Raw genomic sequence first — 224,391 nt, forward strand, 5'->3', positions numbered from 1 at the left:
GGTAGTCGTGCGGTTTCAACGATCACCCAACGCAGTCTCAATTTTTGATTGCTGTGAATTGCCTTTTTATATATTGGCGAGGGCACTGCAAACAGGGAACACAGAGGTCAGTAAAGATTTGGTATCGCTACTTCACTCACCTGATAATTCTGAATAGGAAGGAGACGTTGCGTCACAATTGACGAGTTAGTTGAAGCTGGAAATCTGACGCTGGTAGAGCAAAGGCTAAACAATACTCCGACAGAGCACCGGGCTTATGTCGAGGAAAGGAGCGATGACCGCCTCATCCGTTATATATGGCAGGGTACGTCGCGCAGAAATTTTTTATTCGCAAGAAATGTGAGGACTGCCGCTCTCTTCTTCTACAGAACTCTAGTGTCAGTAGCAGTCTCAAAATTCACGAAATTTGTGACAGGGGAGGATTGCTGTATCCGTCCAAGTTGCTTTTCGAAGCACTAAAGAAACTTGAGGGAATATACTTACAACCTTCTTCCGCAAAGAGGAGCTTTGTAGCGACAGCATAGTTGATGTCATGATTCTAGCGAAAGCTTTAAATTTGGCTATGCCATATATGCTGCAAATTACATGCTGATGATTTCACATCAGCAGTTGTGCGTTTTTATGTCCTAACAAGGCTGCACTTTTCCGTAAAAAGTGTTAATCAGTGAAGAGAAGCATGACGAAAAAAGAAATTGCACTTTAAAGTTAGCTATATTGTTCTTAGCAGGCTGGTGCAACAAATGTATGCTTACCCTTCTTTGTCTTTTTCATCTGAATGCGAAACTTTTTCTGGTGCATTCAAAAAGCTAATTTCGTTAATATAATTAAAAATGAATTAAGTAATTTATTTGCGCATATCTGTAGGTCTCCAATGTTTGGGTAGGAATGTACTTGCACTGTTTTTCTGTGTTTTGGCATACTGTGTGTAGTTTTGCAGAGATGCCTTTTACTTAGCGTCTTTCCTAGCTGTTTTATTCCTTCCATTGAAATGTAGGATGTCGGTGTGTCTCATACTCGCACATGGGCCTGACGTTCAGGAACACGTCATGATGTAAATAAAAAAAAATCACGAATAAACTTATGTAGTTGTGGGGGGCTCGCGAAACAGAACGAGGGACAAATGTTTATCGCGAAAGAAGGTAAATGCCAAGCAGGGAAGCTCTTTGGCTTTGGGCTATGTACGTGCATGTTGTTTTGCTTTCTCTTCTACAACAGTGGCTGAGGAACTAAACGCTTGACGTTGGGTCGCGGATGCCGCGACCGCTTCTTTATGAATGCGAACCGCAAAAGAAAATGTGTGCACCTGGAATCCGAGTTGGTTTAAATCAATTCGATGTCCTTTACTACGGCGTTATTTGCAGCCAACTTTTCCGTTCGAGTAATTTCTGGTTACGTGGCAACGTGGCTCAAAACAAATTTAACGGCTTTACGCCATTACTTCTGCGTCTGCAAAACCTTTGCTGTCGTAAATGCGTCTAATGGGCGTTGAGATGCGCTAGGAGTGCACATACAATTCATCTCTTATATGTAGTGAGTTTCGGGGATGCATCTTAACATCCGCCGAGCATTTGCACGTCTATTTGATTGTAACGGAAAACGATTATCAAAATATCAGCGTGCAGCGCTGGCACTGCGCCGTACGTTCCTTACAGCCCATGTTCCTACAGCGCCATCTCGTGCTATCTACATGAAGCGCCTCAGCGGCGAGCGCTTCCTGAACACACTGCCCCTATCTAGTACACTGTACCCGCGCATATAATCGGCGGATGCACTCAGCCGCCGCTGCCACTTCCGCCGGAAGTTGAAAAGGCAACGAGCGCCGCCTCACAGAATTTATGCTGAACTAACTTCTACTAAGGGAACCGCCGCTACAATGGGAAAGCGGGCAACGCGGCGGGCATCTAGATGCCTGCCGCGTGAGCCGAGAAGCTGGTTCATGCCCCTCTCCTCTTTACTCTTCCCCACCCAGGTTAACCCAGATTAAAACCCCTTGATAATTTGAAAGTAGCGACACTCTCCTCTCACCGCTTTCCTCCTCGATTCTCCTCGCCCATCGGCTGCGCACGGCGCGCTTTTCCTCCTGGGCTCCCCCGGGCAGTCCACAGGATTCTATGGAGGCGTTATTTTGGGCCAGTTGCGCGCCCCTGTGGGGTTGAAAATTTTGAGAAATGCTAATAACAGCATCGATAATGCTGGAGGCAACGTTTATGAGGAGGTTGGTTTATTCTTAAAGCCGTCTGAACGGGGTATACCGATGTAAAGGGAGCTTTGAGGCGAGTTCTACACTCCAGACAATTTTTCTGCCACATGATCAGATGCTTTACTTCGTGCGTCTCATCTAGTATTGCTTGTGACACATCCCTTTGTGTGTGGCTTATTAAGCGAAAGCCTTAGACCAGCTCCCTTTGTGAGCTACAGAAAATATCACGTGATGGAAGGAACGCGGGAAGCGAACCAAAGCATGTACAGCCGCGTATAAGAGATGATTAATGATGAGCAAAGTAATGATTGATTAGTGATTGGATTAAGATGAATTCGGGTGTATTAAGTAGATTAAAGTCGGTGAAGGTGCATTAGGGTGAATGAAGGTGGATTAAGGTGCATAAAAAAAGGAAGTTAGATTAAGGTCGATGAAGGTGGATTAGGGTGGATGAAGGTGCATTAAGGACGATTAGGGTGGATTAAATTACATTAAGAAGGATATGGGTGGATTAATGAGGATTAGGGTGGACTAAGGTAGATGAATGTGGATTCGGGTGGATTAAGAACGATTATAGTGGATTCATCATCATCATCAGCCTGGTTACGCCCACTGCAGGGCAAAGGCCTCTCCCATACTTCTCCAACAACCCCGGTCATGTACTAATTGTGGCCATGCCGTCCCGGCAAACTTCTTAATCTCATCCGCCCACCTAACCTTCTGCCGCCCCCTGCTACGCTTCCCTTCCCTTGAAATCCGGTCCGTAACCTTTAATGACCATCGGTTATCTTCCCTGCTCATTACGTGTCCTGCCCATGCCCATTTCTTTTTCTTGATTTCAACTAAGATGTCATTAACTCGGGTTTGTTCCACTCACCCAATCTGCTCTTTTCTTATCCCTTAACGTTACACCTATCATTCTTCTTTCCATAGCTCGTTGCGTCGTCCTCAATTTGAGTAGAACCCTTTTCGTAAGCCTCCAGGTTTCTGCCCCGTAGGTGAGTACTGGTAAGACACAGCTATTATACACTTTTCTTTTGAGGGATAATGGCAACCTGCTATTCATGATTTGAGAATGCCGGCCAAACGCACCCTAGCCCATTCTTATTCTTCTGATTATTTCCGTCTCATGATCCGGATCCGCAGTGACTACCTGCCCTAAGTAGATGTATTCCCTTACGACTTCCAGTGCCTCGCTGCCTATTGTAAATAGCTGTTCTCTCCCGAGACTGTTAAATATTACTTTAGTTTTCTGTAGATTATTTTTAGACCCACTCTTCTGCTTTGCCTCTCCAGGTCAGTGAGCATGCATTGCAGTTGGTCCCCTGAGTTACTAAGCAAGGCAATATCATCAGCGAATCGCAAGTTACTAAGGTATTCTACATTAACTTTTATCCCCATTTCTTCCCAATCCAGGTCTCTGAATACCTCCTGTAAACACGCTGTGAATAGCATTGGAGATATCGTATCTCCCTGCCTGACGCCTTTCTTTATTGGGATTTTGTTACTTTCTTTATGGAGGACTACGGTGGCTGTGGAGCCGCTATAGATATCTTTCAGTATTTTTACAAACGGCTTGTCTACACCCTGATTCCGTAATGCCTCCATGACTGCTGAGGTTTCGACTGAATCAAATGCTTTCTCGTAATCAATGAAAGCTATATATAACGGTTGGTTATAGTCCGCACATTTCTCTATCACCTGATTGATAGTGTGAATATGATCTATTGTTGAGTAGCCTTTACGGAATCCTGCCTGGTCCTTTGCTTGACAGAAGTCTAAGGTGTTCCTGATTCTATTTGCGATTACCTTAGTAAATAGTTTGTACGCAACAGACAGTAAGCTGATCGGTCTATAATTTTTCAAGTCTTTGGCGTCCCCTTTCTTATGGATAAGGATTATGTTAGCATTCTTTCAAGATTCCGGTACGCTCGAGGTTATGAGGCATTGCGTATACAGGGTGGCCAGTTTCTCTAGAACAATTTGCCCACCATCCTTCAACAAATCTGCTGTTACCTGATCCTAGCTCCCCAGCTGCCTTCCCCCTTTGCATATCTCCCAAGGCTTTCTTTACTTCTTCCGGCGTTACCTGTGGGATTTCGAATTCCTCTAGACTATTTTCTCTTCCATTGTCGTCGTGGGTGCCACTGGTACTGTATAAATCTCCATAGAACTCCTCAGCCACTTGAACTATCTCATCCATATTAGTAATGATATTGCCGGCTTTGTCTCTTAACGCATACATCTGATTCTTGCCAATTCCTAGTTTCTTCTTCACTGTTTTTAGGCTTCCTCCGTTCCTGAGAGCATGTTCAATTCTATCCATATTATACTTCCTTATGTCAGCTGTCTTACGCTTGTTGATTAACTTCGAAAGTTCTGCCAGTTCTATTCTAGCTGTACGGTTAGAGGCTTTCATACATTGGCGTTTCTTGATCAGATCTTTCGTCTCCTGCGATAGTTTACTGGTAACCTGCCTAACGGAGTTACCACCAACTTCCATTGCACACTCCTTAATGATGCCCACAAGATTGTCGTTCATTGCTTCAACACTAAGGTCCTCTTCCTGAGTTAAAGCCGAATACCTGTTCTGTAGCTTGATCTGGAATTCCTCTGTTTTCCCTCTTACCGCTAACTCATTGATCGGCTTCTTATTTACCAGTTTCTTCCGTTCCCTTCTCAGGTCTAGGCTAATTCGAGTTCTTACCGTCCTGTGGTCACTGCAGCGCACCTTGCCGAGCACGTCCACATCTTGTATGATGCACCTTAGCCTACCCTATACGGTCATAACCCTCCTTTATCAACCCTAATCTATCATAATCCGTCTTAATCCTCCTTCCCCCACCTTAATCCTTATTCACGCACCTTAATCCAACTTAATCCTGCTTAATAATCTCAAGCTACCTTAATACACCCTAATCTACCTCTATCAAACCTAATCCAGCTCCATCTACCCTACCTACCAGCGAATCTACCCTAATCCACCCTAATCGGTCTTAATCCTCCTTTATCAACCCTAATCCACATTAATCGACCTTAATCTTCCTTTATCCACCCTAATCCTCCCTAATCCTTGTTCATGCACCCTAATCGGTCTTACTACTTTATCCACCTTTTTTATTATTGAAATGAATATTAGGAGAGGTTGGCGCCTTTATGGTGGCACCGGCTACTCCTTGTCACTTGGCAAAGGAACCAAATTTGCGTAAAAAGGGAGAATAGCGACACGAAATATGGCACTCATTAGAACACTGGATGAATAAAAAATATACAGTCCAACAGTACATGAGTCGCAAAGTTCTGTGCATTAGTTCAGTCCACATACGCTTATAGAAAGTCAGATATTTTGAACAGCCATCTTAATCCTCCTTAATCCTCCCTAATCCTTGTTCATGCACCCTATTGTACCCATGGTCTGAAGTGTTTAACCTTTTAAGAATGTGCAATCTTGTATTTTATATTGATTATCTGTGCTCCCTACTGCAGTGCCCAATGGGCGAAGTAGGTATGTAAATAAATAAATAAACACATACATAAATAGTCGGTCTTAATACCCTTTCATCAACCCTTCACCTTAATCCACCATAATCCGCCTTAGTCCTCCTTCACTGACCTTAATCTTTATTCATGTATCTTAATCCTTTTTAATGCACTCTAATCCACCTTAATCTTCTTTAATACACTCTAATCAACCTTAACCCATCTTAGGTAAATCACTAATGATTCATTAAATAACTTGGGTAATCATTCTCTTATACAGGGGTGGAAATGCTTTGGGTCACCTTTAGCCTTCCTTGGGTCACGTGATACTGCCAGTTTACAACGCGACCTTGAAACAGAGATCTAAAGGCTTTCGCCTTAAAACTGAAAAAAAAAACTCAGCGTTGACTAGCTGACGTTCATCACCTGCAATACCACGGGTATACTTGCCACTAATTTTTTCAGGGCGCAAAGCAGAATCTATAATGCTGCACTTCCAACTGAATAACAGTTCGCGACGTGCGAGGTGATGGAGCCGCCCCAGAATAATAGGCACACAGAGGTCAACCGCAACAAAAACGCTGGTGAGCAGGCCGGAATAATGAAAAAAAAATGCAGCATTACGGGATGCTTTGCTACGAGCTATAAGATCCTCAGCTCGCAAACAACGCTGTTCTTTGTCGGAACAAAGTTCTTTCGGCCGATGTCATGCAGCCACTGCTTCCTGCGCAAGCCGTCACGCTTTCCTTGTGGTATCATAAAAACGGCATAACCATCTTCATGCTTCTTGCTGCAGTTATATGCGCAACAGGCCGGCATAGCGATAGCACATAGGGCAGGAAACAGCGTACAACGTTCGCTACGCCGAACGCCGAGCCAGCCGTGCTGAGGAGGAAAATGGCGCGAACGAAAGAGAAAAACACAAGCAAAACTCAAGATCCGCGCGTTTCCAAGACCAACGGCAGGGAGACCAATCGTCGTGTAGAAAAACGGGGGCAAAACTGGTTGCCGCGGTGTCATGTGAAACAGGCTTAACGCGCAAGGAGCGAGGAGGTCGCGCGGCGGCGACAGAGTTCAGAGTGTCGCTACTTTCAAATTATCAAGGGGTTTTAGTCAGTCGTGGCGGCTTTCTCGCGCCTTTTATGTACCTTGTAAATAACATCACAGATGTTTCTGTGGGAACAGTAGCAGCCGTAGTAGCCCCGGGCCGCATAAAATGAAAAAAAATCGCTGTGGCTTAGCTAAGGTTAAGCCCAGGATGCGAAGCATACTAGCCTTTATTTTAACGCGACAGCGTTAAGGAACTCGTGTCGCAGAAAAGCCGGTGTCGTCGGCGTCGGCTCAGGCGTGCGGCGCTTGCTCAGGCGCACATTTCGTTGTCGCGCCGAACGCTGCGTTGCTCGACGCTCACCGCGTCCGATGCGGGGCGCGTAGTCGCTGCGCCGTAGCAAAGCCACCTAGAAACAGTCTCTGTAGTACGCCGCAACCTTCGCTTCTCATTCCAACGAGCAGCTCTGTCTCCAGGAGGCATCTCACCGCGTGAGTGTCTAGCAGAGGCAAGCGCAGCTGCTTATATTGGCGGCGAGGAGTTACGGAGTCGCCCTCTATCGGAAGCGCCTCGCTGGCGTGGTATGAGGGATCACGTGGCGCGCTCCTCATAGGTTTTGCTGTCAGCGCTCACTGAAAACACCACGCGCGAGCTTTCCCGGACATTTCTGTAAGTACTTTCGAAACGAGAGAAGTTTCTTACTGTCTAAATAATAATCTTGGGCCAACTGAAAGCACACAATCGTTTACAGCCGCTATCTCTTTACCGAATACGTACAGTGAACGCCACTGCGCGCGGTCGCCGCGATGGAGTCTGCCGAACCGGCTACTTGCGTGAAAGGTAGGTAAACGCTGAGAGCAAACTATGTGAAATATGTTCTTATAGTGTTTGTATAACTAAATTAAGCGTATGAAGCCTCAATGCAGCGATCGCGTAGATTCGCAGCGACCGACTGCGCGTCTGCATGCTTGTCCGCGCACTGTTTCGCTTTCTCCGCGCGCACGTTTTCGCACCGTGCCATGAGCTTTAGGCCGCAGAATATGAGCATTTGACAGTATACAAGCAACCATTGCTGCCTGGGCGCTATCAGAGCTGTTCAAAAATAATTTCATTGTAGAGACTTCGACGCCTACGGGGACTGTGATGTGCCGTCGCGACGATTCAATCTTTTTTTTTCTTCTGAATTCTTTGACCTTTCAATACTATTTCTCGAGTTGCGTCGCACTGCATGTTTATCGGTGCACTCAGCGTGCAATTTCCCTCTGCTCCTTTTTTGTAATCCAGTGCATTAATTCATAGCACAAACATGACCATATGCCATGCTTTTTTTTTAAATGTGCTTCTTACAGCTGCCTTTCCAGTCCACTGAACTTGCCAGTATCTATAGCATCGACAAGTTCATACACCAAACCGTCATGACATTAGTCGGGCAGCGGACTCGGGCGAGCGTCTCAGTGCGCGTTTTCAGAACATCGCAGACCGGGCGCCGTAGCAGAAATCTTCCTCGCGTCTGTGCTTGCTGCATACCCGAGTTGCAGCCGATGACTGTTTGCCGGTTTTATGTTTCGCGAGCCAAGCTTCACGCAGGTTCTTGTCCTGCGGCTACGTGTGAATAAGGCTGACACCGGCCTCCGTTACGTGCGTCCGGCCCTGCGGCACCGAGCAGTAGCCTACCATGTTGCGCGCCTTCAAAGGCACCCACTACCTATTGTAGTGCTTACTAGCGTTGTAAAGGAGACACTCGAAGCGGGAAAATTTCGCCACTAAATGGGACCGCAGCGTCCGAGGGAATTTAAACTCGTTTTCAGCTCCCTTCGGCGCGCCCGAAGCAGCCGACGCGGCCGCTATGTCCACGTGATCCCTCCTAGCACGTCACGCCGACGGTGGCGCCAGCTTTTCCAGTGGTGGAGCTCGAGGCCAATACCGCCGCGACTAAAGCCCCTCAATTTTCCAAAAGTAGCGCCATTCTTAGATCTTTCCGCCACCCCGCTCACCCAGGCGCTTCCTCCTCCACTCCTCCTGTCGCCCCAGCCTCCTCCGCTCCCCCATTGGCCAATCTGTGTCACGTGAAAGCAGGCCCCGCGCTTTTGTATATTTTTTTCTTTCCGGCGCAGAGCAGGCGCCGCGCTTTTGTATATCTTTTCTTTCCAGCGCGCTGCGACCCCCAATCTTGGGCCTGCGACCCCCATTCTCGGGCCTGCGCGACGAAGTACGGCAGGCGGTTTGAAGGAGCGCGGTAGTTTTATACAATGTGTTAGGGCCGAGTGCTTAATTGCGATGCCGTGCTGCTGCGCCTACGGTTGCCACAACAGACCCAGTGACGGCAAAAAGCTTTTTGTTTTACCATCCGCCGGGCGCAACGCAAAACGAAGAAAAGTGTGGATTCACAAGATCGGGCGGGCTGACTTCGAGCAAGTGGCAAAGAACGCGCGGCTTTGTGTAGTGACACGGCTCCTCCAACCTCTTCTTTTGACGCCCGTGTCAAAACGGGCCCGTGTTCACTGCATTGGGGGTGCGTTAAAGAACCCCAGCTGCAAAAAAAAATTAATCCAGAGCCCCATTATGGCGTGCCTTATGAGATCGTGGTGTTGGGATGTAAAACCCAAGAATCAACTTTTCTTCTGTCTTGTGTGCCTTGACTGTTCCAGTTAACGCAACACTGCTTCCTTGTGAAAACTTACAACGCAAAAGAATACAGACGCACGTAGTATACAGAGATAAAATTAGCACTTCAACAAAAGTGTTGCTGGTGCCAATGAGGGAGGGGGATAATTATTTTCTGAACCTCTTTCCAGTTGTCCCATCAAGTTCCTTCTTTCTTTTCTATCAAGTTCTAACCATTTGCACTGTAATAAATAAATAACGATTTCATATGCTGGTACGTTGTTAAAATTATCTATACCGCCTATGTGTGAAAACGTTGCTCATGGCCACCACAACCTGTGCATGAGCTACGTACATCTGTAAAAGGCGCGGAACAGAAACGGCCCTGCTGCCAGGCATTGCTGACCGCAGACAGTCGGAATCTCTCACGCGCCGGCCGAACAAAAGCATCCTGCAGGTACGTAAATTAACCTACGAAACCACGTGCACATACTTTCGCGCTGTCAAAACCTGAAACTCTGGTAATTACTCGCGTGTCTGAGCACACCGCGTGCTTGTGTCTTGTTTCAGCAACACGAACTTTCAACGTGCGCGCGCTTTACGCCTTAAATACGCCTTGAATAATGGTGCTTTTCTCTATTTCTTCCGCAAATCCGACACGACATTCTTAAGGCCAGTTACCGACTGACAAAGCAAGATCTAGATTGAAAAAACTGCTCCGCAGGGCTCGAACGAACTTTTCCGCGGATTTCCTCCCGTAGCGTGTTAGCCGTCGTCTGCTACGGCAGGCCCACCACCAGCGGCGCCACCGTCGAGGCCGCGCCGAGCGGAGGAGGAGGGAAGTGAATGGCGCTACTTTGGGAGATTGAGGGGCTTTAACCGCGACGCCGTGAGCGACGGCGCGAGTTGGAGCCCCGTTTCTCCTCTGTCGTGACGTCACGGTGTCACGTGGTCAGCCTTGAAGGCGACGCCGTGAGCGATGGCGCGAGTTGGAGCCCCGTTTCTCCTCTGTCATGACGTCACGGTGCCACGTGGTATTGGAGGCGACACCGCCGCGCCTGAGGAGCTGGGTTGAGCTCTAGTAATATGCTTCGCATAAAAAGTCATGGGGCACGGTAGTGCTGAACTTGGCGTACGTCACAAGTTGGCGGCTGGACTTAATTATATTTATTCAATCGTGTTTTTTACGTGCCATTATTTCGCATTATTATTGACGCGCCGTCAATAATAGCGCACCAGCACACCAAAGCGTCAACGGGGCACGAAAACTAGAACCCGAACTGGTCCGTGGGTTGGAGCTCGCCGAGGACTACGCGTGCCATGCAGGGCAGTATAAGATCGGCTGTCCGTGACAGCGGACAGCCAGACACCTTTTGGCACGCTTCGACCTCCGCGGCCCCAACCCACGGACCGCCCTGCTTCCAGCTTCGATGCCCCCGCTACCCTTTGGGTGCCCTGGAGATCCAGCGCAGCCTGCTTTATTATAACCTCAGATGCTCACCTGAGGTCTCCGTTTACCGGTTACATGTGCCCTGCTAGAGCAGTGCTTGTAAAAAATCCAATCTATCGTCGCGACGAAACAACATCAGATCGAGAACATTGCCCCTTAATTCAGACACAGCGCTCACCAGTGGGCGACCGCGCCCACTGCCCATCATTTCAGATTTACCTAGAAAATACCGTTTGCGTTGAATGGGAAGGGATGAGGAGCGAGGAGAAAGTTCATATAAACAAGGGACTGAGGCAGGGGTGCTCTTTATCCCCGCTGTTGTTTATGATGTACATGGTGAGGATGGAGAGGGCGCTAGAAGGAAGTAATATCGGCTTTAATCTCTCATACAAACAGGCGGGTACAGTAATAGAGCAGCAACTCCCAGGTTTATTTTATGCGGGCGACATTGTGTAGCTAGCTAACAAGCAAAGTGATTTGCAACGTCTGGCTAATATCTGTGGACAGGAAGGCAACGATTTAGGCTTGAAGTTTAGTGTTAGAAAATCAGGTGTTATGGTATTCAATGAAAACAGTGAACAGACAGTGGAGATACAGGGCCAAGAAATACCTCGGGTAACAGAATATAAATACCTTTGTATATGGATAAACGAAGGCAATGGATATATGGAAACACAGGAAAAAACCATAACAGTAAAGGGGAAGAGAAATGCAGCCATAATGAAGCACAGAGCGCTATGGGGATACAATAGGTACGATGTCCTCCGAGGTATGTGGAAAGGTGTAATGGTTCCAGGACTTACTTTTGGAAATGCGGTTGTTTGCTATAAATCAGGGGTACAATCAGGACTCGACGGGAACCAAAGGTCAGTGGGTCGCCTCGCATTGGGCGCTCACGGGAAGACTACAAATGAAGCTGTGCAGGGTGATATGGGCTGGACTAGTTTTGAAGTGAGGGAAGCTTGCAGTAAAATTGAGTATGAAGAACGGCTGAGGAATATGGAAGAAAGTAAATGGGCTGGGAGAGTGTTCAGGTATCTGTACAGGAAAAACATTGATTCACAGTGGAGGAAAAGAACTAGGAAGCTTACCAGCAAGTATGCGGCCTGTAGGGTGGACAACACAACAACAAAGGTCAAGCGGAAAGTCAGAGAAGCTGAATTAATCTCATGGGTGGCGGCAATGGAAAAGAAACCTGCCATGAGTATAACTACTTAAGAGGAAAAAACGAAATCAGGAAAGAAACCATTTATGATAACTCAAAGGGAAGCTCATTACTTTTCGAAGCGAGATCAGGATGCCTTAGAACACGCACCTATAAAGCGAGATATAAGAAGGAAGAAGAAGCATGTGTTTGCTGTGGTAAAGCTAGGGAAACTACGGAGCATGTTTTATTAGAATGTGAAGACGTCTACCCAGCGGTCGATTTAGGCACCACTGGCCTCCTTGAAGCCCTTGGGTTCAGAAGGAGCAGTGGTAAAGGAAACATGTCCGCAATAGACAATAGTAAGAGGCGACTGGAGGATTGGTGGAAGAAAAGTAGGGAAACGACAAAAGACGGAGACGTACAAAAGCACAGTTCGCAATAGGGGATCAGAAAATTTGGGCGTGGTAGTTCATAGTGTTTTTTTTTTCATTGTTTAACCTACACTCTACACTCTTAAAAGGGTTGCACCCTTTGGGGTGTAAATTTGTCCCACAACAATAATCGTCATCTGCCTTGCCTGCGTTTCCTTTCCTGAAAACTTGGCGCTCGCTACTTTCCTGCCGAGAATGCTGCGTCACACTGATAACGCGCATGCCGTTCGTGACTGGGAAGTACCGGGCTCGTCGCGTTATAGAAAGGAAAGGCGGGGAAGACGGATGACGATTATTGTTGTGGGACAAGATAAGCCCCAAAGGGTGTAAATTTTTCTAAGAGTGTAAGAACAGTTTACACCCTTTGGCTTGCCCCTTCTGCCACACAAAAATAATCGTCATCTGCCTTGATGCGTTTCCTTTCTTTATCGCTGCAAGCCCGGAACTTTCCAGTGACGAACGGCACGCGCGTTATCAGAAGAGGCACTCCAAAGGGTGTAAACTGTTCTATGCTGATAACGCGCGTGCCGTTCGTTACTGGAAAGTTCCGGGCTCGCAGCGATAAAGAAAGGAAACGCATCAAGGCAGATGACGATTATTTTTGTGTGGCAGAAGGGGCAAGCCAAAGGGTGTAAACTGTTCTTAGAGTGTAGGTAGAATATTAGTCAGTATAGTAACTCTATGCATATACCCACTGATCAGTGCATATACCCAACGTTACTAGACTAGGTTCAGTTTTCAAACTCCCGTGACTGCGTGGACCCACCACCCATCTCGTGGCGCTGCTGTCGCACTTTGCTCGGTCAGCGCGGCGCGGACAGGGCGACGAAGCACTGTCCGTTGTTTATGCGTTTTGGCGCGTTGTATATATGCGTGTTTTGCTGCAGTCTCGGTGCATTTTTGCGGCACTCTTATGCGTTTTCAATGCCCTGTGGGTTTTGAAGAGTTTACGGGCCGTATCATCCAATTTTATTTACTGACGCGAATGCATATTTATGCACCGTTCCTGCAGCGATAACTTACTTTGAATGTGCAAGTCTGCTCGCAAGGGAGCAAATCTCACGTAGGTTGCAACATTGCACTTGTGAATGCGGTGCTCTGATGAAAGAAATAGTGCTAGCTTCATTTTTTTTATCCCGAAATGAAGCGCTGAGAGTGTGTATATACCGTGTTTCCCAGCTAACTTCAGCCAGAGTTTTAAAATATGCGAATGCTGCGTAGCTGGGCACAACCAAGGTAATGTTTGCCGTAGCTTTGAGATATTCAAATTGTAAATCCGCCCAGTTAGGTAATGCGTAGTTAATTCATTATTAATTAAAAGTTATCCAATAATTGTTAGTGTACTTGTTAATTCACTAATGAATAAATTAGTTCATCTATTTATGTAATTCGTTGCCACCACCAAAGGTCCAGGTTTCAACGACCGTGGGTTCGAGTGCCTTAACTCTATTTTAATTAACTGTGCCTTAATTAACTTCGCCTAATTCACTGAGCCTTGACTGGCCTCGTGAACTGCCTCGATTGGTTCGCTTGGGCTCCCGTGACTTTCTTGGACCATCGTGTGGTCGCGCTAACATCGCCTCATGCGTTCGCATTATTATTTAATTAGTAATAAGCAGCAACAGCTGATTACAACTACTAATCAGCTACTTACAGCTACTCATCAGCAACAGCTGATTAATATAGAGCGCAGTGGACGGCCGGGGCTGCTGCGGCTCTGGACTAAGGACTCCACAGCGCACTCTGGGGCAGCGCAGCAGCATTTTCACAGCTACGTAAAGTTTTTTTAATCAATCTCCTAAACGCGAGACTATACAAACATTTAAAGACACATCGGTGAAAACACTTGCTGAGTACGTAAGTTGCGAAGTCTGGACTCAAGCCCCTTCGCCAACGCAGAGCTGCGCCCGCGTAGAGCTACTTGCGGTGCTCCCGCCCTCTGGCGGCAAACCAATACAAGGGGCCACCCGCGATGTATGGCGCCTACGGAGAGTTTGACAACTGAACCTAGTCTAGTAACGTTGCATATACCGTCATTCCCATGACGGCACGGTGCCCCCTTAAGAAACTCGAATAGCCGGTGGCGCCAGATTACCCTCTAGGTGTTATAGTGAGAAACTCTATGCTGCCTCCGGGATCACAACAGATGCCGCTAAAATCTCGGAGCCAGGAAACGTGACGTGATTCAAGTTTGGAGTAGCTGCCGCAAGTAGCGCTCGCAGCCGATCCTGGTAAAGAGGAGGAAAGAGGAGAGGGGCCGAACCTAGCCGCATAGAGTTTCGTACAACTAGCTTCTTAGCTGACGCAGCAGGCATCTTCTCCGTTCGTCCCTTGATGAAAATGCATACGCAGCGCCACGCCACAACAACGCAGGTGGCGCTGCGTGAAATTTTATGGCGACTACTCGTGGTGTTCTGTTAGAGTGTACTCTGTGTTGCGTGTGCTCGCGCTATGTGGTAGCGCATTTTGTATGCCTTGTGTTTGTTTCAAGACATTTGTAAGTCATGTCGAAGCCTAATCGGCAGAGGCACTGCTTCATTCCGGGATGCAAGAATGACAGCAGGCGAAAGTTGTCACTGTTCGCGGTTCCGTCTGACAAAGAGCGGTTTCAAGTTTGGCAGCAGGCCCTCTCTGGATATGGAAAAACTCTCGAAAAAAAGTGCGTCGTGTGCGAGAAGCATTTCGAGAGCCGATATGTTTGCAAAACGTACAAGCACACAATTAACGGTGAACTCGTAGAGATTCCGCGCAACAGGCCACTTTTGTTACCGGACGCTGTCCCCACGAGATTTTTGACGCGTCAATCGCGAGCCCGCCGCCGATCGTCTGGCCCAGCACAGAAAGTCGGTCGCGGGCGGCCAAGAATAAGCACGGATGTCGAGGAAATACGTGAATGTACTAAAGAAACACCAGCAGCAGCGAAAGATTCACCGGAAGTCTCCCATGTCTACTCTTCTCGGGACCACCCGAAAGACTTAAGTGTTTGCGAGCCCGTCGATATTGAATACGAGATGTCTTCAGATTCTTGTGACGATGTGGAGTGTGTTGAAGAGGTGATCGTGCTCGCGGCTCCACCCGTGACACCCGTGCAAAACACAGCAGTCAGGCGAACTGTCACACCTCACATAGTGACTGCGCGCAAAGCGTCGCCTCCGCCGCCCGAGAATGTTGGTTGCGTACCCAGTTCCTCGGCAGCAGTACCCGTGACGCCTGTAGTGCCCTGCACAGTGTCTGCAACGACTGCTACGTCCATGGCCGAAACACCAGTGCCGTCGTCAAGGGGCAGCTCGTCTGCGAACGAGCCACGCGTTGCAGCCGTTACGAGGAATCCGCTGTGCAGCCCACCTGTACCCGGTGTCGAAGCACCGGCATTCCTGGCCAAGTTCGACAAATCCTCGCTACCGAATAGGTACTGGTCGGTTCACTACGTGCAGCACTCGAGCAGACATGTGGCTTTCAGCTTCTGCACAATGTTCGGCGGGAAGCCGACGCTCGCGAAACTGGTAACTTGCGAAGAGCATGGCGACGGCAGCGTTACCTGTCAAGCCACCGTCGACGGTGTGGACGTGAAGACGACTCGTGTAGGCGACGCCCAAGGCGTGCAAGAATTTCTAGCCAACTTGGACGCCCTTGCCTTCTGTCAAGGCGCAGCGTCGGCGGAAGAGTTCAGCATCGTGAGCGCGGACGAGTGCAAGGTTCACGGAGAGAGAATTCACAGTGCCAAGTGCGACCTGCTTACCCCTGCGACGAGTAGACTGTGCGACTTCTGCAGGCACCTACGGAAGGTTCTGCAGAACAAAGCTGCCTACGTCAAGAGGAAAACCTCGACGAAGTGTGCAGCGGAGAATGTCGCACCAGTGCACGAAAGTGTAGCGAGGACAGAGCAGCCATCGCAACAGCCGGTCGCTTCCTCTACGAGTGCTGGTCGATCACAAGTTGGCGAGCCCGTCGTTCATGCGTCCCTCACCACGGAACTCTTGGTTCAAACTTGCATACAGGCATCGAAAAAAGACCGTGCGCAGACGTCCGGAGATAAGGCTGCACAGGAAGAAGAATGGACCCTCGAGTGCACTTACTATCCAGTGCCTACGTCCTGTGCTTCCACAGGTTGAGACTATTCATTTTATAAATAAACGACCAGTTTTATTGATTTATTGACATAAAGGTTACCTACCTTCATTTCATTTGAATGTAGTCATAGCTGTTGAAATCTTGTACTTGCCACCGAGTCCTATCTCAGTCGTGTTTCGTTACATACCATCGAATTGGTTTCGACTCCTGGTGACGTATACAAACACCAGTGAGATCTGCTTAAGGTCTTTAAGCTCACTGAGATGCAGTCCTGTCACCTGAAGAATCCCAGCCAACCATCTCATGCACATTTGACTCCGTTTTCTGTTACCTTCAACTTTAGTGAGCATTGGCAGCCTGTATGACATGACTAAGCAAAGGTTCTAGCTTCATGACTTTTGCTTCAAAGGAACATTCGGGTTTAACCTCACTTGGGACTGCAAGGATGGCTCATTTTGGAGTCGGTGGAATTCCCAACACTTTATGCCAGCGGCAGAGCATAAAGGGATCAAGTTTCATTATTCCGTAAGGTCCACAACTCACACCCGTACATCTCTACAAGAAAAGCTAAGGTGATAAGCTGCCGTATTTTAGTCTTTAGGCTAAAATATTCACATTTCATGAATATGAATGAGTGGACTTGGAAAGTCCTCTCATTGCTCTCTTACCTAGTACTATTCTCTAAATTTCTTTAGTAGGCTATATTTATCTACTGTGTATCCTATGAAAACATGGTGTACTACAATATCCATTATTTCATTGTTAATCTGAATCATTTGTCCTTTGCTTCTCATTGGATTAGTGTTATTAATGTTTAGGAAAAGACCAACTTTTTCACTTTCTTCTTGCACCTTGAGGATGAAGGCTTTTAGGTCCTTTATATTTCCTGCCGCTAAAGAGTGTCTGCATACCTTTGTTCTTCCTATCCCCACTTATCAATTATGGCTCTCTTTATTTCTGAGTACATGACTGTGTACAAATTATGTGTATATGGAGAGAAAATATGTTGCCTGTCACCTCTTCGGACATGGAACCCGCCTGTGCTATCAACATTCGTTTCAACAAACGCTTCTTGCTCCATTTAGAGGTTATTGTTTAGTAAATTTATGTGGCGTTCATGAATTCCCACTTTCAAAAGGTATACCCAAAGCTTAGCCTAATCAATTGAATCAAATGCTTTGCTATTGTTAGTGAAACAAGAATACAAAGGTTTTTGGTTATCTTTACAGCTTTACACTATCTATCTCATGTTCGTGATGTAGCCTGTTGTACCATGCTTTTTTCTGCACCCTGCTTGCTGTATCGCCATCGCTCTTTTAATGTATGGCTCTAACCTTTTCTGTGTTATTTTGACAAGTACTTACACAAGATATGAAGAAGGCAATAGCTCTATAGTTTGAACAATTCTTACATCTCCTTTTATTCAGTGAAATAAAAATAGACCTCTTCCAGTCCTTGGGCAATTCTGCTATCTTAGAAATTTTTTGATGCAATACGGTGCTGACTTTTGTTGGTTGTGGTCCAGTCTCCTTAATGAATTCAATGGGGGATGTTGTCTGGACCACATGCTTTGCCTGTTGCTGTAAGGCCCATCTACTTTGTCATCCAAATCTCTTGGTTCTAGCTCATATTCCATATCTTTATAACACTCTACCTCCACGTTTCTTTTCTAAACAGATTTTCTTTCAACTTTCATTGTGTTCCACCATCGTCAGACGCCTATCGCCACGCGATGATAACTATACATTATTTTTAGGCTGAAAAACGTCTGCCAATTTTTTTACTTTGTTAAAGAGGTCTCTTGTTGTTCCCTTCGAACTGCTTTCCTCAATTTCTTTAGTCTGCCTTTAAGTACTTTCTTGTTTACTATCCTTGTTCGTTTTTGAAACTTGACAGTGAACATTGTGTATGCTGCGTCACCCTTCACTTTGGCCGACCTCCTTTCTTGCACTAGATTAACTACTTTTGAAAACCATGGTGTTTCCCTTCTTTTCTTTTTTAGGAATGTCTTTCTTGGCTGTTTCTATAACAGTGCTCTTGATATTGTTCCAAAGCTTGTCTGGTACCCTGTCAAGGTTCAAATATTTAATAATTGATGAAGGCCACCATATGTTCTGAAAGTATTGAATCCAGCTGTAACAAGTTGGTATAGCTGTCTTTTTAATCTTATGTATTCTAATGTGTATCTGTGCGACTAATAGTTGATGATATGACTCACAGTCTGCACTCAGAAAGGCTTTACAGCAAATTACTGAGGCTGTCCATCTCTTATTGCTAGTGCATAGTTGACCTGATTTCTATGGGGTGACCATATTTAAATTTTCTGGAATTAAAAAAAAAATATCGCCTGTTTCAGATAGCATAGTTCTGGTCCTTCAGCTGGATTATTCAAAGGTGAACATTACTTACATGAGAAATCAAAACGCATATTCAACGAATGAAAAAAAATCACTAATGAACTCCATACTTAATTACCTTACAGCACATATTGCAATTTACTAATTGTAGCCGATGAGCCTGCAAGCTGAAAAAGTTTGCACGGAAACGCAAGAACAGCTGAGAAAAGACAATGACGAGCGCTAACTCACAACTGAAGTTTATTCCAGACACGTGCACGAATAAATAGGAAAACCGAAACAAGAGTTCTATTAAGGTTTTCCTATTTATTTGTGCATGTGTCAGGAATAAACTTCAGTTGTGAGTTAACGCTCGTCCTTGGTTTTTCTTGGCTTGTCCTCGTGTCTCCGTGCAAACTTTTTCAGTTTGCGTTTCAACCAACTAGCCCACCTTTCTTCTCTCCTGAGTTAGCAAGGCATATCCACTTGGAAATAATGAATTAATTTCTGGAATGACACCAGTTTGGAGATAAGCTCCATCAAACTCCCCATAAAGATTCACTATTGTTCCACTTTTTAAACTAAATGCTATTTTATGTATTTAAGCATAAAAGAAACTGGAATGCCCGTGTATTTCGTCCCACACTTTGGGAAATATCTTGAAACTGGTGTCATGCTGGTTATTAGTTTCAAGTGGATACGTCTTGCAAACTCACGGGCAGCAATTAGTAAATTGCAATATGTGCCGTAAGCTGATTAATTCAGAAGTGATTAGTAATTTTCTTTAATTACTTGACTGTGTTCCATTTCTTGTGCTAGTACTGTCTGCCTCTTTGAATAATCCAGCTCAACGACAGCTGCGCTATCTGCAACATGTAATTCTTAAAAATTACGGAAAACTTCAAAATTATGGCCCCGCACACTGACCACCTGGTGAGATGCATGTGTAGAGACAGTGTCGGTGTACCTGAAAGAAAGTACGTATTACATATAAAGAGATAGTTGACAGAGCAAAAGTTGACATGTTGATTGGCAGCTTAATTTCCATCTCCCAAACCTAATTTGCCTGTAATGCCCAGCAGTCCTCATTACCAGCTTTTTGCGTTCGAATGATTAACACATTAGTGCATCCCTTTTTGGTCTTTGGACAATGTCTTGCATATGGCTACAGTCAAACCTCGATATCATGAACACAGACAAATACAGTAAATATAAAACTGGGTTGATCATGCTTTATTTCAATTGCATATTCACCTGCTATAACGAAATCAAAAATGCAAAATTTGACATGGTATCAATTATAGTGAAGCAAATCTTTGTTTGCATGAGCCTCAAAATATAGAATAGAAAAATGTCAAATACAGTCACCAACTGATCTTTTAGATGCTCAGTTTTTTGGACCTTCACGATGAATTTCTGCGGCAACGCCCGCTACGCCTAGCCACCAATGTATAACGGCAATATTCAAAATTTAGAATGCCGCACAATGTTTCTGGCATGAAACCGCAACTTTGGCTCTCAACGAAGCAATGCTGGGTAGACCTAGTGATAGAGACAGCCACAGTATAGCAGAGTGCGGATCCAGGTGCGGTCCCCTGTATCTGTGTCCGAAAATTATCTTGGTGGCAAGCATGCCTTGGTCAGTGGCTTATCTTGGCTTGACCACAGTTGGCAAACCAATGTACTGATCTCGTGCGATGACGCCGAGAGCATGGTTGCGTTTTCATCGTGGTGCATAGCTCATGTATGTAATTTATTGTTCCTGTGCCTCGATCGTATATCGGCACGGCAAGAATCGATCTCGATGGGTCATCAAACTCCTCGGGAGACCCTTTGCTGGCTGTTTGCCAGCACCCTGCTTGCGTTTCTTTTGCACAGACCCAATCTTGATTTATTTTACAGCGCAGCTCCCGTTCCTGCAGTGAGCGTTGGCATTGTCCCTTGTAACCGAGCAAACAATGAAAGCAAACATGGAGTGCAGCGGGAGATGAAAGGGGCAATAGCGAAGGAAGCGCGAGGTGGAAAGCGGAGGTGGAGTGTATGGTGAAAGCATCAAGAGAAAAGTGTAGTGCTGCACCCGCCTTGGGTTCGTGGCGATGAGGGATACAAGATGGTGCCAGAGTAGAGCGTGTCGTCTGTATGGAAACAAAGCACTGCATGAACGGAGGTCTGTGTGCGGCCGCTGCTGCTGCTGTGAATTGCACCCACGCGTCACCCATGCGCTGCCTCTTGTGATCTGCCGATTAGCAAGGCAGTTGCGCCAAACTTCGCTCCGCTTGCAACATGCCGCACGAGATAGATTGTCCGCACCAGCCAGTATATCGCGAAATGAAAACACTTATAGAGCTGCACTCAAATTCTGCATTAGGGAGTATAGTAATCGCCGGTGAAATTTTTTCCCCTGATGTCTGCGTGTATGTTTATAGTGTATACCAGATATAACGAAGGCATTCTCGTGGCCGATGCGATTTTGTTATAATGAGGCTCGTCTGTATAGAATTATTCCATTTTTTATTAGCTTCAGAGTTTGGAACATATGCATAGACTAGGGAGTACTTTATTGGCCGATCCTTTAGCCTCTGTGGCTTAGCGGCTATGGTGTTGCGCGGATAAGCACAAGACCACGGGCTCAAATCCCGGCTGCGGCGACCGCATTTTGATGGGGGCAACATGCAAGAATGCCTGTGCATTGGGGGCATGTTAAAGATCCCCCAGTGGTCAAAATTAATTCGGGGTCCCCCTCTATGGCGTACCTCATAATCAATTTGTGGTTTTGGCACATGAAACCCTAGAATTCAATTCATTATCCTCGGTGAAATTGCGGGATTACACCAACTGAGTTATTGGTTAGGATTGAAATTTTCACTTTCTTGCTTACTAGGATTTTCGTACCAATCATTTTCATTATTTCACTGCACAAGTATAAACCATGGAGTCATTAGAATTGAGGCACTATGTGTCTGTCCATTCCAGTCCACTAATCAGTGGAACAAAAAAATTCATTCTTACCATCTCTCCATTCACAACATATATTTATAATTTCATTGGATACATGTTTCTAACATTCCAGGCGCCTCTCCTAAAGCTGTTGGAGTGCTGCACCTTCCTTTTGGAACTAGTAACCTCAGTCCCTGGACAGTTCCCAAAGGATCTAGGAATATCATAATGCAAGTTCTACTTGCTACAGATCCAATCTCTTCCCCAGTAGCAGACGAGTTGCCTTCAGACCTAGGGGCCCCCTGGCCCTCCAGCAACATAGCTTCCTTTAGTGTATTTCTATGTACTATTTTCTTTGCTGTGAATAAGGGAGTAACTTGCCATTGCTTCCTCCCCCACAGTATTTCAAACACTAAAGCAATGTCTGCCAGTATCTGGGCACCAGCTCAACCAACCTTGCCTATCTGACTTGATGCCAGTAGCGACTACAATGCTTCCTGCTGTAGTGTGCCTCATGTAGCCTGGCTCTTATCTCTAGGGTCTGTTGAACAATGGGTATCTCTGCCAGTAGGCATAGCTACTACAGGGGCCGCACATGCAAGCCATTCTATTGTGTCAGGATGGGACCTGCGATACATTAGTGGTGCATGTCGAGGAATCTCTGCTTTATGCCTCTCTCACTTTCTGTGTCAGGATAGGGACATCAGCATAAGCATTTATTTAGACCTGCAATGAAACAATTGAGCTGCATGTAGCTATGCTGATGAAAGTTTCAAAGGAGGAGCTGTAGTCTGGATATTATTACTTTCAAGGATACCACTTTTAGCAAGTGCAGGATGGCTAAACCAGAGGAAGCAGCAGTGACAGAAACATTTTTAGATGGGTCTACTTTCAGCTTGCATTATGTTTGTGTTGCACAGTTCATGCTTGCCACTAGCGAGTCGTTCCATTGATTGTTACACATGAACGTTTTCTTGGTGTGATCAATTGTGGGCATGGCCCTGGGTAACAAAAGAGAAAGTGATATGCACAACTCACCTTCTGCAGGAGCTATGGGTGAGCAAATGTTTTGTTTTGAATATTCCTTATTAAATTATGGGGTTTATTGCGAGCCAAAACCACCATCTGATTATGAGGCATGCCGCAGTGGAGGACTCCAGAAATTTGGACCACCTGGTGTTCTTTTAACGTGCACCTCAATCTAAGTACATGGGTGTTTTCGCATTTTGCCCCGATCGAAATGCGACATCCGTGGCCGAGATTCGAACCCATGACCTCGTGCTTAGCAGCCCAACACCATAGCCACCAGGTAACCACAACTGGTGAATATACATTCGGGATAAAAATAAACGACCTCTAATGTTACTGTTGACTGCAGGAAGAAAAGTGTTACTTTAACACTGGTTACTGCATGAGCTTGTGTAGCAGTAAGTCCTTTGTGCAACAACTTGCAGTAAAACCAGTTAAAGGTGTTCCAATTTTAGGCTATTCGCAGATTTGTTCTTGATCTATGTGGATTAAGGTTCCACATTAGTAGTTGCATAACAAGCTCTGCTTTGTACACTACGTTTTATTAGGCACTGTCACACAACTGCATAAGGACAGTATTCTGGGTCAATTGCTTTCAGAGGTACCCTTTTCATCAGGTGCCAATTCACTATGCCAGCGCACAGACTGCCCAATGCTCCAGTGAGGCATCGCACCAGACGCTATGCCACATGAAAGTGAAGGTATCCCTGAACGTAATGACTTGACAATATACTACAAGGACACAGACACCCTTCACATGTTTTTCATTCATCCATAGTTCATTTGGTCATGACAGAAGAAATTCTGTTCGCAAATGACATTGCATGTATTGGATATAAATAGGCATATATAGTTAGTGATGGAACAGTCATTTCACTTTTTGGTGCAGACAAAAACCTCATTTCTAGCAGTGTTCAATGTACATCTATATGCCAGATATGTATAGTCTAAACTGTAATTGAAATAATCAATGTAGCGGAGCAGGCATTATGCACCTTTATTAGCGGCATTCAGGATAAAAAATACCAAACTTCATTAATTAACGTTTAAAAGAATAACTTTCCTTATGCGTATAATGAAGCATGCTTGAGCATGCCGTGCCCTTCAAGCGAGCAAAGAACTAGGACTTATCAATAAGACCACACCTTAGGATGTGTGCAACCAAACGGCACTTATAGTGCAAACATCCATAGCATTTTCTCTTTATTTGTTACAACTTCTAAAGCGAACAATCTCTCCTACATAACTGTACCCTGAAACATGCAAGTGGTTATTTTACAACCACGACTCTACTCTTGATCGCGCTACAATGCAAGGAAGGACCACATTAATAGCAAACATATATGTGTCAGTAGTCAAGTATGTATATTATTAGTACAAGATATTTCTAAAAGTGGTGCTTTTAACTAAAGCTAGGTGATATTTGGTGGGAGCTAATCCGTGGTACCTTCATCAGAATTCCTCCTTAAATGGGCCCTGAACCCCCCGTCAGGCTTGGTCAAATAACTTAGTCCGTGGGTGGCATAAGCTGCTGTGAACTTCTTGGCAAAGTTATGCTGTTGTATGCGGTGCATGGAGATCGCAAGTGGATCACTAAGTCACCTTTCTCTCAAACACTTTTTTCAACAGAAGGCCCTGTCCTCACTCTCTTCTAGATGCACTATTTCGTCATTCCTTTAGATGGCTGCTATTGGCCAATAGCTGACATCAAGCTGTGGTCAGCTATATGGCATTGACACTGTGGCTGCCGCCACAAGTCCACTGGCTAAGCGCACTGTAGCTCACCGAGAACAACTGCGTTTGGCTTATGTTTAGTGCATCGTAGGCACCATAGGCGCCAACTACTGGGTGGCTCTGGGGCCCGAGCCCGCTCCAGAGTTTTCCAGAGGGGGCAGAGTCCCGCCCCCCCACTTAAAGTGTCATTGCCACAGTTTTCTCACCCACATCATCTGAGGTTTCTTTTGAGTTGCCTTGACCATTTCACTTATAATTTTATTGTGGCTAATAGCTTACTGCTTCATTGTTGTCGCAGATGTGCACGGCTTTAGTTCATATTTATGCATTATTTCTGCAAATCCTGACAATAGGAGGACAAGCTCGTCAGAAGCGGCAGCAGCGGCTGCCTCATGTATTTTCTCACTTCAACATTGTTTTAAATTTTCGCTGTAAACACCATGCACATACACAATACATTTAATATATGCGCAGGATAAAGTTTATTGTATTCTTGAAGGAGGAGGAGGTAGCCAATCAACAATTATATATATAAATATGGATAGCCTATGCCTAGAGAATGAATATGTTGCTGTATTTACACTTCACTTCAAATTGCTTTGCGTGCTTTTTTGACCCTGAAAGAAAACCTGTAGACTTCAGTGACCCCTTCAGCAGTCCTTTAATGGCATGCGAAATGCACGTGAATATGTTTGAGTATTGCTTCTCTTTTCAGTAAGCAATGCTAACGACTCATGAAAGAAAAAAGCACTTCAAATAATTTACAACATTAATTAGGCATAAGAACATTGTCACTTGCATGCAGAGGTCATAAATATATACAGGGTGTCCCAATTAACTATCATGCCCAAAGATTTAAAAAATAGAGCAATGCATTAATCAGGGAAAACCTAGTGCATATTGTTTGCAGTACAGTGAAGTAGCTGCCAGTAATGTTTTCATGGCCGAGATTTAATTAGGTAACTGTAAATAATTATCAAACTCGATACGCACTATCCTAATTATCTAAGTATCAACGAAGCATTTGTAGGCACAAGCAAGGGACATGTAACTGCGTTGTTTTCAGTGACGTACAAATTGCGTACCAATTCTCTTGACTGATAAATAAACCTAGCGAAATATGGAAAATACCACGTGACTGCGCTCCTGCCCGCATCATAAAGCCTCTTGAGCATCTTGAGCAGGCTCCCCCCAAGTTAGAATGAAATAAAGGAAATAAAAAAAAGCACAGTGATCGAGCTAGTTCCTTATTGTTCTAGCTAGTTCCGCACCCCGACTGAAGTAACAGGTCACGTTTGGTGTTAGAAACAAACTGTGATAGCTGTTGTCTTAGCGTAGATAAAACACACGGATGTTTTTTTTTTTTTTGCCATGAAACCTATCACCACAAAAGTGAATTGATAACGTCAGAGCAAATATTAACATTTAAAGGTGCATTTTGTTTCGTCCCAGTTGCCATGTCTTTCTTTAATGAGCAGAAGACAAACACGATCCTTGCCTTGGGAGCTACAAATGGCAACAAGAGGAAGGCTACAAACATATATCACTTATGGAAGTGTGGTGGTAGACCAAACACATCGACTATCATCAGAAATTAAGAGAACCTGAGAAAAACTGGCAGCTTCCAGAAATAGCGGTGGAGGACTCCATCTTTCAGTCCTAGCCTACACTTGGATTTCCCAGCATTTACGGCCGCAAACCCTCATGCTAGCGTGCAGGATGTGGCCACCCAGGTACCAATTTCTAAGTCATTAGTTTGGAGGATTCTAATTGACTGCCTTTCACCCGTACCAACTTAACCAGCACCAATGCTTGGATTTCTCAAATTGGGTCCTGACAAAAGCCGATGAGTCATCGGACTATTTGATCAGCATCAGGTGCGCAGATGAAGCCGATTTTCACAGAAATGCCCAGGTAAGTTTGCATAATGCAGACTATTGGAGTGACTCAAATCCACACTGGGTAAAGCAGAATCGGCACCAGTACAAGTTGTCGTTGAATGTGTGGCACGGAATTCATGCCTGTGCTGGACGGAACTTATGCCTGTACGTGGACGAAATCCTTAAACGAGTGGTGGACGAGTTTCTCAGCAAAATCCCGCTGTCACATCTTGCACTTCTGTGGTATCGGCAAGGTGGGGCATTAGCACACAGCAGCAGCTGAGCATGAAACTGGCTGTATGCAACTTTTCATGTGCAGCAGATTGGAAGGCACTGAACTGGCCTGTAAATTGGCCGGCTAGGTCACCTGACCTCTCTCCACTTGAAATCTTTCCTTGGGCTTATATGAAAGATCATGCTTACATGATCAAGATGGACGTCACATTAGCTCAAGGCAAGGATAATGGACGTCTGCCATAGAATGGACGGTTTGCAAAATAGTGAGCGCCACCTGGCACACAACAGGCGAAGCTGCAGTGCTCTGCGTGCGAGAGTATGTGGTTAGAGAGCCAGTTTCGTTTCTCGGCTGCTGCCTGGCCTCTGCCGCGGCAACCGCGTGTGTTCATGACGCCAAAAATAATTGAAGACGCCGTCACTCCGTTCCAGTTTTCATGCATGTCATAGACCTCCGACTTCCCGAAGCGTACCACTCAAACTGATCGCGTGTGGAAATATCTGCTTTCTATAACTGCCACTATTCTCCAGGCTCATCGAGGTTCGGCACTGAATGACAATTACGTTAAAGATATCGTATATTCGGGGCTGCTGATGCCAGCACGGGACTGACGCGAGCGAAATACACTCCTTCAACAAAGAGCAGAGTGCGCGTCGTCGAAACATGCTGCCGATGTGTCGCCGAGTCTCCACACTTGGTTTCGCAGACTGGCCGCGCGCAGCGACCACCGTGCAAGGCGGCTAGCCTTATTTGCTCTTTGCTGCCGACAGAGTGTAGAGAGACCCAACTCTGCGTTCATTTAACCGCGACCTAATCGTCCAGACGCTAAAATACTCATGAAAATAAACACTTTATGGCCCGCTCCGTTTTCATTACAAGCGCCGTCGGCTGCTGCTTCGACAACCGGGAGCTAGGCCTGCCGGCTCGAGCGTTCGGCGGCTGCCGACAAAGTCAGCGCGCCGAGTGTGATGTGCCGCTTAGGAGAGATTATCCTACTAATATGGCCCATCTGGAACAAAGCAAAGCTTCACGGAGCTGTTTGACTTGTTACGACGGTCCTTTTTTTTTGCGCACGGCAAATACGGGAATGTCTCAAACGACGCGCCGTTCTCTCGACGCACTAATTGCCATCGATGAAGACGGTAGGCCTCGCTCGCTGGCCGTGGGTGTTGCCGGTTACGAAGAAGCTTCTGCTAGGAAGTGAACGCATAGTTTTTTGCTAGCTCTTTACCTCATGCATCAATATTAAAAGGCTAAATAGGAAATACATTTGCCTATCTGTACACCGTCGGCAGAAAAGAGCAAACCAGCCGAACTCCGTCGCGCTGTGGTCGCTCCGCGCTGCCCGTCGGTCACACCAACTGCCCTCGAATGGTGTGTTTCGATCACTTCAGTGGCGTAGTACTAGGCGCTGATTGTCATATGAGCCGCACTTTCGATGTCACTTTATAATATTTAGTATAATAACATGTCAGCGACAACTGAGTGACACCACGGCGCGTTCGCAAGCGCTGTCCGTCCCCGTCCATCTTGAACTTTCCCTATTCCGGCAAAATGCGGCTGCGTTTAAGGGTGTCTCGAAGCTTGCAGGCCGAAATAACTTCGCAGCTCTGGCATATGACAATTCAGTAGCAGATAATAGCGCGATGAGAACCGGCTCTGCGAGGAGCGAGCAAGTTGTGTGCTGTGATAGCATCTCCGGCCGTCGCTTATCCATGCTGCTTTCCTCGCCGGATAGCTCTTCTCGGACGGAAACCGAAATAAACTCATGCTCCGTTTGCTAGTGAAACACTTTGTGCACAATACGCAACACAACGAGCCGTCCTTTTCACGAAAATACCGCGATCAAAACCACCACCAACCGTCGTCTCAAGGCGCGCTATAGCTGCGTTGGTTGTTCGTCTGCTTCTCGTACCTAACCATGTAGAGGGCGCTCGTGACAGCCGTGTTCGCGCATGCGCAACAGTATTTTTGCAAACCGTCAATTCCAGCGTCGGTCATCAAGAAAGCCACTGAAGATGTGATAAAGCGGACTCATTACTGCGTAGCTGCAGAAGGAGACCTACTTGAACACGTCCTCTAGGCAGCAGCTGATGTTCAACAGCGCTTGCGAATTCACAGATAAGGGCACACTGAAATCTGATGTATCTTTTTGTTTTTTGTGCAGGCGTCCCGATTGCCAAATCGGCTTTGAGAAGTGGTATACTTACTTTCTTGAACGCATCGGTTTTGCCATCAGTCTTGTTTATTTCGCTTTTATTTTTTTACACAAACCTGTTTTTGCAGCATGTATATACTCTCATGAAAAATAAAAGTCACTTTATATTGGCTTTGGTCTGAAGCAAGTTTCTGGCGCAAAATACAGCTGCGTGCACATTCTTTTGATGCAGTGCGAGCAAAGAAGGGATTTTCAAACATTCTATGCCTATCAGGGGCGTAGCCAGGGGGGGGGCTTATGGGGCTTCAGCCCCCCCCCGAAATTTTTTCGTGCTGACCATGCACCGCCGACCAAAGCGACCCCCGGCGCCGGAAATCACTCTGGATTTTGTCTAGAATGTCTTTTTGACGCTCGAAAAGACATTTAACCGCGAAGATTGCAAACTCGGGCTAGATTTCGTGGCAACGCCCATACACCGGGAGTCACATAACGCCAAGCAGTACCATCCGAGCACAAAGTTTCAAGGGCGCCTTGATGGCGAGCGGGCTCGCCGCGGCATCTCACTGAGGCCACGGAATCTATGGAGCGCATGGATATCAATTGCGAAACTTTATGGGTATAAATCTCATAAGCTCTTGATGTGAAAGGTGCATTGACATTTCCAAAGTTGTGCTTTAGATTTTCAATTGCGGAACTTTGTGGGTTTAATGTTGTTATAAACATTTAACGCCAAAGGTCTATCGATTTTTCTAAAGTCTTACATCGGAACATACAACGAGACAAGCCAAATCAACACACTAGCAGACGAGTTGACAAAGCAGGCAGCGAGGTCCAATGAGACGAAGCGTTGGGGTGGTTCATTTGTGCCGTCATGTCACGTATAAAAATATCAACATTTCTTTTTTAACCTACGCCAGAACATGACACTAAAGCCAGCCAAAGTAACTACGTTCTTATTTATTTTTTCTAATTTGACTTTTATTCGCGAGGACACATTGAGCCTCTTCAATTTTTGTTTGTTTGTTTGTTCTCGCTACCCTACCCGCGGGCTGCCAGAACCAGCCAGAGCGCATACGTTTTTCTCGTATGGCCCCGACCACCGTGCGGTGCACTTCGGTGCGCGTTCGGTTTGCTCTGGCCGAGTGGATTTTCACCGGACAGGGTTTTGGACGCTTTCTGGCTAGCAGACGAGAAAAAAAAAAAAACAATGGTCGCTCGCCGCCGTCACTGTGGGGACTCGAAGGATTGCACCGCATTCCTTGAGCGGAACCTTTCCGAAAAATCTTGTTTCGCCGCTGTAGGATACTGAGCAGTATGCGTATGGTTCTCAGTGGACCAAGCGTCTCATGTTTTATTCGGTATTCCTTCCGTAGCCCCATTAGGGGCCGGAAGTAGGCATTAGGTTCTGGCCAACATACTTTCCTATGCGTTTCGTATGTTTCGTATGTTACGTATAAAGTCCAAGGGTGATAACATCGTGACCACGCGCTGCATGCTGTATGTGCGAGTGAAAGCGTAGGAGCGGAGGTGGAATGGGTGAGCCGACAATGGTGGCTCAGTCTTGTGTGCGCAAAGGAGAAAAGCGGGGAGCAAGCGCGCCGCCTTCCGTAGCGCGCAATACATCGGGGGGAGTGGATGGAATGGGGGCGGAATCTAGGATTCTGTGAATCTATGATTGTGCAACATGTTTATTTGCCTTGTTTGACGCATTATATACAGTTACTTCTTCTTACATACATAGACTCATTGGATACTTATACGTATACTTAAATATCTTGTTGCGAGGTTTTGTGTATACTTGCAGTGAACTTTGTTTCCAGTGACACTTTTTTGTCCTTTATCAAGCCGTATTTTCGCATTTGCATATCCCATTGTATCTTTGCATTTCTAATGTACGAGGGCGAGTCAAATGAAAGTGAGCCTACTCTAACCGCGCAATAATGATTCGGTTCATTATCTGCGAGGCATGCGCGCAGGAGAACGGCATGTCTCATTTACAAAAGTGACACGTAGGTGTGAAGATAAATGTTCTTTAATGCTCTCATACACTGGGTTGAATATGGTTGCGTCACATAGTGGACACTTCAAAAGTTGAACAGCTCGGTGTCGCGAAGTTTTTGACAGCTGAAGGTGTTTCCAAAACAGAAACTTAATCACCATATGACTGCCGCGTACGTTGAACACTGCATTTCATTGACCACTGTGAAGCGTTGGAGCAAACGGTTCAAAGGACGTTGCAAAGACATTCCAAGACCGGGCTAAAACCATCGTGCAATCACCCCCCACACTATTTCAAAGGTTCATGAGCTGCTGAAACAAGAACGGAGGATAAGCATCGATGAACTGGCAGACCGTCTGAACATCAGTCACGGTTCGGTTCACGCCATAATTCATGAGCTTCTCGGTTATCGGCTCTTTGGTGCGCAATGGATCCCCAAGACTTTTATCCATCGCGAGAAGACGGAGAAGTTTCGCGCTGCCTTGACTCATCTGATCGGGTATCACAATGAGCATGACGACTTCTTGTTTGCAACTGTGATCGGGGACGAACCTTGGTGCCACTACTACGAGCCTGAAACACGACGGCAAAGCTTACAGTGGAAACATTCAAATTTACCACGCCCAAAGAACGTAAAGGCCATCATTTCCGCTGGAAAGGTGTTGTCGACTTTTTTTTTCGATCGACAGGGTCCATTACTGAGAGAATTTGCTAAATCTTGAGAGGCTATCAATTGTTTCCGATATTGTGAAACGCCAGAACGGCAGCGTGTCGCTATCAAGAACGAACAACTTGGAAAATTGACGAATGGGGTCATCTTGTTCCACGACAATGCCTGTCCCCACGTCGCTTATGTGGTTAATAAAAAAACTGGCAAAGTTCAAGTGGGAAACGCTGCAACATCCCCCATACAGCTCAGACCTGTCACCTTGCGACTTCTACATTTTGGGGCAGCCAAAAAAACAGCTCAAGGGAACCAGATACAGATTTTTGAAGCAGCAACCCAAGGAGTTTTATAAGACGGGAATCACGCAACTCGTTAGTCAATAGGACAAATGTCTAAATTCTCATGAAGACTACTTTTAAATAAAGTACCCCGTTGTTGGCTCATTCATTTGACTTGCCCTCATATATCTTGCAGAACTCCTGCTTTTTATACGTGCTCTCTGTCGCGACTATAACTTCGGTGCAATTACTCACGATACACGACAAGGGACAGCTACTCCTGCGTAATACATTGGAACAAACGACAGCGTCATTGAGATTTTTCACTGGCCATTGCATATATACAAGAATGTGAGCACGGTTCTTGAATGACAAAGTTTCATTAACATATTTGTCCTCAACTTGTTCAGTTCATTGCCTTTTAATTTTTCATATCAGCGGCATGCACTGCTTTCCTGGTTTCGAACTGATATTGTTCTAAAGTTCTTGTGATATTTTCTTTACTTAATAAATAGACAAAAAACATGGAAGCATTGACGTCAGTCATGTTGGGCACAATTTTTGGCACATACGAGTATAATATTTTAAGAAAAAATACATATTTTACGTGTATTTACAGTGCGTAGCTTTCAAAAATTCATTTGCAGCGTCTCTGGCAATGACAATGTAGTTATTATTCATGTATTTGATCCCTCGATAAATTGTTCAAGAGGAAGCTTTAGCTCGGGCCCAATCCGACGCGGCCTATTCAAATACTTGTAAAACGCAGAAACGCTTTTCTGAGATAATCCTGTTAATCGCTTTTATTGAAATTGGTTGCATTTGAGAGAGGAAGTTAAATCCTAGTGTCTGTTGGAAACAGAACTTCGATTTAGGGCCTGAATTTTGTTTAAAATATTTTGGAAAATTCAAAAGCTTGAAAAAATAGAAGCAAGACGTTTACAAACTAATAGCTATGCATGAAGAACAGATATTGTGGTTCTGTAAACGGCATTTATTATAACAGTCAAAGCGGACAAGTTTGCTGTGTCAATTTGTATCTTACATGAATTGGTTACGTTGTGTACAAGGGTTCTGCAAAAGCCGTATTTCCACAATACTAGATTTTTTTGAGATTCATGTGTAACATATCTATTTTGTCCGCTGTAGATGTACTATTAGATGCAATTCACAGAATTGTGATATCATTTTTCATTGTTGAGTCACCGAGTTTTAAACTTGATAGTTTCGTTTTCTGAAAATTTTCAATTTTGGTCAATTTTTAATAAATAATTGACCACCTAAATGAGAAATTCGAATTCAATAGTCACTACAACTAAACTTTTTCTTTTAAATGCAACAAACCTCCTCAAATTTGGTTAAGTGATTGCCGGGAAAAACGAATTCCCCCCTTTTTTTTTTATTGAGATGAATGTTAGGAGAGGTTGGCGCCTTTATGGTGGCACCGGCTACTCCTTGTCACTTGGCAAAGGAAAACAAGTTTGCGTAAAAAGGGAGAATAGCGACACGAAAGATGGCACTCAGTAGAACACTCAGTAGAACACTGGATGTTCTATATGTACTTAAATAGGAGCACCCGAGCTAAAGCTTCCTCTTAAGGAGGAGGCTGAGCTGCAACGTGCAGCTATATATATATATATATATATATATATATATATATATATATATATATATATATATATATATATATATATATATATATATATATATATATCTTGGGCCAGTGGCGTAGCCCCCCCCGAACAAAATTTCTGGCTACGCCACTGATGCCTATTACATTGCTTTTCATGTTTCATGTGTGGTCAGAGCAGTGCTTTGGCTGCGTTATCAAGGGGGTTTTGTTATCAACATGATCAGTCGTCCTTGAGAGACGGATAATAAGTGTGAGGTAGAAATGAGAGCAAGGAAAGTCTGTGAAGCCGCGAAACCTGCTGTTAGTGCTCCTTCCGCAAGTTTGATGTCATTTGGGGTTGTCTGCAGATGCCTCAGTGACACTTTGAAAATTAGAACAGTACTTCTCGAGTTAGATATTTAATTGCAATAACCAAATTAAATCTCAGTAACGAAAGAATTACTGGCAGCTACTCCACTGCAGTGGAAACAATATGCACTAGGTTTTCTTTGAGTAACGCAACTGCTACTTTTTAAGGTCCTGGTGCACAATAGTTGGGGCAAACTGTATAATTCACTTAGTAACCGAAATAAGGCCAAGCCGGATTCACTTGAAATCAAAATCAACAGGAGTCGTGCAAAGCAGCGCTTAAAAACAAAAAACAGAAAAAGGAGAGAGAGAGAGAGGCTGCAGTTTCGCCGGAATGGGGAAACGGTATTAGTGAAGTATACGACAATTACACGAAAGAACATTACACCACCAAGAGATGCCAGATTCCTGGTGGTGTGAGAGGACTTGGGCTGTGAAATTGAACTGTCGGCTATTATGAGATCTTGTAATTTCTCATATAAGACTGTCACTTCAGTGAACAACTCTTTGAGGTCAAACGAAGCTTCTTCAAGTGCAAGAAATATATATCTACACATACACATACATATGGGGTTTGGAAAGCTGGAAACATACCCCCCCCTCCCCCCGGAAAAATGAAAACTTTGTGCCTATGGTAGGCACCAAAGGCAGAAGTCGTGGCGTCTACATTAACATCCAAAATTAAACTAGAACTGCATGCCACGGTGACATTTAGAAGGCAGAGTGCTGCGGCATGCCCCACTGAGCTACAGCACTGAAGGAATGGGAGTACAGCAGAGGCTGTGTGATTGCCAATAACTCTGCTTCTGCTGAGCACATTGAGGTACTTTTTGTGGCAAAGTATTTCTGAAATGGCCTATTTTCACTTCAAATGCCTTTCTCCACTTAGATAAAAAGTGGCAAAAGTGGCATGAAGTTCGCACCTTTAAGCGAGCTTCATGCAACGCTGGTTCAAGGAACAACAAACTGCACCCAAAACAGCACAAACAAGGAGGCTGCACGGCAGCAGTGAATTGAAACATCTGTCAGAGAGAAGTGAAACAAAGCATACAAACAGTGAACGACAGACCAACATAATTTACTGTATCTGTGGCTATGGCTGTGCCGCTGACTTACAAGACAATGATGGCATGCTTTAGATTTCAGTTTCAATAGTGAGACAACAGAATGAGGCTCTGGCAGCAGGCTAGGTACAATTTTCCACTAAAATGCAAGTTCAGTGCAAAGGATTATTTTTTGCACTATGTGGCACAGCTGGGCTGCGATACTGTAGCAGTGGCTTTTCCAATGCTATTCTTTTTCAATTTTTTTTTGCACTTTGTCACTGGTCGGAGCGATGCTCAGCCCACATTATCAATGGGTTAGCCATCCGTGAACAGTAGATAAGCGTGGCAGATAATCAAGTGGAAGGAATCGCCACAAAATCGGGGCCCTGACACATCACCCCAATACTAGCCGCGTTTGATTTTTTAAACTTATTGTATGTTTAGAAAATTACTTGCTAGTCAATTAGGTATGAAAGCTTAGTTACTGTTTTAATTATTATATATATATATATATATATATATATATATGTGTATATGTATATATACCCTATGGTGGAACAGCCGTGTTACTTTATGGCACAAGTCCTGGTGCAGGCAAAAAGCAAAAAATGTGTTCTACAATGTTCGACATGCATCTACATACCAGATATGGCCTAAATTTTAACTGCAATAGTTAACATAGCGCATCTGTTTTTATGTGCATCAATAAGGAATTTCAGTTACCTATTACAGAGCTACTTCCAATAAATTTTAATGGATTGGGTTTGCACGTGCGATATTGAGGTATAAAGCCTCAATATCGCAAAGGTATTGAGGTAAAGAGGTATAAGCTGCTATGTGATCAGACATTCTCCTTGAGCCAGCAAAATACTGAAATACCAAGCGTACAGCAGCAGTACATGGGACATGCGCTTGAGACAAGTGCAACAAAAATGCAAGAATAGCATTGGTATTCTAGCATCGGCTATATTTGTGGCTACAGCGACTGCATTGGCTTTCAGGATGGTGGCGATGTCGCTGTGGATGACGACAGCAGCTTCAGTTTCAGTTTACTACCAATTGTTAACCCATTTGCTTCCACAGCTGGCGATTTGCCAGCTGCTCAATGAACGGCTGTTTCTCATAGATGGCAGCACATTGCAGGCTATTTTCTGGTTGTTTTGAGTGTTGCACACTGGATGGAAACATGTAGAGTTTTTCAGCAGGAGTTGTTTATAAAACGATAGAAAGATTCCTGCTTGTCAGATTCCACTCTGTTGATGTAGCCATTGCAACAAGTGTACCAGGCTCAAAAGAAAAGTGTACAGGGTTCCAAGTGGACTCATTTTTTTCAGCACATACCACCGAAAACTGCAAAGCAGAACCATTCGATGCTGTGTTTAGTTTTTCGTGGGCCATGTTCAAAACCCCAAGAAGAGTTCAGAGTGCAAAAATACACAAAATTGCACTCTGCATTCCTGTTCATTTTAAACTTTTATTACGCTCACTTTCTAGTTCTTTGTCGCATCTGACGCGGAAGCCTTTTGAGAACAAAATAAATCACATTTTGTATGCAATGTTTGTTTAGACTTTAGAGCAATTCTCTTACAATGCTGAACACCAGGTGTGGTGGAGTCATTAGTTGTCACTAGTTGTACTTTTGTGACAGGCGAGTATTCAAGGAGGCGAACGCATATATGCTTTGACCGACAAGCTTCGCCTGGGTTGAGATGCGCCAACATGTGAATAGTACAACATTGAAATTTCAGTATAACAAAGGTCCTTTATTTTGGGCAAGAAATAGATACAAATCTGTTAATACACAATTAACTGTGCAGATTTACAGCAAAAAAATTCAACTATGCAGTCACATAACTGCTAGTTCAATGGCAGGAGGAAAAAAGGGGGAGGGGGGCTATATACATGATTGGACCATGATTATGTACAGATGCAAGTATGACTGAAATGCTGACAGAAAACAAATAGTTTACAATAAAAGTTACTCACTCGAGTTGCCCCCTTCAATGCAAGGATAGCATGCCAGCTTGCATGCTAGCATACTAAAACTTCAGTCAAGCATCTTAAACAGACTTTTGAAAATATACATATGGAAGCAGTAGATTGCACAGGCCATGTGCCTTGCCATGCGAGGAGGAGGAGGAGGTCACCAAGGAAAGCAGCTTCAACATTATTTTCATTTACGTCAACATATACAGTTATGACCATAAACAAACACAACACCACTGCTTTCTTGGAACAATCAACTGCAGTAGAATAGCCCAATGAAGAGGAGGAAAAAGATGCGTTTCCAACAAAGAAACAATGAAAGAGAGAGAGAGAGAAAGAAGGGTTGAGAGAAACTGCTCTGCTCATGAACAACGTTTTGTGAACAAAGGCAACACCATTTACCTTGGGGCTGCCCTTTAAGAAATGCAAGTTATTAGCCTTCATATTTTACTTGTTATATGGGACACTGTAGCCTACTACACTTCTGATCACACAAAAAAAGAAAAACACTGTAATGATGCAAGGCTCTGCAGTTGTGACAAACAGGTTTGTCACTTGTCTGCATCACATAGGAATACTTGTTTCATGATCATGTGCGGTGACGTAGAGGAGCTGCTGCTTCATTTCGCCTTCCCTGCAGCAGCTTCGTGGACCCTTTTACAGTTGTTGCTTAGAGGCGGCAGCAGAAGTCTGTGTCTTTGGCTGCTCAGCAAGTCTAATTATAGTAATAATCATTCCCCCCTCCCCAAAACACACACAATAAAAGGAGTAATAAACTTAGCACACAGTACCCTCTGCAGACTAGTTGGGGAAAAAAAAAAGTACAGGTCCTCCCTATGCCAAAAGAACACACAGGCAGTCAATAAATTATGCCACCGACCTGATATAAACATTGAGGAAACTTGTCAAGCAATTCTTGTTGCATCGTCATAGTGTGAAGTGGCTACATGTGGAAATGACCAGTCCGAAACAACACACCCATTTTGTTTGTAACAGTCACCTCTAAGCATGTCTGTCGATGTCTCTTCTTCACCAGAAAGCACTGAGTTGGGTGCCAAGTCAAGAACTGCAGAGGTGCACACTTCCTGTCCGCAACCAACAGCTCCTCGGCAAAGAACAGATCACTATGTACACGTGCCACAATCATCTCGTGAGTAGAGAGAGTGGCAAAGTCTTTTGTGCAACGATGTGTCCTTTTCTCAAGTCTGCGGGCACTGGAAGGATGCACAGGCGGCCTCTTCCACCATTAGGAACCCATTTGTCCACCAGTCCTGGCTCTTCCAAGCCCGTCAGGTTGGTCAGTCCAGAGAGATTATGTCTGGAGTGGTGCGGGCCTTGTGAGCAAGTCCTGTGGAATACGAGGGAATCTGAAGGCAGACAAACCACGCACGGGTTTGTTGCGGTTAATTGTGGAGCCCCCTCAAAGGTAGCCATGTGCTTGTCTGTCTGCCTGTGTCACTGTGAACAAATGAGACACGCACGGGACTATACAAATGCAAACGGCAAAATAAGATTATTGAATAATTGTGAAGCCATATACTGACGGAAGGGGCAAAACCTGGCTTTGCCTTTATACAACCTAGCTCAAATACAGTTGTTCTAGAACTATGTTTGCATTTGGACTCCCCGTTCGCACTTCATTCACCCATGATAGTGCATCAATGTGTCTGTATGTTTAACAAAGGACACTTGAAGCATTGCAACCACCTGTGTCTAAATTGTGACGCTAACATGCACACAAAACCTAACTTATAAAAAGTAACATCAACAAGCACGTTTTGCGAGTAATGCAATCACTGGCACAGAGCACCTTATGTTTTACATTTTTATGATGATGTGTAGTGTTTAGTGGCACAAGGGCCTGATATGGCCGAAGAGCACCAGTTTTACATTTTCCATACTCACTAAATACAGCAACACAGACAGAAGCATGTACTAAACTTTACACATTGGCTTCACCTGTTTTTTTTAATTATTATTTTTAAAAAACTTTCAAAATAATGCCTTGAGCCTGGCACCAAAGTGAAAATGCCAATACTGGCTAGTACTTACTGAAGAAACATTGTCACATGAAAAAGGAAGGATTAAGATGCATGTATATATACAGCCTCAATATGTTTTTCACTGCCTTCAAAGTATGTGTCAATGTTCTGGACTTCTGGACATGCCCACAACTACATGCAGCATGAGTATATGATCTCACACATCCACTGGCTTCAAGAAGAAATCGCAGCCCATGGTATGAAGCCAAGAAGAGTCAGATGCATGGCCAAATTACGTGTACACTATATTCAGCGGAAGCAAAGGACCTATATTAAAGGGGCCTGCCCTCAGGCTTGGTGAAGAAACACAGTGCACAGATATTGTAAAAACCGGAATATAGGTCGAAATTTTTTCAAGAAACCATTGGAAAAAGCCGACCCTCGTCTTATATACCGGACATTGGCGGAAATACTACGGAATGGGTGGATGAAGTAAACAGCCGCCAACGCCATCAGCAGCAGTGCGGCGTGGCGACATTGTGGCACCGCCATTTTACGTTTCCATTGTCACAGAGTTATATTGGTTAATGGCGGCTTTTTCACATTTTGTTTCAAAATGAGCGGAAGCCGCTGGCAATTCACCGTCGCCTTCAAGAAAAAGGCGATCGAGTACGCAGAAGCCCACGGCAACCTGCCGGCACAGTGCGAATTTGGAGTATCCAAAAAGCGCATTCGGTACTGGTGGAGGCAGAAGCAGCGTATTACAACTTGCAGCAACCAAAAGAAAACGTCATTTCGGGGGCGGACCGCAGAACTGGAAGACAAGGTTTCGAAGTTCGTCCAGGAGCAGCATGTAAGATTGCTGCCTGTGACTGCCAAACGCATCCGTTTGAAAGCAGTAGAGATCGCGCGCCTCTGGACTGGGCTGTGAGAAGCACTCGTCCTCTGAGTCTAGTTCGGACGACTCTGATCAAAGGCGTTGTTCCGAGTTGGAGTAGCGCTTGCGCACTTCATGCCCTTCTGTGTGCTGTACACCCAGTCAATTTTTAACAGTATCGCACGACCATCGACCCGCGTGTTTTTCAGCACCTTATCATCACGGCACGGAGTGGTGAAACAGCGAAAGTAAGCGTATGTGTACACATGCGTGTATCTCGTTTGTTTCGCTGCTCAGCAGCCGTTAATAAGGTGCTGACAAGCACGTGGGTCGATGGTTGCGCGATACTGTTAAAAACTTGGCCAGGTGCACATGCAAGCAGCATTTAAATAAAATACTGTCACTATTGTGCAACTGGCTGAATCGCATTTGTTTCAAGGTAAGGGTGTCTTTCGGTACTTTTGCCATTGAAAAAGATTTTTTTTTCATTTTTAGAATTTGTTGGTTGGGGGATTGACCTATATTCCGGTCCGACCTATAGTCCGGTTTTTACGGTAGCATACGCTGCCGTGAACATTTCAGCCAAGCCTTGCTGTCATGTGCAGCATGTATAGTTCTCAAGCCGAGCACAAAGCCACCTTTCTCTCAAATGCTTTCTTTTCAAGAGAAACCTGCTCCTCATTCTCTTCTGGACGCTTCATTTCGTAATAAAGCGGATTCCCTTACGCTGCGACTATTGGCCAATAGCTGACGTCAATCAAGAAGTGCGTTTGGATCAGTGCGTTTCTTCGTACTGTTACACTGTGTGTATTTATTGACGACGTTTAATAGACAGGCTTAAGTAAGTGATAATGGGCTTTCGGATTTTGATAATAATTATGTACTTCCGGAAAAAGGCTGACTAGAGTCTGCTCACGCTTGGCCACGGCCACCCGCATAAGAATTAAACTTTGTCCATCCTGCTTACTGGTGTCGTAGCCATTGGGTCTCACTGATTTTGACTAGTTTTGAAAACTTACTACAGACTACACATATGACACCCATGCTTGCCAGTGCGCGTTCACTCCTGGTTGCTCCTGGTCAGACGCTTTGGGAGACTTCGGTTCGTAATGATCGAGCTACTGAAAGCGCTTCAAAATGCGCAAGTTGGATGTGCCTACTACCTGTGGTGCAGGACAAAGCTGGTCCGCACCACGTAGCACGGCCAGGCAAGAGGATATGAGCACGACCGTGCACAAAGCAAATGCTGCAGTTGCATCAAGCTGTGGTCAGCTACGTAGCGTAGATACCACGGCCGCCGTGGGGGGTGCCGTGATGAGACAACTGGCTGAGTGCACTGCGGCTCACTGAGGATAACTGCACTTGGGGTGTCGTAAGCGCTAAATCGGAAGTACTAATGTCTACGTGAACATCCAAAATCAAATTTCAACTGCGTACCACGGTGACATTCTGTAGGTGGACCGTTGGGGGCACACCCTGCTCCACTGTTGCCTTTACAGCGCAACTCATTGAATGAGAAGTGGAAGCACCGCGAACTCTGTGTTTGATTGCCTATAAGACTGCTTTTCCAGAACACATTGAAAAAATTTTTGAGGCAAAGTATTTCTAAAATAGTCTAACAGGACTTCAGATGCATTTCTCAACTTCGATAAAAAGTGGTTCAGGGGCCCTTTAAGAAAATAATGGCTGTGCCAACATAAAACCAGCAAATTTAGTAAGCTTGCACTATTTCAAACCTAAATGCTTTCTACTGGCAAGCTTCGATTGTGTATTGTGTTGGTGAAGTATTTTATTGGCACCAAAACTGAACGGCATTTTTCTTTGCCAAACAATGTTCTCGTGCTTGCTGCAAGCGAATAGAATACCAGCAACTTACATATACAATCAACAAAAGGCTCTCAAAATATTTCTTTTAAAGCACATGACCTACTCAAAACACATGCTTCACATCTGTTGTCTTCTAATAATACTTCGTATCGCACAGTATTGTGTATTAATATTTACATGTGTGAAAGGAAAAATTGCCATCCACATGACAGTATCCCAAAGCTACAGGGAAACCCCCGAGAAAACCACCTAAGTTTTCTTTATATCTGCAGGCTACTGTCGGGTGTGACAAGCTGACCTTTCATGGAACTTCATCCGCCTTGCAAATTTCTTACAAAATTATTTGCCATGTTTACCTACAGAAGCGCACATGACGGTAAGGCCCAGTTTCTACGAGCAACGGTCAGTGAAGCCAGCAACAAGTATGCCAACATTCACTCATAAAATTTTATTTGTAGTGCTTCTAAGGTGTATAATTTGTTCAGTGACATTGAATTAAAAATATGCCATTACTTTGAAGCGAAGCACAAAAATCATGACGACACATGCTTGTTAGATGGAGATTGAGGTGACCACAGCTGCAAAGTCATGAGTAGAACAAACAATATGCTTTCGAACCTGCAGATCCCATGTGAACAAGAAAAGGTGCAAGGCACGCATGATGGAGAGCAGTAGCTGCCCACCACTGGCGTTTCCTTGCAGTACCTGCCTGCCCATGTCACATGGAAATACTGGCACACACTCACTTTCCTCTCCTGGTACCAGCAAAGATCATTTTGGGATAAAAACTTACAGCTAAAAACACAAAAGAGCGTGTGTGGTGTGTTTCTTTTTCTATTCTTTTGTGTTTTTAGCACTTCTTATTATAATTACCAACTAGCCCACCTATCCATCCTCATTTTGAGTCATCACATTTACAGCTATCACTGCCAACCCTACTGCAATAAGCATCCTCATCTATCTGTTGTTGGAAACGCATACTTGCTCGCTTTTAATAGGTGCTAACTAGGAATGTGCGAATATTCAACATTTTCTAATATTATCAATACTATATGATTAACATTTGCACTTGATTTGAAAACTAGGTGTCCAAAACAAATTGCATATATTTCTAGCTTATTTAGGAATGTGTGTCTGATTTTGTGCTGACTTTTGCGATGACTTCACCTGTAAAGCACGCTTAGCCACTGGATGTCTAAACTTTGCAGGAAAGCCAGCCTCTCAGTAGCAAGAGGCACGGGTTAGTGGACAGCAAGGGCACACTCTTCTACAGCGCCATTCCCACTCCGAGCTTACTACATGACAGTAAATGTGGTTAGTGACGGCTGGCACAGGATCAAATGTGTCGGAGTTTACGGGCATTTGATGTTGCATAAGGCACAGGTTGGCGGGAACAAACAGCTAGTGGGAATTACTCAGTGTTCGAAGTAACAAGAGCCAAATACACAATCTTTTAGTATAGCAGCCTACTAGTCTAATTTTTATTATTGACAATGTAATTTCAATATTTCAGCATGTTAAGATAACCAAACTTGCTAATAAGTGCATGTGCACATCATTGCTCAATATTCTAAGCTAATTATTCATAGTTGATTCACATTCAAAAATTTTGATATTCACACACCCCTAGCGCTAACCTAAACCTGCTGCTGTTTCGTCTCTTGCTGCTACAGGCAGCATGAAGTAAGCATTATGTTTTGCTCTTGTGGAATCATAATTGATTTCGTTTTGGTTTCTGGCCGTTATGTTAAACACTATGGCTATCTCGCCTGAAGAAGCTGCCGACTCATGCAGAATTTCAGGGACACGCACATAGGCTTATAGAAGCCACAAAAATGACGACGTGCGTCTTGGAGTCTCGTGCTGCAACGATTAGGGCAATGCTTCGAGTGGTGTACATTTCAGCTACAGTTCAGTCCTCCATATTTTTTAGTAACATCAGATCTATCCTACTGTTTTCCCACCTAGTACATTTTTTAACACACTTTTCCACCAAAATTGACCTCACTGAACATACTACTTACACCATTAAAAAGTAACTTCCTGCAAAGCTTCGCCTCATTTGAAAATAGTAGATTTAGGTTTTGTTGTCAGTCACTTTTTCTTGTTTGCTTTTTACCAAACAAGGAGGAAGTTGCACCTAAAGGTGAAAGCTGCATCTGAGCTCTGAATCATACAGCTCTTAAAAACTTGCTTAGGCGAAATGACTCAAAACATGCACAGTAATGTACACTTGTAAATGGAACACCCAACTGGTTGAAAGCCAATAAAGTCGAACCACTATAAAATGAACAGATAAAAATATATAACAAATTATTGGACATAAAGGAAATATAAGACATTTCTCGCCAATAGCAGGTAACAAATATATGCTTATTGAAATAATGACTATAACGAAGGTATTTTCATGTCTGAGGCAATTCTTTTATAATAAGGTTCAATTGTACAATGGCAACATTATTCAATTTTATGGCAAAAAAGAAAGAAAAATAGGACAACACGACAACTCAAGCATATATTTATGCATAGAAGAATCTTTCATAGGTTTCCATATTGTATAAGAGCTGTACTTGTAGTGAACATAACCAGTAAGTTTCTTTTAAGCTTGCACCATACTGCAAGTCTTCGTTGAGCTGTGAAAATGCTATCCAGAAAGCCCGAAAAATCACTCACCAGTTGCAATACGACTCATAATACTATAAAGACCAGACATGACGCCCCAACTAAAAATATGAAACACGCACATATACACAATAAAGAAGAATGAAACAGTACTCACGGATCGTTCTGAATCATTGGTGAGCAGAGAATACAGGTCAAAGTCTGGAACAAAAGTGTGTATGCAGTGGTCAAAACATATGGTTTGCCTTCTGGAAATATTCCTTAAAGAGTACAAACTCACATAGCTCAACATATCATTGAAACATAAAGCAACAGTAAGGGTTGGACAGTACACATGGACACTTACAGCTGCAGTTAAAGGTGCCATGACATGCTCGTCCAACTAATACTCTATTATTGTAACAGAGTTGAGGGGTCAATATGGTAATACATAAAAAAGTGGGCTCTCAGGTGACATTTTTTCAGCACTGGCATGTGAAACATAATGGGGCAAAGGTGTGCACAGCACTTCTGGCAATTTCACACTGCAGTTTCTAAGACTTGACATGCCGTAACACGCATTTTATTGCGTCTGCTCTTGAGGGAGGTCACCACTTGTATGATACTGGCAATATTAATGGCATTGGGTAAAATATAAAGAAGAAAATTAGCACAAATTGTGATGCAAGTGCAGCCCACAAACAGAGCTCACTGAGGCATCTTACGACATGCCACTCGAGCAGTGTTTTCAGGATGTTATTTTGCTATGCACGTTAACATTGTTGCATATTTCATCACGTAAATTAGTGAAGCGGCACAAAAATTACAGCCAATGAAAGGGAGACGTACGTCACCCTTTTTCTTTTCTTGTGCTGCTTCACCAATCGCACTTGTCATAAGTTCCTGTTCTCCGTCCGTTGTACAGTAACGCCTTCTTAATTTCACCCTCGTTAATTCGGAAAATCGGATAATTCGGACTCGTCCTTTGGTCCCAGCAGGCGTATGCATTACTTAATGAAATGAAACTCTTATAATTCGAACTTATTAGGCGCACATAGGTTAATTCCGACAGCTCTTGGAGCTTGGCAAGCACCGCAAAAGAGCAGAAACATGGTGTCCACTGAAACGAGGCGGTGAAGCTTGCATTGTCATGGTAATCGGTGGAAACCGTACGTAAATATTAGCAATGTCACAACGCTTCATGCCTACTTGTGCCTTTGAAGCCTTTATTCTTGCGGTTACTGCTGTGCATAGCACTGCGTCGGCCGCGTGCTTTTTTGACTGCTTAGTTGCCATCCACAATTATGTCGACAACGGCTACAGTTTTGTCCATAGCGGTTCCCACTAACGGTAGTTTTTTGTCTCGAAACGCGTGTCGGCCTTGTACCTTCATAACGGTATAGTCACCAGCTATGGACTGCATCGATAGTGAGTGCTATTTCGTCCGCAGTTGGAGCAAGTTCCTGCTTTGACTAGCTGCATAAGTCAATCGCGCGCTTTCAGAGCTTTTTCTTCCGTGATGCTTGGCTGATCTTGATGTTTTAGAAGCTAGCCAAATCTTCAGCATTGGTCTACTTAATACAGCTTAGTGCAATGAGAGCCGTCAGTGGCTGCCGGAACACAGGTAAGGCAGGCGTTGACGGCGAGTGTGAACACACCGCTGCCATTGTGTTTGCCGTTGATGCACAGCAAACAGACCGGACACAAACAGAGTTGGGAATCGCTACCCTAAATGAAGAAGACTAAGCCACTGAGAGGATGGCAAAGTGACGACTACTAATCTGAGTGCCTTTAGTGCCTTCAAAACCTTCGATGCCTAAGCTCCAGTGCCGTTACACCTGCGAAGGTGAAGACATGCAATTCACATGGAACATGAAGCTCTTGCATATGAAGGGCTCTTTTGTTAATGTCAGAACAACTAGACAAAAGCAAAGCAGTGTTGGAAATGTACAACGCTCAGCGACTGAAATTCGACCTTCAATGCACGAGGCTGCCACTGCTTTGTACACCACCAGTGAGCACTGAGTGATCACCGTGGGACCAAATACAACCACAAAGTGTCACATAGCCTTTGCTTTCTTCGTACACCGCAATGCATCGGTTCAGTGTCCTCAGTGCTCAAAGTTGTTGCAAAATGAACTGGCGGCCATGCTCTCCAAAGCAGCTCAAAGTTCCTCCCACCAACAGCGACCGCCATTCTGGCATGAATTGTGTGATGTCAGGAAATGTGGGGCCACCACTGTGTTGTCTGCTCCGAAACCACCTGAAACCACATCGGATGGCTTGCTCCAAACTCTGTCAGCCAACTGTGCAGTAAGGGCTCTGCCGTTGATTTGTGCCCTCAATTCTTTCGCTCGCGCAATAAAAGCAGCACAAACCAGAGAATGCCTGCAGAAACTATCTCGGGCTGACCGCCGATGACTCATGGCGACCATGACGTATATCCAGCTTGTGCAATTGCTTCTGGAGCTTGTAGTACACAAAAGCATAACCTTTGAGATTGGCTTCCATTACCTCGAGGGAGCCATTGCTGGGGGGTGCATTTCATTTCGTCACCAGTTATTGTTGCCAGACAGCTGTACGGTTCAACTGCGATAAAAAAAAAATACAGATGCAAATATTCTACTGCACAGAAGTCGCTCAAATTTTGCCAGCTTGCTGTGGGACGTGCATGGTTTACTCACGCAATGCTTATCTTAAGCTTGAAAATGTGGTACCATGGCTCCTTTAACAGCGAGTTCAGTTAAATGATCACATTGTGTGCCGATAAAATAGTCATCGAGTATTTGAAAAATTTTGCACAGAGCAAAAAGTCAATCAGAGGCAGCTTCCTGAAGTTTTGTAGCAGGTGCTCAGTAGTGAGAAAATTATAGAAGTTTGTGTTATGAATAGAAAGACCTTTTTTATATGAGCAGAAGACCCAAGAAGTACCGCACAGCCATAACAGAAAATATGAAAGGATGATGACAGTGTTGTGTAAACTAGACAATGTGGTAGAAGGAAATGCATAATTTGATTAGCCAAAAGCAGTAACATAAGATTTCCTTCTCGTTTCATTTATATCTAACTGAAGTTTGTAAGCGACGTTCTATGAACTTTCTTGAGTTAACATCCACATTTTTTGGCCAGTCTTAGAGTAGGCAATCTTACTATTGAGCAATCTTGATATGCCCAGCAGCCACCGTATTTACCCAATTCTAATGTGTCCCCGATGCTAATGCGCACCCAATTTTTGAGTTTAAAGAAAGGAAATAAATGTGCACCTGAATGAAGCATGCCCCCAATTTATAAAAAAAAATATAGCGTGCCTCCCACGTTCACAAATAAGAAAAAAGAGCCGTGGAGAATTTATTACACAAAAAAGTTTTCATAATGAAAATGGTGCACCGTCGTCGTCATTTGTGATTAACCGGATACAAAGAACATAGGTGTGATATTCTTGAGCGATCACTTTCAAAGTACTATCGCTTTCGCGGGCTCTGCATCTGACTTGTTAAGTATGCGGCCGACAGCATTCTTGGCACTGTACATAGATGGCAAGCTTGGCAAAGCACCACAGATACTGGTGACAGCATAGGCCGATTGTACAGCCTTACAAAGGCACACCCTTAAGCACGCAAACTGCATTCCCTTTTCTTTATTTTTTCTTTGGGAAGGACAGGAAAGTGACCGAAAGGCAAACTACTTTTAAACATTCACGGCCATTTCTGCAGGCTCAACAAGGACAATTGCATAGCATACAGTCACAAATGTGCCTCAGCTAGAGAAGACAGTCTGGAAAGCAACAAGGACATCGCGAAGCTGATGGAAAAGCACTTCAGGCAAGTGTGTGCTCCAGATGCATTCAAAGCTGCCCTTTACACACTTGAATTAGTATAATGATTTTTTTTAAAGACAAATCAGGTCATTGAGACGATGCCTCTAGACAGTGTTTGTTTAGGATCCAGTAAAAATGTTACTTTGTTGCACGCATCAGATGTACCCACATGAGTGGCAGCTGCAGCTGCATTTAAGCCTAACTCGCTTCACAGAAACTGTGCCATGCTGGCACTCTCTGAAAACAGCCTACCATATTTACTCGAATCTAGGCCGAACCCGATTCTAAGCCGACCCCCTAAAGCCTGAAGCAAAAAAAAAAAAAAAAAAGAGCGAGGACAGCGTTCACAAAATGTAAACAGAATTTATTGAATCTGAACGTGCAGAGCTCATTCAACGTCGTCGTCGCTGCTAGACTCGTCGCTGTCCCCTTCAAACAGTGCACTCTCTTCGGTACCGTCAAGTGCATTAGATATGTTGCACTTTTTAAAGGCGCACATGATCAAAGTACCTGGCACTGTAGTGGCATCTCCTGCTTGGTGCCATCACGATAACACCACGCTGCACATCAATACGGCCGACACGACACAGGTCAAAATGGCGACCTTGCTTGTGTACGGTTGGCTAGTGGCAGGGCTAGTAGCGGCTGTGATACTGACTTTTCTAGATGGCGCTAGCTATGCACCATACTGGTCAGTTTTAATGAAAAACTGGCGCGTTTTTTAAGATCCTCGAATTTAAGCCGACCCATCGGCCTAGATTCGAATAAATACGGTATGTGGGTGTGGTATGCAGTACTAGTGGCATATTGTGTGCTCTGCACGCAGATGCAGAAAGAAGCCTATGCTTGTGATGGTAGCTTGGCAGCAGCATTGACACAAGGTTAATAAGAATGTTTATTTATATTATTCTCAGTTTTTCCATGCTAAAACGTTATCAGAATGATCCACCAAGTTCACTGCCTTGCTTCATATATATCTTGGTAGTGCAGCAGAACCTCGTTGATACAGTCCCATTACGTACTATATCCCAACACCAACGTTCACTATCAAGAACACTAAAAATGACCCAATAGAGTTATGCTTACTTTTTACCAGTTTATATGTTCCCGGAAAACAAAAATTTTCAGCACCAACTTTTCAGTATATTGCCAAACTGGGATCGTACGATACATTTTCTGGCTGCTAGATCCTATGTAAACAGGAAAATGCGTGAGTCACGTGGGACTGAGAACAGTAGCCACCTGCCGCATCAGCTTCAGCTTCTCTGCAATACTCATCCACCTGTCTCAAGCGAAAACGCCGGCATGCAATCAGTTTCATATTGCGGGACCAGCAGATCTCCTTACAGGTAATTGCACGCTGCATTCACACCTGTCATCACCAAACCTACTGCAATAAGCATCTTCAGCTATCTGTTTTACAGTGCTGGGGGCATAGTGCTGTTGGTGGCGTACTGCGTGTTTTTAGTAGGCGATAATCCAAATGCGCCGCTGTTCCCTGTTGCAGGTGGCACGATGTGAACGTCACGTTTCACTTTGGCAGTATTCGGCGTCGCTCACCAGCTCTATTTCGTTTCGGTTTACCGTCGCCATCTAAAACACTAAACAATGGGAAAACAAGAAAACGTGTGCCGGGCCGCCGAAGCTCCACCAGCTCGACGCGCATTGGTGTCTCGTGCATTGTGCGCAACACTTTGCATTACATAAATCTCAACTACAGTTTAGTTGGTCAAATTTCTAAGTTACTTGGGATCACACATTTTCTCGGTTAGTATGTCCTTTTTCGCATTTTTTTCAACAAGGTATGAACGAGGTTCTACTGTACTAGTCATTTACTTCTCCTATGTTAAAGTCTGGCACCAAAAATCTATGCACTGTTAGACTAATGGAAGTAACAGTGCAACACATGTTCAATAAACGACTTCATCGATGGCCACAATCTGCCTTTAACAAGTGACCTATGCGGCTTTAAGCCCAAACTGAATTTGTATCTGATTTGATGAAGGTATCCTCCACCAACCCAAAGGGAGCTTTGCATTTCTATCATAGCAAAACTCTTACCATGGTGGCTGCTACACTGACAAAGTTTGAAATGACTTGACCTCAAACGAGCCATATTTAATAACACTTTAAAGCGTAAACCTTTCCACACCTGAAATATGCACAACTCTCGTGACTCCATTTCAAGCTGTCTTTGCCTGTGTGTTTGTAGAAAATCATTGGAAAAAAAGAGAGAGAGAAGGGGAAGGAGTGAATTCAAGTATGCGTGTGTGCACCACAAACAAGACAGACACCACCCTGGCTTCAACTCAAACAACACACGACAAATCAATCAAACAGTATGCAGAAATTACCAAATGCTGTGAGAGGTCATCTTCGCTTGCTGTACAGCAGGGCTTAAACCTCTGAGTGGCAACACAGAGAATATGTCCTGTATGAAACTTAATCATGCGTCAAAGTGAAGTTAGTGACCATTCCATACAAGATGTAGCATACGGCAAGCTTCAGGGTGATATGCAGGCAAACTAAGACTAAAAATAAAGAGATGTAGCCTTCAGCTAGAGTAGCCCTCCAAGTTATTTGCTGCCCTTCACAGTTTAAAGCATCAGTTTGCTTGCAAACAAAAAAATGGATGCAAATGACGCACCTACAGAATTAAAAAGCTGCACTGTAAACGAATAAATAAACGGGGGGGGGGGGGGAGAGAAATACAGTCAAGTATGTTTAAGTGGGCTCATTTACACAACTGCTTGCAGTGAACAAAAATGGGAGATTGTCAAAAGTATGTGCCCTAACTTGCATTATTAAAATACAACAAAATAAATAAAGAAGCACAGCAAAGTTACATAGTCAGCATTCTATTGTCATACTTTGCATTCAAGTAGGGTCAATTTTACAGGCTGAAAGAATGAATGTGTCTTTTTCTGTATGCGATGCTAGCCTTCCTTCTGTTATATGCAATGCTAAGAGGCGCAACATATTCAGTGCGAAAAAGTAATGAAGTACCGATGGGATAGGAATGAGAACACAACACTTGCTGTGCTCCAAATGCAGTTTGCTGGTTCCAGCAGTTTGCATGCACACATGCTTTCAAGGTCACTTAGCTTGAACAAGTGATAGTGACCATGCTATATTCTATAAAAAGCTTCAATCAGCTTTTAACAAGCTTCCAAAGCCACTTGGATTTTACAGTGCCAGCTTAGTGCATGGTGGTCTTGACAGGCATGAATCGCAAACCGCTTGTCCACAATTTCCAATGCTTCTCTCTCTCTCATTCCCAGGCCAAAATTTCAATTCTTATTGAGGAAATTCTATGCCACAATGAATTACCAAAAACTTTACAGCAAAGCCTCCAACAGTTGCATTGTGGGCTGTAGCTGCACTAGTTCGAACTACATTTATTCGTAACGAGCCTTTGGTTGCCCTTTGATGTAAAATAAATGGTTTCACCATAGTGCAGAGATATGCAACTAAATTTTCCGAAAATTTTAATATCTGAATTCTGCAGAGAGTTACAAATAAACATGCGAACTAGTGCAAATATGCGAAATGCACCATGCTTGTAAACTTTTTTTGTTCAAAGTTGCAGTTGCGAAACTGGACAAAAATGGTAGCACATTTCATATACATCATTCAAACAACACACACACTTCACACAACAAACTGAATTTGAGACACATAATTTGCAGAAAACAGCTTTAAGGGCCGCATATGACCTGCACTTCAGAAACAGTTTTTTCCCCACAAGACAAGCACATTGGTTCTCTTACATTCTAAGTGTGCAACATGTGCTACCACAGACAAGTATGAACAAGCTAGGCTTAACTAAAACACTTCCTACTTCCACCACTGTGGGCGCTAGATTTAGGCTTGTGCACTTAGTCCGAGGCATCTGCCAATCTTGGTGCCTACGAACATAGTGGTACGAATCTTTACTGTCGAGTAATTTGAATGGTGTCCTATTTTATCCTGTACAGTAAAAGCTCATTAATTCACAACTAGTTTATTCGAAATTTCGGATAATTAGAAGTAGCTGCTGCGGTCCGTCCAACATTGTATTAAAACCATTGTATTGAAAGCAATATGTAACGCATCCCGCTAATTCACACTGAAATCCACACTGCCACCGATATTTCAAACTCCGTGCCATCGTGGATGGGGAGAGTGCTAGTGTGCGAGAGCGCGTTGGCAATGCTTGCATCACCGCGCAGGCCGCGCAGTGTTGCTCTTTCCATCTGCAGCCTTTTGTTTAAGGCCTGACTGGAGAGAGGTGTTTGTGCCTGGCCAGGCATGACCAACACCTCTGTTGCAGGTTAGTTTTCTCCCTCTCTTAAGACCTTTAAGATAAGAATGCAGATGCAGTACTGCACGTTTCTTTTTTTTCTTTCTTTCTTTACATCCTTCTGTTACATCTTGGAGGCTACGCTCTTTCTATACGAGGTGTTCTGCCTAGAAGCGGCATCAGGTAATGTCTGTAACATGGCGGCTGTGATGTTTATTGGCCCTTGCAATACCAAAAAGCATAGCCTTTGAGATTCGTGGCTATTACACGTATCCCAGCGATGCTGGGATACGTGTGTGGTCACCACCTGTACGTATAGGGGGACTCGGCAGCGTGCAGCCGGTGCAGCTATGAAATTACAACGGAAACCAACGTTGCAGAAGGTTGTGGTGCGTTTCGAGAGTTCATTTTAGAGCGCAGCTCTTGTTCCTGCGGCGTAAAAGAGCGTAAAGGAGTGGCACCTTTCTTTCTCCGCGCCATGCATTGTGGTTTAGCACAGCAGGCGCGACGAACGCGCGGATGGAGCAACAGCCATCTCGATGTCAGGCACATCAGACCGCGATGGCCGTGTCCGGACAAGTTGGCTGCGCCAGTGCTTTGAACTATAGACATTGTTTTCACCTATGTGACGTAGCATGGGTGCACGCTCACGCTACTTTGGATTATATGTGCGATTTAACCGAGCGACTTGACCTTCACTAGTTTGAATTTTGTATACAGTGAAAGCTTGTTAATTCGACTTCCGTTAATTCGGAAAATCGGATAATTCGACCCTCGCACTTGGTCCCTGCAATTATATATAGGAGTCTATGGGACGAAACTCTCATAATTCGGACGGATTCCAGCCCACCTCGAATAACTTGGACGATTTCGGGCAGCCACCGAGGCTTGAAAACGAAAATATGGCAAATGCGGCACAAAAGTGATACCCAAACACAGCATCGCCGTTGACATCAAGTGGCTGAAACTTGGCCAAACCAATCCAATTGGCTGAATTGTGGCTGGATGGGCGCTTTTCCTTGTTTTTGCACGTGTCGGTGTTATTGACAGGGCCATTTTGTCACTTTGTTGCTGTTGGTGCGCTACATCGTTGCACGCTGTTTTGCCGAGGACCGCTGGATTTTGCGCAGCTCAGTTATTGAACTTTATTGGTGCTTTTCTGTTGTGCGCCTATGTCACTGCATTCTCCACCGATGGCAACGCCGGCAAAGCAGCGGAAATACAAGGCCAAGGACTTGGCTATGACGGTGGAAATTTTGCGGACCCTGAAGGATGGGCTCTCTCGACAAGAAGCCATAAGAGGTACGACGTGAAAAGTACCTTGAGCACGTATGTGAAAAATTAAGAACAGGTTTTTAAGGTGTTCGAAAGCGAGAAGGTCCGAGCGTCACGAAAGCGTCTGTGAACAGCAGCTCATCCAGAGTTGGAAGAGGCTTTGCTTCGGTGGGTGGTCGACTTGCGTAATGCAAACCTGCCATTGAGTGGACCCCTCATCATGGTGCAAGCCGGTTTGCACTGATGATGCATATCGATGCATTCAAAGCATCCGAAGGGTGGTGTGCGCGCTTCAGAGAGTGACATGGCCTCGTCTTTAAGACTGTGAGCGGCGAAAGAGGTGCTGTCAACGAAGACGTTGCCAACAACTGGAAGAACGCTCAGCTGCTCGAACACATTGCCGCCTACGATCCAAATGATACATTTAATGCTGATGAAACAGCCCTTTTCTTTAAGGCTTTGCCAGACAAGACTGTGACCATGAAAGGAGATCCGTGCATCGGTGGCAAAAGATCCAAGGAACGCGACACCATTCTTTTAGCCGGCAACATGACAAGAACAGAGCGCTTGCCGCTTGTCGTCACTGGAAAGGCACAAAAGCCATGGTGCTTTAAGAACATGCCTGCTCTTCCGGTGGAATACCGAGCGAATTGAAAGGCCTGGATGACGCTGGAAATTTTTCGAGGCTGGATGCAGACGTTAGACCGACAGTTTTCTGCAAAGAACCGCAAAGTGTTAATGGTGCTGGACAATTGTAGTGCGCATAACAGTGTCACCAGACTGGACAACATAGAAGTTTTTTTTTTTCTGCCGAACACAACACCGGCACTCCAACTTGATGGACCAAGGCATAATTCAGTATGTCAAGACCAAATACCGCAGGCGCGTGCTGTAACGTATGCTCCTGTGCCATTAAGTCGGCAAGCAGTACGACGTGAATCTTTTGAGCACGGTGAACACTCTTGCCTACATTTGACACAACAAACCCGCGCACGTCGTCGCCAACTGTTTTAGACACAGTGGCTTCGTTGTGCGAGAGCCTGGCGACGATGCAGTGGCCGAAGTGTCGCTAGACGACAATGAAGATGACTGCGCTGTTACAGCCGGCTCGCTTACCGAAGAAGAAATTGTCAGGGACGTGCTGCATGGTGAAGATTCTGAGGAGGACGAGGAGCCGCGAGAGGAGCAGCCTCGGCCCCCTCGCACTGTGAAGGAAGCCGCGGAGGCTCTTGCTGTGTTGGAATAATTTTGTTGGGACACTGCAGACAGCATGTGAGCTGCTAAGCACCTGGAAGGACTTCGAAAAATAGTATCCGCACGGGTTTCTGCACGAAAGCAGACGAGCATCCTCGATTACTCTGCGCAGTAAAGGTATGTTGATGAAAGTCGTGCATTTATTGTTTTTGTTGTCCACTCCATAATTCGGACATTCAGTTAATTCGGACATAATTGACGGTCCCTAGAAGTCGGAATTAACGAGCGTTTACTGTAATTCGAATTTTAGTAGCTCTCCGTGGAATTCGAGTTAATGAGCTTTTACTCTACTGCTGCAGTGTTTGCATTTCATCCGTTCAGAATAGTACATTTTTCGTCCACATTAAAGTAATTGAGCGCCCTTGCTTAACACATTCAGATGATATCAGCAATGCTTCACAATTTTCTAGCAAGACAAAATTCAATTGGCAGATGATAAAGGTTCCAAGTAGCCTTGGTGACTCACTGTAGTGATACATGGGATGTGATGTAGTGAAGTACTCTGGGTACGGACTGGAGACCGGCGGGTAGTAGGGAGGAGTGCCCGCATCCATCACAGGCATGCCTGGGTAAAGTGAGCTGCTGGCCAGAGTGGAAGGAGGCAGGCCAGAGCTTGACGACTCATGCGATCTACAAAAGTAAAGAGGGCAAAAGGCAAGGCATAAATATGCGAAATGCTGAGCACAAAAAAATTTGAGTCATGGGCAATTCTTCGCTGGCACAATAAACAGCTGTTAACTGATGACGCCTTCCTTTCAACTTGGCTTTTACTACTCTTCAAAAACGGTTTGATTATATGTTAATGTTTCTTTGTTGTTTGCTTTTGAACTAAATGACTTGATTAGTGCTTTTCCCAAATTTGTTAATGAACATTCATTGACCACATGCTTTTTTTCCAAGTTAGGTGAAACTTTAATTACGCTTAAGCTATACTGACTACATTACTTCATATACTGAAGTCGTCAACAATCTCTTATGTTCTTTGTCTTTCGTCCTTTGTTCAACTGCCAACGCAAAATTCAAATGGGCTGTTGGTATGCGGTTCATGCTATTCAATTACCACTTGCCAGCACTTACAAGAATCTCATATGTTCTATTTTTTCTTTCATCCCTTATTCACTGTCAATGCCACACTCAACTGGGCTGTTGACATGTGGTTCACATTATTCAATTACTACTTGCCAGCCATGTACACACTGGTTTAAGTTATCGTGTTCCTTAAAGGGCCCTTGAAACGGTTCGGACAAATTTTGTAGACGCATAGGGTACAGCTAAAGTTATTCGTTCGCACCACAATTTGTGGGAAACGTCTCATATTAAGAGAGCTATGGGTGATTACAAGTTACCCTCCTCCATAGCCATGCATTTTCTCCTCAACTTGTTCGTCGAGTGATCGCGGCTAAGCTCCGCCTTCGCTGGCTCTGCATCATGACGGCATGCCGTTTCGTCGACTTCCGGTTCTCTAGGAGCGCATGCGCGAAGCCTCTCCAAACTCTTCGCCAGCTGCTTGGCAGACAACCTAAAGCGAGAGCTATTGAAGCAGCGTGCGTTGCGAGTATTCTGTCGCAGCCCCAAACGCATCTGGTATTCCAGCAACCACAGGCTAGCAGGCGTTTCGACGGAACGGTGGAGGCATAAACTCAAGCTAATGAAGGAACTTTACCATAGACATACATGAGCTGCCTGGTCGGTCTCCATGGTCTAGCCACCCGTTAGCAAAGAGCTTAACCAGCCAAACAAAGAGCTAATATTGCTCTAACCAAGCGCAAAACATTTGAACGTTTACAAAAACATGTTAATGATTACACTCCTGTGGAAAATTTACACCAGCAGCAAAGAAGGATACATTTTGTTACTGCTACTGTGTGTGGTTGAACTCTGTGCCACCAGGTGGCTGCATTGTGCAGACCATTCAAATTTGCACTTCTGCTCAACCCGCGAAATGACATGCAAGAGGGCCCTTGCGTGTCCCCTTGCAATTGCGTTTGACCCAATACCGGACTCACAAAACACTATTGCATTAGTAATCTTCCTGTGTAAAGTGATGGCCGCAAACGCGCAAATTCTGGCACCGATCGGATAGCGGCAGTACGATGCGCTGCAGCCAGTCCGCGCATCTGCTGCCTTGCAGACGGACACTATGTCACAGCTTGGCATACTGCCAGTCGCTACGTTTGCAGCACACAACGCAATGAAGTCAAATCATAATGCTCGCGAAAAGACCGAGACTGACTCCGACCATGGAGCTCTCGTCAAAATGGAGCAGGTTGTAACACAAGCAGACAATGGTTGCTGTGTGCCGGAAGTGCTTAAGTGTAGTGAGAAACTGTTCTTGTGCCTTCTCTATCTGTTACTTTCTTTTTATAGAAACAAATTAACTAACATTCCATCTATTAGTAACATCACTTGTTCACCATATAAGTGGCAAAATGATAGATCTGTCTTTCCTGCCTTATTTCATGCAACAGAAAATTTAGGTACCTGATAATGTTGTTCTCATGCACATAGAAAAATTTTAAGCTTCAAACAGCATTAGACACTAGCATGCAAGTCAAAAGTGTCACACAAACGCACAGTGGTTTATGTGACACAAAAACAACAAACTGTGAGGCACCGAGTGCAGAAATTCCAAGGCCTTGAAAAGCATCGCTGCCTTTTCCATTTTTCCTGGTATAAAAAACTTAAGCCGGATTCTGCAGGTGATCTATGAATTGGTAAGTTAGTGGTGAAGACTTTTTTTCAGGATAAAACAAATGCTACCCCCGCTCTTTCTTTATCACGTGGCCATGCATAGGAAGGTTTGAACTTGTTGCGTGAATAAAGTCAATGGTCATCGACCAATACCAGTGCTGAAGCGCACGTGCAAGCAGCAGTTGCATTTGAAAGTGCCCTTATGCTTAATAAAGGATTCACCAAAGCAACGAAACCCTCGAGATTTTATCGTGTATGAAAACAGCAACTTGTTCCGCTCTGCTCAAAAGAAATTGGCATAGTTAAGACAGTTAACTTGAAATTAATGTGCTTCACCAGTTTTCAGAATAATTCATCTTGCATTTGCAAACCGGACGTATCCAAGTTGTTTCCCTACTTGAACTATACAGTATAAGGCATTTTTTCTTCTTTTAGCTGCACCTAATTTTAAAAAACTTCCTGCTGCAGATGGCACAATTCTAACCCTTCATCTAAATTACTCAAACTTGCAGTAAAAATGCACTGTTATTCGACTGACTTTTTTCAAGACAATATTTTATGCACTGAACCACAATACCAGGAATTTCAATGCATTTAGTCAGTCACTTTGAAAATTGCTGCCTCAAAATTGATGTAGTCCTGAGAATTCATTCCAAGTAGATATGCCTTGCCAGCTCACTGGCTACAATTTGTATATTCAAATATGAGTCATTAATTAAAAAGTTAATTTGTGTAATTCTAGTAATTTTACAATTAGGAATTTTGATTTCTCATAGATGTAATGGACACTTCGTCGAGTAATGTTACTCTAGGGTGAGAAATGTGCTATTTGCCACAGGCAATTTCTAAAAATTTGGTGCAGCAAATGCAGCTGGTATACAAACTTTTACAGTGAACATATATACTCGTTTTGCCAACAAGAACATCAGTTGTGCATAAGTGTTTTTTTTTCATCAGTTCCTTGTCCTACATTGCTTCACTTCTCAATGTGCAACCACACTGGCTCGCCCTAACTCTGCATCTGTTGCATGAACGACTACAAACTTTGGACATGTCTGTCCAAGAGCTTGTGCCTCTTGCAAGGGGAAACAAAGGACACATTAAAAGGCTGTAGGGAAGTGCTGCTGTAAACGTGCCACGAAATACCTACTACAGAAGGCCCTGCACCTTGCCAGTTGCGGCAAAAGTTTTACACTATTCAATGTTTCAAAGTCTGCGGATATTAGGATCTAAACAAATCGAAATTTAATTGGTTACACATGCCAAAACCATGATCTCATTATGAAGCACGCTATAGTGAGAGACTGGATTAGTTTTGACCTGGGGATCTCGATCTAAATAACCTCAAAATAGGTCTGGATATAATGAGTGAATTAAGCAGAATAGGTAGAAAGCCAATAATTTTGCTTCATGCATCAATGGGAGTTCACAAATTGAAGCACAAGCAGACTCTTTCTAGCAGTAGCACTTACTAGCCCATGATGATGCTGCTTATCATGCCGTGAACATTGCAGCAGCCCCCTTGTCTCCAGCAATACTTAATTAAAAAAAAAATTCTTGCTATGCTGGAAGAAACATGCAGAACCGTCAAGTATGAGGATAAAAAATGAAGCCTTGTCATGCAGGAAAACAAAACAAAAGGGAGTGTTTCCACACATCTGCGTTTTTATTCAACAAAGACATTTTATGTTAATAAGATCGGTTCAAATTCCTTTTCCAAAAGCACCCTATCATATGCTTTCCATAGTAACTGCAAAAGGAAATGAGTGCCACGTGTCCTGTCCAACTGCTGTTCACATACACTGAAGCATTACCTAGAAAAAGGCAACACTGCAATTTTAAGGTGTCTTTTTAGCTAAGGCATGCTCTCTACTTTGAAAGCCTCTTATGGTTGTCTTTCAAGCAGTTTGACTAACGGTCACTACTCTGCTAGCATCTAGCCAGGATACCAAGAATGGCATTCTCTGGCTTTCTGGGACTTTCACTTTTGTGGCATTTTGAGTGACTAGCACCAGATGCATCCGTACTTACGAGTGACATCATTACTGCCACTGTCCTACATCAGCGACCTTGGCTTTTTTCAAGAAGGGCTGTTGCTTGTAGAGTGTGAGGGTCCAGTGTTTCACAGGAGCACCAACCACCGCGGGTTCGAGCATACCTCAATCCCCACAAGTGGTGTCACCAAAAGTGATCTTCTAGAAATACCACTCCTGGACTTCACTTTATCATGCATATGGATGTTACAATATGAACGAACAGGGGATGTGGTCTGATTTCCGTCCATCTCCGCACATGTGATCACTTTCCTTTTAATTGCGGCATCGTGATGAACTTGGCATGTCTTTGCAGTCGGCACTTCCATGCCGAAAGAGCAAACACAGAAAACGGGAAGACGGACGGTGCACTAACCTAGGCCAAAGGAAGCATTGCCTAAGCACACGTACTACAGCACATGGAGAAAGCTACGGCAGCTAGGCTCGAAGCGTGTACGAGGTGGCCATTTTGAAATGCCAATGGCGATATAATAATGCAGATTTAGAGTCGTACTCGATTCTAATGTGCACGCAACTTTTGGACCCATTTTATTAGAAAAAAAGTGTACGTTAAATTCGAATATATACGGTACTGTGCATTTTTGCAGGGGCACAAGAAAATGAACAACATGTTCTTTACAAGGTATGCTGGGCTCTTGTGAATGCCAGAGTGGTTTGCTTGTCTTCAAAACACATATGATGGCATTGTACCTCTATTTCAGCATATTTTCTTTTTTTTTCTTGCTAGAAAAACTTCCAATTCGGCAGCACATATGAAAGGGAACAAGGATCAAATTAAAATTGACAGTTATTTCTTCCTCTCCCTCTTTTCCCATCAACGAAGATGACAATCTTTTGTACTTAGTCAATAAAACAATGAGCAATGTTTCAGTAAACTTGGGTAAATAAAAAATAATTTATATATGGTGTATTTCATAAAGCTTTTTGATAGAAAGAGATCCTTTATGCATGACTTTGTTGACAAAGAGAATGACAAAGAGAATGTATATTCCTCTATAAATGAGATGAGCTATGTAATAAAAGTAGGACAAAACCCCCAATTGGAACTAATGACGGTCTCAATCTCATGAAAAGCCAGAAAATGTGATCGATGCGACCGATGTGATCGTGATTACCGGTCTGGTGGTGGTGTTCTGCTGGCGGTTACCGATAGTCTTGCTTCCCATGTTATTCCAATTGTATCCTCGCTTGAGGTTGTGTGCGCGCGCGTGCTCATTGATTCTCGTGAAATAATTTTTTGTGTCTGTTATCGGCCACCAACTGCATCATTATCGTTCTGTAATGAACTGCACGATGTTGTCAATCAGCTGTTCATCAGATACCCAAAATCGCCCCTCTTCTTACTTGGCGACTTCAATTTTCCTGACATCAGATGGGAACGAGACTTGGTTTCCTTAAAACACAACTCAGCTGAAAGCAAAGAATTTTTAACTTTTTGTCACGACTTCAACTTAACTCAGCTCGTTCACTTTTCCACTTGCATAACTTCCACTTCCGCTAATATTCTAGACTTAATACTTACCACTACACCCGACCTAGCTACCAGCTTAACTCATTCACCGGGAATTAGCGATCACTTGATAATTCACTTCACTCCACGGGCAAAGATTTCTAAGAAGAAAAAAACTAGGGTCATCCAAGACTACGGCAAAGCAGACGTAACCGGAATGAATGCGGAATTTCAGGTCTTTGCTGATCAGCTTTTCGCCGGTTTTGAGCAGCGGTCGGTTGAGTACAACTGGTTGCTTTATAAAAACAAACTCTTGTCTCTTATTGATCGTTTTGTACCTAAAAGGAAAGTTTCATCATGTACTCACTCACCATGGTTCAATAACATGTTAAAGCGCATGCGCAACAAAAAGAAGCGGATATTTCGACGCGCAAAATTCACAGCCAGAATAGACCACTGGTCTTGCTATCAAAAATTTAACAGAGAATTCTGTATTGCGCTCTCAAAAGCCAAGAAGGAATTCTTTGATAAAACTCTTCCTTTGCTACTTCGTTCTAATCCCCGTAAATTTTGGAGCATTATCAACGGTACTGAAAGGACACACATTCAGTTAATCCAATCTGATGTCCCAGTAATTCAAAGCGAGTGCTGCAATGTTCTGAACAATGTGTTTGCTACTCATTTTCATAAGAGCACTCCCACAGTATTACCGCATATACCAAAAACCAACTTCTTCCCAATGGATTATATCGCTATTGATGCAGTTGGTGTCGAAAGGCTGATTGTCAACTTAAAAGTGTCTTCGTCTGCCGGTCCAGATTGTATTTCATCAAAAATGCTGAAGTGTACACAAGTTTATTCTGCACTGATATTGTCAAAGCTTTTTCAACAGTCATTACAGATGTCTACACTACCCTCTGATTGGAAGATAGGGAAGGTGGTCCCAGCGCATAAATCTGGTGATGTACATTCCCCCAATAATTACCGCCCCATATCATTAACATCCATTCCAGTAAAAATCCTAGAGCATATAATATACTCGCACCTCATTGAATTCCTTGAGTCCAATTCCTTCTTCAGCATTTATCAGCATGGATTCCGTAAAGCAGTTTCGTGTGAGACACAATTGTTATGTTTTACTAACGACTTGTTTATTAACGCGGATCATGAGTTTGATACTGATTGCATATATTTAGACTTTGCTAAAGCATTTGACTCCGTTTCACACGATCTACTTATCTTCAAGCTTAATCAACTTAACATAGACCCCAATGTACTTGCATGGATTAAGGAATTTCTCTCTAACCATAGTCAGTATGTGACGGCTAACGACTTCTCTTCATGTAATTCTGCCGTAACATCTGGTGTCCCGCAAGGGTCCATTTTGGGCCCTCTGCTCTTCTTGATTTATATTAATGATCTTCCTACTTGCCTTTCTTCCTCAACTGTCCGACTGTTTGCAGATGACTGCTTGGTTTACCAGAAAATTACTAACCATGACGATTATCTCAATCTGCAACGTGATCTAGATAGGGTATTTGAATGGTGCAGTCAATGGCTCATGACACTTAATACAACTAAATGTAAAAGTATGCAGGTTTCTCGCCACAGCACTAATCATTGTCTGCGTACTTACCACCTCAATAATATGCTATTACCATCTGTTGACAGCTATAAATACCTTGGTGTTCACATTTCTTCTAATCTATCGTGGAATACGCATGTAGAATATGTAACTAACAACGCCAATCGCATGCTTGGTTATCTGCGTCGAAACTTTTTTGATGCCCCATCGTCCCTGAAGTTAACACTTTACAAAACCTTGGTACGTTCTAAATTAGAGTACGCATGCGCCATATGGGATCCTACTCAGACTACACTCATTCAAACTCTTGAAGCCATTCAGAATCGCGGCACACGTTTCATCTTGTCGAATTATACACGTCATTCCAGTGTCACATCTATGAAGAAAACCCTAAACTTGCCTGACCTTTCGTTGTGTCGAAAGTCATCTCGCCTCAGCCTTTTTCATAGAATATATTATTATAACAACAAGATGAAGGACGTTTTGTTTCATCCACCTCATTACATTTCTTCAAGGACCGATCATCGCTTCAAGGTGGGGCTACCTTCTTGTCGCACAAAATTGTGTAATGACTCTTTTGTTCCTAGAACAAGTGTCGCATGGAACCACCAGTTCAAGATCGCTTTACAAGTCGCCTTGTAATACTTCTGTTTGTTTGTTTGTTTGCTGCACGCCTTGCCATTTCTTTCCCATTCCTTTCTGTAGTGCCTTTGGGCCCTGAAAGTATTTTAAATAAATAAATAAATAAATAAATAAAAAGTCCTTGAAATCCTTGAAAGGCTCACACAGAGGATGCTTTGAGTCAGACCAGACATTTTGGCCACTTGGATGCTCCACCATGACAAGGATCCCAGTCAAAAGACCGCATCTCCTTCATTCAGCGTTTGATAAAAAAAAAAAGAAGGGAATTCCAGTGTCGAAAACATTCTAGGGAGTGTAACCATGGAGCTGAAGGAGATTCCAGTTGAAGCTTTCCAGCAATGTTACGATGCGTGTAAACAACGCCTCCGCCTATGTACAGCTGCCCAAGGAAACTACTTTAATTTAATTAATTAATTATGGGGTTTTACGTGCCAAAACCACTTTCTGATTATGAGGCACGCCGTAGTGGAGGACTCCGGAAATTTAGACCACCTGGGGTTCTTAAACGTGTACCTAAATCTAAGTACACGGGTGTTTTCGCATTTCGCCCCTATCGAAATGCGGCCGCCGTGGCCGGAATTCGATCCCGCGACCTCGTGCTCAGCAGCCCAACACCATAGCCACTGAGCAACCACGGCTCAGTGGCTATGGTGTTGTATCAAACTATATTTGATATTTCCAAATATTGAAACTAACCAAATATTTCACAACAACCGAATGTTGAAGTCCGCTTACTTTGCTCTGCCTGCTAAACCAAGCAGTGCAAGTTATTAGAAGTGAAACAACAAAAGTTTTTGAAGCAATGCAGAAGCAAAGTGGGCAGTGCAAGCTTTTTTTGATGTCGTGGCAGACGCTTACATGACCTACGCCTTTTGCTTGTACAGGGGTGCAACAGCTGCAATAGGATTTAGGGCAATTTTCGGAGCAGGAACATTGTAGTTCTGGAGAAAATTATAAGGGGGCGGGGGTGGGGGAGAGGGATACCACATTCGAGCGCGAAAATTCCAAATCTAGGGAAGTTTAACAGAGAAGAAAGTTTACTTTTGGAACAGGAAACAAGAAGATGTGAACTTTTACGGCAACTATTTACAACTAACCCCAGCAACATGACAGAGCTACAAGCCATTAAACTTCAGCACACTCATGCTTCAGCTACAGCGGACAAGGTCCTGCAAAATGACCAATGAATTATGCGGAAACTTGCAAAGCGTGGTGGATTCATACTACCCTGCAAAGCCGGTTGACCTAAACGCTTTGAATATTTATAGGACCAAGAAAAGCAACAAAGCATAGAAGAAAAAAAGTTGGTATAGAAACTGCAAACAGCGTCATTTGTACTTCAAAAGGCTCTCATACATGAATAGCATCTGAATAGTCTAGAACGTGACTAGCCTCAACTTATTTATACACCAAACAGTTCTTCCACCTGAGCAGCATCTGCCTACACCAGATGCACTTATGACAATGACAAGACCAAATTGTTTTTGCTTACGACTATAAGCTTCGCATATAACTACAAGATAACTAGAGAAGGGGCTCTGAGGGGCTTGATTTTGCTAAGTCATTGACGTGAATATACGACGCAGCAAGTCCAAAATGGTCGATGCCGTATATTTACGGCGGCGTCTATACAAACCATGCCAATTTTTTTCTCTTCTCTTTTCTGCTTCCAAGAGTGGGCTGCTCTGAGGCAGGCTCTTCAGTTGCCTTTCGAAAGCTTGTGCTCTCTTCACCCCATCCTCTGCACACACGTTGCGCGAGACTGCTTCAAGCTGCTCAAAAGGTCAAGGCTGAGAGGCACGTTAGTTGCAGCACCATCATAGCACTAAAAGAAATCCTTGACATGGAGCATTCCATTAATGCTAGCTATGCTCAGTGAGTTCCGTCCATCTAGTCTATTTATTTCCACTGTAGCCTCATTCTAGGTCAGCGCTGCCATGGGGTAGAGTAAGAAGTGCTTTTATGAGCTTAGAAAGCAGAGGATAATCCGTGCCAGTTACAACGGATTCCCATACAACCTACTTTCAGATGTACCAGACTACAGTCGCCGACCGATTTTCCGGACTCCAAAAATTCGGACATGCCCGATTATTCGGTCAGCTTCGCGGCACCGCCATTCTCCCCATAGACCATAATGTATAACAACTGCCGAAAGTTCGGACACGTTGCAACTTCTCGTCTGATTTTTCGGACACTCCTTGAGCCAACTCGATCGAGAGCATCATGCACCGACGATGACTGGCGCATAGTTCGACTTGCTGAACGCCATTTTTGTTTTGAACGGAGCCTCCTTGCTGCCCCACGAAGTGGCGCTACTGAAAATCCCCGCTCATCATCATCGTTTCTGCTTGGCTCTACAGCAGTTCCGGTTTCAGCTTAGTAAGCCATGTCAAGACAATCCAGCAGCTGATTTGTTTCTGATTTGATTTGAAATCAGCAGCTGATTTGATTTGAGGTTTCAGTGATCCAACGCAGCGTACGGAAACATCGCGTCAAGTGTCTAATGGCGCCGACAGTGCCCGCGCAGACTTCGCTGGAGAATGCCGGCAAGCGGGTGCCGGGAGGCCTAAGATTTGTCGCCTTCCGATGTGCTCCCTACTGACGCGGAAAATGTTCTGCCGAGACCTGCGCAGTGGTTGCATTGCAATTCCGGACACCGTCTCATTTGACAGTTCCACAGGTGCTGACACTGCCGTACTGACATGCGCTGAACTCGACAACAGCGAGATCATTCGTCAGGTTTCTGCTGCACCACCGGACGATCACTCCGAGTCGGAAGATGATGCACCATGTGCTACGCTGCCGTCGCATGCGAAGCGTGCTGACTGTGCTTTCAGCCGCCTATAGTGACCGTACGACCCTCTCCGAGATTCAGGCTTATCTGATTGCGCGTAAACGGAAGAGCGTACAATGGCGCATTCACGATTTCTTCAAGCCTACTGCCGAGCCCGAATAAGCGTGTGGAAATAAACGATTTCATTTTTTTTTCTTAATCTGCTTTTTCGGACGCCTGTTTATTCGGACATTTCCGCAGTCCCCGTGAGGTCCGAATAAACGGTCGGCGACTGTATTATTCTCACTTAGTTTGGTCTGCCTATATTTTCAATGCAACAAATTTTGCTTTTAACAAGCCTGTCTAGAACAGACTTGTCTACAACAGACAAATTAATGGGCAAATTTTGTCCAGATAGTGTAAATACAATGCGCTTTGCTGCGCCGGTGCATTAAGCAGTGTGCTGCATGTAACTATTTCTCTTTGCTTGCGAAATTTACGAAAATACTCTTTCTTAAGGAACGAATACGATAGCAGCAAGCTTCCAGCATTGCCCCACCAGTGCAGAGTTTTCATGTGAACCACGCAGCTAGGCCTAATCAGCTTTGAAGCGAAACAGTAGCATACCTTAGGTCGAAAACAAAAACCTACAATTGCAAAATGCACTCTTTTGATAACAATTTATATCTGATTGTATCAATTCACATGGAAGAAGGAAGATAGGCTGCTACTTGCAATGTCTAGACCGCAAGGCACATGATATGGTTGAGCTGTCTCACATGCAGCGCAGCAATGGCAAGACACAAGAGTTGAACTTTTCTTGTAACACGGCTCTCGTTTGTGCTACAGATTTGACACAGATTGTCGCTTGTCGCAAAAGATAAATTTAAGCCAATGGCTTATGGTAATGGCTGGGCTACAGAGAACTTTCGCAGCTAGTCGGGACATTTTGGCGCACATCACATTATCAAAATGGCATAATTGGCACTTGTACATCTGTAATGTAGTGTTTCTTGCAGTCTAGTCATTCTTTTTCAGCGACTTCCGATCTTTTCTGCAACAACCATATACTTCGCATTTATGAAAAGCTAGACATACAGCAGCCATTCATTCTTAGAAAACTGGTGCTAAGTGTCTGTGATAGTTGGCAGTCTCCTTCCTCTCTATTCAGTAAAAGTGTGGTGCCTAATAAATATAATATAAATAGTCTTGCTGTAAATGTATGTGTATGCATTTAACTATTTGATATTCGATGCTTATGATTCACAGTCAAAAAAGTGAACACTTGACCATCTCTACCAATTTTTTTACTATCAGCCTTTAAGGGTGGGACACGGGTCTTAGAGATAGAAAAATCACGGAAAAATCACTCTTCTTTTTTTGTATACACACGCATGCATTATCTCGGAAATTTTCATGCATCTTGTACCAATATTTTGATCGTAATGGAATTTAGATCACACTGGCAAGCTGTATTTTAACTGAAAAAAGTGCAAAAAAGGGCCTTTATCCATGACGCGTAGTTGCCATTATAAGTTTCCAATCACAGCCTTCTTGCGTCTTGTTTGAGAGAGCCACTCTTCTCATTTAGTTTTTATGCTGCTGCTACTCTGTGCGCTGAATGGCTAGGAAGAAAAAGCCTGCGAGAAAGTTGTCCCCATGTGCAATTCCATTCATCGACTGAGGCATGTGACCGTGACCATAAGCCTGACATGCTATTGGTGGATTTTCACCATTGTCTGCTCGGGCACGTGAAACTTGGCACGAAACAATGTCAAATTTAGTTTTCTAGAAGCCATAAATTCGTCGAACAGAAGAAGAAAAATAGGCTTTAGAAAGTGCGCAGTAGCTTTGGAAGATGCCGGCAATCATTTGCTACTCGTGCCGAGCATCGCCAGAGCCTACCTTTGCGACTGTGAAATAGGCTTAAAAGATGAAAGTGGTTCTGGCAGCGGCCAGGGTTCACGCGGCATTCCAGCACAACTACTGCAGCAGAATGATTTGGAGAAAGTGAAGATGGCTCAAGAAAAATTGCAAGACTTCGCTTCAACACCGGCTGCCAAGCGAAAAATCGGATTTTCTTGCTCACACTGATGCAGCCGTGGCTGGCTCGGATGTGATGTAGACGCACTGTGCTACCGTATGCTGCGATTCAATAAATGCTCTGCTGTCTAGGTAATCAGCTAATGACAATTTTTTTTTCAATAGCAAACGTTTCACACTGAGGCATACATACTGGGGCATGTGCTAGCAGCATACTAGCCTGTTACAACAGGTAACATGTAAATACTCCATTATATTCTTGATTTCGAGTTGTCTGTTTTTCTGAAGAAGTTTTCCCTCAGCCTACCTGTTTGTGGAAACAATAGGACTGTTACGGCGGTAACTTTTTTTTTTTTTGCTAGATGAAGATAAATGCATTAAGCTTGAAGTGCTGCTGCTTACTAGTCAATTCTGAATCTAAATATATAAATAGTTTTTACTGTATAGCACTGGGTAAAGTTTTTATTTTTTCTCATTTTTCTCAAAACATGGTTTTTGGTTACTTTGCTTGTTTGCTCTATCGATATTTTTGGATCTAGAACAGCTAGATCTTTTTTTTTAGCACAGATCTCAATGTACTAAGAAAGCGATGCTGGGAACAGATTGTTTTATTTTCAGCTCAAAATTTTTTTTATTTATATTTACTCAGATTATTGATGCTGTGAACACACAACTTCAACTTCATGACAAATATTTGTTCAATTTCAAATCTGTTTCCAGCATTGCTTTCCTTATGCATTGTAGTAGCCAGCTATAGGTTGTTTGCAACTTTCCCTTTAGCAGGTAAACTAATTGGTTCAACAAACAATAGAAGGTGATTATTAATCATCATGGCAACTACTATGCACACGCAACATATAGTCGGATATTTAATATAAACACTAAACAATAAATGAGTATATGCAGTTTTATCGGATTTATCAATATATAACACAGGTAAACAACCCATGTCCCCCTTAAACAGCACCTAGGTAGATGATGCATGCGCCTGGTGTATAACGGATATGACATAAAACCGAGCATGTCACCTACATGATTTGTTAGTGCGCTGCGGACAGCCTGCTATACTCGTAGGCAACTTTCTGTGGCAATGAAGAGAAGGCTACGGGGGCAAGCTTCTGCACGTGTGTTAATGCGCCAAGTAGTCCACCTGTGTATAACCCTGCTTTTGGTCTCTTGGAGCAGATACCAAATCAGTGTAGCTTCGGCTTCACATTTTCTGAAACATGGAAGAGAAAAGCGGGAAACTAAACCAAACTTAACACTCACTGGTGCGTTTCGTCTTATTTTGGTGGTGTACACAAGCTATGTTTTCTCTTCTCCGCTTAAACTAATGCGGATGAGAATGTGGGACTCTTTTCAGGAGCACTAGTTTCTGTGCACTTTGCCTCCGTAGCTTTCGCATCGTTGCCACAGAAAGTTGTCAGCAAGTATGGTGCCCCTAATCTCGGCTAGGTCATGCATCACTTCTGGTAATCAGTAATGACAATTTGTTCAGTCCCCATATAAAAAGTATAGATTTTTCCAAGCTCTTCGTGATACATGCACTCTTTAAATGCAAAATTTTGCATGGAGGCTGCTTTACATCTATGCTGCCTGAAACCAAGATATTTTTTTAACATGGTTAAAAATTTTGTTACAGTTTGTCTTTAAGGTGGGTGTATTTTGCAACTGGGTCTTCACAAAATTCAAGCTGGCAAAACAGCTTTCACCCTGCAAGCCGGTACAGCTATCACCAAGAGCAGAGTAGTTTCTGCATTCTGCTAAAAGAATGAAGTGTGGCTGCTGTGGCCAGGTAAGGCAGTGCAACCAGGATGTTGCACGAGTTATCGGAACCAACTTTTTGACTTTTTCTTTTCTTTCTTTCTTTCTCTCTCTCTCTTTTGAAGAAGGAGGGATGTGGGAAGGGCTTTTGCTGTCCCCCAAGCTTTCGTGCAGCTCCTGTAGGTGGAAAAAGCCCCATTGTCCTGTAGCAAATAAAAGCACACGAAAGCAGACAGCATGCACTTGCAGTCATTCATGCACCTACACCAGATGGCTTGGACAAAGCAACATCAAGGTAGCTCTTGCCTTCGCCACACCACTCAGTCACAGCCATGCATACACCATGCACTCGAGTGCCATGCCACCAAGCAGGGCAAAGTGAAAAGAAGCAGGGGAAAGCCAGGGTGGCTGCAGCAAGCAATTTATTTTGCAACATGCAGAACTGAGCAACCGAGATATAACAACTACTCAAGGTCACCGAGGTTGTTACATTAGGGCACAGTATACCTGGCAGTGTGTTTGGACACTTTGAATTCTGAGAATCGCTGGAATTCTTCTCCAGCTACCAAAACAATGAGTGGTGAGGCATGAATCCAAATTTTCTTGGTCAACATGACATTAAAATACTGACAAAGGACTTGAGGATTACATGTGTGACATTGCAGTGGTGACAGCAGTTGGTTCAGAATGCAGGTGGCCCTAGACTGCCAATTTAAACATGCTGCACGACAAAGCACGGTCAACAGAGCCAGTGTGTGTTGAATGCCAAAGATCACTGAAGCTTCGACCTGGACATGTTGAAGAGAAACAAAGAAAAATGGGTAATGCAATAAAGGCAGATATTAGATATACAGTATAACCTTGTTAGTACGTACTCAATACGTAATTCCGGTTTAAATATAATCGCAATGAATCCCCCGCCCTGTCGCCACTGAACCTAATGTATTGGCTGACTGCTTAAGCTGCAGTCACTTAACACATGCCAAATGTTTAGTGCGTCGTATTAATTTTTCGCCACATACAAGTGTGGAATCAGTGGAATGTTGTGCACGCAGACGATAGATAGCGAAATTGCGGCGTACGGAGCTCGCCCGCACTGCAGTCGCTACCAATAGTGACATGCTTTATGCTCCCATAGCTTCTAGAGCTTCCACATCATCGTCATGGACGACGACATGCATGATGGCCCTTCCATATCTAACACGGTCAGTGCACTGAATGCCAGGAGAACTGTTTGTAGAGAAGTGGGGCTTGATGGAGAAACTGGCTCTTGGCTTCGCTGGGTTTTAGGATGCTGTCATCACTGCAAGGCTGCCATTGCAGCAAGTGAAAATAAGATTTTTTTGCCGCCTGCTCGCAAATAAAGCTTGTCTGCATGCGTGTTTCAGTGAGAATTGACATTCTTAGGCCGGTATACCTATAGCCTGTGATCTTCCATTGTCAGTTAATCAGCACATCGCTTAGTGGGTGCCTGATCCACGCTCCCTGCCACCTACGTATTAGCAAGGTTTTACTGTAGATGCGGATATCGGGCTGATGCACAACAAGCAATTCCTAGAGCGCTATCCCCATGAGGCACCAAATTTGATGAGCTACAAAAGACGAATGCATTGTAAAAATTCAAGCCTAGCTACCTTGGAGCCTGGACAAATACTATCCATACCAAAGTCGCAATGTATGATGGCAGAATTGAGTGCTAGAGACAGACTCAATGAATTCACAACACCAGAGCTTATGACGTGTGGTGCCACAGTCCAGGAAAACATAAGAAGACATCAAGTCCTTTGAAAAGGTAGTTTGTCAACTTGGGGAGATGCATCACTCAGGCCTAAATAAGTACCACAAATATGATCGACACACTATACTAAGAACAAAGACAAGACATAAAACTTAATTCCATTGTGGAATGGGCCAGGAGATCATTATAGTATGTTTTATATTTTTATTTCAATAACCTGTTATAACCTGTCTAAAGCTAACCAAGCTCACTCGCATAACTTACAGCTTCGCAATGTCCGCTTCACTACATTTTACCCCTGACATTATACAGCAGGGGTTTTTACAAGACTCGGTATGACCAATGATAAAAACTGTATCACATGCTCAGAGCATGGAAGTATTGTGTGTGTTGCCCCTGCTCCTGGTATGTTGGCCAAGATGCTTGCACCCAGGCTTTTTTCAGCGAATGCCCACAAGCCAACTCATCTCTCTGCTAAATGCAATGGGCAATAATGTCAACTAACAAAGTGAAGGCAACTTTCTGTCTGCACTAAAACCTTGAACACTCTTCTTCCTATATGCAAAACACAAAACAATGTTTGTGAGATACTGCGAGCACCTGTCTTAATATGAACACCAAGGCATGTGCATATTAACTAGTTTGAGCCAAAGGTGCTTGCAAGTATTCTCAGCCCTGCCCTATGTAATCACAAAGAAACTGGCCAGAAATGACAGCCGACTTGGGACTGACCCTGTGGTTAGTGCGGCACACACATAGCTGGGCATATATGAACTGGGCAAAGGTATATTAAACAGGATGGCCGAAGTTCCGAAAGATGGACCTATCTTCTGCCTTGACAAAGATAGGTCTGCCTTTCAAAACACTGGCCAGACTATTTGAACATGGTAAGAAGTTCCTCGATACTTTGTGAAAGCAGGCAGGATTGACTAGGGAAGAGAGAGAGAGAGAAAAAAAAAACTGGCAGCCTCTGGCTTTAGCCGACTCCAAAAGAGGGGGCTGGCAACTGGTCAAACTCCAGAGAAGCAGGTGCGAAGAGAAAAGATGCAGAGCTGCAGGAGCGAGTGGCCAGTGGCAATGCCCAAGGGACAGAGCACGCAGCACAGGCAGATAGATGAGGAGAGAGGACGGTCCCAGAAGGGGACAAGGAGCAACAGGTGTAAAGGCTCACCGGCACAGCGCTCTCTTCCTACACGAAATGGGTGGAAACGGCAAGCATGCGCGGCTGGCAACTGGCATCAACAACCGCACACGCCTACAATAGCGTCAATATATCCACCACCTGAAAGCCAAGGAGGGGGGGAGAGGGAGGGAGGATGGGGAAGTCGCCACCCCGTTGCTGATACTCACAGGGGATGCAGCATGCTAGAAAAACAATGGAGAGTGCTACGAGTGCAGTCACAGAAATGGCATGCAAAGCATTGTGACTATCTCAGCAGCCATAATCATTTTCTGCATTATTCCAGATGGTACTGAGTTCATGTACAGACTGATATAAAATACTATGAAAGACGTGCCACAGGGAGTGGCAGTGCGTCTTAAAGCAGGACATGCATCACAAAGACACCACATGCCCTCAATTCCTTTGGCCTAATTAAAAGGGCAAAATCTTGCATATGCAAGGGTCAAAGAAACCAGCTATGTAATTCTACAGCTGCTGGTCATGGCATTGGCACAATTAGGACACAGTAAGCATATATGGCAAATTGTCCTAGCAGTTCACTTCTACTGCAGCCAGCCAGGGTTCCACAAGACAGCAACTTGTAAAGCACAGCATCTCCTTTGCAGTAATAAAATTAATGAACAAGTGGAGTGTTTGACAGGAAAGTGAGTGGTTTATAATTATCATGCTAGTACAATAAATAACTGTACCTAACTTACTGCTGCTTTGTAAACAAGAAGCCACCACAGATGCGCACAATAAACATTGTGCAAGTACTTCTCTAGGCATAGTTTCGTGACTACCGTATTTATTCGCGTATAACCCGCACCAAAATTTGAAAAAAAAAAAAAGCGTTTAAAAAGTGGGAGTGGGGGTTATCTGCAAATTTTTTCTTCTTGGGCAGGGGGGTCAGCTTCACGGCAATGCGCCGTGTAGTCCGCCATCCCCATCGTCATCGACCTTGTCAAGCTGATAAGGGACCAACGAAAGGCATAGCCAAATCCACATTCATAGTCCGTTTATTCTGCCCCATGCCATCGGCCACATTTTTTTCAGCCAGCCTTGTTGAGCCTAGTGTCAGGCGCTGTTTCATGTACTATGCCCCAGTTTGCACTGTTTGCCTGCTTTGTTTGGTGTCATGAGTGAGACTCGGCGGCACTCTTTCACAGCGAAAGAGAAGCTAAAGATTATAGCCACTGCCGAAGAAATCGGCAACAGAGCTGCTGCTAGACAGCATGACGTCGATGAGTCGTGCATTCGTGACTGGAGGAAGAAATAAATGGCTGTGGCTTAGGTAAGGTTAAGCCCAGGATGCGAAGCATACTAGCCTTTATTTTAGTTGTTGAACCACTGTTTAGCCTGGTGAACTGCTGTTGCTTGGCTATATTTGGTTCGGCTAGACGAAGAAACAACTCATGCATTACAGCTTCGCCTTCAAGAGTGGAACGCGACAGCGTTCCCGTCGACCCGCCAAGGGGTGTAAGACAATGGGCTACAGGGCAGCGACTACGCGCCCCGCATTGGACGCGGTGAGCGTCGAGCAAAGCAGCGTTCGGCGCGGCAGCGAAATGTGCGCCTGAGCAAGAGACGCACGCCTTAGAAACAGCTCGTTTCTAAGGCAACACCGCATTCACTAGAGACGCTTTTGTACCGCTTTCAAGCATCGTACTCGTGGCTCAGTGGTAGCGTCTCCGTCCCACACTCCGGAGACCCTGGTTCGATTCCCACCCAGCCCGTCTTGCAAGAGTTGAGCCAAAGCCACTTCTTCTCTGTCGTGACGTCACGGTGTCACGTGGTTTCATGGCGACACCGCCGCGCCTGAGGAGCTGGGTTGAGCTCTCGTAATATGCTTCGCATAAAAAAGAGAGCCTTGAAACAATGAACCGGGACAGGCAAGCGTTTTGTGGTCCAAAGACTGGCGTGTACCCCCACCTCGAGACACAGCTTGTCAAGTTCATTGAAGAGCAGAAAAGTCGTGGCCACACTGTTTCGACTGAGATGGCACAAATGAAGCCCTGAAATTGGCCTAGGAAATGAACATTCCAAGCGAGTTTCATGCAAGCTGTGGATGGCTTCAGCGCTTCATGTGAAGACGGATTTTCTATGCGGCGGCGAACAACCATGTGCCAGCGGCTTCCTGATACCTACGAGGAAAAATTTTAGAACTTTCAGCGATATGTCATCCGGAAGGAGCACAGCTATTTGCTGTCTCAGGTGGGAAATGCTGATCAGACACCTGTGTACTTTGAGATTCTGAAGGACATGACCATGGAAAGAAAAGGTTCCCAAATCAGTCAGCGCGCCGACCAGCGAAAATGCTAAGCTGCGCTGCACAGTCATGTTATGTGCTTTGGCTGGCGGCACGAAACTGCGCCCGTATGTCATCTTCAAACGCAAGATGCTACCTAGCACTCCACTGCCCCCAGGAATCGTTGTGCGTGCGGAAGAAAATTCCTGGATGAACAGTGGCCTAGTCGGTGACTGGTTTCGAGTAATCTGGGAACGAAGACCAGGTGCTTGCTAGCACGCCTGATCAAGCCGTTCAAGGCACACGTGAAGCGGCTGTATGCCCAGTGGATGGCCAACGGCCTTTATGGCCTTACACCGACGGGACGCATGCGAAGGCCCGATATTCCATTGCCGTGCCAGTATATCATGGATGCGTGGAAAGCGATACCGGCCTACTTGGTGCGTAAAAGCTTTAAAAATGTGCCGTCAGTAACAGCTTGGATGGTTCCGAGGACGACTACGTCTTTGAGAGTGACGATGAAGCCTTGGATGGCAGCAGTGAGAGCGGCGACGATGGAGAATAGAGACGATGAAGACGATGGCACATTTTGATAACCAGTGATGTGGTAATGGTTGTTTGAATAAATGCTCTGAAAACGAAATGATAACAGTGAGTGTGCAGTTGTATCTTTCTAGCGCTCTTCTTTTTTTTTTTTTCACTTAAACGTGCGAGTTATACGCATTTTTTTTTTCTTTTTTCGTGGAGCTCGAAGTTAGGGGTGCGGGTTATACACGAGTAACTACGGTATTTTAGTGGCTTTAATTACTCGAATCTGATCAAACTAATGCCAAGATTATGCAAAGTACAATGCGGCTATTCACAAAGGCACACAGTTTCGCTTAGCCATATCTATTGCTTCCAGAGATATTGCAAAAAAAAAAAAAGTTAATATGCTTAGCTTGCACTTGGTGTGCCACTGAATAAGTTGTCAAGTAGAAAAAGTTATGGATATGTGCAACAGAACAGCAAAGGTATCACAGAAGCAGTACTGCATACTTGATGAAACACAAGAACAGTAGGCGAAGTGGTCACTAGCCCACACTTGGCACACATCATGCCTTGCAACCAACAAGTATGAACACTCAGAATTGTTATCTGGGCACAAACGGAAGGCTAAGAGTACAAAGACTCCTACTACTGGCCAAGCTTGACCTATGAAACAGCAGATGACTTTGGTTGCGTCGCTGAAGTATCTTCACAGACTTCTCAAGAGGAAGAGAAGCAGTAGGTCAAGTACTCACGCAGAGCCCACAAGTCCACTGGAGGGCAAGAGGCGACTGCTTGAACTGCTGGCCGAGCCCAGAGGGCCAAGGGGGGGACTCGAGTAGTGCAGCGAAGACGAGCCTCCTGTCGTGCTGGCCGAGGGTAGCACAGTTGGGGCAACAGACGATGGCGGCGAGGGTCCCAGTGGAGGCCCCGTTGTGGGACCCAAAATGCTGGAGAATGAGGATGACGAGGAAGAGGACGAGGAAGACGAAGAAGACGAGGGCGAAGGCAGGGAGATGAGAGGTGCTGTACCGCCCGATGACGAAGATGGCGGCGAAGACCCAGGTGGAGGGGACAAGGCACCGCCAAGTGGAGTTGACGGAGGGCCTCCTGTGCAAAGAGTAACGAGAGGGAAATGGTCAGTGCAGTTATGAAGTTTTAGGTTGTACCCATTTCAAGGGCAAAACCACTATGCCCAGTGCCTACTTCGACGTGCATTAATTGGCCCTGGGATCTTTTATAAATGACAGGCTTTTATGTTCTAGATCTACGCTTAGCTTATAAGTACTGCTGCATGAGTTTTTTTTATCTCATTGAAACTTGCTCTTTATTTAGCAATGTCATGTTTAAAGGTGTACTGACACCCATGACGATAGCACATGTACCGATATATCAGTTATAACATTGGGTCGACTTAAAAGTACAATGAAAACTCTTTAAGCCCTAACTAGCCCGAGCTCAGAAAAAGTGCGTACTAAACGGTAGTACTGCTTGACCAAAATAGCATGAATCGCGCACTTGCATATCAAAAACGGAACTCTGAGAGAGTATGATGTAAGGACAAAAAACATGCAGTATTTATTCACTTCACGCTAAAATAGTCTGTTATTTTTGTTTGACGCCGCCATGGCCTAGCAGTGACAACAGCGGCCTCAAGCTCACTTAAAGGGGGGACGCAGCCCTCGAAAACTGAAAAATAGTGAAAAAGTAGATTTTTGAAAAACAATATTTTTGGGTTGTATGTCTCATGAGTTACCTGTTCTATAATTATCCGCACCTAATTCAACCACAAGGCACAGAAAAAAAAAAGCTAGTCTTGAGGCCATCGCAGCCAACAAAACACGCGCAAATGGTGAAACGAAGTCAAACTTCGTGCCCGCGCCATTCCCGGCCCATGTGGCCTGCCCGCGCCTCGCCATCTTGGTGTCATTTTGACCGTGAATTCTTTGTCTGTTTTGCTGCCTTACAAAATGGCATTGTCGGCGCAGTTGAGGCGCTATTTGCGTTTTCCCACGATGCGATGCGGAGCGCTGATTGGCCAAAGCAGAGCGTTCAAATTGCGCAGGCTAATGCGTGCCTGCCATTGGCTGCTGCGCGGGTGGCGGCGGCGGCTGCTTCCTTCGATGCCGCACCCGCCGCGATTGCGTCATTGTTGCCCCTTGCTCTGTCCGCCTCAACAGATGCCTGCTTGCGAGCTGCTCATCACCTTGCGCTATATTTTAGATGATTTTCTCTGCTGTCTTGGTTTTTTTTTTGCTAGTTATTTGCTATGCGCGATGCTGGCAACGAAGCACAAGACAGTGCAGATGTTTGGTGCGCGGAAGCGCTATATGCGACTTGTACGAGCATCGAACTTCCAATCTTCTGTAGCGAGTGCCGACTGCGTAGACGCTTTCAGCAGCGGAACTGTGCTGTCGGCTGTCACCAATAAAAAATCCAACACATTAGTTGTGCCTGAAGCCGTAAGAGCTAATTAGAAGCCTTCTAATAAAAAAATGCATGTGTTCAACCTTAAGGGAGGAGGCTACCTTCGAACACCAACATTTTTGTTTCTTGAGATAACTGAATGAAATTTTCAGGGTACACTCATGGCATAGACATATGAATAACTACAAAGTTTCATGGAGCTACGTACACTGGTACTCAAGTTACAGGAGTATATCAGAATGGTTCACATAGGTTCCTTATGACATGCCTGGAGAACTTGCAAAATGTGTTAGCACTGTCAAATTCAATATGAAGATTCCTGAATAGGTACCACAGGGCAAGACAGAGCCCTTTTTTTTAATTTCCTTGCTGAAAGTTTTAGCACAACATTGAATTTAGTGTTACTAATTAGACTTGCATTAGCCTAATTTTGATTGCTTATAATAAATTCCAGACTCAATAACTTGAAAAAGTGGGCCTGTCTTGCCCTCATAAATTTATTCAGGCACACAATAAAAAAAACCTGGTGGGAATCTGATTAGCGGTTCCAGAGATACTGCTTGCATAAGCAGCCACACCAGGAAAAAAATTCATTTCGAGAAAACGGCCCTTGAAGTTTTGACACAACATTTCTGGGTCTAAAATGACCCTGCAGAATAGTTTGCGGTGTCTTTGCAGGCTTTCTTTCTCTGCCGCCTCTCAGCCTTCGCTTGACCTCGCTTCTCAGCCTTTCCCATGCGCAGGGCATCTTTTTCCACGGCTCGATGGATGGCTAGGTGGCCAGGTGTGAGCCCCGCAGACAGAGAAATTTCTTTGGTGGCCCTTTGGTTTCCAGCATTATACCGCATCACTGCATCATTCAGTGCTGACTCCACTGCAATCAGGGATGCATGCTGCTCCTTGGGCATCAGTGACCACAGAACAGAATGAAATGATTCCGATGCATTTTGAGTCTTCGCTCCAAGGCACCGCTGAAGAAGGGAAGGCTCGGAGAGGCGCTGATAAACAGGCAGCATAGCCTCAGCGACATAGCCTGGCAGATTGTACCTGTGCCTTGGTTGTGGTAAGCCATTTGCCTCAGCAGCCTTGTGGCGGCACCATGAGCCAGCGCCCTCTGGGCATAGGTCATGGTGAGGCTCCGCATCGGTGGATGTGATGTGATGGTAGGACGCCATCACTGCACGCTGCATTGCTGCCGCGTCATTCGAGTTGTTTCTCAAAGCCCAGCCATAGTAATCCGTCAGCTTGTCGATCAGAGCCTTTGTCAGCCTTCCTTTCCCTCCCAATGCCTTATCACTCTTTTGCACTAGGTTGCGCAGTGCAGCCCCCATCCTTTTCTGCACGTGATTGAGGCATTCTTCTTTGACAACTGGGACTAGCCCATAAACATTCTCCTTCACAAGGGCAGAGTAGGTGGCACTGTCTCCATCGGACACAATCGTTGTGTAACGGAGGTTGTGCTTTGTCAGTGAACGGGCGAAAAGGATCAAGGCTGCCTCGACCTCCATCCTTCCAGACTTCGCATCAGTGTTTCTTTGGCAGATGTGCTGCTCACGCCAGCTTGAGTACTCAGAGTCTTCTGGTTTGGGTCCTGTTTGACACCCGAGGCACTGGTTTGAGAGGACAACTGCATCCAAGATGAGGCCAGTGTGATACTCTATCACTGCCCCAACTCCAATGTGGGATGTGTGTCCACGCTTGTGCCAGGTGCCATCATAGACCACAGTAATGTCTCTGGTAAATCCTGGGTCCATTCCCTGGTAAACCTTTTTCACAGCAGCTGCTGATTCTGAATAGAAACTCTCCATGCGTTGAGTCTCTGGGCCCCTGAATGTCTTCTTCAGATGTTCCTGGTACGTCTTGTGATGAAGTCCTCTGTGAGATACATTCATAGCAGCCCAAAAGTCATTTACAGCTGTCTGCCCCTTACCAATTTGCTTCATAGCCATAATGGCTCGGATGTTCACCTCAAAAGCATTTCCTGTGTTCTGGCGTGGTGAACTCCAAGAATTAGCAATAATCCCACAATGTGGGCATACAAACTCAAGCTTTGTAGCCAGTCCGAACTGGGTACCTTGTTGAATTGTCAGTCCAGTTGAAAGGCAGCGCTGGCACAAGGTTTTGGAGAGCAGGTGGCCGAACACACACATTTGCACAAGGCAAAATACCTCATCTACGGTAGTAGCAGTGGCAGGTGCGGGATCGGGCGACATCGCTTGAAATTTTCGTAGCGTCGCGGGCGTGGCACCAAGTTTGTTTTTCACAGCATTACGTTGTGCCTCCGCCGCCTCTATCTCCTCCGGCGTCAGAAAGTGCGTTTTCACGCGCACGGTCGACGATGCGTCTTTGCTCACGGCGACAGACGCGAGAGAGGGTGCCGCGATCGCCGAGGTTGATGCGGTCAGGACAGCAGGCACACTTGAAACGCCGTCTCCTTGCATTGCTGACTCGGAAGGTACGGCGCTGGAAGTGGCAACGCAGACTTCTTCTAGCGGTGTAGCAGAGGCAGCACTGCAGGAAGCGTCTCCGCAATCGCCGGCAACGCGCTTTGCCAACTTCGCCATGCGGACGGCATTCATAGAACGACACCGCGCACCGAACGCATGTTGCGTTTTGAATTTCCGCTTAGGGGCCATCGTGAACGGACGCGCGACGATCCGTAGGGTGCACAAAACCGTTCAAAACACGCCACAAGAATCCCAACGGTAGCGAAGACAGCGATCTCGAAAATGGTGAAGAGTAAAGCGAGCGCACAGAGAACGCCGTCAACGGAGCGAGCAGCGGCAGACGACGCGCCGGGGGAGAGACCACGTGTCAGCGTGCCCAGCAGCCAATAGCAGCCACGCTCTCCCCCGCGTTCTCCAGGAGCGCGCGCTTCGTCCAATCACAGCTCGAATTCGAGACGCGGGAACCTCAAACACTGCTTCGAGGCCTCCAATCTCGTGCAAGCCATGCTTCTACCATAACGCGGCCGCCGCCGGCGAAGGCAACACGGGAAAGGGCAAGCATTCACAAGCAAAACAAGACCAAGATGGCGGCGCTCGGTTCAGCGGCATGGAAATGGCGCGCGCGCGATGTTTGGTTATTTTCGCCGTTCGCTCGCGGCTCGGGGGCTGCCGTGGCCTGTTGTATATCGAATTAGAAGCATTTCCACGGTGAATTAGGCGTTAATAATTACAGGAAAGGTAGTTTACAACACGTATAGCCGAAATATATACTTTTTGAAAAATCGTTTTTTTCGCGATTTTTCGACTTTTGAAACCCGCGTCCCCCCTTAAGGCCTGTTTTCTCGGAATGGATTTTTTTGCTTGCAGTGGTGCTGGGGAAGTCGATATCTCAAGAACAAGCATTTTTCATTTCACAGTGTGTTCTTGAGAGACAACGAGAAGCAAGGAAGACTAGACTGTGCACACCCGCTCATCAAAAGTGCACTGAAGTCGGGCAAAGGACCCAACGCAGCGCGAGAGAACGGTGATAACCATCAGGATTACCCGAATGCTGGCGCTTGACCTTCAGCCTTGCATCTGTATCGAAAATGGAGGTTTCGGACAGCTGATGAACCACATGGAGCCATTGTACAAGATACCCAGCCGCATGGTGTTTTCAAGGACAATCATCTCGGAGTTGTACAGAGACACAGTCACAGCTGACAAGGAGAGAATATATGCGGACTTCTAGGAAGGCATAGAGTCGATCTCGTTTGCAAGTGACATGTGGACGTTGAGGTCTAAGTAAAGTCAGATCAGCCTCACCTGCCACTACTTAACCTCCAACTTCGAGATAAGAAGCTTTGCATTGGACAATCGGAGTGTGACCGATAGCCACACTGCTTGCAGCATCCTGGAGCACCTGCAAGCAATGATGGATAAGTGGGAGCTGCCACTGCAGAAAGTGCCTGTCTATGTGGTGACGGACAATGCACGCAACTTCCTTGCAGCCCTAAGGGGCATTTGTTACGTCCAAATGCAGTGTACGGACCATACACTGCAACTAGCTATAAAAGATGCCAAGGAAGAAACAGCAGGAGTTCCTGCCATTCTCAAGAAGTGTCGCGCAATTGTTGGTCATTAAAAACAGTGTCCAAATTGCAGCAAGAATGCAGGATTGCCAGCGATGGATGAAGCTCTCAGTTTTCGAACTTATTCAAGACGTGGAAACAAGATGGAACAGTGAGCATGACATGCTCTCATGTCTTGTGCAGCTGAAAGAAGCCGTCTGTTTAGAGCTTGCCACCTGAAACTGTGCCCAACCTGACACCACAGGAGTGGAAAGCAGTGGCTGGGCTCGTCAAAGCTCTTGAACCACTCGCATCGGAGACCAAAGATCTTAGTGGCCAGAAGTATGCAACTTTGTTGTCAGTAGTACCATTTTTCTATGGAACACAAACGTAAGAAACATGTTGAAAAGCATGAGGACAAGGTTTCCAGGGCAGGACGAGCAAATGGATATGTGTTGGCAACTGCCTGTGACCCAAGGTCTAAGAACCTCTTTTGTGCTCAAACGTTCCAGGAAACAAGGCTCTTGGAGCTTGCAAGAACAGAGTTGCAGAGCTCTCCAGGAGAAGCATCAAGTAACTGTACTGAAGCGTCAACACCTACAGCTCACAAGGAGCGCGTCAGCAGTATCTGGGACAGCATTGAGAAGCTGGCAGCGTCATCAGAAAGAAGATACTCCCCTCCAAAACAGCCAACATCGAGGAGTTTCAGCAGTACCTTCGAGAGCCCACTTGCAGTAAGGACCAAGACTTTCTAGCATTCTGGAAACAGGCAAGCAACAATTCCCATGACTGTGTAAGATGGTCATTGCATGGCCATCTTGCAGTCTGGGCATTATAGCAATGAGCGTACTAAGTGAAAAGTTCTTTTCGACGGCTGGCAGCATTGTTACGGCCCAGAGAAAGAACTTGACCGCAGATTACGACCAACAGCGGCTTGTTTGCATAAGAATTTGTAAATATTCAAGCTTCTGTTTAATAATTTTGGTATTCCATATTCTATTCTATATTTGACTTTTTCTTTTCTTGATTCGATTCGGTATTCAATTCGAGACTTACTATTCAATATTTGCATACCCCTACTTTTAACGCTTGCATGAATTTGTTTCACTTGTCAGGAGCACCGATTACCTATGATGGCTAATAAGTCCACTCAATATTTCCCCAGTAATTTTCAAGAAGCGTAACGTATTCTTCAGTCGAGGGCCGAGGCTGTGTTTAGCTCAGTTGAGTGGAACAAGATCGAGTTGGATTGTTACAGAATACGAGGGTAATTGTGGTTCCCTGCTGTATGTGCAGGAACATGTGCAGCCCAACTGACTACGGCAACAGCGTTTTCCAAATAGGCAGGTTTACTTATAACATGTTCAAAAATTAATGCAGCAAGCCCACCATGGTAACTGCTCATTTTTTTAAATAATATGCATGCACAGTGCTCACAGAATGAAACAACTCAATTCAGGGCCGACTAATGCGCATACTTTCATTTCCACAGTCTGCAGTTTGTGTGACATCGGCATAAATTTGGTTCGTACATTTAAGCTCAGACTCTGCGTCACCTTTAGTGACCAGATCCCTAGTGACGCAACGTGGTACTCTAGAGTGGTCACATATAAAGTGGTTTGTCACGTTTCATTCCACGAAGACCATATATGATGAGAAAGCATGTGAGATATAACTAACCACGCCATGAACTCTGGGGTGGTATGGAGGGTTTGCACTAGGTGAATTAAACACAACTACAGCAGCTCACACAAAGCTGAAATGGTGTAACTAGCTATCTTGTCACTAGCTTCCCAGTGCAAGGAAGAAGTGCAGCGCAACAACAAACCCTGAGAGTGTGCACCTCCGGAAATGCCAGAGACCAACGGCGGTGGCCCGCCCATGTGAGATCCAGGCGTGGGCACCGAACTGCGGCCACCATCATCTTCCTCATCACTGCTACATGCTGTCAGGTCTATGACTACCACCCGAGGTTTCTTGCTGGGCCGACCAGGTGGATCCCTCGATGCTGAGAGAAAGAGAGAGAAAAATTCTTAATGACACAAGGTTCATTACTCGGAAGCCAAGCTACTGCATTGTCAAACCAGCACAAAGTGAAAAGAAATGGATATTTCTACTGCATGCTGCTTGTACACAAGCGTGGACGTGCAATCACAATTATTACCAACCGTGCTGGTGCGAACTCAACTAAAAGGAAAGTGCACGTTTGTGCGAGTTTTTTTGCTTTTTGACGATGGTTATCATTCAAAGTGGCAAATGAAGGAGAAGCAAAGTATCAGTATGCCCACCTGTTCCTCTTGTTTGCAACACTAAATCAGTTCACGCTGGTGGATTAGTCCCTCGAACCTCTACTTGCATTTTGTCAGAAAAAACATTTCTCTTTATTAGCAGTGAAAATAAATACAGAACTTTTTTTTGAATTTATCCACCCTAACTGTTGTGCCGATGACATAAGTGACGACGATTTCATCCGTTTCGCCATGTTTGGGCCTTTCTGCACAGGCAATGCCGACAAATACATCAAGGTTGAGTCCTTATTTGCTTTTAATTATAGCTGTGCAAAGATTCAATACTTCGCATATTTGATTTCATTCGAAAGACACTTACTATTCAAAATATTCAAAGCCCCCAAAATTACTGTTGTCTTGTTCTTTAGCTGCACTTTAAGGCCGAAAATTGGTCCAAAAATTGTATTTTCAGTTTTCTCATTTTCTTCTTTCAAGACCCTTCACTTCCATAAAATTTTATAAAATTTGACCCAATAAAGATGCTTTGGAATGTTTTCCCTTGATTTCTCAAAACTTTCGTGTCCTTTGTGTTGTGTAGGAGCAATATTTTTTGTTCTATTTGGGCTATCATTAGAATTTTTTTTCCTGGAAAGGTAAATAGATGCGGTGTGTCGTGAAGTAAAACTTGTTATAATACTTTTTCGAGGAAATTTTCAAAATTAACCTTTTTACTAGTATTAAAACGGGCATTTTTTATGACTAAGTTTGACAACTTATAACTTCCATCAAACATGGCCTAAAACTACAAGTTACGCTACACTATGAACATTCAGAATCCATTCTGTGTGCTGTACTTTACCATAAGTATTGATGCTAATTAGCTAATTAGGCACTAAACAAGGAATCCTGTTTTGGATATTGTAAAAAATATTTATCCTAGAAGAAATATTGCATTTCTGAAATTAGTTGATAAATATACATTAACTGTACCAATTTCAGTCAAATTGTTTAAAGAAATAGTTATTTTTAGTGCTTCGTCCCCCCCCCCCCTTTAAGTCAGCATCACCACAGTACAACCTTGTTATGTGGCGACGCATACCAAACATATATTGCGGCGAAGCACATCACCCGTGCAGTGAAGCATAGCAAAGGTATAAAGGGGGCACACTTCTGGAGACACTGCTAGTGCTTACGGCTACCTGACACTATCAGCCCAAGTACCCATACTGCCTCTTCATGCATTTGGACAGCACCAGCCGCCAGGTGGAAACCTCTGTATCTGCTACTAATCTGGCTAAGTGCTTCAAATATAAAGCTTGGCAATATTTTTAGTCCCTCACTCTAGAGTAGTTAAGTACCACCAGGATGCTTCAATGGCAAATGGGGTTAAAAAAAACCTGGCTTCAGAAGCAAGAAAAATTTCAACACCAAGGGACTGAAATATGTCAACAACAAAAGCTACCGAAAAGGCTTCTTCCACCTCAGCACCGTGGAAAGACTTTGATAAGCTCCATAACCAGCACCAATTTTCACATGCTTGATGAAACACTTTCTGCTACCACAAGTACAGGTTGAAAGAGATGGGCATGATAAAATTTTGGGCTAAAAAGATCTGTGTGAGTGGTGGTGTGAACATGGTGCCCAGAGTTGGCTTGACTTGCAAGAGATACCTGCCTCTACCAGACACTAGAGTGTGTTGTCCTTTCGGTGTCTGAAGGAATTGCGACATGCAGGAGGGTGTTGCTGCGCCATCTTCACCCCACCCCACCCCCCCCAATCCAACATGTCAAGCATATATCCTTCCTTGCCGACAACATTAAAAAACTGCAGTTGCGATACTGTCAAGCGAAAGTGTTCTATGCACTAGAAAATTTTGTTGACCAAAATGCGCAATTTTCCTGTACGTTAGATGTTTAGTTGTTGTGCAATAAACTTGGCTTATTTTTTCATACCTCTGGTTGTTGGAAAACACTGCATTTCTGGAAAACCAATTAAATTTGTATTCTAAAAATATTTTAAAATATTCCTTTCACACTTGGCTTATATTATATGAACTTGCTATGAAATAGAAAATTTGACATTTGCACAATGTAATAATTTTTATTCAAAATCAGATTAGTGTGGAACATACACTGCCATCATGAGAAGCTAAAGCAGAGGTGTGTGTGAACAGGAGATTTCAAATCGAATATCGAGTTCCATGCTTACAAATTTTGTGCAAGAAAGCACGATGCTGCATATGCTCGACAGTTAGTTGCACAACATTGCATAAGAATAATGTCGCAAGTTATCAGTAACTTGAGTACCTAGGAAATCAAGATGGACAGTACTGACTACTCTTTTAAAAGGGACACCAAATTAGTATTCCAACACTGATTAGATATAAGTACAGTATAAAAGTCTGCAAAATATTTTTTTTCTCAATATAACGTTTGTTGAACATAATCAAGGGCTTTTTTCTCCGAGAAGCTGAAGTAGAATATATTGAATAGAATACTTTAATAGTCGACTTGTGTGTTATGACACTCTTATTGGGGAGAAAGTTATCCTTTCCAGTTTCCCTCTAATATACAGAAGAGTTTTCATAGCCTTATGGGCAGGTAGTTCTGGGAGTTATCACCAGCTCACTAAGGTCAATCTGCACTACAGACAAAAGTGCAGACCATGCATGACTTGGCTTGATCACTGCTTTGTGTCTAGCCATCATTGGCGCTGCGTGTCGATCCCAGTTGTGCTGATGGTAAAGAGCCGGTAACTTTTCATTGTCGGTTTCAGTGTACTTGTTACCTGTCAAGCATTCCAAAATCAGGAGTGCCGTGGCAAATTCAATACCAACAAAAGGGTCACCTACCAAGGTGAGCATCAAAGCTTTCCTGAACAAGAAAGAGGCTAACTTGCAGCTTTCACTTGAAACTTACATTGAGCTACGAAAGACTGATCGCAACTGAATGAAAAAATATGTATACACACATAGAGTGACAACTTATCTAAAAAAAGGCAGCAAAGTCAGCATGTTTAAGCCTGCTACTCTGTAGAGGGGAAATCATGCTTACATGATGAAGGAGCTGAACTTCTAGAGGTAGATGCCGTTGCGGAGGAACTGGGGCTGTTAATAACATGGGTCTCCTTCTTTGGCACCAAAGGAGACCAGGAACCATCTTCGTGGAATTGAACCTCAGTGCAATCACTGGGTGCCTTCATGGCAATTTCCATGAATAAACTGCAAACACCCGACCCAAGAGATTGGTGGAGCAGCACACACATGCACAATAGGGGCAAATGAAACAAAGAATAACAACTCTACTAGCTTCAGCCTTTGTTGCTGCTTCTGTGGTTACTACGCCCATGTTCATACGCCACCCCCCACTGAATACCATCAATCATGCTGCTCAGGATGGCAGCATGGCATGATGGCTGGGCAAAGACAGCAGGCAAAAATACTTGCATCGACATCCCCTGCAGCAACAGGCTCCAATCCATGAGTCCATGAGATTATCAAATACAGCGATACAAATGAATTATGTTTGTTTTCATTGCTTTTCTTTTTTTGTTTTAGTGAATGGCGCTTTGTAAATATGAGCCGTTCACATTGCTCATATCTGACACTGAGGCTTCGAACTGTACTGTACCTGAATAGATCCATAGTTATCCACACTTTTCTTGAACCCATTATGACTTGAAACTCGTTTTATCAAAGCTGGAGGGGCAGCTGAAATTACTTCGTTATATCTATTATTACATTTATTGCAATATATGCCCGATGGTGTGCACAACTGTAAACATGGAAATAAGAAAACAGTCTTGCAGCCCATGGAACTGCTACATGGCCACGCATGAAATGAAATTTGAATAAAAGAAAACAATCTTCGGCGTGCGCAACACACGACTTAGCACCTGACGCGACAGCCTTTAGATGGGTGCCTTCTGTTCCACTGAGTGGTCTTTCGCCCCCGCCTTCCACTTTGCTCGTTGCGGTCGAGCAGCACATAGCACATAACACAGCACTCCACTGAGTGATCCGAAGAGGCAAGCAAACTTTGCCATGTCGGCTTGGCTTGGCCGGCTCGTGGCCCCGGAGACTGCACCGATGCCAGTACCATCTATGAGGCCACCCCCAGCTGCTAGCCCACGTGGCATGTCGGGCGGAGATGGAGAAGTGAATGCACAGCCTGGGCGTGACCCCCAAGATTGGGTCCGGAGGTCTCAGAGACCAGGCCGAGCTGCGGCTGCGTGCCGTAGCGAAAGAAGTGAATGCCCAAATTTTTCACACCACTGCACGCAGCCTTGCAGCCTGGTGCAACTTGCACGTGAACCCCCGAGATTGCGCTGGGGAGATCTCGGAGGCCATGCCCCACTGCGCTTGCCTGTGCGGCACACGCAGCCAAGCACATGCAAGAGAGGTCAGTGTAGAAGTGCAAGAGTAAGCTGATGCTTATGCGCAGGTGTACAGCTACGCGCGGCGGAGGAAAAAGACCAACGGTGACGCGGGGACACTGTAATTTTGAACAGCCGTAGCAAACCAGTGCCAAACCACCCGGAAAGCGATGTAATCAGCGCAAAACGGTCGGGTATTCCTTGCTTTCGAGGACGAATCCAGTTCTTTATATCCATTGGCAGGGCAATTTCACTTCATTAAAATGAGGTTTTAAATACATGGATCTCTATGGGAATTTCAAGGAAAAGTTTATTTACTTCAGTATATCCGTTACTTTATTATAACGAGGTTCGATTGTAAATGCATGCCATAGCGAAGACAAGTAAAGGTCATAGATGATATATGCTGCTGAAGTGAAATATGCTGCCAAATACAAGAGGTTGGTTGTTGCAACAAGCCCTGGCCATGACTGCTGCCTACCATCAACACATCATCAATAACGAAGGCAGTACATACAGCCAAAGCCAACCTACTTCCTTGATGGCACTTAAGGGGGGAGGCTACACTTGAAATACAACTTTTTTATTTGTGGACAGATCTCAACGAAATTTTCACACATTGTGTATTTTAATATGTAGATTCTAAAAATATAATTAATTTTGCCATAGGATAAGTAGTTTCTGATATACTCCAAATGCATTGTATAAGCTGAGTCCTTTGTTTGGAGGAAAATTAGCTTCTAAACAGAAAACCCTAACACAGTAATTTGAGTATAAAGACTATCTAGGATGTTCAGGGAGTGCCATAAGGTATTATTCAATGTTCTAGGCTAATCTGAGCAAGAGTTAGAGCTCATCAAAGTTGTGAGAAAAAAATGCCATCTTGACATGTCAAGCATGTGACCCATTTCAAAAACTTTTTGAGAAGAGTGCTGCTTTGAAAAGGTGCATATTGCTTACTGCATACATTTATCTTTCTGGCAAAAAAAAAAATTATGTTGATAGCTGAAATAGGACAGAAGCTATTTTACCTCCAAAATTGGAAGTCTGTCGGAATTGTTGTTTTGAGAAATCAAGGAAAAACGTTCTGCAACATCTTTATTGAGAACATACCAACAAAATCTCAAGGAAATTCACTAGGGGCATAATCTGGATACATCCTATCTTTTTGCCGCTTTTTGGCCAGCTTCCTTGCGCTCAAAGAGGCTTCTCGCTTCTTGATAGAGTTGGCACTTCGAAGGTCCGGCGCTCCGGACGTTTTCCGGCGCTCGCTGCGCGCTCGCTACTTTCTTCAGTCGTGAAGGAAACGGTGCCTGCACGATCTGTGCCAACACGCGTGGCGTGGGCGGACGAAGTGTTGACGCTAGACGCGCCAGTTTGCAGCTCGGGACTCGATCCGGTAGAATGTCCAGGCAGACCAGCAACCGGCAACTCCCCGAGTATGACAGGCCTAGCCGCCTTCCGTCGCGCATTGCACAGCCGCTTGACGCGTAGTAGCGTTGAGACGACAATCTTTTCCAGCCATCCGGGCAGCGAAATGAGCATCTTATCAAACGTCGCGAAGCAAGCGGCTGAACAAACGTAGACAGCGGCGCGATGAAACCAGAGATAAACAAACGTAGCGAGACGCGAGAGCGGTCGAGCGCGCGCCGACGAGCACCGGACCAATAGGAGCGAGGCGCGCGGGGGTGTGCGCGCTTTGGCCAATCGGCGGCATGGACGCATCCTCCAGAAATGACGCGATAGCGTCGGTTTCCCTTCACCGACGCCATTTTGAACTGGTGCAAAATGCGCACAAAGAAAACAGCTTCAAAACAAGCGCAAGATGGCGGCCATCGGCCACCGCGTTCGCAAATGGTGACGGCGCGAAGTTTGAACATTTTTGACCAAATTTTGCTGATTTCGCGTTCACCCTGGCCCCTTTAAGCGCGATTTTTTATTATTTTCCGATTAAATTTAGCTTCTAGATTTCGCGGAGGGATTCTTGAATGTGTATAAACGTATCGAAAATGCACTTTTCCGAAAATCGAGTTTTTTGTGATTTTTTGCCGGTTGAAGACCCGCGTCCCCCCTTAAGAGCGTTCAAATAAATTTTTTAAAATTAGAATGAGAGAGAAAACCATGTGCACACATGTATGTGCACATGCACACACACATGCACGCACACACAAACACCATCCTGATTGCACTGCATGCAAGTGAAGCTACTCTTGACCCTCCCAAAAATTAAACCTGCAAAGGGCACGCACCCGTCGATCACCAATGAGGAGAAGGTGGCCGGCCGATCACAAACTGGGCAAATCCACGTGGGTTTCTTTTCATTCATTTGCAGGTAAAGCGAAGCATCAAAGCACTGTAGGTGTGGACATGTTAGTGCTCGGCATGGAATACCCATTCGCATCTTGCCCAGCTGCACAATAAAACAACAAAGAAAACTGTAAGATGGAACACGGCACTTACCTCAGGCACAACTCATGACACTTAATGTGCAAAGGCTCTCCAACTAGTTCCTGCATGTGCCACTACTGGATTCCATGAAATGGCCACATCAGTACAGACCTCCTCTGCCACCTTCCTTCTCCATTGCAGGCCCTTCTTGGTTTAGAAAAGTGTTACATTGCTGTTGCAAATGACGAAGATGTTGCTCATCTTACGCACACTATAGCAGCCTTTGTGAGAAGGATCTACATGGCAGTATTTAGCCTAAATGCACCGCTGTGTGATTTGTGGATCAACAACGCTGGTGCCTGTGCAAGCTGCATTTAATGCTAGTGGGTGTTGCAATTGGCCAGCAGGGGTAGTGACCTTCTAGCCTGTCCTAGCCTGCTGCGACGAATTACTTCGTGAATCTAACACTGTGTCTCCTTCAGACAGACTACCGGCACAGCAAGGCAGGACACATTTCGCGAACCAAGTATTGTTAGCTAGTTTGCCGTCACCTTCACGGACCAAACGAAGCAAGAAAACTCCTGGAAAAGGGTGTTCTACGGCATTCTCCCACAGAATCCGGTAATCGTCACAGTCGTTTAACAGACGCTTAATGCAAGCTTGATCATGTTAGTCTTTTAGTAACATTTTACTGTATTCCATGGTTCCTCCTTGGCTATCATAAAGCAACAAGCACCGTCAGATTCGCATTTAGCCAATTTAATGCTCCTCATTGACACCATCGGATGGGCAAAGATGCAACACAGAGAAGCTAAATTATGGCCCACAAAGCTGGCAACGCCACTGTTCCTCCTCACATCTTTGCACTCGTACTAAAATCTTGCCTTGTGGTGGAGCAGAAACCTCGAAACTCACCGGACAGATTAGAGACCCACGCAGACTTGTTGTTGCAATCTCAGAGTCAGGGTCATGTTGAAGCTTTTCTTTGACTGCAAAAAGAGTTTGAACACAACGCCACATAAGCTACTGAAATTTTATAAGGATCAGACAAGACTGATCCCCCTTTTATCTATTTGTGTCACCCAATGCCAAAAAAGGAGCCGTTTATGGACTTTCACTGTAAACATGCTTTCAAGAGCAAGTCATGGGCAAAAAGGCTGGCACTGTCAAAAACTTGTTGCCTTCCCAGCCTTTTGCTGTCAGGGAGGTGCTGGCAAACTTGGCTTCCACATCACCATCAAACATGTTGCATGTAAGTCACGTGACCATGTAATGGTACTGCCATGGTTGGCCAAGCTGAAAAGTGCTTGCTGATACAGTCGAACCCACTTATAACGATTCCGGTTTTAACAGATTATAACAATGAAAACGTGCTGGACCGTCAACTTTTGCATGTTTTCTATGGAGAAATAACCCACTTACTACAATGTCCCTGTGCCGGATTACCGGTAATAACGATGAAGTTTGGCTGCTGAGTGTCCGTGCCGAAAGGTAATGGAATGCGAAATCCTCAAAAAGAAAAAGTTAAATGCGAGCCGCTGCATGATTGGCCACCACCCCAACTGCCGCAGCGCGCTTCTCTCTATGAGAGATGCATGCCACCCTCGCATGCATCTCTGCCATTGCACTTTCAGCCCTCTGAACACACATGGGCTGCGTGTATAGCTCTGCACCGCGCCACCCTCCAAATACGAATGGAGTGCTTCAACTGCCCTGACAACGCTGCCAGCGCTGTTCCTAGACTGCTCGCTCGGCCCTCCTGGGCCTTCATTCTGCACAATTATGCTGACAGATTATGTCACTCGTGTTTGTCTGTTCGATGCGTCAAAGTTGTTCCTGGCAACATAGTTTCTCAGCCTCGTTTGATTCGCTGATGAAACGGAAGATGGCTGATCCACCCGCCGATCATTGGCAATGCACGACGTTGCCAATGAAAAGAAAGTACACTGCTATAGATTTGAAAATAAAGTGCTCCTAACAAATGAGGCAATCATTGCAAATATGCTTGCATCGGGTAGTGACAGTGACGGCCTTGAGGGCAGTGTTGACGCAACAGGGCAGCCTGCCTCAACATTGTCCTCACGGGAGGTCTTGTAGATGATTCAATCTCTCATGGGCTTGTTTTCACAAGGGACTTTCCGCTTCACTATGTGGAGCACCTGCATGCCTTGGAGAAGGATGTCGGCAAGCTTCGCGTAAAGCAAGCAAGGCTGACGGACATGCGGTTTTCTCGTGTAATCCAGTGGGAAGAATGTGGCGAGATGCTTGTGGCAATCTCGTCTCAGTGTTTCTTCTGGATTTCTCAAGCTGAGATGCTGCCGTGGCAAACTTCCTACAAGGCACCTTTTGGGGCCACCAAAGCGATATCTCAGCGAAGCTCGTATGTCACTTGCTGCATGTAACCCTTGTTAGCAGTTGTTATAGCAGTGCCATTCCTGAACTTGTTTAGGGGGGACACCCCACTTAAAATTTCATTTTTTATTTGTGGCCACAATTTGATAAAACTTCAATCACTTATGTATTTTGACATGCTGATTTCAAATATTCAATTGGTTTTCCAATGCAACAAGTACTTTTCAAAATATAAGCAATTCATGTTTTTTTGTATGGACTAATTTGGAGGCAAGTCCTCTCTACAATGCTGGCTGTTAATGAAGGAGACTGGCACATCAAAATGATGTTGAATGATCAGAGGTTGCAGTGCTACAAGAATGAATGTTCTAAACTGATTTATGCCGAAGTTACAGCATGTCAAACTTTTGTAAGCAGAAGGCATTAGTGAAACCCTGGAGAAATTATTACTTTACCAAAATTTCTGTAATGATATTTGTTCACATTTTAGGCCTACTGCACTCCCAATTTGTCCACCTTTCTGACGAAAAAAGAATTGTTGCAATAAGATGAGTAGAACCAGAGATATCATCACTCCAAAACTACACTACCATCAAAAATGTCGTTTTGAGAAAACGAGGAAAAACGTTTCAGGACATGTTCATGGTGATTACGGCAAATGCTTGAATACTAAATTGATCAAGGATGATACAGGGGTCTAACCAGGCATGAATGAAACTTTCACTTCTTTAAGGGGGGACACTGTAATTCAAATAATGTTCATGATGTTTTCCATCAATATTCATGAAACTTTCCATTCTTGTTAAGACTTTTGTGCTGATTTCAAATATCTAATTATTTTTTCAATAGGCCATTTAGTCCTGAAGATAAATGAAATTCATTGTTCATAATTTGCAGACACAATAGGAGAAAAAAATGCACTACGAAATTCGTATTGGCACATGCCTGGGTACTAGAAAACATAAGGAACATAATAGTAGGAATACTATTTTGATATATCAAACATTAGTAATTTTGTAGCAATTTAATCTTTACTGTTCGAATTGTGGCTACCCTACTGTCTGATCTAAAGCATAAATTCCAAAATCTGACCCTACATTGTTACAAGTGAAAAGTCAGTGTATTGAGAAAACGAGAAAAAAGGAATACATTCCCTTTTAATAAAAAGTACAGAAATAATTTTGCATTATTTTGCAGTGAAAGTGGCTAAAAGCCACCAGGAATGTAGTCGCTCTGACCACGGCCACCCAAATGCGGCAAAAACATCGTTTAGCGCCGTTCGCCGATTCCCGGTGGCTTGCATCGCGCGCGCGGCAAGGTTGTCGTTCACGCGGGTCGAGCTCCATGCCGACGCGATATCGCCGCTACACGCGCACGTGATAACGATCTTTATGGCGAGGCCAGATTACCGTTCACTTTTGCCTACTGCACCGCCGCCGCCGCACACCTTGCACTTGACGACATCAGTCCATTCACGGAGTCCTACTGAGGAAAGCGAAGCCTGCCTCGGCATCGACGCGCGGCTGCAACGCCGTCGGTGCAAGTGTGCAAATCCAACACCCGCTTTGTTGCTGGCGTTGACGCAAGAACTCGGTTTTTTTGAGCATTCATCTCCCTCTGCAGCAAATCCGCACGCTGCAACATTGCAGTGTCACGCCGAACGCAGCCGCTGTCCGTAACGATTTCACTCATTTATGAGCTGGCTAGGCCTACTTCGGCATCATTTGCAGTTGGCGGCGAGCTACTCTCGATGCTTTCAGAAGGAATGGAGCGCTTTTGAAAGTTATAAGCTGATCGCTTATTCTTTTTGCCGAACTTGTGCCTCGTGGCGAACTTTCCCGGTGGATCGGACATCATTGGGCATGTGCCAACCAACCTACGAGACGCGCAGTCGCGTCGCCTGCGGAGTGGAGCAGACGATGGGAACCTCGCGCAGCCAACCACAGCACGCGTTTTTGGTCACGTGCGCTAGTCAACGAATCGGATCGCGCGTTCGGGCTTTTTTTCTCCCCGGATTTCAACGTCACTGGCGTACCGACAGAGTCACTTTTGGCGGGAAATTAAAGAAGGAAGGCTCCTCTTTCCAACGAGACTAAGATGGCTGCGATCGCGCGCGTAGAAAAACAGCTACGCGCCGCGATAAAAAGGGTTGTTTTTGCGCGGAATTCAGCTCAGTGATGTTATAAATTGATATGGCGGACGAAATACTCTTCCCCGAGATTCGAAACTTGGTGAATTAAAGGAATATTAGCTGTCGATATCGAAAATTTCGTTGTCAAAAAATCGATTTTTTCGCGATTTTTTTGCCGCAAAGAGCCGTGTCCCCCCTTAACAACACGCGATCGCAGCGCACAAGAAGCAGAGTCAAACAGTTAAACGGGTCAACACAAACAGAAGCCGGATGGAGGAAGGTGGTGAGAAGGAAAACTGGCCTCCCTACCATTAGTTTTCTCGGAACAGCTCTGTCACCCCTCATTTTGTTTTCTTTTGTGGTGCAACCCGGTTATAGCAATTATCGGTTATAACGATGGAATTTTCATGGCACTTGCATATTGTTATAAGTGGGTTCGACTATATACAGGCGAACACATCAGGTATTAAGGGGGGAGGCTACACTTGAAATACAACTTTTTTATTTGTGGACAGATCTCAATGAAATTTTCACACATTGTGTATTTTAATATGCAGATTCTAAAAATATAATTAATTTTCCCATAGGATAAGTAGTTTCTGATATACTCCAAATGCATTGTATAAGCTGAGTCCTTTGTTTGGAGGAAAATTAGCTTCTAAACAGAAAACCCTAACACAGTAATTTGAGTATAAAGACTATCTAGGATGTTCAGGGAGTGCCATAAGGTATTATTCAATGTTGTAGGCTAATCTGAGCAAGAGTTAGAGCTCATCAAAGTTGTGAGAAAAAAATGCCATCTTGACATGTCAAGCATGTGACCCATTTCAAAAACTTTTTGAGAAGAGTGCTGCTTTGAAAAGGTGCATATTGCTTACTGCATACATTTATCTTTCTGGCAAAAAAAAAAAATTATGTTGATAGCTGAAATAGGACAGAAGCTATTTTACCTCCAAAATTGGAAGTCTGTCGGAATTGTTGTTTTGAGAAATCAAGGAAAAACGCTCTGCAACATCTTTATTGAGAACATACCAATAAAATCTCAAGGAAATTCACTAGGGGCATAATCTGGATACATCCTATCTTTTTGCCGCTTTTTGGCCAGCTTCCTTGCGCTCAAAGAGGCTTCTCGCTTCTTGATGGAGTTAGCACTTCGAAGGTCCGGCGCTCCGGACGTTTTCCGGCGCTCGCTGCGTGCTCGCTACTTTCTTCAGTCGTGAAGGAAACGGTGCCTGCACGATCTGTGCCAACCCGCGTGGCTTGGGCGGACGAAGTGTTGACGCTAGACGCGCCAGTTTGCAGCTCGGAACTCGATCCGGTAGAATGTCCAGGCAGACCAGCAACCGGCAACTCCGCGAGTACGACAGGCCTAGCCGCCTTCCGTCGCGCATTGCACAGCCGCTTGACGCGTAGTAGCGTTGAGACGACAATCTTTTCCAGCCATCCGGGCAGCGAAATGAGCATCTTATCAAACGTCGCGAAGCAAGTGGCTGAACAAACGTTGACAGCGGCGCGATGAAACCAGAGATAAACAAACGTAGCGAGACGCGAGAGCGGTCGAGCGCGCGCCGACGAGCACCGGACCAATAGGAGCGAGGCGCGCGGGGGTGTGCGCGCTTTGGCCAATCGGCGGCACGGATGCATCCTCCAGAAATGACGTGATAGCGTCGGTTTCCTGTCACCGACGCCATTTTGAACTGGTGCAAAATGCGCACAAAGAAAACAGCTTCAAAACAAGCACAAGATGGCGGCCATCGGCCACCGCGTTCGCAAATGGTGACGGCGCGAAGTTTGAACATTTTTGACCAAATTTTGCTGATTTCGCGTTCACCCTGGCCCCTTTAAGCGCGATTTTTTATTATTTTCCGATTAAATTTAGCTTCTAGATTTCGCGGAGGGATTCTTGAATGTATAAACTTAGCGAAAATGCACTTTTCCGAAAATCGACTTTTTTGTGATTTTTTGCCGTTTCAAGACCCGCGTCCCCCCTTAAGGGGCATCAGCAACAGCATCAAAAGGAACTTGGGCACAAATGCCCGTTCCGAAGTTGCTGTAACCCACCACACTTGCTCTGTCTGCTCTTGATTCAAACGGTACCACAAGGTGCAAGCTGTGGCTACCCTAAGCTTCCATCAGCATTTGCTCAACAAACAAATGCACTGTGAACAGTTATAACAGGCTGCCACGGTGCAGCCAGCACTGGTAGCACTAGCTGTCTATGCACGTGGAAAATCATATGACTGGTTAAAAATATGAGTTAATGACGAGCTGAGTTCCCCTGCAGGTTTTTTTATTTTTTTTCCTTGGCAGGCTTCTCAGAAAACTAAGGAGAACTAGGAAAACTAGGCTCCATGAGGACCTGTGAACTCTACAATGCAACAACAAAGGCTACACTCACTCATTGCTCGTGTGTGGTCGGGATTCCGCATGCCTGTTGCTTTTAGCCGCTGGAGGAGAGTTGTTGCTGTCAACTTTCGCACAAGGTACACACCCAAGGCATAGGCCTGAAAAAGATGCAAACAGTTTTGGAAAAAGAAGACCTGTGAACTCTACTTTTGCACTAGAGCTGCAACACACGTTTGTTAATGGGCACCACAAGAACAACTTCACTTGTTGCACAATGTAGGAATTAGTACTGAGGCATAATGTAGTGAGAGTACTCAGCTTCGCGAACACACATAATGGTGCACATCTGCTGCAGTTTCTGGCCAAAAGTGTGATACACACTCAATACAGGCAAATCAGTTCTTCGGAACCCCGCAAGGTGGAGGAAAGCAGATGACAGGGAAAGATCAGCATCCACCAGAATTGTAGCATGGAGCTACAAAGGAAATCTACACGGGTTTCTCAAAAAGAAAGCCTTGGAGTTGTAGAAAAATCTGTCCTGGTCCAGGACTCAAACCTGAGACCAACGCCTTTCCTGGTCGGTCACTCTACCATCTGAGCTAACGAAGACACTAGCCGATCGCAGAGCGAGGGCGAATTGATCAACAATTTGAGGCACTGAGACATTGGCAAATCAGTTCTGCGGAAGCCCGCAAGGTGGAGGAAGGCTTTTTGCAAGGCTTTCATTCCGAGAAAGCCGTATGGGTTTCCTTTGTAGCTTCGTGCTACAATTCAAGTGGATGCCAATTTTTCCCTTTCAAACTCAGTAGAGAGGAACTAGCACCATGTGCAGCCAATCACTCGGTGCAAAGCCAGTCCCTTCCCTATAGGGGGGTTTGCTTTAGGCAACACATTTATGTGCTGGCACTAACAGTGCACCACACATGCAGCAAAGGGGCTGCTACAAGTTTTGTTTGGAACATCTTTAGAGAAGAAACACCCTTCCTTAAAAATTTCTGCTCATACGCTGTAGCTGTACAGCTCCCTCCACATAGGTATATGTTGAACATTCACAAAACATGCGAATGCATCTGCCAACAAAATTTAAGCTTCATTTTCCTAGTAACATAATAGGGCCGGCAAATGACTTTTACTAGCATGTAAGCGCTTGGCTAAAATGCCAATAAATCGCCTGCACCTGATGTCAGCATCAGGTCTGCATTTGCGCTGGGACAGCTGTCGGACTGAAGGTGAAGCATGGAAACAAAACCGAGACTCACGATTACGCGAAACGAGAGAAAAACGAGAGGTTCCTTACCCGGCCATACTCGGACAGCCAGGTGACAGAGATATGGTTGGACACAGTAGGGGAAAGACGGCACATGTTAGCAATGTTGATCGGCCGGCTTGGTCGCTTGGGCTCCATGCCAGGCTTGTTGGTAGGGATAGGGCTTGGCAGTGGACACACCTGGAAGGAAAGCAGTCATTTCAAATACATTAAAACCTCGTTAAACCGTACCCGCTTAAACAGTAGTTTCGTTTTAAAAGTAGTAAAATCAAATCCCCGACTCAGCGGCCATTGAACATAATGTGTTTTGTATCCGCATAAACTGTACTGGCTGCCTTCATCTGGAGATACTGTGAAGTGCACTTAGTAGTTGAAAAAGTTGATGAAAGCTGGCCCTACCAGCCCAAATAAATGAACGCAACCTTGCGCGTGTCGGCTGCTGCCTAACATCTGATCAGAATGTATATTTTCACACGTTGGGAGGGGCCCAACTCATGAGCAGAAAGGGAAGAAGCATTTCCTGGGTGCTTCAGTTGTGATGTCAGAGACAAGGAGCAGTATTCTGCTATTGCAACATTTGACAACATTGGCGTCCAGTGACTACACAAACGTGCTCCACTGAAAAAATTGTTTGGAGAGCATAAGTCCCAGCTGCTGCAACATTCCATTCTTACTCTGCTTATGCCGTTCTGGTACACTTATGTGCAAGTTCACCTGACATGGCTGCGTAGATTGAACAAAACTACAATTTCTGTGAGAATTTCTCGTAAAATGGAAACAGATTTGTTTGCGAAAGAAAAACGTCCATACTAGGGGTGTGCAAATATCAAATCTTTAAAATATTAATTGAATACTTAGCTTCGAATGGCAAATAATTATATGCACATAATTATTAACAAGTTTGGTTATTTAAATTTATGTTTGAACAGTGCAATTACAATCTCAATGAAAAGAAAAAAAAACATTAAGTTGTTATACTTAAAAGATTGCGTATTTGGCTCAGGCTAACTTGGAATATTGACTAATTCTCACTGAGATGCTGTGGGGAGCTGGGATATTTGCAAAGTGAGGCTGCGTGAGCCACCATCGCTGCTGAGGATTGGCCCGTTGGTCCTATATTCCCAGAAGGAGCATCCTTATTGCAAGTGAATTCCTTTGCGCAGTTGCCCTCATCCCCTTTCTTTGCGCTCTAAATGCACCTTTTTTTTTGCTTTCCGTAAACATGTGCCGTGCTACTAAGGGGCTGACTTTCCCACATAGTTTCGACATCTAATGGCTGAATGCACCTTACAGGTGAGATTTTGCCAGCAGCACAAGATATTCACAAAATTCGGCACAAGATCATACATTCTTAGATTTCATAGAAACAAGTTCTAAGCCACCTTTTTCTCCTACATAACCAACAAAATATTTATATACTTAGTCCTCAAATCGAATACAAATATTAAAAGTGTAATTCTCGATCGTATTTGAATATTCTGAAAGATTAGCACATGCCTAGTTTACATACAGTACATATGCCCTTGGTATTAAACTTGCGTGGCAAGCGCAACTGTTGTGATCTAACGACACTAAAAAAATGTGTGGCTTCTTTTGCTGAATATACACACCCGTCAGTGTAAGCATTTGTGCAAGTTTGGGGGTTTTCACATGCAAGGCGCTCCTCACCTTTATAATGTGAATGTTTTGCTTAACTTGATTGCTTCTGAAGCTGGTTAATTATTCTTGACTAATTGTGCAATTAAGCAGAATAAAAAAAATGTGACTTGCTCAATACGATAGTCAGCAATATGCAAGTGGTCGCATCAGCATATCTTTAAACTCTGGCTAATGTTAGCTGGGACACCTAGTATACAATAGACTTCCATTATTTCAACACCAGTTACTTCGTATTTTTTGTTAATTTGATCCCAACCAAAGGTCACAGCCGGCACATATCCTAAAATTTCTATCCTAAAATTGGCCTTGACCAGATAATTCAAACTTGAGCAGTCAACATGCATGCGCATGACCCCTATGGTGACCCTATAGCAGCCCCTTTAGTGGCAGCATGTCTTGGCGGAGGTTGGGGGACAGTGAATGTGTTGAACATACATCAAGAACCTCCAGTCCAAAACACCTATTTATGGCCTGCCTTAGTAAGATAGCTAAGCTATAATGGCGGCCCACATGGTCTTATTATGGCATCTGGCCAAATCTAATGCTGACCATTTTTTTCCGCACCAAAAAAATTGGGTGGCAAATTACCTGCTCAACACAATCAGATACAAACCCAGAACTGTGTTTGTGGCATTTGTATGCTTTACAGCACAAAACGGCTGAATAGCGGAAAAGCTGGATTATGAAACCGGCCGCCATTGGACTATTGCTTGATTTTCTTGACAAAAATAGGGTGTGAATTAGATATGAATTAGACACTGTTTAGGAGTTTAATGTAATTTCTACATTAGTTTTCTACTTTGGACACAAAAAGCAGGCATGCATTTGTTATGGGGGCTTGTTATAGTTGATCAAATACTGCCAAATGGAACAGCAGTGTGTATTGGTGTTATTTCTGAATCTTGTTTATTTTGATACATATAATAACTTGACCGATTCCGTCGCTCCTCAGGGTCAACTTAAGGGGGGACGCGGGTCTTGAAATTTCGAAAAGTGGTCAAAAATGGCAATTTTCAAAAATTGCGTTTTTGAAGTCTTTAATGTCCCAACTATGCCTCTACAAATTATTATGGCTCAATTCCTACTCGAAGTATTAAAAAAACGGTAATTTAGAAACGTCGGTGAGCCGAAATTGAACGCCAAGCGCGAAGGTTTGCCTCATTTTCAAGCTGCCGTAGCTCCGCGCGACGCGAACCGATCGGCGCCATCTTGGTCTCGTTTGAAAGCTGGTTTCCCGCTCTCCATTCTGGCGCCCCTCGGCACGCTGTAGACCCTCGTGCAGCGGAGCGATCGGTACCCCAGGCACCCGTTCTCAAGCGCGAAATCGTCGCGAGACAGCCGCTGATTGGGTGAAACGGGCGCCTCCCCGAGGCGCAGCCCTCTGATTGGCCGTGACGCCTGCCGCGGCCCCGCGGCCGCGTTGTTCGCCTCCTTCGCGTCGTCTGCTTTCGCCGGCGCGCACGTCATTTTTCGCATTCATCTTTGTTTCCTAGTATTTTTCGTTCTGCCTTTTTCTTTATCGTTCTTGTATATATTTTGGCTATTGAGTCGCTTCTTTTAACCAAGAATTTCTTGCTTTTGCGTGCCTGGTGTCGTTGTTCCGCGTGTCACGATGGCGCGAGACGCGCGCTTGAAAGCAAGCACGCGAAAAGCAGTCAGCAAAAAGAGGCGCGCATGGAATAAGAGCGCTACATCGTCGAGAACTACAGCTTCGGTGATGCCGCAAGCTGCTGTGCCCTTAGTGGATGCGGCTGGACTGAGCTCGGCAACAACAGCTTCGCCGGTGGACGCGGCTGGACAGTGCCGATCGGTGTCAACTTCGGTGTTACCGCAAGTCTCTGCAGTGCCGGTGGATGCGCCTGGACTAAGCCCGTCGAAAATGCTAACTTTTGAGACGCTGCAAGTCGCTTGGGATTCCGTGTCGTCGAAAGCGGCCGAACCGGCTGAGCTAAGCCTAACGTCGACTTCGGCGTTTCCGCACGCCGCTTCGGTGCCGACGGACGCGGCTGAACCGAGCTCGCGTGCTCAACGCTTCGACGCGGTGTTTTGCGCGGAGTGCGCGGGGCGTGAAAAGTACGCAGACAACATTAAAACTTCATTGGCGAAGAAGTCCGCGACTTCCCGCAAGTTCGAGCTAATGAACGTCGGCGCAGCTAGTGAAGACGACTTTCTGAGCTTTTTTTTTTTGTCAAGTGCCAATGCAATACAGAGGTTTTCACAATCTTTACAAGAACAGATTTCTGTGAGTTTGGTGTTATTGTGTTCAGTAATGACTGGGCTGCATGCTAAAGCATTAAATTTTTCCATGTGATAGGTAAACAAAAGTGGCAGAGTAAGCAAAACTTTGAATGCAATTTTCTCAGCTTTGCTTTTTCGATCAAATGCCTTTGCCTTACAGGACTTTTCATAGTGTTTGCATCAATTGATTTTATTGAATTAGGTATCATTTTTTTCAGTAAAACCTCAGCTACATCCTAAAGCTTTCCATTTTTCATTAAACCCAATAGGCTAGCAATTAGGTCAGATGTAAGCTAATTACTCCTGCATTGTTTTTTTCTTCCTACTTTGTTATTCATTCATGACCTCTATGATCACTTTTTAAAAATTTCTTTAGCTTTAGGATGTGCAGTGGGCCCTTGGAAATGAAAGCTATTCTTTGAAACTAGTTTTTTTAATTAAGAAATTATCATAATGGCCCGTAAGAGAAGACCTATGTGGGATCAATTATTTTGCAATATCTTCATTTCTAGATGAGATATATAAAATCTGAATATATATTTGGGATCAGCATTCAAAGATATATCTGCATGCCAATTTTCAGGAAGATATGTTAAGAAATAAAAAAAAAGTTTTCAAGACCCTCATCCCCCCTTAACAGAAGTCGACTGCATCTTGGTGGGTGCAATGCAGGTTTTTAATTGACTGTATGTTATGTTCTAATGCTGTAAAATGTGCATAATTCATAATTCTCTCATGATTGCGCATGTGTACATGCCTATACCTATATACAAGTACGGTTAAACATTTACAACAAAGTAAAGTTGGACGCCTTTTACTGCCCCAAGGGCTCAAACTTCCCTATGCACGCCTGAAACAGCTCTGAAGGCCAGCTGGTACACTTATTAGGCATATCGGTGCTCATGCTGTGACAGAAGACGCATGTTTAATTCAAGAATACATATGTCTCGCGACACTTGCCACTTTCCACTCGTGGTATGCTTCACCACAGTACTTGTGTATGGTTCACCAATACCGTTCCATACATAGCAGTCAACGCTGTGGAGGCTACACCAAGAAGTTCGGTCAAAAAAGTTATTACTTCGCGTGTTCTATATATGCTTTGTCGGGCGTTCCGTCCGTGCCTCGCTGTGTGCCAACAACGTTCGCTCGGACGAGCATGCCCGTGAGGCTCACCGGGGAGCGACCGGTTGCAAAAAATCCAGAAAAAACAAAAGAAAAAACAAAATTACCTAGAACAATGCATTAGCAGCCATAGTGTGTTTGTTTCTAAGGATTAAAACTTGTTTCATTTAATACTGAGCCTATATAGCAAACAGTTGCGCACAATTGCGGTAAAAAATAATCGAACTATATAAGGGGGGACACGGCCCTTGAAAACCGAAAAATCGTGAAAAAGTCAATTTTTGAAAAACCATATTTTTGGGTTGTATGTCTCATAAACTACCTGTTCAGTAATTATCAGCACCTAATTCAACCGTAAAGTACCAAAAATAACGCTACTTTTGAGGCCACCGCGGCCCAAAAAACACGCGCAAATGCCGAAATGAAGTCAAACTTCGCGCACGCGTCATTCCCAAACCATGCGGCATGCCCGCGCCATCTTGGTGTTGTTTTGACCGTGGATTCTTTGTCTCTATTTTGCCGCCTTGCAAAATGGCATCGTCGGCGCGGTTGAGGCGCTATTGGCGTTCTCCCGTGATGTGATGCGGAGCGCTGATTGGCTGGAGCAGCGCGTTCAAATCTCGCGGGCGGCTGTGGCTGCTCAAATCCCGCGGGCTAAAGCGCGCCTGCCATTGGCTGCTGCGCGGGTGGCGGGGGCTGCTCCTTCTGATACCGCGCTCGCGTCGCTGTTGCCCCTTGCTCCGTCCGCCTCAACATGAGCTTGCGCGCTGCTCATCGCCTTGCGATATCTTTTAGATTATTTGCTCAGCAATTGTTTTTTTCACTAATTCTTCGCTGCATGCGATGCCGGCAAAGCCCAAGACAGTCCAGATGTTCGGTGCACGGGAGCGCGATATGCGTCTTGTACGAGCATCGAACTTCCGATCTCCCGCAGCGAGTGCCGACTGCGTAGACGCTTTTCAGCGGCGGAACTGTGCTTTCGGCTGTCGCCAGTCGAAAATCCGATACACTGAGTGTGCCTGGAGCTGCAAGAGCTAATTAGAAGCTCCGCAGGAGCTTTCTAATAAAAAAACACATGGGTTCAACTTTAAGGCCTGTTTTCTCGGAATGGATTTTTTCGCTAGTAGTGGTGCTGGGGAAGGCGATATCTCAAGAACCGCTTTTCAGATTTGTATGCCGTTTTTTTTTAATTCTGTTTCTGAATGACTTTGCCAGGGGGTAACAGGCTCCTTTTTTTGAAAGCTGGTGCAGTTAATTTATTATAAGCAATTAATTTTTGTTGAATGTGGTCATTACTGGCTACATCAAATTCAAAGTTGTCGTAAAATTTTTTGGAGGGGAAATTAAAGAAAAGGGCTCTTTAGCCCCCTGGGATATCTATCAAGGGATCATCACAGCGAATTTCAGACTCCTACGATGTCCTGGCATTTCTCCAGGCTCTTCCTCAGGCATATACATGAATCACCTAGTTAGACCTCAATAACTCTGGAACTAATAAACATATCTTCATGAAACTTCGCAGTTCCTCATAGTTCGGTGGTGTGAACGTACCCTGAAAGTTTCATCTGGATATCTTAAAAAATAAGAAAGTTCGGTCTCCAGGGTAGCCTCCCCCCTTAATGTGCGTATGAAGTGCAAGAAGTCTCTCTAGCCTCCACAGCGTTGACTGCTATGTATGGAAAGGAGTATAGTACCATAGCTGTATTGTGGTGAAGCTGAATTTTAGGAACGTGCATTATGCTACAAGCCCTGCTTTCCGTGTGTCTCGCCACTGGCGAGGATTACACATTCGGAGTCAGTGCCACTGCTGAACAGTGGCGAATTCTTTCAATGAAAAACACGGCACCAAACAGCAAGAAGCTTTGTAATGAACGTCGAAGCAGCTAGGCCTAGCATTGCCGCAGTAGAGGCTACGGCTGCCTGCGGATTTGTGTGGGAAATTGCCACTTCAAGGGGGCGAGATAATCACAATGGCAGCGGTGGTGGCCTAGATTAATGCCATTTTGTACCTGTGCTCCCGGTAAAAGGTCCAGAGAATGGGACGGTGAAGGGCTTTTTGCGACCAAAATTTTAGTCGTTTTTGTAGATTGACTATGCGGTAAGCGGTGGTCCACAAAGGCGACTGAAGTATCAGGCATGTCCGAAAAATCGGTCGTTGGCTGTGTTTAGAACCTCGATACAGTCGCAGACCGATAAATCGGACACTGATAATCCGGACACCCTCGGCAATTCCGACAGCATCGCAGCACTGCCAATGGCCCTATAGACAATGTGTAAGGATGACCGATATTTCGGGCAGCCGCCAGCTTTAAATTCGATTATCCAGACTCTGTTCATGGCTGTAGCATACGCTGAATCTGCTGCCATTATCTCCTCTGGCATCCTCAACAAGATATCAAGTATGGCCTCAAAGATTACACATCAGGCGATAATCTTCAAACCTTGCCTTGGTCGCAGCACTGCGCCTCAGAGATTTAACTGCAAATTGCTTTCAATACATTGTTGGATGGACTGTGGTGGCTACTTCGAATTATAAAATATTTCGAATTAACGAGTTGCGAATTAACAAGCTTTTACTGTAACCGACAGATTGTTATATCTGGGATTGTTATAAGTGGGTTCGACTGCATAACAATAATTATATTTAACAAGAAAATTGACAATTTACTGACTTTGTTATAACGAGGTTTAACTGTACGGTTTAACCGAGGCAGCTGATGTGTGGCTTTTCGGTTGTGTCTCCAGGACAGTTTAGTGTCAAAGGAAAGATTTTACATTTCATTTGGGGAAAAATGCCGCACACACGAGCATCAGCACCTTAAGCATGCATTTTTCTTTTTATTGACAATTCCCTTCAACAGAAAAACAATGATGCAAAGCTTTCAACTCTGAAATGCTTGCTTGATGCTAAGGCCAATATGACAAATTCTCATACTGTCTTAGTTCATCCTGAAGGAAAGTTTGAATACACCTACCTTAGAGTTGACTTTGACACACATGCTTGGAGGGTAGTTGTCATCCTGCTCACAGCTTGTTTCCAGCAGACAAAACCGAAGCTGTACTTGCACTGTGAAGTCTTGCTTTGCTCCCAAGTTGTAGTCCCTGGGATATTAAATGTTGGAATGTGATGAGTGGGCACTATTTCACAAGAAAAAAAAAAAAATGCTGTCAAGTAATCCTCGATTCTTTGTCATTTCATTTTTTTTTTTTTGCCAGCAAAACAGCACTACTACAGACATCACTTGCCAATCTCCCAGTGAGGTGAGCATTTCACTGAATTTGTACAACTATATAGTAGGCTTCCGTTGATTCGATTCCAGGGTAATTCGATTTTTCGGTTGATTCGATACTGACTGAAGGTTCTGGCTGCCTATGCATTTCTATGCACCCTAGTATTTATTTTGATGCTAAATTGGCCAGTCTGCACGCACACTCCTGATCCCTATGACAACCCCAATACCAACCCCTTTAGTGGCAGCGTCTGTCTCGGCAGAGCTTATGGGACGGTGAGCATGTTGAACACACGTGACCACCCGTCAAACACACCTGTTTTTGACACACCCTAGAAAGATTTTCAAGTAATAACAATAGCTCACAATGTCTAATTAAGGTATTAAGTTCTAAAGGGCATCTTTTGTGTTCAAAGGAAATTGCGCTGAAAATTGCCAACGCAGTTCAATAGAGCGCAAAACCAAAGCTGCCTTCGTGGCCTTCGTATGCTTTACCACATAACATGGCCATATTAAGGTTTTGGAGGACGTATATATCGTTCCTCCCGACAGTCTGCACAGACTGCACCACCTACAAGAACTCTGAAAAATTCTGCTTTCCCTGCAATTTCTCGCGCGCAACAAGCAACAATAACCAGTTATTTCATGAAGGTACGTTGATGTTTTAGGCATTTTTTGAGTTATTATTGGTGAAATCTCATTGATTCGACATTCCGTTAATTTAGACATTTCTCCAGTGGCGTGAAATCCGAATTAACGGGGTTTTACAGTAGTCCATTCCTTTGGTGGAAACGAAAAAGCCAATCCGCACTGGCGTCGAACTCAGTTATTTTAAGCGCATCGGCAAATTCGCGGGCTTTCTCTTGGAGCATTGGGGAAAGACACGGAACGTTTTGCAGAGTGGCATCTTTGAACCACATGAGAACAGCTTGGTCCACATTTTGATAGTTTCCCAGTCGCAGCCGTTTCCTCGTAGGAGCGAGTTGCAATTCCTGGTGAAGCTTGACAATCTTGTCTCGGTCTTTCAAAATGGTTCCGATGGTCGATGGAGCAATGCCTTGCTGTCTGCACATGCTGATTTGCTTTTTCCCTGCGTCGATTTTTTGCAATACGTCCAATTTGTCCTGCAGCGAAAACTGCTTTCGCTTCTTGGCGCCGTCGCTAGCTGCATTCATCTTTGGATCTTGTGTGAACATTGCCAAATCTTTGCCGTGAAGTTCTTGGAGAAGTTAGCGGTGAAACAGTTGGCCCTTGACATGGTGATGATGATAGCTACTGCACTCGTGGTTTCTGTTTCACGCGAGAGTTGCGGCGCTGTTACTTTTAACGGAATTTGCAATACTGATGTTCCTCGGTTATAAAGGGGAAAGTAAACTATGTGTGTTATTCTGAAATACGCGCTGTATTGAAATTTGTAGTTCCGATATATACAGGCAATCTGGCGGGGATTTTTAAAATATTCTTAAATTTAAGGAATTTGTTAATGTGGGGCTCATAGTAGCGAGATTTGACTGTGCTGGTAAGGGTCTGCATTGAGCGCACACACACTGCTGCTCACCGGATCTCAAATTTCTGTGCCGATAGTAAATATAGTCACCGACAAATCTTTTTCAGGCACTGACGAGGCACAAAAATGTGAATTATCGAGCAAGCCAGAAAAAGAACTTCAACAGTAAAATCAATTCTTTGTTTTTGACAACTCCATCACCTCGAAAAAAGTCGGTCAAGGCCGCGAGGGTGTGTCAACTTCGCCCGTCACGTAATACAGATTTCGCAAATGCGACCTTGACTCTGATGCTGTCAGATGAAACTGCATTCCACAAATTCATCATTCCAAAATGTTGTCCTCACACGAGCTTTTGCCATTACTACCAGTATGCACACATATAAACTTTTTCTATATGCGTTTTCGGTGGTTTCGGCGAATAATCTTTTTGAAGTGAACATACTCGCAGTGCAGGCTATGTCGTCGACCAGCAATGGCCAAACAGCCATGAATTATACCTAGTGCCCACTGTTGGCCTTTGGTGCCATTTTTTCAAACTTTCTTTTAACATATCTGTTGTGAAATGTTTTTGTTGTTTTCTCAAAACCATAATTTTGATGATGATATCGTATTTGAGGCACATTATCTTTCCTTCTACTTATGCTATCACTGTAATTATTTTCGTAATTTTGTATGTCGATATTTCTTGTGCGATGTATAGTTTGGTAGATAGCTCACCTCCAAGCAAATTATGCAATAAAGCTGCACTTCTTGAATTTATGTAAAGTTATTTACTCTGCAAGAAAACTGGATGTATATTTAAAACTAGCACACTGAAATACACAAACTCAGCAAGTTTCATCAAAATCGACAAAAAATTAAAGAAAAAGGTTTTCAGGTGCAGGGTCAGAGGCAGAGGCACCTGAGATATGGACATTTCTCTAAGCAAAGCATTAAAGCTTACCTTGAAGAGACTATGTCATGTACTTGTTGAGGTGTGAAGTGGAACACGAAGCTGTTCTCCTGAAACCTTGTGTTGCTGTTGGGCACTGTGAAACAAAACACAGAATTAGCAAACACGAGCTTCACAACAGCTAATAACAGTCGAGTGTGCAAATGTCCTGAGAAAAAAAAAAAAAAAAAAAAAACATTGAAGAATGTGCAGGTGATCAGCTAGTGCCAGTTCTGACAGACCATGCACACAACTCAACACAGGTTATCATGGGACGATGCTGAAGATATACAACATGTAACAGTTGCCTTGAAGCAATTGATAGCATGTCTTCAATAACCACTGTTTAAAAAATCTTGCACATCCGCTGACAATAGTAATGTGGCTAAAGCCAGACCAGAAGAATCGCAGCAACAGAACAGTAACGAAGCATGTGCAAATTATCAGTTTATTAAGTAGCAGTATCTTTCTCCCACATGTTTAGCTCTGTCAGGGGTGGGGGGAACAGAACAGGGGAGGCATTCACGACCGTTGCATTTTAGGGATTAATCACTTTTGTGAGATTTTGTCTGGCTAGCACGTGGCACAATGAGTCTGCATAGTGCCACAGCACAGGCTGGCCCAGGCTGTATTAGCCACCTGTAGGCGGCTAATGCATCTAGTACTAGTCAGGCTAAAGTGATTGTGCTCCTGAAAGTGAACTACGAAAGCACTGCCCCAACCGAAAAAACAGAGGGGCCGAGATGCACTCACTCAGACTGGCAGGTCGGTGGAGTTCAGCCATGATGTCGTAGAATGGCAGCCTTTTGAAACGCACATCTGGATGGACGGGATATGACTGAGTGCCAGGAGCCCCTGTCGCACCCGCAGGACCCATGAGCGGTGGTGGAGGAGGAGGTGGGGCCACATGGTGCAGCTTGGACGAGTAGTCGCCAGAGTGCAGAGGCGGTGGCCCCGCCCCGCCCCCTGCCCCATGGTGGCCAGTCATCAGATTGCTTGCCCGGCTGGCTGCACTGGAAGGCAAGTACGAGCTGGGACCCTTGAGCCCACTGCCCGGCGTGGCACCACAGAGCCGCGGGTCGGCTGCATCAACTGTTGCATGCGAGGCGGCAGCCACAGCTGAGGACGGGAATCGGCGCCTGTAAAGAATGTCGGAGGATGACTACCGTCAATACACAAACACACTACACAATGGCACATTCAACTGGTCACTTTCGAGCACTTTCATGGTGCAGTTTACATCTGGCTGGTTGAAATTGGGCGCTCAAACCACATTTAACTGGTTCATTCCGAGTGCTGTGCTCTAGCTCAAAGCACTCGAAGGTTCTCACACCTTCAGCCTGGAAGCGCAACTGGGATCCGACAGAAACTCAATCATGTGGCTACTCCAATTGCTCCTGGAGCACCTAGCACATTCGGCTGGGGCAGGCTTTCTCCTGCTCCAACCTCAAGAGGGTTATGCATCGCTGAAAACAGTTGTAGAACGGTAGGAATCAGCAGAATGTACCATACAAGTGGCCTTTTCCAAGGCACACACTGTGCTTGCTGTGCAACTAGACTATGAATAACTGCAATAATAGCTACCTGCTTTCATGGTTTACTGTCCAACTGCATAGGCAGTAACCAGTCAAACTAAATTCGTTTTAGCCAAGCGATGTTTTTTAAAGCAAAACTACGCCTTTACTATAGTGAACTGTGTATTACGTGATGCACAGTTCAGCGTGTTTCCATTTGGAAGCATGTCATCTGTTGAAAACCCGAGAGAGCTAGAGCAAAAAATCTGAACTTGAATGTACGGTTATATTTTGCATCTGTACGAACTAGCCTGTGAAACAGTATAATGTGCACCACCACGCAATGGAGGAAGCCAAAGCTCTGCTATTACACCTGTTGCCACGTAGGCAGCACTGCTTGTAAGCGTGAACTTTTCTTAGATTGTAATACACACATTGAGGTGCTAACGCCAATAGAGTTTTAGAATAGGGGCCCCAAACGTTTTGGGGCCCCAAAGAAATAGCATCGAAACCACTGCACATGCGCGAGACGCAAATTGAGTTTGGGTTTTGCGTTGGGAATGCTAGTTCACCCATTTAGCGGGAGCCCAAATAGCGGCCCCAAAAGCTTTGCGTCAGCAAACATGGCGGCACCCATCGAAGCGATGGCTCGATGGGTGCCGAATAGCTGACAATAGCTGTGCATCAGCTGACAGTTCGTTGTAATGCGCGAAGTTCGTAAGCTAGGATAAGTGACTGCAGTTATCGCTTTCTCTGAACTAGCGTGTGTTATGAAAATTGATTCATTCAATGCTGCTGATTCCGAATTCGATTGTGGATATTATGGCTCAAGGGCCTAACACTGCTAAACTTGGCTGGTGAAGGCAAGTTGGTTTGCTCAAAACTAAGTGCAACTAATTGTTTGCTGCTTACAGAATAACCTCTCATTTGTAATTAAACGTGTATACACGCAAGTGAAAATTGCCATTCCTGTCATAAAATGGTATCCTTTAATTATTTCTAAAACCTTTTCTTTGATGCCGCAGTGGCGCTGTCAGCGCAAGATGCTATCCGCAAACGCAGAGCCCTATTCTAGAGCTCTTCACTCTTGCGTGCCCCAACGCTAACAACAAAGCTCTTTGGGGCCCCAAACTATTAGGGTCCCTATTCTAAAGCTCTCTAATATAAAGAATGCGATTTTAAACACTAAGTATGGAAGACTTAATAGCTGACTTACGAACAGTAATACCGAAGCTTCGCCGCAAAATGTTGCAACAGTTTTTTGCAACTTTCTGTGCCAATTTACCTTGTAACTGTTGCTTAAACCGTGCAAAGCATACTTGATTTTATTACTACAAATCATAGTCTTATTTCCACCAAACTCTCATGATACATTCCCTTTAAAGAAGGAAGTGCAGCAGAGGGTGAAACGTAGCAGCCATAGTTGTAACAAAGTGCACAGACCTTTTTCTGCGTGGACGAAAGACAACAGCTTAGTGGTGGAGCAGTTTACATAACTGAAGCTCATGTTCTGCAAGTGAACGGTAAGTAACCTAGAAATCCAGTCTATTAATCCAGGGTTCTTGAGGATGACACAGTGTTTGAGCTTGGAGTGAAGCATGGCATTGAATGCTTTCAAGAAATTAACCCTTTCAGGCAGGCACTAACTGATTCTGTTAAGACTTACAACTGCATTTCTTGTATTTTCCTAATCATAAAAGGCTCAGCTGCAAAACTGATTAACAATGATCAATCCTTTAGTGTGTTGGATGGATGGAAACAACTTTATTCTGAATCCGGCGAATTTGACGACCCGGGCTCAGGTCTCCCATGAGGGTTGTCATATTTAGAAAATGTGGACTCCCTGCAAATACTCGTACAGGAACCTCGCATAACTATTTCATGCCTAGCCAGCTTGAAAAGCCCCTATCCAGCCACTCGAAAATTGTGCCTTGTGCAACGAATCATGAAAACAGTGAAACAAGTGAACCCACTGCCTACGACATATTCATACCTAGTAAAAATACCCAGCCATGTTCTTTCCCACTCATTCCACTAAAACATTTTGAACATGTTATTTAATCTTGCAGCACAATTCCAATCAGAAGTGTTTTAAGATGTGACACACTTTAAATGTCATTACTTTCATCAGTGCTTTTGCTGTTGATGCACAGCCTTGGCATATACAATTGTGTACACAGCGTCTCAAAGGGTTAAGATAATATTCACCTGATGGCCACAACCTAAGTGACAGTAAACTGGCATAAATTGGCTGCGCTTGTTTGCTGTGCTTTAACAAGGCCGCAAAGCATGTTGTACACTACACAGCAAATTGCCAGATTCAAGGAAGTGAATTTATACTAGTGAATGATGTGCTCAAGCATTATGCAGGAATAGGTGGCAAAGAAATAAATGAACATATCCCTATCCCCTGATTTGAAAAAAGAAAGGCAGGAGTGCAGCTAATTTTCAAGATGAGAGCACTACAACAGAAGATATATTTTTGAAAAATTGATGCTGAATATGGAGCTGTATACATGGAGCAACAAACAAGAAGTAGCTTGGAATTCTATTAGGGCCAGTGCATCTCTTGGTGCCCAAGTAAGAGCAAGATTGATTATACATATTGTGCTGATTGCAACATCAGTAATATAGCAAGGAGAAGAAAATATTTTTAGGACATCACCGATTATACCGGGTCACTTTCCTATGGCAAAGGCCGAGCCTACGTTCAACTCTCCCCTCCTTTTTTTATTTAACAGGTGATATGTGTTCAATGCCACACATTGCAAATACATTCGAGCACCTTTGCTGAAATGGTCAAACACTTCACAATTTTATATCACTAAGTTACCAAGGCCCAAATACACTCACACTGTCAAGAATTCCACAGTGCTGTACTAGACATTGCAACAGTTTTTTCTGGCTGCTGCAGACCTTTATGCATGTATATAATCTACTTCTGCACTACATTTTCACTGAACACAGAACACTGTAGCACGCTAACATTCAAGAACCATGCAATTACTCAGTACCAAAATTCTATTTTATTATTATCACAGCAAGAGGAAGCAGCACAGTTGCAAATTAAAGTGAATGAAGCTTATATGCCGGTAAGGCACTGATAGGAACAAAACGGTAAAACCGGGAGCAGCGGTGCACTTTCTTTTTTTTTTAAAGAGAAGGTGCAGTTAAGTTTATGTAAACACCACTGCTGACTGCGAGGTCCAACGAGAAGAAAAGCTGCATTGTAAATACAGTAACACCAAGTGAGCATTTCCATCCCTTGTGCTCCATTAAAATTATTTTTCAAACGTGTCCGAAAAACAAACTGATCATTAAATCTGCAGCGCTTCAAACAAAAAGCATTGCTCCCATTTTCAAGTAAAACGTTCACCAAGAAATCCGAGTGATTCTGCGCTACCCTATGAAAATTGCAGGCGTGAATCCCACTGCGTTTAGAAGCGACTGGCACGACAATTTAAAAACAAGGCACCGAACAAAGATGAAATTACAGCTCAGAACGCAGATAGGAAAACTCGAGACATCTAAGTTTGTCAGTAGCAGCCCTCTAGTCGACAACGGCACTCACCAAACTGGTACGAATGCATGACAATCGGCGCCTCTCGAGTTCAGATTATAACTGAGCTCGTGACGGATGCGATGATGGGGCGATTTGCGAGCTGCACGCATCCTGTCACCACACCGACCCAAGAGATCGCACACAGGGAACCGCTTGCCGTAAGAAGGGTTGTCGTTAGCGCAGTCATCGCACAAAACGACATGTGCCAACGGGCGAACGAGGGCTCCGCTTCTTGCATGGTCACCCACTGAACCACTTGTCACAGAGCCAGCCGTGTCGTTCGTCTTCATTCTTCGGCGGACGCGATGCTAGGCCTAAACGCTCTGTAGTACGCGGAGCACTCCGCTACTGGTCCGCGCACGGCGCGTTGACGCACTTCGCCCAGCACGCAGCGCGTTCCTTGGTCGTAGCACAAGCAGGCAGGAGACGAGAACGCACAAACGCGATGGAACTTCGAGTCGACGCCGACAACCACACACCACCACTCCGTCGCGTTCGGTCACCACACGATGAAGGTGTCATACGCGCACGTGAGCAACACGCGCGAAAAAGTTCTGGATGGGAAACACAGAATCGTGCAACGCCGCGCAGTAAACCTGAGAAGAGGCGAGCGCAAACTAACCCAGTGTCATTTCCATGGCGATTTTCAAATTGCAGCTAGCTTGAACGTCGCGATAAACAAAACACGAAGCGCCTGGAGCCGCCTAGTGGCAGTGGTGTAGCCGGGGGTGGCACACCGGGCACGTGCCACCACCGTGTTTACATGGGGGGCTAAAGTCCCCAGATTTTTCTAAAAGATACCTAGGGACTGCCCATGGAGCCAGCTCAGCTCCCCCTCCCCTACTCTCACCTTCTTCCACCCCGGCCAAAGATGATGCAGCGTTGCAGTAGAGCGGAGAACAAAAATATTTCGACCACATCGCGACCAGAATTTCGATACGATTTGGCGCGCTTCGGTTTCGATGTTTGGAGAGCGGGAAAGCGCAGTGGCGCCTAGCCGCCGAACATTGCCGATCGATGTCAAATTTCGGAATCGGAAAGCGCAACATTCCCCAATGGTTAAAATGTGGGTACTGTGGTGGAATTTTATAGCGGTTCGGAAAGCGAACCGTTCACTTCGCCGTTTACGTCACTAAATGGGCCACCCCGAAGCTGGAGGAGCAAGTAGGGACGAGACGTTCATTTGAGGGATCGCCAGCCGTTTGTGCGCAGGCGCGAGTAACAGCGGGCGCGAGATACAAAATCTGGGGGCTTTTGCTCCTTGAATGTGACTTTGCCTAGGCACTACGGTAGACGCGATAGACGAGCGGCTGCCGCCTCTAAGTGTACATCATATGACGAGCTAATCGAGGAACTGCAGAATGTTTCTGGTTGTTCATTATATATAAAATACAAATTAAATATTATCTGGCAAGTCCTAAATTATAAACGTCCGGTGCAGGGCGTTTACGCAATGCTTGAAGTAATTTTATTAATGTAATCATTTTTCATGCTCAGCCGACAGGCGGTATCGCAAGCGCAAATGAGTTGGTAGAGCACAGCGCTTTGTCGTCTGCTACCAGGAGCTACCACGGAACGGAGCTAGCTCCGGAACGAAAAGGAAATGACCTGTAACGCATGATAATGGTTTTGGTCCGCAGGCAAAAATTTTTGAAGCAATGTAATGATAGAAACAGTATTTATTTTCCTTCGGTAAGTGAATTGTGAATTCTCAGATCATGCTCAGTGCTGTTGTGATCGGCCGTTCGAACCTCCCGGGGAGCCCGGGACTTCGAGCCGGAGCTGAGCCTGCTGAGCGTCCAAGGCCTCTTCAAGGGGCACCAATGCCCTCTTCCTGGCGGTGGACGGGCTGTTGCGATCGGCCGTTCACCCCGCGACACCCTCCGGTCACGGCTCGCGCGATTATGGGGAGCGGGCCGACGGCCTCGTCAAAATGGTTCTCAAAATTGATGATTCATGACCAGCGCGGGAGTACTTCGGTCAGGAGAGGTTTGGGCAATTAACAGGGATACGGCCATCACTTGTCAGTCGCACAAATTGGCACCTCCCCGCCGGAGACGCGGTCAGTGCAACGATACGGTCCATCACCGGCCAGCCGCCCTAACTGGCGGCATGTCCACGCCGGGGACGGAGTCAGTGTACGATCGGAATCAGCGTACGTTCCTCCCCCGCCCCCCTTCCTCTGTTTGTGTCCAGATGGTGCCCAGCGATGTGCGTGTGTTTCCGACAAAGCTCCCTTCGGAGGGAAAGGGAAACCGACCTCCGGATTGGTGGAACCTGATGTGATCGGCCTCCTGACTCCGAATTGGGAAAAGTGACTGAACAATAACCACGAGGGCATAAAAGGAGCAACGGACGCCGGAATCACTCCCACTTTGATCGGCTGCAACTTCATCATGAACTTTTTCTGTATTACTTTGAACTTTCTTGTAAATATGTAAATATTATCTTGTTTGTAAAACGTCCTGGATATCGGGTCCAGCTGCACATTCACTTACTCCTCCACGAGCAAAGTACATTCCATGTCTTCGGACTCCAGTGCCTTGAGTTGAGTTAAGGCACTGCGCATATTAGAAGTAGCCCGCCATCGAGAGTACTAGACGAAATGCGAGACTGCTGTTCCGGCAAAACGAACTGAAACGAGCGGTAAAACTTCGGTAACAAAGCGTTTTACCCGTAGAAAACGAAACAATGAGCTCTTCAGCGCGCAAGCCCAGGGTTCTGCTACGACGCCGATCTGCTAGTGACCGGCGTGACGGGCTATCGCTCGCACTAGGCTGACGTTGCGACATCGGTTGTTTCAGATTGCCGAATTTCCCTTTGAACTGAAAACCGATAACTATTATTTCAGTTTCACTCCAAGACAAAATAACGTTTCGGCTACGTTTACGTTCCGACACCGCGCACTGGTGTGGTGCAGTGGGGTAACGCGAAACGTCTTGTGCGTGCTGCAGAGGGTGCGCGGCATCAAGCACTCCTAGTTTATCGAGGCGGCTATGCACTAGGTCACTGCTACGAAATAACAAAATGCACGAGTTACATTTCTCACGCATCAGAAATTACGTGCTTAGCTCATAGTTCACAGCTTATCACTTATTAATTTTGCAATCGTGCACGTTCCCTATTCGTAGTGGGCCCAGTTGTTTTGCAGAGGGTGTTTGGGCAATAGTGCAAAAAGGTGCTGCCGAGCTGCGCCTCCCTGAACGACGCGCGACACATGCATGATCGAATAGTGGCTTCTTCCTCCATGCTTTCCTCTGCACAACGATACCCAAGTAGGACGTTTAAGTTAGTACGGTTACAAATATATAAGCGAGAATAATAATAAAAAATTATGGGGTTTTACGTGCCAAACCCACAATCTGATTATGAGACACGCCGTAGTGGGGGACACCGGGTTAATTTTGATCACCTGGGGTTCTTTAACGTGTACCTAAATCTTATGGCGTTTTTCACTGGTCGATCTGGAGCAGCCGCCCGAATCCTCGAGCGAGCGCTCGGCTTTCACCAATCCGAGACTGCCAGTGGAGCGCACGAACGCTCCGCGGGAGATCACAAAGGAAGTCTGCGTGCACGTGACACAAACCGGTTCCGCAAACTATGCCCAACACAATGTTGTGCGTACCGACCGGGTACCGATTTCGCTTGAAGACGGAAGTCACGCCATGTGACGCATTCTATTTCCGTCCGAATCCGCGTCTCGGCGGCGGAGCAAGTGAGAGCGATCCGGCGCGGAGCGAGTTGATCCGAAACGACCAGTGGAACGCGCGAACCCGCTCCAGATCGACCAGTGAAATTCGGATTCGTTGCCGCGGAGCAAAAAATCCTGCTCCGAATCGACCAGTGAAAAACGCCATTAGTAAACGGGTGTTTTCGCATTTCGCCGCTATCAAAATGAGACCGCCGTGGCGGCGATTCGATCCCGCAACCTTATGCTTAGCAGCGCAACACCAAAGTTACTAAGCAACCACGGCGCGTATATGCGATAATACTATAACATGTTTTAGTTACATTCGGTTTTAGCAAGCGACTCCGTGTGACAGATTCTGAAGTTTCACGTCAAAAGTTAGAGGCGGTCGTCTTATTCGAACTTGGCAAGGTGTGACGACTGACAACGATCTTAGGAACCGACGGGGGAAGGGGGGCAGAGCAATAAAGAGAAATACCAGTAGGGGCTGTTAAAAAGTTAGGTTGGACCGCTGTTACGTCTCAACATTGCAAAGGGCATTCCTTAAGTGCTTCCCACGAGGCACCCTCCCCCCTTCATCAGCGCCCGCCCAGATATCAACGCAGCCCTGGCGCCGTCTGTTGGCGGGTAAACAAAGGAACTCCCCTCAAGGTGATAACGGCCACTGCATTTTGTAGGCGCGGTAACCGTGAAGATCAGGCTTCCCAGGTCGCTGCAAGCTGACAGTCCCACAGAGCCAATTAATTGATGTAAGGGGCCAACGCCTTCCCTGGGAACGGCGTCGAGACCAGTTTCCCAGATTGCCACGCGGTTGCCTCGTATGCGGGGGCGACCGCGCAACATCGGAGGTGGCGTCCGGCGGAACGGCGCGACGTCACGGGAGGGATCTTGCGAAAGGTTCGACGATTATGATTGGCCAAGATACAGTCATCATATTCCCTAGTCTAGTCACCTAGGGAAGACGACTGTTCTCCAAAAAAGAAACACCGACGATTACGATATTCACTAATGCAAAATTTAAGCGCAGCTCTACGCGTTTTTTTTTTTTCATTTCGCGATACATTGAGGACAAGAATTTGAGAGACATGTAGGAGAATCGGCAATCGTCGAAAATCTGATCTGCGAGTCAAGTCCGTCGGCTTTTATACATGACGCGTCGAAGGTCCCAGTGTAATAGCTGGTGCCGCTTGGCTTCCAGAAAGTACTATACAATTCGCGTAGCGCATACAATCGGGTTATAAAACAATCGCTAATCATGACAATCGAAACAAGCCCGCACGATACCAAACCAAGCAAACCTAACAAACGCGAGCTAGAGCGGACGCGAGCAGACGATAGTGCGAAACGAGCGGTCCGACGGACACCAGACACGAGTACGCATCGAGCGGTCTGGCGGGTCCGCGTGAAACCAGTTTCCCGCACGTACAGCCGCCCTGATTTTTAATAATATAGCGCGAGCGTCGACTGAACTGCTGGTGAGCGCCTTATAACGGCGATAAGCGTGCAACAAGGCTCGTGCGCGAACTCTCGCCTTGTTGCACGCTTATCGTCGTTATAAGGCGCTCACCAGCAGTTCAGTCGACGCTCGCGCTATATTATTAAAAATCAGGGCGGCTGCGTCATTGAAGGGTCTCATTGGTCTCTGCCGCTTCGCGTTCGCTCTTTTATCTTTCGCTGTAGTGCTCGTTCGCTCGGTTACGCCGCCGACGCTCGCCGCAGGAACGGGCCATTATATCTGCAGACGACGCTGTCTCAGTACAAATGGCATCCGTGTCGGCTGGAGGGACGTTACGCAGCCTCGATGCCATGAGGTAGCATCACAAGTAGCAGTGGCCGATAGCCTGTGATTGGGAAAACTCCTGGATTCACATTGTTTTCCTTTGGTACTGGTCACCAACTACACTGAGCAAAATATGACACTGACCGTCATGCCCAGTCATACCGAAAAAAATCTATTGGCCACAGAGTTCGCAACAAGAACTCGCCGACACAGAGACACGGCAGCCCCTGGCCAGAAGTAGACTAAATGCATCGTTGAAAGTGTTATACTTAGAGCCCAAAACGGCGCTAGAGAAAATGTTCCTATGAGATGTTGGCTTAGTAAGGTCAGCCACGGTTAAGCCACTCTCGCATACAGTTCGCGCCAGTTTCTCGTCTCATGATGTACGATACGCTAGGCGCTGGTGCAGAAGGAACTGTATGGTCACAGTTGACAGTTGAACTATTATTTTAGATGTAGACAGCGTGGCACAGGCCCCACGTGTACTCCTGGAAAGCGTCTGGTTTGGCACCCGCGTAATCTGATACCATGGATGGATGCTATGAGCGTCCTCTTTGAAACGGGGGTGGTGGGTTGCGCCACCAAGCTATTGTTAATTTTTCAATATCCTACCTCTCTTATTGGAAAACACGCACACACACGCGCACGCACATACAAAAAGAATTACCAGCATCAAACTTTCTGAACCACTACTTGTTTTTCTATGCCTCCGACAGCTGGGTAGATATCTTCATATTCCAATACAACATGTTCCGTCGTTTCTATTAAGTCGCTCATTTCTCAAACGCGCAAAATAGCCGGCGTAACGCACTACATTCTAAAAACAGTTGCACCTTTTGGGATGTATATTTGACACAACACAATAATCGTCAACTGCCTTGCTTGCGTTTTCTTTCTTGAAAACGTTGCGCTCGTTACTTTCTTGTCGAGAATGTTCTGTCATGCTGATAACGCGCATGACGTTCATGACGTTCAAGTACCGGGCTCGCAGCGTTAAAGAAAGGAAATGCGGGCAAGGCAGATGATTATTGTTGTGTGGCAAATATACACCCCAAATGGTGCAACTGTTTTTTTGAGTGCCAGTATACAAGCAATTTCTCGGCTCGCTTTCTCTCTGCACGGTAACTGACCGTGCGTGAAGAGCTCGAATGCAAACTATGAATGGAGGAGCGTTGACAACGTCACCAAAGGTGCGTTGATGTCGCAGGCGCTTTTGTCAGGTCTAAATGTCTACGACAAAGGACCCACTACGGCAAGCACCTCTTACGCTCCTTTGACGGAGTGCTCGTCAATTGTCGGTGCGCGTGTCACTCCTGGCATTCTATGAAAGCGGGCCAGCGGACAAATCAGGCTGAAACGTGACGACGAAACTTGAGGAACTCAAGCAGTGAGGAATCGCTAAGGGCGTGGTAATAGGGGAGAGAGAACCATGATGGCAAAGAGTGCCAAACACTTGCCTAAAGTCTAACTATGCCACTGACATTAGGCACAACCCAGTAGGTGGTTTAAATTCAGTTGTAACCGTATTGGTTAGGGGAATGCTGAGGCAGCCCCCCCCCCCCCCCCCCAGCAGTTGCCACTCCCCCATTTTTCTTTCTTTTTTTTTGCAGCGAAGCTGTTTACCTGACGGACCTGTATGAATGAGCCGTATGAGTGGTCTCGTAGGGGGTTATCTGGGCTAGCTAACGTCCGTAAAGTGAACAAAAAAGATGGCGGCGCTGCGTGGTCACGTAGGGAGGTATCTGGGCTGGCTAACGTCCGTAAAGTGAACAAAAAAAAGATAACGATCGATAGTACGGCGCATAAGAAGGGACACGTGATTTCACAGCACGCCACACCTGCTCACTGAGGGAGTACAGCCACGCTGGCCGCCGTTGCTGCCGGTTACGTCCACTGTCGTCTGCCCTCAATACAACGACGCGGGAGTTGTGGCGGGAAAGCACGGGTATGTGCGCCGTGGTGTGCAAGAACAGGATTGTGCATTGCAGCGGTGGACCACTGAAACAGCTACAACGCCAACAAAAATGGAAATACCATGCATTGTGCGCACGCCCGAAGAACAAGCCGAGTACGAGGAGAGGCATCGACAGCAGAGACGACGACAACGTGCCCGTACGAAAGCGGAGAACGCGGCCAGTGACCTTGCCTCAGAAGAACGTCAGCGAGAGCAGATGCGAGTCCAATCGGCGGCATCGAGCGCAAGCTTCCGATGAAGACAGCGCACTGCAAACTACTCGTAAGCGTCAAGCTAGGTCGTTCGAGTATGCGTCCAAGCAGCAGAAGCGTGAGTTACCACCTCCTTCGAGTTTCACCTGGGCGTATTCCAAATTCAAGAGGATGTTTCTGGACGCGAAGTTTGGTCATAGTTGCTCGGAACAGCTTCGCTGGCTAATCCGCCACCATATGAATGGTTTGTCCGGCACGAAAATTTTTTGTTTACTGAAGGGTAGAGGCGGTGTGGAACCCATTTCTTTCTGTCTACATTGCAATAACTAAATTAAGAGATCAATAAGACTCCACACGATGCAACGGTTCGCCTTAGTGGAACCCAGAGCCAGAACCGGTCGTGGCGCACCTTCGTGCGGTCGTCCTGCCCGCGGACGGCTTTAGAGGTCCCCATGGTTGTTTGCCTTGGCCTATTGTGTTAAGGCAATCCGAGGGGATGTCAGGCTAGAATACCACAGGGCTGTCATGGTTGCTTTATGCTGAGCGGATTAGCTCAGTTCGAGCTACTTCACAGCAGCCCCCTTTTTCCGGGAAGGACCGCTGGCTTGAACAAAAGCCCCCCACCCTGTCAAACCCTGTAGAGGGGGGTTGCCGGGGTCAATGCACCGAGTGATGCTGGGTGCAAAATCCTCTTCCCATCTGACAACGGCAACCACTTGGTGGTCGAAAAGTGAGACTCGGTTGGTACTATGCAGGTGCAGTTGTCCTAGACTAAGTAGAAGTAGAGAGTAAGGCTCTGTTGTGTGTTTTTTCATCAATGCTCTTCTGCAAACCCTGCCTTTGACTGCGTAAATATTTTCGCTGCACGATATCTCGAAGTTTTCTTACCTCCAACCTGCCTCTTGCTTCATCAATGCCGGTTATCACCTTGAAATGACTCGATCAACTTCAAGGAAAAAGAAACATTGCTGTTTCTCTAGCTTTACCACAGCAAGCACATGGTTCTTCGTCCTAGGTGTACCTCGCCCTGTAACTACGCGTTCTAAGGCATCCTGATCTCGCTTCGATAAGTAAGCTAGAAGCTTCCCCTTGAGTTATCATAAATTATCTCCACGGATATTGTTTTTTTTTTCCTCTTAGGTATAGTTACTCATAGCCGGTTTCCATCCCATCGCCGCCACATATATAGTAAGCTTCCTAGTTCGTTTCCCCCTCTGTGGATCAATGTTTTTCTTGTAAAAATACCTAACACTCTCGCAAACCATTTACTTTCTTTCATATTCCTTAGTCGCTCTTTAATATCAATTTTACTCTCAGCTTCCCTCAGTTCAAAACTTGTCCAGCGCGTGTGCACACACACACACACGCACACACACACGAGCTATCTCATATATATATATATATCCTCCTGCACAGCTTCACTTGTAGTCTTCCCGTGAGCACCCAATGCAAGGGGTGTCCCACTGACCTTTGGCTGCAATGGAGTCCGGATTGTACCCCTGACTTCGAACAAGCAACCGCATCTTCAAATATAAGTCGTATAACCATTACACCTTTCCACATACACAGGAGCAACTCGCACCCATTGTATCCCTAAAGCGTTCTGTGTTTCATTATGACCGTATTTCTCTTACCTTTTGCTATTATTGATTTTCCCCCCTGTGTTTCCATATATCTATAGCCTTTGTTTATCCATAAACCAAGGTACTTGTATTCTTTCATCCGGTGTATTTCCTGGACCTGTATTGACACTGTTTGTACACTGTTTTCATTCACAACCATAAACCCTGATTATTTACTAAGACATTTTAATTCTAAATTCTCCCATTCCTGTCCACAGATATCAGCCAGACATAGCATATCACTTTGCTTGCCAGCAAGCAACACAATGTCATCCACTACTACTACTCTACTCTAGTGTGCCCACCTACTACTCTACTCTACTAGTGTGCCCACCTGTTTGAGGGATTTAACGCGATATTGGTTCCTTTTTGCGCCTTTTCTATCCTCACCATGTACAGTCGCGGACAGAATAAAATGGACCATGGGATCTCCGAAAACGTTCAATTCCCGAGCAGCCTGTAGCAGTAACCAGTAAAACTGCCCACGACAACGTTGTTAGCATATTCTAGTCGAGGTCCAAAATGCAAATACCAGATTGCGTTGTGAGGTTGCGGAGATATTCTGCTTTTTCTTAGATTTCATGGTCCGTAATATTCTGTCCGCGACTGTACATCATAAACAGTAGCGGGAATAAAGGGCACCCCTCAGCAACTTGGTGATGTCAACTTTCTCCTCGCTCCTCATTCAACACAAATGGTATTTCCTAGGTAAATCTCCTTCCAAAAGCTGTATACAGTCATTACCCAAGCCTTCCCCTTCCAGAATAACCTAAGAATGTTGCGGTCTACATTGTCATACGCTCCTGTAATGTCTAAAAAAGCCATATGTAACGCTCTCCTTTGTTCTCTGGGTATTTCAACACACTGAGTAAGAACAAATAACTTATCATCCTGACGTCTACCGATTCTGAAGCTGTTCTGAAGCTCTCCCAATATGCCATTATGTTATACCCATGCTTCCAGTTTTAATTTAATCGCCTGCATTGCTAACCTGTATACTACCGATGTGTGGTCAATGGTCTATATGAGTGAATCCTATCTTTTCCCCCCTTCCCTTTATATATTAAATTCATTCTACTTTCTCGCCACCTGTCTGGTATTCGGCTATCTTGTAAACTTTTTCCTACTGCTTTCAACAGAACTTCCTTACTTTAAACAAAATTAAATTACGGGGTTTTATGTGCCAAAATCACTTTCTGATTATGAGGGAAAACACGAGGAATGCGGGAGATGGAAATTCAAGACGATGAGCAAAACGAGAACAAGGTGAAAGCAGGAGCCAACGTGTCGACAAGACTTGTTCTTTTTTCAAGGCTACGCCTTGAAGGCCTTCTGTGGCCTTGAAGACAAGTCCACTTGTCGAAACGTTGGGTCTTGCTTCCACCTTGTTCTCGCTTCTTTCTGATTTTGAGGCACGCCGTAGTGGAGGACTCCGGGAATTTCGACCACCTGGGGTTCTTTAACGTGCACCTAAATCTAAGTACCACGGGTATTTTCGCATTTCGCTCCCATCGAAATGCGACTGCCGTGGCCGGGATTCGATCCCGCGACCTCGTGCTCAGCAGCCCAACACTTACTTTGTGGTCCTAGCTCATTAATCAACCTGACGGGAACCTCGTCTAACCCTGTGTCGGTGCGTTTAGGCATTTTCTCTTCAGCTTTCAAGCTGAAATTTCTCTGCACCAGCTCCTTTTCCATCCGGTTCTCGTTCATGCTCTTTATTTCCTCAGAAACCACATCGCCACCGTCTTGAAATGATTCGGCTGTTTTATTTTTCGGATGTAATTTAATGGCGTGCCCCCTCCAGTTTGTTTTGATCTTCGTCTAGAACATGTTGTATTGTTGCAGACTTTCTGCCTAACAAATTAATGTGGTTCCAGAATATTATAGGTGTGGACTTCTTTTACTCAACTATTTCTGACAACCAACACTCATTTTCACCTTTAATCTTCGCTTGAACTATAATTTTTTTTCTCCCGGTACCATTTGTAATTTTCTCTCTACTTCATCCTGCTGCAACTGCACTTTTTTTGCCTGCCTATGCTCTCGTGATGCTTTGTCGTTCATCGATTGCTTCCCGTATCCCCCTGTTCCACAAGCTTTGTGGCTTCATTTTCCAAGAAACGCGTTGCTTCTTTCCTAATTTAGCTCATCATTACATTTAGAAGCTCACTACATTCCCATTTTTTTACTTGGCCATCGGCTAAATTCTTTCTAGACTCTTGCGACTATATCTGTTATTTGCTCAGCGTTCAAATTTGGACTGGCCATTCTTCGCTGCCTGCTCTCTTTCCCAACTACAGTCATACCTCGATATAACGAACACGGATATATCGAATTATTGCGTATGTCGAACTCTATATAATCTGAAAAAATCGCATGCATTTTTTTTGTTTACTTCGAACGGGGTCGGACGTGAAACGGATATATCGAACTCCGCCACCCTAGACCACGTCCATCGCGCCTGTTGACAGGCGCGATGGGCGTTCCCGACTGCTGCGCGCCATAGCTGCACACGTCGATCTCGCCGAGGGCGACATTTGAACGTAGCGGCGTACACACGAGGCGGCTTGGCTAGCTCGACAATGTCAACGACGCACTGCTTTTGCCGCACTGACTCCTCAGTGCCGCGTCTAGCGAGAACTGGCGGTTTGCGTCCGCGAATACGTGCGACAGCGCGCGCTCACTGGGCTCACTCAAAGACGCCTTGGCAGAGACCACTTAATAAATACTTCGTTATTGAGTGTTTCAAAATGCTTCGACTGACGGACGTGGACATCGCAGCAGAAGTAGCGGGCAAACGAAGACGCTGCCGCGGTTGGTCCGGCAAGCGCTGATGTTGCCCCGCTCCCGACTACAACTGAGGCTGTAGCTGCTTTGGCCCTTCTACGCCATCGGCCTATCGCTGGCGGATCTTTTCGACTGTGTTGAGGACTCCCGTGTTTAAGCGCGCGGCTGCCAATAAGAAGCAGGCTACACTGCTGCAGTACTTCCAGCCAAATAAATAGATACATTGTGTAGAGCTTCAAGTGAGTATTTACTGCGCCACGATTGACGCGCGATAGGCCTAGACCGCGCCGACTTCGCGCAGCTGACGAAATAGGCGCGGCCTACGCGGCGCAATCGACCGCGCACTCCGAACAGCGATCCCTGATCGCGCCCTTGGTTCTTTGACTGATCTGCAGAAGATTTCGACGCGTTATTAAGTGATTTTATGCATCGAATTCTGGCTATATCGAACTATTTCGCGTTCACCGCACTGTTCCGATATATCGAGGTTCGACTGTACATATCCCGTTCTCAAAATGATGCGTTTATGGTCATTCCCTATGCTGCTATACTCTTCCTCGTCAATATAAAGTCCTTCTGTCACCAGACAGGAATCAACGGTCGATTGCCCATAACCGACTTCCCACATGATCTAGCCATCACATTAGGCCCCTTATTCCCGATAACGCGGTTACGTTGCTCAATGGACTGTGCATACGGTCGGGAGGGGGGGGGGGGGGGGGAGAGGTGGGAGGGACTATGCATGAAGATGCGTCCGCTACTTGGCACCTTTCCCGTTCGGTTTTCTTTTTCTAACTAGCATGCGCGTTGTTGCCCTTCATTATACCAACAGTTTGCCGTCTGATCACGTGACCACTAAGTCATGTCCTTTTTGTGGTCGTTGCCGCTGTACTATACAACCTGATCGCTGAACCCTTGACTACACAAGACTGCTGTTTATGCGCACTCGCCATCTTTATATATTTAATCCAATGATATTCTTTATTTCCACAAAGCCAAAGTTTGTGTTACACCTGTTTCTTCATAGGTCAACACATTACATTCTGCACCATCCAAATAACAAATTTACATTAACGGCTTCAACAGAAGATGACAAGAGTTCTGGCCAGAAAAAGGAAATGCGCAGCTGCATGGACGAGGTGCAGCGTTGGGTGTCCGGCAATTCCAAGAATGGATTTCAGGCAAATATAGTGCACCATGCGTAAAGCACGTTGAAAGTGTATGCTATATTTCAAAAACCACCTGGCAATTGCTAAATTCATCTTTGGTCAAAGTTCATGGCCTCCATGGTTAAAATATTGGGCACTGCAAGGCATCCCTTGAGGCCGGCATAGAAGTATGTCCCGCCAACGATCTTCGACGTCAGGCTGTAACTCGGCCATCAATAGCTCTGCCGTTTTATTTTTTAATTCGTAAGTTAGTCCTACGGCATAAACGAGTGAATCATCGCACCCAAGCTTGGCATTCAATGTAGTGGCACTCACGGAAATATTAGCTACCGATAGCTTGCATAGGCCTTTGAAATTTCTGCTGTTCAGATAAGTGGGTTTACTGGTCAAGTTCACGTACGACGTGGCTTCTGCTGTTATAATGAGGTTCCAAATCCGTCGCCACGACCGTGAGTGGCACTAGTTAACACTCTCAAAGGCCTATATCTACTATGCAAATAACCAAGAAAGTCGACACGATTACGGCTGCTGCGGTAACTTTGCGGCAGAGAATAGAACGTGTAATGTCGAAGGGGTGGTTTCGGCTCCCAACTTCCTGACGTTGCTTTTTCTTCCACTCACCATTTTTCTGCTCCTTTATTTCAATTAATAATAACAGTTTATTTCACCTGTGTTTTGCATGACTCCACAGTCATTTGAATTAACGTGGCTGCAATGAAAAAAAGTCGAGCCCCTCGCTCGGGTCCCCTCGACCTTCTTCTAAATTCCAAAGCAGAGTTGTTGCATGCTACATTTACGCGTGCGTTAATGACTCATCGATGCACAGCACGGCGAGAAGTGAAGTGCAACATTTAATTAGCATACCCATCTAGTACAGACTATTCGAAAACTTGAAAAATTTCTAACAGCAACACTCAACCAGCTACTCAATACAAGACACAAATTTAACAGCATAATAACCAACTGCCTATTCAACACATCCTACCCCCCCCCCCTCTAGTTGCACACACCAGCATTTACTACATTTATTGCATTTCGATAAGAACACAACCAATGTATCAAAATCCCACAGAAGAAATAAACCTGCCATGGGCCAGATTTTGTAAGGACATTCATACTCAACCGCCATGGACGCCATAGGTGGCTACGGCGTCGCGCTGCTGAGCACGACGTCGCGGCGGCCGCATTTCGATGGAGGGGCAAAATTAAAAAAAAAAAAAGCACGCTCGTGTGCTTGAGACGCGCGTGCGCGTCAAAGATCCCCAGATGATTGACACAATCCAGAGTACCCCACACTGCCTCATAATGAGACCCGGGTCGTGGCACGTACAGTCGCGGTCAAAAATACGCGGCCCACGGCTCCAGTCGGCGGAGCGGCCGCGAGCCGCACCGCGGCGCTCGCGTCGGCGCTGCGAGAGTTTGCGCTCTGACGACAGGTATCTCCCTCGCTCTCGGGCGGATACGTAACACGGTTGATAAAGTTCAAGTGCATCGTTCAGCTGTTTCGAGATAGCGAGGGAGATACCTGTCGTCAGAGCGCAAACTCTCGCAGCGCCGACGCGAGCGCCGCGGTGCGGCTCGCGGCCGCTCCGCCGACTGGAGCCGTGGGCCGCGTATTTTTGACCGCGACTGTACAAACCGCAGAATTGAATCAATTTTCCTATTCGATCACTTGAGCTTTCCGTCACTGGCTCGCACGCAAGCCGCTCGTCTTCGTCATACCGCGGACCGGTGGTCACTCGAGGCGACGGATGACGCGATGTTGAATCCTTACAGAACACGGCTCCACCAAAGCGACTGCAGCTGCATGCGTATCGCGGGGAGCGAGAAGAGACGCACCGGAAACACGGCGACAGTGAGGCACGTTCAATGCAGTGCGCCAGCCAACTACCCCGAATAAAACCGGGTCACGCATTCATGCTGCGTTTTGCGAGTCGCCCCGGGCGCCGGTCATCGCGATATCGCAGCGCCTATCTCACACCGAAGGCGCAGTGGGGCTTAGTATATGAGAGAGAGAGAGAGAGAGAGAGAGAGAGAGAGAGTACGTGCGCGCGGAAGAAAGCATGTCCAGTTGGACAGCCACTGTATTCCTCAAGCGTTCAACACTGCGAGGGAATCAGGAAGCTGTGCGCGGCCGCTTTATGCGGAGAGGAGGTGAAAGGAAACCGGTTTGGCACGATCTGGCGCCGATGCTCCAGCGGTCGTAACGCACTGCGACGACGAAAATAAAAAGAGACCACCAATACGCCGCAAAGTGCTTCTGGCATGCGGCCCTCAAGGCTTAGCCCTGCAACCAGGCAGAAACGGTCAAGGTAGTATGTATAAATTTGCGTCTGAAGGCCAATAGAATACTAAGCGTCATTAAGTCACGCTTGTTATTCACTCCTGTAGACGGGAAAGTTGTACGAGAAGTGATCTCCCTCAACCATAAGGGAGCGGTTGTTTGAATTATCAACACAGTCCCTTCGAATGCCCACATTGGTCCGACGATTGTCCGGTACTCACACCAGCGCAGAACCGAAAATTCTCAAACTTGGTACTTAAAAAAAAAATCGCAATGCCGTTAACATCACCAGATTTATTATTATTACGTCTAGGGAAATAGGCGAGCCCCCCGATGATGCACATTAATGGTACCTTCAACTGGTCACCTCCGTTCCCCGAGGCAGAGTCGGGCAGATCCAGCGTTCCCCGAACTCGAGGTAGAGGACAAGCGCGCAAGCTGAACGTGCAACTCGCTCTCGGAGGAGGAAATGGCAGATGCGAAACCACGTGACTACCGCTAACGTCCTATGTTTCGCCTATGCAAAGCTCCCGGCGCTGCCGGGAAAACAGGCGGACGCTCCGTCGCACAAGCGTTCGAGGAGATACCAGCATGCAGTGGCCTAGGTTGCCAAGGTTACGGTGGACCGTCGCCAACAGCAGCGACGCTGTGCTGTGATGAGGTTGCGGGAAACGCTTCAATCTCGACGACTACTCCGGTGACATAAGAGGAACTTTACGGCGACAGGGCTCGGAGCGCCTGAGAGCGGTCGAGAACCAGCCGAACGCAGGGCGCGCACCCTCCTTTCAACCAGCCTAAGACAACGCCGCTCGCGAGAGCGCTCAGAAACGACCAGCCGAAGATGCCAAATGAGTAGGGCGGCAGCCATTGCTACGGAAGAGCGGCGAAGGACGGTGGGAGAAAAAAAAAAAAAGGGGGGGGGGGGGGCAAAGAAACCTTTTTCGAAGCATGCCACATCGCTTAAAGGGTTCCTACCAGGTCTGGCCATGTTGAGCTAACAAGCGCTCAATAAATCAATTGTGCGAAATAATGCGAAGGTTGTGGGTTCGGATCCCACCTGCGGCAAGTTGTTGTTTCATCCACTTCAATTTCCATTAATTTATTGTTTCTTTATTTCATTTATTAGGCACAAGTGATTTCCCCTATGTTGTCCTTGGTGTCAGTGTTTGTTGGCTTCTTATGATATGACTAATAAAAATCGGGCCTCTCGGTTAACCCCCTTTCTTCTCGTTCGTAGTGCCATGTATTACAACGGAGTCATATCAGAACATGCAGTAGTGAGCGTACATGTCCGTTCAACAAGGCGTGTTTCAGACGCATGCGTCATTACCGATTAAAATATTAAAATTAAATTATAAGGTTTTACGTGCCGATACCCCATTCGATTATGTGGCACACCATAGTGGCCAACTCCGAAAATTTGGCCCCCTTGGGGTTCTTTGACGTGCACCTAATCTAAGTACATGGGTGTTTTCGCATTTCGCCCCCATCGGTCATTACCGATTGCCATGTCAAAACATGAAGTAGTGAGCGTAGATGTCCGTTCAGCAAGGACGCCCATATAGGTAAAACATTAAGTAAAATAATAGCAAGAGCTTGGTGGCGCAACCCACTGGCCCGTTTCAAAGGGTATGCTCCATGCATGCATGCATGCATGCACATCCGTCCGTCCGTCCGTCCAGTACTACACGTCAGAGATGACCCGTCCGCGCAAAGACAGGTTTACAAAACGCCGCCAGCGCACGTGGCAGCTGCTCAGTCGTGTTACAGCGTTACTATGGGGAGAACATTACAACAGCGCATCTGTCCTGCGGATTACGCAAGTGCAACGGAGAGGAACACTGCAACAACCGCCGTCCTGTCTCTTTAGAATCTCGCAGACACAGAAATTCTGCAAGGCAATCACCACTGTCGCGCTTCGCAAGACGGGAGAGTCCTGAGAGCACCGACAGTCCTACTGAATGAAGGCTTACTACTGAAGACGTCGACCTCTTGAAGGTGGTGATACGAGAATCTGCCGACTCAAAAACAAAAGGGGTTCGGTTTGAAATTTCTGCTCTTTCCGCGTAGCGTAGCGATCTAATACTTATATAACACGGTCAGTTAAACATCCCCGGGCCCGGCCATTTTGAACTGTCGAACTCCTGCATACAATGAGCGCTCACGATCGTGTTTGCTAAGTATTACATCGCTACGCGCCGCGGAAAGGGGTGATATTTCAAATCGTATGCCCTTTGCCCTTCTTCTCGAAGGCACCGCGCTACCAGCCGGAGAGTCGACGCATATCGCACAAGTGCGCCGCGTACTTGGCAGTGCTGTGACGTCGCGCTCATGGTGGCACGTGATTTCGAGAATGAGTCAAGGCAACGTCTGTTTGCGTCATCTGGTTCTTCAACAGACGAATTAAAGCTTAAAGAAATAATAAAGCACAAACAGAATGTCTGCATGTTTTTGCTTTACTTCGCACCGCAGCAAGAGAGATCGACTTCCGTTTCGTCTGCTTGTTCCCACAACGCGCGGTCGCGCGCGCAGACAACGAAACTGTCTTTTTCTACCGTGATCTAAGGCGCGATCATGCTGTGATACGCTTGTCTCGCTCAGTATTCGTGCAGCACTGACCTATACCATTAGTCGGGTGTTCTCGTGAACAGCGCGCAAAATCGTGGCTGCATCAAACGAGGCAAACGCAACAAACAGCCCTCGCGCGACGCCGTCAAGGGGGAAAAATGAAGCGGGGCCCGTGGCGTACGCGTCGCGCGACCCTCAAGCTCCTGTATGGGTACTCTATACTCCGTTTCATACATCAGGTGCAACGCTGTGGAGGCTAGAGATACTTTTTGCAGTGGCTTCGTTCGCACTAAGAAACAGTTCGGTGTCTTTGGCGGATTTTCGTGAAAGTTCTTTATATAAGGTCATTACGGAACGAAAATAAGAATTTACCCTTAGAAGCAGTCAAACCATGCGTTCATTCGGCTGCTAACAAGTTGTTTTATATCAATTTTCTTTTCATTTTTTTTATTTGCCTCCTGTCGCGAAAGCCTCACGTGCATGCTAGCGCGACCAAACGCCCAGCGAAGCATAGACGAAACGCGCGGAGTGATAAAATTTGGAGACCGCACTACTTGCGTAGCTTTTACAGCGTTGCACCTGATGTATGAAACGGAGCATAGGTATTGGCGGCGAGGAGTTACGGAGTCGCCCTCTATCGGAAGCGCCTCGATGCCGTAGCATGAGGGATCACGTGACGCGCTCCTCATAGGTTTTGCTGTCAGCGCTCACTGAAAACACCACGCGCGAGCTCTCCCGGACATTTCTGTAAGTACTTTCGAAACGAGAGAAGTTTCTTACTGTCTAAATAATAATCTTGGGCAAGCTGAAAGCACACAATTGTTTACAGCCACTATCTCTTTACCGAATACGTACAGTGAACGCCACTGCGCGCGGTCGCCGCGATGGAGTCTCCCGAACCGGCTTCTTGCGTGAAAGGTAGGTAAACGCCGAGAGCAAACTAAGTGAAATATGTTCTTATAGTGTTTGTATAACTAAATGGAGCGTAATAGAATGAAGCCTCAATGCAGCGATCGCGCAGATTCGCAGCGACCGACTGCGCGTCTGCATGCTTGTCCGCGCACTGTTTCGCTTTCTCCGCGCGCGCGTTTTCGCACCGTGCCATGAGCTTTAGGCCGCAGAATATGAGCATTTGACAGTATACAGGCAACCATTGTTGCGTGGGCGCTATCAGAGCTGTTCAAAAATAATTTCATTGTAGAGACTTCGACGCCTACGGGGACTGTGATGTGCCGTCGCGACGATGCAATCTTTTTTTTCTTCTAAATTCTTTGACCTTTCAATACTATTTTTCGAGTTGCGTCGCACTGTATGTTTATCGGCGTTCTCAGCGTGCAATTTCCCGCTGCTCCTTTTTTGTAATCCAGTGCATTAATTCATAACACAAACATGACTATATGCTATGCATTCTTTAAATGTGCTTCTCACCGCTGCCTTTCCACTCCACTGAACTTGGCAGTCTCTATAGTATCGACAAGTTCATAGACCAAACCGTCATGACATTAGTCGGGCAGCGGACTCAGGCGAGCGTCTCAGTGCGCGTTTTGAGAACATCGCAGACCGGGCGCCGTAGCAGAAATCTTCCTCGCGTCTGTGCTTGCTGCATACCCTAGTTGTAGCCGATGACTGCCGGTTTTATCTTTCGCGAGCCAAGCTTCACACAGGTTCTTGTCCTGCGGCTACGTGTGAATAAGGCCGACACCGGACTCCGTCACGTGCGTCCGGCCCTGCGGCACCGAGCAGTAGCCTACCATGTTGCGCGCCTTCAAAGGCAGCCACTACCTATTGTAGTGCTTTCAAGCGTTGTAAAGGAGACACTCGAAGCGGGAAAATTTCGCCACTAAATGAAAACCGCAGCGTACGAGGGAAACTCGTTTTCAGCTCGCTTCGGCGCGCCCGAAGCAGCCGACGCGGCCGCTATGTCCACGTGATCCCTCCTAGCACGTCACGCCGACGGTGGCGCCAGCTTTTCCAGTGGTGGAGCTCGAGGCCAATAGGAGAATGCAGGGAAGGGATTTCGCTTGCGGAGGCCAGACGGGGCAAGTGAAGAGTGTGCAGTCGCGTTCGCCTCCTGAAATCATGCGTTTGCGGTACTGAAACATTTTTATCTCGGCTATTAACGAACCAATTTGAAAAATTACTGCAGCAGAACGCTCCCTAGAGGGCATGCAACAACTGCGAGCCTGTCGTGCACGAAATGACCAAGTGGCTTACGCCTCCTAGGCCTGGTATACTGTCCCGACCGTAGGCGACGACACACTGATTAAAGAGCCCCTCGCAAGGTCTGGCCATCTTGAGCTAACAAGCGCAGAGCACACTTTGCGCGATAACAATCGTGTCTGCAAAGTATTACATCGCTACGTGCCGCGGAAATATCGGAAATTTCAATCCGAACACCGCTTCCCTCTTCACTCGCGGCCGCCGCGCTCCAAGCCGGACGGTGACGTAATCGTGCCCCTGCGCCTACGTAGTCGTGTCCGCAGTGTGACGTCACTCGTGGTGACACGTGATTTCGAGAATCATTCAAAACATGTTATCTGTGCGATCTGTTGCTCGAATTGACGAATTGAAGTTTAGCGAAATAATAAAACACAAACGGAATGTCTGCGTGTTTTTTGTTTTGCTTCGCACCGAAGCATGAAATACGTACTTCCGCTTCGTTTGCTTGTTCCCACGGTCGTGCGGTCACGTGCGCAGGTACCGAAACCAATTTTCTACCGTGTTCCAGCACGTGATCAGGCTCTGTAATCCGCTTGTTCTGCCTCATTATTCGTGTAGCACTGAATTATACCGCTAGCCATTTTATTTTGTCTTGTGCACAGCGCGGTCTGCGGAAATGCGTAGCGCAGGAAAAAAAAAAGCGGACAAAAAAAAATGAAGGCGGGGCCTGTGACGTATGCGTCACGCGAACCTCGAGGTCTGTTATGGGAGAACGCAGGGAAGGAATTTCGCTTGAGAAGGCTAGACGGGGCGAGTGGAGAGAGGGTCTTGCTTGGCAGTGTAGCCCACCTGCAGAAATCATGGGTTCGCGGCACTGAAATAATTCTATCTCGGCCATTATTGGGCTGATTTGAAAAAAATCTAGCGGCAGAACGCTCCCTAGAGGACACGTAACAACTTCTAGCGTATAACCAAAATTTGCTAGGGGGCCTGGTGATGGGCCCTTTAAAAATGGATACTTTAGCGAGGATAATGCCTCCCGAAAAAAAGGAGGATTAGTGGGAAGGACATAGTAACGGTGCTGTGACATAACTTCACTTACACAGAACAGGCACCGAAAATAAAGAAAAGCATGCAGATATACAACCCAAACCTCGGTCGGCGCCTCCGCGGGATCGCCGGCCGCAGGTGTGTGAGCGTGAGACCGGCCGTAGATTCACTTCGCATGTGGGCACACGAACAGACCTTTCCGAAAGTGCGACCAGCGCTCGCAGCTGCACGCCTCCACCATAGCGGTTCGGTGATGCCCGCCACATACGCGAAACGAAAATCGCATCTAAGGAGTACGCGGCCTGACCAATAGTGCCATGGGGCTTAAGATCAAGCGTTAGAGAGATAGCTTACCAAGTGCTTGACGATATCACGGGATGGTCGACCGACATAGAGACGCTGTATATGTTCTCTTAGAGACAGCATAAATATTACACCCGGCGACAACTTTCTGTGGCAGCGCAGCCAAAGCTACGGAGCCAAGGTACACATTTCTTTACTGCGCTTCTGCATGTAGTCCGCGAATATAAGGAACTGGATGCTACGCAGCGTAAAACAAGCCGTAAGAAATTTTTTTCATGATTTATTTCATAAGAAATCGAACAACTTGCTTAGCAAAACGCCCCACGTTTTTGCTTGATAGTTTTCTGTCTTTCTGGGTGACCACGTTCGGTTTTCCTGGTCCCGTAAACCGCCAGCGAAACGTAGACACCAGTTGGTGCAGTAACATAAGAGCACAATCTCCGAACGTGCGAGCGCGTGCGCGTAGCCTTGGCAATGCAGCCACAAAGCTGTCGTCGGGTCTAGCTCTCGCTCTGCCGACACCTTGGTCAGCACCGCGTCACGGCGTGCCCTTGCGAAAGCGGCGAGAGTAAGCGCGCGCAGCGCCCTCTTGTGCAATCGCCGTCGGCTAGGCTATTCCGCTCAGCTCAGCTGCTGCGACGTAGCCCCTACCAATCGCATCGGTCGGCGCTCCCGTGGGATTACACTGGAACTCCAGGAAGCTTCACCTGCACGCACCGGCTCTCTTTTCGTCTATCAAGCGGCAAGCGGACACGCGCTTGTTCGCTTGCGACGTTCGGACGGCTGCGCGCTCGGGGACGCTACGAATCCAACCTGCGACGCTCAGGCGCAGTTGAAAACAGTCCGGATGCACACGCTGCGTCCCCAAGCTCGCGCGTGCCTGCATTTCTTTTTTCCCCATCCTGGGTTCCGCCAACCTCCAGAGTTTCGCCACCAAGACCTGCGTTCTTCTTGACCGTATCAAACATGCCTGATCAGCCTGGACAGAGCTGCTCGGACACCAATAAAATATTGCCGCCAAACAGCTTCTCGCTGCGAGCCAGCCACCGAAAAAAGAAAGGAAGGAAGAAAGAAAGAAAAAGGAGAGAAAGCTTGATATACATGTGCATAAAGCAGCCTCGCAGAAGAAGCGGCGAAGTGCAGCCGAAGTGCGATGTGCCACCGCATCGCCCTATACGCGCTGGGCGACACACCCACACGGCGGAGATCCACCGCACGGGAGTGACACCGCGAGCGACAACCACACACTCGCGTACCCTGTATCACTCGCGGGTTGCCAGGAACTTCGTGTGCGTCGAGGAGCGGAGATGAGGGGGTGCACTAACTTGTGCAGATCTCGTATCTTCATCAAGATGGGCGTCGAGTGGCCGCGCAGCAGCTCCAGGGCCCGCAGCTGCAGCTCCTGCTTCTTGCCCGACTTGTTCCGGCCGGCGAAGCCCAGCAGCACCTGGAGCTCCGACACCCGGAAGTTCAATATCATTTGCTGCAACGAGACAAGGCAGCGCCGCGGGCGATGATGCGAGGACCAGGAACACGGCGAAGGAAAACGCTCGCGGACACGCCGTACATTTACGCCTAAATTGACGTACTCACCCACTGACAAGTATTACGCCCTACCCAGAAACAAGAAATTGGGCTAGATAGCTTTCAATTGCAGAGTATATTGGCCGACTTTGCCATATTCAGTAGCGCAGAAATCGTAACTATTTTTTTTCTTTTTGAAGTCCAGAATGGTGTCGGCACTCTTAGAAAAGTCCAATTAAAAGAGCATACGGAACCGTTACCAAGACAAGGCTTCTCCAAGAGAAAGCTGCTAAGTGAATACATGATGAAATGTATCTTACGGTGACAGCAGTGACAGCTCAACATTACTCGTTAACCTCCTTTTAAGTGTGGAAGGCGTTGAGCGCCACCAGTCGAGACGACCACCAGGCAACTTGAACAATGGTTGCCTTGCAGTCGTGTCCACTTGCGACGTGACAACCTCGCAGGGTCTATAGGGTTCGAGGACAACCACCCGCACGCTATTTAATTATAAAAATGTTACCTGAAATAACGACTTAATTAGCAGCACATATGAGTTTACACCCACAGGGTGTACACTTTTTTAGGGTGGGTGTTTTAGAAAAGTTTACACCCTTTGAGTCGTATCTTGCCACACAACAAAAAACGTCACCTGTCTTGTGCACATTTCCTTTCTTGAACGCTGCGAGCCCGGTACTTCCCAGTAACGAACAGCATGCGCGTTATCAGCATGACAAGCACTGCTAACAGGAATGTAGCGGACGCGGCGTTTTCAAGGAAGGAAACGCAAGCAAGGCAAATAATTATTGTTGTGGCAGATATACACCCCAAAGGGTGTAAACTTTCTTTAGTGAGTAAGCTCTTAGTGTATTTTTGCCAGACAACGATAATCGTCATCTCTCCTGCCCGCATTTCCTTCCTTGAAAACGCTGCGCTCGTTACTTTCCTGCCGTCTACAGCAAATAAGTGCGGTGAACGCTTCGTCGACGGCAAGCCCTGTTATTCGCCTGAACTTCTCTACGGCAGGTCCGGTTATTCGCTCACTAAGATAATCGAACATCGGTCATACCGGGTCATTGCGTCACAAAACACGAAAACACTAGAAAATCATCGTGGGCGATTGCTGCGAACGAATTTCGTTTTTCTCCCTTTATGGGTCTTTGGTCGACGCAAACCTAAAAGTTGCTTTGGGTTCTGCGCATGTTCACAGGTATACCGCTAATTCCCTAGCTACCCAAGGCGCCTGGATCCAAAATTCTAAATCTAACAGCACGTTTGGGATGTATCACTAGTCTGTTTCGGACAATATGAAACGTCATATATATATATATATATATATATATATATATATATATATATATATATATATATATATATATATATATATCCAAAACTAGGATCTGAATATGAAGCACGCTGTGGTGGGGGGCTGCGGATTAATTTTTTCGGCCACCTGAGGCTTTTAACGTGCGCTCAATGAACGATCTTTCCCCCATCTAAATGCGGCCGCCACGGTGGGGATTCGATCCCGCGACTTCGTGCTTAGAAGCGCAACGCCACAGCTACTAAGCCACCACGGCGTGCGGCTTCCTCTTTCGACTTAAATTAAGCGTCTCCTAGTGTTCGTAAAAGTAAACAGCTAGGCTAGGCTGTTTTAACTGAGATAAAACAATGTCGTAGCGGAAAGAGACGACGCCAAAAACATGATCATAAGCATTGCAAGCGTTGTCTTGACAACAGCTTATTGTAATATTGGCAAACTGCGACAGAAAATCTGTGGGCGTTTATAGCCGCATGCAACCGGCGATGCCTGCTGTTAATGCAGAAATATGGCCACCCGGAAACATTTATCGATACTTTCCGGCGCTTTCAATGAAGGGAGCGAAGGGAACATGGCGAGAGGGATGTTGTCCCTTTTCATTTCACTTCTTAAAGGGACGCTAAAGAAAAAAAGTGACTCCTTCTGTATAAATAAATTACTCTTAAAAAATATCAGAAACACCACTCTTACCCAGATAAGACGCTTGGTAAGCCAGAAAACGCGCAATAACAAAAGATGGGTGGTGACGCCTCCTCGAAGTTACCGCACCAGTTCGCTGTGACGTCATGGATTTTGACAGCGTCTGCTAGGGCCTACTTAAGAGGAAGCTTTAGCTCGGGTGCTCCCATCAAAATACGCGGGAAAGGAGAAATCCTTTTTCCCGGCAACCACTGCACCAAACTCGATGAGGCTCGCTGCATTTAAAAGGAAAAAAAATTAAAATCTAGTGACTGTTGGTTGGCTATTTTTTATGTCGTCAATTTATTAATAAAAGATTGGCAAAAAGATCGCAAATTCTCAGGAAACGAAACTATCATGTTTGCAGTTCTGTAACTCAGCAATAAAAGAAGATATCGCGGTTTCGTAAATTGCATGTAATAGTACATATAAAACGGACAAAATTGCTATATCACACACGCCTCTAAAAAATAACATAAGAACGAGTAATATGTGAACAGAGCTTTCGCAATATCCTTGTAAATTATGTAACGAATTCACGTAAGATATATATTGACATACCAAATTTGTTCGCTTTGGATGATCTAATAAATGCAGTCTACAGAAATGCGATATCTATTCTTAGTGCAGAGCTACAAATTTGTAAACTTCCTGCTTCTATACTTTTTTTTTTTCAAACTTAGGAATTTTTAAATATACACGTAAAAAATATCCAGGCCCTAAATTAATATCTCATTTCCCACAGTCACTGGAACTTAACTTCTTAACTTTCTCTATGAACCGCGACTAATTTCACTAAAATCTATTCCAGGGGTTATCTCAGAAAAGCGTTTCTGCGTTTTACATGCAGTTGAATAGGCGGTATCGGAGTTGGGTCCGAGCTAAAGCTTCTGAATTATTTAGCCGTATAAAGATATACTACATCGCGTACTAAAGGAGCCAAAAATAGAACATGGCGATTTTCGGCAACTTTTGCTGAAACAACGCGGCATAAATACGAAAAAAAAATATTTTGGAATCAGTGGCGTCACAACGACGAACCGGCGATGGAACTTGCCGCGAAATTCAAAAACCGAAACTTTGATGCTTTCTAATAATCGACTTATTGTTTAGAAATGAACTAGTTAGTGTTGTTTAAAGAACGCTTTATATGTCTAAACTGATTCAATGTTTTGCTTCAGTGCCCCTTCAATAGCGCTGGAAATATTCAAATGCAGGCGGTGCTAGCTCTGGTATGAGAGACGCGGGACAACCGTTTTGGGCGACATATGAATATCTGCCATAGCGTTAACGAAGCTGCAGGACCAAATTAAATAAAGCAAAAAAAAAGTCGAAATACTGCTGTAAACGATTCCCCGTGTTCACAATTTTTCTTTTTTTGACGCAGACAGCACCAAGAAGTTCACGCGCACTTGGGCCTACTCTCGCTGTACCTCGAGTGTATCCTGTGTATTATTACTGCACGACGACCCTTCCGCCAAGGACACCACAAGCATCATCATCTCCATTCCGCCGCCGCCGCTTCGCAGCAATCATAGATCGTTCACGTCACGAGGCCGGATGTTGCGACACCAAACCGCTTGCCAGATCACCGCTGCAAACCTGCTATCTCAGCGTTCCTTATCGCCACACTCGCCTTCAGGGTCTCAGATTGCGAAACAACGTCAGATACCACGTCACCGTCCCACGGCAGACGCCAATTCAAAAAAAAAAGGGGGGGGGGGAAGAAAATATGTTTTGGTGGCTCGAGCGCTGCAAACAGGCGACACTTGCATACATTAAACGGAGGCTTCCAACGAGTACAAAAAAAGAGAGCGAGAGACTGCGGCATGGAAAGGTGGATGGTTCCAATGCGCTAAAAATAGTTCGCGAGGTAGCAGGAGTAACCTTCTATACACTTTCGTGAAAGCTCTTGAAAGTCGGCCACGTTACGCCACAAAAGCTGCAGTAATGTCGATGTGCCCCTGTTAGAAAGAAGAAAAAGTCGGCCTTCTCTAGTGGCCCATTCTTCCGTCCCTAGCCTACGTACTACTACTACTGCCTCCGCACACATTCAGCCGCACTACCAAGTCATCGCCGCAGCAGCTGCCGCCACAGCGAACAATTTGGCCGTGGCGCCGTCGTCGTGTCCGTGAGTCCCACGTGTGCACGCGCCGCGCCGTTTGCGAAGGAAGGTCGCGCCCGACTCGCACACGTGTCGGCGGGCCACAGCTCAACCGCAGCGCGCTGAGAATCTTGATTCGGGCGAAAAACCGCGGGCGAGCGGTCCTCCCGGAACGAGCCGGGAGAGTGCGGCACGCACTCGAGGAATGTCGCCGATACGCAACTGCATTCGAAGTTTCTGAATATAGAACTTGGAAGATTTGACCGTCCACAGCGGGGAGCTTAGCCGACCAGTGTTACAGTTGCGAAACCTGCGATCTAACAATAGACAATTTAGATAGGTTTCGATAATAACGGTGATTTATTCGAGATTTCGTGCCTGCACGCCCCGTGCACCGCGAAGTATCGCCACGCCCAAGATGTGTGGCATACGATTCCGCCGCGTGCGGTATACAATACGACGTACGGATATATATATGGTTGTACGAACAACCACGTCCAAACAAGTTTCCCAACAGGAGCCAACCGGTTCCGACCGTCCCTGCATGCATCAATCACTCCGACGAGCCGCATCCAAGTCGGATGCCGTGTTGTGCCATGCGCCTTCTTCCGTTTTGCAGATTCGAGCCAACTCTGATCGCATCGGGCCTACACAGTTTCCAACAAAAAAGAATCGCTAGGGCTCTGGCGCTAGCGGGAGCTGCAGCAGGCATGGCGGTTCAGTCAAGTGTGGGAACGATGGTCAGTAGATGGATTTGCCAAACGACTTTAGACTTTTGAAACGGATCCCTTTTTAACAAAATATTGCGTTATAAATGCCACAATTCGCAACAAATACGCAAGTACCCCGTGTCGCATTGCCTCGTGCGTTAAGAAAAATAGCAAAGCTTCAAAATTTACGCAAATCAACGCAGATGAAATCACAGGAGACAAAGCCGAGAGAACGACTGAAGCCACGAGCGCGAAGATGGGACCATCGCATGCACGTACGAGGATCGGTCACGTGCTATAGTCGTCGTTCCCGCGGTCGCTGAACGCTCGCAGCCACCCAGTTCCCACGAATAGTCATTTTAGAAGGAAACACGGCAAATCCCCAGAGAAAGCACTTCGCGAGCATCGAGTTATCCGCAGAATACAACTTGTGCCACTTGTACCACTATTTTCACCATGAAAGAAATCTTGAGAGAGACCGAGAAAACGAAACATGTGTCGAGATTAGCGCTCGTCCTGTCGTCTTCTCTGTCTTTGTCCCTGCTACTTTGCGCTAGTCTTTTGAATAATGATGACACACCAACTAGCTCAGCTTTCTGCCTTGAAACAAGAAAACAAGTGGCAGAGTAGCGGACGCGCGCATACGGCCAGTAGGGCAAACGCCGGCGCGCGCCGCGCTCTCCTCGGGCTGGCCTCGAGCCAAATTTCCCGCGCTCAAGGTCAGCAACCGGCGATTTTTGCAGAGGAAAGCCCCCATCAAGCGACGGGGAGGAAGAGGCCCGCGAACGTTCCCCGGCGCACGCGTCAGGTGGGACCTCCAACGAGAAGCGCCAGAAACTTCTCTTTCGCCTAGCAACGCAGTCGCGGAAGAGCTATAAAAAGCAGGCACTTCTTCACCAGGCAGACGTTTACCTTAAGGCGTAAGCATAAAACTTCACAGTCAATCTAGTAAGCGCTTACGCAGAAAAGATTTCGAGAGGGAGAGTGAACGAGCCTGGTTAGACAGCCTTATTGTTGACGTAGTAGTTCTGCGGAAACCCGCAAGGTGGAGAGAAGTAATTAAATAAAGAGTAAATCAGACATCCACCCGTTCACAGTGACTGCTACAAAAGAAACCGATACGGGTTCCTCGAAAGAAAAGCCTCGCAGTTGAAGAAAAATTCGTCCTGGTCCGGGATTCCTTTGTAGCAGTTGCTACAAACGGGTGGATGTCCGATTTTCTCTTTATTTAGCCTCTTTGTTCTTTTCTTTGTCTTTCTTTTCTTTTTCATTTTTAAGGAAACACAAAGACGTTTCGGTATAAGAAACACGTTACCAGCACTAGAGCCACTTCAAACGCATGCCCGACACTTTCAGCATCTTCAATGTGCATCCTCTGCCTCTAGCGCGCCCCGCATTCCGCCACCAGACAGTATAATACGCCTGATACGGTTTGGTAGCCGGCTTACCTCTCAATGATAACGAAACGTACGGAAATGCTCCCGTGAGTACATCGGCTCCTTCATGCACCCAAGTTTTACGTCCTGCCTGCCCAGTTAACACGAGTGCTTAGCCCTGTTCACACGAGGGCCGGTGCAGCGCACCACACCCGTCTCCCTGGCGCATCACGTACGCATGAATCGGTGTAACGCGCAACGAGGGATGATGCTCCAGAACATGAAATGAGTCAGTGTCATCGTGAGCACATGTTCGACTTCGCACAATGGCGACTCCCGAGACTAATAATGGATGAGAACTGAATGCTAAACGGGTACCGACGAACCTTGCAGTCTGATCAAGTGCGCCATTGAGTCGTTGCAGCGCAGATATTTTAATTATCGTGTTCTTACGCGCCAAAACTACGATCTGATTATGAGGCACGCCGCAGTGAAAGGACCCAGGAAACAATTTTACCACCTGGTGTTCTGCAACGTGCACATAAATCTAGAAGCACAGAAGTGTTTTTTTTGTTTTTTCATATCACGCGACCCCATTGAAATGAGGCCCCCACGGGCGAAATCGAACCCATGACCTCTAACTGAACGGCGCAAAGCCATAGCCACTGGGCTACCGCGGAGGGTCGAGACAATCAGACGGCTTAAACGCTTAAACAATGGGAACGGACATTGACAGCGAGACATTCAAACCTCCATTTTCCAATGGAGGTTGAAAGAGAATGCGAAACAACAACATGTGGCGGGAACAGATTGGAGGGAAGAAAGGATGGTATGGGCGGTATGGGGTCGATAAGATGAAAGCGGTCACAACGTGTGACGCTGCGAGGAAAATGGGTGGCAACTGTTAGAAGAAATGAGGTCACAGTGCTGGCCACTCGCTCTTCGCGTTCTTATTATAGCGAAATACCATCAAGGCGGCACACGCACGCCTGCACCACCGGCACTTCAAGAGCGCCAGCGCATTTCCTGCGCCGATTTCCATTCACGCAATGGCGTCAACGAAAGGTACACTGCAATGGATAACTTTCGGCGCGTTGCAAACAAACGAAAATAAATACAACTGTACCAAACGACGCCTTATGCTGGGCGGACACATGACGCGTCCTTTTAGCTTGCCAAGTAACACTTCGCCCGCAAATAATCAAGCCTAAGCACTAGGGTACCGCGGCAACGCAACTGCAGGCGGTTCGAAGGAACCGACACGACGGTGTGATTAATTGACGGCGTTTCTTGTGCGCTGTAAAGGGGTCAAGTCACAAAAGTACCGCTGAAAACGCGCGATATCAAACAGGGCTTACGCACATGCCCTTACCACAGGTGGGATGCTACGGCACCTCTCAACATTCGTAGAATCGTGCAGCGGCAAAAGCTTGTGCGTGGCTCTGGTCATCGCCCGCTTCGAGTGCTGCATGTGCATTGTTATGCCTAGCGGCCCTTCTGGACAAAGGATCCGCACCGGCAAGCATGCAGCTATGAACTACCCTTCACGCTTCATCGTCTTTTCTATGCCAAAGCGCTGAAGACGAAACCAGTGTCAAGACAATTGACAATCGATTACGTGTCGCGTCGTCGTCTGTTCCAAAAACCCGGAGCTGCCGAACGTGGCGAGTTCTGGGACCCCAAACCGTAAAAGGGTCATCCGCCATGTGCAGCCTACTAATTGCTGCAAATATCCTATGCCGACGACTTCGTGGGAACAGCGTCGACCCCGGTTTCGCATCAAATTGCATCTTCATTGCATCGAGGGCGGGTCGAAGGTTGGGCACCAGATGCGGAGTCCAGCGGGGTGGTGCGACACCATGGGTGGGATTTTTCAGACTGTGCGATAGTTCCATTTGGCCGAGAAGGACATTGAATTGCCTCGTCGAGCGAAAGAGGGAAGTCAACTGTTCAAATAGGGGAGCTTGAGTGTTGTCAAATGGCTCGGGATATGAAAAGACCTTGACATGTTGAAGCATGTGGGCAGTGTGCTCCGAGAATCACGAATCAGTTCTTGCAAACCATCATCGTGTAAATTTGTACACGAAATTTGTATTCTCATCGTTCGGACGTCGCTCTGGACCTCTCTTTTTTGTGGCACCAGTAACGGCACCACCCATGAAACCCCAACTTCAGAACAGCATGCGAGCTGCTGCGACCAACAATTCTTAGTAAATGTTGAAGGTGCCGCACTGATGCTGCCTCAGTGGCGTCAAACAACGCTCCATGCATGGATACCGCCATCGAATACTCGACGAGAGGTAGAGTTGCACTCGCAAGCAACTCACAGCAACAAAAAAGTCAGAACATCAGCGGAAGGCGAATGGACCCGAGCGCACTTGAAACATGTCACCCTAAGTAAATGTGTTACGCACAACGCTTAAGGTTGTGGTATCTTGTGTGAAGAAAAAACTTTCACCGGTGCAAGGGGGCTATAACGATTGCAGGACACCGATGTCCTGCTAGCGTGCATTAGTGCTCGAAATTGAATTCGTTTCGCTATTTAAAACCAGCCTAGTGTAACCAGGGGATTTTGTAACGATGCCTTTCCCCGATGCTAATGCCTCTCGGCGCTTTTCGCGTTCCTAAGTGGCCGCGTTCCACTAGTTTGACCCGTAGCGCGAATGCACAAGCTATGTCTCGCCTCGAAAAAAAAAAGAAAATAAAGAGGAAGTAGTAAAAACTCTGCAGACCGAGCAACGGTGTTTCACACTCCTTTGCTCGTTGTGGTTCCTTTTCCCTTTCATATAGAAACTTTTATTCGTTTTCGTCTCCACTAAACCTTTTCTTTCGTTACCAAGTTATCTCTGATGTATTAAGTTAGGAATAAACCGCCTTATGTTAAGTGAAGGGAAAGGCCCTTGCAAAGACCGCTAGTTGAAACATTGGCATTTTTCCGGAACAAGTTTCGAGCTTTTATGCGCCGTTTCAGCTTTAGGTTTCATCGTACGCTACGATTCACAATATCCTGGCGCTGGAATGAAAGCTACAGCCAGTGTCAAGCAATCAGGAATGCAATGCGTGCGTGTTCCCTCCACGACACTCGCTCACAGTCTCGGCCTCGGTAGCCAGTGACATGTGAAGTGCCGGAAAACTGCGGTTTCTTTTAAACACCCTCGCAATGTGCTACGCGCTGCAATAGTACATCGCAATAATGGAAGCGATACTCGGGCCATCATCTCTACAAAATAACTTGCCTTATAATCATGGAAACAATTGCTTTTAGCAGTATTGTTAGCAAAAATTCACCGACGATTACGATACTCCCTAATGCGAAATTTGAGCGTAGCTCTGCACATGTTTTCATTTGGCGATATACTGAGGCAAATCATTTCAGAAAAACATGTAGCAGAGTCGGCGATCGCCGAAAATCTGATCTGCGGGTCAAGCGCATCGGCTTTTATACATGACTTGTCCGAGGTTCCAGTGTAATCGCTGGTGCCGCTTGGCTTCCAGAAACTACAACGCAATTCGCGTGGTGTACACAATCAGATTACAAAACAATCGCAAACCATGAAAATCGAAACAAGCGCGAAATAGACCAAACCACGCAAACCGGACAAGCGCCAGCGACAGCTGACGCCAGCAGCTGATAGTACGAAACGAACGGTCCGGCTGAGACCAGATACGAGTAGGCATCGAGCGGTCGGGCGGGTCCGCATGAGACCAGTTTCCCGCGCGCACGTCACAGAAGGGGCCGCTCTCATTGGTGTTCGCCGTCCGCGGCTCGCGTCTTTTTTCATCTGGCGCTCCGCGCTCGCTTTTTCATCCTTCGCTGTTGCGTTCGTTCGCTCGGTTGCGCCGAGACCGACGCTCGCCGCAGCAACTGGCGCCTAATAGCTGCGCTCGAAAATAGTTAATACCCTGAAGAAAACAGGTCCCCGTGTAGAAACTTTGAGCGCGTGCACATCTCTTGTTCGACCACTACTGATCACTCGCAAATAATGGCATTCACAAAAGTGCTAACTTTGGATGGGGACGCCCCGAAAATTCATATCCCGATTGGGATCGAACTGCTCGATCGCGATCGGCTCACTTCAAAAGCTGGCGCAAGAGGATTCAATCGCGATCGGAAATGCCCGTACGGAGATTACTGAAGATCGAAAGGCCCTCGGGTGATTTTGAAAGTGCATGTAGCTGTGCACGGCGCGAAGCTCTCGGCGCGATTGGCGGAACCTATATTTAGCGGTACATGCGCACAAAGCGTGCGTTCGCCTATACGCTACGAACACACGGAAGAAGACAAAATATAGGAGCTCACCCGCCAGCAATGTTCGTACCATGGGTGTTCCATTTTCACCATGTCAGACTACAAACAAAGGTCACTTGCGGTACGGAGGGGTGAGACCGCCGCAGACACGGCAGCAAAATACGTCGACACACGCGGTAACGGCCGACAAACCAGCGCAGCTTAATCGCGTTACGAGGAACCGCGCCGGTCTAACGACTCCTAGAACAACGCAAACTGCAGAGTTGGCTTTCTTTCTTTACTTTTATTTTACTCTCTCCAGCAAAAGGAGAGGAGTGTACGAGGTAAGATGCAACATTCAATTCCAGCCTGCTGCAGACGCCATGGCCACGTTTTCTTTAGTTTGGAGCAAGCTCAGGGACTCACGTTAAACCCATCAACTTTTGTAAAGCCAACAGCTGTCGTTGTCATAAAGGCACCTGTATATTACGAGTAAAACATCTGCTGGATGTTTGAACAGGCATTTCACGGAGAATTTACGGTTTCTGAACAACGGAGTTTGCGCGTTTGGCGGCTCACTAATCCCTCAACTTAAAAACACGAGCGTCAATTATATTGGAAGTCAGACAACGCAACGCGCGAGAGATTTATGAGAGACTATTGTATCGCGAGCGCTGGCGGTCAATAAGCGAACGAGCCTTCCACTGTGTCATTTGTTTAAAACGCTCAGCCTCTGCAAAGCTCAATAAGCTTCGTTTTTTAAGGAGGTGAGGGGTTCAGCGTTAGCGGATAAATTTCGCGGCGACGAGGCAGTGCTGCGTTCCATATACGTGCACCGTCTTCCGCGCTGTTCTGCAGCTATTAACAAGCAAATAGCAACGACAGAAGACGATTCCTACAAAAACTGCGCGTTCAATAAAGGCCTCGTTGTTATGAGCTGAGAACATATGAGAGTTCCTGCAAGAGAAGCGAGACCTCTTGTTTCCACCTTCGTGCAAACAACGTTGCACTAGGGCGAACATCAAAACTGGAAGTTCTCTACCATTAATCAAACATTCGGAAACGTAGACAAACCCAGCCTGGGCGGAATAAAATGTCTACCTGGGCAACGATTTCGAAGTTTGAAAGTCGCATTGGCGCGATCGTAAAGCGTGCGACCTAAACGACTACTGCGGTGGCTAGCTAGGGTCAGCCGGTAAGAGTGGTCATGTTGCATGGCAACTGCGGATTATTAATTTATCTATATAAACTTTCATCGCGCATCCGTACCTAAATTGAACATGACTTCGCGATCTCAAACAGCAACACTACAATAATAAAGTATAACGTTGCAAAGCAGTCTCGGATATGAGAGGCGCCGCAATACGAAGCTCCGGTTAACACCCGGCATTCTTGAAGCTAAGCCCACCTGGCCGGGAATCGCATCGTGCTCAGCGGTAAAATGCAGATGTACTGAACAACCGTGACATAATTGGAGAATGCTGAGGAAAATGTAGCTGTCCAGCTCGATAGAGAATTTGTTAGATGCGTGCCAGCCAACTAGGTTCGCCCATTTCCGTGACGTCATGGCGAACTCCCTACGACGTCGGCGACTCTCGGGAACTCTTTTGGAGCGCGGAGGGCAAATGCAGTGCTGTTACGGGGGGCGGAGCATGCACACATTCTGAAGGTTGTCAGCGAGAGGCCCGGAGCCGCGGACGGCATAAACTGACAAAAATGGCATTGCACCCCAGCTGCGTCTACGAATGACCAACTATCAGCGAAATCGTGTTTCACATGTCGCGTCGCAATCTGACATCTCTTAATACACTTGCGGCTACTGAATTCATATGCCAGCGCCGCGACGTTATTTCGGCCTGCCCGCTTCGAGACGACTTTCAACGCAGCCGCATTTTGCCGGAAACGTGGAAAGCCCGAGATAACAAGGACGGACAGAGCTTGCGAAAGCGCAGTGGTGGCACTCAGCTGTCGCTGACAGATCATAAATTATTATAAAGTGATGACGAAAGTGCGCCTCATGTGACAATCAGCGCACAGCACTACACCACTGAAGTGATCGATACACACCATCCGAGGGCAGTTGGTTTCGCAAGCGGGCAGCGCGCAACGACCACCGTGCGAGGCAGTTCGCCTGGTCTGCTCTTTGCTGTCGGCGGTGTACAGATATCCAAATTTATTTTCATTTAGCTTCTTACTATGCATGCACGCGTTAAAGAGTTCACAAAAAAATATGCGGTCAATTGCTAGCAGAGGCTTCTTCGGAACCGGCGACACCCATGGCCTGCGAGCAAGGCTTACACCGTCTTCATCTGTGGCAGTTAGTGCATGCAGTCGAGAGAACGGCGCGCCGTTTGAGACTTTCCCGTATTTCCCGTGCGCGAAATAGGACCACCGTAAAAAGACAAACAGCTCTGTGAAACTCTGTTGCAGATGGGCCATGTTAGTATGGTAAACTTTCCTAAGCGGAGCATCACGCTCGGCCCGCTGACTTTGTCGGCAACCGCCGATCGCTCTAGCCGGTAGGCCTTAGCTCCCCGGTTGTCGAAGTAGCAGACGACGCGCTTGCGATTAAAACGCAGCTAGTCGTGAGGCGTTTATTTTCGTGAGCGTTTTAGCGCCTTGACAGTTATGTCGCGGTTAAGTTACCATAGAGTTGGTATAGTTAACATAGCGCCCAACCTCCAAATACATTATATATTTATTTTCTTCCTTCAGTGCCAAGCCTCGGTGAGCATGGCGAACAATGGAATGGTACGCTTCGAGAAGTCGGTGGCCCATGTCATGAACGAAAACGGGAACTGAGTGACGGCGCCTTCAATTATGTTTTGCCGCAGTGAAGAACACATGCCGCTGCCGCGGCATGTGTTCGAAGCAGAAGCCGAGAGACGAAACTCCCTTTCTGACCACATATACTCTCGCGCGCAGAGCGCTGCAGTTTCGTCTGTTGTCCGACAGGTGGCGCTCACTATTTTGCAAACCGCCGATTACTTACTTGGTTAATAGGTTAAACAGCGCATAAAGACAATTTTATATATCCAGTCAATATCACTTAGTTTTGCTCATCTGCCTCTAAGGTTTAACGGTGTCTCGTTTATTGTTGCGTTGCGTATCGTGAAAATTTGGGCGCAGAAGGAATAGTGGATCTTGAGTTTTGAGGATCACTTCTTTATGAAGAAAGTTCAGCTTGGGACCAACACTAACTTCCCTATTCAAATACATGTAATATGCAGAAGTGGTTTTATGACACAATTTTCTCCAATTAGATTTGTTGCGTTTGAGACGTAGAGCTAACCTTGATTAAGGACCTGGAACTTCTTTTAGAAATTGCCGGAAATAGGTAAGTAAAAAAAAAATACAAGCACGAAGTTCACAAATCCGTAACTCCGCGCCAAAAATAGACATTGCAATTACGTAAACTTCATTCGTTAAAGCATCCAAAGCAGACAAACACTGATATATGAATTAACAGCTTACGTGAAAGTGTAAATGTTTACAAAGTGTTCACATGTTTGCAATCAGTGGTATGTTTCAGAGCGGTGTATGATATCAATTTCGCCCACTTTAGACGTACTATTAGCTGCAGTTTACAGAATTGTGATACTGTTTATCATTGCTAAGTTATAGAGTTAACTCTATAGTTTCGTTTCTTGAAACTTTGCAAGTGTCAATAACTTTTATACTAAAAATATCGACGGCCTACATAGAAAACCTGCTTCTATAGAAATTAAATTTGATATTCTTTTTTCTTTTGAATGTAACAGACCTCCCCAAATTCGGTGCAGCTGTTGCCGAGAAAAATATTCTTCTGTGCCAATATAATTTAGATAATAGCCCACAAGTTAAAACCTCCAGTTAAGACGAGATTCTCATATGACGAACAGATTTTCACGATCCCTTTTCAGTTCATTCTAACGGGAGTCGTTTATAAAGAACAACTCTAAATTGAGGTATAGGCGGGCAAAGCATTCATGTTTTCTTTAATACCATATTTCTTCTTTGGGTGATAAAGAAAAAGAACATTACTCGAAAAAAAGGAGATCGAAGTTCATCTTTTTTAATTTCACGCCAAAACCACACGATCGTAAAATCAATATGGCGTCACGGATTTCAAAGCATTTCCTCGTATTTGGGTCTTTGTGGTTAAGTAAATGTTTGAAACTTGCCACGTCGGGTCTTCAGCTCTTTGAATACAATACGCTTTACTAATCCAACTAAAAAAAAAGGACATCTCCCTCTTAACAGTCCCCTTAATGTCAATTTAAACAAGTGCGTTGCACTGCAGTCTACAGCGGCAAACTTTTTAGTACTGCACGTTGGCTCATCTTGCAGGGCGACTACTCGGCGATCACACTATGCTACAAAGGAAGACTGATAATGGTTAAACATTTTAGCAAGGTCAACGTGCGAACGTCGGGCGCCTCAGCTAAGCCTAACCACGAAGCGTGTCGACGTGGACGCGGCAGCGTCCACGTCGCGTGCAGGAAACAGAAGCGCGGCAGCATCGCCGCAGTCGTGCTCGCGTGCGGAAAAAAAAAATTTAAAAAAAATAAAAAGAAAAGAAAAAAAAGAGAGAGAAGAGAAAGGTGACCTTGGCGGCAGAAATAGCCGCAGCTTGCAGCGAGGGAGAGCAAGCACCCTGCAGCGTGTTTCTTTTTTTTTTTCTAAATGATTTTTTTTCCCCAACCAAGAACGCATAGCAGAACCTTAGATATATATCGTATATAACATATCGCGAGCTCCGCATTTCCCGAAGACAATGGGCAATAAGATACGAGAACGGTGTTTTCGAGAGAAAAAAAAAAATCCAAAGCAGAGGCATCCTGATTTAGAGTAATTTTCCATTTCGTAGGAGAGTTGAGAAAAAAAAAATACGGACACTGTTCAGGACACGTAGCCGCAAACGCTAGCGAATTTTAGATAAGGGGACGCAAGCGGCTTCCGTACGCAAGAACTAGGGGCGACGGTACTGCGTATGCGCAGACCCATATGAAAGCATTTGCACATGCGCAGTGAAGTAGACCCTAGTTCTTGCGTACGCAAGCCGCTTTCGTCCTCTAACCTCAAACTCCCCATTCAGCGATTTCCAGGGCCAGAGGCGACGTTACAAAAAAAAAAAAGGGCGATGGAAGCTGTATTCGTAGCATTCTCTGTACGCGTTGATAGTGGCCAAATAACGGACTGATCGATAAAATACTACGAAAGGTTTCGTGAAATCTTATCTTGCGCAAAGAACTGCTCCCAAACCAATAAGGACTTTTAAAGAAGTGCTATCGCAACACTGCTTTCACTGGCTGCTTGCTTGGATGATGTCTCTACATACCACATTTGAATAAGGTGACATGTGCCCTATGACCTGAATACACAATGAAAGAAGTCTGTGTTAACGAAGTACTGGTGCGAGATTTTCAACTTGTCCCTTTTCTTGCACTAGATGATGGTGTAAACCCCCTAAAATATACTAGCAAGCGTGGGAACGCCCTTTAATAATTTACTACGATACTTGTTTCTATGAACCACTTCTGGCTTCGGTACTTAGAGGGTGGAAGTTTCATGACACACGACAGGTTCTCTTCATACCCGCGAGAGCAGCCAGAACAAATGTGCGCAACATTTTCTTTTTTCTTTTTTTAAGGAACGATGCCATCATACCTAGCCTTGTTGCTATACAATGTCAGCAAATTTCGCTCTGTGTTGTGACATCCCGGTGTTGTCGATGACACCAGGTGCAACGTTTCAAGACCAATATAACATCAAATTAAAATACATATTTCGCAACCATCAAACGTGCTGTCCCCTTTTGCTTGCGACAAATGTGCGACAGGGTTTCCACGTCTTGCAAAACATAGGTCAGTGTTCCGTTCAAGGCTCTCATTCTTCTTTACAGAAAAATTCCCCCTGCCACAGTACTAATATACTATGCCCTTTAAGGAGAAAAGAATTTGAAGGCAGCGAAAGATCATATGGCTAGTAAAGCCTTTGCAGAAGGTCACGCTGAAACTGAATGCACGTTCCTGTGCGAGTGAAAATTCCACACAAAAGGGAGTGTTTTCTCCTGATATGTTGTACATAGGCTATTAAAACCTTAAATTGAACGAGAACGAGAAAAAACTACGAAACTGCACTCTATACTGCCGGAAAATAAAATTAAGACATGCACTCCAGCGCATGCGCTAACGAAGTTTGCGTTAAAGCACCGCTGCTATCAGAGGATACCAACTTAACTTGCTGAGTCCTGACCACTTCTTGAGTCAATCAAGATCCTGCAGCCCAGTTAGAGAGCACATATTGTATTGCTTGACTTTGAAAAAGTGAGACTTAAGGCCAATTTCAACTACACCTCCTCAAGTATTTCTCAAGATCCCTTAATGTACCCTTATATTGACAAATCTAGTCAAAATGTGGGTACAGTCTTCAATGTTGCTTGCAGAGTCACAAAGTCAATGTGTAGCTGCATGTTGGGAAGCTTTAACTCAAGCTATCCATATGACATGGCATCATGATAAGGAAATAGTTAAGTTGCAGGTTTGATTCTTGGCTGTGGTAACCCCATTCTAACATGAAAAAAATGCCAGTCATGTTTTTGGTTCTGAGTGATGAATGCTGGGTGGTGCCATAATCCACAGCCACCTAGTGCAGTCTCTTGCAGCTCAACCATGGCTATTTGGGCATAAAACCGATTGAATAAATCATTCAACCAACTGTACAAGAAAAACTGACGTAGAAACCATCTGTGATGATGTCTAAGCAAGCGAACAACCATATGCAGACTGCAGAAACCAAATCAAATATACTAGCAATAGTTTGAGAGCGAAGTGTACTGCTGATGATAATGGTATTTGATGATCGCAGCATGAATAATTGTCATGTTTTAGCAGACAATGTGGTGGTTTGCTGATGAAGACTATGGAAGCGCGACAATGGTGAAACGACGCACAGCCCGATTACAATGCTACGACAACTAGGGGTGTGTGAATAGTGATTTTTGAGATTGAATCAAAGACAAGTGTCAGAAGCGAAGTGAAGCGAATATCAAATAGCTTTCAAATAATAAACGTAGTTATCACAATTAATATAAAGCGATGTTCACATCTTCGTATTCTTAAGGTTAGCGAGTTTCTGCCATTACATAGTTCGTTATAAAGCATTTATTAAAAGCACAGATTAATTATTAGAAGCAAGCAAATCGTTTCTTAGCATGTGGGACTCTTCAGAGAGTGCAAATAATCACTGTAAAGATTAAAGTATGGCTACCTAAGCGACACATCTTGCTCCCCCATGCAAGTTCTCGTATTTTATGTCTGTACTATGACTATGGGGGTCAAAATTTACCGTACTTTTGCTACAATTTGACATTTGACATGACATGATTGACATTTAGAAATATCCCAGTATACAAAAAATATTTATGAATAGCAACTATTCAATTTGAAAAACTAATAAAAAAGCACACTATTTGATTCGTTATTCAAAAGTTTAGAACATTCACACACCCTTAACAAGATGATGGCATAACAGCAGCCGTGCACCTCGCTTTCTTCTCCTTCTCTACTCATTTACTCCACAAAGGCCAGATACCCCTTTGATCATCCACTTTAAAATTGTGCAGATCTTGCGCATTGTAGGAAGTTGGTGCATGACGTGCCGGCAAAACGAAGTGGCACATCTCGACAAGAGATGCGCGCCAAACTTCGGTAAGAATGTAACCCACAATCGACAGCCAAAGCAGCGGAGAAACACAACACAGTGCCACCACTGACGACAGCAGCTAAACCATCAGATATCACAAAGCTTTCATGAGCCAGCATGTGCATCTGAAAGAGGCAGTTAGTATTTGCAATGAACGCACCACACAACTAGATAGACTTAGTTGCGCAAAAGCACATGCCCTTTGAATCGGTGGAGAAAGTCTGACTGCTGCAACATGAAAACAGGCAAAAGAGCCAAAGAAAGCCATTTGCTTTAATGCATGAAAATAAAGTCCTTAAGGAGAGCCAAAAGAGGCTGTGCATTATGCTATGTGAGTGCATTAATCATGAGTGCATTAAGGAACACGAGTTTACTAAGCAGACACCACTATGTATTCAATGTCTTAAGTGACAGTATTTGATATTTAATTTTCCATTCTCTTCCTATCAACTACTGAAATGAACGGCCAATCTTGGCAAAAATAGCAGCAGTGCAGATGGCTTGAGCCATTGACGGAGGGTGGAAAGAATGGAAAGTGCAATGGATCATTACAAAACGTGCACCAATGAATGAATAACTTTTGTTAGCCAACCAAAAACAGGCTGAAAAAAAATTTAAGGATTTCAATCAATCAATCAATCAATCAATCAATCAATCAATCAATCAAGTTAATTTTTTGCGCTATGTACAGCAAAAAAAAAAAAGGTGGTTGGAGAAAAAAGCTGCACTTTCGCAGCTTGACAATGCTCCAGCCACCCGTACACAGCAGTGGTTAGTGTGCGGAGAAGAAAAAAATATGCTTGCACAATGAAGAGAAGTCATAGAAAAATATAGTAAAAACCTAAGCAAGCATACAATATATTCTGGTGGCAATAGTTCATTATAAGCATTGATTTGAGCATATCAAATAAAAATGCACAAGGCTTGCACTTTGCCATTGTAATAATAAAAGGGTAAAAGAAATACAGAAACTGCTGAAACTCAAACGCCACGCACAAAAGGGATACCAGAACACATGACACAAGGCTCTGGTCACTCCGTTAAAATACACAAACGTGCAAGCAAACAAACACAAATCACAGGAGCAAGGTAGCAACATAAACAATGCCGTTACAAGCTCATACAAGAAGACGTTTGAAATATTATACAGCAGGAAAATTTTTTCGACAGCCACATAAGTGCGCATGTTGTAAAAAAAAAAGTTGACTTCATGCTGATCAAGTCAATCACATGAACAATTCAAAAATTGTTTTACGAGATAGGGTTAAAATGTCGATGTGTCTTTGATCCATGTAATTTAGTGAGGAGGGTAATGTGTGCCGAATTAGTTCTGTTCCGTGGGTTGTGCACGAGAAAGGTATGTGCCATGGCGATCTGTAGCGGAAAGGATACGCATTGTTAAGCTCTATTAGATTAGCATGTTCTAGAAACGTAAAAAGCTTTCACTGGATGGCACTTTTGTAACTGCACGAAAGTCTATAGGTATATATTTTCAGCCTTCATTATTGCGTGTTTTTGAAAGAGTGGTGCTGTGTGTTGCACATAAGGCATGTTTTCTGTGGCACGAATAGCTCTCTTCTGAAGCAATTCAGTTTAGTTTAGTTGCAGTGGTGTTAGCCCACACTAGTGCGCAGTAACAGAGCTGCAAGTAAGAGAGCACATTATACAGAAGCTTTCTTATTTTACATGGTAGCAAGTGCCAGTTGCGGTTTAGAATGCCACCCGTTTCGCTGAGCTTTGAGATAATTGCCGAACATGGTCATTCCACGACATGTCTTCGGAAAAGGTAACGCAAAGGGTCTTAATGAATTTTTATATTGCGATACTGTAGGGTCCTAGAATAACGCCGTGTGCAGGTGCCATATCTTTATTTTGGGTCCGATACAACACATTTTGTTTTTGATTCACTCATCATTTGGTTTATTTAAACAAATTCTTGAAGTATAATCATTTGAGAGGTAGAGATTAAAGGTAGTACCAACATCCAGTCACGATGATGAGGAAGTAGATCGGTTTTATGAAGATGCTGAATTAGTGAAAAGTGGAAATTTAGTATACTGTAGTAATGGGCGACTTCAACGCAAAAGTGGGGGAAAAGACAGGCTGGTGAACAAGCAATTGGCCACTACGGCGTAGATTCTAGGAACGCTAGAGGAGAGATTCTGGTAGAATTTGCAGAAAGGAATAAGCTTCGAATAATTAACACCTTTTTCAGGAAGCTTAGCAACAGAAAGTGGACCTGGAAAAGCCCCAACGGTGAAACAAGAAATGAAAATGATTTCATACTTTCTGCCGATCCCAACATAGTGCACAATGTAGAAGTGTTAGGCAGGGTAAAGTGCATAGATCATAGGTTAGTGAGGGCTAGGATTCACCTCAATTTGAAGAGAGAAACAGTAAAATTGGTCAAGAAGAAACAGGCCTATGTAGACGCAGTAAGGGTAAAAGCAGACCAATTCCCTTTGGCACTTGTAAACAAATATGCAGCCTTAGAACAGAGAGATCAAGATGACATAGAGGCACTAAATGAAACCGTAACTAGGCTGGCTTCAGAAGTAGCAATTGAAGTGGGAGGTAAGGCACCAATGCAACCAGTAGGCAAGCTCTCCGAAGTAACAAAGGACCTAATAAAGAAACGACAAAGAATGAAAGTGTACAACTCAAGAGATCAGATAGAAATAGCGGAACTGTCAAAACTGATCAACAAGGAGAAAATAAGAGATATTCAAAATTATAATGTGAGAAAGACTGTGGAAGCAGTAAAAAATGGACACAATATGAAATCGGTGAGATGGAAAATTGGCATAGGACAAACCAAGATGTAGGCACTGAAAGATGAGCAGGGTAATATCATCAGCAATCTTGAAGGTATAGTAAAAACAGCAGAAGAATTCTATACTGACCTGTACAGTACACAGAGGAGTCAGGATACCTCCATTAGAAACAGTAATGAACAGGATACAGAAACTCTTCCTATAACTAGCGATGAGGTCAGAAGGGCCTTTCAAGACATGAAATGAAGAAGAGCGGCAGAAGAAGATTAAATAACAGTCGATTTAATCAAAGATAGAGGAGACATAATGCTTGGAAAACTGGCGGCTCTATATACTGTTGCGACTGGGGTTCGAAGACATGGGATCCTCTTTCCTTGTTGAGGGGTGAGTGAATGTGGGGCTGGGTCTGATATTCAGGATACAAACACTTATATATTTACATATGTGCAAGAAAATGCAAAGTAATACAGTAAACTTGATGATGAAGTGGTAGTCGCTGATCACACCCGCAGTCCGTAGCTCTTTTTATGTCTTGCATGATCATTGTTTAGTCACTTCCCCCAATCCAGTGTCAGGAGGTCGAAAAACGTGCTCCAAGAATAATAATTTTCCTCTGTTCATCACACAAGTAGCATTCAGCTTACTGACCTTTGTATTCTTTCTTTCACAGCGTTAAGAAATTATAAGATCACTTGTTTAGTTCACAAAATACTCAACACCAACTTTCCTTTACCCAACACCATATTTAACTTCCCAAGTGCAAACACCAAGCAAGCAACTAACTTTAACTTAAACCTTCCTTATTGCAGCAATGTACGCGGTAAACGATTATTAGAGTTCTTTGGCGCTACAACTTAGAACACTGTGCCTGTGGAAATAAAAGTAACCCAAAATTTTGATCTTGTATGTAAACGCTTCTTGTCTAGCCGAACGTAATAGCTCTTCCTTAAAAAAAAGTACTTGTTCATGTAAATAATGTTCTTACTCAATGAGCAGATATGTATTTGGTTGACCTGTATTGTGTATTGGACCAGCTACTAGCCACATAGGCTATTGGTCCAACTATTTTTGTACACATTCCCTGACTTGTTTAAATAAAGGTCACTTTTTGATTGATTGATTGGTTGACTACATCCGGTCCCACCAATCCAGAGGTAGGTTGCCCTTTCTGCTGACTCCGATCGTATTCTGACAGGTGATGGCTGGATCATCGCACTGACCGCGTCTCCGGCTTGGGCACGCTAAGTTGTGCTGCTGACAGGTGACGGTCGTATCATTGCTAATTGCTCAGACCTCTCCTAAACAAGGTATTCCCGCGCTGGTCATAATCCACCCGTGCCGAGAACCATTTTGACGGGGCCGTCAGCCTGTTCCCCATAATTGTGCGAGCCGTGACCGAAGAGTTTCACGGGGTGAACGGCCGATCACAACAATATGAAGTGTCTATCAACTGCAAGGGTCCCAGAAAACTGGAAGAATGCAAACATTGTACTAATCCACAAAAAGGGAGATGCTAAAGAATAAAAAAATTATAGGCCCATTAGCTTACTCCCAAGCATTATTTCAATATTCACCAAAATAGCCTCCCATAGAATAAGGGCAACACTGGACTTCAGTCAACCAAGGGAACAGGCTGGCTTCAGGAAGGGATACTCTACAATGGATCACATCCATGTCATTAATCAGGTAATCGAGAAATCCACAGAGCATAATAAGCCTCTCTGTGTGGCTTTCATAGATTACGAAAAGGCATTTGATCCAGTAGAGATACCAGCAGGCATAGAGGCACTACGTAATCAAGGAGTACAGACTGCTTACATAAATACCTTGGAAAATATCTACAGAGATTCCACAGCTACCTTAAGTCTACACAAGTAGGAAGATACCTATAAAGGGGTGAGACAGGGAGACACAATCTCTCCAATGCTATTCACTGCGTGCTTGGAAGAAGTATTCAAGCTACTAAACTGGAAAGGCTTAGGAGTAAGGATCGACGGCGAATATCTCGGCAACCTTCGGTTTGCCGATGACATTGTTCTATTCAGCAACAATGCAGACGAGTAGCAAGAAATGACTGAGGACCTTAACAGAGAGAGTGAAAGAGTGGGGTTGAAGATTAATATGCAGAATACGAAGATAATGATAAATAGCCGGGCAAAGGAACAAGAGTTCAGGATCATCAGTCGGCCTCTAGAGTCTGTGAAGGAGTACATTTACCTAGGTCAACTAATCACAGGGAACCCTGATCGTGAGAAGGAAATTCATAGGATAGAAATGGGTTAGATCACATGGCAGACATTGTCAACTCTTGACTGGAAGCTTACCATTGTCAGTGAAAAGGAAGGTGTACAATCAGTGCATTTTACCAGTGTTGACATATGGGGCAGAGACTTGGAGACTGACAAAGAAGCTTGAGACCAAGTTAAGGATCATGCTAAGAGCGATAGAATGAAGATTGCTAGGCATAATGTTGAGAGACAGAAGGAGAGTGGTTTGGATCAGAGAGCAAATGGGTATAGACAATATTCTAATTGACATCAAGAGAAAAAAAATCGAGCTGGGCAGATTATGTAATGCACAGGTTAGATAATCGTTGGACCATTAGGGTTACAGAATGTGTACCAAGAGAAGGGAAACGCAGTCGAAGACAGCAGAAGATTAGATGGAGCGATGAAATTAGGAAATTCGTGGGCGCTAGTTTGAATCGATTGGGGCAGGACAGGGGTAATTGGAGATTGCAGGGAGAGGCCTTCGTCCTGCAGTGGACATAAAATAGGCTGATGATGATGATGAAATCAGTATAGACCTTATCCTAAAATCAAAACTGTTTGGTTCCCCTGGTAATGCAGAAGTTATTCAAGAGGATTACTAGCAAGTCAACTGGTACATAAGTAAGGAAACGTTAGTTCCAGTATTCATAATCCGCAGGGGCCTGTGTTATTATTCAGCACAATACTTATGCATAACCATTCTTGAAGTAAATCAATTTCTCGTCTTTAGCATTGCTACTTCATATCACAATCTCATCTTGATGACCAAAAGTAAATGTTGCTACATTGTAATAAATAAATGCATATGCAAACAAAATTTTGTTTAAATTTTTCCGAGGCTGAGGCTATACCTTCTGCATGGGTTGTAACAATAAGAGGGTTTATTTAAATCAAATGCATGACAAGCTCACACGTCACATAGCCAAGGTTAGTGGCGTTAAATGGACCTAGCTTCCTTAAAGGGGCAATAAAGAGCAACACTAAATCTACACAGACAATATAATTCAGGATGTTTTTCTGCATTAATCTGACAGAATCTGGTTGATTACCAGTGGTAACAAACGAATGCCATACTTTCCCCTTTTTAATATTGCTGTAAACTAAGGTGTTGTGCCAGGGTGATCTAAGCGATTTTAAATGATTTTTAGAAGTCTTGGCCATTTCTATGTAGAAAAAAGTTATGAAATATTGCAAGAATTAGTTTCTCGTTGCCTTGAAATACAGTGCAATTCTTGTTCCTTAATGAACAGTTAACCAACCTTAAGCAGACGGTGTCAACATTTATGACAGCACAGTGTGCTGGTGCGGTAACTTGAAGGTGGACCTTTATACACCATTTCATACTTATCATGCAGTGCTATCGAAGCTATGCCGGAAGTTCCGTTATAAAATGTATCTCTCTACGGGTTTCATGTTCAAGTAATAAGCTCACACATGGCCACGCTAACCTGCGCATGAGGCTATTGCGATGGGCTGCTATTTAAAAACCTGCTTCATACACAACATGCAATGCTATGTATGAAATAGAGTGCAGTATTTATAAGTTTTATGGCTTGCTAAGCACCTGCTCACAGTAAGCCTCACATATTTAGTATTCCAGACTAATCAGCTGAATTCAGCCTAACTTGCTGTGCACGTTTAGTGTCCCTTTAAAGTAATTCTGAATAAAAACATGGCTACTGAGATTTGCGACAAATATGAAAGCTCATCAACCACAAGGAATGAACAATGTGCTAGTTTTTTTGAAGGAATGGGTGGTCAACGAGTAATTTGTTCATCCTAGCTAATTTCTCACTGCACCTAGCAACAAATGGTGCCGTTACATCGAGCTTACCTTAAATTCTTCCTTCGTTCCATCATCAAGAGGCATCAGCTGCTTGCTCACTTTATAACTGGAGTCTGTTGTTTCTCCTGAGTGCTCCCATGCCTGAAGATTCAGCGTTCACTCACTGTACTTTTGTACTGAGATGCATTAAACAGACAGAACAATGCATACTGCCAAGGCCTGCCCTTAAAGGTAGGGCAATGGCATAATTGGACAACTGACATTATGCTAATTGACCCTGAGGGACGACAAGTTCTGCAAAATATGGACACTAGCTAAGCAGCCATTGAGTGCAAATTGATGACAGTCAAATTAAGGATTGCTTTGCTCAAACCACTTCATGGACAACATCTACAGATACCACACTGTTGTGAAACCCAGGCATACGATGGTACTATCGTGCTCAGTATGAGCTACAATGTGAAAGCGCATGGCAAAGCGGTAACATGTTGTAGCTCATACTGAGCATGGTAGAGTACATGAAGCCCAACACTGTCCTTTCTTTTCAATAATGTAAAGCGAGAAAATATCAAAGGTGAATTCGAGAAGAGCATACAAAACAAGCTTTCTGCTTTCTTAGCTGTCTGCCCATGTTCAAAACATGTATCCTGCGAAGAGCTATGGCACAGCTCGGTTCGTTAAAAACACAACCCACGTTTGAAGCAGTAGCGTACGGTAACAGCCTCAACTGTCACCTCTTAGGAGGCTTGGCGGAAAATGGACACTGGAAGTTCCTGCGATAGCAAGGCACAGCACGTGGGATGAAAAAAAAGAAAGGCTGCATAAGATATATTTGATAAAAGCATCTTTGGGGTTGCCTGCGCAGCCTGGGTGCAACATCAAGTGAGCGCTGTCGGTCACAGCTGTTGTAAAGGGAACACGACACCACATTTCTTTAGCTTGATTTATGCATTGCATGTTAATCTATGTGCATCCCACAGCGAGCTGTCACAATTCGAGTGTGTTCAGTTCCCTAGAAGATTTGTATCATTTTTTACATTGTAGCTGAACCATATAGCAGTCGGGGAATATTAACTGGTGTAGAAATGAATTGCACTCTAAGTAACGACTCCCTTGGAGTAACGGAAGCCAATCTCAAATGCCATGCACTGCAATCACTCAAAATTATTGCAAGTGCTGGAAATGTGTCTTCGTAACCATTTGTCTTATTTAGTTCTTGAACGTCCATCTTGATGAGTGGCCCAAGATAGTTTGTGTAGGCATTCTATGATTAGTGCTGCGTTTATTGTGCCAGTGCGAGAATTGAGGGAACAATTCAGCGGCGACACCCCTGCAGCATCAATCGGTGCCAGAGTCCACAAAGCAAGCCGTCAGACGTGGTTTTGGATTGTTTTGTAGCAGTGGACACAACGGTGGCCCCACACTTTCTGATCTCACACAATTAATGCCAAAATAGTGGTCACTGTCGGTAGGACGGGCTAAGAGGCAGCTATTTCAATTGAAACTTCAAGTTAATATGTGCAGTGAGAACCCAGTTTTTTGTATGTACAGTCAAATCTCAATACATCGAACACGTATATATCAAATTATTGCTTATATCGAACACTTTCTATATCACCTGGAAAATCGCATGCATTTTTAATTTTTTATTTCAAGGGTCGGACATAAAATGGATATATCAAACTCCGCCACCCGAAACCAAGTATGCTCTGTTGACAGGCGCGATGGGCGTTCCCGACTGCTGCACACTATAGCTGCATACATCGATTGCGCGGAGGGTACCATGTAAACGTAGCGGTGTACAGACAAGGCAGCTTGGCTCCTGACTACAACTGAGGCTGTAGCTGCTTTGGCCCTCCTAACGCCAATGGCCTATCCCTTGTGGAGACTGCCGACTTTGTGCAGCTGACGAAATAGGCGCGGCCTACGTGGTGCAATCGACCGTGCGCTCCAAACAGCGATCCCCGATCGTGCCTTTGGTTTATTGATTGATTTGCATAAGTTTTTGATGCCCTTTTTACATGATATTATATAACGAATTCTGGCTATATCGAACTGTTTTGTAATCACCGCACTGTTCCATATATCACGGTTCGACTGTATAACCACGCTGCTCCCCCTATTCTCTATACTAATGATAACCTGAGCATAATAGAAGCACCAGGTCATTGTCCCTTTAACCACAAGAATGGTTCGTCAGCATATGGTGCCACTTAGCGCTTTCACGTTCAGGCCTCTGTTATAGCTACAATTTGTATCTTGCCTTTCCTTTGCACTTTATATGTTTGCAAGCATGGTGCAAAAGCAGTTTGAGGTATTGCCTTCTCACCTACAAAGTACACATAGTCATGTGCATACCTCCACTAGTGGGGATATGGTACAACACCCAACTCGAAGTGTAAATGCAGACATCTACTCAACACAAGATACAATGGCCATCTACCAGGTTACCCGGTTAATTGTTTGTCAGTGTTTTTTTTTTTAATTAGCAGATTCTCATTCACTTTCCTTTAATGCTACTATTCATAAAGCTGGTGACACACCTGCACGTCTGACATTTTATTAAAATGCCATGATGATGATGATGATACATGAAGTCTCGGGAAGTTAGCTTGGAATTGTGATTTTTTAAAATAAATGCATTTTTATCCATTAAGAGTGCCAAAGGCCATCAAAATGCAATATGTATGCTTCAGCCATTTGCCTTTTCTTGGGTGCTGCTTGTCTAAAAGCATTCTTGCCAACTGCTTTTATATCTGATGTTGACGTGGTTGAAAAGACAAAATTGAATCTGTGATTTTGTGAACAGTGAAAATATAATGGTTATGGTTTCTATGGCACGAAACAGGTATTTCTTTCAACAAATAGTTGCAATCATGCATTCGATGCTCTAACATGTCACAGAGCCACTAAAGGCACCAAGTTTGAATACCACGAAAGTTACTCTTGTGGCAGCTCACTATTGCCATGTGGAGTTACTGCTACAGGGATATAATGCCATTAACTTTGCTCCTGTGACATGTGCATTACACAATCCATAAATTATCGTTCCACTGGTGTAGAAAATGACTTTTGCGTGCTTTAGTTATTGGACATGTAAATACGCTGCCCCTGTTCGAATAACTTAGTGCTGTTTGGGTGCAAGAGAGCTTGTGACCAGTAAAGTGACCTTTGTATGTTACAATTGTCTTATAGTGTAGTTTGTATCTACACAAGTTTATTGCATGCAGCTTTACGACTAACCCCAGTGCACAGGGAAAATGTTATCGCTGATAAGAATTACTTCCAACAGTAGTGTGTGATTTCGATTGATTGATGGACGCCCACTTATGAAAAGATTGCTTCAGTATTGAATCTATGATAACAGCATCCCCATGCTTCAGTTCGATGACATATATTCAACACAATGCAGGTTATTCAGTTGTTTGAATTGTGGGGTTTTATGTGCAAAAGAATTTGAGGCCCACCATAGTGGGGGACACTGAATTAATTTTGACCACCACGGGATCTTTAACGTGCCCCCAATGTGTGGGACACAGGCACTTCCCGTGCGGTCGGAAGTGCCCGTGATCGCTGCAGCCGGGATTTGATCCCGTGACTTCGTGCTTAGCAGAACACCGCTAAGCCACCGCAGTGGGCATTATTCAGATGTATGCCTGCTATGCAGAAAGGTGCTCAAGATACTGTCAAAGAACTTTGTGCAAAGACTGAGAGTATGTTGTACAGCACTGCTGCTCTGCTCTTTGGACACTATGAAAAATATGGAAAACGCATAGTCTGTATGCATGCTTTAAAGATGTCTAGTGGCACTAGATACCTCAGTAAAGTTGTCTACCACGGAATTGTTGGTTTCATGGGGACTTATAAAGAGCCAAAAATGGCAAAGAACATGTGAGCAAACAGTTACTGGCCTTGTTTTTTTGTAATTACAGCCAGCAAGTCTAACATAGGATACATATGACCACAGACTCCAAGGGCATCATCATCATCACATGCCTATTTTTTATGTCCACTGCAGGATGAAGGCGTCTCCCTGCGACCTCCCAATTATTCCCGTCTTGCGCTAGCCGATTCCAACTTGCGCTTGCGAATTTCCTAATTTCATCACCATACCTAGCTTTCTGCCATCTTGGACTACGCTTCCCTTCCTTGGCACCCATTCTGTAACTCTTAAAATGGTCCACCAGTTACCTACCCAACGCATTACATGGCCTGCCCAGCTCCATTTGTTTCTTTTAATGTCAGATACAATATAGGCTATCCCTGTTCGCTCGCTGATCTGCACCACTGTCCTCCTGTCTCTTAAAAATGCCCAACATTTTTCGTTCCATCGCTCTTTGCACGGTCCTCAACTTGTTCTTAAGCTTCTTTGTTAACCTCGCAGTTTCTGCCCCACATGTTAGCACCGATAGAATGCAATGATTGTACACTTTTCTTTTGAACGACAGTGGTAGGCTCCCAGTCAGGTAACTGCCAAAGATTGGTAAAAACCTCAGTGTGAACTTCATGACAGTGTCAAGGGTGCCTGCAATTACTGCGCTAGATGATGACATAAGTAGTGAACAAGCTGACTTTTCTGGCTTATTTTCTGCAATAAATGAATGAATGAATAAATTAATAAACATGGGGTATTAATTACGAAGCTAAACCTGGCTGTGCTTTCATAGCCACATTGTAGAGCCCTAGGAGCTACTGATGGTACTTTACAAACTAAGGTTAAAATCTTTACAGAAGTGTCTTAGCAGTTTAAAACCAGAAAAATGCGACAACCGCAACCACACATTGAAATCACGATATCAAAATCATCCGGACATCAGCACAGCCAGTCCACAGCCTCAGCAGGGCAACTCAATAACATTCAGCACATCGGTTTGTACTGACAATGCCAGCTCGGAGCACAGTTATAAGATTCTGTAAATACATGCCAGCAACTAAACATCACTAGCCAGTTCAAGGATCGGACAGCTGTAGAAATCGTCGAAAAACGCAATGATAAACCATCATGAGCTCCAGAAGGCGAACCAAGAAAATGGCCTTGCACTAGGTAGATCAGCATAAAGCCAATAGATTCCATTAACATTGGCGTTCCACAAGTCTAAAGCCGATCGTCGTATGAGATTCTCCCCTGAGTGGGTCCATGAAATGGAGCATTCCAACGCTCCTGCGTTCCTTGTCTCTTGCAATTTCGTAGCAACGTTAACTACACTGACACCTTTGCGTTAAGCACTTAGCACCAGAAAAACTACTATCTCAACGAATTAACTGTGTGCAGAAAGATGGGATGATGCGTAAGGTTCACATGGAAGTGGGCCAGTGAAACGAAGCTCAACTCCACTCCTGAAATGGCCAAGCTGAACGCTTGAGCCGGGTCCCGCGGCGCCTCTTCCCGTTTCGAAGCCACGTTAACAGCACCATTGCATTACACGTTTAACAAAGCGCGACTAAAAAGGTAAACGAATTAGCTTAGTGCGGAGGGGGCGAAAAACGCTACTTCTGAACACAAACGCTGCATGTTGTAGGTGTGCAATAATAATAACAGCAAAAGTTCGCTGGGTAGGGATTCGTTTGTTGAGCTAAGAAGTACAGAACTTCCGTCACAGTACCGGGCGTCTAAAGAAACAACTTTGTAAACAGGTTTCATTATAAAAAAATCATGTTCGCCAGTTAACACGAACAAGCCTGTCAACAAGAACAAACGTCGTAGTTAAGTAATAATCAGCAGCGCGAACATCAAAGCAACCACAGTGGGCCGCCGCGAGGAGACGATGCCGGGCCAAATAACGGCCTGCAAGTTGGACGGAACGGGACACTACAGCGACACTCTGCATCTCCAGCGGGTTGAAAGAACACAACCGTTAGCTATTTCATGCATGAGCCACGTTCCTCTGCTAATACTCGGACGCAGTGCAGACGGCCTGGCTACGAGTTAACGGTTCTTCCCCGCCGGAAATTTTCCGCTTTGACGGCTGCGTCAACGGCACGGGAACACCGCAAATGGACGGCAGCGAGGAAAGTGCAAGCATTTCAACAGAAGTGCCTCCGCGGCACTGACGGTTGAAAGAAATAAATTCTCTACTTGATGTCACGTAATGCGGCAAACACGTAGGTAATCATGTATAAGAATCCGTAGGTGGCCCATAAGCGAGGAAAACGACCGAACCTGACAGTGATCGGGGGAACTTCTCATGCGGTTTCATAAGCAACCAACATGTCCGGACATACTTTTCTAGACAGCTTACCGTCATGGTACCTATATGACGAGGTTTCAATCTGAAGAAGTACTGCAGCAAGCGCAAACGCGGAAAGGCCTGTACTCCTTGGGAAAGGTCAACAGAGTCCGTGGCTCATAACCACGGTGGTGTCTTCGCGACACTCGCGCAAGAAACTCGAACGCTCGGGAGCTTTGCATAGGGCAGCAAAAACGAAACCTGCAGCTAAGCTGTACGAACAAATCAACTGCTGCATGAAACCGCGATACTTGATGTTCGCACCCGCCAAACAAACATTCAAGCGTCTTGTAAGTTGCTTTTTTACTCCTGCTTTGGCGGAATGGCGTCAAGAGCTCTGACGCAAAGGCGCGCAGCGTAGCCGTAAATTACTGCCGCTGGACGCTATCATCGCCTCAACATTGTTATAATTAATCGCTGGCGTCATAAATATATCGACAGACAACAGTCATCGCAAAAACATTTGTAAAGTTTCAGCCGTAACCACTGCTAAGCCTATCAGATCCCCAATTCGTTGAACATACAAGTGGACTGCTCATTTTTATCAACTACCAACGACGAGCGCTCGTGGGAAGCTGCTGAGGGCTAACGTAAGCGGTGCAGCAACTGTTATATTTACAATGAAAGTGGGAAAAGAAGGACTCACCCGATATTCTTCCAATTCGGACATTTTCCCATCGAATAGACCAAAACAAGTCGAGAAAAAAAAGCGAAGTAAGAGCGTTCCCGGCAGCGCCAGCGCCCCCTGCAATCCTACGTCACTGAAAGACGAATGCCGAAAGCGGGCTGCCCCGCGAGTGCTATGACAGAGGAGACACTGGCCAGAAGAAGAGGCTCACTAGCTGTGGCAGGGCAGCGAGTGTAATCTGCATATTGTATTTAATCTTACGTTCTTCATGTAACATATGAGCATTACATCGCCGGTAAAGGCAGTTGAAACGCGTAGCTCATTCACAGACAAATTTAACACAGGAAAAGCAGCGTATGGGCAGATTTGCCCATTCCTACCTTTCGGATACTGCTTACTTCGTTGATTAATTTAAAGAAAAGACGAAGATATTGTCTAGAATTCAGTTCAATGAACTGAGTGTCATATTGATCGAAACATGGTACAGTGCTGCCATCCATGAGATCACTGGCAACTTCAAAAGGGCGCTGTGAAATACATTCACGGTGGTTTTATTTAGACACCTTCAGATGGCGCTAGACTACCACAGAAATTCAGCATTCGAGCAACATATTATCATCATCATGACAGAGCTAGACTGGGTCCTTTTTGCTACACTGAATAGAACGTTCTGGTAACTTCTAGCTTGGCGGTCAGGCGACGTAATTTTAACGTCGCCAGGGCGTCAGCGTGTACAAACCATGCCGATACACAGTCGTAGGAAGATTTCACGACTGTAAAACGAAATGACATCCCAAAATTGCCTAATGATTTGCAATAACTCTATCACACACACAATAATTAGAAGGCCCTAGTTGTGGGGCCAAAAAGTTCGCATCGAACAGTTGAGGCGGATAATGTACTTCATAGCCCAAAACCTACTGGTAAATTTATAAGAATTGGAATATTTTCGTAATAAATCATTCCATATTCTACTAGAAACCAGCAAATAAATGTAGATGCACCATAGGATGTCACAACTAGTAATTTATTGTCATCACATGAAAGGAAGAAATCTCGGCTGTTGCAACTGTCTTGCTTTCCATGGAGTCCTGAACTGTCCTGTGGCCACAGAGATGCAAAATAATGGAATGGAAAAGAGGAACTGGATAGTTGCAGTAAATGTGATAATAAAGAAAATCATCAATTATGGCTAGGTGTGGCACAATAATCATATTCAAATTGCTACTTGCACCTGATTCGTTAAAATAGCAAGATATCCAGTGTTGGGAGCTCTCTGCTACTGCAGCAACTGCAAGTGATGCTCATTTTGCTCTGCCTTTCCAATTAATTTCATTGTTACCACCTGAAAAACGGCATGCTTCAGGGTGTTTCCATAGTCATATTGTTTCGATTACCTCGGTAAATTTCAATAGGGGCCGGTGCAAAAATGGTGCAAAGAAAATTGTCCTCATTTATGAAGCAGAGATTAGTTAATAGCCTTTATGTGCACTTGTATGGCACACAGCACCACCTCCAGCTGTACTTCTTACCTCATTGGTCACCGAAATTCATGCTCAAGCGAAGAATGCACACTTCCACAGCATGTAAAAATTGCAATAACACAAGTGAGGTGCTTTAATGAAAAATATAGTTTTATTCGTACATATGAAAACCTTAATGAAGCTATATGTTCATGGCAACAATACTGTGCACATAAGTATATTCGAGATGTTTTAATAAAGTCATTATAAAAATAAGAACATCAGTGCCACGCCATTGCATATTGCCCATCAGCCCCTAAGAATAACAAGTGTTAAGCTAAAATAATTATGATGGGTTGTGTTCAAAGCTTTGATGCAGAAAGGAAGAGTGGGTGAAGCTTGTCAGCAAGCTCCTGCTTTCCTTCCACCTTCACATATTTTGAAAATGCCTGGAATAAAGAGAGACCGAAAAATTGGAATTTCAACAAGAAAAGAATATGTCGCAGATACAGTTGCAAGGATTACATTTTTACTCATCGTAAAGTGCTGCATATCGCTACACAGTAGGCATCCTGGTATTCAAAAAGAATATGAGTGCAACCCATAAATAAAGCACTGTTACAAATGTTACCCACAATATAAACTGTGCATTATGACTAGAGGCTTGCATATATAATATGTTGAATAAATCGAGTGGGCTGCATGCTGCAGTAAATCTAAATGGGCCTACTATATGCACTAAGACTGTTTCTACTTCAGAGCCATTCCACACAACCTAAAACAGGTGCACTTCTTTGACCTTTGGAAGTGGTGACAAATGGTTGGGTAAAAAAAAGCACAGGTGACAGAATGGATCACCCATTCTTCTACAAAGGACAGCTCATGCAACAAAGAAAGACAGAAAAGGGCAACTTACTGATGCAAAAAAAAAGAAAACAACAAAAACAAAAGAAACATCACCAGCCGAGTTTATCAAGCAGAAAGGTTTGTTCTCTGTGTGTACAAGTAGAACAACTGTGAGGCAAAAGCAATGTCAATGAAATAAATCGTCTCCAAGTGGAGCACATGCTGTTATTGAAGAGCTACAATCACATCAGCAGCTGCCAATGGCAGCTTTTCTACTACATTATATACATGCACACAGTGAGATGAAAGTAGAGAGAGGAGAGGGTGTGGTCGCACCTGCCAGAGAACCCTCCACTGTGTCCTTGTGAAATCAATTTCCTGTTACGTTACAAACATAGGTTGGCGGAAGAAACAGACACTCGCTCATATTCACTCACATTTTCGCATGCTATGTACCGTCATTCACCTTCCTACTCATGCGCACTCATAGTCACCGACACTTGCTCATACTTGGTGGCGCTCACTCGCGCTCACACTCATCTATTCACACTCGCCAAGGGGGGAGGGGCTATTCTGCGAGTGTATACCTGGTGGAGATGTACATTTCATCTGCTGCTGAAGTGTTGATTGGCTGGGGGTGCCTGCCTTTTTCTGACGTGTACCCCAGCCCAGTCACTCGGAACTTCAGCAGCAGACAAAATGGAGAGATTCATACAAATGTTGACTCGCACTCAATGACAGCCACTCCCATTCATACTCACGTTCACTCACACCTTTCATCACTCACTAATGTTCTACCTCACGCCTGTGAAATGAATGTAGAGCGAGCATCAATCACTACATCTGTGAGCGAGTATGCCGACCTACGGCATCGAATGATAAAGACAACCACTTTTTTTAGTTGTACTGTTTGTAGCTTGAGACTCACCACTTGGGGCATAACCCTTCCTGCCACAAGGTTTGCGAAGATATCATCATCCATGAGTACAACGCAATCTGCACGCTTGTCCTTGGGGCTTCCACGATACACAGCACCAATGCCATTCTTCAAGTCCAGTGCTAGAGCAGTGAAGAAATGGAACATTTCACGTCTGGTCTACCATGCGGCGGCCACAAGAGACATAACTGCTCGCTTAAAACTTATCACCTTTCTACAAGCTAGTAGTTGCTGGTCCAACGTCCGTGTTATTTCCAGGTCAATGAACAAAGGGTAAGGTGCGACACACACAGAAACATTACGACTTTCGTATACGTAAACAAAACAGTTTGAAGGACTAAAATGTTTATAACATCTGGCACCTACCAAAGTAATGCTATTAATGTCCCGGAGTACTGATTGTGACCTTGCATCTGAATGTTTAAGCAGTGCAATTTTTCATTCTCTCTAACCTGTAATCAAATAGTTTAGTAAATCATATGATTACATTAACCCTGAGAGCACACAGAGCTTTAACTGCACGAAACTCTGACTTAGGAAGATTTAAACTAATGTTTTATTGAACAAATGAACTTGCAAGCTCAACGAACGAAAGCAAAGATTAAGCAAACGGTGAACTCCGCCAAAATATAGAATGTCTGCAGTGACCAGTGCCTTTAGCTGCATAGGAACGGATGAGCAGTCAATTTCCCTTCTTCGCACTTACTCCACTTGCTCGCTTCTTTGCCATCCTTGATAATCCGCCACTCATAAATGGCTTGCACCTTAGGTGCCAGATCTGGCAGGTGAGCCAACTTCTTAGTGAGCACAAAGAAGGCACAGTCACTCCAGAGCTCCTTGCTCAGGGGCTGCCAAAAAAAAAACCCAGAAAGGTGAAGCTAACACCGTGTGATCAATTGATACAAACACCACTGACACACTATAGGCTATGAAGGACACCATAGTGGGGAATTCAGGATTAATTGCTACAAGTTGCGACTTGTAACAAAAATCGCAGCAGTTAAGTGGTTAAAATGTAATACCACTTGTTTGTATCACAGCAGAAGTCTTGCCTGCTGCACGAAGTCATGATACAACACGCAAGCTGGATGTCCACAACTGATTGCGGGTGTTAAGAAAAAAGAAGAGTGTGTCATAAGCCAAATTCGGAAGCTGGGCTGTTCATGATACAAATGATTAGCACATTGATGCATGACCATATGTCTCCAGTTAGTAGTGCAATGGGACTAACCAGAGCTTTCCAAAAGACCTGTAAAGCTAGACACAAAGAAATGATGCATACATAAGCTGAAGATATGACGGTTTCTGCTTACATTTGAATACATGTGCATTGCTTTCAGGTTAAAATACAGAGCCCAAGACTCGTTACACAACATCTGCCCCAGCTGCTGTGACCTCCAAGTGATCCAGTGTGATGATTGTGCATTAGGCAAAGGAAGCAAGTTTGTCAGACATTTTCAGAATGAGCCACTGGAACCAGTTTTCCAGCTAACGTGGTTCAAGGCAGACTTGGAACAGTATAACCAAATCTGCACACCATGGCCCTATTCCATATTAAAGCCTTTTCTAACAAATCAGGAAAGGCATGTAATTTGGCAAGCACTTTGCATTTTGCCTTTTTGAAATGCAGGCAGCCACAGCTAGCAATCGAAGCAAAAGCCTCACGATCAGCAGTGGAGCCCTGTAGACATTGAGCAACTGCAGTCCATCATAGTGGATCTGCGGATAGCACAGCTAGTTACTAGTTTTCAAAGGAAAGTGTGCCCTTTTGTATGGCAATGCAATTTACCGTGCCATCCGAGAGTAGGGGGCTCATCAACTTCAATTCACGCACTCTTCCACTTTTCAGAATTTCTTGCCACAACAGGTTGAAGCGCTGCATCAACATGATGTTGCCCCGGATCTTCAGACGACCAGTCATAAATGCCTGTGTCAAAGAAATAACGGCACAGTTCACTCAGAATATGTCTCCGACATGATGACACCAGTAATAAAATGAATGTTATTTCCAATACGTAGCTGGGCAATTGACATATGTTTTCCCAATTCTCAAATGCAATTTTCAACTTTGCACTTTTGGCAAACTAACAGCAGCACTGGTTGTACTTCAAGTAAATCCAAACCATGAACTGTGCATGCTAGCAATTGGTTTTTATGCATAGTTTCATTATGGAAACGACATCTACATAATTCTATAAAACACAGAAACTTGGCCCAAATGTGTTGTTTATAAAAATGGTTACACAACCAATAGGCTGGCAAACTATATTGAAAGTTATATAAAGTGTCTATGTATACATTGTAAGACAATGTAGCAAGGCATTACACAGCCTCATTTCCAATATGCTTGCTAATATTGAAGGAAAACTTAATTTCTGGCAAGGTTCTTTTATAACAGCTAATACTGCCTAAACAACGAATACAATATGACATCCTCTGTAGCACCTATGTATTTCTACATATGAAAACAACCGGTGTACTGAGAAAGTTGAATACATGCAGTGCAACAATTGCCCATTACCCAGCAAAGTCAACCATGGTCAACAATCAGTCCTCTTACAAGCAGATTGGTTCTGCAGGTACGATGCTAGGATAGGTAGCCTATTTGACATGAACACCATCACTGAAAATGTAGGTCCTGTGCTCAAACTATGCGTGTCTAGTTGCATCACCCAACACTGCATTCCACTACAGCAAAAGCTCTCGCGCATGTTGTGGTAGAATGGTTCACGTGCACAATTTTCATGCTTTCTTCTTCTTGCTTTCTTAGCTAACTGTTTCTGTCCTCCTCTGAATAACGTTTTTCATTTGCATAGGCAGCAATAATGCTGATTTAGTGCTTGTGGGAGTACTTGTTAATGATAAAAGAGCCCCACACTGTGTATGCAACAGGTTTCATTTTCTTGTTTGAATGCTCACTCCTCAAGTACTGATTGCATTGCCCTAAGCTGAAAGAAGCAGGCCAGAACCACTATTTGATGTGCTTTGTTTCTCATGCTGTCAAATGACACCCCAAATTTCTTCATCTTTTTATTGGTGATGTGTGCCCCAAAAAGTGAATGACTAGAGTTACTGTATAGGCTCCCTTTAGGGAGCCAGAGGTGCACCACTGTTTTCCACATGCCACTGTTTGCCAAGGGCCTTCACATGGTCAAAACAGGCTCCACCATGTTGCAGAGAAGCAACAATTTGTGGTCGTGTCTATACTTCGCAGGAACTGCCCGACAGAGTGTAAATAGCAGAGGCACTGTTATTTTTGCTTCTTGTTCCTCAATGCTGCTGGTTGAAATATAGGTGTTTACAGGTTTCTTCTCAGTTAAATTGCAGAATTAATGTCACATGACACATTGAAAGCTCTTGCGGTACGACAGGATGTTACAAAAAATATCGATTTTTTTTAAAAGCGCAGTGCTGCAGAAGTTGCGCAAGCCCGTGACATGCAAGATGCATCAAAGTTGTGCGGGGGGGGGGGGGTTCAGTTCAGACAATGTAGGATTGCATGCAATTCCTCGTGTCATTCACAGGATTGTACTGTCCCGTTGTAGTGACAAAGAATGATGCAGTGTCAAAACTGCGAGTTATGAACTGAACTATTTAATGGGCGAACTTGTGCCCAGCAAAATAAGGAACACTCGAGCAGAACGATAGTGGCGTACAAAGTTGGCGATTGCTGAGAATCTGATCTGCGAGTCGAGCGTATCGGCTTTTATACATGACTCATCGAAGATTCCAGCATAATGACTGGTGCTTGTGTGCCTTCCAGAATGTACTATACAATACGCGTTGCACCTACAATCGTATCACAAAGACAACGGATAGAACCACTTATAATATTCGAGAAACCTCAGGTACATAAATGCGCGTATTGCATTGAGCAATAACTTTGCACATTTGTTAGCCTGTGAAAGACAATCACCAGGAAAGGTAGCAAGTACACATGGCAGCTTGCCTACTTTACACACAAGGAATGATGGACGTGACAGTGCTGTTTTTTGAATATGTGCATTCACATCTTTCAGCTGTCATGACCCATGATCACATGCATGCCTAAGAAGTATAGGCAATCTATGAAAGCTTAGCATTTTATCTGATGCTTTGCTTATAGATAACTTATAGAGTAACTCACGAATGATCAGCTTGTGCTGCCATCTGCTGTCTGAGAAAAAATAAGAGGGCCATATTCTGTAACAGTCACTTCCAGCAGACACTGGTTTGCAAGAGGGCAGAACGCCCATCAATACAGTGGGGCATTGTGCAAGTCACACACATAGAAGTGAAAGTACCCTGGAAAGTTATCAATCAAGAATAGGGCTCCAGGGGAACATTATTTTTAACTTAGCATCCCATAATAAACCAATGCAGCACTCGAGTACATACAGTGCCACCCACAATGGCACCATGCGCTCAGACACCACCACGTATTCAGACAAAGCAGATCATTAGCAGCAAATAACAGAACAATGTGTGCAGCCTCTTCAGTTTAGTGCAGCATTTCTGGTTGGTAAACGAATCTGAAAACTGTCTGAAAAATGCTATATTCACTGGTGGAGTTTTATGTCCCAAAAGTACCACTTGGCTGGTAATAGATGCTCCACTCGAGGGCTACAGATGACTTGACTGCCCCGGAATTAAAAATAAAAATAAAATGCCGATTTCTTCAAATAGAAGATTTAGGCAACAAATCTTAGAATCGTCAGAGTGATATGTCCCATTGTGGGTGCTGACAGCATGGCAATGCAAAAGTAAACCCTGGTTTATGAAAAGCTTGTGCCAGCTCCCGCAGGAGGCAGAGAGTGTACTGCACCTTTTGCAAAACACCATCAAAGGAAAGAGACATCTCAAGAAGTTAGAAAACCCAACCCGTAATTCCAAAGAACTATTCTGATGCTATGCAGTCACAAGCCTAAGAGGAACCAAGAGAGTTAGGAAACATGCAAAAAAAAGAACAGCAATGAAGTAGTAAAAATTCCCTTACTCATGTAGATGTTGACGTGGCAGTTCTTAAAGATGTAGAGAAATCAGAATGTTTGAATAGCTACTTCTGTTTTTACTCCAGCAATAGTGTCTTCTGCCAAAGAACCGATGCTACTCGAAGCGATAGGTGATATGGATGACATTGTAATCAGCTTGTGTGGCACTGAATCATTCCTTCGAGGGCCTGACCCTTCGAAAGCTCGAACTCGGATGACTTGCCTACCTTCCTTTTCAGATCATGCGCCGTCTCACTATCGAAGTACTTGAAATTAATTTTGATAAATTGCTACTGGAGGCTTCTCTCTCTGATCATTGGAAAACAGGTATTGTCTCTTTGCCTGACGTGCGAAGTGACATTTCAAGCTATCAGCCAATATAGTTAACACGTGTTGCATGCAAAATCCTTGATGATATTCTATACATCAGCATTGTAGCACATTTGAATTCTGATTGTCTGGCTGCATCTTGCCAAGATGGATTCTGTGATGGGTTTGCTAGCACTACACTTTGAACGAAATTCAGACACAATATTGCATCTGCTTTAGATAAACAGCTTTCAGTGGAATGCATCAGAAAGGCATCCAATACAATACCCCTGTCTTGGCTCACTGAAAAAAAATGCTCAAATATAACATTCACCCATTCGTTGTTTTATGGGTTAAAGAGTCTCTGACACAGTGCCACCAGTTTGTTGTAAACAGGTTCAGTCATGCCCACAAAAAGTTTTGTCAGCTGTACATCAGGGCTTCATCCTGGCGTCTCTTTTGTTCTTGTCGTACAGGAATATTAACGAAGCATTGACACCACAGTTGGGGTTCTTTATGGATGACTGCATATAGGGTAATTCTGGTATGGAGGATGCCAACTTAATTCAGAATGGTCTTGATCAGATTAATTATTGGTGCACTAAATGGTGCATGCAGATGAATGTAATGAAACCAGTCAATGCGACATCTACTCGAAAAAAGAACCCCTAAAATTTTTCTTGGTTTGAATAATGATGTAATAAACAAAGCATAAATATTCAGGCATTTGGTAACCTGCAGAACTGCTATGGCAGCAACAGATTAACTAAGTAACTGCCAAGGCAGGAAAGATGTTAGGTTTTCTATGTTAGAATCTCTAAAGCATTCAATCAGTCCACATAAGTACTACTATAGAAAATTTATGTGCGGTCCATCCTTGAGTACACCAGTGTAGTGTGGGACTCTCCAAGACACACACCATCGATAAACTTTAGAGAGTACAGAATTGATGCACACAGTATGTATTAAATAAATAAGGTGTAAATTTCAGAGCTAAGGAAAGTGTAAAATAGGAGACATTAAAAGAGTGATAAAGAAAGTTATGCCCAAAGCTTTTTCATTCCATATACCATGGTGAGAATGGTATACAAAGGGACAAGTAAATATTAAAGCTTCATTACTGTTCCCAACGCATAGACCATAAGTTGAAAGTACGCTAAAAATCCTACAAGACAGAGTAGCTTAAAATAACCTTTTTTCCAATAACTATTCAAGAATGGAATAGCTTGCTCCAGTGAGCCACTTTTATATAAAGCACTTTTATATAAAGCACTTTTACCTTCTGTGGATTCAACTTTCCAAGCATGAGCTGAATCACATCCTCATCATCTATGGTGATGGTGACATCAGCCTTGATGCCTTTTGGAGGCCCCTTGTACAAATCTCCCTTGCCGGTCTTTAAATCCACAGCTGTAAATGCAGGAACCAGTGATGTTGTAAGCACCAAGAACACAATTTCACTCACACAATGAAGTCATTGTAGCAAAAAGAAGAAATAAGAAAACAAAGAGGAAAGTAAACACAAAACATAAGACTGGACACCACGGGCGCTGTCTGGCTTGTGTTCAGGGTGTTTACCAAGTTGACATATTTAAGTTGCCACAAGTTTTCCAGCTTTTCCCCGAGCGACACAGAACTTTATTTTATGTCAAGAAAGGCTGGGCACCACGTCGCCCGACGCTGTCACTTTCAAGTAAGCATTACAAAAAAATTAACTTATCCAGTTTGAATAGTAAGTAGTAGTGTTTATATTATTCAATATAGAAAACTGAAGGGAGGGGATTGTAGAATGCACAGCAAATAAGATATCTTCAAAAAAGAATAATGATAAAGCCCATTGCAAATCAAGTAGAACATTTTTAAATACAAATAAAAAGATGCACACATAAGCAAATATTTTCGAAAATGAGCTGTCTATCTCTATCAAGTCATAGCAAGATTATTGGTATTAGGTTCGAACTTTGTCACAAGTGATATTTTCTCAGCAGCCGGAAAGTCAACCTGAAATGTCCTCACACACTCTCAGCCCATGCACAATGACTCCGTTTTGTGTTTTACTACTTTCAAGAGTTTATTTTGGTTTGGATGAGGATAACCTGCACCTTTGCATCAGCCAACACTTTGCTTTTTCAGCTCAAGCTCCTTCAAAACGGCAACAGAGTTTTTTTCTCCGATTGCTCCTCAATGCGATGGTCATTTCTGTTCTTGTCCTCATTTTGCCGCGTGTTTGCCCCACGGACCATTCGAATCATCCTCTTGGCCAGTTGCACAGTCAACGTCCGGTTTTACGGACTCCCTAGGAGCCACGAAAACGTCAGAAAAATCAAATTGGGCAGTCCAAAAAAATGAATGCATGCCTTTTACTGCCCTTAAGGGCTCCAATCTTCACAGGCACGTCAGAAAAAGCTCTGAAGGCCTGCAGTACGCTTATTAGGCATATCGGCGCTCATGCTGTGACAGGAGACAGCAGGTGCACGCGTGTATAATTATGAAATACGTACTGTGTCCTGTCACAATTGCCCCTTCCCGCGCTTGTTAAGCTTCACCGCAATACTTCCAATACGCTTCACCGTGTAACATTCCGGTGCTGAGGCGAAGCTGCCATTCGGAAACTGGCATTATGCAATGCGCCATGCTTCCTAAGTTTCGAAGCCTATCGCGAGAATTACAGAGGCGAAGTCGGTGCCATTGCTGACAGCGGCGAATTCTGTCAATGAAACATACGGCACCAAACGGCAAGAATCTTAATAGCGAATGACGAAGCAGCTAGGCTTCACGTTGCCGCGGTGGTGGCTATGGCTGCAAGTGGATCTGCATGCGAGAGCACTGGTTCGAGGCGGTAAGATAAAGCAGCGGTGTTGACTGATTAATGCTGTTTCGGGCCTGCGGCTGTGGCAAAAAGTCCGGAAAATCGGACAGGGAAGGGTTCTTGCATCTGAAATTACAGACGTTCTTATACATTGACTCTATGGGGCACATGGTGGTGCCGCAAAGTCGTCCCACATTATCGGGCATTTTCCTAAAATCGGGCTTCCAAAAAATCGGTCGGTGACTGTACACTGGCAGCTCCTCAAGCAGACGACATGGCGTCAAAGACAATTCGTTGCGATTCCTCTTTCTTATTCGAGCCAGCAGCAGGGAGACTTTTGTTGCCTTTCAATAAAATGACAGATAATTTTCTTTGATTGATGCACAAATTCCCTGAGTATTTCCAGACTATTCAAAATCCGTGAGAATTCCTGGTTTTCCCGGTTGGTAGACACCCTGGTGTTCTTCATGTAAAATATTTTTCTGGCTACGTCTTCATAGAGTATTAAAGAATGAGCCCATGAAAAAAAAAGCTGAGGCGCGCAGACAGTACACAAGAGTAGAGAAGTGGACAACACGAATGCAGTCTTGGCCTTTTTTTTATGTGATATGCCTCCATTAGTTTGCATGCAGTCTGGTCCTGGCCTCTCCCCAGAATCCTTGAAGTGATGCACAGGGGCAAGTCATATATGATCTTAGGGCACCGTACACCTTTCCATTTCTGAAACTTGGTGCCAGCAAATTATTCCGGCAGATCAGCATGAGGCAGGAATGCAAAATATTGAGTAAGAAAATAAAAAGTTTGAAATATTTAAATGTGGCAAGGAAATCTCATTCCATATAAAAAGCAACAGCTCATGCTCTATATCTTCACTGGTATCCTTGCCTCAAAATGTAAAAGCATGATCTTGGTTCATCACAGCATGCATAGTCATTAGAACACTGCAGTTGGAGAATGGTGCACAGGTCAATACACACTCCACTCAGTGGCCTTCTTGCCATCCTTGAGGATGATCCAGTGGAAGATGGTTTTGACAATGCTTGCTATCAGAGGTTCCTGCTTCTGGTACTCAATGAAGATGCCAAAGATGAAGTCGGACTTGATTGTATTTGGGGGCTGCCGAGGAAATTGAAAAAGAAAAGTATATATGTATATAAAGAACACATATTAAAGTAAATATGCCAAAAACACAGGCATTTTACTTGACTGTACTGCTAGTATCCCAGGAAAGTAAGAAATACAGATCTTATATCACCGAACTTGTTTGCTGAAGAACACAAAATATATCATCTATATTCATTCGAGTGAAAGTAACAGTATAGCAGAAAGGCTATGATGATTGAAGGGTAACAATATGTTTTTGTTGCAAGACCACATGCCATCTTTTTGACAAGACAAAAGACTCGTATACGTGTTCTATACTGACGGATGTGTTTTAGTAAACTTTATTGCAATACAGATAAGTACTATGGTGAGATTATTCAGCAAGAAAAAGTAAAGGTACTAATACCATCAAATGGAGGCTTCAGGGGAGCATTTGAGATTATAATAAAGCTGCAATGCAGCCTTTACAGGGCATCACAGTGGGACCAAAACTGGAACCCGAACTGGTCGTGCATTTCAGCTTTGGTGTCCAATTGTCTTTTTGGTGTCTGAGAGACGCTATCAAAACATACTAAATAAATAATGCCTTGTTATTTACACTTATTACTTGCGCCAATTCTAACTTTTCTTCTCCATAATACATTGTGTATGTTTCACCAACTTACACAACTGTGCTGTGGCAAAGCTATCATGGAATGCAAGTAAGACCCCTGTTGCTGTTTTGCCACATGAACAAGCAGTATACAAACTTTTCAACAATGTGGAACCAGCACAGCATAGAGAAATTAATGGGGGACATGTGTTCTAAATACAAAATTTAAAAAATCTTCATTCTTTGAGGTATGATGCTGAAAACTTGTATATATATGTAATGTTGAGTGCTTGTACCCAATATGAGGTCTATTTTTGTTTATCTCCATTGGTTGTTATCTTACGCAAGCTTCTTTTAATCTTCTGCAACAATATTTAAACAAAAAAAGGACCTCATTTTCAAAAATCAGCACACTACATATATATGCAGGCTTTCAGCAGCATACCTAATAACGATTTTTGGTTCAAGACCAATGCCTCCCCTTACTACTTCCTGCTCACCTCATTTGGAGGTGGTGGCCTCTCCCCATCAGCACTAGCTGCTGCAGCTGCAGCTGCCTCATTGTCCTTGGCCGACTGGACAATTGCAGCCAGCTCATCCTCTGGGTTCTCCTCCTTGTCCTGCTCCCAGAGCTCCTGAAGCCTTTGGCTGGCCAGCACGTTGCCAGTGATCTTCATCTTGCCCGTCATGAATGCCTGTTAGCCAGCAAAGCACAGTCCACTCTCTTCAGCTTCTACCAGGCAAGACTAGCAAGTAGAAAACAGGTGCTGATACTGCTTTAGAGGTCACTGCAATGTTATGTACTTTATAACCTAGTGTATCTGCGAGAACATGACATTTTTTGCTTTCCACAATAACCAGCTTCAAGAAGAACCTAGCACTATTTCCCAAACAATGTGCAGGGTATGAGTAAACCGAGGTGTTTCTCCTTTTCAGTTTCAAGCTTTGAAATGTTGACGTGCTGAACCATTAGGCAACTTGGCATTGCAGAAAAGCCTACCTTTTTGTGGCTATTAAAGATACAGCTTCGTGTTCAGATAAGTTCAACTGGACGGGCATGTCCGGTAACAATCTAACTTTGATCAAAAAATTATGTTTTGTTGCCCGAGTGCCAAGGACAACCAAATCAATCTTGGTTTACAAGGAAACAGTTTTTATCGCACACACACAAAAATTAGAAGCACCCGGTCACAAGTGCTTTTTAACTATTCTTTAAAAATCTGAATCTTGGTCAGCTTCACAAAGAAAACCTGTTGTGGCTACGGCTCCAAAAATATTTAGAGCTAGACTGCGGTAAACAGCATTGATTTTAACTATTTACCATTGAGTATCATCACCACGATGTGGAGAAAATAAATTGTGAAAATAGAACATTGCCCAATATTGGCAGAATTCCAGATTTTGTCCCTCCACATCTGCGAAGAGCAATGTTTTCAATTTTTGTCAGTTTGTTGCCATGACCATGTAGTGTTGGCTCATTGCAATTTCCAATGTGCACTTCCCCAGTGATCAAGGCACTACCCTGCGATCGGCAATAAAGAATTCCCTCGCATTCTCTGCACTCTGTTTCCAACAACCTGCACACTGGACATGCTCTTGCAAGCCCTATATAAAGAACAAGCACTCCAAGCCATCTGACGATTCCCCAGTGTTCTGGCGTTGTGCCCATCGACAGATTTTGCAATTCCTGCGCAAGAATGTGCCGAGTGTCTTCAGCCATAAATTTTCTGTTTTGCCAATCCTCACTTTCCGAACCCTGGAGCATTTTGGTGCTGTAAAAGAAAGGAACCTGCAACCACGAGCATGCGTAGACCTCGCATGTCACAGCAGTCATACTGTTTATTTGGTCACATTTTTCACTTTGTAATTACAAAACAACAAAAATGATGGAAAATCTTTTTCCAGATTACATTAGTTCAAATCAACAGACCTAATTTGGCGAATTTTGAAGAAAATCAATTTTTTAAAGAATTTTAAGGTATCACTAATTTACTAACATGGCCTAAACTTGAGCACTTTTTGTAAATGTTTTAGTACCAACTAGGGTGAAGATATTTGTCTCAAATTTTGGCAACTGTCATGGCAGCAGGCTGAAAAAATTTGAAAATCGTGCTCTTCACAGATCTGGGCTTTGGTCAGTATTGCGCAATGTCCTGTTTTCACCACATTATGGAGGTGATACGTCCTCGTAAATAGCTAAATACTACTTACCCGCTGTCTATCTCTATACATTTTTAGAGCAGCAGCTACAAAAGTTGGTCTTTGTAAGCTAACCAAAATTCGGATACAGAAAAATTAGGAAAAGGGCCACTGACTGACCAGGCACTTCAAAAAAATTTTTTTTCACGAAGACAAGTTTTTCTTGCAAAACTACGATTGGTTTTGCTGTGCTTGGCACTGGGACAATAAAGTATAATTTTTTGATCAACAGTAAAAATGCCGACCAGACATATCCAGCTGAGCTTATCTGAACACGCCCATATGTGGGAGAAGGTGTGCAAGTCCGTGGTGAAGCAAAAGTAGAGAAAAATAAAGGTATGACAGTGTAAAGCCATTCAACTGTCTGGCCTGCTAAATAATGCTGCCTGCACAGATTCCAAGCACATGGCCAGCTGGTCCCTCAAGGAAGGTAGTTAAACCTCAATATAACGAAGTCGGTAAAATCGGCAGTTTGCTTCGTTATATAGAAATTTCGTTGTACTGAAATTCGACCTTTTATGCAAATAAATACAGTCGTCAATCGAGTTTTCTTACCCGGAAAGGGGCCGCAGAATTATTCGAATTATAGGGCAATCGAAAAACGCAAATTTGAATGAGAAAACAATTCATTTTTATAAACTTAGGAGTCGGCGACGAATGATACAGTTTCATGCCACGTACGCCATCTATATCTTCACATCGGCGATACGAATTAAGTGTAGCCAGCGACGCTTTCATGTGCCCTCTGCCCCCACAGCTGATAGCGTTGCCCGCACTGGGATGACGACGCTACCAGGAAAAGCGCCGGCAGCGGGGAGCGAATGTTTCGTCTGCCTCTCACTCCAAGGGGTCATCGAAACTCCAGATTACGCAACCTCCAATACTGAACGCATCAGAAGACAGCTTACGAAGTGCCACGCCCTCTCGGCACGCCCACTCTATGCACACGCGGCAGATTACCTCTAAGGCAGGGTGTCCGGCTGCGTATGCGCTCAGTCGCGCTTACATTCCCGGTCAGCCATGGCCAAGACGTGCCAGAAATCGAGACGCGCACCAACTTACCCCCCACTCTGCCCCAGCCACCCACTCCCTCGTGCGCGCGCTTGATCGCATTACCATGAGCTCGCTCCCCTCCCCCTCTTTGCATTTGGTTGTGCCTGAGGACCACACTCATGAAGCCCCCCATCTTGTCTCACCCTCACACACTTCCATTCGCACCTAAAGCGGAGAGTGCGCGGGGCCCGATAGGGCATTATTGCACTTGGACTTTATACGGAACAAGATGCGGCTCCACTTCGGCGGTCACCCTTGTGGCACGGCACGCTATTTGAGAGTTGTGTTTGCACGCGGCCATTTGTATTTCAATCATTTGACCATCTCCGTACGCAGAAGTTTCCATTTATTGTCTTGGCATTCCATTGCGGTGGCAAAAGAAATTTCGTTACATTGAAATCGCACACAAACGCACTTCGTTATATTGAGGTTCTAAATACATTGTGTTCTATGGACAAGAAGTTACGAAAAGTTAAATACTTCGTTATATCAAGAATTTCATTATATTGATGTTAAATGTTTAATGGGGTCCTTTTGGAACACTTTAGTGGTTTAGAATAGTGTGATGGGCGATCTATTACCACCAAGAGGTACCATACAACAACAGACTACTACAACAGATACATATTATGCTGTATTAGGGAATTTTATTTTTTCTTAATGATTACTATTGAATTAAGCAGTGTTACCTTATGCCATCACTTTATAACTTTTTATTTCATTGTTATCACACCTCCAAGTGCCAAAATAGAGCATCAAATGCACCAATGAAAATAATTATATTTAAAATGTGTTGCATACATCTTGAAACACTTCTGAGTGGACCTGTGCTACAAGTTTGAAGAATATGTATGAGCAGTTTCAGTGAAACGTTTTGGTGACGCTTTCACATTCACTCCACCCCCCCGGCTGATAGTGTCGCTTGCCTGGACTGGGACGATGTTATCATGAAATGCACAAGCTGAGGGATCGAACACTTCATCTGCCACATTTTTTTAATACGTAACTTGATATTACATGAACTATAGCACTAAAGGCATGGGAAGACAGTGCACATGAAGCCACAGCCATCTCGGCTAACCCCCTTTGCACCCACTGCAGGTTCCCTCAAAGATAGGGTGCACGGGCTGCATATGCTGACAGCCATGTGCAGCCATGGCAGGGCTAGAGGAGACATGGAATCACCTGTGCCCCCTCCCTTTCTTCATGCGCACTTGATCATGTTACCGCCACCATTATAATTTAATTTCATTTAATTATAACTCGTTATACTGAAATCTTATAAACACACTTCATTATACTTAGGTTTATAATACATGGTGTTCTATGAACAAGAAGTTATAAAAAAGTTATACTTTGTTATATTGAGAATTTCGTTATATATATATATATATATATATATGTTTAACTGTACCTCCAAACCACAGGAAGATGCTAAAGAAGCTTCACTTTAGGAGTGAAAATCAATTGACGAGTGCAGCTTATTCTTGCAGGAAACATAACAAAAAGCAAGGATGTTTTTAGCATGGTTTAGGCACTTAGCCCCTCAATAATGACTAGTTCGGCACAATGATGTCACCTTTAGGAATGGTTATTCTAGTGTTGCTGTATGTATCAAATGGACAGCAATAAACTTAGCTTTTTGATTAGAATCCCCAAAATGCATCCATCAATGTCCAATTTCCTATGCACCCAATGATATATGCAGCATATATACTTTTCTCTCTCTCACACACACACACACACTACCACCAACAATCAAAGAAACACACACAGCAGGACATACCCTCTGAGCATCCAGCTTTCCACTGAAGATACTATGCAGGATTTCATCTTCCATTATAAACGTGCAATCAGGCTTTCCCTGCTTAGGTGTGCCTAGGTAGACAGCTCCCTTGCCATTTTTCAAATCCAGGGCTGTCAACAGAAGAAAACATGAAGCAACACTTCGCTCATTAACTGTGACTACTGTACCTATCAGCTTCATTTAGCAGAAACTGTATTTGTATGTGTGACCTCTTAGGCCAAAGCAGCTGCTGCATGATGAGCAAATAGCATTCAGCACCTAAGGACAACAGACAACAAACAAAAAATGCACTGTTGAATGTGCCTCCAAGTTTCAATTCGTTGCTTCCCTGTCAAGATTCTAACCCACCAAGAGCCTTCCTCACACAGTTCCTGGACTGCAAGAGAAGTTTTCAATGTTATCACATCATTTTAATGCAGTCAGGCAGGGTGTGATTAACTGTGAACTCTCGTTAAACCATAGTTGGCCGGAGCTCGGGAAAAGTACGTACTAAACGGTAGTAGTGCTTACCCGAAACGGCATGAGACCACCTACTCACCTGTCAAAAATGGAACTTGGAGAGAATGCGATGAAAGGGCAAAAAACATGCAGTATTTATGCATTTCATGCGACAAAAGTCTGTTATTTTCATTTGATGCTGCCACAGCCTAGCAGCAACGTCAGTGGCCTCAAACTCCCTTAAGCTACGAACCAGCTTTTCCGCCAGCCCCCTCTACTCAGCAAACACCAGCATGAGGTTGACGTAATGCACAGCTTCTGCCACTGTCAGGCCTGAATCACCAGTGCTGTCACTTTCCGTGCCATCCTCATTATAGAGGCAATGATGGCAAAAAGTCTGACCTTGAAAAGTTGAACCTCGTAGCTGACATATTTTCATGGTCCCAGCAGCACTGCTGAGTGTCTTCTCCTTCGCACTACAAATTCCACACACTGCACACCGTAATCAATGGTAGATCCTTCTCGCGTGCCAGCGCCGACTTCATGCCACGTTCGATAGCACGAACGATGTCCAATTTTGCTTTTATGCTGAGCACCCGGTATATGTCTGTGCTTCGGCATGACACAAGTCTTAGCTTGCATGATGCCACAACGCTCTCTGGCTTGGTGCTGAAATTGATGTTAAGGTGGCTCCACCCTTTCAAGCACCCTCTGCATTTGCACTTGGAAGCCGTTATGATCTTTGAGGCTCTTTCTTTTGCCTGGCCAACCTACCGCCGCGATTGTGCTATGAAAAATGCAAACACTACATGCTAACTGATATGTACGCAATAAGCTGGTACAGTTTATGCAGATACAGAACGCATTATGTTCAATGGCCGCTGAGTTGGGAATCCAACTTTACTACTTTTAATATGAAACTACTCTTTAACCAGGTACGGTTTAACGAGGTTTTACTGTATTCACAAATATGTGCACAGATGCTTCTGAGAGCTGACTCTTGTACATGGTGAGCTGCCATCCACATGATTGGAGCAGAAACCTATGAAGAGAAAATCGTACAGGTTCCATGACGGGTAAATGCTGTAGGCGATTTAGGCTGAACTCCCAGGCTTTCTCTCAATTAATTTTTTGTAGTCGAGGAAAAACAATGAGGGAGCCTGTTCCACTGAGCCCATATCAGTCTCCATTCAAAGAATTCTGATGCAATCAAGCAGCTGAAAAATCTTTTGCGACCTGCTGACACCTTCAGGTTTTCTGCACAGCCTATTTCGCCTGCTGCACATCCATAAATATGCCATTGTACACACAAACCATCTTTCATATTCAGCATGTGCCAAGTGACTGAAAACACTGTTCACATGAATGTTTTTGGATCATTTTGGAAGTTTAAAATGCACCTGAATACTTGCAGTTAAGGAATAAACGAGACTGCATAAAAAGCTATAATAATGAAGCACTTGAAGCACTATGTGATACTTGTAAAGAACACCTGAATGAAACGCGGCACTATATAACTTACTATACTGCTTGGCAAGTTGCCCGTCTTTCTTGATGTCCCACTGGAAGATGGTCTGGACGGATGCAGCAAGATCAGGGTTGCTCGCAATCTTCTTTTCAAGAGACACAAAAATATCATCACTTTTCAGAGGCACTGATGACAACGCCTGAAATGAGCCCAAAAACAAGCACGGTCATCAGTGAAATGAGCTCAATGCAGACAATTCTATATGCAACATGGATAATCTCAGTTTATCGTAATATGGTGTACACTATATCTTTACTCATGGCAATCATGATGTCAGAAAAAAAAAAAACCTTAAATTCTTTAGGTTATAGGCGTTGGCTCATGGGGGTAAGTTTGTTAAGCCATAACTGCAACTTCTATGCCAGGAGGGCCTTCACACCCTTTTAACTACACAGCTATGCCACAGTGCAAACTGCATGAAAAAAAAAAAAGCTTTAGGTATGTTGAGAAAAGTAAAAACAGTAAATTAAGACTCTGAACATGAAACGGTATTTCACATTTTCAGCAATGTTATGATTGTCCTGGACTTCAACCTCTCAAGTGTACAAAACATTCCACTCTGCTTTCCCATGTTGAGATAATTTCTCTCATCCCCGAAGAAGTGCCAACCCTCTACGCCCTGAGCATACACAAAGGAGAGGAACCAAAGAATAAGACACGAAGAGGAAGAGGTTGTCGTTTTCACAACCTGACAAAAGCACTGCCACTTCCACAAGCTCCCCAAGTTTTCCAAGGACACATCGACTACCACAAGACCACGAGGGGTTATTTAATGCTGTCCTGGCCCCCGTGTTAGGCAGAACCGCTCGAGACTTGGACAGAGTCACAACCATGTACCAATGAAGTGAACACATTCTTTTCTACTTTTTTTCATCATCTTGACAGCCGCCTTTATCATCGCCTCCTGATTCTTGCGGTGACGACCCACCTTACTTGATCGAGATCGTATCGGCAATGAATAATGAAATCACAACATAGTCGAACGCCTCAACAAAAAAATGACCTGCATAACAAAGGCTTCATTACCTAATTCTTACTGTTTATATGTATTGTGAATGCCTGTACAATGAAGACCACTACAACAAATCTGCCTGTACAACAAAGGAATCTAGGCATCCCTGGCAGCTTATATTACTTTACAACAAATGCCACGTCAATCAGCATACACGAGGCAGTGCCAACAATGCACTAGACAATTGTAATGAAGCCAGCGAGTGTTACAGTCCTGCTGCACTGTTCCAGCAATTGCTAAACTCATATGTCGTTTGTCATAACACAATAGTGGGTGCGACATCTGATGAATACATCAATGTTGATGACGACGTCATAATGTAACTAACTAACTGATGACATCCTTAATGCCAAAAATTCTGGCATTGAGGCGTTCAATTGTGACAGTCAACAAACTCCATCTCTACCTTGCTTCACCTCGGCATCTCGCCGCAAAGCATGCCATGAACTTTTGTGCAATAAGGTCAGCTGCAGTTGCATATTCCATCAAACGAAGTGTGCACAAAAAAATCTGCACATTATTTCACAAGGCCCTCTTGAATGGACTTTTGAAATGCCAGTGCCGCCTGTGGCACCCAAGGAATAACAGAAATATTGAGCGTCACGTTTTTGTGCTTCCATAAAACGAGCCACTGGTCCTAGACAACTGGAAGGGTTGGGGTACTGCCGTACCGCATCGGCAGGAAGAAAAAAGCAGGAAACACTTGCTACGATCCGGAATTTGATCGTGCATGTGGTTCTGTATCATGTATGCTTCGGCTTTTGGCAGATGACGATTTGGGACACATAACATGCATGTGTGAGTAAGCCAGCAATGAATACGCTCCGCTCAAATCCAAAATTTCATGCTTGTGTGTTTAAAGGATGCCATATTCTTATCAAACAATAGATAGCAAACATGATTGCCTGAAGCTGCTTTGTTTTACACTGTTTTACACTGTTTGTTAACATTGTCGATAAATGCAAAGTTACACAAGTGACAAGCAGTACACAACGGCGTGCTGTCCACTGACAGCTGTCAATAGAAAAATCGTGTTTTTCGGGAACGTATGAACCGGTAAAGAAATGCAACTCTATTAGATCATTCTTTGTGTTCTCGATTGCGAACGTTGGTGCTGAGAAAATGCACTAATGGGAACGTATCAACGAGGTTTTACTGTATACACATCAAACAGCAAATGCTCTATTAATTCATTCGTGAATCGAATATCTAATACGAATTTTTTTCAAATATTCAGCATAAGCAATGAGAGTGGGTGCTTTGACTGTTTTTACAAGCGTGCTGCTCCCAACAGTGCAGTTCATGAATGAGCATTGCAGCATTCTAAGCAGTTGCTACAGTCGTGGAAATGCTTCTGACGACGTATCGCTAATGCAGACACTACCAATTGCTGCGAGTGTGTTCATGTAAACTGCCTACTTATCAGCACAATAAACTGCATCACAGTCAGCACAGTAGCACAATTAAGCTCCAAGCCTGGGTGTGCCTAAATGTATGCATAAACTACACAATGCACACACCAGTGCTGGGTTGATTTGTTTTTTCGATTTCCTGTCAAAATTTTTTTTTTATCTGGCAAAACCTATATGTTGTGGCATCATAGAGCCAAAAGCTTAGCAGCAAGGCCTCTCAAAGTTCAAATTAACAAGATTTCGCTATACTTCTAGAGGCATGTGCATCATTTGGTGGCACCAGCAGTCACTACCAAAAACACCTACCGCGGGAGCTGCATCTGCCGAAGCTGGCTTTGATGGAGCTGAATCCTTTGGTGGCTTCAGCAGCTCCCTCAACCGCTGCATAAGTAGCAGGTTCCCCTTCACTTTTAGCTTGCCAGTCATAAAAGCCTGCAATGCGAGAAAGAACGTATTGAAAATGCACACAGGCATGGCAATCCGGAAGACGAGAACAAAGTGCGAGGTAAAACCAACAGCCAGAGCTTTCTCTTCGGCTATTGAAAAAAAAAAAAAAGCTTAGCATGCTCTTGCATCAGTGATAACTCAATTTATCTTTACATTTGATTCATCACAGCGAGGGTTCCAAAAAATGTAGGGTCAGGCTATTCAAGAATAAAGTCTGAATGCATTGTGACAAATTCATTGAATAAGTGAACCCACAAGAAAAGCTTCTATACGGCACAATGATTGTAACACCACTTATTGTTAGCTGCATCTACGTAATGTTCTTCAAGTGCAGAGAACATTCCATATGAACTGCCGTGCGGACCTTCAAAAGCTGCAGCTACACCAGGAAAACACTGATCAACAGCTGTTACAAATTCGGTTGCCAATAAGGCTCAAGCACAAGAATGCCAATGCATACCAGTTATGAGCTACATAACAAATGTCTGCAAAGTTTATGCCTTCAGTCCTTTGCACTCTTGATAACAGCTGTCTTTGTAAACAGTAGGCCCTTAAGAAAAACAGCAAACAACCTTTAAAACCCTGTTAATCTTACCAAAAGCTGAGCTGAACTGAAAAGCTCCGAATTCTGGGAATGAAGCTTGGAAACTGTTCCCCTTATAAAAAAAAACTCATCTTAATAGAAGTCATCTTAAAGGAGGCTGTTTAACTGAGCTAGAAGAAGGTAAAGAAGAGTTTTCAGCAATACAAAAAATTACATTTAAAACTTATTGATCACAGTTCCAATAAAAATATGCTAACGCCAGGAGACAGTACATACCGGGTGTGCGAGGTATTTGAGAACACAATGTTGGCTTCAGGCCGAGAAGAATACCTCCAGCAAAAATACATATTTTCACCAAACTTTGGGAAAAACTTCTCTTACGCTTTATTTACACAATTATTGAATGAATCCGCCATCTGCAGCAATAACCGATTCAATTCGGCTTTGGAAACAGCTGCATGCACGGATCACGTGGTCCTTAGAGATGTTGGCCATAGAGTCGGCAATGGTGGCCTTCAGCAAGTCTTTTGTATTATGTGGCTGTTTGTTGACATCTCTCTCAATGATGCCCCAGACATAGTAGTCGAGCGGATTTAAATCCGGAGAACTAGGAGGCCGCAAGTTGGGAGTGATGTGGTCATAGAAGTTGTCAGCCAGCCACTCCTGGGTGGCGTAGACAGTTTGTGTGGAAGCCTGATCTTGCTGAAAGACATAAGGTCTTCCTTTTGAAACAGTCTCCATCCAGGGCTTTACAAAGCTGGCAAGCACCTCCACACATGTGGCAGCACTAACGCAGAGTTCTTCTGCAAAAGAGTGTGGCAGCATGATGTCACACTCGTTGCTGGTGACTGCTAACACCATCACAGACGATGGAAATTTTGTGTGCTTTACTGTAGGCACCTCATCAGCACTTGTGCAAAGCCACCTGTAATTACAGTGGCTAACTTTTAGGTCTTGGTCAAATTTCTTTTCATCTTAAAAAAAAAAAACAGAGCATTCCAGGCTCCTCAGGTCTCTTCAGCTTGCTTAGCAAGCACTTGGACTAGAGCAGACGATTCTCCCGAGTTTTACTGGACACGAATTGCCCCCTCCTCATGACATAGGAATGGTACCTCAAGTCCTCATGCCCAGCTAGCCCAACAGTAGACTTTGCGACTTGGAGCTCCTTTCCAATGGCCCGCATTGACTTCCTGGGTTGTCACTCATGATTACTTGCAGCCGCCAGAAAAAATCAGGGGCTCTGATGATGTCTGACTGCTGACTGTGCTTTTTTATTTTCACCACAGATGCCATGTCACTGCCAGAACACATCAGTTCTGTGCGCACCTTGTAAACGAGACTTCACTACGTTTAGAAAGGCGGCAATTTCCAAGTTGGCATGGCGTGCAGTGAGGGCAACGAGGACTGCATGGCATTTAATTTTCTGCATAAACCTATAAGCTTCCATCTTTGAACAAACTGTGCAGTGTGAATGATAAGGGGTCAACCAACAAGAAGCCACATGCCTATAGATATGATGAGCCTGCTGGTGTCTATGGCGATAAGGAATAGTTTTCTCAAATACCTCACGCACCCAATATAATTGTACCTGATCCTACCACACATGTTGCAATAACAACGGCAGCTTAACCCTGCGCAAAATTCAGTAAAGTGAAATTTTTCCTTGCTTAGGGGCGTATAGAATGTTAAGCAAACTTATCTCGAGCTGCTGAGGTAATACAGTAAAAGCTCGTTAATTCGAACCCCAAGGGGTAGCTGCTTCAGTTCGAATTAACGAAAGTTCGAACTAACGAAAGTGAAGGAGAGCAACAGTACACTGCGATTTGGAAGCAGTAGGGCATGTCAGAAATTTGGCGTGTCAGAAAGTGATGGCGTGTGCCGCGAGCACACACCATCTTGAAGTCGAGGCTCTGGGTCCGACTGTGCCACACTACCGATGTCCACCGAAACGAACGTTAGCCGAGGCTTAACACCATCACAATGAATCGCGATGGCTGATACCTCCTAAGCTGAAAACAGAGGTGCACAACCGATGAAGACTGCCGAGACAAAGACGCTGAACATGTGAAGGTGGCGAATGCCCTGATTCGTTGGTTCTTGATTGCAAGCGCAGCTGCGACGTACTTGATTCGCTGTGTTACGATGGCGCTTGCCGTGCCATCTCCGCACAACATTAGCAGCTGTACAAGATTTGCAAAGCCTCCGAGATTCGCAACGGGCATGAAGACTCGGAGGTTACGTAGAACGGAGAGGCAGCAGCCGCCGCTTCCTTCTGGCTGGCCCCGCGTCGGTTAGATTTTTTTCCAATTTTGCCTTCTCTCGCCATTCTCTCCATTTTGGAGGCAATACAACCTTGTGTGTAGGCAGTAGGCGCGTTTCTCTGGCCGTGTGCCAGGCGAGCGTAGTTCGAATTATCCGTGAGGGAACCTTCTCGCGTTCGAATTAACGGACTTTTTTATACATACACTTCTGTGGAGCTTGGCCGGACCAAATTGTACAGTTCGAATTATCCATAAATTCGAATTATTGAAGTTCGAATTAACGAGCTTTCACTGTATAAAGGTTTGATCTCTTCAACTGTACCACAATTAAAGATTAATCAGTGTTTTCAAACCTAACATTGCCTTCCTCTTCAATGGATAACTATTGCCAGTTTATTGTAAGGCTGGGAATAATTCAAAATTTGATTGAATTAGTCATGAGAATTTATTTCATTGCACCCGACTTCTTAAACACAGACTACAGATGTTGCATTATTCTGTAGTATAAATATCGTGCTAGTTCTTTGCTAGCATTTTATTTTTTGCACTGAAATGTCTGAGCGTACTTCCAAAGTAAACTGCACTTGATCTCATGCTGCAACAAAAAGTGGGCGACTTAAAGAAACTAGTTTCACATATGTTTGGGCAAAATCTTAAAGGTTATTTAGGAATCATTTGACTCACACAATGTAAACAAATTATGTGACCAAACAATTACAATTATTGAATTGATCAATTAACTAAAATGTTATTCGATCAACAAACCACCCAGACCTAGCCAAACTTTGAATTACCACTATAAGGCTATGCAGTAGTGCTGCCTGTAAAATCATTATGCCTTTAGGTATATGAAAATAACAGCATTATGGCAGACACATAACAGCAAAAGGAAAGAATATCTCATTTGGAACTGTATTTCTGCCCCAACTGGCAATGAGGTTACCCTTTGTTGTTCAGCATATTAGTACTTAGGCTGAGAGTTGTATTATTAAATACAACCCTGCCTTGTCAGCTGGAATACAGAAGCAGTTCAAAAAATGAAACAGCGAGGCCTTTGCTTATCTGGTCTCACGTTCATGCATAATATCCCATGTCCCACCACAAAAACCTTAAACAACGCTAGGAATACAGCACAGGCATGTAACTCAAGACATCTGGTTTTGAAGTAGACTCAATTGTGGGACTAGAATTTGGATGACATGCACTGCTTTTCAAGCAGTGAACACAGTAGACTCTGCTTAAGATAAACTTGAAGGAACCTTGGAAATCTCTCTTATCAGAAGTTCAGCTCAGCAGAAGTGCACAACAAAGTTCATGGCAAAATAAATAATGTTTCCCGAGCTCCTCATCTTATCAGATAATCTGCTTTGACAGTGTGTCTGAAAAGGAGGTATCCTGCTTCTGGTCTCATACACACCCTCTGAGGGTCCAGCTGCCCGACTGCCATGTTGAACATATCTTCATCTTCAATGGTAATGACGCAGTTGGCTTTGCCATCTTTTGGAGGGCCCTTGTATACAGCTCCTTTGCCATTCTTCAGATCCAAGGCTATAAAGTGTTGCGAAAACGAAAAAGAAGAATTAAGGGGGGAAGTGAGTTAAGCACAATGTGGTTGAAGAAAGTCAAGTGGCAAGGAAAAGTGTCATGCATGCATACACTGAAGCTGAAGACGATCTAAAAGCCATTTAAGAAGATAAATGCATGCTAAGAATGCAGTGAAGTTACTTTTTCTTGTGTGAAACAACTTCCCTTTTGGAACGAGCGAACTGCTACATGTCGAGTTCCGACACAAACTTCAGGATCACAAAAATTTCAGTTTCCTCTGGGATGCATTACATACTACTGTCGTGGATGCTCCAGGTCTCAAAAAACAGTGAATTAGCCCAAGCTGAGCATGATAGAGCAGTATGTAGTTAACAAATGAAAACATGGAACAATTTAGTGCTGATGGTAGAAGCAGCTACGAGAGCAATGAGCAATTCCCATTTACAGGTACTGCTCTCCATACTTCCAGCAGCCTGTAGCATGCTCAATGCAAGAAATGACATGATCATATGCTTCTAGTGTTTTGTAAAGGTTTTTACAGCAACACCGAGGTAGCTGAAGTTTATTGGCATAGAAAATTTCTTTACTAGAATGTTACAAAAGCAAGTAAACAAGAACACATTTTTTTATTACTTCAGCATTCCCACCAAATCCATTGATCATACGAGTCCCAGATATATTTTCTAAGGATCCACTAAATTTTAAATTCAGACCATTGAGATTTCACTGCATTCATATGTGGCAGCAATAGTGGCAGTGGCAGAGAGAAACAGAAAACAAGTTTTCCAACAGTAGGAAATTCAGTGGGATAGCAACCATGGCAACCCGACACGATGTCATGGTGTCTAATGAAAAAAAAAATAATAATAATCTGGGATTTTACATGCCCAAACCACAACATGATTATGAGGCATGCTGTAGTGGGGGACTCCAGATTAATTTTGACTGCTTTGAGGTTCCTTAATATGCACCCAATGCATAGTACACAAGTGTTTTTGCATTTCACCCCCATCGGAGTACCGCCGCAGTGGTCAGGATTCAATCATACGATCCCACACCCTCAGGCTTAGCAATGTAACGTCAAAGCCACTATGCCACCAAGGCAGGTTGTCCCACGTCACAAAACAATGCATAAAGCAAAGTGGGAATGTTGCTGCAAATGGTAAAGGAAGCAGCATGTGTCAATAGGAATAAGCAAATCTAATATAACAATTAAAAACTAATTTCCAAGACTCTGATGCACTGTTTAAACTTTAATTCTATACATCTGTTCGAGAACACATTACATTACACACAAATTTTCAGGCAGCATACAAAGACAAATTGTTAATGGAGTCCGGACAATAGCCCATAAATGCAAGGCTGTAGCTTTATATGCCACATTTGTTATAGCATTTTGCAAGTACGGCACTACTATGCAGTTTTATCAATATTTTGATGCACATTACACAGAAGACAGAAAGTTAGGGTCTCTCAGAAGCTTGAGATTCAAGGTATACAAGTAATATTCAACACTTACTGGAAAACCTTTCTATTGCTAGTTTGAGTTCCCTGAACCATGCATGTGTTTCCACTGAACATTGTAAAGAAGAATGTCAATTCATAATAAGTTGTAACTTAAAGTTTTCAGAGCAAATCTGATTTTCAAAATTAACTACGCCCCTAATGAGACCCAACAGTACCTTGATGTGCAGTGCTGCACAGAACTGCCGAATAGTTATGCAAGTTGCCTTGAAATGCTCTTAACAATCCATTTTTTTAAAGGTGGCATACAATTTCACATTCCGTGTTCCTTCCAAGTGTGTCCAGGGTTGTATGCTGCGATTTCTCTAGATGCACATAGAAACATCAGAGAGTGCCCTAGCTAATGTGTAGTGATGGCAACACAAAGGTGCATTCATGAAGCACATACTCCAGACAGCTGCTGGTTTTCCATTGACCAGAATGTTGTACTCGTAGATTGCCTTGACTTTTGAGGCCAGTTCAGGCATGTCCTCCACACGAGCCTCCATTCCAGCAAACACGAGGTCAGACTTCAACTCTATGTCAGACTGCAATACAAAACGAAAACAAGACTGCAACATGTGCAAGTTCTGTGTAGTATATGCAAATCGGTGAGAATGGATAGAAGCATTACAGTGCAAACAACCAAACTAGGAGCCTTACCTCCAGTGATGATCCCAGAGGTGCTTGAGGAACAGCAGGTGGTGGTTGTGCAACATCATGAAGCTCTACACATCCCCCGGAGATGATCTGTTTCTTTGATTCAGGTACCTATAGGGAGGAAAGTTGCTTTTTTTCTTTTCTTTTTCTTCAAGCTTTGTTATCTACTGTTGAAAGCTTTTTCACAGAACAGCATCAAAACATTTACAAGAACAGTGATTGTGTACAGTAGTTTTCAGTGTATTTTTATTTCAAAAGGTTACACCTGTGTATGTCAAATAAAACCTAACAAGGCTGGCATTCTTAATGAACAATCACAGTGTGCAGAACATTCACACAATATTGGGTTGCCCAAGAATTCAGACAAATGTTAGCACTTGCTCTCCAATGGCTGAGTCAGCCTTCACAGTTACTACAATAACAACAGTATTCAATCTACATCCAGCAGGTGCATGGCACTAAAGGTGGCGAGTAAATGCAGGACATTGAATAACATGCAGAGCATGCAGAATTGACATGACCAGTATTGCAGATTTGCCACACAGCAAAAACAAAAAGAAAGAAGTGCCACCATGACAGAATGCTTCAACACGAGATCCTCATTTTGCTGGTAGTTTGCAGTGAATATGCACAAGACCAAGAGAAAAATAACAGCAAAGGGAGGAAATGTTGCCAGCATGGACTTGTACTGATCCCATTCGCCTGCAACTCTGCTATTCATAGCCCTTCAACAAAAAAAATCTCCCTGTGATAATGATCCTTGGTAGTGCCTCAGAACCATCCATAAAGAAGAAAAATTTTTGCAAACACGGTTGAGGGACCCCCCTTAGGAAAGCACAGGCAGAGACTTACCGAACACTGGAAGATAATGCAGTTGCCATCTTTCCACATCTCTGTTCGAATTGACTGGCCTGGTACAACGGGCCCTGTGAACCTAGCCTGGTGGGAGAGAATAATTTATTTACCCTCAGAAAGTCAAGAAGTTAATGATGGTATGTACACCAAGAAAAACGAAACACGTAGGTCAGTTACCTTGATGGACTTGAACTTCCTCACATCATTGTCTGCATACTGCTTGAGGATGTGACGCGTTGCATAGCCGAATGAACAGAGCCCATGCATGATCGGCTGAGGGAAACCTGTGAACATGTGAAGAAAAGCAAGAGCAACACAGAATGCATTAAGCTCACCAAGTTAACACTGATGCATTTGTGTTAAAAAGAAAATTTTATAGTAAGCACATACTGGAGCACTGAATGCTGTGAATATATGCTCGTAAGGGGATGTTAATGCTACACTGAAGTTCTAGTTAGACAACTGCTATATGTCTGAACAGTATAACATGATGCAGTGAACATATACACAGAGTGTTCCCAGTTGATGAAAACAGAAATGTGAATCAAGTCCTAAATTATTCTTCAAACCAAAAAAAAAAAGTTAAAAATTAAACTTTTGAAAAGTGCCAGGAATTATACATATGTCATATCACTGAGCCATAAAATTATTATGAACTTGAAGAGTAGAGTTAACCTGTCTAATATAATGATTACCTTAGATGAAACTCGCTAAACAGATAAGATTTTAACCTAAGCTATGAATTTTGCATGCACGAACAGGTTAGATTTACAATTATTATGAACTTGAACAGTACAGTGAAAGCTCGTTAATTCGAACTTCAATAATTCGAATTTATGGATAATTCGAACTGTACGATTTAGTCCGGCCAAGCTCCACAGAAGTCTATGTATAAAAAAGTCCGTTAATTCGAACGCGAGAAGGTTCCCTCACGGATAATTCGAACTACGCTCACCTGGCACACGGCCAGAGAAAAGCGCGTACTGCCTACACACAAGGCTGTATTGCCTCCGAAACGGAGAGAATGGCGAGAGAAGGCAAAATCGGAAAAAAATCTAACCGACGCGGGGTCAGCCAGAAGGCAGTGGCGGCTGCCGCCTCTCCGTTCTACAAAAACTCCAAGACTTCTTGCCCGTTGCGAATCTCGGAGGCTTTGCAAATCTTGTACAGCTGCTAATGTTGTGCGGAGATGGCACGGCAAGCACCAAAACACAGCGAACCAAGTACGTCGCAGCTGCGCTTGCAATCAAGAACCAATGAATCAGAGCCTTCGCCACCTTCACATGTTCAGCGTCTTTGTCTCGGCAGTCTTCATCGGTTGTGCACCTCTGTTTTCAGCTTAGGAGGTATCGGCCGTCGCGAATCATTGTGATAGTGTTAAGCCTCGGCTAACGTTCGTTTCGGTGGACATAGCTGGTGTGGCACAGTCGGACCCAGAGCTTCGACTTGAAGATGGTGTGTGCCCGCGGCACACGCCATCACTTTCTCACACGCCAAATTTCTGACATGCCCTACTGCTTCCAAATCGCAGTGTACTGTTGCTCTCCTTCACTTTCGTTAGTTCGAACTTTCGTTAATTCAAACTGAAGCGGCTTCCCCTTGCGGTTCGAATTAACGAGCTTTTACTGTACAGTTAACCTGTCTAATACAATGATTACCCTAGATGAAATTCGTTAAACAGATAAGATTTTAACCTAAGCTATGAATTTAGCACGCACTAACAAGTTAGATTCCACAACTTCATAACTTGCTTTAGAGGTGAAAGTACAGTATACATTGTTAATTAGGCATTTTACAGCTCTCACATTGCGTGGGAGCTATAACGGTGATAAAGTGTAGCTTGATTGATTGATGTCTTCTACTCGACAACAGTGCCAGCTTTTTTTTTTTCTTTTGCGATAAAGACTTGCTTTTAAGGCATAATTCTTGGTGCGTATATGTGTATTATATGTGTGCTGTGAGGCCTGTGTTGTGTATGAATTGAAGCAGTGTTTTGTGGAATCTGTTGTCATGTATCCAGCGGTCATAACTGGTTGTCACACTGTAGCAGAGGCCGGCTTGCAGTAGGAGACGCGAGCGCTCCGATTTTAAACCAGTACATGTCAATTTTAGGTGGTATGCATCTGCTTCCATCACAGGAATGGAGCAGTATGGACACGTAGCACCCAGTGGTAAATGCAATCAGTTCCACCTTGAGATAACAGCCGGTGTAAGGGCCACCCCGGCCCGAAGCCTCCTAAGCACAACTTCCTCTGCCCTAGTAAAGTGAAGGGGGAGGGAGCAGACACATGGTGGGATAAGAGCGCGTGTGTCCTGCCGGAGAAAATTTTTACGGGCTCGGAGCGAGTTACGGGGTTGAGGTGGGAGGGGAATAGGTGGAGGATCAGGATTAGGAGGGCAGCATGCCTGCTGGTCAGCAGCAATGTTGTGAGGGTTCGCTGAATGGCTTTGAATCCAGTGTACCTTGACGCAAGTAGCTGTTTTACTATTCATAGTGTGTATTGTCTCGCCAGGTTTGTGATTTCCAGAAATGATAAAACACTGCTGTTGAAAGCAAGATCTCATTCTATCAGATCATAGTACAACCCTACAATTTTCAGATCACAGTACAAACCTACAATTCACAAAGTGAAGGTTACAGCCAAGTCAATGCAGAGGGAGAATGAACAGGACAGATCAGCCAGGAGACAAGATTTCTTCATTCAGTATCCACTGGTGCACTAAGGATCTTATCCAAAATTTCAGAAGCCACACATCCACAGCACCCTAATCAATATGTAGCCATCACACTAGTAGCTCTGTTGAAGTTGTGGGTCACGTGACTAAAGCTAGAAAGGAAGGGTTGCAGGAATGACGGCAAACTAGTGCAACCTTTCTATCTGCATAATCAGCAAATTATAACAAGATTAAACTTTTGCTATGTAGTAACTTCAGTCCACATGTCTTCATCCTCACATGCAAACTCCCCTGAAGGGCACACACAAAACAGTAAAAAATCGTGGCTCAGGTAATGATGGCTCACCTCCAGCGGCTGAGAACATTGGGTCTATATGCAGGGGGTTCTTGTCACCACAAAGGCGATACAGTGCGGCTTGGTTGAGGGACGTCTTCTCCTCGACAACGGCATCAGGTTTGCGATTTGGAATGTTCGCCAAGGGCCTTGCTTTGTCAGTAGTTCTCTTGCCACCGAAGTTTCCACTCCCAACAAAAAATGTTGACCACTGGGTGTGGATGACACGCTCATCATGCTCGTCAAATGTGTCCGCTGCATGGTAGTGTCAGAAAATTTACATGTGTACTGAGGTCAAAGCACCCAAACCCATGGGATAAAAAAGAAAGTAAAGGTTCTTTGCATAAAACTGACTGATAAGGGTTGCAATAGAAAGTTCAGGTCTCTTTTGCATATAGTAGTGCTGTTGACCTACATGCTAGTGGTCATCAATTGTAGCCTCAAGTGTAACAGCAAGGCACAAATATTATGCACCTTAGTGAAGCCTCCTTGCTGCAACGTGGTACTGTGGCACAATTTAGCATACATTTGGTGAATAATGGCTGTTGCCTTTGACATTTCAGTTCACATATTTGTGCATTCTGCCTTTTGCTTTTGCATGGTTAGACATGACACCTAAAATGCTTCAAGCAATATGCCATTAACCAGTGCAAACACTAGGTATAACTTGCCGTAGAAATAAAATTTTGCATCATTACACATTTCAGAAGCAAACATGACGCACAGGAGTTTAAGACAAAATGCTTCACAAATCAGTGCAGACACCAGGTATAGCTTGCTATTGCAATGAAAACAATAGCTAAATGCTTCTTATGCTCACCTTAAACTTAACAATGCCCAAGTTTGATGAAAAGACTTAATTTCCACATAGTTTTGACATGAAGCCTATAAGAAAGTGCAACACTGTGTTGGTGGAATGGTATACCAATATGAATAGCAATTTCGTAATTCTAGGCTGTATGCCCAAGCTTTGTGGGCATTCAGCTTTTAAACACTGCCTGTGCTTTATAATATTTAAGAGGCGATATTGTTGCCTAATTTTCTATTTAGCATAGGGCACATCGCTACGTATGACTACAGCAGCTGTAATGAAAAAGGAAATGCTTGAACAGTTGATGATAATGCTGTCCAAGAAACATTAGGCATAACAAGAAAGAAGGTCTGCTAATATTAATTCATTATATTTCTGTGCATTCAATTCTACAGAAGTCAGAGTAGCTCTTTCCCCCATATTCTTATGAAGAATCTTCATGGATCACTAAAGTGAGTTCAATGCACTAGAAGCAAATTTTTTAGAGATGAACAAGATAAAAAGCACAGCTTTCCATATGTACAAGAACTGTTAGCAAACCCCTGAAAGATGTTTGAACTTGCAGGTCTGTAAATCTGAACCTGGCAATCTTACCAAATGACAAGCACTGCAACATCAAATTTATGCACAAATGATACATATGTTAATGGGGCATGTCTGAAGGTGTTACCTGTGCAACATTTACTGCCTCTCCAAGAGACACTAAAAGAAAACATTAAGTTGAGACAGGTCGATAGCTTGTTCTTCTAGAAGTCAATTATCTCCTTCTCTGGGACAACATATCACTTTGTTGCTTAGGAAATGGCCACCAAAAACTACACTGCTGCGCTTCAATTTGAACTGCGCAAAACCAAAACGGACGGGTTGACGTAATACCCACATGACCTCCTCCTATGCCACTTTATGAGTCAGCCAGTGCTGACGTCGCATGAGAAGTACCATAGCCCACAAGAGGTGGCACCACTGTGGTTTCCCATTTTTGTCATTTTCTCACTTACAAAGGCTTTGTTCTCGCTACGAATGACGAATTCTTTATTACGGAAGACTAATCTTACAACCTAGCTCGAATTTACATTTTTCGTTAACGTTCCTTTAAGAATAATCAATGCTGCTTACAAGGGCCTAATGCATACAAAAAATAAAGCAGGCTTACCATCCGCAATTACCACAGCACCAGAACCTTTGTCGAGGACGTCAACAACCCGAACCTCAGTTTTCAGGACACCAGATGGTGCAATCGGGCGAAGCAGCTCAAGGTACTGCTCCCCATGAAGCATCTATGCAGAACATATATACACACAGTTGAAATTATATGAAATGTCAGGACCGCAGAAGAATAAGTGATTCTTCCCACTTTTCTGCAATATGAATAAGTAAAGAAATGAGCACAACAGGAAACCTAACCGGCAGCATCGACAAGAAGCTGGGCAGAAAGCATGGTTCGCTTGAGAAAAGAAAGTTAGCTGAGAAGCTGCATCATAAAGTACACAGCAAACCTTACCTTTGTAGGGTCAATGTTAAGCTTCCTTGTCTCTTCGTGTTGAGCAACACAGCCAAAGACAGCTGGCATGGCAGGAATCACACCAAACGACGGTAGCACGGAGAAGTCCTCGGCTCCCTCGTAAAGAAACTTGAGGTGATCTTTATCCTGGGTTGACAGTCCGACTGAACGTGCAAAAGAGACCGACACTCACTTAAGAAAGACAATGCTACAGCACAAATTCTACCTTGCACAACGAAATCCAAGCATTACCACTCAGATGCTCGTAACATCAATATATCCTAAAGTGCACTTGCATATGAACAAAGATTACAGTCGAGTGCATACCTCGCGGCGAGAAATTCACAAAGATATTTCACTTTACCTGCAAGAGCATATAAGATGACTGTGTCAGGGTTGTAGACAAACACCGAAGGGTCATCGACAGGTGGTGTTGTGGACACGACAGGGCGTGACGGTGCCTGACCAGACAGGACTTCAATCAGAGACTTGGTCTGGTCTGAAACAGAAAGAGAAGGTGTCAGATACACACAATGCGCCCAAGATAATCCAATTCAACTAGCGGCAAAGTATCCAAGTCCCCATCCCCCTTTCCTCCCAAAAAACAAAATGACAACAACAAATGTACATGCATATTAGTAAGCTCAGCAAAGTCTACAGACCTTAATTTTGGTTCATAGGGCTACTATGCCTAACCAATGAGCTATTAAAAGCAGTATCTTATGAGTAGTGCAGACCCCGAAACTGAGTTTGTCACAATGACATTTCTAGAGTGTGTGTACACCTAGTTTGCTATTTGCTAATGACTCCCTGCATAGGCGGTGTAATTCCATTATTTCTGTACTAACAACTCAGCATAGTGGCGTTTCCTTGCTCCTAGAGAATTTATCTAAAGATGAAATCACATAGATGCAGAACAAATCATTGCACTTGAAAACTTAATTGTCACTGACGTAGGCACAAGAGGACTATATACCTTGCTTTCACACTCATTATGAAGCTGACACCACATGCATAATACAAACAAGGTAAAATGTGTTCTGGCTCTAAAGTACATACCATGGATGGAAGCCATTGGCTGTGCGGTTGACATATCAGTAATCTGCGACCAGCTGTCACGAACTAGAGGAAAATGAATGTACATTAGGTAATGATGCAAAGCACAAAAGCATTCCTCAGTCTAGCACAGGGAGATTTAGGTTTTACACGCACACACATGATAGTGCATTTGCACATTCACCATTCAGCTTCAGGAATGCTCCAATCCTAGAAGCCCTCTTTGAACATCTGTTTCTTTAGGAACCTTACCTTTCTCAGGTGTGATAAAATCTTCACCGATGAAAGCTTTTCCAGCTGATCTGTACCACTGATCTAAAAAAAAACATACATGCTCAATCAGCAAACCTTGATCACAGATTTGGCTTTCATTTCCACAATTAAATGCTAGCACAGGACATACAGCTTCTCATTTCTGTTAAACTTAAGTAAGTGTTTGTTAAGAAAACAAAGAAACAACTTGTAAAAGAATTCCCTCAGGAAACAAGAAATTAGTTACCCCTAATTACACAATTTTGTGTTTTGCTGTATGACTACTGATGACAATGTTTTCATTTCCATAACCCTGTTTCAGAACTTCAAGGTGTGAGAATAAAACAAGCATGTGCACAGGTTGCACACAAACAGACTCACATTTGCCAACATAGCCCCCAGCTGCTTCAAACACACCACCAGTTTCAGGGCAGCTGTCATGGCACAGCCAAACAACAACTGGGCTCACAAAAGATGGCTTGAGCTTCTCAAAGATCTCTGCAGAAGAAAAAGCATAAGAAATGCTTGTGGCAGGAGTGAAAACCACACATTGGTTATAGTAATCGGTGGACATGAAGGTGCTTAGTGTGCAAATAGCGTAGACTAGTCAGGTTTGAGACAATACTAGTCAGCTTGCACCAGTGTAGAAAAAATCATAGTCTTTTCAGATATATCTGGTACCCAAATCAACAATTGCATGTCAGCCTGCACTGCTTTAACAGGTATTGTCATTCAAAATGGTGTCTCAAATAAAATGAAAGACATGCACATGAAGAAATAAACATGAGATAAAAATTAATGCTATGAAACCAGCACCACATACATTCTAAAATATGTCATAAACAGAACAAGCTTAGTTATCCGCGCTAAGCTAAGCTTGTAATGAAGAGGCAACGTACGGCTAACTGACCCATTGATGCCTTTCGTCACGGTATAGGACACATATAGAAATAATAATATATGGGGTTTTACGTGCCAAAACCACTTTCTGATTATGAGGCACGCCGCAGTGGGGGACTTCGGAAATTTTGACCACCTGGGGTTCTTTAACGTGCACCTAAATCTAAGTACATGGGTGTTTTCGCATTTCGCCCCCATCGAAATGCGGCCGCCGTGGCCGGGATTCGATCCCGCGACCTCGTGCTCAGCAGCCTAACACCAGACACATACAGAAAGGAACATAAAATAAATACATCATCCTATTAATGACCAACTGCAGGATGAAGAACTCTTGCAGTGATCTCTAATTACCCCTCTGTTATGCCAGCTGGCACTATCTTGTGGCTGTAAATTTTTTAATTTTATCACACAACCTAGGGCGGTATTCTCGGGTGATTACTGAGACTGGGAACTGGACATGAAGTATACGGCTGACAGCAGTCTTGGCACAATGCGAGGATAGTGTGCTCTGCACAGCTACAGCAGCGCTATTGGCTGTATACGTAGACCTGTCTTGCGCCGAGTCATCCAAAATTTTGTGAAACGATTAAGAGTGATCGCCAAAGAATACCGCCTGTAGATCTCTTCCATCCCTGACTATGCTTTCCTGCTTTTGGCACTAACAGACCAACAGTTATTTGGCATACACATTACTTGTCCAGTCCTAATGTGAACTAGAATAACGGCTACCACTGTTTCCTCTCTAACCCACCCCGCTGTGTTCCTGTCTCTTAATGTTACGCCTATAATTTTTCATTGCATCCCTCTCTGCAGAGTCCCCAACTTCTTCTCAAGCTTCTTTGTTAACCTTCAAGTTTCTGTGCCATATGTTAGCACCAGTAGAATGATTGTACACTTTTCTTTTCAAAGATAGCGGTAAGCTGCTAGTCGTGACTTGGTAATGCCTGCTACATGTGCTCCAACTCATTTCTATTATATTCTGTAAATTTCTCATGATCAGGATCACCCGCAACTAATTGGCCTAGAAGTGTACTCTTGCCTAGATTTGAGGGGCTGAATGCCAATCACGATATCATGTCGTTTTGCTAGACTACGGAACATTACCTTGGTCGAATGAATATTCATCTATAACCTACTTTTATACATCGTCGGTTAAGGTCCTAAATCATTTGTTGCAAGTCATGTCCATCATTCCTGAACAGGAAAATGTCATCTGTAAGTTGCAGGTCGCTTAGATACTCTCCATTGACCCTCACTCTCAATCCTTCCCAGTCTAACAACTTGAATACTTCTTAGCATGCAGTGAATAAGCATGCAGTGAGTATGCAGTGAATAAGTGTACACTTGAGTGCCTCTAGAATGAATGCCTCTACGATGAAATGACCTGTCTAACGCGGGAATAATCCTGTCCCAGTTCTACCGTGAGCTGTGCCGTGTGCAACCTTTACAACAATGTGACCTGTAAAAACAAAGATTTTGGAGGTCCCATTCACTTCTTTATAATGGCATTCGACTGTACATATCTTTGATAAATGCAAAGGTTGCTAATAAACACGGCTATTATAAACAAAGTGAAAAAGAAAGCTTTGCCTCTGACACCCGCTTCAATTCCCTACACTCAGATCTATCAAAGGTGTTTGTTCACTTCCCATTCTTTTCTGTACATGTGTCCCTAGATACAAATAAGGACGCCAGTTTTCCCACATGCTGTCTTTGTTCCTGTGGGTTTTATTTCTTGTCCTTATTAGCTATATTGACTATTAGCTATCAACTACAGCAGCAGATCTGGTTAAACACATAGATATTTAGAAAATACTGACCTGGAGGGAAGATGTCTTCGGTGAGGCGGGATCCAGCAAGTGGCACAATGGTGTTGCAAGCAATGTTGTATTTTTTTCCTTCAATGGCCAGGGTGTTGCTCAGCCCAAGCAAGGCAAGCTTGGCTGAAGAGTAATGAAGAGAAACAGTAAACTACAAATGTATTCAGAACATCCAGAAAATTTGACACAGCTGTGCATCTGCTAAACTGAAAACAACAAGGAAAAGCTCAGCCTCCAACTGCAAGTTTTCTTTGCCATAATGTGATGACGTCGTACAGAACAAGCATCGAGAGAGTCCCAAAAGGGTAGCCCCTACCCTTAGATTAGATTGCGGGGTTTTACGTGCCAAAACCACTTTCTAATTATGAGGCACGCCGTAGTGGAGGACTCCGGAAATTTCGACCACCTGGGGTTCTTTAACGTGCACCTAAATCTAAGCACACAGGTGTTTTCGCATTTCGCCCCCATCGAAATGCGGCCGCCGTGGCCGGGATTCGATCCTGCGACCTCGTGCTCAGCAGCTCAACACCATAGCCACTGAGCAACCACGGCGGGTGGTAGCCCCTACCCTTACCTTAATTTATTGCATACCTGAAGTATTCCTTTAGTACAGGTTTTAACTTCAGTCATAACCAAAGAGATTCGTATTGACTTCTAAAGTTCAAAAGCAAGGTACACAGACATGCAAAGCCAGCAGATGTGCACAGCTTGTTCCCTGTTTGTCGCTTTCATTTTTTTTTACTTGCATTTATGCTACATGAAAAATACAGAGGTTACAGCGGACTCTCTTTCAGACTGACATGGAGGAGGCCTTGGTAACTTTTTTATTTTACAAGTTCAGCCTAATAGAATTGCACCAAGTCTATGAGAAATTAAATAAAAGCACCTCAATTATATGGCTTCTTTAAATAGTCAGCTGTGTTTATAACGAAATAAAAATCACAATGAAAAGATAAAAAGTGAGTGAAAAGAAAAAGAAAAACACAATCGCATCGTATCCACTGCTAACTAAGTCTTATCCACATCAGCTCTACACAGCAATATTGAAGCGAAGTTGCTCTGAAACTGCAAAATATTGCAATGCTTCTGACAGTGGTACAGATAATACCATCTGCTAACAGTGATCAGAATTGAAACATGATTTTAAAGTAACCAAATTACTCTAAATAAGCAACTCTGTCATAACAGTGAGTGGAGGAAACAAAACGATGACACGTAGTCAATTTACACTGCTCTGATCTACACTGAAGTAGAGCACGTTGCATAGTGCCCGAGGCTGGTGCAAGCATGGAAGGCTGGAAACAGGGCACGAGGGATGTGCAAAGGCATCAGGCCCATTGGCTGTGTTTGAAAAATAGGCAAAGTTGAAGCTGGACTTGCTACCAACCAAGGGGTGTTGATGTGCCACGTATCAGTGGGACAGTCTGGAGAAGCGATTCAAGGTTAACACAGCACCAAGGCTCTAGGGCCACTGAGTGGTGGAACTATGTACTAGAAAATGTCAGCATTAGAGTGTCTCTAGAACATAAGAGTGACACACTGACACACACTTGTGAATGGTGTGCATATAGTATTGTGCACATTCCTACAGTGCTACAAGGGTTTTTGAATACACTTATCACAAGTATTTTCCAGTGTCCTTTTCATGCATTGGGTATCTGTTGACTACCATCACAGGTAGTAAAACATCTGTTGCCTTAGTCATGGCTACATAGCGAGACTGGTTTTTATTGTTGTAAAGACCGCAGTGACACTCTCTTCAAATGTATGCATGGTAAAGTCCAATTATTTTTCAAAGGTAACTGTCATATTGTCAACATCCCTACGCATAAGCTTACCAGAGCCATAGTTTGCCTGGCCAAAGTTTCCATAGATTCCAGCTCCTGAAGCTGTCATGATAACCCTGAAAATGTGTTTTGAGCAGAAATATCAACACTTGATCAGGAGATGACCTCATAAGTGCCTGAAGACAGTAGAAAGGCACAAGAATGCACTAATAAGAAAAGTGGCAAAAAAAAAGAAGCTAGACACATGATGGTACAATGCACATAGAGCATTATATAATCAGCTGGAATGCCTAGTGCTTCTGCATAACTTTAGCAAGCAGACTATCCTTGTGTACATTCGTTACCCATGCTGAGCAACATACACCACTGCAATTTTTAAACCAAAACGTGCGAGCGTTGACCACATGGCATGTCAGTGCCTTATAATGGTGAGAAGTGGCCGGCCAGATAGGCGACAGTATGTACAAGCACACAAAGGCTGGACATGTGCACACGCCTGAACCAAAATGCACAGTACATTGCCTTAAAACTGGAAGGTGCTCTTGGCGCTTACACATATTATCGTAGATCTCGCCACTTCTTGCCATTATAAGGTGCTGACTGACATGCTGTGTGGTCAATGATAGGGCATTCTGAGTAAAAAATTGCAATGTGCACGTTATCATGCTGTATGTTTAGATAATAAAGATTGAGACATGCATCAACATAATGACATGCACACTACTAAGCATGAGCAAATAAAATTTCAGCACAAATTTTGCCAACCAGCTTCAATGAGCTCATTTGAGGTAAAATGTAGAGAAAAGTGCAATTACTTTCCATAGCCTTGCTTTCTAAAGTATGGCCATGCCGCCTTTGTGACAAGAAAGGAACCCCTCAGGTGCACACGGTGAATCAGGTCTGCAAAGCATAAGACATGTTTTTATTACATAACTTGTAGAATAAAAAAGACAAGGGAAGTAAGCCAATATGATTGATAAGTTAGGTTTAGCTCACCAAATTCATCAGGAGTCATGTTGACAAATGCCTTGTCACGTAAAATGCCAGCGTTGTTAATGAGAATATCTGAAAGAAAAGATTAGAGCTCAGCACAACCCCCCCACAGCACTCAACTTTAATCTTCAAATGAAGGTTGACACCCTTGGAATGTCCGCAGCAATGGACAAGAAAATGGTGGACAAATCAGACTAACCAACACGACCAAAACTGTCTATAGCTGTCTTGATGATTTTGTCACCCTCTTCAACAGAATCTGCAAGGGAGAGAAAAACAATGAATGGCAAAATATGCAAGACTTCTTTCTCTCTTTTTTGTTCTTTAGTTTCAGTAAGTGGGAAAACTCTTAAAAAAACATTTTTTATTCATGGGCACATTTTCATCACATCTGCATACCGTATGTATTTTGACAGAAATTTATGCTTGTTGAGTGGACTAGTCTGAAGGTGAGATCATTGTGAAATGCTAGTTGTTAGGGAGGAGAGTGGCATATCAAAATGATGTTGAATGATCAGAGTTTTCAATTATATAATAAGATTTGATGTACTACTGTAATAACGTCTTCTCATATTTAAGACCTACTTCACTCTCTTATTGTTTACCTTTCTGACAAAAAGAAAAAAAAGAAAGAAAAAAGGAAGAAAACGCCATTTTGAAAAAGAAAGGGAAAAACCACATGTTCATGATAATTATTGCAAAGGTTAAATTTATCAAGGATAATACAGCAGTCCAATTAGGGAAAAGTAAATGCTCGATACAAACCTGGAGCAACAGAACACGAAAATATTTTGGGGCATATTTTTGGCCCCAAGGAGCAGTGTCTCCCCTAAATAAGAAATAAGGCAGCAGCTTACTGTAATCGGCTACGGCTCGGCCTCCTTTTGCTTTAATATCTTCAACAACTTTGTCAGCAGCAGAGCTGGACTTCCCTTCGCCGCTCCGAGATCCTCCCAAGTCATTGACTGCAAAAGTAAAAAAAGTAAAAAGAAGCAAACATGGTCATGTGCAAACGGAGGTGGCTGCCTACACAAACATCTCATGTGGTCCAAGATGCGGCCTTCCTGAATTTTCCCCAACAATGCTCACTATGATTTAAACAAACTGACTTTTTCTCCTCCTTCACTCCATCCTCCAAATACATCCTCCCTTTACATAGTGCACATGCCTCAAAAAGCATCTGTAGGAGGCTACATACTTAGCAAAGATACATTGTTGTGCAAGTTCAATACAATGAATATGGCTTGACACCCAATTCAACTTCATTCTCTTATTATAGGAATGCATAAAGAAAGCAATTATCAGAAATTAATGTAACAATGTTTCCTACCTATGACTTCTATGACTACTAAAAGGTATTTAGAAAATATGTAACAAGTATATATGTTATGCACTTCTTGCATCACATGTATTGCATTCCAGAGCTTTCCAGCTCCTGTTTGCACCTTGCCTCCTTTTTTCATTCATCTCATTTCAACAATGGAATGTTATAAGCCATACATCAGAGAGGCTGACATAAGATATACAGCTGTGTACAATGGACCCAACACTAGCCAGTCAGCATGCAATCCTACTTTGTTCTGGCATGAATTAAAATTCAGGTTTTTCCCAAAAAGAGGCAGGGAAAAGAAAGGATGTTCATCTACGGGGGCGTTTGAATGCATGCTCCAGTACCTTGATGGCAGAGAGTTATATTTGCAGAAAGCTGTGCACAGTTGAGTCTACTATTTCACATTCACTGCAGTGAAGCCGAGACAATGACAAGGAAGAGCAGAGTTTCCTAGAAGTCTTTGTGACAATGTAATATGCAAAACATGCATATGCATAATGCTCTGCTAAGATTTTAGATTTTCGTATGGGTGAAGTGCAAAAAAAGGATACATACAGCTAAACCTGTTATCAAATATGGCAAGCAATTTGAAATTAAGTTGATCAATTAAAACTTTGACATATCTTTATTTACAATGCTTCAATGAGTAATATTTAAAATGAAGGCACAGATTTACACAAGCAACACAGGAACACAAATGTCACCCTGCTTAAAAAGGGGTGACATTATAGTATACCAGAATAGGCCACTTATAGTGCTATAATTACTCGTGTAACAACTCAAGTTTTAAAAAAATCCTGACATCGTTTGGATCATGTGCAATCTAGACTCATGACCATTGGTTGACACCATGTGCTGCACAGGTGATGAAAAACAGTGATAATTCATTACAAAAACTTTCGTTTAATATTCTTCATCCCTTTTTGGCGTCATTAACTTACTCTACTGCTAGGGCAAAGTTTTTTTTCCCCCAGTATTATACTTAAAGCAGAGGTCATACTTAAGAATGGACATTAAACAAATTATTACTGTAATTTTGGCATTACTGCAGCAAAAGGAATAGGGGTAACAAAGAGAGGCTGCAGCAAAGGAAGGAACAATCTGCTTCCTTCATAGACACAATTGCACAAGAGCAAAGGGAAAGTGACAATTCTTTTGTTCTTGCTGGTTCCTCCCAAGACTGCCACAACTGATGCAAAACAGGGCTTTGGAAAATAAAATACAAAGAGAACAGCTGTCTCGCTTGGTGGGTGACCAAGGACATGCACGGATATGCTCAAGGAAGGTGGGAAAGGACTCACCGACGACAGATGCCCCTCTCTCGGCAAAGAGGAGTGCATACTCTCGGCCCAGACCTGCAAGAAAGAATGTACGTGTGCAGGGGAAACTGTTAACGGCCAAGAAATACAAATTTTGGCATGGTACTTCTCTTGTTATCTGCCATTCTAAGGGCCTGCTATGCAGTTAACTGAATTATAGAATGCAAACAACAGTTATGCCTTATTTAAACAATGTATTCACAGATATACAAAACCTTAAATTTGAGTACAGTGTAATAAAGAAGCTGCTTGGTTAGATTTCTATGAGACCTGCAGCTCGTATTCAATAATCAAATAAATATGATGCTACCCTTCCTTTCTTTCCTGTTGCTTTTGCCAAAGACTTCAGGGGGTAAGACATTCTTCCACTAAATAATTTTTGGCTTCTTAAAATAAGAAAATAGGAGAGGGACAGCTGCTTTATGTTACAATGACACACTCTGTTGCAAAAGAAGTGCATATTTCAGTCTATGCAATCTGGATAAAATAACGATGAAAGTGGAACATAACCTGTATATGTTCGTGACAGGGCAATAGCTGAAGATTAGCCATAGCTAGTTCAAGTCCTCAAAGCCAGTGCCTAACGAAATAGCGCAAGGACATCTTGGAGTGAACCAAAGTAAAGAATCTGAAAGAGCTGTTAGAGTTAAAAGCGTTCAGTCCCCACTATGAATGCTCTGTTCTCAAGGAATTAGAGATGTGCATGAGGGAAAATAATCACCACAAGCTATTTCTTGCATTTGTTGAACTTATGCAAATTGAACAAATGCACATCTTTTCGAAATACAGCAGTTGAAATCATAACCTGCAAAATGTGATACTGCATTCTTGAAGGTACACAATGGCAATGACTAATGATAGATTTAGAGCAAGCAAGATATTTATGCAATATTTTAACATACAAGTCACAATGCTTTGAAGCTGCATGTTTTTTTACGCTGCCCTTGAGCTCACAGAGCATTGTGCTTTACACCGACTTGATCAAAGAAAATGGAGCATATATTCACATCCGTTGAACTGCAATAAGTTTGTATCTTAAATACAAAATGTTTAACAGGTTTATTTTTGCAACCTATGAAAGGTCAGCTGCCATTTAATGTTTCTTTCTACAGCCTCGTAAACTATGCTAGTTATATCCTAGATTACCTGTTGATTGTAAACAAAAGTGCCGATACACTACTGAGCATAGGACACAGGATCACTTGCTGTTAAGTGATCGTGCCTATATTCACAGACAAACTTGTGTGGCAATGAAGCAAAAGCTACAGGGGAGAACGTTCTACACAGGTAATACTATGCCGAGTATTCTGGCAGCCTTTTTATTTACCGAAATCTTCTATGTACGATGATTTCACATTTGCTGCAACTTGGAAGAGAGAAGCAGAAATTTAAGTTGTATTTAACACTCAGTGGTGTATTTTGTCTTATTCTCCTGTTGTAATTAATATGTTTATGTTTTCTCTTTGGCAACTTAAGCTAATGCAGATGAGAATGGGGACTTTCTTCAGAAACACTCTCATGTACACTTTGCCTCTGCAACTTCCCACTCTTTGCCACAGAAAGTTGCCCATGAGCATAAAACTCCATTGTCCTTCCCTTCGTTTTTGTATTCAGTCTTTAAAATGCCACACTCCAGCATGCAAAGTTAACAACTTCCTCATTCTTATTGATATGTGCTGTAGTTGTCATGGATGGTGCCTTGGCAACCTGACATAACATTTGCTGCCAAGGCCACAGCAGACTGGTCACACTGTCTATGCCAGTGCTATATATCATCAATAGAGTGTGAAACAGTGTTAGTAACTGTTACAAAATGCTTATACAAACAAGATGCCAGTCAGGTATTAATGTTACAATGTTTCGTTAGAGTGTGTGTGTTCTATGGGTTACTACATGCAGCAGTGACAATAGTTCATCTCTGGCTCACCATTACTGCTCATGCACTATTTTATGAATTTGACAACCTAAATTAATGTTCTGCGTGTAAGGACAGAGACACAGCCCCGCACAAGGAGGTGGAACGGCATTAAAGACACACCGCCACCGTGAAAGTGTTAAAAGCATGCCCATATATACGTCAGGACAAGTTCAGTGCATAAGACAAGCTAAACCAACATTAAAAGCAATCAAGAATCACATGGTAGGGCAGTGAGCAAGTACATATTTTGCAGTGCAAAAACAGCATTATATATATATGCATGAAAAGGCCAGCCCAAGGTTTGTAAAATGGCGAAACAGGAAGTCACTATGCCAATGAACAGCTGCCTTGTGAATACATACAATATGAGGTGTGTTTATTTAATACTTGTGAAGGCGCATTGAAGAGATGCGTCTAAGTGATGAGGAAATGAGAAAAAAAAAAACGGTGTTTACTTTGCAAACAAAGCATGAGCTATGCCTGAAGGAAAAGTGTGGACTGTCTGTCCTTCTGCAGCTAAGAGGAAAGAAGTAGTATTTCGTACTCTTTACACAAAAGAAGAAAATAGTGAAAGAAATGAATAAAAGGAACAAGACCACCCTCCGTTACTATGCGCTAGCAAATTAAGCAGTTTAACTGCTCAAGAACACTGCTCGTCTTTTGTGAGGTAACTGTATCGACACATAATAACGCGCGTATTACGAAACAAGCAAAGCAATTACGCCACAGGTATGTCATTTGGCCTTGAAAGAAAGTGAGGCGTTCTGCGGTGGGGCATATTCAATCAGTTCGTTTCGGTAATGCCCTTAGGGTCAAGCGAAGTGACACGAACAGAAAAGCGCCGCTCACCGGAGCGTACTCTAGGTCACCATTAAACAGGACAATGCCCTCCAGGCCACGCTATGACGAGCATCGTAATACTACGCGCGTATTTTTGTCGCAGCTGCCCAAATTAACTTAAAGACAATTAAGTGCGCTCCCCGTCAGACACATCTTAAATAGCGAACTCTTACACCGCAAGAATCGCGCAGTTCTTTTCTTTTTCTTTGCTTTAAATCATAGTGGGCTATCGCTGGAACGGTGCACGACCATTGACAGACAGGGGTAGAAACTATAAAGGTCAACATCTTTTCTTTTTTTCGCATGGCAGTTTTTACACCAATTCTGCGCAGCTGAATAGCATCAGTGCGACCTTGCGAGGCATTTGTGCGCGTAATCAAAATAAGAGGAAACTCTACGAAGGCCATGTCGACTGACGCTGGCAACCACTTGTTTTGATAGGAATCAGCTGGTAAATTTAGGTGCTAAAGCTCGCGAAAAATCAGACGAACTTCTCGACAGCTCACCTCCCCCGGCGCCGGTGACGACCACGACTTTGCCATCAAACTTGAGCGCCATGACGACGTAGAGCAAGGTGCACAAGGAAGTGACAGGTCTCGGTCGACTGCCGAAAGAGAACCTGTCTCGGGCCTACTCGGACCTCCTCCGGCAAGGTACGCGGCGCCCCTCAGCTGCTTCCTCAGTGCAAGCAGACGCAAGTAAAAACAAGGTTGCCACACGAGTTCCTCGAGTACCTAGCCTAGAATAGAGAATACCTAGAAACTCCAAAAGTACCTAGACAACTCCCTAGATAATTGAATGGCACGTGACATGGCTATCACGTGCTTTTTGGCGCCTCGTTTAAACTTTTGTTAACTTCCTCGATCGGCTTGCGTTCTTGAACTGTATTCGCACAGAAGCTCATAGAAACAGTATTTGCTTTCATGTAATTTAATTTCTTTACAGTTTCCATCCGATGTAGCGCTCGTTTTGTCATGGGCACGCAGAATGTTTTGGCGTTGGAAAACACCGTAGTGTATGAAAAGGCAGGACGGAGGTCATTATACGATTTACGGGTGAATTTTATTAATTGTTCCCTTTCACCACTTGATGTCATTTTTATTGTACTGAAAAAATATTGCTTTCCACCCAGGCAAGCCGACGACTCGTCTCGTTTATTTAACGACCCCTTTAAAGAAAGTGCATTTGATACGATGCGATCTGATAATGTTAAGAAGCGACGATTACCAGAAGGAGCTGGTTCATTCGGGTGTTTACAGGGAACCTATACTGTTTCTAAGCGGTTTTCTTCACCTCTGCGGTAGCTTCTTCTTCTTTTTAAAAATTTTGGCACGTACCCACGAGGAGGGGGGGGGGGGGGGCTTTGGCCATGGTTCTTAGTGGAAACATATGAACTTCTTGCTTCCTGTTAATTTATTGATCTGTACTATCCATACTTAATCAATAGTAAATATAACACATTTTCTGTGTCCGTTCCTTGAATAGTGATCATGCCAATTAAGACGAAGATGCTATATTATGAAAATAACGCGATTCAGCGTTAATAATGCGGCAAATGTGCTTAACATGAAAATCTCCCATGCAGTCGCAATGACGTACTCATGTACACTCTGACACACCTCCTTTCGGGCTCGGTCAAGGGTACTTCCCCCAAAAGATAAAATGTTAATTACCATGAAAGGAACGTTCATACGCGATAGGGGGTGCTCTAAGTAGGTCTTTCTTTTGGAATTATATTTTTGGCAAAATAGGAAGAAATGGTCCAGTGATACTATGTCCCCGCATGATGCACAAAGGTTCGATTGTGCGAACCCACACCTACTCACGTACCGATTTAATTGCGGTATTCGACATCGTAACAGTGTAATGGAAACTTCGCATTGCCGAGAGGGTAGCTACGAACAGCCTCAGTCAAGCGCTTGTCTTTATCTCCTTTTCTTGTGTCTGTATGTTCTTCCATAGCGCTAATTTACTTGTTCAGCTAAGCAGAACTACAATCGCAAGTCGCTGTTTGTTGTCGCCTGTTTGGCGTCTTCACAAGGCACAGGGCAGCGCATCGACACCAATGCGTTTACTGTATATGACTACCTGCCCTTAAAAAAAAGAAAAGCTCGCACTAAACATATTTACGATGACTATTTTTCGAGTATACAAATAGCCGAAAGCCGTCATGGCGTATGAGGCGAAAGGCGTATGGGGCGTGCCGGGCTCCTTTTTCACGCTTCCCTCTGGACACGCTGCGCCTTCTGGCGGCACCACCATGAAGCCCGCACATACCCAGAGGCACACGTCCAATTTGGCTGCAAAGAGGTTAGAGAGCGACACATACCCAGTGGCATATACGCACACGAACGGCTCACGCATGCTTAGACTGCACAATCTTGAGGATCGGCTCACATTTTTGGTGGGATAGGTGGATAGCCGGAAAGAAAACTGGTCTGTCAACGCCAAGAATGTTGCTCGCCCTAATACTAGAACTAGACCTCAAACCACAACGGCCCTACCACCCAGTATCCAATGGAAGCACTGAGCGACTCCTGCAGAGCGTAAAGAAAGATGTGCTTCGACAAACTTGTGACGACAAAAAGGGCTGTGTGACGAGAAACTTGCATCACCGTTTAATTCTGTTTCTATTCATGTCCAGGAATACACCCACTGCTTCCACGGAGAAGACGCCTTTGCATTTCGTAGAAGCCGCGCACCTGTCTACCGCAGGGATGAGCGCTTCTACAACGCAATGAACACATTGGATGAAAGACGAGGAGCTTATAGTGGTCCTTCAAATTAAATTGGGTGGTTCTGGTGCATGGTCTTCGCCGCGGCGATAAAAAATGGTTCCGTGGTGTCGTAAAAGAAAGATGTAACCTTGGATGAAATTCTGAAACGTGTACAACCTACAGTATATTTAGTACGTGATCGAGCATCGGCCGCACGGCTTGTCAGTGCGCGCATGCGCGCAGGGCACACTCCTGGGCGAAAGTCGTCTGTGACGCTACTCTCTTCAGGAGGTACGCCCGGCCAGGGTTACTTTATCTGCGGAGTTATGCTTAAATAAGAAAGAAAGAAAGAAAGGAAGAACGAAAGAAGGAAAGAAAGAAAGAAAGAAAAGAAAAAGGTGTTGTAAAGCAGAACACGTGCAAGAGGAAGATGTGGCCCGTAAGCTGTGGTGCACTTTTCATTTTTCCTTCGTATTGCTGACCCACGCATACACCATGAAATTAGGATGAACAAAATAAAAAATAAATGGACTTTATCAACACATATACGAGGCGTTCGTCTGTGGGCGATGGAGCCACAGGCACAATAAAGGCAAGGCGTGCGCCCTTTTGAAGTGAACAGCGTCGCAGAAGACGGTTGCACTGCGAAGTGCTTTGTGTGCTTGTGCGGATACCGGCGTATACTGTTGCCAATTTCGCCGCTTGTCTCCATTACAAGGCGTTGACGTGCCGTGCAGTCTAAAGTTACCCATAGGCGCCCTTTAATCAAGTGTTCTCAGAATGGGTAGCCGTCATCAACAAACGGCGACATCTGTGTTTATTTTTATTTAAGTAAGAAAGAGGCTTCATAACGTGCAATGAAATCAGAAAAACTTGCTAACGTTGATACTACTAGGATGTGAACATTGATTTGTAATAATGGGGAGAACAAATTTTTTTATTTGAAAAGTATTCGATCACAGTTGGTTTGATATCGGCAATATTCGAATCGTATACATTAGATTCCGTCTCCAAAATCGCCATTCGCATACCCCTGAGCCATCTACGGCACTGTGAGCTTACGGAATTTTATGTCTCACAGGTAGACAATGTAACTCGGAGTATTCGCTCACCAACTAGCACGCATACAAAATCGCTTAGTCCACCGCCACGCAACCAGGGGCGCCATAGTTCTGTCGTTCCACTCGTTGACGCGAAATCAGCGCAGCTTGTATGCGTGAGCTGTCTTTACATTGTTATACACTTACGATCGGCCAGCGGGGTCGAAGCCCGCTGCGACGAATCGCTTCGTGAAGCCAACAATGCTCCGCTACGGACAGACGACTACTGGCGCCGCAAGGCGAGGCACGTTTGTAGGATCGAGTATGTATTGTTAACTGGTTCGCTGTCGCCTTCCCGGACCAATGAGAGCAAGAAAGCTCCTGGAAAATGGTGTTCTACGGCGTTCCCTCACGTACTCCAGTAACCGCCACGGTCGTTTGACAAACGCCCCAGCTAATTGCGGTGTCGTACCAGGAACCAAGACGCGCCAGCTTGAGTCAAGCGTGATAACCACTACTACTGTCTACGAAGCCCCCCTCCTTTCTGTCTGTTCAGAGAAACAAAGGCACAAAGGTGCTGGAGTGAGTGTGTGAACCCTCACCCTCAAGGCTGGTTTCTCGACAACTTTGAACGCTCCGATTGGACGAATGTTGGAAGGCAGTTTCCCTGAACTAGGGATCTAGGGAGGATAGAGGGGCTTTTAAGCAGCCGTTTTCAGCTCCTCGGTGTGCCTCGTTTTCAGTCATGCTAGAGTGATGATATGTAACGTTCTGCACTCTTCATGTAGATATTGTAAATAAATCCAGTGCTAGCGCCTATAGTTATCGATGAGAACAAGTTCCTCCCTTTAACAACGTCTTTAGCGCGGATGAGTCGGACGACAGCATGGGTCGACCCTTTTGACATGTCCGACCGCACTTTTACAACGCATAGGAAAAAAGCGCACATGCCGATAAAATATGACGAAAGTGATCTTAAACCATATGTACGGCGCACCTATAACAGCCGACATGCGCGTATAAATCAATCGCTCTTCACATCACTAGATTGCTACTATCGAAATCTTTAACGTTTTCACTCGCTACCGTAGCCCCCTCAGATTTAGCTATTCCGTCGCTAATTTTTCAATCGAACCAGTCTAATAATTGAAATACCTCGGTGTCACTCTGTGTTGTGATCTGTCCTGGCGCTTTTGGGGAGGGGGGGGGGGGGGGGGGACACACGCTACTAACATAATCTCAGCTGCTAATGAATCACGCGGATTTCTTAGGAGTCATCTACGTTATACTCCACAACAAAAAGCGTTAGCCTATCGACGATCATTTGTAAGATCAAAACTTAAGTATGAATCTTCACCTGGAACCCGCATCAAACATATCGTAAATGCACTCGAGTCACTGCGAAATCGTGCTACTAGGTTTATTCACTCATCATATTCATATGATATCAGCATTTAATCTTTGAAAGCGGAATCTGGCTTGGCAACGCTCCCTTTACGTCGACAGATTGCCACCCTCTCTCTCCTCCGCTCATTTTTTTGCAGCTCCCTTAATCACCCACCGTACATCGTGCCCCCTCATCGCACCGGTCATCCTCTTCAAGGTGCACGCACACGTGCCCGTAGCACCACTTTTCAAGCATCATTTTTTATTCGAACAGCAAGGGACTGGAACGGCCTTCCATCACGCCATCGCAGTCATCACAAGCCCATCTGTCTTTACCGAAGCTGTTGCAACCCATATAACTGCCTCCAATAATTATTTTTTTAACCACCCCTTATGTAATACCCCAGCAATGGAGTTTTTTTAAGGTAATAGAGTGAAGTATAGCGTCCCGAATGCCATCTTTGCGACTTTCCGGGTCTATAAATGCAGGGTGTTTCAGCGAACTCTTTCAATTTTTTTTTAGATTGCCTGTGGCCTTAAGTTTTTAACTAATTATCTTATGGCACATCCACAAATTCTAGCGCGTGAGACTGCAAGGTATATCCACTTGAAAAGAATTGTGTGGACGCACCATTTACGAGATATGCCCCGTAAAACTTGCTGCAAAAATGCACTGTCGTTCCACTTTCTTAACGAAACGTCGTCTTATGCAGTGGAGCACAAAAACAACTGGAACGCAATGCATTTCTGTGCAAAGTTCGGGAATTAATATCTCGAAACTGATGCCATCCTGAGAATTCGTCTCAAGTGGATCCGCGTTGCGAACTCCCCGGCTAGAACTTGTAAATTGTATATGTGCCATAAGGTAATTCATTAAAAACTTACTTCCGTGCACGATCACATACGATTATGAACAGTTCCCATCACTTCTGGAGTTCTCCAGGGTTCGGCCTTAGGGTTCGGTCTGTAATTTATAATAATGACATCACCACCAACATAGAAAGTAAATTGGACCTTTTTTGAAGATGATTGCACTATTTACAAAGAAATAAAATGTTGCGAAGACCACGTCACCCTAAATATATCCCTTAGCATGATAGCAAACTGATGCGACAAATGGTAGCGGTACACAGGCTGACAGAAAAAGAGACGACAGACGAGCGCTATCAACAAAAGTTTGTTCTCAGCCACTCGTTTCTAGATTAACTTCATTGCCATTTGTCAAGACCGTGTCATTTTCTTAGGAAAACTTACTCCGAAGTTTATCGCACATTGGCATGAGCGCAGTAAAGCTTCGTTCGTCGGATGTCCTTCTTACTTCTCCATTGGTACGTGAAGTTTCTCGGATGATGATCGGCAGTGTCGATCAATTGCAGACAGGAAACGATGGAAATCAGATGGACAAGAAATATTTATAGCTAAGCTTTTCTATGTACTGTCGGCCAAGGAAGTAAACGGACCACGGCTTAGGCGGCCGGAGCGGCTGCGGGGCCACACCGAGGCGCTGTTATCTCGCTCCGGATAGCTCCGGATATTCGCGCGCTGACAGCGAGAGTACCCCGGGTGACGCCAGACATCACCCTCACTCTCACGTGGGGCCTTGCCATGCTTGACAAATTTCTAGTGCGCCGTTTGGTTGCTCTGGTGTTGACGGATGCGACGAAGGGGACCATGCATTGCCGGTAGTCTAGCACATGGCGCTGTCGCACACTATAGCGGACGGCAGCGGGGCATTAAGCCGCAGCACTGAAAAGGAACGGAGATCCGTTCTGATTGTTGTTTTGCTTATATTCACCTTATCTTTCATTGCGTGTCGCCGGCGTCCACCGCTGCTCGATTTTAGGCGACACAGCGCAAGTAGCCGCAACGGAGGCTACGGTGACGAGCGCTCTTTCACGCAGGCCCCGAGGGCACGGCTTTTCTGTCGAGATTACTTTTCCGGCGTTGTCTCCAGCAGTG

The 224,391-nt window shown here is 44.6% G+C and overlaps 4 protein-coding genes across 33 annotated transcripts in view; 1 reads left to right on the forward strand and 3 right to left on the reverse strand.

The window, feature by feature from the left end:
* Nucleotides 1–36,453: 36,453 nt before the first annotated feature.
* Nucleotides 36,454–169,635, reverse strand: Su(var)2-10 (E3 SUMO-protein ligase Su(var)2-10). 20 transcript variants are annotated; one of them, XR_010564502.2, is made up of 18 exons: nt 169,477–169,578; nt 162,652–162,744; nt 137,403–137,629; nt 110,244–110,629; nt 109,503–109,587; nt 106,798–106,924; nt 98,831–98,980; nt 97,586–97,691; nt 91,620–91,693; nt 90,566–90,726; nt 86,996–87,162; nt 83,543–83,722; nt 76,046–76,400; nt 55,079–55,242; nt 46,499–46,573; nt 44,163–44,206; nt 38,657–38,748; nt 36,454–38,045 (listed from the first exon to the last, which is right to left on the reverse strand). XR_010564502.2 is itself a non-coding variant. In XM_065432439.2 (17 exons), the coding sequence occupies exons 1-17, from the start codon at nt 169,498–169,500 to the stop codon at nt 37,996–37,998; spliced, it is 2,472 nt and encodes an 823-aa protein (XP_065288511.1). In that variant the 5' UTR covers nt 169,501–169,581; the 3' UTR covers nt 36,454–37,995. The 20 variants fall into 20 exon arrangements, 14 of the variants coding, with proteins under 14 accessions (XP_065288511.1, XP_065288512.1, XP_065288525.1 ...); XR_010564503.2 differs by lacking the exon at nt 46,499–46,573 and having other exon boundaries at nt 169,477–169,573; XR_010564505.2 differs by lacking the exons at nt 38,657–38,748; nt 46,499–46,573 and adding an exon at nt 50,156–50,206 and having other exon boundaries at nt 169,477–169,573.
* LOC139057676 (uncharacterized) lies at nt 78,112–80,353 on the reverse strand. The gene has a single exon (XM_070536379.1). It carries the CDS (start codon nt 80,351–80,353, stop codon nt 78,356–78,358), a length of 1,998 nt encoding a protein of 665 aa, XP_070392480.1. The 3' UTR covers nt 78,112–78,355.
* Nucleotides 169,636–171,071: 1,436 nt separating the features above from the next.
* On the reverse strand, nt 171,072–217,996 carry Mfe2 (peroxisomal Multifunctional enzyme type 2). Its single transcript, XM_065432438.2, has 30 exons — nt 217,796–217,996; nt 214,514–214,567; nt 212,740–212,847; nt 212,082–212,141; nt 211,886–211,954; nt 211,705–211,789; nt 210,941–211,005; nt 209,103–209,225; nt 206,764–206,880; nt 206,383–206,445; nt 206,134–206,196; nt 205,439–205,573; nt 205,075–205,238; nt 204,727–204,850; nt 202,775–203,017; nt 199,930–200,036; nt 199,750–199,836; nt 198,901–199,008; nt 198,647–198,785; nt 196,607–196,737; nt 192,244–192,369; nt 189,508–189,652; nt 187,527–187,657; nt 182,989–183,183; nt 181,770–181,908; nt 179,263–179,393; nt 174,494–174,631; nt 173,411–173,552; nt 172,696–172,826; nt 171,072–171,370 (listed from the first exon to the last, which is right to left on the reverse strand). The coding sequence occupies exons 1-30, from the start codon at nt 217,845–217,847 to the stop codon at nt 171,284–171,286; spliced, it is 3,462 nt and encodes a 1,153-aa protein (XP_065288510.2). The 5' UTR covers nt 217,848–217,996; the 3' UTR covers nt 171,072–171,283.
* Nucleotides 217,997–224,191: 6,195 nt separating this feature from the next.
* The window catches only part of LOC135902480 (galactosylceramide sulfotransferase-like), a 26,197-nt gene continuing 25,997 nt past the window's right edge, over nt 224,192–224,391 (forward strand). For 5 of the 11 annotated variants that reach the window (XR_010564521.2, XM_070536410.1, XM_065432576.2 and 2 more), the window contains exon 1: nt 224,196–224,391. This exon is cut by the window's right edge. The gene's annotated coding sequence lies outside the window, so the exon portion shown is untranslated. The other 6 variants (XM_065432578.2, XM_065432579.2, XM_065432583.2 and 3 more) reach the window with 4 other exon arrangements.

This window comes from Dermacentor albipictus, chromosome 1 (genome assembly GCF_038994185.2).
Source record: "Dermacentor albipictus isolate Rhodes 1998 colony chromosome 1, USDA_Dalb.pri_finalv2, whole genome shotgun sequence".
In the NCBI taxonomy this organism is placed as follows: domain Eukaryota; kingdom Metazoa; phylum Arthropoda; class Arachnida; order Ixodida; family Ixodidae; genus Dermacentor; species Dermacentor albipictus.

What these genes read in the sequence shown, in the direction of transcription:
- LOC139057676 (XM_070536379.1), bottom strand. Translation starts at nt 80,353, where the DNA reads ATGGCCCCTAAGCGGAAATTCAAAACGCAACATGCGTTCGGTGCGCGG.
- Mfe2 (XM_065432438.2), bottom strand. Translation starts at nt 217,847, where the DNA reads ATGGCGCTCAAGTTTGATGGCAAAGTCGTGGTCGTCACCGGCGCCGGG. An exon ending in GAGAGGGGCATCTGTCGTCG is followed by an intron (nt 212,848 to 214,513) that starts GTGAGTCCTTTC and finishes TTACTTTTGCAG; the next exon opens with TCAATGACTTGGGAGGATCT. An exon ending in TTAACATTGACCCTACAAAG is followed by an intron (nt 204,851 to 205,074) that starts GTAAGGTTTGCT and finishes TGTTCTGCATAG; the next exon opens with ATGCTTCATGGGGAGCAGTA.